Below are 259,657 nucleotides of genomic sequence, written 5' to 3'. Positions count from 1 at the left end.
ACATTTGAATGAAGACTGCAGACTCCTCAGGAAGTGAGAAGCTCTTGAGGAAAGATGTCCTTACACATTCAGGTGAGTGCTTAAAACAAGGCAGCATATACTTCACTGAGGAGTACTGCCATATTCCTGATCCCCATGCTGGGGGAGTTGGTGAGGGAACAGTAGGGCCATTATGTTGCAGGGGCAATTGTATTCCAGGTGAGAGGGGATAAAAGAGCAAACACTAAGGCTGTCTCCAGAGGTGGTTGGCTAACAGTGAGAAGATAAAGCTGCTTTGATTTCCCCTGGGGAACTAGATTCTACCAAGGGCTACTACTGCTGCTCAAGGCAAAGAGCTGCGTCACCACTAAAAGGAAAAATACTGAGGGTCAGTCCAGGATGGGGGCAATGGCAGGGCAGGTCACAGCATTTCCAACATGTATGAATACAACTGTTTAGGCTGCTTTCATACTGCTGTATAAAACTTCCCCAAGACTGGGTAATTTATAAAGGATCTTGTCTGACAGTTCTGCATGGCTGGGGAGGCCTCAGGAAATTTAAAATCATGGCGGAAAGTGAAGCAGGCACGTTTTACGTGGCAGCAGGCGAGACAGGGTTTGTGTATGACGCGAAGGGGGAAGAGCCCCTCATAAAGCCGTCAGATCTCACGATAACTCTCACAAGAACAGCATGGGGGAAACTGCCCCCCTGATCCAGTCACCTCCCACCGAGTCTCTCCCTCAACATGGGGATGGGGATTATGAGGATTACAATTACAGATGAGATTTGGGTGGAGAAACAGCCAAACTATACCAACAATTTTGTCAACTAGACCCCAGTGGCACCTGGGATCTTGGGACTGACCAAGCTGGTGCTACAGAAGCTTTTATGGAGAGTGGATATAAACTTCTGGGGGAGAGCTAAATTTGGGGGATGAGGAAACTAAAGTAATGAGAATAATATTACAGATCTGGGCAAAGTTGGGCTGGCAGTTGGCTCTAGCTGGTTATTTAGCAGACTACCCTGTGGTTTGAGGTAATTTCCCCCAGGAGGGCCAACGGGGACTTTTAAGTATTTATGCCTCTTTAAAAACTTAAGTATCCTTAAAACAGGGAGGGACAATAAATGCAGCAGACACCAAGACATTATGGTCCATAGAAAGGTTAAGCCTGGATGGAAACTAGTAAAGTTGTTAACGACCACACTAGAAATGGAGTCTGAGTCATTGAATTTGACAGGTGGATTCTTGGATCGAGAATTTTGGGGAGGGAAGGCTATGTCCCAAATTCACTGCAACTTCATTATTGTGGTTTCTGAGGGTCTGCAAAAGTGACTGAATCTTTGTCACTGGACCTCTTTCACATTAATGTCCCTGTGGGAAAGACCAAGTCTTTTTTTAGAACTCGTGCAATGTCACTGCCAGGTGCTTGTAATAGTCCATGGCAGGCATCAAGAGTAGAAACTCGGCTAGACGCAGTGGCTCACTCCTGTTAATACCAGCACTTTGGGAGGCTGAGTTGGGTGGAGATCGAGACCAGCCTGACCAACACGCGAAACCCTATCTCTACAAAAAACAAAAAAAAAATTAGCCAGGCGTGGTGTTGAGTGCTACTCAGGAGGCTGAGGCAGAACCACTTGAACCTGACAGCAGGGGTTGCAGTGAGTTGAGATTGCACGATTGCACTCCAGCCTGGGTGTTGGAGTGAGACTCTTGTCTCCAAGAGTAGAAACTCGGTTTTTCCAAGGTATTTGGAAAAGTTTGTCTTCTGGGCCAGAAGAAATGGTTTAAAATCCACGTTGTGGGTGGGAGAAGCTGTATTTTCTCTATATTCCTGCTTCACTTCTAAAGCCTAACAAAGTTGCTTGAAATGGCAGACTTTCAGCTGTTAGCCAGACACTTCTCAATATGCTCTTGAAACTATTCAATCTATGAATGACTCTAGCCGTCATTAATAGAATGAAGAGAAAAATGGTATGGGGCTATTTTTCCCCTTTTGTTAACTTAGAGAGAGAAGTTGCTAGGATCCTAGTCTCTTATCTCTATTTAGGAAATAGTTTATTCAATTTCTAGGACTACAGACTACAGTTCAAAGACACCATTTCCTCTGCCAAAGTCCAAAGCCCATGGAGTTAAGTCAGAACACAGATCAAATTTTTGGCTCTACCATTTGAATAACCACAGGGCTTTGAACAAGGCAATCTCTCTGAAGCTCCTTGAAGCATAGAAATTACTTGCATATGTACGTAATAGAACTGTTGTTTGAGAAACAACAGTCTATGTCAATTAAATGCTGGCCTAACAGGTTGCACACATACAAAGCCTGTAAAATATACTCTCTTCCCTGGGCATGAAGCAACTGACAAGATGGGTTCCTATTTAACAATAGTTTATTCTGTAAGAGGCACTGCTATATGAAGGTGTGAGCAACATGGATTAAGCCTGCAATATCGTGCCATATAAGATGCCCTCACTAGGGAAATCTTCCATATTAAAGCCTAAGGTCTAGGAAAGAAAATATCAATGAACTCAGGACACACAAAATCTTGGAGTCACATTTGTTCACGTACGTTTGAGTTAGCAACCACCAGCAGTACTTGTCTGGAAACCTCTCAGTATTCTATAGCACTTAACTATCCAATAAAGTAGTCTCACGTCACGCGTCTCTAAGTAAAAATTTAAATCCAACTCTTCACACTAGCCACATCTCAAGGTTCAGTAACGTCACTAATTGTTATATTGGTCAATGCATCATAAAACATTTCCATCACCACGAAGTTTTACTGACAGTACTATAGCTTTAACAGCTTACTTTAACATGTGTTGATAAAGAACAAGCAATTTTTTCCCCTCCCTAACCACCAGATGACTCTTTGGGTGCCTTCTTTACTCCGGGGCCTAGACTTTAATGAAGGTACACATTGGCCCTTTCAGCTGCCTTTAGTTCTTTGATGAAAACATACCAGTCACACTTCTTCTTACTGCATTTAATTCTGACATAGTCATCCTTTTACTAAACTTATCAGCCAGCCACCGTTTCTTGAAAGCCCTATGTCCTTTCCTAATCCTCATCCCTCTTTATCACACAGGGTTGTTTTGTTTTGCCTTTGGTGCAGTGGTTCACAATTTGCGCCAAAAATTGGAATTATGGCAACTTAAACATCGATGAGTCCCAACCCCAGAGATTTAGTAGGCCTGGAGTGCACACATGGACATCAGAATTTGAAAGCCCATCCCCCTGCTCCCAGGAAATTTTAATGCACATTCAAAGTTGAAACCTATTCAACAACTCCAAAAATTTGGTAATGTAATAATCCAAAAGTCACAATTTTCCAAGACTTCTGAAAGTGTTGTAAGAGTTATTTTTTGCAAAGGCAAATTTGTCAGAGCTTCAGGGCCATGTTTCTCCAAACTTTAATTTCTGAGTGCCACTTGAAAAAACAATCCAAACATGCTTTCCTCTTCCTATCTGCATTTATCTTGGGTTCCAACTCCTTCCTACTAATCCCTTTGTCATTTACATTCACCCCCTTACACTGTTCTCCCCTTCCTCTTACTATGCTTTGTAGTTCTACTGACAAAGGGCCTTAACTCCAATACTCTAAAGAAGCCCTGCTTTTCAAAATTGAGATTTAACTTGAAAGTTACTAATGCAAACACACTTTCTGCAGTTTTCTACTTTATTTACTTCCTGTCTCCTAACATTTGGAAAGCTTTTGTCTGGTCAGGTATGTCTAACGTTCTTTTACTCTGCAGTTTAACTGGCTACATTTTTACTTTATACCAAGTTCTCTCCAAACACTAGAATTCTCCAACAGAGTGCTCCTTCTCAGTGTGAATGAGGTACTCAGACCATAATCCACATATTATATGTAACTCATTTACTGGTCAATCATTTCTACATCATATGTTTACTACTGTCAACTGGTTTTCTGATCAGGGTTCTTTTCCTTGGATGCTTCTAAATTCCTATGAAATGCATTTTCTTGGTCATGTGATGTGAACTAGGGTCCAGAAACTGAAACTCCATTTGACATCAGTGTAGCTGAATTCTCCTAATAAATAAAAAGGCCAACTGTCAGTAGGAATAAGTATGTTTTCTGGCTTTCCCCTGCAATAAAATTGGTCAGTCAATGCTGACAGGCCAGGCATATGTTCCTGAGCTGATCTCATTAGATACACACGGTTTCTCTATCCTGCGACTACTTCCAAAAGCACATTGTTTCATCAAGGTTATCTCAAAACACTAGTACTTGTATATAGTGTATCATCTGTTCTACTTCTGTACTTTCTATATTATACACTGGGTTTTGCTTCCCCTAACGCTTGAATAAAACATACTGCCAAGTTATAGCAGATTCGTATGTTGACGCTTCACGGTTATCTTAATGGCTTAAATGATGGTTACGTCATGTGCTATTACATTCTTCCCAATCCTAATTTGACACCTGTTCATTTCCTTCCAATTTACCACCTTTTTGTTCCCATTTACATTATTTTCCTTTTCTATTACACCTGGTTCCCTCTGAAAAAGAGGCTTTAAACCACGTAATAGGTACTAATCACACAATCTTTGCATGTTGGGATAATATTAACATCAGAAGTGAAATATAAGAGGAGCCCTCTTTTTGAGAATCCCAAATTTAGCATCCATTCCCACCTGACAGCTTTCAGTTAGCTCATCCCACTGAGACAGCAGCAAATTAAGTACCCTAGGCAGAGGGCTCCAAAGTTTCCCAATTATACGTTATGCAGCGTCAGAAAAAAATGTTACTAAGGATTTTTAATTTATCTACCTCCTCTCCTGCTTTCTAACCCTGAATGAAAACTGCATTCCTGAATGATTGCAGGACATTTTCTTAGATTTCATGGCATATTGAGAAACTTGTGTTCTGAATTTTATCCCAAATTAAAATGCTTTTACTTTTAAATCTTACTTCCACTAGTGCAGTGTAATCAGACTACCAATCTGAAATCCCTCAATTATTTACCTGCACTGCCATGCCTACTATTCTGAATTTCTATTGAGCCAACTCAATTCTTACTTTGCAGGGCCCAGGGTTAAGTAACGTCACACTGACTATAAACATATCATCTGATAAATGGCCTTTAAAAACACTACCCCCTTTCCCAAAAAGCCTGTACTTAATCTGCATTAGATCAGATTTCAAAAAGGCTTTTACCATATGGTATTTCAATCCTGGTCTCTTTGCTTTGCTACAGTTTTGGCCTAGGAACCTAAATGTCAAGGTATTAAATGAGTACACCTGTGATTATAGAAAAACTAGAGTACTGCTGTCTTAAACACGAGGAAATTTAAGCCACAGTAGCGTAGCCTAAAACCAAGAGCGTGAAATGACTTCCCCATCAATACAAACTAGACATGTCAGTATTCCAACAATAACCCTACCATATGTGTGTATAGATTTTCAATGTGTGATCATGCTCTACAGCTATTTGCAAAAGTAATTGCAGCTAATTAAAATGCAAAAGCCACAATTACTTTTGCACCAACCCAATATTAAAAAGTGCTCTGCACAGCTTCATTCAATACCTGCTTTCCTAGAATTAAATGTATAGTTGGCCCTCCATGTTCATGGGTTCTGCACATGCAGATTCAGCCAACTATAGATCGAGAATACTAGCAAAGAAAAAAAAAACTAAAAAAAGGTTAACAAAAATACAAATAAAAAAGTAGTTACAACTATTTACATACCATTTACATTTTATCAGGTATTTTAATGTAGAGATGATTTAAAGTATACAGGAGAATATGCATAGGTTACATATAAATACTATGCCATTTTATGTAAGGGACTTGAGCATCTGCAGATTGTGGTATTGACAGCTAAATAGACTGCTCTGTGCGGGGAAAGAGGCCCTACAGTGAAAAGTAGACATTTGATTGTGGACTAATTTGTCCAGTATTTCCCAAAAACTTACAGCTAACAACATAATATTAAACAGGTTTTATTAGCATCTTATACATCTGACACTCTCCCCTAAGCATCCAGTTTATTTTCTAGTCATGGGTTACTTACTAAAAGTCTGTGTAACATGAGCTCACATCAGATTAGAAAACATCAAGTGGGTAATATTTTTGACCGAATTAACATACAAAAGAAATTGCCTATATCATGTATATGGGCTCCAAGGGTAGTTCATAGTTCAGCCTCTTCATTCTTTTCTGCTTTTGTCACCTGTTACAAAAAATGATCTATAAAATCCTCATAAATAAGACATGAGTTTTGCCCGTAATGAGTAGGATGAAAAAAGGCCACTGCTGCATGCTATGAAACAATAGCAACTTTACAGGGGAATCCAAGGTTTGTGTGCACAAATTATAAATGCCATTTTCTGCTGTGCTGGAAAAACTGAAGTATAAAACACAAATGAACTAAGCCTTTCAAGGATGAGCTATCACCAACACTGGTAACTGTTTAATATATTCATCTTAAGAAGGCTGGATGCTAAAAATGCAGTCACTGTAATTAATAAAGTTGAGGAAAACACAAAGATTAGCTAATGGGGTAAAAGATCATTTAGAGTAAAATAAATGTGTAACTTTCTCTATGTTCTCAATCATCTGGGAGGGCAGTCTATGGAATATCAGGAAGTAAGAGTTTTCTTGTTTTCAGGAACATGGAGGTATACACTTTAGAATTCAGAAGGTAACTGGGGCTATAAATAGTAATTAAAAGAACAAAAAAGAAGCAGGGGGGTTCCATTATCCAGCTGTTGCAATTTTCCTGAAATCTTCATGTTTTTGAGCCTCTCCTATTTAAGGACAAAACCATTTAGCACACAACAAAAACCTCAAAAAGGGTGCCAGCTGGACCACAAAGCACTGATGAAAAGGCAGAGAGGATATACTTCCCAAACTTTCATTAGGATGTAAAAGCCATTTTGAAAAACAGTCTCCACTCTATGTCAAGTTGACCCCTCAATGCAACATGCATCTCAATGAAATATAATGAGTAGTGTTGTGTTGGTATGCATCATGATTATGACTCCAAGAAAAATACGTCTAGTGCATTCTAGAGGTTTTGTGGAGGACGCTGTAAAACAAAGTTTGAAGTAAACAATAATAAAATACAAAAAACAAAAAACCAGGGTTTTTTTTTCTCCAAATTCCTGGTTTAATAAGGACTTGTTTATTTTGAGGAAAAAAGGTCCCAAACATCAGGCTGTTCACAAAAATAACCCACAGTATCAACTTTAGAAAACAAATCTTAAGACTATAACACTAATTATTTTTCTAGAGGATGCATTTGACATGCCAACTCTCATTCACAAAAATACATTGTTACATTTGTGTTGAACTGCCCCACACAGCACACTAATGTGGGGGTGTAACACACATACTTCTAACTCAAAGCTGCTTTCAAGAGCTACTCAACTATGAGATTGCCTTTGCAGTTAGGGAAGCAACTACTGAACTTATGTATGAATGAAAAGAACTGTACTCCCTGCATAACAAGAGATTATTTTGGAGACAGTTGATAAAAACCATACATCCTTTTTATTGTTAAGTCATAAAGAGGTATCAAAATTAAAAGCAAAAATTACAGGGTAAGACTTAACAAAACTACTAGGAGCGTCAAAGGAAGTGAAAATGGAACTAGGCGCGGGGCAATATGAATTAATGAACATGGGAAGGACAAGAATGGGGAGAACAGTGAGCATGTGCTGAAGATACTAGGGGAGAGGATCTGGTGAAAAATTTGATCTTAGACAAGCGCCTAGGTAAAGAAATAATGGGATAAGATTTCTAAACCCCACTATGTGCTTAAGAGTCATCCTCGCCATTGGCGCTGTCTCTGTCATCCTCTCCTTCCTCAGCCTCTTTTTCATCATCCTTGATCAACTCCAGCTGTGAGAAACAGACACAAACAGTATGGAGTTAGAGGCACTCCATTTGTCCCTGAGCCCCCCTCCACCACCTTTTTCTTTCCTTTCCCGTGGTTTTCACCTGGTCATCCCCCCGATCTTCATTATCATCATCATCCAGTAGGTCCCCCTCCTCAGCAGAGTCATCTGCACCCCCCTCAGACTCCATCTTCACATTAGTCTCATCTTTCTTCACGGAGCTGCTGCTCTGCTCCTCTTCTGACTTATCATTCTTCATCTCTACTGGGGATGAGAAGGACAAGTCTGTCTAGGGGCAGTAACATCAACAGGATGTAGACAATCCCCACGAAGGATCACGAACTGCAGCACAAATCTAAATCCTCCCACACAAACGCCCTTCCCAATTCACACTCCCCAAGTTTCATATTACATTGCTTTATATTCCACTATTTCAACATGTACTTTCAAGTGCCTTATGTAACTAACCCAACTGTATACCCAGGGCAAGCAGAAAACCCATTTACCTGCTTGTTTGCTCTGTTCCTTTTCAATCTTTTCCAGGTTTTCCAGGAGAGAATCCACTTTTTGTTTTATCTGGGTCAGCTCCTTCTTAATGGCCTGAAGGTCATCTCCTTTCACTTTAATATAAACAAAATACTGGATTAAAATCAAATGTACAGAAGATATGAGTTAGCAAATACACTGGCACTAGACTACATCAGGAGCTCACAGGAGATACCCAGGGAGAAACAGAGCCAGTACAGATTTCTCAGTAATAAAGGCCCTTGGTTCTATTATAAAGCACTTTCTGTAATGGTTTTATTGTTTTTAATGTCTTTTAGATCTAGGCTGTCGCTACGTTGACCAGGCCTGAGGGCAGTGACTATTCACACGTATAATCACAGTGAACTTAAACTCCTGGCCTCATGAAATCCTCCCACTACAGCCTAGATCCCCAGGGTCTTAGCCTCCCCCTAAGCATCTGGGGCTACAGGCACGCACCACTGCATCAGACCTTCTGTAATGTTTTACTGCCTTCTATATTTCCAGTTACAGGAGGAGTTCAATATAGAAAAGTTAAAAAAATCAACATACTGAACACTATCTGAATTTTAGTTTTTAAATAACACACAAAAAATCTCAGAAACTTAACACACACCATCAACTACATAAAGTCAAATGACATTTTTCAAATTACCTAGCTGTTGCAGTCTAGAATTGGCCAATCACAATCTTGTCTCCTCTATTATTTTGGATTTTATTTTTTTTCTTGAGATGGAGTTTTGCTCGTCACCCAGGCTGGAGTGCAATGGAACGACCTTGGCTCACTGCAACCTCCGCCTCCTGGGTAAAAGCAATTCTCCTGCCTCAGCCTCCCAATTAGCTGGGATTACATGCATGCACCACCATCCCCGGCTAATTTTTTGTATTTTCAGTAAAGATGGGGTTCCTCCTCCATGTTGGACAGGTTGGTCTTGAACTCCTGACCTCAGGTGATCCACCCGCTGGGCCTCCCAAAGTGCTGGTATTACAGGCATGAGCCACCACACACCCAGCCTCTTCCATTATTTTGAATACACAGTCATGTGGCACAAAAATATTCTAACTGCATTAGCTTCCCTATTTCAAAACACGAGAGATACCAAAAATCACAAAATGAAATAATACATACACTTTCCAGACTTGGAAGATCCCCGCTGTCCACTCTTAGAATTGAAGCCACTTTTGCCCCTTCGTGAGGTGTTTCCTGATACACGCTGACGTTTCGAGGGCACTACAGCCCGAGCAATAGGAGGAGGAGGAGGTACACGTGCTGGGTAACTGTACATCCTATTGGATAAAAGGAAAATGGAATTCGTTCAAACCTAACATTAACTCAGCACAATTCAACAGACCTTATGATAAATAATAAATATTGTCTCTAGTCATTTCCTTTCATTAAATTTCATTAAGAAGGCCAGCAAAAACCTCCATAGTGGGGTTTAGAAATCTTATCCCATTATTTCTTTACCTAGGCACATAAAATAGTTGTAATACTGCAGCAACTTTTCCTTAGGAAAATACATATATCAAATTATATGGTTGGCTGGCCTTTGGCACTGGATATAAATGATTCCTCTGTACTAATGGCAGTATTAACAAGGCATTTATTACAATGAATAGCCTTTGTTTGGATCTTATTATTTTCACATGTACATTACAATAAACAATTCACATAAGGTCAAATACTCTTTAAAAGGTTCCAATTAAAAGGGTATATAAACAGTGGTATATGGCATTAGCGAAATCTCTGATTCTTTTCACCCACAGAAGCACACAAATTATTACAACTAGTGATATAAGGTTGAACCATATAAAATTTCAGATATATGAAATCAGGGCAATTTCATGTAACTGAGGGAATCATAGCAAAATGTGTTGGCTGGGTATAAATACTACTGATATAAAATATCTCACATAAAAACAGGTAGTATCATTTCTAACTAAATTTACGCTTAATTCCAACAGGGCAGAGACCACTGTCTATCTTGTTCACTACTCACCTGTGTCTAAATTCACTGGCCAGTACACACTTAGCACTCAATAAACACTAGTTGCTCAACTAATTGCTGTTTCTATTAGAAATCTTAATTTCAAATGTCTTATAATAATAAACTTAGTATCCCAGTGATTGATAAAGATACACAAAAGCAGTGGCTTGGTACACTTACATTTGTAAAGAGAAAATTCAAAACAGAACAAAATACTTCTTACATGGACATCAGTTCTAAACTTTCTACATTCCACACTGTCATTTCCATGTAAGAACCTATGGCAACATATGAAAAGGTCTTCAATTCTACAAGCTTTTTAAAAACGCAACTAACTTAACGCAAAGGCCCAGGTACTCTGTAAAAATACACTTACCAACTACTCTGCCTAACTCCAAAGATTTCTTAAAAAACAAATGTGATAGTCAAGAACTTTAAAAGTATTATTAATCATCTTTGTCATGATTCTCCCTCTTATATATATACAATGGTGGCAAGTTATTCTGAGTTGTAATATCTCCAATCTTCCTGTAGTGAAAACATTTACAAGACCTCATTGCTAATTCTCTCCTCTATTAACTTAAAGTGTTTAAACGCTATTTCAACAAAGTAATGTTTAATCTTGTCCCAGGAGTGGCTATGGACAGGAACATTTTCCTAAATTAATAAAGAGCAAGGAAAGCTGAGGTGGGAAGACAGGTTGAGCCCAGGAGGTAAGAGAACCATGACTGCAACACTGCACTCGGAAAATGCGGAACAGAGTAACACTGTCTCAGAAAAAAAAAAAAAGAAAAAAAAGTTGGTATTTCCCCTAAGTATGGTTAATCTCTTACTTTAATCCATTCATGGGAATTAGTGCAAAGAAAAAGATACTGAATAACTTTTTATTATCACTACTTTCCCATTTTGACATAAAGCTTTTAGTCTTTTTGACCAAAATCTTTCAAAATATAATGATACAGAAACTATAAAATATCAGTGTTCAGAAACTGATATCCTTTGTGAGAGATGGTAACACTTGCACAAACACCAATTGCTTAACGACAATTTCTGGAGGTAAATCAAAATAAGTTATCCATATCCACGAGCATTAAACTGAGCTTAAGCCCCAGTCCAATAGAAATAAATTATCTAATCTTACCTCCTAAGCCACTAACCTTCACTGGCATCCGTATCGAAACCAATGAGCTAGCTAGCTAGCTAGTTGCGTACTATCACTGGAATTTCTTTTTAAAACCTACTATTTCATCTGACCATAGCCAAAATAAAGCAAGTAATACAGTTTTGTTTTCAATCTATGTAACAGTCTCAGCCGGTTAAGGCTTTTAGTTACACAGAATGCTGCTCAGGCAGAAATGGACTCTCATTCACATCTGAAGAAGTAGTCCTTGCCTCCAAAAATGCTGAGGAGGGTTAAGTGTGAAAATAGAAAAAAAACATACATAGTGTGACAACCTTTAAGTTAAAAGGGATATATATTAAGAAGCTCAGTATGACTACTTCAAGCACCAGCTAAAAATTAAGCAGAAATTCTCACTATGAGAAAGCTACACAGCCAGGCGCAGTGGCTCACGCCTGTAATCCCAGCACTTTGGGAGGCCGAGGCGGGCGGATCACAAGGTCAGGAGATCGAGACCATCCTGGCTAACGCGGTGAAACCCCGTCTCTACTAAAAATACAAAAAATTAGCCGGGCGTAGTGGCGGGCGCCTGTAGTCCCAGCTACTCCGGAGGCTGAGGCAGGAGAATGGCGTGAACCCGGGAGGCGGAGCTTGCTGTGAGCAAGATCGTGCCACTGCACTCCAGCCTGGGCAGAGCAAGACTCCGTCTCAAAAAAAAAAAAAGAAAGCTATACAATAAATGAGGCAACAATAGCTGCTGATTACTTACTGATTAAGGCTAGGCTGTTTAAAATCTTTTACCAGGGGAACAAGGACTAAACTCTAGGAGAATTGTAACTGCACCCATAATCAAACGTGATGGTGTTGGTATAAACTCTAGTCAGATTAAGAAATTAAAACACTCTAGAGACATTAATTACCTGAACAGATTAAGACAAAATACACCACTCAGGCGTGGAGTATTTTGCCTGTAATCCCAACATTTTGGGAGGTGGAGGCAAGCGGATCATGAGGTCAGGAGTTCGAGACCAGCCTGACCAACATGGGGGGAACCCCATCTATACGAAAAATACAAAAATTAGCTGGGCGTGGTGGCACACGCCTGTAATTCCAGCTACTCAAGAGGGCTGAGGCAGAAGAATTGCTTGAATCTGGAAGTCAGAGGTTGCAGCGAGCTGAGATCATTCCACCATACTCCAGCCTCAGTGACAGAGCAAGACTCTGTCTTAAAAAAAAAAAAAAAAGAAAGAAAGAAAGAAAGAGAAAGAAAAAGAAAAAGAAATAGAAAAAATGACAAAACACACCAGCTGGATGCAGTGGCACAGCTGTAATCCCAGCTACGCAGGAGGCTGAGGCACGAAAGTTGCTTGAACCCAGGAAAGAAGCGGGGGTTGCAGACAGCCATTGCACTCCAGCCTGGGCGACAGAGTAAAAACTTTTGTCTCCCCCATCACCAAAAAAATAAATAAATAAAAATAAAAAAAAAGACAAAGAATGTCTACCCCAATCTCCAAAGTAAAAGCATTACAAGACATGTACTAAGAAGAGGTTTTCAAAGGGAAGCTTCTTAAATGGAAATTCTAACCATAAGACACTAGCTGCAAACAGTGACATTTCCTGGGTCTCAAAAAACCTGTCTAATAATACATGTCAACACTACACCAGAGTAGAAGTTAGTCTATTAACAATAAAGCTATCATTTGGTACATGGACCACTTAATGGACCACAGCTGATTCTCATCTTAAAAATGTGAACAGATTGAAATACTCTGTTTTGCCGGACTGGGTGGCTCACACCTGTAATCCCAGCACTTTGGGAGGCGGTTCATTTGAGGCCAGAAGATGGAGACCGGCCTGACCAACATGGTGAAACCCAGCATCTACTAAAAATACAAAAAATTAGCCAGGTGTGGTGGCATACTCCTATAACCCCAGGTATGGGGCGGGGGGGCGCTGAGGGACAGAATCGCTTGAACCTAAGAGGTGGAGTTCATAACGAGTCAAGATCCCACAACTGCACTCCAGCATGGATCACAGGGTAAGACTCCGTCTCAAAACAAAAATTAAGAGAACCAAAGGAGCAGTTCTTTCCATTCTATCTCCAGTAAATACTAGTTAAATGAACTACCAATTGATGACAGACATCTGCCTCAAACTTAACTATGTACATAAAAAAACTGATATAAATTCTCTACCTTTCTGAAGAAAAATATTTCAAAATATTTCAGCCGATAGGGCTTTTAGTTACAAAGAATGCTGCTCAGGCAGAAATGGGACTCTCATTCACATCTGAGGAAGTAGTCCTTGCCTCGAAAATGTTCGTAACGTAGTTGGAATTCTTGATTTTGTGCTTAAAAATAGATCAACCAGCAAAATTTTTGCAGCTTGTGTTTTATTTCTAAACTGAAATCGATGATTTCTAACGTTATTTGCAAGTACTTCACCACAAACATGCTGTCTTGGTTAGTCTAGCACCAGTTTACCAACTGCATGCACCACTCACTTAAAATATAAAAGGATTAAATGGTAAACCAGTATGCTCATTTGCTCACCACTGGAGCTACACAAGGTATGCACCACATGGGGAAACTCTAACATAATTTTTAAATACAATTCTGGTAATTAAGGGAAAAAATGGAAATAGGTTATTACCACATTGTTGGGTTAGCCTTGTCCAAAGATCACTGATACGGGTTGGGGAACACCACAAACATCCCTACTACCAAAGAATAGGTAGCAATAGCTCCTATACTGAGCCAATGGCATCAATCAATAATTGGTTCTGTAATATTCTATCAGAAAGAGTTAAAAATATTAGTATTTAGGGATATTTTTGTAAATTCTAAGCCATTTGATTGAAAATGGCTCCACTGACAACTTGGAAAGAGAGAAGAAAAAATACATTAAATGTATATACTTATTTTAAGAGGAATAAAATTTGACATCTTAATGAAATGTTCCATATTAAGGGCAAATGTGGTGTGTCTTCATGGTTTCATTAGGAAACTATCTTAACACAAAACCAGACATTTCATGGGAAGACAATTTGAAAATGCACTTGAAAACTTTGAGTCCAAAAGAATCTAGTCGGCCGGGCGCGGTGGCTCACCCTTGTAATCCCAGCACTATGGAAGGCTGAGGCGGACGGACCACGAGGTCAGGAGATCAAGACCATCCTGGCTAACATGGTGAAACCCCGTCTCTACTAAAAATACAAAAAATTAGCCAGGCATGGTGGCGGGCGCCTGTAGTCCCAGCTACTCAGACAGGCTGAGGCAGGAGAATGGCGTGAACCCGGGAGGTGGAGCTTGCAGTGAGCCGAGATCGCGCCACTGCACTCCAGCCTGGGTGACAGAGCGAGATTCCGTCTCAAAAAAAAAAAAAAAAAGAATCTAGTCTGTAACATGCAGGTTGCTTGAGTCCTAGATCAATCCTCAATTCAGAAACCTGACTGGATTCAAGACTGTTTTAAGAAAGGGAAAAAAAAAATCCCTGGCTTTTCGTCTTCAACAATACACGTACTCCCGTATGTCAGCGTCGATCTTTACCAAAGATAACATTTTAAACTGACAACGTGGTGCAATTTTATTTTTTAAAAAACTGAAATTGAGGCTGGGCGTGGTAGCCCATGCCTGTAATCCTAGCACTTCATGAGGCCGAGGCAGGTGGATTGCCTGAGAGCATGAGTTAAGATACCAGCCTGGCCAACATGGTGAAACCCAGTTTCTACTAAAATACAAAAAAGTCGGCAGGGTGTGGAGGCATGCACCTATAGTCCCAGCTACTCAGGAGGCTGAGGCACGGTAACTGCTTGAACCTGGGAAGCAGAGGTTACAGTGAGCCAAGATCGCACCACTGCATTCCAGCCTGGTAGACAAAGCGAAACTCTGTCTCAAAAAAATCCTGAAATTGAGTCACATGCAGTGGCTCTCATGTGTAATCCCAACACTTTGGAAGGCCAAGGCAGGCAGATCGCTTGAGCCCAAGAGTTCGAGACCAGCCTGTGAGACAAAGAAAAAAAATTGCTGGGTGCAGTGGCTCATGCCCGTAATCCCAGAACTTTGGGAGGCCGAGGTGGGCAGATCATGAGGTCAGGAGTTCAAGACCAGCCTGGCTAATATGGTGAAACCCCATCTCTACTAAAAATACAAGTATTAGCTGGGCATGGTGGTGAGTGCTTGTAATCCCAGCTACTTGGGAGGCTGAGGCAGGAGAATCACTTGAACCCAGGAAGTGGAGGTTGCAGTAAGCCAAGACGGCACCACTGCACTCCAGACTGGGAACACAGCGAGATTCTTTCTCAAAAAAAGGAAAAAAGAAAAGAAAAGAGAAAAAAAAAGTATGTATTTCTAAAATTCTCATTTTATCAACATAGAAGAGTAAAAAGCTCTTTCACTTACAATAAAATTCCTTTTAAGGAACAGATATGATTGCTAGGGAACAGACTGCAGAGAATTGGGAACTATTTCTATCTTAGTTATAGTTATGGTTATATGACTATGCATTTTGTAAATCAAATCTGATGTAGGAATTATACACCAAAAGGGTGATTTATTGTATGTTTTCTATGCCGACTCCAATTTCTATCTTTCCATTCACTTGAAATCTCTAAGATTTCTGCCTTTACCAGTGCCTACCTTTGTCAAAGGTCACCAATGACACTGCTAATTCAAAAAGACGTTTTCTACATTCTCATACTACTTCAACTATTAATGACATGACAGACCTCGTTTGCCTTTCTACTCTTTTGACATATATTCATACAGCTTCCAAGATACTTCATGCTTCTCCATTTTTTTCATTTTGGCATTTTCAATCTCCTTTGCTCATTTCTTCCTTATCGCCACATTCTTTAAAGGTCACAGTACCCCCAGAATCTCTCTTCTGTTTCCACTCATCCAGTATTGTGGTTTTATAAACTCTAAGCAGATGACTCCCTTATAATGATATAAAAAACTGCTTACTTAATATCTCTCCAAATGGATCTACTTTAACATGTCCACAACTGATCTATGATATTTGCTCCTCACCTTAGCTCCTCCCAATCACTGTCACTGTAAATTCCATAATTCCAGTTGTCCAGACAAAAACGCTGGCTACATCTCTGATTCCTCCCTCAGGCCTCACAACATAAGCAAATTTCTTATCATCACCTTTAAAATCCATCTGCTTTTCATCACTCCCATTGACATTTCTCTGGTCCCACCAAAAATCACTGCTTCTCTGAACAGCCAACCCATTATCTTTCTCATAAAGTGTGATCTTGTTAAAATATGAATAAGACCCTCCCATTCTCCTCGCAAAGCCCTCTAATAGCTTCCCATCTCATTGGAAGTAAAAGCTAAAGACATTATGCCTTATGCTTCACGTGATGTCTTTAACCCAACCCCTTTTCTCTGAGGCCACTTCCCGCGTTCAAGTGATTCCCCTGCCTCAGCCTGGGACTACAGGCGCCCACCACCACGCCCAGCTAATTTTTTGTATTTTTGGTAGAAATGAGGCTTCACCATGTTAGCCAGGTTGGTCTCGAACTCCTGACCTCAGGTGATCCACCTGCCTCGGCCTCCCAAAGTGCTGGGATTACAGGCGTCAGCCACCACTCTCGGCCTCTATTTCTTATATATACAATGCCTCACAGCAGGATCATAACAAATATTTGTTGAGTAAATAAATGAAGTTCCCAACTAACTTCTAGGAAATAATAATCCATAAATCACACAATCAACAACGTGTAACAAACCGAACACTATCTATATAATAGCTGAAAAGCCAGGATTGGTGTTTTGATTTTCTAGCTTCATAAAGATCAAGGCAGAGGACTTCCCAATGAAAATCAGATAAAAGTTGAATATCATACTTTACCAAAAAATTCAATCTATTTTCAAGGTATTTATTTAAAAAAAAAAAAAAAAATCAGCTATCGGCCAGGCCCAGTGGCTAATACCAGGAGTTCGACACCAGCCTGGGCAACATGGTGAAATCCTGTCTCTACTAAAACACACAAAAAAAGTCAGGTATGGTGGCGCACCAGTATTCCCAGGAACTCAGGAGAGGCTAAGGCAAGAGGATCCCTTGAAACCGGAAGGAAAAGGGTGCAGTGAGCTGAGATCGTGCCAATGCACTCCTGCCTCAGCAATAGAGCAAGATCCTGTCTCAAAAAAAAACATGCAAAAAACACAGCTATTGTGCCTGTGATGAATGTGAATTTGGAGCTGATATCATATGCCTGCTGTAAGGACATCACAAACACCAGTTTATTTCTACAGATGACTTTCTCCTATTTACTCTTTCAACATTCGCTCTACAACTGCAGTCTGGGTTATTTCCTTCCTGAAGAGTAGGCTTTAGTCATTACATTTCCTATAACTTACACAACTCTAGACTCATTCTACCCAGTAAAACTGATTTTTGCAGCATTCTAGACCTGCACTATCAGTCACATATGGGCACTGAACTTAAATGTTCTATTGAACAGCAAGCAATGTTCTAGTTTATTGCCTCCACAAACTTCCATCTACCGCTTATATATAATTTCCAGAGTCCAGTAATCTATAATTTACTCAGTCTATTAAAAAACCCATAATTCTTAAAAACTCTGCAAAACGACTTAGCACAAAGGGATAGTTACATATCTCCTATAACTACAGAGCAGGATGGTGGAATTATAAGAAACAGTTAAAATTTTCAAACAGTATCAGATGTTGTACTCAGAGTCTTGTTTCCAGAATATATAACGAATCCTACAACTAATCCTACAACCTAATACAAAAAATGGGTAATAATCTGAATACATTTGCGGAAGAGTAAACAAATGGCTGGGCTGGGCACGGTGGCTCATGCCTGTAATCCCAGCAATCCTAGCTCGTTGGGAGGCCAACGCAGGCAGATCACGAGGTCAGGAGATCAAGACCATCCTGGCAAACATGGTGAAACCGCGTCTCTACTAAACAATACAAAAAAATTAGCCGGGTGTGGTGGCGGGCACCTGTAGTCTCAGCTACTCGGGAGGCTGAGGCAGGAGAAATGGTGTGACCTCAAGAGTCAGGGCTCCTGAGATCGCACCACTGCACTCCAGATTGGGTGACAGAGCGAGACTCCGTCACAAAAAAAAAAAAAAAAAGGGGGGCTGGAAAGCACATGAAAAGACATTTTTAAACAAAATGCAATTAAATCCTGACTGATACCACTACACTCTCACTAGACCAGAATGGATAAAAGCAAAAGACAGATACGAATGTAAGTGGAGGAACTGGAACCTTCCACATGACTGATGGGAATATAAAAGGGAACAGCCACTTTTGGCTGTTGGTCAGGTTGACCATATAATCACCATACAACCCAGCACTTCTCCTAGGTATATATACTCAAAAGAAATGAAAACACATGACCATACAAAAATGTGCATACCAATCTCCATAGCAGAATTTGTTTGTTTTTTTTTTTTCTGAGACAGAGTCTCGCTCTGTCGCCCAGGCTAGAGTGCAGTGGCGCGATCTCGGCTCACTGCAACCTCCGCCTCCCGGGTTCACGCCATTCTCCTGCCTCAGCCTCCCCAGTAGCTGTGACTACAGGCGCCCGCCACAAGGACCAGCTAATTTTTTGTATTTTTAGTACAGATGCGGTTTCACCGTGTTTGCCAGGATGGTATTAATCTCCTGACCTCATGATCTGCCTGCCTCGGCCTTCCAAAGTGCTGGGATTACAGGCGGGAGCCACTGCACCTGGCCATAGCAGCATTTTTAAAGATGTACCAAAAAACTCAAATGTCCATCAACCGATTAAAGAACAAACAAAATGTAGTAACCATAAAATGAAAGAAGTACTGATACATGGTACAACATGGATGAACCATGAAAATATTCTAAGCAGACAAAGCCAGTCACAAGACACATATTGTATGATTCCATTTATATGAATGCCCAAAATATGCAAATCCACACAGAAATAATTTGTAGTGATAGAATATTCTAAAATCAGATCATGTTCCTAACTGCACAACTCTGAATTTACTGAACTGTATACATTAAATGAATGAATTTTATGGTATATGAATTAAATCTCAATAAAGCTAAATGAAGGAAAGAAAAAGCAACACCAGGCCGGGTGCGGTGGCTCACGCCTGCAATCCCAGCACTTTGGGAGATCACACCACTGCACTCCAGCTTGGGCGACAGAGTGAGACTCCGTCTCAAAAAAAAAAAAAAAAAAAAAAAAAAAAAAAAAAAAAAACCACCAGCTGGGCGTGATGGCTCACGCCTGTAATCCTAGCACTTTGGGAGGCTGAGGCGGCCAGATCTCGAGGTCAGGTGTTCGAGACTAGCCTGCCCAACATGGTGAAACCCCATCTCTACTAAAGATACAAAAAAAAAAAAAAAAGAGTCGGGCGTGGTGGTGCGTGCCTGCAATCCCAGCTACTCCGGAAGCTGAGGCAGGAGAATCACTTGAAACCAAGAGGCAGAGGTTGCATCGAGCCAAGATCTCACCATTGCAATCCAGCCTGGGAAACAGGGTGAGACTCCATCTCAGAAAGAAAAGCAACACCAAAGGAGGCTAACAAAATCTACCTGAAGAATGCCCTCAAGAAGATTCATAAAACACCAGGATACCTTAGTGTTGGGTAAAAATGGAATCAGACCACTCAACTCAGTCATACAGTAGATTGATTGAGACCCAAATGCCTCTCCTACAAAGAAATATCTCCCACCTACTAAACGAGTCTAGGACACAGAAGAAACTAATCTAAAAGGAATACTAAGAAATAAATATTTAGCAAAATTTAAGTCCAGCCAGATGCTGTAGCTCACGCCTATAATCCCAGCACTTTTGGAGGCCAAGGTGGACACACTGCTTGAGCTCAGGAGTTCGAGATCAGCCTGGGCAACATGACGAAACCTAATCTCTACTAAAAATACAAAAATTAGCCAGACATGGTGGCACGCGCCTGTAGTCCCAGCTACTCAGGAGGCTGAGGCAGGAGAATTGCTTGAACCTAGGAGGCAGAGGCTGCAGTGAGCCGTGATGCGCCACTGCACTTGAGCCTGGGCAACAGAGCCACATCAGGTCTCAAAAAACAAAAAACAAACAAAAAAGACTAATAACGGATTTATCCCGAAAGTGTATACTAATCCATGTCACCATCTAAAATCCTTCTGGCACCTATATGTATGATACACAGGTTCCCAAAAGAAAGATGTAACTAATAGTGGAACTGTGAGCAAATCCAAAACTTCCAAGCCCACAGTGCCCTCTCCACCTAAAATGACACCTCTCAGAGTCATCTGTTAGCTTTTCAAAGTAGCCTAGAAGTCTCCTGCTCTCTGAAACACATGCCTTTCAATGCAGAATGTCCCCAGTTTTCAAACTTCAAATAACCTTAAGTATTTTGGCACTCTCTCCCTTCATACATATATATAAACAAACCCATCTCTCAGGTACAGTGTTACTCAAAAACATCTGAAAAATAGAAAAGGTCAAAGTGTCTGCTAATCTAAACTCAGTAAGATGAAGGTTCTCCTTCAACCCATATTCTATGTTAATCCAAAGCCTCAGGCTTTGTGTGCCCAGAACAAAATTAGGGCGATTAATAGTTGAAGAAATGATGGTTTGACGGGTCTGTCTTGAATTTCAATGGTTTCACATTTCAACTAATTTTCTCTACCAAGATACATTCCTAGAAAAGTCAGGTAGAATAAAACCAGCAGCAAAATTGCTTGTCTCCTCGAAATTCTGACAGCACAAACTGTGAAACCTCCCTTCATGTAACCATTAATGGCATAATCTATCATCTACTGACAAAAGATAAAATCTCAGCTTTTGACTATTATTTTCCTACAAGCACCTACTTTCATACCTTTAGTCCAACCAATCACATCAAGACCAATCTACTTCAGAAATTCTCCCAACCTCCTCGCCATTTAACACATCTTTTTCCTCCAGCCACAGGGCTGTTTCTAAAATATCATCTATAGGACACAATCCCAGAACATGTAATACAAAGCCCTTTACCACTAACATTCTTTACAATTTTCTTTTACAGCTGGCTGCTCCCCAAACACCTCAAGGCCCCTCACAACTCAATCTTTGTTACATGTGTCATCTTTGACCTGTGAGTTCTTGAAGATTTGTCTATTTCTAATGCACTGACATATTAATATACTTAGCCATGGAGTAATAACAGCACTCTGAAAACCTCTAAGAATTTCATACTCCAGTTAAGTTATATACTGTATTACTAGTCATGCACCACATACGAAATGTGCTAAGTTTAAAAAGTCCTCAGAAAGACCATTGAACTAAACCAGTCTTTTTGAACCAGGTTTCTTGCTCACCAAGTATTCACCATGTCTCCACTGTCATAATAAAGCCTGTTATCAAACCTGCCAAATTTATTGGCAGTTTCTATTTCATGTCGCCCAAAGTTCTGCAAATAGGAATTAAAGAGGCCAGGAGCAATGGCTCACATCTGTAATCCCAGCACTTTGGGAGGCCGGGGTAGGTAGATCACCTGAGATCAGGAGTTTGAGACCAGTCTGGCCAACATGGTGAAACTCCGTCTCTACTAACAATAAAAAAAAAAAAAATAACCACACATGGTGGCAGGCACCTGTAACCCCAGCTAATTGGGAGGCTGATGATGCAGAAGAATTACTTGAACCTGGGAGGTGGAGGTTGCAGTGAGCCGAGATCGAGCCACTGCACCCCAGCCTGGGCAATAGAGCAAGACTCTGTCTCAAAAAAACAGGGAAAAAAAAAAAAAAAAGGAGAGAGATGAGAAGACTCAAGAAAAGAGCTGACAGTAAATCAGTCTCTGTGAAGGCTAGCAAGATGTCCCACAATGACTGAGAGTTCTTTTAATTCTAAAAGGTGTCCATCCTCAGGCGTAAGAGTTATCTTTTGAGGCTGGTAGCACCAGAGGTGTTTCATCTATGTCTCTAACTGGCAAGTATCCTGTTGTAGAGTCCACGAGATATGACAAGAATGACTGTCCATTAGTCAGTGATGTATCCCTTTTCAACTGTAGTGTCGCATCCGTTTTCAATCAAAATGTCATTCACATACCATAAAATTCACCATTTAAAAGGGTGCCACTCCATGGTTTTTATTAGTTCTGCAATATCACCACTATGTAATTTGAGAACAATTTCATGGGTGATCAATTTTAAGGAAAGGGGGATTCCAACTTATTACAATCTGAAGAAAATATATCTAGTTTATCTATATCTAGATAATAGTTTTAGTATGAAAACACTAGTATTTGTGGCACATATGTGGCACATATATCAGAAAACACATATAGATCAAGCCTTTTATGAGAAATTTTTAAAGAATTATAAGAATAGTGCCAGGTTGGGCCAGGCACAGTGGCTCACACCTGTAATCCCAGCACTTTGGGAGGCCAAGGTGGGTGGACCATGAAGTCCAGGTCAGGAGTTCGAGACCAGTCTGGCCAACATAGTGAAACCCCATGTCTACTAAAAACACAAAAAATCAGCTGGGTGTGGTGGTGTGCACCTGTAATCCCAGCTACTCGGGAGGCTGAGGTTGCAGTGAACCGAGATCCGCACCACTACACTCCAGCCTGGGAGACAGCACGAGATTCGTTTCCAAAAAAAAAAAAAAAAAAAAGTACCAGAGTAGCTGTTGACGAACATCAATTTCATGTATATGCCAGCCTACCTAAGGACTTACACACCTATTTTTAGAGTACTTCCCAATCTGGCTTAAAAGACTCAATAACTATAGCTTTGAATACTTGTGCATTCCCAACATTGTGATAAAACTTCACTTTTATTACAACACCTTTCGCAAAACAAAACCAGTGCCTTCAAATGAATATTAAAAGGGGGCTAGGCACAATGGTTCACACATGTCATCTCAGCACTTTGCGTGGCCAAGGCAGGAAGATCCCTTGAGCCCAGGCGGGTGGACCAACCGAGGTCAAGAGGTCAAGACTGGCCTGGCCAACGTGGACAAACACTGTCTCTACTGAAAATACAAAAATTAGTTGTGTGTGGTGGTGCATACCTGTAATCCCAGCTACCTGGGAGAATGAAGGAGAGTCGCCTGAACCCAGGAGGAGGCAGAGGTTGCAGTAAGCCGAGACCAACCCACTGCACTCCAGCCTGAGTGCCAGAAAAGACTCCGTCTCAAAAACAAAACAAAAAAAAAACAGTGGACAGTGATTTTTACTCCGATTTACGTAAGAAGACCCAGAGCTTTCACTCAGAGCCAATTTCCCATCTTCTTTTATTAAACAATTTAACATAGTCAATGCAGTATCGCTATGTTACCATTTAGAATAAAATTCTAAACCTTATAATGAATCTTCAGAATGACTTCTGAGAAGATATTAATACCATTTTTCTAAGTTGTTATTCCACCAGGTCATACCCAACCTATTTCCCAGGTCCAAACTGACCTAACATTTTCCAAACCAACAAAAAACTCCTGTATCTGCCCCTCTCCCCACTAACCAAACACTCCTCCCCCTTTCACCTTCATTAACATCTATCATAAGACACAGACTCAATTCCTCAATTCTCCAACCCAACTTGAGTAAGTTCCCATCATGTGGACACCTCCTAAAATTCATTTTCCCAACAAAGATCTCAGTACTCTAAAAGTCAGCTCTTTGCCAGCTATTATCTAGTTGCTCCACTAGTTATCAGTAATCATTATCTACTGGCTGACATTAGAACAACAGAAGACATTACTTTTCACTGACTATAATATGCAGCAATATATCAGACAGTAACTACTAGTATCAGCTGGTGCAAAAATAATTGCGGTTTTGCTTTTTACCGTTCAAAGACGTGTCAAAAACAGAATTACTTTTGCTCAAACCTAATATATTGTTGTCTACTGAAAAACTGAAGAGGCCACCAATTTAAGACCCGATGGCACTGGTAAGAAGTGTGAAGATATTTCTGCAAACGTGACTTCTTTAGATTCCCTGCAGTATATATCTCATTGTCTCAACTAATATTTTCCAAATTCCCCGCTCAAATTTTCAAATTTCCCCATTCACAATGTGCCTTGCCAAGAAAAGACTTTTAATGAGAACTATTTTCAAAAAGACTGTCACTGTACACTGCTAGAACTTGATACACTCATAAAAAACATCAACTAAGAGTCCATGACATCCCTGAAATTATACCAACGAAAGTGTGACTTTATTAAACTGGTCTGATTTGAGCCATGACAAAGAAATAGGATAATAATACACAGAAACACAACCACATCCTTAATCTTTTATTAATGATTCTCAACTCTGACTGGACAAAAGAATGCATAGAAAGCACTGAAAAATATACTAGTACTTAAGAAAGTCTGCATAAGACCAGTTGTGTAAGAATCCCTATAGGAGAAGTTGGCATGAGTATTTTAAATGTGGTCAAGCAATTACCATGTGCTGGAAGGGTAAAGGGCAGATGCTTCAGACAAACTCACTGGGCTTCAGTGCCTTCAAGACACCTGACCAATAATTAACCCATCTATGCCTAATGTTCCATTACTGGAATGCTAAGCTTGTCGGAGTTATTTATATCCTACTGCATTAGGTCATTACCAGGGTCTGATTGCAAAAATTCAAAAAATTGCAATCTCAGGAATAAATGGGTTAAGTTCACTAGTAAAGAAATGTCCTGATTTATTTTCAACTGTAAGTTCTGCATTGATTTTTATTTTATTTTTTGAGGAGTCTCACTCTGTCACCCAGGCTGGAGTGCAGTGGCACGATCTCAACTCACTGAAACCTCCACCTCCCAGTATCAAGTGATTCTCCTACATCATCCTCCCAAATAGCTGGGACTACAGGCACACGCCACCACTCCTGGCTAATTTTTGTATTTTTAGTAGAGGCTAGGTTCCACCATATTGCCCAGGCTGGTCTTGAACTCCTGACCTCGTTATCCACCTGCCTTGGCCTAAGTGCTGAGATTACAGGTGTGAGACACCGTGCCCAGCCGATTTTTATTTTTTAAGAATTTCAAAAATTTCAACAAAAGTAAAAATAAAGAATTACAAAACTCCTTAGTTTTCAAAATGTTCACACGTAACTATAAAAATCTGAGGAAATGGCCGGGCACGGTGGCTCACGCCTGTAATCCCAGCACTTTGGGAGGCCAAGGCAAGTAGATCACCTGAGTTCGGAGTTCGAGACCAGCCTGGCCAACATGGTGAAACCCAGCCTCTACTAAAAATACAAAAATTAGCCGGGAGTGGTGGTGTATGCCTGTAACCCCAGCTACTTGGGAGGCTGAGGCAGGAGAATTGCTTCAACCAAGGAGGCGGACGTTGCAGTGAGCCAAAATCACGCCACTTCACTCCAGCCTGGTGACGAGAGCAAGATTCCGTCTTTAAAAAAAAAAAAAAAAATCATGCCGGGCGCGCTGGCTCACGCCTGTAATCCCAGCACTTTGGGAGGCCGAGGCGGGCAGATCACGAGGTCAGGAGATTGAGACCATCCTGGCTAACATGGTGAAACCCCGTCTCTACTAAAAATACAAAAAAATTAGCTGCCTGTGGTGGTGGGCGCCTGTAGTCCCAGCTACTCGGGAGGCTGAGGCAGGAGTATGGCATGAACCCAGGAGGTGGAGCTTGCAGTGAGCTGAGATCGCGCTACTGCACTCCAGGCTGGGCAACAGAGCAAGACTCTGTCTCAAAAAAAAAAAAAAAAAAAAAAAAAAAAAATCTGAGGAAACCACTAATGTCAAATGAAAAAAAACATTTTGATGATGCATTAAGGATGCTCAACCACAGCATCTTAACATGGCATTCAAGGCCATGATTTAGAAAAAGCTGTTTTTTTGTTTTGGAGGAAAGGGAATATGTTTGAAAACACCTTTGATGTTCATCACCACAAACCAGAAAAACAAAATGGTTCTCACTAAATAGTTGTTTAGTAGAAATACAAAACATTTTAACATACCTATCATAATAGTCCCGTTGAAAGTCATAGTCCAAGTCAAAAGAGGAGCTGAAAAATAAATACCGAAAAGGGTTAATTTGGAAATGTTGCTACTAATTCACAACATCAGGTGAGGGGAGAACCATGCCAAATAAACCACAACAAATAGATCAACAAGATTAGCACTGAATGATCCCCAATCATTCATACAATAAATCACTCAATTCCAATCACCTTAGACCACTGGAAATGTAGCGGTCAAATTGGTAATTCAGGTTAAAATTCGCTAAGATTTCCACATATGACATAGCTAAACTAAACACTGAAAAACAGAATGGTAAACTAAACATTCTTATACCACACTTCTTCCCTTACTCTCTAGTGTCTTTCTTAGAAGCTCAACGATCCTGTAGAAGTATTTCAGGTTATGCTATAAATATCAAACTACTCTTTAATATCAATAGCAAAAACCTCAGGGATTTTTAATTCTCTAGAAATTTTCTCTAGGGCAAAAAAGAGACATATTAACACAAAAATAATAAAACCTTATTTATACACAGATAAAACACAGTACACTTAACCCTCCCCACATCCAGAAAACAGAAAGAGAAGATGCCCACTGATGGACACAATGCAGTTATAAATAATAAAGTTCCGGACCTGAGTAGAGGGGACGGAGAAGGGTGTTCTGTTACTGACCCGTACATCTCCGCTGCAGATCGTTTCACACCTGCTTTTCCTCGGTTCACTTTTGGCTCTGCAGCCAGGTTAATATCTGAAAAACAAAAGCAAAAATGTTAATGACAACTTTGTATCCGGGTAAAACAAAATACAAAGTTTATTTTTTTTTATTTCTGAGACATAGTTTCACTTTGTCGCCCAGGCTGGAGTGCAGTGGTGCCATCTCGGCTCATTGAAACCTCTACCTCCCAGTTCAAGGAATTCTCCTGCCTCAGCCTCGAGAGTAACTGTGACTACAGGCGGGCACCACCATGCCCAGCTAATACAAACTACAAAGTTTAGAAAATCACAGAGATACATAAATTAGGAAATATGGAACAAAACAACTCATCTTTCCTTAAGAAAGGTTCTCACTGTCATACAAGCTGAAGTGCAGTAATGCAATAATGGCTCAATACAACCTAGACCTCCGAAGCTCAGGTGATCCTCCCACCCAAGTAGCAGGGGCAGGGACCACCATGCCTGGCTAATTTTTCTATTTTTCATAGGGATGAACTCTTGGGGTCAAGTGATCTGCCTTGACCTCCCAAAGTGCTGGAATCACAGGTGTGAGCTATCATGCTCAGCTTCATCTCTCCTTTTAATATTAAAAAGGCTCACAAATTTTTACAAGGCTAAGACTTCATCTTCCGTTTCTTTGTAGTCTGTTCTGTACCATTCAAGTGTTCCTGAGACATAACATTAAGTCTGTCTTTGGTACTCCCCACCCTCAGATACCACTTTAACTCAACTCTCCCCACTCAAGGCACTGACTGTTCACTCAGTTACTATTACAAGAGAAAACTATCACTGGTTGCCTTTCCAAGAATGGTTCAGTTCATTCCAATTATTACAAATGTATTAGAATGAAATATATTAAAATATATGCCAATTCACAAATTAACACATAGTGAAGTGTGACAACCTCAAATCATCCTCAAAGTCAACTTCAGATTTTCCTTGTAAGTAAGGATTAGCTGTACTGCACGTAAAATATCCTGGGTTAACAACTGCTTTCTGAATAATTCATCAATTGCTTAAACAATCTTTACACACACCAAAAAAATAAAAGAGCAAAGGAACAACCCTAGTTTTCAAATACAATTTGTAACACATATGCCCAGCTCCCTACTCTGCCACCTACTGCCTACCAAACAAGAATTTATCTTCTCCTTGTTCTAAAAAGCCCATGTCAGAAAGCCAAAAACTCTCCAAAATTCAGTTTACCTTCCCAGTCATGCTAAAGCACTCAGTCAATAGTAACTCCATTTTCATATATACTGCTTTTATTAAAATGAGCTTCATTTTAATATACAAATACCCCAAAATATACAAATTCCAAATTCCACCTCAAACCATTAACTAGTTGACTGTGGGTATTTTTTAGATTTGCTCTGTTGCCCAGGCTGGAGTGCAATCACGTCTCACTGTAACCTCCGCATCCCGGGTTCAGGCAATTCTCCTGCCTCAGCCTCCTGAGCGGCTGGGATTACCAGTACCCAGAACCACGTCCTGCTAATTTTTTGTATTTTTAGTAGAGACGGTTTTTTATGGTGTTAGCCAGAATGGTCTCCATCTCCTGACCTCGTGACCTGCCCAACTCAGGCCTCCCAAAGTGCTGGAATTACGGGCATGAGGCACCGGACCTGACCAAATGTGGGTATCTTAAACTTAATCCTTTTTATTTTCCCTTTTTATACAAAAGGAGCTCATCAAATGACCAACTGAAAACTGACTGAGGCCAGGCCCGGGGGCTCATGCCTATAATCCCAGCACTTTGGGAGGCCGAGGCGGAAGGATCACCTGAGGTCAAGAGTTGAAGACCAGCCTGGCCAACTCGGTGAAACCTCATCTCTACTAAAAAATACAAAAATTAGTCAGGTGTGGTGGCGCACGCCTGTTAGTACCAGCTACTCGGGAAGCTGAAACAGGACAATCTCTTGAACCCGAGAGGCTGAGGTTGCAATTAGCCAAGACTGCACCACTGCACTCAAGCCTGGGCAACAGAGCTAGACTCCGTCTCAAAAAAAAAAAAAAAAAAAAAAAAAAGGATTGAATATATTATCTATTTGCCGAACACCATTACATGAATAATCTTTAGGTTTTGGTACATTAACCTCATTTACAATTCTGACTCTGAAACCATATAAAGTGTTTTAAAACTAAAGACAGAATTAAATTTCTGAAAAAGCAATCCAGTAAGATGTAAAAACAATGAAATAGACCCAAATTATGTATCTGGTTGGTTACATATTATCAAAGAATTGTTTCATGTAACTCTAACCTACCATGCTTTGAGTCAATATACATAGTAGAATGTATACAAAGAATAACCAAATCACAAATATAAAATTGAAAATAATCTTAATTTTGTAAAAACAAAGTTGTGATTATTTTGAAACTGAGGCACAAAGTACACATAAACTGAGAAGTTAAAACAGACATCTAGTACAACTAATCAAATAAACATGTGGACACTGGATTCTGGCTTGAATAAACCAAATCATAGGTAATAAGTACTCTGAGGTGTCATTACATTTTAAAAGACAAGAAAATCTAAGACTGAGCCAAACTGCAGTCGGCCCAAGGGATGGAGTGAAACCCCAATGAGGAGACAAGCAGTCAACAACACTAGAGGGCTCCTCCAGTCTGCTGTGGGCAGGACACAACCATTTAGGCAACGTTTTTACGTTGTGAAGTGTCATTCCCAGCTCCCCCTACTCACAATTGCCAAATGAGAGTTGTCCTAGCTCTACTACACAAAATGGTACAATGAAGAATATCCTTTACTTAGCCAACTATAACTATAAGCCTAATATATTTTTATTAGGCTGAATAGTTGCAATATCCAGAATATCTCAGGCTGTCAGTTTTACAGACATAAAAAAAAAAAAATGTGAATCGAAATACTCAGGCCTGAATTAGATCATCAATGAAAAAATTCACTTAACGAAGACCTTACCTAAAACCTGGCCAGCAATCATTCTGCCATCCTCTCCTGCTACAGCAGCCCGGGCATTTCTCTCATTAACGTATTGAACGAAGGCAAAGCCCTTATGAACGGAGCAGCCCACAATTTTGCCATACTTCGAAAAGATTGCCTCCACATCAGATTTCTTGACCACAAGAGTGTTGAGATTCCCAATGAATACACGGGAGTTCATGGAGCGAGGATCTGTCTTGTTGGTAACGTTGCTGGCCATTGTGTTTGATGATGAGGTTTCTCACAAAGGCGAAAACTGTAAAGCAAAAAAAGTATACAGGTGAACCGATGCTAAAAACAATATTCCTTGATAAAACATTCTCCAGTCTCACTCTGAATCACTGTTAACTGCCCGGAGTATAGGGCAACTTAAAGGGACTCACAGCATTAAGTATATATTTGCTAATAAATTCAGAGACTCTAGCCTCTGAATATATTCTAGAAATTCAACTTCTTCCTCTTCATTCTATTCCAGCAGCACTAAACTCTAAATTCTCGGGAAAAAAAAATTCTCCCTGGCAGATCATTGGCAATATAATTTCCTTGGACATAATTCCAAGTGGCCCTCCTCTAAGTACTCAAGCAAATTAGAATTGCCTAAATTCTCTGACACCAGTTTCTGCTGTTTTTCACATTACAGGTCATGCTAACTATTCCCTGCCATCAATAATCTTGACTCAGTACCGGTTCTGTATATATACACACAGCATAGCAAACGTCCAATCTGTCCCAAGCCATTCATTAGCTAGATTAATATGGATAGCTTAAACTTACCCATTAATTTTCTTCGAAAGGCAATAAATAGAATCAATTCATTTACACTGGAAAAACCTATTTCCAGATACTTCAATTACTCTGCAGTATGCGTTAGATACATTAAGTATCAATACCATCTTTTTACAGACTGCAGTGACTCCAAGGCTACTTTTTATATGACCTAAAACATAGGACATTCAATAACATCGGATGGTGATGATGATAAAACTAGCCAGTGGAACTTGGCATGAATCAAATTAAGGATTGGGGAATTAAAGAAAAATATACAACTTTCCACGAATTATTTAAAACCAAAAATTATCTGTCTTTATGTATGTGATGGAGGCTCAATCCTATCATAACAACATGAAGATTCACTGGCCGGGCGTGGTGGCTCACGCTTGTAATCCCAGCACTTTGGGAGGCCGAGGCAGGCGGATCACGAGGTCAGGAGATCGAGACCACGGTGAAACCCCGTCTCTACTAAAAATACAAAAAATTAGCTGGGCCTGGTGGCGAGCGCCTGTAGTCCCAGCTACTCGGAGAGGCTGAGGCAGGAGAATGGCGTGAACCCGGGAGGCGGAGCTTGCAGTGAGCCGAGATCACACCACTGCACTCCAGCCTGGATGAAAAAGCGAGACTCCGTCTAAAAAAAAAAAAAAAAAAAAACAAACAAACAAACAAAAAAAACAATATGGAGATTCACAATGCCATCTCAGGTCCTGTATAAGCCAAAATGTTTTATTTCATTCTTTTAAGCATTTTGTTTCCTGCCTCTTCCCCCTCCAACCCCCAATCTTGAACAAGATTTAAAAACATTCTTAAGATTGATTTCCCCTTCATCCCTTTGAAAGGTACTGATGAATCAAGATTCCAGTATTTGTTATCCTTCCAATCCTCAAGTGAATCATGACAAACTAGTTCTCACAGATGATGTAAAAAAGTCTAATGTATACATATATGTACATAAAAACAGGTAGTATAACACCATTTCATATATACATGACTCCTATCATTCTGATGCTTAATACAGTCATTTAACAGGCAGTACTGATTTAAAAGCTCAAACAAAACTTCACTTCCTTCCAAGTATTTCTGAAATTCAAAAGTCTGTCTTTATGTTACTTTCTAAAGTATATCTTTACAAATGTTCTTAATATTTTAACACTAAGCAATAAAAATTAACAAACAGTAGCCACTGAAATCCACCAACAGCCTTTCAGCTATGAAGTATGCCAGAAAGTCTGAGGACACTAAAAAGAAGAATTAAAACAAAAATTTGCATTGAGGCCTAACTGGTTTCAGATACTACTGCTGGTTATTAAGATTTTCTATTATTACAAGTGGAGGTATAATCTGGTTTTAAGCAACTATTTTTCACAAAATAGGTTTATCAATAGAAAATATAATCTCCATAGGTTTACTGAGAAGAAATTACCAGGGGTGAGGGGCTCCGTAAGCCAACACAGAATACTGAACATAAGGGAAAAAACCCATGAAACCATAGTCCAATGTTCCAAATGGACATTTGCAAAATATACAGATGTGAAAGGGGTACCCTTTGGAATCACAGACAGAAATAGATTTAAATGACCATTTCCTCAATTTTCATAAGTCTGAGTACATAGTTAGTACTAATCAGGATGCACAGAATTCATATCCCACGGCATTTTTCACGTGTATCAGGGCTTAATTCTCTCAAAGATCTACACGGCAAAAACTCAGTGGAAAAGCATCCAGGCATACAAGTAAAAGGATGCTAGCAACAGTTATCTCTGAGTTTAAGGATATGATTTCTCACTTTCTTTATGGTCTGGTTATTAAATTTGCTACAAAAACCATGAACTACTTATTTTAAAAATACAATAATACCAACTTCCAAAGGTTGCCTAAAATTAATAAAATACCCATACTTACTATGAGGATTTAAATTCAAGATGGGGGCAACAGTAAAAACAGATGTACTCACAAATACCGATTAATTCCACTCTTAGTAACGTATCCTCCTAAGGAATGAACAGTCACTACAAATTTATTCATTTTGGGGGTCAAATATTTACTAACCATGTGCTGAGTACCACATTCCGAGGAAAATCCAGGGCGCAAATAGTAACAAAGACTGTCCTGAGAGCTTCCTTAAATTCTAGTGGTATCGCTATTTCAAATTTTATGGAAGAGGTACATTTCCTGAAGTTTTAGAAATAACCAAATGATGTCAAGTCACGCTTCATCCTACTTCAAAATTTTAAGGTATCATACAGGTGAAATTTCCATAAAGGGAGGACGATACTGTAATACAAAGAAACTTCTGGAAAAGAACTGGGATTCTTGGAAGGGGGCAGCAAGAGCAGAGTAGTTTTTGAATCTCTGACTCCCAAAAGAAGACTCAAGATGGCAAAATCACTATCCTACAGACAGCATTTAAATCAAAATTCCAAAATGCAAGGCAGTAAAGGCAAGCCAGCATATATGGTTTCACTGACTGTGGGAGAAATAAAAGATAAGCAACTTGGAGAATAAAAGACTTAGAAATACAAGAATACCAAAATAACCAGCAAGTATTTATTGAAAAGCAAGAACAACGAAATTTTAGAAAAACAGTTAAACTTGGAAGTTTTACCTGCTCTAATAGTGGGTGAGCACAAGGTCTTCAATAAAAATGTGTGAAGGTGCAAGAGCAGTTTCGTCCCTGTAAAGTCTCATAAGTGAACAAACCCTATGTGGTTGATTCCACTGCCAATCCCTTCCTGTCACCAAAAGGTAACAACCATTCTGACTTTACTAGCACTTTCTTACTTTTAAAATAATTCTAGTGCCTAAATGTATAACTGTAGACATTCTAGTCTTCCCAGAAAAATAAACGTGATGCATTTAAGGCATTTTTGTAGATAAGTTCCGCTTCTATTACATTAGGTTAAAATTTATCTGTTTAAGAATCCAGGGTATTGACCTGTGGTTCCCCAGTCTGTAATTTTCCAGAATTGATACTCTCAGTACAATTCCACATATTCTTCTGTAACTCCTGAAAGTGGCAGCTGGGACCAAAGGCTTACTCAGCCTCATCTGCAATATTTTGTCAAGACTACCTTATCCTACAAGTGGCAATACCTTTTCGCGGTGTTATTGATGCTTAAACAATACCATTTCTCTCTAGGTAGTATGGTGTGGTTTCTCGAGCACCACACCTTTAACATGTTATGCAGACTGTTGTTAGAAATTCTAAGAACAATCCCTCAGTTCTTTCATGTAACGGGTTGCCAGCATCCTTTCGTAGTAGTACAATAGTTTTGATAAGTAAAACAAACGCCTTGATCAGATTTTTTAAATTTGAGCTGGAGTTTCACTCTTGTTGCCAAGGATGGAGTGCAATGGCGCAATCTTGGCTCACTGCAACCTACACCTCCCGGTTTCAAGTGATTCTCCTGCCTCAGCCTTCCCAGTAGCTGGGATTACAGGCATGCACCACCAAGGCCGGCTAATTTTGTATTTTTATCAGAGACCAGGTTTCTCCATGTTGGTCAGGCTGATCTCGAACTCCTGACCTCAGGTGATCCACCTGCCTCCGCCTCCCAAAGGGCTGGGACTACAGGTGAAAGCCACTGCGCCTGGCCCTGATCCCATTTTCTTGCCTTAATTGTTACTCCTTTACACTGGAAAGTGTAAAAACCACTTGTAGAATGAAAAGGTCTGCTTTTGCTTTTTGCCTTACACAGATCTAAATTACTTGGTCATATTCTATATGAATTTTTATAACAGAGTTCTAACAACTAACAACCCAATATTAATAAATGTCCAGCAATAATAGTCTTTTAAAAATACAACTTCGAGTGATGTGCAAATTATAATTTGAGTCAAAAAGACAGTATCTGAAAACGTACAGTACATAGGAGACATAAATTACTACATAAAAATCATGTAAGGACAGACAGTACAAAAACACATCAAAATATCTTAAAATGTTCTGTGGGTACTCTGCTTGTGATTAATCTTTACAATCATTTTCATAGTTTCTCCGTATTTCCCAAATTCACTACAATGTACATACAAGCTTGGGATTTTTGTAGGAAAAACTCATTTAAGTCAAACAAATATTCCTTAAAACAGAAAATTCATTTGGTAGAAATTTTAAAAGGTTAATCACATTAGTAATAATAATCCGAGTCTTAATGCACCTGCATATACTCAAATATTTTGAGGTCAATGCCCCTCATCATCTTATTTCCCCTCTTCTAGTTGAAGGGGTCTAGAATTTTTCTTTTTTTAATGCAAGCTAACCCAGGGATCCTACTCTATCACCATTTACTAGTAGGTAATAGTTGAATAATGCTGTTAGATAATAAAGTGGCATTAATTTACATGAACTAGATTTAACATTAAGAAATCTGGGGCTGGGTGCAGTGGCTCAGGCCTGTAATCCCAGCACTTTGGGAGGGTGAGGCGTACAGCTCATGAGGTCAAGAGATCAAGACCATCCTGGCCAACATGGTGAAACCCTGACTCTACTAAAAACACAGAAATTAGCCAGGCATGGTGGTGCGTGCCTGTAGTCCCAGCTACTTGGGAGGCTGAGGAAGGAGAACCACTTGAACCCAGGAGGTGGAGGTACCACTGAGTCGAGATTGCGCCACTGCACTCCAGCCTGGACGACAGAGGGAGACCTCGTCTCAAACAACAACAAAAACCAAAAACTGAAATCTTGATGGAGAATAACATTTCCAATTCATGAATCTACAGTTCACATATTCCAAGCCGGGTGAGGTAGCTCACACCTGTAATCCCAGCACTTTGGGAGACTGAAGGCAGGCGGTTCACATGAGGTCAGGAGTTCAAGGCCACTCTGGCCAACATGGTGAAATCCCATCTCTACTAAAAAGACAAAAATCAGCCATGTGTGGTGGCATGCACCTGTAGACCTAGCTACTCGGGAGGCTGAGACAGGAGAATGCACTCCAGCCTAGGCAACAGAAGGAGACTGTCTCAAAAACAAATATACAGTTCAAATATTCCAGCTTCCATTATTTGTAAATCAAAAGGTTAAATACTTAAAAGTGAAGCAGTAGTCTAGTCACATTTCCAGCCAGGCACTTTGGGAGGCCGAGGCGGGTGGATCATGAGGTCAGAACGAGACAGTATCCTAGCTAACATGGTGGAACACCATCTCTACTAAAAATACAAAAATAATTAGCAGGGTAGGGTATGGTGGCACGCACCTGTAGTCCCAGCTATTCGGCAAGCTGAGGCAGGAAAATAGCTTGAACCTGGGAGGTGGAGGTGCAGTCAGCGGAGACAGCGCCACTGCACTCCAGTCTGGGTGACAGAGCGAGACTCCGTATCAAAAAAATGAGAACCTTAGGTGCTATTTCTTTCTTAAACTCAACACTGTCATCAAAAGCTCCGTCACGAAAAGGATAGACTTTAAAAACCTAAAATTAGGCCAGGCACGGTGGCTCACACCTGTAATCCCAGCACTTTGGGAGGCTGACGCGAGCAAATCACCTGCGGACAGGAGGTCGAGACCAGCCTGGGCAACATGGTGTAACCCGGTCTCTACTAAAAATACAAAAACTAGCTGGGTGTGGTGGTGGGTGCCTGTAATCCCAGCTACTTGGGAGGCTGACACGGGAAAATCCCTTGAACCCGGGAGGTGGAGGTTGCAGCGAGCCAAGATCATGCCACTGCACTCCAGCCTTGGCAACCGTGTGAGACTGGGTCTCAAGACAGAAAAAGGATAAAAAAAGAGGAAAAATAGTGGTAGCACTCAAATTTCTATTATACACATAAATGCATTTGTATATTATATACTATAATTTCATTACAGGTTCTTATTCTTGTTTTTAATCAAAGGATCACCAAAGACCTGTTTTACCTAGAAAACAAAAGTCAAAACCAGGAATACTAAGTTATTTCTAATGCCCAAAAACCTGTGTTTTTGTCTGATATGCTTGTTTTGTTTTACCGTATGCTCTATCCTGAAGCAATAAAAGCAATCTGAGATTTTAATAGTAGTGGGAAGGACAAGAAATTTCCTGAATATAGAAATTCACCTCTACTCGCACTCTCACCATCCCAGCCACAGCTTAAAAGCAAAAAATAAGTAAAAACTCTATTAAACATGGAGTCAAGCCTTCAGCTTCCTTTTTTTTCTGGACACTGTATGCCAGCTTTGATAGAGTTTAGGGCATAGGAGATCAGTGCCACTCAACCGAACTGTTTTCAGTATATCTTGGCTTATTTAGTGCAAAAGTACACAAGTTAAACAAAGTACAAGATGTTTCTACTGGGCATTTATTTCAGCAAGCCCTGGCCACCTCTCCACATGGGTTAATCACATTATACTTAAACCATTAGTCGAGGAAAAAAAAACTAAATATGCTGTCACTTTCACTTACCAGACATTATCTCACACTAGAGACAAAGGAAAATATATATTACCTCAGATTTGGAAATTCAAAACCCTGCCTTTACAATTTCCTTTATTACTGTATCTTAAAATCTCAACTAGGCCAGGTGCGAAGGCCCAGGCCTGTAATCCCAGCACTCTTGGAGGCCGAAGCGGGTAGATCATGAGGTCAGGAGTTCAAAATCAGCCTGGCCAACATGGTGAAACCCTGTCTCTACTAAAAAGACAAAAATTGGTGGTGGCAGGTGCCTGTAATCCCAGCTACTCGGGAGGCTGAGGCAGAGAACTGCCTGAACCCAGGAGGCAGAGGTTGCAGTGATCCGAGATTGCGCCCCTGCACTCCAGCCTGGGTAACAGAGCAAGACTACGTCTCAAAAAAAAAAAAAAAAAAAAAAACACACACAAAAAACCCACCACAACAAAACCTAAAGGAGCCACTGCATTCAATTCAAATTAAATGCCAATTCTATATACTAAATATGCTATATATGTAAAATTTCCCTTTGCAGAATTTCAAAGACAAAAGTGACACTAGATGGCAGCAATGAGTTGTCAATTTTCTAAACGGTTTACTCAGTCTTCTGTATTCCAAAGTTTTCAGTCACTCACAATAGTTTCTGAATACTCTTTGGATACTATAAATTCCTCTGCATACTTGGATGATCATCATTTGATCTAAGTTGTTGAAGACACTTCAACTCTTATTTTGCCTATTTAGGTCCAGCTACCCTATCCCACATTACTCTCTGTCTGGTCACCATTTTTGTACTGCTTCCTATGGATCTTATTGCTTTCAACTACTTCCCTCTGGCCTCTTCAGAGGCCAACAATGCCTGGAAAAATGTGCATTTTAATTTGCTGAACTGCCAGGAATCATTAGCTCATTTAATCAAAAACAGTATCTCAAGGTAAATAAATACTGCGAGAGTAATCTCTGAGAAAATAGTAGTACCTGGTGATATTACTAAGACATTTTCAGCCTATGAAGAAACAAAGTTGGCTACTTTTAGAAAACATTATGCTAACTGCTATGTTTAAGTATTATAACTAAGAATACCTAAGACCTTGTACATCATGGGGGGGAAATGAGTAATTCAATAAATGGTACTACTAGGTAGCCATCTTTTTCAAAAATTGGAACCAACCTCACTCTAAATCCTAATATAAATACAAATCACGTAAAAAAACTGCATATGCAAATGTCAAAACCCAAATGAAATAAAACTTAATTCTCAAAAGAGTAACAAAATTTAAAAATGGCAGGAAATCCAAACAAATGGATCATAAATATAATAATATATAATAATAAGGTGTGGGGCCAGGCAAGGTGGCTCACGCCTGTAATCCCAGCACTTTGGGAGGCCAAGGCAGGAAGATCACCAGGTTAAGAGGTCGAGACCAGACTGGTCAACATAGCGAAACTCCATCTCTACAAAAAATATTAAAAATTAGCTGGGCGTGGTGTCATGCGCCTGTAATTCCAGCTACTCTGGAGACTGAGCCAGGAGAATCTCTTGAACCCAAGAGGCGGAGGTTGCAGTGAGCCAAGAGCAAGCCACTGCACTCCTGTCTGGTCGACAGTGCAAGACTCCATCTCAAAAAGATGTTAAGACACATTATTTAAAATTTATTTACATTGGTGAGGATTACACCAATTTAACATCTGAGAGTACAGTCAATGCATGCCAAAAGGGCCAGGTAAAACTTGGTGAGTGGAGTACAGGATTTGCAAACAGATTACTCTCTATAATTACATAGGGGGAAAATGTACCTTTACAATGAAGACCTGGAGGTCTCAACCTAAACTAAGGGATTAAAGTTACAAAGTTGTAGGACAACCTAACATTGCATGCCTCCTGATGTGACACACTTAAACACGCATTATCACCTACGCATTATTCTCAGCAAGCTATTTTCTAGAATCTATATATGGGGTAAACAATCAGACAATTTCAAGTTTGTGGGAAATCACAATACAACTGGTTTGGACATCTCAAAAAAATAAAAACTAGGGGCCTTTTTCTAGATTAAAAAAGCAGTGCCGGCATGGCCAATATGGTGAAACCCCATCTCTACTAACAATACAAAGACAAGCTGGGTATGATGGCACATACCTGTAGTCCCAGCACTTGGGAGGCTGAGGCAGGAGAATTGCTTGAACCCTAGAGGTGGAGGCTGCAATGAGTCAAGATCGAGCCACCTCATTGTCTCAAAAAATGGGGATGTAGGGGGGTGGGGGAGACAGTGTGTGAATTCTGATTGAATACTAGACTGGGGAAAAGAGACATTTTTATCTAGATAATTTTACTATGAATTGTTTACTTAATTGATGTTCATTATTGTTTTGATAATATTTTGGTGGCATATATTTCCTTCCTAGGAGATGCAGCCACATGGAAGCTCCTAACTTCAGTGTGTATCATGTTTGCTTAAGTATCATGTCAACAAAGTTTGAAATCATTCAGGAGAAAAGTGTAGAGAGCAAACGTGGCAGTTGCTATCTGAAGAGTGGGGCTTACACAGGAATGGCTTATTCTATGTATGTATATATTGTGTTCAAAAGTTTTCTTAAGATGCTATATATAGCAGATTCAAAAATGATATATACCAGATTGCACATTTCACCAAATTTCCAAAGTAAGATTACATCTTTTTTTCTGTCAAATCTGCTTATGTAACAATGATCATGCAATGAAGTGAAGGAAAATAAACTGGCATTTCCATTGTTTTAACTAAGTAAACCAGTACACGTTTTGTAGGTTCATATGAAAATTCTCAATAAAAAGTATCAAGCAATGGGACGGTAGGTCCCTGTATCTGTATTCATTAAGCAACTGAGGATATTCAAGTACTCCCATGTTTGCTTGGAACTAAAAATGTAATCTTTTATATACATCTGTGACAAAAGATACTTGACAGCCATTAAACAAAAATGTGGTAGAATACTTATTGACTGGAAAACATCTACCACGTAGAGGTTCTAACACTGTAATAATTACATATTAGTAAAATATACATATATATATCTGTAGCTATTTAAGACAGAAGAACAAAACATAAAAATGTTGATGATGGTTACCTTTGAGTGCTGATGACATAAGTAAATGAGTAAATACTACTTTTATCTGCATGTTTCCTGCAAGTTTTTGTTTTTTTGTTTGTTTTTCTAAGATGAAGCTTAGCTCGTTGCCCAGGCTGGATTGCAATGTTGCAATCTCGGCTCACTGCAACCTCTGCCTTCCGAGTAACTGGGATTACAGGCACCCGCCACCACGTCCGGATAATTTTTTGTATTTTTAGTAGAGACAGGGTTTCACCATATTGACCATGGCTGGTCTCCAACTCCCGACCTCAGGTGATCCGCTGACCTCCACGTTCCAAAATTGCAGGGATTATAGGCGTGAGCCACTGCACCTGACCGCAACTTCTCTCTATAAAGCACTTTCAGAAGCAAAATTGTTTCCTATCAATGTATGAATGAGTGATGTAATGCAACAAATAAAAAATTAAGGTCTTAAAACATCTCCATGTAAAAAACTAATTCATGTAGTTTAATTTCCCCCGAGGTCCCTCAGAAGATGCTAAAAATTCCATTTAAGGTATCCTTTCTCACCAATGGTGGAGGCTTTTGAATTGCCAAAGTCAGAGAACTCACAATCTAATGATATGCAATTCTAAATCATAGTTGACTCTTAATTCTTCCCTTAAATCTATTCTTGGAATTACATTCATCAGTAAACCAATTATTAATCACACATTGCTTAATGACAGGGAAATGCGTGAGAATTGTACATTATGCAATTCTGTCACTGTGTTAATGTCGTAAGAGTGTACTTACCCAATACCAAGCTAGAGAGTGTAGCCTACCACACACCTAGCCTGTATCGTATAGCCTATTGCTCCCAGACTACAAACCTTACAGTGTTCAGTACTTTGGCATGCAAAGTACTGAACACTGTAAGAAGTTCTAACACAGGCTGGGAACGGTGGTTCATGCCTGTAATCCCAACACGGAGTTTGAGACCAACCAGACCAATATGGTGAAACCCAAGTCTCTACTAAAATAAGAAAAATTAGCCAGGCGTGGTGGCATGTGCCTGTAGTCCCAGCTACTCAGGAGGCGGAGGCAGGAGAATTGCTTGAATCCCGGAGACAGACGTTGCACTGAGCCAAGATCACACCACTGCACTCCAGGCTGGGAGACAGAGCGAGACTCCATCTCAAAAAAAAAGAGAAAACAAGGGCTGAGTCTAAGTTCTAACACAATGTTATTTGTGTACTTCAAAAAAGAAAAAGTACAGTAAAAATACAGTACAAAAGATTTCAAAAACGGGCTGGGAGCAGTGGCTTACGCCTGTAATCCCAGCATTTTTGGAGGCCGAGGCGGGTGTTCGAGAGGTCAGGAGTTCGAGGCCAGCCTGACCAACATGGAGAAACCTCGTCTCTACTAAAAATAAAAAAATTAGCCAAGCATGGTGGTGCATGTCTGTAATCCCAGCTACTCGGGAGGCTGAGGCAGGAGAATCGCTTGAACCCAGGGGGTGGAGAATCACGCCACTGCACTCCAGCCTGGCAACAAAGCGAGACTGTCTCAAAAAAAAAAAAAAAAAAAAAAAAAAAAAAAAATTTCCAAAACGGTATACCTATATAAAGCACTTACCATGAATGGAGCTTTTAGGACTGAATGTTGCTTTTGGTGACTGTACTGAGTGAGTGGTGGGTTTGAAGTCATGAGACATTACCATACACTACTGTAGACTTTATAAACACGGTACACTTAAGGCTACAGTAAGTTTGTAAAACAAATTTTTCTTTTCTTTAATATACTAACCTTATTTAGTTTACTGTAATATTTTTACTTTGAAAAAACTAAGACATAAACATTAGCCTAAGCCTATACGTGTTCAGGATCAGCAAGACGTCACTAGGCAACGGGAATTTTTCAGCTCCATTATAATCTCTTTTACTTTTTAGTGGGTTTTTTTGAGAAGGAGTTTCCCTGTCACCAAAGCTGGAGTGCAGTGGCGCAATCTCGGTTCACTACAACCTCCACTTCCCAGGTTCAAGTGATTTTCCTGCCTCAGCCTCCTGAGTAGCTGGGAACACAGATGTGCACCAACCAAGCCTGGCTACGGGGTTTCACCATGTTGGCCAGGCTGCTCTCAAATTCCTGACCTGAGGTGATCTGCTTGCCTCGGCCTCCCAAATTGTTGGGATTACAGGCATGAACCACCACACCTGGCCTGCTCCATTATAATCTTAAGGGGCCATAATTTATGTGGTCTGTCATTCACCAAAACATCTATGCAGCACATGGCTCTATATTTTTCTTTGACAAAACACTTCAAACTCTTCCCCATCCTAGCCATCTATGAAAATAAATGATGCCTTATAGGTCGGGCGCAGTGGCTCATGCCTATAATCCCAGCACTTTGGAAGGCCGAGGCTGGTGGATCACGAGGTCAAGAGATCAAGACCATGCTGGCTAACATGGTGAAACCCTGTCTCTACTAAAAATACGAAAACAAAAAATTAGCCGGGCGTGTTGGCGGGTGCCTGTAGTCCCAGCTACTTGGGAGGCTGAGGCAGGAAAATGGCATGAACCTGGGAGGCAGAGCTTGCAGTGAGCTGGAGATTGCGCCACTGCACTCCAGCCTGGGAGACAGAGTGAGACTCCGTTTCAAAAAAAAAAAAAAGAAATGTCGTCTTGTAACAAATAAAAGTTAGTCTGCCAATTTCCCTTTAACACAGTACTCCAAATTTTGAGTTCCCTTGAAAAAGAAAGGAATATTCTGGATGCTCTCCAGATGCTACTTTGTGTTTACTTTGGCACTGTCAACACATACAGAATCAATTACAACTGACCCTTGAACAATATGGGCTTATACATGGATTTTCTTGAGCCTAAACCACCCAAGACAGCAAGATCAAGCCTTCATCTTCCCCTCAGCCTACTCAATGTGAGGACAAAGAAGACATTTGTGATGATTTACTTCTAGTTAACAAAGTCAATATATCTTCTGCTCCTTAATAACCTTTTCTTTTCACTAGCTCACTTTCTTGTAAGAATACAGTATATAATGTATAATATACTGAATCTGTGTTAATTAACTGTTTATCAGTAAGGCCTCTACTCAGCAGTAGCTCATCAGTGAAGTTTTTGGAGAGTCCAAAGTAATACATGGATTTTTTATTTTTGAGGAGGTGCTGGCAGCTGGTGCCTTAACACCCCTTGTGTTAAGGGTCAACTGTAAATATAAGAATCCTTATTTATCAATGTAATCCTAACCTCTATGTTTTGACAACTCTTTTGTTGGACTTTTTATTAAGTACAGGGCTTAGCAGTTCATATTTCATCCTCTTCTACCTAGTTCATAATCACTAAAGATCACATACAACTCCAGCCTTAAGAAAATTTCAGCCTTTGATTTTGCTGTAAAGTATAAACAACCCCTCTCAATTATGTATCCTTCACTGATAGGACATAACCTCATGAGTCATCAATACCCAATTTTCCTTCAATACAAAAGTTTTTCATGATGTATTTCAATTTTTGAACAATGATAATTAGTAAAGTCAATCTCAACTGACAAGCTGTCCTGCATTATTTTTTGTACCCTGAAAAGTTATACTCTGGTTTAGTTTCTAGCACAACTCAGTATGTTTAAAAAATTAAATAAAAATTTTAGGTAACTCATACTTCCAAAATGAAGTAAACTGAAAGTGGATACAAAAATACCTATCCTTGGCTGGGTGGGGTGGCTCACACCTGTAATCCCAGCACTTTGGGAGGTTGAGGCCAGTGGATCACTTGAGGACAGGAGTTCAAGACCAAATTGGTCAACATGTTGAAACCCCATCTCTACTAAAAATACAAAAAAAAATTAGCCAACCATGGTGGCAAGCGCCAGCAATGCCAGCTACTTGGGAGGCTGAGGCATGAGAAAGAATTGCCAGAACATGGGAGGCGGAGGTTGCAGTGAGCCGAGATCACGTCATTGCACTCCAGCCTGGGCGATGGAGTAAGACTACATCACAAAAAAGAAAAAAAAACCTGTATCCTCACAAATTCAAGCCATGTCCACTATGACCGAACCTTAAAATGAGGTCACATTTTAAATAGAGTATAAACAAAAAACTTTTGGAGGCTGAGGTGGGAGACTGCTTGAGCCCAGGAGTTAGAGACCAGCCTAGCCAACAACGTAGCAAGACCTTATCTCCACCAAAATTAAAAATAAAATAATGTCCAGCTAACTTTGTTGTACTTTTAGTACAGATGGGGTTTCGCCATGTTGCCCAAACTGGTCTCAAATACCTGGTTTCAAGTATCTCCCCACCTCAGCCTTCCAAAAGTTTGGAATTACAGGCATGAGCCACTGCAACCAGCCTAGACACACGTGTTTCAAGATCAACAACTTGCTAGTGGCATGCACTTTCTTTGGGAAGTCAATCTCTTTGAAAATCAGGTTCCTTATCTGTAAAATGAGTATCATTGATAGTATTTGTCTCACAGGATAGGAATGATGCATAAATGAAACAAGGTACACAAAACACTGGAAATGATGGTACCTGGCACATATCATGTGCTGCTGCTACTACTGTATCATTTACTATTATTGGTACATACCAACAAAAAATGGCCCAAGGACACAAACAGGTGACTAACAATACTAAAGGTATACGAAGATTAACACTATCAAGGAAATACAAATTAAACCAAGTACCATGTTCCACCTACCAAACAAGCAAACACATTTTTAATTACAGTATCTACTGCAGGCAATGGTCAAAATAAATGGTCCATATGAACTCATACTGCATTTCCAGAAAATGGGATTCTTTCATCAAAAGTTTTAAAACTGCATATTTTTTGACTCAGTAATTTTACCTTTGAGAATTCATCTGAAAGAAACAATGGTGTGGACACATTAACAGTGAAAAAGTAGAAAACAAGTGCCTGACAATGAATGAGTACGAATTATTTCAGTGCACCAGTGCAATGGAATACAATTTAAATGACACGTGACACTGACATGGAGGAGCATAACCAAAATATGTACAAGTTATCTAGAAGATTACATACCAAGGTGACATCTAAGGATAGGATGGGGTTTTGAATTTTTTTAATTTTTCACTAATAATACATAATGTTTTTGTAATTTTTCTTTCTGCAGAGATAGCAAAATGCTACCCTGAAACTTAGTCATCATGATATACAGATAACTGAGTCAGCAAAGCTCTTCTGCAAAACCCTAAGCAAAAATTAGGCCCTTCTCTTCCCCAAGAGCAATTCAGAACTAAACAGAATCAAGGAATTGGGGCTGGGCGCAGTGGCTCATGCCTGTAATCCTGCCCGCACTTTGAGAGGCCGAGGCAGGTGAATCACCAGAGGTCAGGAGTTTGAGACCAGTCTGACCAACATGGTGAAACCCCGTCTCTACTAAAAATACAAAAAAAAAAAAAAAAAAAAAAATAGCCAGGTGTGGCGGCACATGCCTGTAATCCCAGCTACTTGGGAGGCTGAGGCTACAGAATTGCTTGAACTCTTGTCACCCAGGCTGGAGCACAGTGGTGCAATCATAACTCACTCTGACCTCAAACTCCTGAACTCAAGCAATTCTACCGCCTCAGCCTTCCAGGGAGCTACACTACTACAGCTGTGTGCCACCATGCCCAGCTTTTTGTAGACAGGGTCTTGCTACGTTGCCAGACTTTCCTGGCCTTGAGCTATCCTCCAACTTCAGCCCCCCAAAGTACTGGGATTATAGGCATAAACTGCTGCATCTGGCCTAAAGCTCACTTTTAAAATGTGCTTGCTTCCCTATTAACAATGCCACCACAACCATGGTAACATTTTACCAAGATATATCTACCTAAACAATTTACTACCTTGCACATATACACATCTTTAAGCCATTTAAGGTGTTGGGAATTCAAGGGCAAAAACATATTTAGTTTTAAAATTTTAATAATAAAAGCCCAAAGTTGTTCTTTGGAACTTTAACTAAACTTTTTCTAGAATGCTCAGCCGGACACGGTGGCTCACGCCTGTAATCCCAGCACTTTGGGAAACTGAGGTGGGCGGATCACGAGGTCAGGATTTCTAGACCAGCCTGGCCAACATGGTGAAACCCCATCTCTACTAAAATATAAAAATTAGCTGGGTGTGGTGGTGCATGCCTGTAATCCCAGCTACTCAGGAGGCGGAGGCACACGAATCGCTTGAACCCAGGAGGCGGAGGTTGCAGTGAGCCTAGATTTCACCACTGCACTCCAGCCTGGACAACAAGAGCGAAAACTGTGTCTCAAAAAAAAAAAAAAAATCAAGGAATTGGGTACCTCTAGATTCACTAACATTGTATTACATATTTTGGGGTCTATTAGCCATTGGAAGTCCCAAGATACATAGAAATTTCTCTCTACATTCTCAACCTTCACATTTAACTGTGCCATCATTAAAGCGTTTTGGGGTCTTACGACATAAAAGTCCATCATACTCTAACCTAGAGCAACTTGTTTTGAAAACACTTTTTAAAGAAAAGCTTCCAGAATCTGTAAGTATCCAACAAACATCAGGAATATTTTAAAGAATGCTTTACCTAGGTTAAGATTTAATGTTTCAAAATTACTTCAGTAAGGTCAATAAATCTTGACTGAGAACTGAAAAATAATATGCAAAAATAATAAAACACAGGAAGGTCTTATTTCTAATATAACTGATAATCTATGTGAATGAAAATAACAGCATGGTTAGTAGGACTACCTGTATACTAAATCCATTAAAAAATACAAAAATTAGCTGGGGGTGGTGGCACACACCTGTAGTCCAGGCTACTTGGGAGGCAGGGGAATCACTGTAACCCGGGAGGCAGAGGTTGCAGTGAGCTGAGATTGCACCACTGCACTCCAGCCTGGGCAATGGAGTGAGACTCCACTTCAAAAAAAAAAAAAAAAAAGAAATCCACACTTAAATACTTAGTGGTCTTTTGTCTTTAGTCAGCAATTTCCTTGCAAATGGTTCAGCAAAAAAATAAAATGAAACATAGCAATCCTGGTGGAAGGTATATTAAGAAAAAATTGTCGTAACTATGACAGATCTACCTTGATTTACAAGGTATTTTGAATGTTAATCTCAGCTTTTATAGCCAAGAATGCTTATATTACACCAAGATATATAACACGATCTGCATTAAGAGTTCAGATAATTCAAAGCACATCTCAGAATAGCATGTTATTTCCAGCCTGCCAGCTTTGAAATTTTTACTTCTATTTGTAATTTAGAAGTCATTATTTCAAATTTTGCAAATGTCAAGTTTTATATTGTATTTTTCCAATGTAAATTAAATGTGGCTACACTGTAGTCTTCAACATTCTCCACAAACATCAAAAACCACTCCCGCCAAAAAGTCCACCAAAATTTTTAATTCCCAAGCCAAGTAATAAAAAAGGAGTGTTAAAGTGTTCTAGATTCGTTCTTTTCAATGTGCATATTGGTACTACTGGGATAAGGTGAGACTCTATTCCTAGGCAGCTCCCAGATGGTGATGATGCTATGCTGGAGCACAGGCTGTTTTCTGAATAGAAAGGGCCAACATTCATTCTGAAGACTTCATTTCCGGCCGGGTGCAGTGGCTCACGCCTGTAATCGGCGGGTGAATCACAAGGTCAGGAGATCGAGACCATCCTGGCTAACACGGTGAAACCCCGTCTCTACTAAAATACAAAAAATTAGCCGGGCGTGGTGGTGGGCACCTGTAATCCCAGCTACTCAGGAGGCTGAGGCAGGAGAATGGTGGGAACCTGGGAGGCAGAGCTTGCAGTGAGCAAAGATTGCACCACTGCGCTCCAGCCTGGGGGACAGAGCAAGACTCCACCTCAAAAAAAAAAAAAAAACTTCATTTCCTTGTTATCTTATAGAATAAGTTTCAATTTTATCAGTGACCTCAGACTGAGCATGAGTTGTAACAAAGTATACTTTAAGTCTACTCTGGTCTCTGGTCTACAATGCTTGCAGCCAGGTGTGGTGGCTCACACCTGTACTCCCAACACTTTGGGAGGCAAAGGCGGGCAGATAACTTGAGGTGAGGAGTTCCAGACCAGCCTGGCCTATACGGTGAAACCCTGTCTCCACTAAAAATACAAAATCTAGCCAAGTGTGGTGGTGGTGGGTGCCTGTAATCCCAGCTACCTGGGAGGCTGAGGCAGGAGAACTGCTTGAACCCGGGAAGCAGAGGTTGCAGTGAGCCAAGATTGCGCCACTGCACTCCAGCCTGGGCAACGGAGACTCCGTCTCAAAAAAAAAAAAAAAAAAGACACATGTATTAGGAAAAAGAGTCTCAGATTTTAGAAATACTATGCTTTTTTTGTTGTGTAGCATCTGGGAGAGCACAGTTATCACATCAAATTATTTCTGCAGGAATACATATAAATTTTCAGTAAATGTCACACATAGAACATAAATAATCTCACATCAGTTGAGATCAGTTTTTTTGCCAAATTGAGTCTTGGTGTCAAATGCAAAATGTGTCAGAGATTTTAAAATTTCTAAATTATGGATAAAAGATTTTAGACAGGTGTAACAAAATAATAACCTAGCAGCCCAGAATAATTTTTAACAAGGATATCTGACTTAAAAGTTACTACAGTATTCTCTTAAACAGCCAAAACAGGAGATTATATCTAAATTTAAGAATAGTAAAAGGTTTGATTTGTATCACCAATGAGTATAATCATAAGACCCCCACTCTTAAGAAAATTTCAAAACCTACCTTTAGTAAACAACACTTCCAAAATTCCATACAGGACTATGTTAGCAAAAGAACAAATAAAAAGACCCCACCAATCATGTTATCCCCGTAGAAATAAAGCCGCATTGAGGAATGCCTTACTCAGTTCTCAGGGTAGTACTTTTGATACTAAATGGATTTGTTGGTCTTTTTTTATTGTTGTTTTTGTTTTAAGTGTCACTATACCACCCAGGCTGGAGTGCAGTGGCAGTATCTTGGCTCACTGCAACCTCTGCCTCCTGAGTTCAAGAGATCCTTCTGCCTCAGACTTCCAAGTAGCTGGGATTACACGCATGCGCCACCCCACCCAGGTAATTTTTTTGTATTCTTAGTAGAGACGGGGTCTCACCACATTGGCCAGGCTGGTCTCGAACTCCTGGCCTGAAGTGATGTGCCTGCCTTGGCCTCCCAAAGAGCAGGTATAAGCCACCACACCAGGCCTCTAAATATGCTTAGTATTAAAATAGTTAATTTATTAAATGTTTTTGGTGGGATAATTGTGGTTAAGTCCTAATTCTTTTTAAAATACACACTGAAATATCTACAGATGAAATATATCAAGAATTTGCTTCAAAATAACATGGGAAGGGGGTGGATGGGGAGATGTAGATGCAAATAAAAGACTGGCCAAGGATTATTAAAGTGGGACAAGTACATGGAAGTTCATTATACTATTCTCTTTTGTGTACGTGAAATTTTTTCACAATTAAAAGATAGCACCAGCCAAGTGAGGCTGCTCACGCCTGTAACCCCAGCACTCTGGGAGGCCGAGGCAGGCGGATCACAAGGTCAAGAGATCCAAGACCATCCTGGCCAACATGGTGAAACCCTGTCTCTACTAAAAATACAAAAATTAGTCAGGCGTGGTGGCGCGTACCTGTAATCTCAGCTACTCAGAGGGCTGAGACAGGGGAATTGCTTGAACCTGGGAGGTGGAAGTTGCAGCGAGCCGGGATCGCACCACTGCACTCCAGCCTGGCAACAGAGCAAGACTCCGTCTTTAAAAAAAAAAAAAAAAAAAAGGCTGGCCAGGTGCAGTGGCTCACGCCTGTAATCCCAGCACTTTGGGAGGCTGAGGCAGGCGAATTACGAAGTCAGGATATCAAGACCACCCTGGCCAACATGGTGAAACCCCATCTCTACTAAAAAAAAAAAAAAAAAAAAAAAAAAAAAAAAAAAAAAAAAATTAGCCGGATGCCTGTAGTCTCTCAGCTACTCCGGAGGCTGAGGCAGAAGAATGGCGTGAACACAGAAGGTGGAGCTTGCAGTGAGCGAGATCACGCCACTGCACTCCAACCTGGGTGACACAGCTAGACTGTCAAAAAAAAAAAAAAAAGAAAAAAAAAAGATAGCACCAAAGATGTGCATGTACCTGAAAACAAAAATTACATGTGAATCTCAAACTATACACAGAAATATAGTCAACACTGTATCGATGTTTCACTCAAAATCTATCAACATTTTTACTATTCAACTTAAAAACTTATCAAACCCTTCAGAATAATACAGGGTCAAATCTTAAAGCAAAAGATCCAAAGTAATTCACAAAACTGGAAATTAAGTATTAGTGGCCACTAACACTGTCAATAAATTGCTACATGTATTAGCTTCTGGAGAGCAAACTTAAGAACTTTTTTAAATGTGTGGCCAGGTGCGGTGGCTCAGGCCTGTAATCCCAGCACTTTGGGAGGCCAAGGCGGGCGGATCACGAGGTCAGGAGATCAAGACCACAGTGAAACCCCGTCTCTACTAAAAATACAAAAAAATTAGCCGGGCATAGTGGCGGGCGCCTGTAGTCCCAGCTACTCGGAGAGGCCGAGGCAGGAGAATGGTGTGAACCCGGGAGGCGGAGCTTGCAGTGAGCCGAGATTGCGCCACTGCACTCCAGCCTGGGAGACAGAGCGAGACTCCATCTCAAAAAAAAGACTGTCCAAAGCTTTGTTTACAAAAGAAAAAAATGGGGAAGGGTACAACAACAGTGTATTGGTAAAATAAAATATAGTACAAGCATGCAATGTACCATGTACTATTATACAGTATATAATACTATGTAACTACTACAAATTTTTCAGAGATCTGTATCTACTAACGTAAGCTATTCAGGTTAAATTTAAAAATATTACTTAAATATATATGCTGTATGACAGGGCTTTCTGAAGATTATATAAGCCCCAAAAAGCCTGGAAGAACACACCAAAATGTTATCTTTGGATAGCTGTATTTTCTAAAAATGTTCTATGAGCATGTATTACTTTACTGGGATCAAAGGTAAGATAAAGATGAGGTACTTCCTCTCACAAATCCACATCAATCTTCACTCACTTGACTAGTATTCCTTTTCAAAGGAGTAATAAAACTCCATTTTGGCAAGGTGTGGTGACCATCCTGGCCAACATGGTGCAACCCTGTCTCTACTAAAAATAAAAAAAAAATTAGCCAGGCATGGTGGCTGGTGCCTGTAATCCCAGCTACTTGGAAGGCTGAGGCAGGAGAATCGCTTGAACCCGGGAGGCGGAGGTTGCGGTGAGCCGAGCTCGCAGCATTGCACTCCAGCCTGGGCAAAAAGAGCAAAACTCCGTCTCAAAAAAAAAAAAAAATTTTTTTTTTTTTTCAAACATTACATTTTAGGATAAATCTAGCTATCACATTAAGAACAAAACTAGTGGGGAGGGACAAAAGAAATACAAACCTGTTACATACAATAATGCACAGGAGACAATGGTGGCTTGAAATTGGGCCAAATGTCGACAATATGAGTAGCGGTATATTTTGAAGAGCTGACAGCATGATTTTCTTTTCTTTTTTTTTTTGTGATAGGGTCTTGCTCTATCACGCAGGCTGGAGTGCAATGGTGCGGGTGCAATCTCGGCTCACTGCAACCTCTGCCTCCGGGGCTCAAGCGATTCTCATGCCTGTCTCTCAAGTAGCTGGGACTACAGGCATGTGCCACCACTCCCGGCTAATTTTTGTATATTTTTGAAGAGATGGGATTTCACCATGTTGCCCAGGCCGGTCTCAAACTCCTGAGCTCAAGCGATGCACCTCCCTCAGCCTCCCAAAGTGCTGGGATTACAGGCCTGAGCTACCACACCTGGCCAACATGGTTTTCTAATAGGCCAAAGGTGAGAAGAATAGCAATCAAGGATGGCTAGCCAAAATCTTTGGCCCAAGAGACACAAAAATTGTTTCATTAACTGAAAAAGGTAACAGTACACAAGAGACTGGTTTGAGGCATGAACATCAGGAGCACAGTTTTGCACTTTAAAGTTGACATATTGGATATTCAACAGAGTTGTCATGCAGGTAACTGAATTGGCATGACATTCGAAAGAAAAGTATAGGCTGTTGGTTGATCTTAAGTGTCGAAATCAGCTTACAGGTGGTGTATTAAATCATGAATGAATCGGAATGAAATTGGACCCAGAGTGTGGACAGAAAAGAGAAGTGGAAGGACTGAACCATGGGGCAGTCCAACAGAAAGAGTAACAGTCAGAGACATGTAACAAAAACCCGGAAGCAAGGTAAAAAAAAAATAAAAACGTTTCAAGGAAGAGATCTGGTTAAATGGAACCAACAGGTCAAGTGAGATGAGGATTGAAAAAGGACACCTGGGCTTAGTTAACACATTCCTCTCCGTGGTTTTTTTTTTTTAACCATAAATAATTTTTTTCCAACTAAAGTTCACTTCTTACTGCTTAATGATAGTCTTAAAAAAAAACAAAAGCTCGCTTTTTTTACTTTAAGAGACAGGGTCTCACTCTTGTCACCCAGGCTGGAGCACAGTGGTGCAATCATAACTCACTCTGACCTCAAACTCCTGAACTCAAGCAATTCTACCTCCTCAGCCTTCCAGGGAGCTACACTACTACAGCTGTGTGCCACCATGCCCAGCTTTTTGTAGACAGGGTCTTGCTACGTTGCCAGACTTTCCTGGCCTTGAGCTATCCTCCAACTTCAGCCCCCCAAAGTACTGGGATTATAGGCATAAACTGCTGCATCTGGCCTAAAGCTCACTTTTAAAATGTGCTTGCTTCCCTATTAATAATGCCACCACAACCATGGTAACATTTTACCAAGATATATCTACCTAAACAATTTACTACCTTGCACATATACACATCTTTAAGCCATTTAAGGTGTTGGGAATTCAAGGGCAAAAACATATTTAGTTTTAAAATTTTAATAATAAAAGCCCAAAGTTGTTCTTTGGAACTTTAACTAAACTTTTTCTAGAATGCTCAGCCGGACACGGTGGCTCACGCCTGTAATCCCAGCACTTTGGGAAACTGAGGTGGGCGGATCACGAGGTCAGGATGGCCAACATGGTGAAACCCCATCTCTACTAAAATATAAAAATTAGCTGGGTGTGGTGGTGCATGCCTGTAATCCCAGCTACTCAGGAGGCGGAGGCACACGAATCGCTTGAACCCAGGAGGCGGAGGTTGCAGTGAGCCAGATCACGCCACTGCCCTCCAGCCTGGTGACAGAGTGAGAGTCTGTCTCAAAAAAAAAAAAAAAAAAAAAAGTTCAACATACCAAACAGACAAAAGGAGTCTACTATCATTAAGTGTTGAAATCTACACCCTTAATCCCAGGGTTGAATCCATGCTAAACCACTAAAGCAGTCTAACTTTAGGCAAGTTATTTAAATTCTGACTCCAATATTCTCACCTCTAAAACATGAGTAACAGTATCTACTCCTACTCAAGGTTTTGATGATGATTAAGTAAGTTAACACAAACTCACAACTTTAACAGTGGTGGACATAGTCAAGAGTTTAGAATACTTCTGTAAGAGAAATTAATGTCCTGCTACTTTTTTCTGCCAAATAAGAAAGCCATTACATGACCCAACAAGGGATCACAGAAATAATTAGTAATTTCCTGGAGCCTGATCAGTTCTCAACCTATCTTACCTAGACTGATTTTGCTCATTAATACACCCAATAAAAACTCATTTGAAAAACCAGGGCAAGTTATTGTTAGGCCTGGGATGATTATTTTCTTCAAGAGATTGAGACAGTGGCCTACTCTGTCTCCAAGCTTACTGCCCTACTTGCCCTCTTAGTTCTCATCACTAACATTCCCTACACAACAGCCTGAAGATGAGTCTTCTTCAAAATCCTTCAACAGATTCTACTTGTGCCCAAGACAGGATCTTAAACAAGACCCTCTAAGGTCCCGTGCTCTCAATGTTTGGTCTTTGCCTACCTCTCTAACTCCATCCCTCATCTACGTATTCTTGGTAATTATTTTCCAGTATTATTTCTTACTTGGAGGCCAAGTCTTGTTCCCCCCTCATTATCTGTGCTTTCACATATGGTTTTCTTACAGAATGAGCTTCACTATTAGCTACTTCCATGTAGCTAACTAAGCTTCCCTGTAGGGAAGCTTCCTTCCCTGGCAGCCTCCCCCAAATTCCATGTTCTAATTTTGGTTCCCTTGCCATCTTCTCATCCACGCTGTTCTTTTCCTTCATCGATCCTGACTGTGAAACGTGCCATTTACTTTGTTTCTTCCCTCAATGATCTATAATATCTAAGAGGGCAAGGGACATGTTTTGTTCATCCCTATATGCCCAAACCTAATAATCATTTTCAAAATAAGTACTCAAATACTTAATAAAACATCTTATACTTGAATGTTCCTTGAACACCTCCAAGATGTTTAAAATATTCTTTTTCCCACCCTCAAACTATAATCTGCTCCCTTCATTCATTCCCCAGTATCTATCCCTACCCCAGAAGCTAGAAACCAGCAATCATGCCAAATCTGTGTTCTTGTCCACCTTATCACATCTGTCCTGAGATGCTAATTTTACCTACTAATCTCTAATCTCATTAGCATTACCTTTGTCCAAGCCAGGTCGTTATTCTCCTTGGATTTTAGTATCTCCCTTATTAATCTCCTACTTCTAATCTCATTTCCTCTACACCATTTCCATACTGTTATTAGAAAGACATTTCTAAAAATTAAAATCTTCCAGTTTTTGAGACCAGCCTGGGAAACAAAATGAGACCTGTCTCCACCAAAAAAATAACAATAAAAAATAGTCAGGTATTGTGGTGCATGTCCGTCGTCCCAGCTATACAGGAGGCTGAGACCAGAGGATAGCTTGAACCCAGGGGGTCAAGGCTGCAGTGAGCCTTGTTAATGTCACTGCAGTCCAGCCTGGGTGACAAGACCCTGTCTCAAAAAATAAAAATAAAAGGAAAATCTGATGCCACTTTCCAGTTTAGAATATTTCTAAAATGGCTCACATTGGCTTCTGGATAAAATAATAAATTCCTTGGCATGTATGGCAATCAAACTTTTATTCTCTGGCCTTAAGATTCATTTCGGTACACTACCTCTCTTAAAAGGATCCCGTCGGCCAGGCACAGTGGCTCACACCTGTAATTCCAACACTTTGGGAGGCCGAGGTGAGCTGATCACGACGTCAGGAGTTCAAGACCAGCCTAGCCAAGATGAAATCGTCTCTACTAAAAATACAAAAATTAGCCGGGCATGGTGGCAGGTGCCTGTAATCCCAGCTACTCGGGAGGCTGAGAGAGAGAGAACTGCTTGAAACTGGGAGGCAGAGGTTGTGGTGAGCCGAGATCACACCACTGCACTCCAGTCTAGGTGACAGAGCAAGACTCTGTCTTATTTAAAAAATAAAAATAAAAAATAAAATAAAAATCCCTTTATGTGATTAAGGCAGAAGGGATAAATTTATAAATTTAAAGTTATAAATAAAAATTAAAGTTATAAATAAAAATAATAAAATAAAAAAAGGATTCCCTGACCTCTTAGGGTTAGTTAGGTAACCATTTCTGCATGCTTTCTTTTTTTAGAAAGAGATGGGGTCTCGCCGGGTGCAGTAGCTCACACCTGTAATCCCAAAACTTCAGGAGGCTGAGGCAGGTGGATCACCTGAGGTCAGGAACTTGAGACCAGCCTGACCAACATGGCATCTCTACTAAACCCTGTCTCTACTAAAAATACAAAAATTTAAGGCCGGGCGCGGTGGCTCATGCCTGTAATTCCAGCACTTTGGGAGGCCGAGGTGGGCAGACCATGAGATCAGGAGTTTGAGACCAGCCTGGCCAACATGGTGAAACCTCGTCACTACTAAAAATACAGAAATTAGCCGGACATGGTGGTCCGAGCCTGTAGTCTGAGCTACTCGGGAGGCTGAGGCAGGAGAATCGTTTGAACCTGGGAGGGGGAGGTTGCAGTGAGCCAAGATGGCGCCACTGCACTCCAGCCTGGGAAACAGAGCGAGACACTGTCTCAAAAAAAAAAAAAAAAAAAAAAAAAAAAAGAGATGAGGTCTCATTATGTTGCCCAGCCTGGAGTGCAGTGAATAATCACATCACACACTATAGCCTCTCAAATCCTGGGCCAAGGGACCCTCCTGCCTCAGCCTTCCAATTAGTTGTGACTACAGGCTTATAGGCAGGTACCAACGTCCCCAGCTTATTTCGGCATGCTTCTATAGGATATGTGTTTACCTCTCATCATATATGGACATTATTTCAATCATGTGTCTCCCTCACTAAGCTGCGAAGCCCTTAAACATAATAAACTATTTTTTATATCTCCAAACAGAACATGTCCCATAAAAATAAATTTGCAGAATTAACAAGGAATAAATCAAACTAAACCTATAGTGGACAGCTTCCATACACTGACAGCAGCAAAGAAATAGAAAAAATAGCTCTCATACAATAGAGGGCATCAATAAAACTTGCACGTATTTAAAAAACAAAGATTCCCATTCTTTTTCTAGATAACTTCCAGGAATCTTTTGCTTTTTCTCCCATTCTGTTTTGAGTGTACCTTTGGTGCTCACTTTAACTAGATTTTACTTTTCATCCGAGTATGGTATAAGGGAGCAAGTCTGTGATTTACCCTAGTACAACAGTACCGAATATGCCTTCAAAAAATTATTCCAGGTTAGGTGCAGTGGCTCACGCCTGTAATGTCAACACTTTGGGGTGTCAAGGCAGGAGGATCGCTTGAGCCCAGGAGTTCAAGACCAGCCTAGAAAACATAGCGAGACCCTGTCTCTACAAAAAATAGAAATATTTCAAAATAAAATCTAATTATCCTCCAGCTTGAAATCTATCAGAGCAACTCTAAAATGGTTATCAAAACATTTTGCTGTAGTGAGTAAAATACTACGGGTTGCTAAAATTCTTACTCTTTGGCTATCCACATCTTTACTAATCTCTACACCATTCCTGTGAATAACACAGAATTCATTCCTTCTTACCATCAGGAACACATTAGAGTTCCTAATCTAGCATTAGAACTCTATGAATTCAAATTAGAATTCCCAAAATCTAGCTGGGCCTTGAGTCACCACTATAAAAGGGGTCAGCCTTAGACGGTTCCTGATTTGGATGTAGAGGTTAAACAGATTTCCCTGCTTTGTGAGGTCAAAAAGCCTACCTTTTTTCAAATTTTTAAAAACCCTCCAGTGAGACAGCATTTTAATATTATGTTGTATCTCTTATGGTTTGACTCTTGTGAAATTTTAATAAGATAAAAAGTCTAAATAGAATATAATCTAAAAATGTCACAAACCCAAGGAATACGTTAAATGACAGAAAATGTTTACTAATTTGTAATAATCTAAAAAAAAGGACTCCCCAATATGTTGTCTTGTTGCTAATCATTAAAACAAGCCACTTTCATTTTAAACTTCAGCTGCTCTTTCCAAGTGTCCAAAATGTTCTAATCAGCCCAAGTTAATTAGCAACTCATATTATTCCATTAGTTTACAAATAACTGGGGTGGTCCCCCTTGGGAAACACCTCAAGATGCACATACAAAAGGCTTAATCCAAAAACTTCCAGAGGCTATGACCTATACACATCAGCTAAACTGTTAAACGGGTTTATTTCCTAGTCTTTGTAATGAATCCAAGTGGACCTCACACCTCTTACCATCACCCAGGAAGGGTGTGCATCTGTTCCGAAGGCCCCCCTGGCTCCAGGTCATCCTGGCTGCTGCTGCTCCAGGCTGGGCATCCATGTTGCTGCAGCTTGTGGTTTGTGAGGGGTAGTGTACAGGAAAAGCAGGATGGGATTTCAAGGGAAACAGGAGGAAGATGGCTTTCAGGGAAAATGCCATCACGATCATAAGTGTTAAGTAGTACCACACACATTTTATTGCAGCACAGTTTAAAAATTTAACAAATGAAAGATTAAAAATAAAAAAACAAAAATAAAAAAAATTAAAAATACAGACGTCCAGAGATGCTCTAAAACAGTTAAGTTAAAGATCAGGAAAAATAAGGTCATAGACTTAACAGCCAGTAAAATTCTTTTCAGTGTGGGGAAGGGGATGAGGGCAAGGGTGGGGTTGGGAGAGAAAAGGTTTATGTGATCAAACCACTTAAAAATACTAATGCCTTCGCTTTCTCTCCCAAGATGCAAAACTCCAAAGTCAATCAGGAGGCCGGAGAAATTCTTAGAAACATTCAGAAAAACTCGATTTTAATCCGGTTAAAAATCATCAGTGTCATTATCATCATCATCATCACCATCATAAGTATTAATATAATAATAATAAGTAATAGTAACTAGTAACAACAATAAAAAGGAAATCAGCGGAAAGTCAGGAAAAATGTTAAAAAAAAATTGGAATAACTTACTGTAGCTGAAGATCAAAAAAATCTCACTGTAAAAAAACAAAAATAAAAATAGCCCAGATTAGAAAAACGGGAGGTGCAAAAATGTCAAGTCAGTAAAGTTCATTTCTTTTCTCTTTCCAAAAGCAGTTTCCACAAAAACCGCAAGGATAAAGTTTTCAGTAGCAGACAAGCAAAGCCCTTTCCACATCATCAATCAATCTTAAAAATACACGAGGAAGTAGAGAGGTCAGTTTATGAGAGGCTAAAAGGCTCCTCCTCCTCTAACCCAACTGCTGCAGAAAAAATAGAAATAGAAATTTTAAAAATTACATCTTAAATCCAGGTCCCGGTTTTGGAAACAATTAAAAAAAAAACACCTGTACATTTGCCGTAGTGCACACCAAGTTGCATCATTATGTTTAAAATGTCTTTATAAAATCAGTTTTGGAATGGAATGTGTGTGTTCTGGAAGGGTGGGGAAGGGAGGTTAAAAATCAAAGCTGAGCTCCAGTGAGTAGGGATGGGGTTCGCCTTGCTGCCCTGTGAAAGGAGAAGGGACAGATTGAGTCAGAGTTCCTCAGAAATGTTGTGCCCTAAACCCCCAAGACAGAAACATCTGTCTACTGCAGCTAACACACTTTGGTAATGCATTAACATTCCACTGGGATGGGATAGCCTCCATAGAATCACCTCTACCAGTGACTGTCTTCACAATTCTTCAACATCAGTAGATGACTAAAATTAACTAAATCCATGTCAATATGCCCTTGAGGGTCTCAAAAAGAGTATATCCAAATATTAATCTTGATAATGAGCAGTTTGGGCAAAGAAAATACAGAAAAACTGGGCCAACAAATAGACATGAAATAGTGAGCAAACGTCAAATATTGAGATTCTAAAACCTAAGCAGATTCATGGGTTTTAAACTTCAAGTCCGTGAAGTTTTTGCTATGAGTAATAGACTGAAGGTGAATGGCCTACCATGAAGATCTATACTAGAGATGATTCATCTATTCTCAAAACCAGTGAGTGATCAAACCACAAGACCTAATAGGTTCTACTGCTGGGGGAAAAGATGTTTTAAATAAGGAGCACATTATTCCACTCACTGACAAAACGAAAACACAGATGGAATAAAAAAAGACTATTATGGCTACTGAATATTTAAGGTCATAAAATAGGTGAAAAAATTAAGGTCCTTATGTTAATACTTTTGTTTCTGTAGTCCACTGTTTACTATGTAGCATGTAAAGCTAATTTCAAGTTATGGATTCTAAAAATCTGGTACATAATACCACACTAAAATAATTTCCATGACAAACTGGTTGTTTCATCAGCTAAAATAAGAACTGCAATTAGACTGTAGCTCCTTGTGCAAACAATGAACTAGCTGCACTCACTTTTCAATTTAGCCATGAGGTCTTATTCTCCTTTGTAAATTTGAGGAAATTAAAATATTTTAAGGCCAAGTGTGGTGGCTCACACCTGTAATCCCAACATTTTGGCAGGCTGGGGTAGAGCATGGCTTGAGCTCAGTAGTTTGAGACCAGCCTGGGAAACATGGCAAGACTTTATTAAAAACAAAAAACATTAACAGGGTGTGGTAGCCTGTAATCCCAGCTACTTAGCAGTCTGAGGAGCGAGGATCACTTGAGCCCAGGAGTTCGAGGCTGCAGTGAGCTCTGATCATGCCACTGCACTTCAGCCAGGCCAACAGAGAAAGACCCTGTCTCAAAAAACAAATGTTTAATTGAGCTTTTAGAAGTGTTCCTTGAGCCAACTATACATGAATGACTACAGCAGCAACAAGTACCATAAATTTTTAAAAAGCAGAACAGTGCAGGAATGACAGTTTTTACATTTGATGTGTGAAACTGTATGAATGTACAAACTGCGGAAAAAGTTTGTGAAGAATTGTAGGAAATATACATCTGAATGTTCTTTTCTTGTTTATGAAATACAGTTATGGTGAAACATTTCATTTTCTTATTTGGAGCCACAACCCAAACCTGGTAATCAATTTTCAAGACACGTAACTTTATGGTTCAACCACAACCAAATCCTTTGTACAGGTGCCACAAGACATAAGCTTAAAAATAAAGAAAAATGTGAAAAGAAACCAATTCTATCTTTCAATATCAAAAAGTTCAGATATCTCCCAAGATGTTATTTATATTAAACTGAAGAGCTACCACTCATAAAAAGACCAACTTTAGCACCATTTTCAATCAAGAATATTCCTTGAGGCCAGGTGTGGCTCACACCTGTAATCCCAGCACTCTGGGAGGCTTGGGGTGGGTGGATCACCTGAGCTCAGGAGTTCAATCAAGGCCAGCCTGGCAACATGGCGAAACCCTGTCTCTACCAAAAATACAAAAAATTAGCAGCACTACTCAGCAGGCTGAGGGCACCCCTTGAGCCTGGGAAGCAGAGGTTGCAGTGAGCCGAGATGACGTTACTGCACTCTAATCTGGGTGACAGTTTGAGGCTCTCAAAAAAAAAAAAGTATCCTTACATAAAGTTCAAAGATAGTTTTAGAAAAAAGTATCTCTAGGTTATTCTTTGTCAAAGCCTGCCTGAGGTTTGGATCCCTTCTTCTAAAGGGGTACCTCTCTGAGTGATGCATGAGCATCATCACCTGGAACCTACTAGAAGTGCAAACTCTCAGGCCCCACCCCAGACTTACTTAATTAGAAACCCTGGTGGTAGAGATAATAGCAATCTGTTTTAACTAGCCCTATTGATTCTGGTGTTGGCTAACGTTTGAGAACCACTGTGAAGATTTTAAATTGGGAATCTGTCTATTCCCCAGTTTAGAATCAATTATTATTATTATTATTATTATTATTTTGAGATGGGGTCTCACTCAGTCACCCAGGCTGGAGTGCAGTGGTGCGATGGCTCACTGCAACCTCCACCTCCCAGGTTCAAGCAATTCTCCTGCCTCAGCCTCCCGAGTAGCTGGGACTACAGGCGAGCACTAGCACGCCAAGCTAATTTTATTTTTAGTAGAGATGGGGGTTTCACCATGTTGGCCAGGCTGGTCTCGAACTCCTGACCTCGTGATCCACCCGCCTCAGCCTCCCAAAGTGCTGGGATTACAGGCATGAGCAGCAGCGCCCAGCCTCTACAATCAATTCTTTAAACAAAGTGCCTGTGCTTCCAGTGTACTGTGACAGAATCAAGTTAGAGCACCAAATAATGTTTTCCTGATACAATATAAATAAATCCAAAAACACCTATGATAGTAAATGTACCAAAGAAACCTTTTTCCTTTTATGTTAATAAACTCAAAATTTCCAATATCGAGAACACCTGTAGTTATGCTACACCTCAATGTTCTGGTTCTCACCAATCCTCCAGTAAATCTAGTATGCACAAAACCAGAATCTTCCCATTTCCAATGAGAATACATGAATATGCATATGAAGAGCAAATAATGCTCCCCAGAGACAACTACTAATAAAGTATTTGAAGCCTGAAATAATGTGGTTAAGAATAGTAATAATAACTACCAATTTAGAAAACTGGGGCCGGGTGCGGTGGCTCACGCCTGTAACACCAGCACCTTGGGAGGCCTAGGCAAGACACCCTGAGCTCAGGAGCTCGAGACCAGCCTAGCCAACATGGTGAAACCCCGTCTCTACTAAAAATATAAAAATTAGCCCGGTGTGGTGACACACGCCTGTAATCCCAGCTACTCGGGAAGCTGAGGCAGGAGAATCGCTTGAACCCGGGAGGCGGGAGGCTGCAGCGAACCGAGATTGTGCCACTGCATGCACTCCAGCCTAAGGCAACAAGAGTGAGACTCCGTCGCAAAACAAAAAAACAAAACAAAAAAAAACTGCTTTTAATAAAAATCTACAGTTTTTAGTCTTCTGGCAACAAAAAATTTGAATTAGAAACTAAAAATTCCAATAGGTTAAAAAAACAGAGTTAAGTCCCCTTATTTGCGTAAGGAGGATTAAAATCTATTTCTCCTAACCCCTACGCAAACTTACTCCCCAGCCAACACCTCTCACATTCAACACTTAAATATTAAGATTTAATAATTTGCCCCTTAGTCTTTAAAATTAGAGCAACTAGCTATTTTGGAGTTTATTCTTTGCTTGTTTCGCACAGCCATTCCATCCAAAACAAGGTCGAATGCCACGTCAAATCCTCTAGAGATTTAATTACAAACGTAAGCTGTTTAAATTCTCTACAGAAGGAACATCAACCACCAAGTATTCCCGAGAGTGGCACTGGCATGAGGGGGGGAAAAAAAGGTCAGAAAACCTGCAACCTGGCCATCCTTCTTCAACTTTTCCCCCTAGCCAATATGAAAATGTTACTAAATGCCTATCTAGTTGAGAACACACCTAGAATTGTGATATAAATACCGTGGCAAACAGTTTCGGATATTAACTCCAAGAATTTTTGGTACGCTGATATACATACTGACCGGAAGGAACCCATATTTCTAACACCTCAGAGGCAAAGAAAAGTGTCCGTCAATCAATTTCAACTACTATTAACTGTTCTTAAATACTAATTTCTGACATTTCTCTTTGCCAACATTATTTTTACTACATATGATTTCCCAATTAATCTATTTTTGCCCTCACCTCATTTCTAACAGTTCAGCACAATGATAAACTTTAGTTTTAAGTTCCTGTAATAATATGTAAATGTTTAAGCCTTAAGAAAGGGGTCGCGATGTTTTTCACCCTTATTTTACTTCCTATCAAATAGGTTGCCTTACAGATGAATTTCTTAGCCTGCAGAATTGGTTTAAACTGTGCTTAACAGCTTTAGTTTTTGTGAGATTAACAGACTGTGAAAAATAAACTTAACCAAATCTCATGTGAGGATTAAAAAAAGCGATTTCCCAGATAAGTCAATGTGACACTAAAGATCTATACAATTTTTTTAACTTTTAACTTTTTAATCAAATTTCAGCACCCAGCAAATAATAGGCACTGTTAATATTTGCTTAATATAACGTAGCTGTGAATTTTTGCCCAAGTTTAGGTGGACGGGAAAATTAACGCCAGAATATCCCGAAAGACAAATTTTGTCATCTTACACTTAGGAAGTTATGTTAATAAATTCTCAAGTCTCGTAGTATTTTTCTTGAGCGCAATTTGGGAATTTCCAGTTACCTCGTGGTTTCCGTCATCAGGTTCTTGGCGAAGATTGCAATATAGTAGTTTTAGAACCCGGTATCCCATTAACTAGGTAAAAACCACTCGACTGACCTCGTGGTCAAATTCCTTACTAGTTCTGCTACTGACTTAATATGACTCTAGCAAACAACACTTTTCTGCCTCAGTTTCTGTCTGAGAAAGAGTTAATACCTACCTCAAGCAAAGTTCCACTAACATATATTTCAAGTGTTTTGTAACCTGCAGATGAAAAGTCAGCTGTAAACATTAATATAGTTATATCACAATATTTCCTTTTACAAATGTAAGTGAAAATAACTACCTCGAGCTCCATCATTTGCTCATAGAGAGGAATAAAATAAAAAGTTATCAGTAAAATGCTAAATCTTTTGTTAAACCTTTCCCGTAGGCCACGCGGCACGATCCAGGATTTGAAGGCTCGCGATACATGTACTTGGTAACCTTCCCCCTTCCCCTCCCCCAATTTTTACATGTAAGAGGAACGGAAGTAATAGAAGCCATCGGCGCTACATTAACTTCGACTATATTAATGAGCATCGCGATCTTCATTTTCATGATCCCGGAGTCCTCGCGGTCGTAGAAAATAAAACGAAAGCAGCCGTTAACACAGGAAGAGCGAAAAAAAGACATTTTCCCTGGCGATCATGGCCTAGAGGACACCAGGTTAAACCTACGCAGAGACTGAGGCCTGTAAAACTGCCCCCCGCTTCAACCTAATCCCGCAAAACAAACAGAAAAAATGAAGGCCCGGTTAGTTAAGGGGAAGGATTCCCTCTTCTCTCCCACACCCCCTCTCGCTTCCCGAAAAACCCAGCGCCTTCCCTGCGTCCGCCCTCTCCACTTACCAAGAGGGAGGAGGGAGAAGAGATTCGATTCTGAGTCTCCTGCTCCCGGGTTCTGCGTGGAGAAGCCGACTGCTGCTGGAGGTCGGCAACGCGGCCACAACCGCTCAGTCTTCGTCTCTTCACAAAATGGCCCCCGAGTCTCCTCTGCCGCCGAGGCGAAGGCTTAGTCCCCGCCCCATTCCTGAGAATCTTCCTATTGGCTGTGCGTTTTTTCGCTCCCGCTCCTAATTAGACAGTTCAACCGCTCCTCACAATGATATCCAATCACAATTAGCAGTGGGTTAGACTAAGCAGGAGAATTTCCACATGCGTGAGAGAAACTAGTTTATAACTGGTTAATTTTCCTGTCATTTATCGCCTGGAGAATGCTTATTGGCTATTGCACCGGACGACCCTCTGGGTGGAAACTCGCCTTTGTATCGCGCACCGTCTCACATCCGGGTATCTGGGAGGCCTGATTGGCGGCCGCGGTGTCCTATCGCTGCCACTTAGAGTGCCTAGTAGAAGGTCCGCCCAGACCTCGGATTTCCGGCTGCGCGGGGGCGGGGAAGGGGTTGAGGGGCGTTGTTAGGTGACGTGCGCAGAGGACCTGCCTTAGCCCCGGGCCTAGGAGAAAAAAAGCGCGAAATGAAGCCTCCGTTGTGCAATGTGAATAAAGAAAGGACTTTTCTTAAAATGAGGAGGGAGCAGCAGTGACTAGGCCGCGTTAAAGTGTGTAGAAAACTAACCAGCCCTGCAGTTTTTCCAACCCCAGACCCTTTCTTAGTTCCAGATTTCGAATTCTGCTTCTCAGCCTATTAAACCCTTCTTCAGACAACACATGTTACATCCAAACCAACTGACTTACTTATTCCTCTCCAGTATAAAAAGGAAGTGCAAAATCCTGGCCTCTGGCCCCAGGGCATCTCACTAATATCTTAAGTGCCAGCAAAATTGGCCCATCCCTCCAAATCTGGTCCCTTAATTTCCCTCCTCTTGAAATGGCTTGTCTCCTACCTACCCCCGTCAGCCGCCAGTCCCTCTGGTTACATTATAGGAACTGCGCACGCAGTGGAGTAGCATCAGCTCTACTAAGGGAGCGGTTTCTTTTTTTTTTTTTTTTTTTTTTGAGGCAGAGTCACTGTCGCCCAGACTGGAGTGCAGTGGCGCGATCTTGGCTCACTGCAACCTCCGCCTCCCGGGTTCAAGCGATTTTCCTGCCTCAGCCTCCCGAGTAGCTGGAACTACAGGTGCGTGCCACCATGTCCAGCTAATTTTTGTATTTTTAGTACAGATTGGGTTTCGCCATGTTGGCCAGATTGTTCAGGTGATCCGCCCGCCTCTGCCTCCCAAAGTGTTAGGATTACAGGCCTGAGCCACCGCGCCAAACCACTTTAAACTATTTTAAAAAGCAAAGACGAAAAATATGGGAGAAAGTATACACTAAAGTGTTAGTAGTGGTTCTCTCCTGGTAGGAAAATTACATGTGATTTTTTTTAAACTTCTTTTTTTTTCAAACGGAGTCTCGCTTTGTCACCAGCCTGGAGTGTAGTGGCGCCATCTTGGCTCACTGCAACCTCTGCCCCCTGAGTTCAAGCCATTCTCCTGCCTCAGCCTCCCGAGTAGCTGGAACTACAGGTGCGTGCCACCACACCCAGCTAATTTTTGTATTTTTAGTAGAGACAGGATTTCACCATGTTGGCCAGGATGGTCTCCATCTGTTGACCTCGTGATCCGCCCGCCTCAGCCTCCCAAAATGCTGGGATTACAGCGTGACCCACCGCGCCCAGCCTTAAAACCTTATTGTACTTTTCTATATTTTCCAAATCATCTACTTTGAGCAAGTAATCAGAGGGAGAATACCCTACGAGTGCTTAAAGCCTCGACTCAATTGCCACATTGCAATTTATTTAAAATTACCTCGTAGCACCGTGGGTAGTTTTTACACTCCTCTCCCTTCCTGGATGGTAAGATTTTTTGATGGCAGAGTTTAATTCTTACCCTTCAATGTAGTTTCCTTGTTTACTACTTATTAATAAATTAATAAAATATTAATTAACCATTAACTTTTATTTATCAGGGGAAATTGCTATTTTTCCAGGACAAACACATAGACTGTCCTTTTTTCTCTTTCTTTTGAGCTGAGATCTTGTTCTGTTGCTCAGGCTGTGGTGCATTGGCATGATCCCGGATCATTACAGCTTCAACCTCCCAGTCTCAAGCAATCCTCCCACCTCAGCCTCCGGAGTAGCTGAGACCACAGGTGAGCACTACCACGCTAGCTAATTTTTTTATATATTTTGTAGAGACAGCATCTTGTCATGTTGCCCAGGCTAATTTTGAACTCCTAGGCTCAAGCATTCCTCCCTCCTTGGCCTCCCAAAATACTGGGAGGCACCATGCTAGCCCTGTCTTTTCTTTCTTTCTTTCTTTTTGTTTTTTTGAGACAGAGTATCGTTCTGTTGCCCAGGCTGGGGTGCAGTGGCGCAATCTCGGCTCTCACTGCAAGCTCCGCCTCCTGGGTTCACGCCATTCTCCTGCCTCAGCCTCCCGAGTAGCTGGGACTACAGGCGCCGGCCACCGCGCCCGGCTGAATTTTTTTTGTATTTTTAGTAGAGACGGGGTTTCAACTTGTTAGCCAGGGTGGTCTCGACCTCCTGACCTCATGATCCTCCTGCCTCGGCCTCCCAAAGTGCTGGGATTACAGGCGTGAGCCACCGCGCCAGGCCCTGTCTTTTCTTTGTTGTATGTTTTATGTAGCACTTACTCAGAGAGGCCTGGAGTCTGTCGGGTCTGGTTGACATGTAATTTATGTTATTATTATTATTACTATTATTTGAGACAAGATCTCACTCTGTTGCCCAGGCTGGAGTGCACTGCACGTAGCACCATCAGAGCTTACTGCAACCTCTATCTCCTGGGCTCAAGAGATCCTCCCACCTCAGCCTTCTGAGTAGCTGGGACTACAGGCGTGTGCCACCAAACTCACTAAGTTTTCTAATTTTTGTAGAGATGGGGTTTCACCGTGTTGCCCAGGCTGGTCTCAAACTCCTGTGCTCAACCAATCCACCGGCCTGGGCATCCCAACGTACTGGGATTACAGGCTGACCCACGTCTGGCCTCTTAAGTAAACGAAACTCTGTCTCAAAAAAAAAATAAAATAAAATAAAATAAAATTTTATAGAGGTCTCTCGTTTTAGCTAACACTGCTTTATACTTTTTGTTTGTTTGTTTTGAGATGGAATTTTGCTCTTGTTGCCCAGGATGGAGTGCAATGGGGCGATCTCGGCTCACTGCAGCCTCTGCCTCCCAGGTTCAAATGATTCTCATGCCTCAGCCTCCTGAGTAGCTGGGACTACAGGCATCCGCCACCACTCCTGGCTAATTTTTGTATTTTTAGTAGAGATGTGGTTTTGCCATGTTGGCCAGGCTGGTCTTGAACTCCTGCGCTCAAGCAGTCTGCCCGACACAGCTCCCAAAGTGCTGGGATTACAGGCCTGAACCACTGCACCCAGTCAATATCTTTTTTTTTTTTTTTTTTTTTTGAGACCGAATCTTGCTCTGTCACCCAGGCTGGAGTGCAGTGGCGCAATCTTGGCTCACTGCAACCTACCTCCGCCTCCCACATTCAAGCGATTCTCCTGCCTCAGCCTCCCGAGTAGCTGGGATTACAGTTGCCCACCACCACGCCTGGCTAATTTTTGTATTTTTAGTAGAGACGGGGTTTCACCATGTTGACCAGGCTGGTCTTGAACTCCTGACCTTAAGTGATCCACCCACCTTGGCCTTCCAAAGTGCTGGGATTACAGGCTTGAACCACCAAGCCCGGCTCCAATATCTTTTTTTTTTTTTTTTTTTTTTTGAGACGGAGTCTCGCTGTTGCCCAGGCTGGAGTGCAGTGGCACCATCTCGGCTCACTGCAGGCTCCGCCCCCCGGGGTTCACACCATTCTTCTGTCTCAGCCTCCCAAGTAGCTGGGACTACAGGCGCCCGCCACCTCGCCTGGCTAATTTTTTTGTATTTTTAGTAGAGACGGGGTTTCACCATGTTAGCCAGGATGGTCTCGAGCTCCTGACCTCATGATCCGCCCGCCTCGGCCTCCCAAAGTGCTGAGATTACAGGCGTGAGCCACCACACCCAGCCTCCAATATCATTTTTAAAAACCAATCCCCTCTTCAAGACATTGAAGATGTTTCCAGTTTTTCAGTATCATATATCAATTAATCAATTACTTTATTTATTTATTTATTTTTGGGGGGTGGAGGCAGGGATGGAGTTTCAGTCTTTCCCCCAGGCTGGAGTGAAGTGGCATGATCGCGGCTCATTGCAATCTCTGGAGCGGTGGCTTACACCTATAGTCCCAGCACTCTGGGAGGCGAGGCGGGTGGATCACCTGAGGTCAGGAGTTCGAGACCAGCCTGGCCAACATGGTGAAACCCTGTCTCTGCTAAAAATACAAAAAATTAGTTGGGCGTGGTGGCAGGTACCTGTAACCCCAGCTACTCGGGAGGCTGAGGCAGGAGAATCACTTGAACCCAGTGGGGTGGAAGTTGCAGTGAGCCGAGATTGCGCCATTGCACTCCAGCCTGGGCGACAGATTGAGACTCCATCTCCAAAAAACAAATAAATAATATAAACAAACAGGCAAAAAAAATCTTTGATCACAGTCCAAGTGCAGCGGGCCATGCCTGTAATCCCAGCACTTTGGGAGGCCGAGTTGGGCGGATCACCTGAGGTCAGGGAGTTGGCGACCAGCCTGGCCAACATGGTGAAACCCTGTCTCTTCTTAAAATACAAAAATTAGCCAGACGTGGTGGTGCGCACTTGTAATCCCAGCTATTCGGAAGGCTGAGGCAGGAGATTCATTTGAACCTGGGAGGCGGAGGTTGCAGTGAGCCGAGATCATGCCACTGCACTCTAGCCTAAGGGACAGAGCAAGACTCCATCTCGAAAATTAAAAAAAAAAAAAAAAATCCTTGTCCGCAAAGCTTTAAAACTGGGAGAGATAGCTGGGCACGATGGCTCAGGTCCATAATCCCAACACTTTGGGAGGCCGAGGCAGGAAGATCACGAGGTCAGAAGATGGAGACCATCCTGGCCAGCATGGTGAAACCCTGTCCCTACTAAAAACACAAAAATTAGCTGGGTATGGTGGCGCATGCCTGTAATCCCAGTTACTTGGGAGGCTGAGGCATGAGAATTACTTGAACGTAGGAGGCGGAGGTTGCAGTGAGCCGAGATTGTGCCACTGCACTCCAGCCTGGCAACAGAGTGGAAAAAAAAAAAAAAAAAGAAGGAAAGATAGTCTGGATTATGACATCCATTCGTGGTTTTGAAATCAAGTAGTATTTGCTTCTAGTATTATTGACTACTCTTATATTAAATATTAATGGTAAAAATAAAAATTTACTGAGCAGATACCATGTGTAAAGCACTTTTCTAAGTGTTTCACATGAATTAGCTCATTTGATAATTTTATTATCCCCATTTTAAAGATGTGGAAATTAAAGCACAGAAAGGTTAAGTAATTTGCCTAAGGTCACACAACTGGTTTTTGGTGGTGCAAGATTCTGACGCTATAGCTAGACAGTCGGAAGCCTGTAATCCCAGCTACTCAGGAGGCTGAGGCAGGAGGATCCCTGGAGACCAGGATTTAGCTACCAGCAGCGAGACCGTGTCTCAAAAAAAGAAAAAAAAAAAAGATTCTAATGCTAGGAGGTCTAGTTCTAGAGGGTATGCAAATAACCATTACACTATTATTAATAATATAACGTATGCCAAGGTGGGAAAATCCTACCCATTCACTCAACAATATTTATTAAACATGTACTATGTAATTAGCTTATGCCACAAGAACATAGAAGTAAACAAAACAGACATGGCCCCTGCCCTTCAGAACAGAATCAAATATTAAATGGATAATTACTCAACTAATTGTTTATAATAAATTGTGAGTGCTACTGAAGATAAGTAAGAAGGTGCTATGAGACCTATATAATAGAGACTTCAAGCCCCTTCAGAAGATATTGTGAAAATAAGTGACTTTATTTTAAAAACATCCTCCAGCTTGGGCAACATCTCTTAAATTTTTTTTTTTTTTTTTGAGACAGAATATTGCTCTGTTGCCAGGCTGGAGTGCAGTGGCACAATCTCGGCTCACTGCAACCTCCGCCTCCCCGGTTCAAGTGATTCTCCTGCTGCAGCCTCCAGAGTAGCTGGGATTACAGGCACCCGCCACCATGCGCAGCTAATTGTTTTTGTATTTTTAGTAGAGACAGGGTTTCACCATGTTGGCCAAGCTGGTCTCAAATTCCTGACCTCATGGTATGCCCACCTGGGCCTCCCAAAGTGCTGGGGTTACAGGCATGAGCCACCACGCCCGGCCAAAAAAAAAATTTTTTAATGGAAAATAATGGGGCATGGTAGTGGGTGCCTGTAGTTGCAGCCACTCAGGAGGCTGAGACAGGAGAATTCCTTGACCCCTGGAGTTCCTGGCAGTATGCTATGATTGTGCCTGTGAGCAGCCACTGCACTCCAGCCTGAACAACATAGTGAGACCTCATTTCTGAAAAAAGAAACAAACTTCCAATTTCTTTCTTGTTACTTCAGTTTCTCTTTTCACTTTCTACTTAATGTTTTTCTTCTACTTTTCCTTTGTCTTCTTTGTTCCTCTTCTAATTTTCATCTCAGCAGTGACCTAAATCTGGCTTCCTGTAGGTTAAGCCTTCTTTAACGTATTTGCCATCTGTTCTCATTCTGGCTCTGAAGCACAGGATTTTATCCTCTGGTAATTTTTCATTAAGCTAATCTTTGTACAACTTACAAAATGCTTTTTTAGTTTTTTAGTTGACAAATGTCACATTTCATTGTCAGTGCTTATTTTACTATTATGGTACAAACTGAGCTTTTGAGCAAATCTAAATGGTATAAAAATACTATGTGAACTATCTGGCCCACATCTTTTCAAATATAAAATTTATCCAGGGGCTTTTTCTTTTTTTTTTTTGAGAGGGAGTCTCCCTCTGTAGCCCAGGCTGGAGTGCAGAGGTGCGATCTGGGCTTACTGCAGCCTCCCTCTCCCAGGTTCAAGCGATTCTCCTGCCTCAGCCTCCAGATGCTGGAAATACAGGAGTGCGCCACCATGCTCAGCTAATTTTTGTATTTTTTTTCTTTTTTTTTTTTTTTGAGATGGAGTCTCGCTCTGTCGCCCAGGCTGGAGTGCAGTGGCGCGACCTCAGCTCACTGCAAGCACCGCCTCTCGAGTTCACGCCATTCTCCTGCGTCAGCCTCCCGAGTAGCTGGGACTACAGGCGCCCGCCACCGCACCCGGCTAATTTTTTGTGTTTTTAGTAGAGACGGGGTTTCACGGTGTTAGCCAGGATGGTCTCGATCTCCTGACCTTGTGATCCACCCATCTCGGCCTCCCAAAGTGCTTGGATTACAGGCGTGAGCCACCACGCCTGGCCTGTATTTTTAGTAGAGATGGGGTTTCGCCATGTTGTCCCAGCTGGTCTCAAACTCCTGACCTCAAGTGATCCACCCACCTTTGCCTCCCAAACTGTTGGGATTACAGGAGTGAGCCACTGCACCTGGCTTGTTTGGTTTTTCTTTTGTTTTTGAGACAGAGTCTTGCCCTGTCGCCAGGCTGGAGTGCAGTGGTGCCATCTCCACACACTGCAACCTCTGACTCCCTGGTGCAAGCTAATCTACTTCCTCAGCCTCCTGAGTAGCTGGTATTACAGGCAGGTGCCACCAAGCCCAGCTAATTTTTGTATTTTTAGTAGAGACAGGGTTTCACCATGTTGGCCAGGAAGGTCTCAATCTCCTGACATCGTGGTCCACTCGCCTCTGCCCTTCAAAGTGCTGGGATTACAGGCGTGAGCCACCGCGCCCGGCCTGTATTTTTAGTAGAGATGGGGTTTCGCCATGTTGTTCCGGCTGGTCTCAAATTCCTGACCTCAAGTGATCCACCCACCTCTGCCTCCCAAACTGTTGGGATTACAGGAGTGAGCCACTGCACCTGGCTTGTTTGGTTTTTCTTTTGTTTTTGAGACAGAGTCTTGCGCTGTTGCCAGGCTAGAGTGCAGTGGTGCCATCTCCACACACTGCAACCTCTGATTCCCTGGTGCAAGCTAATCTACTTCCTCAGCCTCCTGAATAGCTGGGATTACAGGCAGGTGCCACCAAGCCCAGCTAATTTTTGTATTTTTAGTAGAGACGGAGTTTCACCATGTTGGCCAGGAAGTCTCAATCTCCTGACATCATGGTCCACTAGCCTTGGCCCCTCAAAGTGCTAGGATTACTGGAGTGAGCCACCGCACCCGGCCTGAAATTTCTCTTTTTTTTTTTTTTCTGAGACGGAGTTTTGCTCTGTCGCCCAGGCTGGGGTGCAGTGGCACAATCTCGGCGCACTGCAACCTCCGCCTCCCCGGTTCAAGTGATTCTCCTGCTGCAGCCTCCAGAGTAGCTGGGATTACAGGCACCCGCCACCATGCGCAGCTAATTGTTTTTGTATTTTTAGTAGAGACAGGGTTTCACCATCTTGGCCAGGCTGGTTTCAAACTCCTGACCTTAAGTGATCCACCCACCTCAGCCTCCGAAAGTGCTGGGATTACAGGTGTGAGCCACCGTGCCCAGCCTGAAATTTCTTTAACACAGAACAAGGCCTTACCGTCTACATTGAGAAGTACATTAAGCCTAGTGGAAAAAGTATCACATAAATTCACTCCAAGATGTAATGAGAATGTTAAGGGAAACTGGTAGCCTGAAAGAGGTAGGAGGCGATGTTTTAAAAATTAACAAAAGTCAGCCGGGAACGGTGGCTCACGCCTGTAATACCAGCACTTTGGGAGGCTAAGGCGGGTGGATCACCTGAGGTCAGGAGGTCGAGACCAGCCTGGCCAACATAGTGAAACCTCGTCTCTACTAAAAATACAAAAAATTAGCTGGGTGTGGTGGCGGGTGCCTGTAATCCCAGCCACTAGGGAGACTGAGGCAGGATAATCGCTTGAACCCGGGAGGCAGAGGTTGCAATGAGCCAAGATTGCGCCATTGCACACCAGCCTGGGCAACAAGAGCGAAACTCCGTCTCAAAAAAAAAAAAAAAAAAATTAACAAAAGTCAGAGGTTCAGAAAAGAGAACATGATTATCAAACACAAACTTGGCTTACTTCAAAATTAATTTTGTCCTGCACTGTCTCTGGCTAGAGCATCTTAAAAAAGGACAGAAAATCCCAGATGTATTAAGAAATAACTTGGGCTAGAAGCAACCTTAAGTGCATAAAAGCCCAGCTTTTAAATTTTATAAATCTGTCACTTAAACCTGGGAAAATATTATATTGGATTTTCCTCTCTTCACTGGGAAATGTATGTGTCCTGGATACTTTCTCTACTTCCTAATTGTCCCCCCCGCTTTATTTTATTTTATTATTTCATGGGATTTAGAGGAAGTCACATGGGGCCCATTAACTATGTGTTCATCCTCCTGGAAATCCCCGAACCTCATGCCAATAATCAGAATGGAGCCTTCTCAGTGCACCCATTCAGTGCATTAAAGACAGGATTTAGGCCATTCGTGGTGGCTCATGCCTGTAATCCCAGCACTTTGGGAGGCCAAGGTGGGTGGATCACCTGAGGTCAGGAGTTCGAGACCAGCCTGACCAACATGGAGAAACGTTGTCTCTAGTAAAAATATAAAATTAGCTGGGCGTGGTGGCGCATGCCTGTAATCCCAGCTACTCAGGAGGCTGAGGCAGGAGAATCGCTTGAACCGGGGAGGCAGATGTTGCAGTGAGCTGAGATCGCACCATTGCACTCCTGCCTGGGTAACAGGAGTGAAACTCCATCTCAAAATAAATAAATAAATGAAGAGAGGATTTTATGTAACAATTGAGACCAGGTTCCACTTAATATATAATATGAATGCAGTGACCAGCCATGCAGAATTTTTAAGAACATTTAATTTTCTTATATCAAATCCTATTGCTTCATAATTACATCCCAAAGTTTGGTTTGGAAACTGTGGCCACGGTGAAATGGAAGATATACATTATCTTACTTGAAAGCACTGGCACATGATCAACTGAATAGGCATGTTGATCCCACCAACGGTGCAGTGTTTGTTCTCTTCAAAGGGATCTCAGGGCTCCAGAACAACTCCCACTGTTGTTGCCCTTCAGATAAAGATTTAAAGAATATCGGCCGGGCGCAGTGGCTCAAGCCTGTAATCCCAGCACTTTGGGAGGCCGAGGCGGGCAGATCACCTGAGGTCAGGAGTTCGAGACCAGCCTCAACATTGAGAAACTCCGTCTCTACTAAAAATACAAAGTGAGCCAGCTGTGGTGGTGCACACCTGTAATCCCAGCTACTTGGGAGGCTGAGGCAGGAGAATTGCTTGAACTTGGGAGGCGGAGGTTGCAGTGAGCCGAGATCGGCCATCGCACTCCAGCCTGGGCAACAAGAGCGAAACTCTGTCTCAAAATAAGTAAATAAATAAATAAATAAATGATTTAAAGATCATCCTCTGAATACCAACAAATTTCTTTTAATCTCAAATCCCGCAAATGTGTTCTCAGCTTTAGTTTTTGTTGAGAAGTGGATCTGTTAAGGACCCTTTAAGCTGCTCTTTCTCCAAGTCAAACATGCATGGAGAAAAGCACAGCCTTCACACTCTGATCTACAAAGAGTTAACATCTTAAAAGCTAAACAGAACGGGATTAGCTCCTCTTTTAACAAGCCAGAAGGACAAGCTGATTGGAATCTAGAGTACTAAAGAACACCAGAACATTGAGAGAAAAGAATTAGCGACAGCTATCTGGAGCAAGCAAGAACTGTAAGTTTCTATCGGATGCATATTTATAGTTTCCTATGTCTTCCCTAGGGGTGTTTTTGAAAAGAACGAAATAAGTTTATTCATTTTCTTTTTCTTTCTTTCTTTTTTTTTTTTTTGAGACAGTCTTACTCTGTCACCCAGGCTGGAGTGCACTGGCACTATCTCTGCTCCCTGCAACCTCTGTCTCCCAGGTTCAAGTGATTCTCCTGCCTCAGCCTCCCAAGTAGCTGGGACTACAGGCACGCACCACCATGCCCGGCTAATTTTTGTATTTTTAATAGAGACGGGGTTTCACCATGTTTGCCAGGCTGGTCTTGAACTCCTGACCTCAGGTGATCCACCCGCCTCAGCCTCTCAAAGTGCTGGGATTACCAGCATGAGCCACCGCGCCTGGCCTGGTTTATTCATTTTCTATTGTACCACCAGTCTCCCAGGCATCCAGCACAACATTATCGAGTCATCTTTAATCCTGTCACCCTCTTAACTCTATCTCACATCCAACCAGTTGTCACATCTTTTGATTCTCCTTCCTCAGTGTCTTCATGATCCATCCTATTCTTCCATCCCCCTGCCCCCATCCTTCCCTAGTTCAAGACTTCTTGCCTAAACTATAGCAATATCCTCTTAACACTGTCCTCTCCGCAATTTCCAAATCACTAATAGTAGATGAATCTTCCTAAAGCTCTAACATAGCTCTAATTCTATTACTTTTATGCTCAGAAATGTATCCACTATCTGCAGAACGAATACAACGCCTTTTCAAATTAATTAATTTTTTTTTTTTTTTTTTTTTTTGAGACGGAGTCATGCTCTGTCCCCCAGGCTGGAGTGCAATGGCGCGATCTCAGCTCACTGCAAGCTCCGCCTCCCAGGTTCACACCATTCTCCTGCCTCAGCCTCCCGAGTAGCTGGGACTACAGGCGCCCGCCAACACGTCCGGCTAATTTTTTGTATTTTTAGTAGAGACGGTGTTTCACCGTGTTAGCCAGGATGGTCTCGATCTCCTGACCTCGTGATCCACCCGCCTCAGCCTCCCAAAGTGCTGGGATTACAGGCTTGAGCCACCGCGCCCAGCCTTCAAATTAATTAATTTTTAATTGACAATTTGAAATTGTATATATTTATTATGTAAAATTTGTTGCTTTGAAATATATATATATATATATATATATATATATATATATATATATGGTGGAAAATGGCTACCTTGGGATAATTTTTTTTTTGTTTTGTTTTTGAGACAGAATCTCGCTCTGTCACGAGGCTGGAGTCCAGTGGCTCAATCTCGGCTCACTGCAACCTCTGCCTCCCGGGTTCAAACAATTCTCCTGCCTCAACCTCCCGAGTAGCTGGGACTACAGGTGCGCATCACCATACCCAGCTAATTTTTGTATTTTTAGTAGAGACAGTGTTTTACCATGTTGGCCACGGCCAGGATGGTCTCGATCTCTTGACCTTGTGATCTGCCTGCCTCGGCCTCCCAAAGTGCTGGGATTACAGGCGTGAGCCACAGCGCCTGCCCAATCTTGGGCTAATTAAAATATGTATTACCTCATATGCTCATCAATTTTTTGTGTTTGATGAGAACACTTAAAAATCTACTCTTGGCCCAGGCGTGTTGGCTCACACCTGTAATCTCAGCATTTTGGGAGGCTGAGGCGGGTTGATCACTTGAGATCAGGAGTTCAAGACCAGTCTGGCCAACATGGCAAAACCCTGTCTCTACTAAGAATACAAAAATTAGTGGGGCGTGGCAGCTTGTGCCTGTAATTGCAGCTGCCTCGGGAACTGAGACACGAGAATTGCTTGAACCCTGGAGGCCGAGGTTGCAGTAAGGTGAGAGCATACCACTGTACTCCAGCCTGGGTGAGAGTGAGACCTTGTCTCAAAATAATAATAATAATAATCGTCATCATCATCATCATCATCAGAGTAAGGGGAACTGGCTACAAAATTTTAAATGCTTGCACAGTGATACAGAGTGTAAAAAAGAAAAAAAAGAAGTCTGGGCAGGGTGGCTCATGCCTGTAGTCCCAGCACGTTGGGAGACCGAGGCTGGCGGATCACAAGGTCAGGAGTTCAAGACCAGCCTGGCCAACATTGTGAAATCTTGTCTCTACTAAAAAATACAAAAAATTAGCCGGGCATGGTGGCAGGCGCCTGTAATCCCAGCTACTCTGGAGGCTGAGGCAGGAGAATCGCTTGAACCCAGGAAGCGGAGGTTGCAGTGAACTGAGATTGCGCCATTGCACTCCAGCCCAGGCAACAATACGATACTCCATCTCAAAAAAAGAGGAAAAGAAAATTTTAATTGCTGATGTCATCAAGCTGGCTTTATATATCTATCCATCTATCACTAAGGGTTCTTCACCCTCACTAACCTACACTTGTCCGAGTGCACTGCAATTCTGAATATCACTGGAAGGAAATTTTTTTTTTTTTTATACGGAGTCTTGCTCTGTCACCAGGTTGGAGTGCAGTGGCGTGATCTCGGCTCACTGCAATCTCCGCCTCCCAGGTTCAAGCGATTCCCCTGCCTCAGCCTCCTGTATTTTAGTAGAGACGGGGTTTCAGTATGTTGGCCAGGATGGTCTCGATCTCCTGACGTCGTGATCAGCCCACCTCGGCCTCCCATAGTGCTAGGATTACAGGTGTGAGCCACCACACCAGCTGGAAATTTCTTCAGTCTTTCATACTGTTGAGTTCAAAACAACTGATAAACCCTTTTAGAATCTACATTCCACTTTTTTTTTTTTTTTGAGATGGAGTCTTGCTCTGTCTCCCAGGCTAGAGTGCAGTGGCGTGATCTCGGCTCACTACAAGCTCCGCCTCCCAGGTTCACGCCATTCTCCTGCCTCAGCCTCCCGAGTAGCTGGGACTACAGGTTCGTGCTGCCACATTCGGCTAATTTTTTTCTATTTTGTAGTAGAGACGGGGTTTCACCATGTTAGCGAGGATGGTCTTGGTCTCCTGACATGATCCACCCGCCTCGGCCTCCCAAAGTGCTGGGATTACAGGCGTGAGCCACTGCACCCGGCCTACATTCCACTTTTTTATTCCTGAGAAATTAAATCTAGCCACTGGATGTTCAACAGGCCTTCACTGACAGTCTCAACTAGCTTTTCTTCTCTGGCATTCCAATAAACTCCATTTCATTCTTAGAGCTTCTCTGACTTCAGTTTTAATGGTACTTTTCAATTGCTCCATAGTGCCATATAGCTTTGGTGGTGTGTCAGTGTACTCTGGGCCCAGATATTAAGAACAACAGTGTCCCTTCTACTACAGCTCCATTTTTGCAAATGGCTTCAGGTCCAGAGGACCAAGCTTATGATGCAGTCACCTTTCCTTTTCCTTCACATTACTTTTCTACAGTAGGAAACTAGAAAGGTGGGTGACTAAGTAAACCTGTAGATGCTACTCTATTTATTTATTTATTATTATTATTTTTTGAGACACTGTCTCACACTGTCACCCAGGCTGGAGTGCAATGGTGTAACCTTGGCTCACTGCAATCTCTACCTCCTGTGCTCAAGCGATTCTCCTGCCTCAGCCTCCCGAGCAGCTGGGACTACAGGCATGTGCCACTATACCCAGCTAATCTTTGTATTTTTAGTAGAAATGGGGTTTTGCCATGTTAGCCAGGCTGGTCTCAAACTCCTGACCTTGTGATCTGCCCGCCTCGGCCTCCCAAAGTGCTGGGATTATGGGCATGAGCCACTGTGCCCAGCCCCTATATATGGTACTTCAAATGGAGATTTACTTGTAAACTAAATGCAGATTTACTTTTTTTTTTTTTTTTTAGACAGAGTCTCACTCTGCTTTGCCCAGGCTGGAGTGCAGTGGCACGATCTTGGCTCACTGCAGTCTCCACTTGCCAGGTTCAAGCGATTCTCCTGCCTCAGCCTCCCGAGTAGCCGGATTACAGGCACCTGTCACCATGCCCAGCTAACTTTTGTCATGTGGCCGGGCTAGTCTCAAACTCCTGGCCGCAGGTGATCCATCCACCTCAGCCTCCCAAAGTGTTGAGATTACAAACGTGAGCCACCGTGCCTGGCCTGAGATTTACTTGTAATCCTAGGTCTAACATGCGAAAGTACATAAACTTTGGGGTGATTATTCAGCTTTCTTAAAATAGGCATGCTATGAAATCTGTATAGATCTATTTAAGACTATGACATTGGAAAGATGCTCTCCATTTATTGTGATTTTTAAAAATGAAATGTTACAGAACAGAGTATGAATTATCCAATTCAAGTTAAATTGCCCGGAAAGCAGATCAATACAATGTTTATGTTTTCTCTAGGTGGTAGAATTTCTCCATTATACTTTTTGCTTTCTTCTTTATATTTCTCTGTTTGTTCAAAATAAGCTTCTGAACACCCTTCTCCAGTTGACAAGTCAAGCTAGCTTCAACAAAAAGGGAGAATTTGTTGTATAGGACACAAGACTCTACTATAGAACCTAAAGGTAGGCCGGGCGCAGTGGCTCACGCTTGTAATCCCAGCACTTCGGGAGGCCGAGGCGGGCGGATCACGAGGTCAGGAGATCGAGACCACGGTGAAACCCCGTCTCTACTAAAAATACAAAAAATTAGCCGGGCCTGGTGGCGGGCGCCTGTAGTCCCAGCTACTCGGAGAGGCTGAGGCAGGAGAATGGCGTGAACCCGGGAGGCGGAGCTTGCAGTGAGCCGAGATCGCGCCACTGCACTCCAGCCTGGGTGACAGAGCGAGACTTCGTCTCAAAAAAAAAAAAAAAAAAAGAACCTAAAGGTAGGAACAGAGCCAGATAGTGACATTTATGGAAATAGGGAAAGACTGGGAAACAATCAGACTGGTAAGAGAAATTACAATTCCTCTTTGGGAAAGGTGAGTTTCAGTTGTCTGGTATGTTTACTAGGGGAAACATTTGAAAGGGGAAATGTTTAAAAAGAATTTGTATAAATCTGAAAGTGAAGGCTGGAGACCTAATTTTTTTTTTTTTTTTTTTTTTTTTTTGGATATGGAATCTCTCTCTTGTCACCCAGGCACAATCTCTGCTCACTGCAACCTCCACCTCCCGGGTTCAAGGTATTCTCCTGCTTTAGACTCTTGAGTAACTGGGATTACTGTGTGGTGGCACATGCCACCACGCCCAGCAAATTTTTGTATTTTTAGTAGAGACAGTGTTTCACCATGTTGGCCAAGCTGGTCTTGAACTCCTGACCTCAGATGATTTGCCCGCCTCAGCCTCCCAAAGTGCTGGGAATACAGGCGTGAGCCACTGTGCCCAGCTGAGACATAAATTTTGGAGACAAAATTGGAAAAGACTGGAATCAAGGACAGAATGCTTTAAGAACTTTTTGACTCACTTCAGCCCCTCAGTGTCATTCTCTCTCTTGTTCGTTCATTCTTCTTTTCATACATTCAGTGTTTATTTATTTAGTACCTGCTATGTGCCAATAACTGTTCGGATACTGCATCTATAGAGGTAAACAAGATAAACCATTTTTCTGCCTTCAAAGTCATTATGTTTTAGTGAGAGGGGACAGACAATAAACTAGTATAAATAAATGAAGGTAGTTTCTGTGTATATTAAATGTCACGAAGGAAATAAACAGGGTGAAGTGACAGAGTATAAGACTGGTAAGAGAAGGGGAAGTGCTCAGTTCAGCTACCAAAGTCAGAGAAAGGCCTCCTGGCAAATGAAAAGATGCTTGAGAGACCAAAGGATCAGATGGAGTCAGCCAAATAAAGAGCAAGAAGGAGGCCAGGTACAGTGGCTCACGCCTGTAATCCCAGCACTTTGGGAGGCCAAGGTAGGCAGATCACGAGGTCAGGAGATCAAGACCATCCTGGCTAACATGGTGAGACCCTGTCTCTACTAAAAACACAAAAAATTAGCCGGGCATGGTGGCGTGTGCCTGTAGTCCCAGCTACCCGGGAGGCTGAGGCAGGAGAATCACTTTAACCCGGGAGATGGAGGTTGCAGTGAGCCAAGATCGCGCCACTGCACTCCAGCCTGGGTGACAGAACAAGACTCCATCTCCAAAACAAACAAACAAAAAAGAGCAAGAAAGAGCTTGATGGTTGGGAGAGCAAAGAGAAGGCAAGTGGTGAGGAGTGTTGTAAGGTAGAGGAAGGAAGGTACAAGGTATGATTGGAGGAGTAAGAAGGGGATCAGATGAGGTTGGGCTTTACAGGCCCTAGAAAAAAGTGTAAATTTTACTTTGAGTGTAACGAAAAGCCATTTGGAGACTTTTGGCAAGGAAATGTTATGAACTGGGTTGTTTTATACAGGTCACTCTGGATGTTTCAGGCAGAAATAAGGGAGGATGGGAGAGGAAAACGGGGAGAGCCTTAAAAAATGTGGTAGTTGAGGAAAGAGACACAGATCACTTGAATTTTAGTGGTGTAGACAGGCTAATATATGTTGTTTTTGTTTGTGTTTGTTTTTTAGACAGTTTTGCTCTTGTTGCCCAGGCTGGAGTGCAATGGCACGATTTCAGCTCACTGCAACCTCCGCCTTCCAGGTTCAAGCAATTCTTCTGCCTCAGCCTCCTGAGTAGCTGCGATTAAAGGCACCCACCACCACGCCCAGCTAATTTTTTGTATTTTTAGTGGAGACAGGGTTTCACCATGTTGGCCAGGCTGGTCTTGAATTCCTGACTTCGAGTGATCCGCCCACCTCGACCTCCCAAAGTGCCAGGGTTACAGGCATGAGCCACTGCACCTGGCTGCTACATGTTTTAAAGGAAGAACATGGAGAACATGCTAATGGCTGAAGGAAAGGGAGGAATCAAGGCTACAGGACTGGTAGGACGGTAGTGGCATTTATGGAGCTAGGGAAAGACTGGGAAAAGATGAGACTGGAATCAAGGCTGCAGGACTGGTAGGACGGTAGTGGCATTTACGGAGCTAGGGAAAGACTGGGAAAAGATGAGACTGGAATCAAGGCTGCAGGCCTGGTAGGACAGTAGTGGCATTTATGGAGCTAGGGAAAGACTGGGAAAAGATGAGACCGGTAAGATAAATCAAAATTCCTGTTTGGGAAAAGTGAATTTGAGATATCTAGTAGCCATGCCAAGAGAAATGTTTAAAAAAATAGGAAATTGGGCTGGCTGCAGTCTGATGCCTGTAATCCCAGCAGTTGGGAGGCTGAGGCAGGCAGATCACCTGAGGCCAGGAGTTCAAGACCAGCCTGGGCAACACGGTGAAACCCCATCTCTACTAAAATTACAAATATTAGCCAGGCATGGTGGCACATGCCTGTAATCTCAGCTACTTGGGAGGCTGAGGCAGGAGAATTGCTTGAACCCAGCAGGTGGAGATTGTGGTGAGCTGAAATTACACCACTGCACTCCAGCCTGGGTGACAAAGCAAAAAAAAAGAAAACAAAATTGTACAAATCCGAAGCTGGAGACAAAAATTTTGGAGACGAAAACATATACATACATACTATTTAAAGTCAGGAGACTGGGCCTGGCACGGTGGCTCATGCCTTTAATCCTAGCACTTTGGGAGGCAGAGGCTGGAAGGTCGCTTAAGCCCAGATGGAGGCTGCAGTGAAACGTGGTTGTGGCATTGTACTCCAGCCTGGGGGACAGAATAAGACCCTGGCGAAAGAAAAAAAAAAAAAGGAAAGAAAGAAAGAGAGGAAGGAAGGAAGGAAAGGAAGGAAGGAAGGAAGGAGAGAAAAGAAAAAGAAGAAAAGAAAGAGGGAGAAGAAAAAAGAGAAAGAGGCCAGGTGCAGTGGCTCACGCCTGTAATCCCAACATTTTGGGAGGCCAAGGCGGGCAGATTGCCTAAAGTCAGGAGTTCAAGACCAGTTTTGCCAACATGGCAAAACCCTATCTCTACCAAAAATACAAAAATTAGCCGGGTACAGTGGTGGGTGCCTGTAATCCCGGCTAGACTGGATACCATCATCCAGGAAAAAAAGTGTTGGCCAGAGTATGAGGCAACTCTATAGATAGGATTTCCTGATTATTCAGAGCTGAATATGGTCATTTCAGAGCTCCAAAGTTTACATAATAGTTCTAGCCATCCCCAGAGGCTAGTTTAAACTTCTCAGTTTTATTTTCAGCCTCCTAGGAGATAGAATCTGATTGGTTCAGCGAGGGTCATTTGTCTTGGGTCATTTGATTAACCCTGGTCCAATCAGCAATGGCTTCAGGGACTGGATTATAGACTATAAACTGATTCCTGGGGAGTCAGTCCCTGTAAATTGAGTGGAGAGAGGGATAGAGACCTATTTCGCAGAGAAAAGGGATGGTCATCGGCTTCCAGGCTGAGCACTTAAAAAATGATCCGAAATGATATCCATCAATTCCATAATCATAAAAACTGATTTTCATTTTGAATAAAGTCGTTACTACTGAATACTTGTTGTTACTCTTTAGTATACAGTTGTCCACACTACCATAAGAATGACTCTGACATGTCATATACCATCATGAAAGTGCTGAGAAATTCCTGCTGCAACTTATGTACACGTTTCAGAAGACATCCTAAAGCTGCATGTAATTGACTGGACTTTTCCTTTATTTCAGTGTCCTCTGGGATCTCTTACAGCTTGGCAACAGAGATCATGTCACATCTGGTGGACCCTACATCAGGAGACTTGCCAGTTAGAGACATAGATGCTATACCTCTGGTGCTACCAGCCTCAAAAGGTAACTTCTACGCCTGAGGATGGACATCTTTTAGAATTAAAAGAACTCTCATTGTGGAACACTTTGCTGGCCTCCACAGAGACTGATTTACTTTCAGCTCTTTTCTTCAGTCTTCTCACTATTTTTTTTTTTTTTTTTTTGAGATGGGAGTCTCGCTCTGTCACCCAGGCTGGAGCGCAGTGGCGCAATCTCAGCTCACTGCAGCCTCCGACTCCTGGGTTCAAGCGATTCTCCTGTCGTAGCCTCCCAAGTAGCTGGGATTACAGGCATGCACCACCATGCCTAGCTAGTTTTTGGATTTTTAGTAGAGACAAGGTTTCACCATGATGGCCATGCTGGTCTCGAACTCCTGACCTCAAGTGATCTGCCCTCCTCGGCCTCCCAAAAGGCTGGGATTACAGTTGTGAGCCACTGTGCCTGGCCCTCTTCTCATATTTCATTCTTAAATTTTTTTTTTTTGAGATGGAGTTTCACTCTCTCTCTTGTCCCCCAGGCTGGAGTGCAGTGGCCCGATCTCGGCTCACTGCAACCTACACCTCCCGGGTTCAAGCAGTTCTCCTACCTCAGACTCCTGAGTAGCTGGGACTACAGGTGGCCACCACCATGCTTGTCTAATTTGGTATTTTTAGTAGAAATGGGGTTTCACCATTTTGGCCAGGCTGGTCTCGAACTCCTGACCTCAAGTGATCTGCCTGCCTTGGTCTCCCAAAGTGCTGGATTACAGGCGTGAGCCACCGCGTCCAGGCTTATTCTTAAATTCTTATAATAAAATTATTACTGTGTGGGTTTAGGAGATAAAGCTGAATACTACCACCACAAACAGCACAACAAAAGCCAAGAACAAACTAGTGCTATCCTTGTGATTAGCCCTTAGCCCTTCACTGTCACTAAGCAGAAGTGTGCAATTTAAGATGAAAGGGCTCAGCCCTACCAGAGCTTCTTCCATACATTATTTAAGACATTTTTGGGGCTGGGCGCAGTGGCTCATGCCTGTAATCCCAGAGACCATCCTGGCTAACATGGTGAAACCCCATCTCTACTAAAAATACAAAAAAAAAAATAGCTGGGCGTGGTGGCGGGCGCCTGTAGTCCCAGCTACTCGGGAGGCTGAGGCAGGAGAATGGCGTGAACCCGGGAGGTGGAGCTTGCAGTGAGCCAAGATCACACCACTGCACTCCAGCCTGGGTGACAGAACGAGACTCCGTCCCCCTGCCCAAAAAAAAGATATTTTTCTAACTTTGGCAGGGCATGGTGGCTCACACCTGCACCAGCTACTCGAGGCTGAAGTGGGAGGATCACTTGAACCCGGGAGTCCATGATCAGTCTGGGCAACATAGCAGTACCCTGTCTCTAAAACAACAAAAAGAGGTATTTATTAATTTTGCTCCACTTTGCCATCCCTCAATCCCAATCATGGCTACTGTTGATTCTATTTTCACTTGACTTCACTTCTACAAAATTATTTTTTGAGGATAGGGCACTTTATGTACTGCCTGTAAGTGTATAAATGATGCAACCACTTTGGAAAATATTTGCCATTATCTAGTAAAGTTGAGCACGTAACTCTACTTTGAGTATAAAATTTGCAGAAATTGCCCGGGCATGGTGGCTCACGCCTGTAATCTCAGCACCTTGGGAGGCCAAGGCAGGTGGATCACCTGGTCGGGAGTTAAAAATTTGCAGAAATTAACTCTTGCACATATGTACCAGGAGACATATACCAGAATGTTCATAGCAGTATTTTTTTTTTTTTTTTTTTGCGACAGATTCTTGCTTTGTCACCTAGGCTGGAGTGCAGTGGTGTGATCTCAGCTCACTGCAACCTTCGCCTCCCAGGTTCAAGTGATTCTCCTGCCTCAGCCACCCAAGTAGCTGGGATTACAGGTGCCCGCCACCATGCCTGGCTAATTTTTGTATTTTTAGTAGAGAAGGGGTTTCACCATGCTGGCCAGGCTGGTCTCCAACTCCTGGCCTCAAATCATCTGCCTGCCTCGGCCTCCCAAAGTGCTGGGATTACAGGCAGAAGCCACCGCACCTGGCCTCTGTTTTTATTTCTCATAGGCACAAATCTAGACGTAGAATTGCTGGGTCATACGGTAGCACTAGTTTAACTTTTTTTTTTTTTTGAGACGGAGTCTCGCTCTGTCACCCAGGCTGGAGAGCAGTGGCGCAATCTCGGCTCACTGCAAGCTCCGCCTCCCGGGTTCACGCCATTCTCCTGCCTCAGCCTTTCCAAGTAGCTGGGACTACAGGCGCCCGCCACCAGGCCCGGCTAATTTTTTGTATTTTTAGTAGAGACGGGGTTTCACCGTGGTCTCGATCTCCTGACCTCGTGATCTGCCCACCTCGGCCTCCCAAAGTGCTGGGATTACAAGCGTGAGCCACCGCGCCCGGCACTAGTTTAACATTTTGAGGAACTGCCAGGCTATTTTCCAAAGCAGTGGCACCATTTTACATTCCTAACAGCGATGTATGATGCTTCCAATTTCTTCACTTTCTCACCAACACTTATTATTGTTTGTAACTGAGGTGTTATCTCATTGTGTTTTTTTAAAATGTATTCTTTCTTGGCTGGGCAAAGTGGTTCACGCCTGTAATCCCATCATCTTGGGAGGCCAATGCAGATGGATCACCTGAGGTCAGGAGTTCAAGACTAGCCTGGTCAGAACAGTGAAAACCCATCTATTCTAAAAATAGAAAAAGTTAAGGCCGGGCGCGGTGGCTCATGCCTGTAGTCCCAGCACTTTGGGAGGCCGAGGTGGGTGGATCACGAGGTCAGGAGATCAAGACCATCCTTCCTGGCTAACACGGTGAAACCTCATCTCTACTAAAAAATACAAAAAAAATTAGCCAGGTGTGGTGGCAGGCGCCTGTATTCCCAGCTACTCGGGAGGCTGAGGCAGGAGAATGGTGTGAACTCGGGAGGCGGAGGTTGCGGTGAGCCGAGATTGCACCGCTGCACTCAAGCCTGGGCGACAAAGCGAGACTCCATCTCAAAAAAAAAAAGAAAGAAAGAAAGAAAAAGTTAGCTGGGCCAGATGGTGCACACCTGTAGTCCCAGTACTCGGGAGGCTGAGGCGTGAGAATAACTTGAACCCAGGAGGCATAGGTTGCAGTGAGCCGAGATGGTGCCACTGCACCCCAGCCTGGGTGACAGAGCGAGACTCCATCTCAAAAAAAAAAAGTATTCTTTCTCGTTATGGTTTTGATTTGCATTTCTCTGATGAATAATCGCACTGACCATTTTTCATATGCTTATTTGCCATTTGTATATCTACTTGGGAGAAATGTCTATTCAGGTCCTTTGCCAATTTTCTTTTTAATTCAGGGGCCAGTTTTGCCAATTTTTAAATTGGATTATTTGTCTTTATATTGTTGGTTTTAAGAGTTCTTTGTATATTTTGGACACAGTTGAGAATTTTGTGCTTCTGAAAGCTTTAACTGTTCCACAAAGTCCATGAAACATGAACTGACTGAGATAATTTTTCAAGTTAGAAGAGTCATAGTGACAGGAAACCGTTGTTCAGGAACTACCTACCTGGAGTTCCAGTCAGTTTGGAAGCCACCCACATATCCAAAAAGCTAAAAGAATTCAATATTTTTCTTCAGTACCATAAAAGAAATATAGAAGATGAGAAAGGGGGATATTTACAAGTTTATTTTGTGAAAAAATAGGCTTTTTTAGGTTTCATTACAAACATGTCCAATTTCACTTCTGTCATTTATGAAATAACTAAAAGTAAATGAAGTTTTTTTTTTTTTTTTGAGACAGGGTCTTTTTCTGTCACCCAAGCTGGAGTGCAGTGGTGCGATCTTGGCTTACTGCAACCTCTGCCTCCCAAGGCTCAAGCGATCCTCCAGCCTCAGCCTTCCAAGTAGCTAGGACTACAGGCGCACACCACCACGCCCAGATAATTTTTGTTTTCTGTTTTTTGTTTTTTGTTGAGATGGAGTCTCGCTTTTGTTGTCCAGGCTGGAGTGCAATGCTGCGATCTTAGCCCACTGCAACCTCTGCCTCCCGGATTCAAGTGATTCTCCTGCCTCAGCCTCCTGAGTAGCTGGGATTACAGGCACTCGTCACCACGCCCAGCTAATGTTTGTATTTTTAGTAGAGACGGGGTTTCACCATGTTGGTCAGGCTGGTCTCAAACTCCTGACCCTGTGGTCCAGCCGCCTCAGCCTCCCAAAGTGCTGGGATTACAGGCATGAGCCACTGTGCCTGGCCAATTTTTGTATTTTTTGTAGAGAGGGATTTCACTGTGTTGCCCAGGCTGGTCTCAAACTCCTGAACTCAAGCTGTCTGCCCACCATGGCCTCCCAAAGTGTTGATATCACAGGCATGAGCCACCGCGTCTGGCCTAAATATTTGTCATAAATATTTTTATAAAGGCATATGGTCATGTAACAATTTTCTTCCTAGTGACCTTACTTTCCTAGTTTACCTAGCAACATTATTTTGCAGGTTCTTTGGTTTGGAAGTTGTATTTTTTTTTTTTTTTCATTCTAAGCACCTCAGAAGCATTGTTTTCAGAGAAAAAAAAATTTGATGTCACAAATAGATAAAACCACATTAAAAGAATATTTTTATAGCATATATTCAAAAATTAATCTAGCCAGTGGCTCATGCCTGTAATCTCAGCACATTGGGAGGCCAAGGCAGGAGGATCACTTGAGCCCATCCTGGGCAACATGGTGAGACCTTGCCACTATAAAAAATTTAAAAATTGGCCAGGAATGGTGGCTCACGCTTGTAATCCCAGCAGTTTGGGAGGCTGAGACAGGCGGATCACCTGAGGTCAGAAGTTCGAGACCAGCCTGGCCAACATGGTGAAACCTCATTTCTACTAAAAATACAAAAATTAGCTGGAAGTGGTGGCCCATGCCCATAATCCCAGCCATTCGAGAGGCTGAGACACAAGAATTGCTTGAACCTGGGAGACAGGGAGACGGAGCTTGCAGTGAGCCAACATAGCGCCACTACACTCCAGCCTGGGCAACAGTGAGAGACTCTGTGTCAAAAAAAATAATAATTAGCCGGGCACGGTGGCTCACGCCTGTAATCCCAGCACTTTGGGAGGCCGAGGCGGGTGGATCACGAGGTCCAGAGATGGAGACCATCCTGGCCAACATGGTGAAACCCCATCTCTACTAAAAATACAAAAAATTAGCCGGGTGTGGTGGCAGACACCTGTAATGCCAGCTACTTGGGAGGCTGAGGCAGGAGAACTGCTTGAACCTGGGAGGCAGAGGTTGCAGTGAGCTGAGATCGCACCATTGCACTCCAGCCTGGGCAAAAAGAGTGAAACTCTGTCTCAAAAATAAATAAATAAATAAATAGACGCAAAAAAATAAAAAATAAAAAATATGGTTCCCATTCAACATGAGATCAGAGCAGACCTGGGCTAGTGAACACTCACAATGAAAAGTGTGCTCTAGTTTCCTCTGCTTAGACCAAGCAGAGGCTCTTGTCCTAGGAGGCAGCTTTGGGGACAGTTTCTCCTGACCAAAAAAGCAAACGAGATGGTTCTTGGTAACCAAGAAAAGTTTTTATCCTTTTCCTTACTGGGGTTTTGAAGACAGTCATGGGAACAATCCTTGTATAGGTCCAAATTATCTAATAAGGAGAAAAAAATAGAAGAATAGGCCAGGCGCGGTGGCTCATGCCTGTAATCCCAGCACTTTGGGAGGCCGAGGCAGGTGGATGACCTGAGGTCAGGAGTTGGAGACCAGCCTGGCCAACATGGTGAAACCTTGTCTCTACTAAAAATATAAAAATTAAGCTGGGCATGGTGGCTCACGCCTGTAATCCCAGCACTTAGGGAGGCTGAGGTGGGTGGATCACAAGGTCAGGAGATTCAGACCATCCTGGCTAACACGGAGAAACCCCGTCTCCACTAAAAATACAAAAAAACTAGCCAGGCGTGGTGGCTGGCGCCTGTAGTCCCAGCTACTTGGGAGGCTGAGGCAGGAGAATGGCGTGAACCTGGGAGGCGGAGCTTGCAGTGAGCCGAGATGGCGCCACTGCACTCCAGCCTGGGCGAGAGCGTGAGACTCCATCTCTAAAAAAAAAAAAATTAGCTGGGTGTGGTGGCGGGCACCTGTAATCCCAGCTACTCTGGAGGCTGAGGCAGGAGAATCACTTGAACCCGGGAGGCTGAGGTTGCAGTGAGCCAAGATCACGCCAGTGTACTCTAGACTGAGTGACAGAGCGAGACCCTGTCTTAAAAAAAAAAAGAAGAAGAAGAAACTAAGAAGAAAAATTAAGCAGAATAAAAGCCTAATTGGATATTTTTATCTAGAGAATGTGCTTTCTAGATGGAAGGTCGAGTCATACCTCATGCTGTAATAATACAGAAAGAGTCTCCGGGGACCCAGTAGGAGTCATTTCTGTTTTTGTTTTTGTTTTTTCCAAGGCGGAGTCTTGCTCTGTCACCCAGGGTGGAGTACAGTGGCACAATCTTGGCTCATGGCAACCTCTGCCTCCCATACTCAAGCAATGCTCCTGCCTCAGCCTCTGAGTAGCTGGGATTACAGGCACGTGCCACTACGCCCAGCTAATTTTGTATTTTTAGTAGAGACTGGGTTTCACAATGTTGGTCGGGCTGGACCCGAGCTCCTGACCTCACGATCTGCCTGCCTCAGCTTCCCAAAGTGCTGGGATTACAGGCGTCAGCCACTGCGCCTGGCCCAGAGTCATTTCTCATACTTCCTGAATTTCCTCATAAATACTTGACTCAAGATAGATTTATGCTGTCTGGACAAGATGTGATGAGAGATCTAAAGGGTTAAAAAATACAGTTAAAAATACTGTCCATTTACTGTCTTCTGGGACTTTAGGTAAGAATATGAAAACTCAACCACCCTTGAGCAGGATGAACCGGGAGGAACTGGAGGACAGTTTCTTTCGACTTCGCGAAGATCACATGTTGGTGAAGGAGCTTTCTTGGAAGCAACAGGATGAGATCAAAAGGTACTTAGAGTTCTCCTTAAATTTTTTTTTTTTTTTTTAAGATGGAGCCTTGCTCTGTTGCCCAGGCTGGAATGCAGTGGCGTGATCTCGGCTCACTGCAACCTCCTCCTCCCAGATTCGAGCAATTCTCCTGCCTCAGCCTCCCAAGTAGCTGGGATTATAGGCATGCGTCACCATGCCCAGCTAATTTTGTATTTTTAGTAGAGATGAGGATTCGCCGTGTTGGCCAGGTTGGTCTTGAACTCCTGACCTCAGATCATGCACCCATCTCGACCTCCCAAAGTGCTGGGTTTACAGATGTGAGCCACTGTGCCCGGCCCAAAAATAATTTTTGAAGCAATATTTCTTTAGTCAATTTTTTTGCCGAACATGTCCATAGACTGTGACCACAGGCCACAGAGCATCATTAAGAGCTTGGGTGATACTATTTCAGTCCACAGAATAAGAGACTGGACAGGTTCCTCCCCTGGTCACAACTGAGGGGATGGAGATAGGAGGAATGGTCAAAATTTCAGAGGAGAAAAGGCTGCAGGGGCAAGTAAAAGAAGGGGTCTTTATTTACAAAAGAAAACTAAAGATCATATCGATCCCTGCAGGCATGTTGTAAGTGCTATCTATACATTTATTTATTTATTTATTTATTTATTTATTTATTTTTGAGATTTTTTTTTTTTTTTTAAGATGGAGTTTTGCTCTTGTTGCCCAGGCTGGAGTGCAATGGCATGATCTCAGCTCACTGCAACCTCTGCCTCCATGATTCAAGTGGTTCTCCTGCCTCAGCCTCCCAAGTAGCTGGGATTATAGGCATGCGCCACCATGCCCAGCTAATTTTCTATTTTTAGTATAGACGGGGTTTCTCCATGTTGGTCAGGCTGGTTTCAAACTCCTGACCTCAGGTGATCCGCCTGCCTCGGCCTCCCAAAGTGCTGGGATTACAGGCGTGAGCCACCGCGCCGGCCAATTTTTTGTATTTTTGAGACAGTCTTACTCTGCTTGGGCTGGAGTGCAGTGGTGTGATCTCGGTTCACTGCAACCTCTGCCTACTGGGTTCAAGCGATTCCCCTGCCTCAGCCTCCTGAGTAGCTGGAATTACAAGCTTGCGCCACCACGTCAGGCTAATTTTTTTTTTTTTTTTTGAGATGAAGCCTTGCTCCGTTGCCCAAGCTGGAGTGCAGTGGCGCAATCTCGGCTCACTGCAGCCTCCACCTCCCAGGTTCAAGCAATTCTCCTGTCTCAGCCTCCCAAGTAGCTGGAACTACAGGCACACACCACCATGGCCGGCCAATTTTTTTTTGTTTTTCATTTTTTTGGAGACGGAGTCTCCATCTGTTGCCCAGGCCGGAGTGCAGTGGTGCGATCTCGGCTCACTGCAACTTCTGCCTCCTAGATTTGAGTGATTCTCCTGCCTCAGCCTCTCGAGTAGCTGGGACTACAGGTGCCCACTGCCATGACCGACCATGCTGCCCAGGGTGGTCTCGATCTCCTGAGCTCAGGCAATCAGCCCGCCTTGGCCTCCCAAAGTGTTAGGATTACAGGTGTGAGCCACCGTGCCCAGCCATGCCCGGCTAATTTTTTTTTTTTTTAGTAGAGATGGGGTTTCACCCTGTTGGCCAGGGTAGTCTCAAACTCCTGACCTCAGGTGATCCACCCGCCTTGGCCTCCCAAAGTGCTGGGATTACAGGCATTAGTCAACGCGCTAGGCCTTAATATTTGTATTTTTAGTAGAGATGGAGTTTCACCATGTTGGCCAGGCTGGTCTCAAACTCCTGACCTCAAATGATCCCCCCATCTTGGCCTCCCAAAGTGCTGGGATTACAGGCATGAGCCATCGTGCCCAGTTAGTTTATTAGAAATAGTATTAATTAGCCAGGCACAGTGGCTCATGCCTGTAATCCCAGTACTTTGGGAGGCCAAGGCGGGTAGATCACGAGGTCGGGAGTTCAAGACCAGCCTGACCAACATGGTGAAACCTGTCTCTACTAAAAATACAAAAATTAGCTGGGCGTGATGGTGGGCGCCTGAAATCCCAGCTACTCGGGAGGCTGAAGCAGAATCGCTTGAACCCAGGAGGCAGAGGTTACAGTGAGCCGAAATCGTGCCATTGCACTCCAGCCTGGGCGACAAGAGCAAGACTTCATCTAAAAAAAAAAAAGTATTGGCCGGGCGCGGTGGCTCACGCTTGTAATCCCAGCACTTTGGGAGGCCGAGGCAGGCGGATCACGAGGTCAGGAGATCGAGACCACGGTGAAACCCCGTCTCTACTAAAAATACAAAAAAAAAAAAAAAAAAATAGCCGGGCGTGGTGGCGGGCGCCTGTAGTCCCAGCTACTCGGAGAGGCTGAGGCAGGAGAATGGCGTGAACCCCGGGAGGCGGAGCTTGCAGTGAGCCGAGATCGCGCCACTGCACTCCAGCCTGGGTGACAGAGCCAGACTCCGTCTCAAAAAAAAAAAAAAAAAAAAGTATTAATTCACTTAATAGTATGTAGAGGTATTATTAAGAGGAAAAGGAAGCATAAAGAGGTTAAATAAGTTGCCTGAGATCATACCTAGTGCATAACAGAGGTGGAAATTCTTTTTGTTTTGTTTTGTTTTTGAGACAGAGTCTTGCTGTGTCACCCAGGTTTGAGTGCAGTGGCGCAATCTCGGCTCACCGGCAATCTCTGCCTCCCGGGTTCAAGTGATTCTCCTGCCTCAGCCTCCCAAGTAACTGGGATTACAAGCATGTGCCACCATGCCTGATTAATTTTTGTATTTTTAGTAGAGACAGGGTTTCGCCATGTTGGCCACGCTGGTCTCGAACTCCTTTCCTCAAGTGATCCGCCTGCCTCAGCCTCCCAAGGAGTGCTGGGATTACAGGCATGAGCCACCGCGCCTGTCCCAGAGGGAAAAACTCTTAACTTCAAAACATATTATTATATACAGTGATCTTAGATTTCTTTCTTTAGAAAATGGGGACCTGGAAAGAAATCTGAGACAGAGGTGAGGGAAGGTAAACAGATGGGAAGAATGGCAGTTCTGAAAGTCTGGAGTCTATCTCTAGGACACATTTTGAAGATATTGGTGTCAATGCCTTCCAGCCAAGGACCACCAGGAACATACCTATAGTTGAGCAAGCTGGGCTTATTCATTACAGCTAGAGAATATGCACACCAGGGGAACTAAAGGCATCTCAGCAAATGTGTTAGAACTTATTGTAGTATCTAAGCTTTGTTTGATTGGGTGATTTTGGGGGAGGATCCAAGGAAACAGAGGTTTGCTCCAGATTTTGTGCTGTCAGAAAGCAAGCACAATTCTATGTTTCGGTATCTCAATAAATTTTTTTTTCTTTTCTTTCTTTCTTTCTTTCTTTCTTTCTTTCTTTCTCTCTCTCTCTCTCTCTCTCTCTCTCCATCTCTCTCTCTTTCTTTCCTTTTCTTTTTCTTTTTTTGAGATAGGGTCTCACTCTGGCACACAGGCTGGAGTGCAGTGGTGCAGTCTCAGCTCACTTTAGCCTCAACTTCCTGGACTCAAGTATCAATAAATCTTATCTACAGGGAGGGTAGACTAGTGCAAGGCTGAAGCCATGATTGGTAAAGAAGTTGCAGTCATTCATATTAACCTGGAGAGAAGGATGTTTGGTATTTTGTGGATGGCAGTGACACTAATTTTGTCTGTACGTAGACAAAATTAGGCGGTGGACTTGTTTTGTATCACTTTATCATGGTTTTGGAGTGAACTTGTTTCATGTTGATGTTCTGTGAGGTGTCCAAAAGAATAGTAGCCGGGCACGGTGGCTCACGCCTGTAGTTCCAACACTTTGGGAGGCTGAGGTGGGCAGATCACCTGAGGTCAGGAGTTCCAGACCAGCCTGGCCAACATGGTGAAACCTTGTCTCTACTAAAAATACAAAGATTATCCGGTCGTGGTGGCAGTCGCCTGTAATCCCAGCTACTCGGGAGGCTGAGGCAAGAGAATCACTTGAACCCAGGAGGCGGAGGTTGTAGTAAGCGAGGATTGCGCCACTGCACTCCAGCCTGAGTGACAGAGTGAGATTCAGTCTCAAAACGAAAACAAAAACAAATGGAGATAGCACAGACTAGCTTCAAACAACACTGAGGACTAGTTGTGTCAGACCAGTTTCCTAATGTTAAGGGCAGTGTTTTGTTTTCTCATTGTAACTCCCAGGAGTGATTAAGATCTTCGTTTAGAATCTGCAGGATTTGCCAGGCGCGGTGGCTTACGCCTGTAATTCCAGTACTTTGGGAAGCCGAGGCGGGCAGATCGCTAGGTCAGGAGTTCAAGACCAGACTGGCCAACATGGTGAAACCCCATCTCTACTAAAAATACAAAAATTAGCTGGGATTACAGGCATGTGCCACCATGCACAGCTAATTTTATATTTTTAGTACAGACAGGGTTTCTCCATGTTAGTCAGGTTGGTCTCGAACTCCCGACCTCAGGTGATCCGCCCACCTCAGCCCCCCAAAGTGCTAGGATTACAGGCGTGAGCCACCACAAAGGGTCGATTTTTTTTTTTTTTTAAATTGTTGAGAGCTTGAGAATCTAGTGACTTGAGTGAAGTCAGAAGGTTGTATGGGCCAAAAAATCTTGTTTCTTGGTCGATAATCAAAGAGTACTTGAGATTATGGATGCTAAATGGTTAATCTGGATTCTATGCCCCTGGCTTTGGGCAAGTTACATAGCTATCTTACACCTTGTTTTCTTTTTCTGGGTATAATGGTATGTAATAATAATAGCTAACACCTGAAGCCCTTACAGTGTACCCCCACTGTTCTAAGCATTTTACATATATATTTATATATAAGCTTATTAATCCTCACAACAATCTACTGCTTTTATCTTTTTCTGTTTATCTTTATTTATAAATGAGGAAACTGAGCACAGAAAGGTTAAGTGGCATGGCCAAAGCTACAGTTAGTAAATGTCAGAACGGGCGGGCAGTGTGTCTTAGCTCAGAATGCCATAACAAAATACCACAGACTGGGTGGCTGAAACAACACACATTGGTTTTCTCAGAGTTCTGAAGCTGGAAGTCTGAGATCAAAGTGTCAGCATGGTTGGATCCTGGTGAGGGCCATCTTTCTAGCTTGCTGACTGCTGCTTGCTCACTGTGTCCGGAGGTGGGAGAGGGAGATCTCTTGTTACAAGGCCATAGTCTTATCCAGTTAGGGCCCCACCCTTGTGAACTCATTTAAACTTAATAACCTACAAAGGCCGGGCACGGTGGCTCACGCTTGTAATCCCAACACTTTGGGAGGCCAAGGCGGGCAAATCACTTAAGGTCAGGAGTTCGAGATCAGCCTGACCAACATGGAGAAACCCCGTCTCTACTAAAAATACAAAATTAGTATTTTGTGGTTAGGCGTGGTGACGCATGCCTGTAATCCCAGCTACTCAGGAGGCTGAGGCAGCAGAATCGCTTGAATTTGGGAGGCAGAGGTTTTGGTGAGCTGAGATCGTGCCATTGCACTCCAGCCTGGGCAACAAGAGCAAAAGTCTGTCTCAAAAAATAAAATTAAAAAAAAAAAAAAAGGTCGGCCGGGCGCTGTGGCTCACACCTGTAATCCCAGCACTATGGGAGGCTGAGGCGGGTGAATCACGAGGTCAGGAGATCGAGACCACGGTGAAACCCCATCTCTACTAAAAATACAAAAAAAAAAATTAGCCGGGCGCAGTGGTGGGCGCCTGTAGTGCCAGCTACTTGGGAGGCTGAGGCAGGAGAATGGCATGAACCCAGGAGGCGGAGCTTGCAGTGAGCTGAGATCGCGCCACTGCACTCCTGCCTGGGCAACAGAGCAAGACTCCGTCTTAAAAAAAAAAAAAAAAAAAAGGCCAGGCGCGGTGGCTCAAGCCTGTAATCCCAGCACTTTGGGAGGCCGAGGCAGGCGGATCACGAGGTCAGGAGATCGAGACCATCCTGGCTAACACGGTGAAACCCCGTCTCTACTAAAAATACAAAAAATTAGCCGGGCGTGTTGGCGAGCACCTGTAGTCCCAGCTACTCAGGAGGCTGAGGCAGGAGAATGGCATGAACCAGGGAGGCGGAGCTTGCAGTGAGCCGAGATCGCGTCACTGCACTCCAGCCTGGGGGACAGAGAAAGACTCCGTCTCAAAAAAAAAAAAAAAAAAGCCTCCGGAACACCCAATGTCCACATACAGTCACATTGGGGGTTAAGGCTTCAACATAAGAATTTTGAGTGGGGACACAATTCAGGCCATAGCACAGTGAGAGCACAGAATCAGAGAGTAGCAAAAAAAAACCATGATTTTAGGTCAAGATAACAAATAAAGTTTGTTACTAAAAGTTATAAAGGAGTTATTCTTAATTTGGAGCACATATACAGGGGTGTGCAAACAAGTGGGATAGAAAAAGTAAATATTAAAATTGTTATTTATATTTGTCACCCATTTAAACATACATATTTTGTTTTATAATGACATAATGTATTAGTACAAAAATAAGTCTATATAGTTTTCTTAAATGCACACAAATATATTGGGGTAGTGGCTCAACTTTTTTTTTTTTTTTTTTTTTTACTAAGGTAAGGGTGTAATCACTGCAATAAAATAAAGACAGGTATCACAATGGCCCTGCCCTCAAAAAGTTACAGTGTACTGGGGACAGAAGGCTAATCTTTTTAAAGTGTGATTAATAGATCACAGGAGATGAATACATATCATAGATCAATTCATGATTATTTGTCCCAAATAAACTGTAGAAATAATAACTGTTATGAAAGGAGAAGCCACGTGCTCTATCTGTCCATAGGCTGAGGACGACCTTACTGCGGTTGACCGCTGCTGGCCGGGACCTGCGGGTCGCGGAGGAGGCGGCGCCGCTCTCAGAGACCGCAAGGCGCGGGCAGAACGCGGGATGGCGGCAGCGCCTCTCCATGCACCAGCGCCCCCAGATGCACCGACTGCAAGGGCATTTCCACCGGGTCGGCCCTGCCGGCCTCCGCCGCGCCCAGCCTCGCATCCACGTGGGACACAGACAGCTCCACACAGCCGGTGCACCGGTGCCGGAGAAACCCAAGAGGGGTGAGATTTAAGGCCACATCCCCTACAGGGCTAAGACACTGGGAAGGACTGATGTGCCAGCCACGTTTTCCTCACTGCCTTCTTCTGCCCACTACCCCATTTTGTTCTTTTGTTCTCACTCCCTCCTTTCTGCCTCCCAAAAATCTTTTTTTCCTGAGTGGGATATCAGATTCTAAATTCTAAATTCACCATGGAGTACCGCTGAGGGCAGAATCAGACAACAGGTCAGGAGATCGAGACCATCCTGGCCAACATGGTGAAACCCCATCTCTAATAAAAATACAAAAATTAGCTGGGCATGGTGGCGCCCATCTGTAGTCCCAGTTATTCAAGAGGTTGAGGCAGGACAATCACTTGAACCTGGGAGGCGGAGGTTGCAGTGAGCTGAGATTGCACCACTGCAATCCAGCCTGGCAACAGAGCGAGACTCTGTCTCAGAATAATAATAATAGTAATAATAATAATAATAATAAATTGGCCGGGCGCGGTGGCTCACGCTTGTAATCCCAGCACTTTGGGAGGCCGAGGCGGGTGGATCACGAGGTCGGGAGATCGAGACCACGGTGAAACCCCGTCTCTACTAAAAATACAAAAAAAAATTAGCCGGGCGTAGTGGCGGGTGCCTGTAGTCCCAGCTACTCGGAGAGGCTGAGGCAGGAGAATGGCGTGAACCCGGGAGGCGGAGCTTGCAATGAGCCGAGATTGCGCCACTGCACTCCTGCCTGGGCGACAGAGCGAGACTCCGTCTCAAAAAAAAAATAATAATAATAATAAATTAGCCAAGCCTGGCGGCACATGCCTGCAGTCCCACTTACTTGGGAAGCTGATGTGGGAGGATCGCTTGAGCCTGGGAGGCGGAGGCTGCAGTGAGCCCAGATGGCACCACTGCACTCCAGCCTGGGCAACAGAGTGACACTCTGCCTCAAAAAACAAAGAAAACAAAACCCCCAAAAAGAAAACCCAACGTTGAATCTCTAGAGTAGACACCTCATTCTCATGGCCCTAAATCAGGAATGAGTAACCTAGGTAAAGGAAATCTACACACAGCATTTCATTAACTACTCTTATTTTATTAATAAATACTCACTTATTTTGCTTAGTGTGGTCCTGTAATTTCAAGTTCCGTACTCCAGACAACCAAACGTTTACAAAAACAACTGAAAGTAGAAAACTTGCATGAATTTAAATTTCAGTTCCATTTAACAGTTCAGCATAGCTGGCCACCTGTTATGTACTGGGCACTAGAGATAAAGATGGTTAGAGTTAGACACACAGTCTCTGCCCTGGACAAGCTTCCACCTTTCTTTTTTCTTCCTATTTGTACTTACTCACTTGAGGATTTATAGTCTGGCTGACTTTAGTTGCAGTTTTTTGCAAGAGTGAAAAAAAAACTGCTCCTCGGGGGCCAGTTGTCATATAAGGGTTTCACCCAGGTCTCAAGACTCTATGCCCAGCCCTTCATGTTCCAGTTTCAGTACTTGGTGGTCCGGAGGGTACTGTTGCCCAAGTCTGCATCTTCTGTCTAAACTTTTAGGGCCAAGGGACAGGCTGAGCTACACAGCCCCTCCATCGTTTAAGGAGCATGCGACAAATGAAAACAGAGGTGAAGTAGCCAGTGAACCCAGTGAACTGTGAGTTCTTCTCATTTATCCCATGTTGTTATTCCTGCCACTTTAATTAGAAAGACATCATTTAGGGAACAAGTGAATGTTGGTGATTTGAGTCTTTTCAGCATGATCAGGGAAGATGAAAGTCGACCTTAGGTCAAATTCCAACTTCACTGCTTAAAAATGGAAAACAAGCTTCTCTCTGTTCTCTGAGGAAATGAAAATAAAGGTCCTTTTCTCAGTTGAAGATATTCCCTCTATTTCCATTTATATTTTTTTCCTTAGGTCATAATTCCTTTTTTTTTTTTTTTTGAGACGGAGTCTTGCTCTGTTGCGCAGGCTGGAGTGCAGTAGCATGATCTTGGTTCACTGCAACCTCCACCTCCCGGGTTCAAGTGATTCTCCTGCCTCAGCCTCCTGAGTAGCTGGGACTACAGGCATGTGCCACCATGCCCAGCTAATTTTTGTATTTTTAGTAGATACAGGGTTTCACTATGTTGGCCAGGCTGGTCTCCAACTCCTGACCTTGTGATCCGCTTGCCTTGGCCTCCCAAAGTGCTGGGATTACAGGTGTGAGCCACCACGCCTGGCCCATAATTCCTTTATGTTTTGACATTTGAAAGCTGTATTTTATAAGATTTTCCTCGACATGTACCAAGATTACTGACTCACTTAATTTCTTTTTATATGTGTAAGAACCCAATTCTAAACTCCTGTAACAACAGTTTCTAAGTATCCTTTTTGTATTTAGTGTTTCTGGTTGTAACAGCATAATTTTTCAGCGGTGTCATAAGTATGGCTAAACCCATTGGTCTATGCATGCCTAACAGTGCCCACATCATGGCCAGCAATACCATGCAAGTGGAAGAGCCACCTGAGTCTCCTGAGAAAATGTGGCCTAAAGATGAAAATTTTGAACAGAGAAGCTCATTGGAGTGTGCTCAGAAGGCTGCAGAGCTTCGGTAAGAGTGTGGTGCTCCATGCCTCAAACCACAACGAACCGAAAAAGCTAAGAGATTCTTATTTATACCTTCCCTCCATCTCAGAGGAAAAGAGTGTTTGGGATTAAATTCAATCTGAGTAGTAGACATGGACTCCCTCGTAGGTTAAGAAATGGATTAACCTGCGGGTGCCATGGATCACGCCTGTAATCCCAGCACTTTGGGAGGCCGAGGCAGGCAGATCACCTGAGGTCAGGAGTTCGGGACCAGCCTTGCCAACATGGGGAAACCCTGTCTCTACTAAAAATACAAAAATTAGCCAGGTATGGTGACAGGCACCTGTAAATCCCAGCTACTAGGGAGGCTGAGGCAGGAGAATCACTTGAACCCGGGAGGTGGAGGTTTCAGTGAGCCGAGATAACGCCATTGCACTCCAGCCTGGGCGACAAGAACAAAACTTGGTCTCAAAAAAAAAAAAAAAAAAAAAAAAAGAAATGAAATGAATTAACCTGCTGGGCGCAGTGGCTCACGCCTGTAATCCCAGCACTTTGGGAGGCCAAGGCAGGCGGATCACCTGAGATCGGGAGTTCAAGACCAGCCTGGCCAACACGGTGAAACCCCGTCTCTACTAAAAATACAAAAAAATTAGCTGGTGTGGTGGCTGGTGCCTGTAATCCCACCTACTCAGGAGGCTGAGGCAGGAAAATCCCTTGAACCTGGGAGGCGGAGGTTGCAGTGAGCCGAGATTGCACCATTGCACTCCAGCCTGGGCAACAAGAGCAAAACTCTGTCAAAAAAAAAAAAAAGGAAGGAAGGAAGGAAGGAAGGAAGGAAGGAAGGAAGGAAGGAGGGAGGGAGGGAGGGAAGGGAGGGAGGGAGAGAGGGAGGGAGGAAGGAGAGAGAGAGAAAAAGAGAGAGAAAAAGAAAGAGAAAGAAAGAAAGAAAGAAAGAAAGAAAGAAAGAAATTAACCTAAAGGGGATAAGTTTATGTATAAAAGGATATTTGCTGCTGCTTCACTATATAGAAGGAAAACTACTTCATCCTCATCACCAGATAGGGATTCTTAGCCCTCTCTGTGCATCAATTCCTGGAAAACTTTTTTTAAAATGTATTTTTCAGACAAGTTTTAGTTTTATAGCAAAATTAAGCAGGAAATAGAGTTCCTGTATACCCACTACCTCCATACACACACAGCCTCCCCAACTATCAACACCCCGTACCAGAGTGGTGCATTTGTTACAATCAGTGAAACTACGTTGACACATCATTATCGCCTGACCATCATTTAATAGTTTACATTAGGGTTCACTCTTGGTGTTGTACATTCTTTTTTTTTTTTTTTTTTGAGATGGAGTCTTGCTCTGTTGCCCAGGCTGGAGTGCAGTGGCTCGATCTCGGCTCACTGCAAGCTCTTCCTCCTGGGTTCATGCCATTCTCCTGTCTCAGCCTCCTGAGTAGCTGGGACTACAGGTGCCTGCCACCATGCCTGGCTAATTTTTTTGTATTTTTAGTAGAGACGGGGTTTCACCGTGTTAGCCAGGATGGTCTCAATCTCCTGACCTTGCGATCCGCCCGTCTCAGCTTCCCAAAGTGGTGAGATTACAGGCGTGAGCCATGGCGCCTGGCCGGTGTTGTACATTCTATGGCTTTTGACAGATGTATAAGGACATGTATCCATCATTATAGCATCATACAGAATAGCTTTACTGCCCTAAAAATCCTCTGTGTTCCACCTAGTCATGTCTTTTACCTCCAGCCCTGGCAATCACTGATCTTTTTACTGTCTCCAGTTTTGCCTCTTCTAGAATGTCATATAGTTGGGATTACACAGTATGTGGCCTTTTCAAATTGGCTTCTTTCACTTAGTAATATGCATTTAAGCTTCCTCCATGTCTTTTAGTGGTTCGAAAGCTCATTTTTTCAAAACACCAAATAACATTCGATTGTCTATATGTACCAGTTTATTTATCCATTCAGCTACTGAAGGATGTCTTAGTTGCTTCCAAGTTTTGGCAATTATGAATAAAGCTGCTATTAACATTATGTATAGTTTTTTGTATGGATATAAGTTTTCAACCTGGAGACATTTTAAGACGGAGTCTCGCTCTGTCACCCAGGCTGGAGTGCAGTGGCGCAATCTCGGCTCACTGCAAGCTCCGCCTCCCGGGTTTCCGCCATTCTCCTGCCTCAGCCTCTCCGAGTAGCTGGGACTACAGGCGCCCGCCACCACGCCTGGCTAATTTTTTTTTTTTTTTTTTTTGTATTTTTAGTAGAGACGGGGTTTCACTGTGGTCTCGATCTCCTGACCTCGTGATCCGCCCGCCTCAGCCTCCCAAAGTGCTGGGATTACAAGCGTGAGCCACCGCGCCCAGCCCTGGAGACATTTTAAAACCACAGATCCAGGCCGGGTGCGGTGGCTTACGCCTGTAATCCCAGTACTTTGGGAGGCCAAGGTGGGTGGATCATTTGTGGTCAGGAGATCAAAAACAGCCTGGCCAACATGGTGAATCCCCATCTCTACTGAAAATACCAAAATTAGCCGGGTGTGATGGCTCATGCCTGTAATTCCAGCTACTTGGGAGGCTGAGGCAGGCGAATAGCTTGAACCTGGGAGGCAGGGGTTGCAGTGGGCCAAGATTATGCTACTGCACTCCAGCCTGGGCAACAGAGCAAGACTCCGTCTCAAAAACAAACAAACAAAAAAAACCATAACAGATCCCTGGGCCCCATCTCTGAGATTCCCTTTCAATTATTTGGGGGGTAGAATTCAGGCAGTGTAATTTTAAGATCTCTCCAGGTTATTCTAATGAGCAGCTAGACAGGGAATCAATGAGATAGAGTGGAGTGAACCCAAATCCTCCCCAGTATCTCTTTCAATCTTTCAAACAATAAAGAAAACATGAGCTCCTAGGTTCAGGAAGAATAGTCTTTTTTTTTTTTTTTTTTTTTTTGAGACAGAGTCTCACTTTGTTGCCCAGGCTGAAGTGTAGTGGCATCTTGTCAGCTCACTGCAACCTCCATCTCCCGGGTTCAAGCAAATTCTCCTGCCTCAGCCTCCTGAGTAGCTGGGATTACAGGCACCCACCACCACGCCTGGCTAATTTTTATATTTTTAGTAGAGACGGGGTTTCACCATGTTGGCCAGGCTGGTCTCGAACTCCTGACCTCAGGTGATCCGCCCTCCTTGGCCTCCCAAAGTGCTGGGATTACAGGCATGAGCCACTGCGCCCAGCCTAGTCTTCTTTCTATTATTTTATTTTATTATTATTTTTTTTTCCGAGATAGAGACTTACTCTGTCACCCAGGCTGGGGTGTAGTGGCACGATCTCGGCTCACTGCAATCTCCACCTCCCAGGTTCAAGTGATTCTCCTGCCTCAGCCTCCCGAGTAGCTGGGACTACAGGCGTGCGCCACCATGCCCAGCTAATTTTTGTATTTTTAGTAGAGATGGGGTTTCACCACGTTGGCCAGGATGGTCTTAATCTCTTGACCTCGTGATCCACCCACGTCAGCCTTCCAAAGTGCTGGGATTATAAGTGTGAGCCACTGTGCCGGGTGTATTTTACTATTATTATTATTATTATTATCATTATTTTTTGAGACAGTCTCACTCTGTTGTCGCCAGGCTGGAGTGCAGTGGTGCACTCTTGGCTCACTGTAACCTCCCCCTCCCAGGTTCAAGCGATTGTCCTGCTTCAGCCTCCTGAGTAGCTGGGACTACAGGTGCACACCACCACACCCAGCTAATTTTTGTATTTTTAGTAGAGATGGGGTCTCACCATGTTGGCCAGGATGGTCTCAATCTCGACCTCGTGATCTGCCCGCCTCAACTTCCCAAAGTGTTGGGATTACAGGCCTGAGCCACCGCACTCGGCCACTATTGTTATTTTTTGAGACAGAGTCTCACTCTGTTGCCCAAGCTGATTTCAGCTCACTGCAACCTCCGCCTCCTGCAGTTCAAGCGATTCTCTTGCCCAGTGTCCATAGCTGGGATTACAGGCTTATGCCGCCACACCCGTCTGATTTTTGTATTTTTAGTAAAGACAAGGTTTTGCCATGTTGCCCAGGCTGGTCTCCAACTCCTGACCTCAGGCCATCTGCCTGCCTTAGCCTCCCAAAGTGCTGGGATTATAGGCGTGAGCCACGGTGCCTGGTTCGTAATCTTCTTTTCAAGTTTTCTAGCACATTCAAACCTCACTGGTTTCTCTAAGGAAACAAAACAAGGCTGAGACCTAGCTTGACATTGCAAGGTTTGTGGGAAATTATGAACACCATCATTTAAAAAAGTAGTTATTATCTTTTCTCAGAACATAAGGTTAGTGATCTCTATCAAATCTTGGCTGGCGTGATGAGAAATGGGAGAAAGGAGATTATTTACTTGACTGTACATACACCACATACTTGTGTTCTAGTGTGGGGAAGAGGGGAAGGCAAGAGACAAGAGGGAGGTATTCTTATTGGGGCACAGTCAAGGAGAAAATGTCTCTAATTCTATCCATGTTCAGACAGAATAATTTAGCACCTTTCTCTGCAGAGCTTCCATTAAAGAGAAGGTAGAGCTGATTCGACTTAAGAAGCTCTTACATGAAAGAAATGCTTCATTGGTTATGACAAAAGCACAATTAACAGAAGTTCAAGAGGTGAGTTGCCATCATCAGCTGTGCCTTCTTGGTTGGGGGAAACCCCAATTAAGAGATTCATATTATTTTCTCCATTTTACATATGGGAAGCCACAATTCAGAAAGACTGAGTTACTTGTCTAAGGTCACACAATTTATAAGTGATATTCAAATCCAAGCCTCACAACTCGGAGTCTGTTCTTTTCCCAGTATTTCCCATTAGTTCTTTATTAAGAGGAAGGCTCAAGCTCTGCCTGCTAAGGTGAAATAAAGTGGAGTTAACTTGTGTAAGGGTTAAGGTCCCCTACAAAGACCACAACCAGAATGTGATTAAATTAAGAAGCCAAAAGCAGTCACAGAGAAAGGGAAGGAAACTAGCCTTTTAATTAGCACTTTCTATGAGCTGTACTCTGTCCCAGGTATTTACAGTCATGATCTTTTTTAAGCCTGACAACAGCCCTCAAGGTAAGTACATTTAGTATTAGCACACATTAGAAACTAATATCTGATTGGTGGAAATAGAGTATCAAGGGTCAAAGTAAGGTCAGCACCATCCTTTTATTGAACAAATATTTATCCAGTACCAGGAATTGCAAAGCACTAGGATACAAAGATTACAAAGGTAAGTAAGATAACAACTGCCTTCAAGGAGTTTATAGGAGTGAGAGAACAAGTAAACAGATTCAACTATCCGTATGCAGGGTATGGGCAGGACACAAAAGAGAGAGTAGTCTGACCCACCAGTGGGTGAGGTGCTGATATGGCTGATGAGTGGAGGAACACCAGGGCTCTTGTCTCACGCGAATTAGATAAAACGACACGGACACAGGTGGAACGGCTTTAAGGAGCAGAGAGTTTAATAGGCAAGAAAGAAGGGAGAAGAAAGACGGAAGAAGCTCCCGTGTACAGAGAGAGGGAGAGGGACTCCAAAGCCCAGAGAAGAGACCTCATGTGCCGGGAAAAGTGGCTGCTTATATGAATAGGCAGGAGGAGGTAGTGTCTGATTTACATAGGGCTCAGGGGATTGGTTTGACCAGGCATGTCACTCATGTAGCCTGTGGAAAAAACTGGCCCTCCTACCTTAGCTTTTAATATGCAAATACAGGGCGCCATGATGTTCTACACACGTGGGGATATGTGGGGGTGGCCATGTTGCCAGGTACAGGTCGGGGCAAGGACAGGAAGACGAGGGCGGGAATCGCCATGTTTGGGTGGACCCAGTTTCTAAAGACCTGTATTTGCATATCAAAGGTTGCCTGCCTGGCTGTAAGAGCCGGGGCTTTCCTGCTAGACAAAAAACGATCTGGAGCTGCTTTAAAGGACGAGAAAACGTTCCAAGGACCCCTTTTCCTTTCTATCTGCCTAAAATTATTTTTAATAACTCCTATAACAGTGCCAGATCAGAAAAGGATTAACGGCTGGGTGCGGTGGCTGGAGCCTGTAATCCCAGCACTTTGGGAGGTCAAGGAGGGAGGATCACTTGAGCTCAGGAATTCGAGACCAGCTCAGACAACATGGCGAAACCCCATCTCTATCAAAAATACAAAAATTAGCCGGGCATCGTGATATGTGCCTGTAGTCCTAGCTACTCTGTAGGCTGAGGCAGGAAGATTGCTTGAGTGCTTGAGCCCAGGAGGCAGAGGTTGCAGTGAGCCGAGATCCCGATACGGCACTTCAGCCTGGGTGACAGCGTGAGACTTTGTCTTAAAAAAAGAAAAAAGAAAAAGATTAATAAAGGAATAGATTTTGAGTTAAATACTGAAATACTAAAAGATTAGCATGTGTTAATAAGTGTGCAAGAGAAGGAGGGGCTTTCCATGAGAGCAGAGGTGAGAAACAGGTCTGGTCATGAAAGACACACTAAGAATTTTTTTTCTCGTTGTCATTAAAGGCAGAACATGCTAGGAATTTAGACTTTATCCTACGGACAGCAGAGAGCTGTGTGAAAGGGTTTTAAGCAAGTTGATATGATCAATTTTTTTCTTTCAAAAACATTATTTGACCTTTTTTAAAAAATAAAAAAAAAATTAAAAAAAAAAAGGTTGGGAGGCCGAGGTGGGTGGATCGCTTGAGGTCAGGAGATTGAGACCAGCCTGGCCAACATGGTGAAACCCCATCTCTACTAAAATACAAAAGTTAGCTGGGTGTGGTTGGGGGCACCTGTAATCTCAGCTACTTGGGAGACTGAGGCAGAAGAATTGCTTGAACCTGGGAGGCCGAGGTTGCAGTGAGCCGAGATTATGCCACAGCACTCCAGCCTGGGCAACAGAGTGAGACTGTCTCAAAAACAAAAACAAAAACTTACCTCTCATATTTGCTACAAGGATTAAATGAGATAATATATGTGAAATGATTATAATGATCATCATGTAGCAGGTAATGAAACACATAGTAACATATAACACATAGCAACTACTCAACTAATTATAGCTGTTGTTATGATCTTTTTTTTTTTTCTAAAACTGAAGAGATCTTTCTGAAGCACGCTAAGTAACAGTACCTAATTTAAGATTAAACATTTTTCTTGGATAATCCACCAAGTACAATGCAAATGTGAATAAATGACCCTTCATTCTCTTTTGAGAAATGGTGTGAATATTGCAGTCACAGACTACTTGGCAAGCTAGGGCAGGGGAAAAATAGCAACAATTAGTAAACAAGTACACAAATTGACTTGTTTTGTGGGATTTTTATAATGTCTTTAAAAATGTTAAGCATTATATTACAGTGATAAATATATCATGAAATTGATAAATCAATAAAATAATAATAATTTCTTTCTTCCAGGCATACGAAACCTTGCTCCAGAAGGTACTTAATGAGAATTGAGTCTCTGTTTCTTAGTAACCAGAATAATCAAACCCAAAGAAATCTATGTTCATCTCCAAGTAACGTAACACCAGAATTTAGCTAACTAAATCAGTGTTATTATGTCATATAGTTTCTGTTAAAAATGATACTATTACTATTATCAAAAGATACAGATACTTATTGCACTGTTTTCTTTTCTTTTTTTTTTTTTTTTTCATAAAAATTGAAATACGAGATTGGAGTTGAGAAATATTTGGCATAGTATTTTTAAGCCTATTGCTGAAGCAAATTATAGCATTTGCTTAAAACTTTCTAAGAGTATTCTTCTAGCATGTGTGAGGTGATGAGATATAACAAAGTTGTTGCAGGTATTCTCAGATGGTCTTAAATATTTGGCCCTATTTACCACTGTGAGTGGGCTGCATGTGAAGCTGGGTGAATGTCTGTGCTTAAGAATCACCACTAAGACAGAGTTCCAAACGAGATCACCCAGCTGTGCCTCACCAGAGGCGTCTGGCAGAAACACACACAGAACTTCTGGAGTTAACATGTCACTTGTCTAGGTACAAATGGAGGAATAAATCATCATAAAAAAGCAGTCAAATAGCTTAGAAAGTGAAGACAGCTTTGGAAGGTGGCAACTAATTTAGAGCTAGGGATTAATTTGAACCTTGAGAAAATTAAGGCTCAAGGGCCAGGCGCGGTGGCTCACGCCTGTAATCCCAGCACTTTGGGAGGCAGAGGCAGGGGGATGACCTGAGGTCAGGAGTTCGAGACCAGCCTGGCTAACATGGAGAAACCCCGTCTCTATTAAAAATACAAAAATTAGCCGGGTGTGGTGGCTTATGCCTGTAATCCCAGCTACTCAGGAGGCTGAGGCAGGAGAATTGCTTGAACCCGGTAGACGGAGGTTGCAGTGAGCCAAGCACCATTGCACTCCAGCTTGGGCAACAGAGCGAGACTGTCTCAATAAATAAATAAATAAATAAATACAAGAAAAGAAAATTAAGGCTCAAATGATGAACTACAATTGCCCAGAATGGAAACCCTACCTACCAGGGAAATTATACTTCCAGAGAAATGCTAGGGTGAAAAACAAGGTCAATTAACAGTACAAAGGTAATAAGCTATTAATCAAAGTCATTCTTAGTGACATCTATTAGAGAATGCTAGGGTTGCTGGTGTCTGGAGACCACTCGTGCTGAGTGATATGACCATTCCCAGAGGTACTTTCCTTTTGCCCCAGAATCAGGGAATCCTGAGTGCAGCCCATGAGGCCCTCCTCAAGCAAGTGAATGAGCTCAGGGCAGAGCTGAAGGAAGAAAGCAAGAAGGCTGTGAGCTTGAAGAGCCAACTGGAAGATGTGTTTATCTTGCAGATGACTCTGAGGGAGGTAAATAATAATAGTTGAAAGATACCATCTACATTTCAACTTCAGGGATGTTAGAATGTGTATCTTAGCAACAATATGAGTATTGCATTTTTTCAAATGACAAAAACGAAGCTCCAAGTAGTTAAATCATTTGCCTAAGATTACACCATTAGAGGGAAAGCTTGGATTTATACTTACGTCTGTTTTCCAAAGTCCTTGCTCTTTCATAATGTTTTGCTGCTTCCCTAACAGTAGAAACCCAGAAACAGTGAAGACTTATTTTGGAAAATCCTCATTAATTCCAATAAAAGTTTCTAGCCGACTTTCAATTGGTTCCAGTCTTTCTAGTCAGATGGCTTCTCAGACACTGGAGATGGCAATAGAAAGCCTCTCACCCACCCCGCTCCCTGCCATGGACAAGGGAAATCCTGTGCAGGGGAATAGATTTTAACATTTTATCTCAAGGGCTACTATCACTCTTAGTTTCAGGAGAGAGTTGAAGATTTGGAAAAAGAACGAAAATTGCTGAATGACAATTATGACAAACTCTTAGAAAGGTGAGTACCACATTTGGGTCCCAGAGCATTGTTACTATGAAAGACATTATAGAAAGTTCATTCCTGGCCAGGCGTGGTGGCTCACGCTTGTAATCCCAGCACTTTGGGAGGCCGAGGTGGGCGGATCACGAGGTCAGGCGATCGAGACCACGGTGAAACCCCGTCTCTACTAAAAATACAAAAAAAATTAGCCGGGCGTGGTGGCGGGCGCCTGTAGTCCCAGCTACCCGGAGAGGCTGAGGCAGGAGAATGGCGTGAACTCGGGAGGCGGAGCTTGCAGTGAGCCGAGATTGCGCCACTGCACTCCAGCCTGGGCGACAGAGCGAGACTCCATCTCAAAAAAAAAAAAAGTTCATTCCTAATTCCTAGAATTAATAAATATATCGGGAAATTGGTACTCAGTATTGTTAGTGAGAATATAAATCGGCAGTCTTTTGGAAGGGAATTTGACACTATTAAAATGTTAAATGTGCATATCTTTTTTCTTTTTTTTTTTTGAGATGAAGTCTCACTCTGCCACCCAGGCTGGAGTACAGTAGTGCGATCTTGGCTCACTGCAACTTCTGCCTCCTGGATTCAAATGATTCTCCTGCCTCTTCTTCCTTTTTTTTTTTTTTTTAACCAGCAATTCCTTTTTTCTTTTTTTGATACATAGTTTCTCTCTGTCGCCCAGGCTGGAATACAGTGGCATTCTAAGCTTACTGCAGCCCTAGTCTCCCAGGCTCAAGCAATCCTCCCACCTCAGCCTCCTCAGTAGCTGGGACTACAGGTGTGCACTGCCACACCTGGCTAATTTTTTTCTATTTTTTGTAGAGACAGGGTTTTGTCAGGTTGCCCAGGCTGGTCTCAAACTCCTGGGCTCAAGTCATCTGCCTGCATCAGCCTCCTAAAATTACAGGCATGAGCCACCATGTCTGGCCCCCCAATTTTTTGGGGGGTGGGGGGAATCAAAATGAAAAAATTCTCTTGTGTATGTGCAAATACGTATATATAATAAGAATGTTGCTGGGTGCAGCAGCTCACACCTGTAATCCTAACACTTAGGGAGGCAGAGGTAGGAGGATAACTTGAGCCTAGAACTTCGAGACCTGTCTGGGCAATATGGTGAGACCCTGTTCTCCACAAAAAGAAAAAAAAAAAAAAGAATGTTAATTACTGCCCTGACAGTAATAGCAAAAAACCAAAAACAAATAAACAAATAAAAAGGAAACCACTGGTAAGAGATTGATTACATAAAGCACGTTGCATCCTCACAGCGAAGTGCTATGCAGCTGTTAAAAATGAGATAGATGGCCAGGCGCGGTGGCTCATGCCTGGAATCCCAGCACTTTGGGAGGCCGAGGTGGCCGGATCACAAGGTCAGGAGTTAGAGACCAGCCTGACCAGCATGATGAAACCCTGTCTCTACTAAAAATACAAAAATTAGCCAGGCATAGTAGCGCGCACCTGTAATCCCAGCTACTCAGACGGCTGAAGCAGGAGAATCGCTTGAACCCGGGAGGCAGAGGTTGCAGTGAGCTGAGATTGCACCACTGGACTTCAGCCTGGGCGACAGAGCAAGACTTCATCTCAAAAAAAAAAAAAAAAAGATATATTGTAGAAAGAAAAAGCAAGCTGAAAATGAATATGTTAACTCTGACATGGTTTATGTTATGTATCTGTATGGTTCTACAAACCTTTAATAAGAGGATTAGAATAAGGCAAAGGGGCACCTTCACTTTTATTCTTTTTTTTTTTTTTCCTTGAGATGGGGTTTCACTCTGTTACCCAGGCTGGAGTGCAGTGGTGTCATCTCAGCTCACTGCAACCTCCACCTCTCAGGCTCAAGCAATCTTCCCAACTCAGCCTCCCAAGGAGCTGGGACCACAGGTGCACAACACCATGCCTGGCTAATTTTTGTATCTTTTGTAGAGATGGCGTTTTGCCACGTTGTCCAGGTTGGTCTTGAACTCCCAGGCTCAAGTGATTTTCCCACCTCAGCCTCCTGAGTAGCTGGGACCACAGGCACATGCCGCCACACCCAGCTAATAGTTTCTATATTGTGCAGAGACAGGGTTTCGCCAGATTGCCCAGGCTGGTCTCAAACTCCTGGGCTCAAGTGATCTGCCTGCCTTGGCCTCCCAAAGTGTTGGGATTACAGGCGTGAGCCACCGCCCGTGGCCTATTCTGTATGCTGATATATTATTCTAATTTTCCACAATGAGCATGTATTCATTCATTAATTTTATAATTAAAAAGAACTGGAAGTGGCCTGGCATGGTGGCTCATTCCTATAATCCCAGCACTTTGGGAGGCTGAGGCAGGAGTATCGCTGGAGCTCAGGAGTTCACGACCAGCCTGTGCAACATGATGAAACCCCGTCTCCACAAATTATTTTAAAAATTAGCCGGCCGGGTGCGGAGAATCACTTGAACCCAGGAGGCAGAGGTTGCGGTGAGCCGAAATCAGGCCATTACACTCCAGCCTGGGCAACAAGAGCAAAACTCTGTCTCAAAAAAAAAAAAAAAAAAAAAAATTAGCCAGGCGGCTGGGTGCAGTGGCTCAGGCCTGTACTTCTAGCACTTTGAGAGGCCAAGGCGGGCAGATTGCCTCCTGAGCACAGGAGTTTGAGACCAGCCTGAGCAACAAGGCAAAACACTGTCTCTACTAAAAATACAAAAAATTAGCTGGGCGTGGTGGCAGGGGCCTGTAATCCCAGATACTTGGGAGGCTGAGGCAGGGCGAATTGCTTGGACCCAGGAAGTGGAGGTTGCAGTGAGCCGAGATTGCACCACTGTACTCTAGCCTGACCAACAGAGCAAGACTCTGTCTCAAAAAAAAAAAAAAAAAAGTAGATGGGCATGGTGGGGTGCATCTGTATTCCCAGATACTCAGAAGGCTGAGGCAGGAGGATTGCTTGAGCCCAGGAGGTCAAGGCTGCATCGAGCCGTGCGCAGTGCAGTGCAGTGAGAAAATGAGACTCTCAAACAAAAAAGCAACCTGTAAGTAAAAGAAAAAAGTTTTTAAAACTTAAAAGTACCGGGCCGGACACGATGGTTCATGCCTGTAATCCCAGCACTTTGGAAGGCCAAGGCGGGCAGATCACGAGGTCAGCAGATGGACACCATCCTGGCTAACATGGTGAAACCCCGTCTCTGCTAAAAATACAAAAAATTAGTAGGGCATTGTGGCGGGCGCCTGTAGTCCCAGCTACTCGGGAGGCTGAGGCAGGAGAATGGCGTGAACCTGGGAGGCGGAGCTTGCAGTGAGCCGAGATCGCGCCACTGCATTCTAGCCTGGGTGACAGAGCGAGGCTCAGTCTCAAAACAAAAACAAAAACAAAAACTTTAAAGTACCTTTTGATCTAGTAAAGGCAGCAGGGGGTAGATTGAGGAGGTCTTATGGGAGCATCTAGGAACAACTGATGTTCTTCAGCTCAGTGAAATAAAGCAGTGTGGGGAGTATCCACTTTGGTAGGCATTACTCCGTGATAGACATTGCTATTTGCCTCTCCCCTTCATCACTCAAAATACTATTTTCTTGAGTCTTTACATGGTATATGGTCAGGAAATGCCAAGAAATGTTAATACTTGCCTGAGTAGGTTATTTTTATTATTATTATTATTATTATTATTATTATTATTATTATTTTTTGAGGCAGTCTCACTCTGTTGCCCAGGGTGGAGTGCAGTGGTGTGATCTCGGCTGACTGCAACCTCTGCCTCCTAGGTTCAAGCGATTCTCCTTCCTCAGCCTCCCAAGTAGGTGGGACCACAGGGGTGTGCCACCATGCCTAGCTAATTTTTGTGATTTTTTTTTTTTTTTTTTGAGACGAAGCCTTGCTCTGTTGCCCAGGCTGGAGTGCAGTGGCACATTCTCGGCTCACTGCAATCCCTGCTTCCTGGTGTTTAAGCAATTCTTCTGCCTCAGCCTCCCGAGTAGCTAGGGTTACAGGCACCTGCCACCACACCCGGCTAACTTTTTGTATTTTTAGTAGAAACGGGGTTTCACTATGTTGGCCAGGCTGGTCTCGAACTCCTGACCTCATGATCCACCCTCCTCGGCCTCCCAAAGTGCTGGGATTGCAGGCGTGAGCCACTGTGCCCAGCCCGGTAAATTATTTTTAAACCACATTTACTAAAATGATAAATAAGAAATAAGACATAAAAAGAAATAATTGTTTGATTATTAGTGTCATTTCATTTGTATGAATGATCAAGAACTAGCCATGTGGCTGGGCATGGTGGCTTACACCTATAATCCCAACACTTTGGGAGGCTGAGGCAGGTGGATCACCTGAGGTCAGGAGTTCAAGACCAGCACAGCCAACATTGTGAAACCCCGTCTCTATTAAAAATACAAAAATTAGCTGGGCCTGGTGGTGGGTGCCTTTAATCCCAGCTACTCAGGAGGCAGGAGAATTGCTTGAACCTGGGAGGCGGAGGTTGCAGTGAGCCAAGATTGCACCCCTGCACTCCAACCTGGGTGATAGTTCGAGATAACGTCTCAAAAAAAAAAAAAAAAAAAGGAAACAGCCATGTGTATTTTATACTCAAAATGGGTCTGCTCTGACAGCTTGATACAATAGGGTGGAGGATACGGTTGTTGAAAAGTTTAATTCCTGCCCTTCAGCATAGTAATTTATAATCTAGGTCAAAGACAAATATTCTCGGCCGGGCACGGTGGCTCATGCCTGTAATCCCAGCTGCTTGGGAGGCTGAGGTAGGAGAATGGCGTGAACCCGGGAGGCAGAGCTTGCAGTGAGCCGAGATCGTGCCATTGCACTCCAGCCTGGGCGACAGAGCAAGACTCCATCTCAAAAAAAAAAAAAAAAAAAAGACAAATATTCTCTAAACTAACCGTTGGTGAAGGTAGATGGAGGCATGGGGTATGAGAAAAGGAAGATTTTGTTCCTCATTTCTAATCTGGCAGGCCTGAGAAGGTCTTGGTACATAGTTCCCTGACTAAAGAAAGCCATCATGATGGAGAAGTTCCTTGGGAAATGGATATGACTTGGAGTGTTTGCTCAGTCAGATTATCTGAGACCTAAACAGAAATGGTACTGAGCAATAACTCAGTAGGACTCAAAAGTTCCAAGGCAGTTGGTAAATGACAGTTATGAATAAAGCAAAGGCAGAAAAAACATGTAGGGGAATGAATGAGGAACTGGGTCCAGGAGATGCTGAAACTGGATAATAAAGACATCATATCACACAGCTTGGGGTATCCATCTGAGAGCTTGCTTTCCGTTGTCAGCATGCTGGACAGCAGTAGTCAGCCCCACTGGAGCAACGAGCCCATAGCGGAACAGCTACAGCAGCAAGTCTCTCAGCTGCAGGATCAGCTGGATGCTGAGCTGGAGGAGAAGAGAAAAGTTTTACTTGAGCTGTCCAGGGAGAAAGGTAGGTTGGACCTTGAAGAGCTCTCTCAAATGTGGCATCCTCTACCTCTGGTTTGGGAAAAGATAACTTGAGCCATCATTTCTTGAATCCCCTCACTTGATCCTGTTCTTTTGTAGGTTGTAGGTAACTAGAATGAGAACACTAGCAATAGATCAGATCTTCAATCAGGAAAGCATGACAGTTACCTACCTCTCATGTATACTTTTTCATATATAATCTTTCCATTTGAGAAGATGCTAGTTTCTTTGTTTGTTTTTGAGGTGGAGTTTCGCTCTTGTTGCTCAGGCTCGAGTGCAATGGCGCGATTTCAGCTCACTGCAACCTTCACCTCCCAGGTACAAGCAATTCTCCTATCTCAGCCTCCCAAGTAGATCAGATTACAGGCATGCACCACCACACCTGGCTATTTTTTTTTTTTTTTTTTTTTTTGTATTTAGTAGAGATGGGGTTTTACCATGTTAGTTAGGCTGGTTGTGAACTCCTGACCTCAGATGATCCACCAGCCTTAGCTTCCCAAAGTGCTGGGATTACAGGCGTGCACCACTGTGCCCAGCCTGCCAGTTTTTAATTTATTATGTTTTTTAAACATTCAGTTTATTGAAAGTTTTGTTTTGTTTTGTTTTTTTCTGAGAGAGTCTCACTGTGTCACCCAGGCTGGAGTACAGTGATGCGATCTGGGCTCACTGCAACCTCCGCCTCCCAGGTTCAAGAGACTCTCCTGCCTCAGCCTCCCGAGTTGCTGGGATTACAGGTGCCCACCACCACACCCAGCTAATTTTTTGTATATTTTATTAGAGACGAGGGTTCACTATGTTGGCCAGGCTGATCTCAAACTGATCTCAAGTGATCCACCCGCCTCAGCCTCCCAAAGTGCTGGGATTACAGGTGAAAGCCACTACACCTGGCTGAAAGTATTGAAAGTGAATTTCTCTGTCTTTTATCATTCTCGTCATTTTAGAGGTAACTGGGATACTTTTTTTTTTTTCTTGCCACCCAATTCTTGAAATTGGGCAGCAAATTACTATTCTTGGTTACCACTACCATTTCACCCCCGTCTTAACCCTTGGATCTCAGGAGATAAGTATTTGGAGCATTTTTAAATACTGTCAAAAAGACCTTTGTCTTACTACTTTTTCCTAGCCTGGACCTTAATCTTTAGTCTTATCAAATTTATATCTCATCAAATTTTAGTGTATTCAAATAGGAAACCGGGCCGGGCGCGGTGGCTCACGCCTGTAATCCCAGCACATTGGGAGGCCGAGGCCAGCAGATCACATGAGGCCAGGAGTTTGAGACCAGCCTGGCCAACATGGTGAAACCCCATCTTTACTAAAAACACGAAAATTAGCCAGTCGTAGTGTCGTGCGCCTGTAATACCAGCTACTCGGGAGGCTGAGGCACAAGAATTGTTGAACCCTGGAGGCAGAGGTTGCAGGGAGCCAAGATCGCGCCACTGCACTCCATCCTGAGTGGTGGAGTAAGACTGTCTAAAGAGAAAAAGAAACACATACACACACATTGGAACACAGAAATGCCCATCCTCCATCCAGGCCAGGGTGGGTGTGAAGATGGGTGCCGCAGAGAGCTAATAACCTAGAAGTCAAAATGGAGTTGGGGTGGAGTTGGTGAGATACTGGTTTCGATGCTGCTGTCAAAAAGTTTGGATTGCCCTAGTCAGTCAAGTGATTCCCTTTCTGTTTCGTGTTGTTATTATTGTTGCACTTTCCACTCTACTGTTCTGCAGGTGTCTTTTGTTTTGTTTTCGGAGTGCAAGTAGTATCACCTCAGTTTACTGAGTCAATAAGCTAGAGGCCTCCTCTGTAGAAATAATAGAGAATTGCTTCTCAAATTTATAACATTAATTAAACCTTAGTGGGAAGATTAAATTCACACTTGATCCAACTCTGACCGTGGTGATGAATAACTACAGAGTTTCAAATTTTTTTTTTTTTTTTTTTTTTTTTTTTTTTTTTTTTTTTTTTTTTTTGAGACGGAGTCTTTCTCTGTCCCCCAGGCTGGAGTGCAGTGGCGCGATCTCGGCTCACCGCAACCTCCACCTCCTGGGTTCACGCCATTCTCCTGCCTCAGCCTCCCGAGTAGCTGGGACTACAGGCGCCCGCCAACACGCCCGGCTAATTTTTTGTATTTTTTTTTTTAGTAGAGACGGGGTTTCACCGTGTTAGCCAGGATGGTCTTGATCTCCTGACCTCGTGATCCGCCCGCCTCAGCCTCCCAAAGTGCTGGGATTACAGGCTTGAGCCACCGCGCCCGGCCCAGAGTTTCAAATTTTTTGATTATTTTTTCCCCAGCCCAAAATGAGGATCTGAAGCTTGAAGTTGCCAACATACTTCAGAAGCATAAACAGGAAGTAGAACTCCTCCAAAAGGCAGCCACAATTTCCCAACCTCTTGACAGGCAATCTGAACCAGCCGCTCACCCAGCTGTATTGCAAGAGAACACTCAGATCGAGGTAAGAGCCTCTTTAAACAAACTAGTCTACTCTGCAGAAAGATCTCTGGCAAATATCTCTAGGGAAGATGACGAGATTAGAAAACTAACTAAATAATATTTTGTCCTGACTGAGGACACTGTTTTTTTTGTTTTTTGTTTTTTTTTTGAGACGGAGTTTTGCTCTTGTTTCCCAGGCTGGAGTGCAATGGCGCGATCTCGGCTCACTGCACTGCAGTCTTTTCCTCCCGGGTTTAAGCAATTCTCCTGCCTCAGCCTCCCGGGTAGCTGGGCTTACATGTGCCTGCCACCACAGCCACCTAATTTTTTGTATTTTTAGTAGAGACAGGGTTTCGCTATTTTGGCCAGGCTGGTCTCGAACTCCTGACCTCAGGTGATCCGCCCGACTCAGCCTCCCAAAGTGCTGGGATTACAGGCATGAGCCACTGTGCCTGGCTTGAGGACACTTTTTGGAAAACTATGAGAAGGCTGAGCGTAGAGAACTTCTTGAGCTCCACCCGTTTCTTCCACTCTTTGCAGCTTATAAAATTTAGAATCTTTTTCAGATGAGGACTTGAAAATACCTGTGGAAAAGCAAACAGCCACTAGTGGCTGTATAATCTCCCTTCACTGCTGCTGCTGAACATGAGAACTAGGGGAAAGAGCATTTGTGAAGTCATACAGGTCCTCGTTGACATTTTGGAGTAGTTGCTGCTGCTGGCATTTTACTACTACCAACAACTGTTTTATGGAGAATCATTATTACTTTGCCTGTCATATTTATACTCCCTTTTACCAATGCGTTTCCCTCTACAGCCAAGTGAACCCAAAAACCAAGAAGAAAAGAAACTGTCCCAGGTGCTAAATGAGTTGCAAGTATCACACGCAGAGACCACATTGGAACTAGAAAAGACCAGGGACATGCTTATTCTGCAGCGCAAAATCAACGTGTGTTATCAGGTGCAAGGAAAGATGGTACAGGAAGGGGATGGATAATAGGAATTTGGGAACCACTCACAGGACTGGGAATGAAGCAAGACCTAAGTTTCCAGGGCTGATGCCAGGTGATGTGCTATCCTGAGTAAACACACAATGGCTGTCCTTTGAAGAACTTGAGGACTCACACGTGCCCACGGCACCTTGGCACTAGGAGCCAGTGATGGGGCAGCCTGTGCCAATGGCAAGCGTAAGGTTTCTGGGTTCAAATTTTGCCAGTCCTAGGAACCATGCTACCTCACTGACAGCACAACTAGTCTTGGAGGGGTCTGCAAGGAAACCAAACCTTCTTCTAGTGGGTGAACCTGCCCAGCTAAGGATAGCAGTGTTCTTGACCTAGCCAGTGCCACATTTTTTACGCTCTTTGGTTTTAGGCCATTGAGATAGAAAAGTTCAGACATTATTTTGTTTCAGGAGGAACTGGAGGCAATGATGACAAAAGCTGACAATGATAATAGAGATCACAAAGAAAAGCTGGAGAGGTTGACTCGACTACTAGACCTGAAGAATAACCGTATCAAGCAGCTGGAAGGTATTTTAAGAAGCCATGACCTTCCAACATCTGGCAAGTCTTAGTCCTTTGTTCTCCTCACTTCGGGACCCTTCCACAGCTAACATCTGTGTTCCACTCTGTGTACTTGTCAAGAAGGGTGCCTCTCATATCCTTAGCATATGACTTATCCCTCTTGTTCTTTATCCTATCATTTTTGTTGTGTTTTTTTTGTTTGTTTTTGAGACGGAGTCTTGCTCTGTCGCTCAGGCTGGAGTGCAGTGGTGCGATCTTGGCTCACTGCAACCTCTGCCTCCCAGGTTCAAGTGATTCTCCTGCCTCAGCCTCCTGAGTAGCTGGGATGACAGATGTCCGCCACCATGCCTGGCTAATTTTTTGTATTTTTAGTAGAGACGGGGTTTCACCATGTTGGCCAGGTTGGTCTGGAACTTCTGACCTCAGGTGATCCACCCGCCTCGGCCTCCCAAAGTGATGGGATTACAGGTGTGAGCCACTGCGCCCGGCCCATCTTTGTTGTTTTAATACATGTTAGCAGCTTCTTTCCCTCCATCATGTTTTTCTGATTTCTCTGTAGAGTTTCAAGAGGGCCCAGCAATTGCTTCCAGGGGCTTAATTCTATTGTGAGAATGAGTGTCACTGTTGGCTGTCAGGGTGGTGGTGTAACACACAGTCTCTCTCTCTCTCTCTCTCTCTCTCTCATTCTTTCTCTCTTGCTCCTCTCCCCTGTCCCTCTCTCCTAGTCACTGTTTCCTCAAAGCAGTTTTATTTGGATAATAGAACTTCATCACTCATCTCCTGTTATTCTTGTCAGTGATTTCTCTCTTAAAATCTCTAAAATCTTTGTTGCAATTTGAGGATGACAGGGCAGCTGGCTGGACACTGAATGCAAGTTTCATACTGTGGTGCCTCCTATACTTAGTGTAGCAACTGCTGACCAGAGCCTGGTCTCAGGCTTGTTTGCCAAGACACTTGGCTTTGTTATTATACCCAGTGGTGAAAGATCTGACTCACAGAAACCAAATTAACCAGAAGCTGATATTTAAACCCAAATGTTTATTATTTTACAATAGTGACTATTCCATTGCTGCCATGAGAAATCTGGAACCACAATTCAGGGCAGCCCTCTTTCGGGAAGCAAAATCAGTAAGTAGGTTTCTTAGTGAGCATGGAATAGAATAAAGGGACATGGCCAGGCACGGTGGCTCACACCTGTAATCCCAGCACTTTGGGAGGACGAGGCGGGCAGATTGCCTGAGGTCAGGAGTTTGAGACCAGCCTGACCAACATGGTGAAACCCCATCGCTACTAAAAATATAAAAATTAGCTGGGCGTGGTGGCGGGCACCAGTAATCCCAGCTACTTGGGAGGCTGAGACAGGAGAATCGCTTGAACCTGGGAGGCAAAGTTGCAGTGAGCCAAGACCAGGCCATTGCATTCCAGCCTAGGCAACAAGAGCAAAACTCTGTCTCAAAAAGAAAAAAAAAAAGAATATAAGCACATAAGTGTCTCTGGGCCGTAATTTATCCATGTCAGGGTGAGTCTGATAAAAGCTCACTGCTCCTACCTACGTCTGAAGATTTATTTGCTTTAGCTAATAGTTCTTTGATCACTGGTAAGGCTAAAGAGTTTTTCTATGTTCACCAGTTATTTGTATTATTCCTTGTGAGAGTTGACCGTTCCTATCCTTTGCCTACTTCTTAACAGTATCCTATTGATTTATAGAAATTCTTTTTATGCTGAGATTATTACTCCTGCATCATGTAATGCAAAATTTTAAGTAGATTATATTTAATTATATTAATCTTGTTAATTAAGAAAGTAGTCTCCTTATTCGTGTGTGTGTGTGTCATGAAGACATTCCGATGTATCCAGAATATTTTATTCTACTGCTTTAACTCTTAAAATAGGACCTTCAGCAGCAGCACATTGTGATGACTCAAATATTTCCCAATTTGAAGCAGGCTATATATCAAAGTTTCTGATTGGTTGGAATTGGGAGATAATACCCAGATTTGCTAGACTGTCTACCTATCTTTGCATCCCACTGCCAATATTTCCTACCACTTTCCAGTAAGTCTCTTTTCCCACTTTTTACTCTTTAACTTATAATAATAACTTTCCCACTTTTTACTCTTTAACTTATAATGTACTTTTTGCCTTCTTATGTTGAAACCAAATTCTGAAGAGAATGAAAGATCTCGTGACTGACCTGGCTGGAGAAGGAGAAGCATTTCTTGGTGGGACTCAATATAATGTCATAGACACTATGTCTGCAACTTGCTATTATCTCCACGGCCAATATACCAAACTTGTAGAAATATTCATATTTTTGTGTTTCTAGTACTTCTCTTATGGAATTACCGGTTAATCATAGGGCCACAATGTACACCAAAACAATGTCATATATAAGATAAAATGTGCCCCCAGTGTTTTCCTAAGTTTAGCATCTACTTTCCAGTCACTCCTTTTGTACCTTCTCCCTAAAGCTGGCATTGGATTATTTGGCTATCAGAATTCAATGCTCCTGGTTGTCATTCTGTTGCTTTTCCTTTTGAATCACGTGGTTTCTTGAAATAATCACAAGTTGGACTTCCACCATGTGTTTTATATTTCTTTTGTCCACCCTCCTCTACCCTAAGAAAGAGCTCCCTACCCTTTAACGGATAGGCAGCTTTCTTTCCCCTCTAGAACAGCTCAAAGATGTTGCTTATGGCACCCGACAGTTGTCATTATGTTTGGAAACACTGCCAGCCCATGGAGATGAGGATAAAGTGGATATTTCTCTGCTGCATCAGGGTGAGAATCTTTTTGAACTGCACATCCACCAGGCCTTCCTGACATCTGCCGCCCTAGCGCAGGCTGGAGATACCCAACCTACCACTTTCTGCACCTATTCCTTCTATGACTTTGAAACCCACTGTACCCCATTATCTGTGGGGCCACAGCCCCTCTATGACTTCACCTCCCAGTATGTGATAGAGACAGATTCGCTTTTCTTACACTACCTTCAAGAGGCTTCAGCCCGGCTTGATCTACACCAGGCTGTGGCCAGTGAACACAACACTCTTGCTGCAGGATGGATTTGCTTTGACAGGGTGCTAGAGACTGTGGAGAAAGTCCATGGTTTGGCCACACTGATTGGTAAGTGCTGTTGGCTTCCTGCAGTTCCTAAGCACCAATGCAGAATTTCCCAAAGCCTACAGTTGCTTTTTGTCTTTGTTCTTGATCCTTGCCACACCATCTGTATTCTCCCTGCTTTCATACTTTCTGCTGCCCAGGAGCTGGTGGAGAAGAGTTCGGGGTTCTAGAGTACTGGATGAGGCTGCGTTTCCCCATAAAACCCAGCCTACAGGCATGCAATAAACGAAAGAAAGCCCAGGTCTACCTGTCAACCAGTGTGCTTGGAGGCCAGAAGGCCCAGGAAGAGGAGGTGAGAAAAAGGATGTGCTGAGGCATCTCAGAGGAGCCTCAGCCAAACAGCTCATGAGAACAGTTCAGTCTTCCACTCTCAATAAGTACTTGTTGAATGTGAATGAAAGAGAAAACTGTCACACCACAACTAGTCTGGATTATTCCCTTGGTCAGGCTTGAGTCTGAAATGAAAGTATGCCTTTGGAGCTAGCTACATCCTTCATCCTTGCTGTGAACAGAATAGCTTCTCTGTGCCATTCTCTAAGTTAAGTCGTGAGTGCTAGTATCTCCCTGAAATAACTGCCAGAGCCAGTTTGCAGGCAGGTGAAGATCATTAGGTTTCTTCCTGATCCAGTTGGGATAGCTGTTCTCTAGATCTTAGCTCTTCCTCACCACAGATCCTAGGCTTCACCTACAACACTCTCAAGCTGCTCTTTTCCTCAATCCATGACCATCTTTCCAGTTCAGATCGGAGTCTTGGGAACCTCAGAACGAGCTGCGGATTGAAATCACCAAGTGCTGTGGCCTCCGGAGTCGATGGCTGGGAACTCAACCCAGTCCATATGCTGTGTACCGCTTCTTCACCTTTTCTGATCATGACACTGCCATCATTCCAGCCAGTAACAACCCCTACTTTAGAGACCAGGCTCGATTCCCAGTGCTTGTGACCTCTGACCTGGACCAATATCTGAGACGGGAGGCCTTGTCTATACATGTTTTTGATGATGAAGACTTAGAGCCTGGCTCGTATCTTGGCCGAGCCCAAGTGCCTTTACTGCCTCTTGCAAAAAATGAATCTATCAAAGGTGGGAGTTCGAGGTTATTACATCTTCATGCCCTCTTCCCAGTGTTGTCTCCCTGTCCTGATTCTACCTTTTTTTTATTACTTGCTTGAAATAGTCTCTCTTAAAACCTGAAGAGAAGGGATTTAGAATATTGTCAAGAGCAACAGAGCAGAAGACTTAGAGCCTCACTACTTGTGTGGAAACACTGGCTTCTTCTGCTTCTTTTCAGCCACAAAGACAACATTCCTAAGTGGGTAGAGCCAGCAACCTGAATTCTATACCTCTGTATCTGAATAAACTTTTTTTTTTTTTTTTGAGATGGAGTTTCGCTCTTGTTGCCTAGGCTAGTAGCTGAGATTACAGGCATGCGCCACCACGCCCGGCTAATTTTTGTATTTTTAGTAGAGACGGGATTTCTCCATGTTGGTCAGGCTGGTCTTGAACTCCTGACCTCAGGTGATCCACCCACCTCAGCCTCCCAAAGTGCTGGGATTACAGACGTGAGCCACCGCGCCTGGCTGAACAAACTTTTTAAAGCTCTGTAATGCTGTCTAGTGTCTGTCTTTACTAAAGGCCTGTTGTTTCTTGGTGCATGACTACATAGATATCTGATTATAAACTGAGACCTTAACATTCCCCCATCATTCTCTCACTTCTTTTAAACACTGGACACAAGTTAGAGAGATTTTCACACCAGATCATGACAAACATAAATTTCTTGGATTTTTTCTTTTCTCCCAATGTGGAGCTGAGCTCCATACTGTCTTTCCTAACTTTCATACCTAGGATTGTGGGGGTGTACCAAGAGGGGTCAACTCTTTGATTACAGTCCTGGGAGGGTGAGGTGGGGGTATCCATGTTTTCCTTACAAAGTGGGGATAGTTGCAGCCAGAAACAACCATATTTAACAAGATTCTGGATGCTCCAGGAAATGTGTGCAGCTCTCTCCTCAATACAACTGCTTAAAAAAAGGCTGACACTTCTGGACACAACTCCTTTGCCAAACAGGGGAGGCAGTATAAACCATCTGTTAATCAGTGTTACAAATCAGACATCTGGCATTTTGAAAAAGCCATTTTGCTTAAGTTTTCTTGGGACCACTTGAGGGTAGAGATGACAGTTTTCTTGGTACAACTAAGGCACAGTAAGCATTTGATAAGAGTAATAATAATGCAACCTTGTTCATTGGCTGGATGACTGATGACAAGCAATCTGTACTCCTTTTCATACACCTTTCACTACCTCTTCCTGAATCCTAGAGATAGCCCATCTTCCTCAATTAATATTCTAACTGCACTGCTATTTGATTTTACTTCTGAGTGCATCATCATCGTAATTATTTAATGGATGTTAATTAATTGCTGATAAAATATGTTGAAATTAAAAATGGGAAGGAAATAGATAAGGTGCTGACAAATGCTCACTTGCTTATTTCATGTGATCAGGTCTTATTAATATCTGTTTGTCTCTCAGGTGATTTTAACCTCACTGACCCTGCAGAGAAACCCAACGGATCTATTCAAGTGCAATTGGATTGGAAGTTTCCCTACATACCCCCTGAGAGTTTCCTGAAACCAGAAGCTCAGACTAGGGGGAAGGATAGCAAGGACAGTTCAAAGATCTCATCTGAAGAGCAAAAGTCTTCATTTCCTTCCCAGGTAACTCTCCAGGACTCCACAGGTAGCAGATCTCTGCCAGTCCTATGGAGCAGATTTGAAGGAGACAGTATTATAGTTGAAGTAGGTGCAGTGGCTCACGCCTGTGATCCCAGCAGTTTGGGAGGCCGTGGCAGGCAAATCACCTGAGGTCGGGAGTTCAAGGCCAGCCTGACCAACATGGGGAAACCCTGTCTCTACTAAAAATACAAAAAATTAGCTGGGCGTGGTGGCGCATGCCTGTAATCCCAGCTACTCGGGAGGCTGAGGCAGGAGAATCACTTGAACCCAGGAGGCAGAGGCTGCGGCAAGCCGAGATCACGCCATTGCACTCCAGCCTGGGCAACAAGAGCAAAACTCTGTCTCAAAAAAAAAAAGATAAAGAAATTCCCTCTGTGAGTGTCATGTGTCCTATGAACTTAATATATATCCCTCATAATGCCATGAGACTACTGATGGAGCGAAAGCCTGGGTTTTACTGCGGAAAAGAGAGAGAGATAGCATTTCTCAGCTCCATGAGGAGAGAAATGAAGTCTAATGCTAGTTCCTAAATCCCTTTCTTGTGTTTCTAGGTTGTTAAACTACCATCTTGTAATGCTGTCTCTGATCTTTCTATTCAGGATCTGATGGCATCTCCTGGGGTTCCCATTGAAGCTGGCCAGTATCGAGCAAAGAGAAAACCTCCTCATGGGGGAGAAAGAAAGGAAAAGGAGCACCAGGTTGTGAGCTACTCAAGAAGAAAACATGGCAAAAGAATAGGCGTTCAAGGAAAGAATAGAATGGAGTATCTTAGCCTTAACATCTTAAATGGAAATACACCAGAGGTAAGACCTTAAAAACTCTGAAGCACTAAATTGTGCGTTGTAGTGTCCCCAGATGTATTATTCTCAGAGGTAGAAGCAGAAGCAGACACACAAGGTAAGCACTGATCGGCTGGGCATGGTGGCTTCGGCCTGTAATCCCAGCACTTTGGGCAGTTGAGGTGGGCAGATCACCTCAGGTCAGCCTGGCCAACATGGTGAACTCCTGTCTCTGCTAAAAATACAAAATGAGGCCGGGTGCAGTGGCTCACGCCTATAATCCCAGCACTTTGGGAGGCCAAGGCAGGTGGATCACATGAGGTCAGGAGTTCGAGACCAGCTTGACCAACATGGTGAAACCCTGTCTCTACTAAAAATACAAAAATTAGCTGGGTGTGGTGGTACATGCCTGTAATCCCAGTTACTCGGGAGGCTGAGGAAGGAGAATCGCTTGAAGCTGGGATGTGGAGGTTGTGGTGAGCTAAGATCACGCCATTGCACTCCAGCCTGGGCAACAAGTGAGAAACTCCGTCTCACACACACACAAAAAAAAAACATTAGCCGGGCATGGTGGTGCGTGACTGTAATCCCAGCTACTCAGTTGGGAGGCTGAGGTAGGAGAATTGCTTGAACCCAAGGAGGCGGAGGTTGCAGTGAGCTGAGATCGTGCCACTGCACTCCAGCCTGGGCAACAGAGCAAGACTCCATCTCAAAAAAATAAAAATATGATTAAGCCATAATCATAGCTATTTGTGGCTAGCTTGTGTTTCTACAAACACAAGTAGTTTAACAAACCCCTGGACTGTTCATTTCAATGTAATTTAATTCAGCATATTATGTACTCTGCAGTTTATGCTTAAAGTTTTAATACTATATATATTTTTAAACAAGTACTCACTTTTTTTTTTTTGAGACCGAGTCTCGCTCTGTCACCCAGGCCAGAGTGCAATGGCATGATCTCAGCTCACTGCAACCTCCGCCTCCCAGGTTCAAGCAATTCTGCTGCCTCAGCCTCCCAAGTAGCTGGGATTACAGGCACGCACCACCATGCCCGGCTAATTTTTGTATTTTTAGTAGAGATGAGGTTTCACCATGTTGATCAGGCTGGTCTCCTGACCTCAGGTGATCCGCCTGCCTCGGCCTCCCAAAGTGCTGGGATTATAGGCGTGAGCCACCATGCCTGGCCAACAAGTACTAACTTTTAAAAATTAAAAAGAGCTAGTATTGTCTGGGCATGGTGGCTCACATCTATAATCCCAGCACTTTGGGAGGCTGAGGCATGTGGATCACGTGAGGTCAGGAGTTCGAAATCATCCTGACCAACATGGTGAACCCCCATCTCTACTAAAAATAGAAAAATTAGTCAGGTGTGGTGACGGGCTCCTGTAATCCCAGCTACTCAGGAGGCTGAGGCAGGAGAGTCACTTGAACCCAGAAGGCAGAGGTTGCAGTGAGCCAAGATGGTGCCACTGCACTCTGGCCTGAGTGACAGGGGGAGACTCTGTCTCAAAAAATAATAATAAAAATTAAAAAAATAAAAAGAGCTAGTATTTAAAAAGAAGGCAGGAAGGAAGGAATGAAGAAAGAAAATGAAGATATTACCAGCTATGTAGTATTGTTGTTCTTATTCTGAAGCAGGTGAATTACACTGAGTGGAAGTTCTCAGAGACTAACAGCTCCATAGGTGATGGCTTTAAAAATCAGCACGAGGAAGAGGAAATTACATTATCCCATTCAGCACTGAAACAGAAGGAACCTCTACGTCCTGTAAATGGTATTGTCTTTTAAAATCTATTTTTTTTTCCTAGCACTTTGGGAGGCCGAGGTGGGCAGATCACGAGATCAGGCTTTCAAGAGCAGCCTGGCCAACATGGTGAAACCCGTCTCTACTAAAAATACAAAAATTAGCCGAGTGTGGTGGCATGTGCCTGTAATCCCAGCTACTTGGGAGGCTGAGGCAGGAGAATCACTTGAACCCAGGAGGAGGAGGTTGCAGTGAGCCGAGATCGCGCCACTGCACTCCTCCAGCCTGGGTGACAGAGCGAGACTCCATCTCAAAAAAAAGAAAAAAATATATATTTTTTTCTGTTTACTCATTTAATTGTTTTGCCAAGCTAGTTATTTACTTTCCCCCTTCATCTTAGAATGCTAAAGTTTTTATGGAAAATTAGTATGTAAGACTCGAGGTCCAGTTTTGTGTTACAAGTGTGATGGTTGGGTTAACCAAGGCTGGAATTCTTAAATAAGTAACTTCCCCAGTGTTTATAAAATGTTATTTTGCCCTAGGGTTTTTTTGTTTTGTTTTGTTTTGTTTTTGAGATGGAGTCTCATTCTGTCTCCCAGGCTGGAGTGCAATGGCACGACCTCAGCTCACTGCAGTCTCTGCCTCCCGGGTTCAAGCGATTCTCCTTGCCTCAGCCTCCTGAGTAGCTGGGATTACAGGTATGCGCCACCACGCCTGGCTAATTTTGTATTTTTAATAGAGATGGGGTTTCTCCATGTTGGTCAGGCTGGTCTGCAACTCCTAACCTTAGGTGATCCACCCACCTTGGCCTCCCAAATTGCTGGGATTACAGACGTTAAGCCACCGCACCCAACCTAGTTTTGATTTTCTCATTAAAACTGTTTGTCAGCTGGGTGCAGTGGCTCACACCTGTAATCCCAGCACTTTGGGAGGCATAGGCGGGATCACCTGAGGTCGGGAGTTTGAGACTAGCCTGGCCAACATGATGAAACCCCGTCTCTACTAAAAATACAAAAAATTAGCTGGGCGTGGTGGCATCTGCCTGTAATCCCAGCTACTGGGGAGGCTGAGGCAGGAGAATTGCTTAAACTCGGAAGGCAGAGGTTGCAGTGAGCTGAGATTACACCACTGTACTCCAGCCTGGGCAACAGAGCAAGACTCCGTCTCAATACAAAAACAAAAAACGGGACAGTGTTTGTCTTGATTATTGAGTTTTTGGCACCCCTTCAAATTTTATGCCTAAGGTCAGTGCCTCAAATGCTTTCCTCTAGTTCTGACAGTGGTCAGAATAGTGGTTACTCCTAGGAGAAGGGGAAGAGGGTTATCAGGAAAGGATACCCTTTGAGCATCTGGAGTGCTACCAGTGTTCCATTTCTTGGCTGAATGGTGATAGAGATGTTCATTTTACAACAATTTAATAAGTTGAACATTTATATTTCAAGGGCTTTTTCCATGTGCTTGAAAAATTTAATAATGAGAGGAAAAATATAAAGGTAGATATGGAAATATTGTGAAAAGGGAGTCTCTACTACTTAAAAAAGCTTTTTTTCTAAATCTCTAGAAGCATTTCATATATTATCATATACATATTTCATATACATATCATATATATTTCATATATATCATATATACATTTCATATATATCTGATATATATTTCATATATATATCTGATATATATTTCATATATATCAGATATATATTTCATATATATCAGATATATATTTCATATATATCAGATATATATTTCATATATATCATATATTTCATATATATCATATATATGTCATATATATCATATATATGTCATATATATCATATATATGTCATATATATCATATATATGTCATATATATCATATATATGTCATATATATCATATATATGTCATATATATGATATATATGTCATATATATGATATATATGTCATATATATGATATATATTTCATATATATGATATATATTTCATATATATGATATATATTTCATATATATGATATATATTTCATATATATGATATATATTTCATATATATGAAATATATATATAAAAATTTTTTTTTTGAGATGAAGTCTGTCTCTGCTGTCGCCCAGGCTGGAGTGCAGTGGCACAATCTCGGCTCACTGCAATCTCTGCCTCCCAGGTTCAAGTGATTCTCCTGCCTCAGCCTCCAGAGTAGCTGGGACTACAGGTGTGCCCCACTATGCCCGGCTAATATTTATATTTTTAGTAGAGACTGGGTTTCATCATGTTGTCCAGGCTGGTCTCAAACTCTTGACCTCAAGTGATCCACCTGCCTCAGCCTCCCAAAGTGCTGGGATTACAGGTGTGAGCCACCACACCTGGCCTAAAAGTATAATTTTTAAGCTTTCGAATGTATTTGGCATAACTTAAATGGGAAGAGCTAAAAGCATAATTTTTATTCTTTTGAATGTATTTGGCATAACTTCTTAAATGGGAAAAGCATAAATGATTTTTCTCATGAGAAGGATAATTTTTCTATTGATTGTGTAATCCGATTTTTCCATCAAAGTTTACTCAATGTAAGGAAGGTTAACAAGAATAACCAAGCCCAAAATTTCCCAGAGCCAAATTTACATGACTGGCAAGAAATCCTGGTTATAAGAGAACAATTCCATTCTTATGATTTGCAGACAATGGAATATTATTTAGTCATTAAATAGTAGAATAAATAGTAACACTGTATCTAGATAGCTTCAGTGTATTCAGACCTGAATGCTGGGTTCCAGTTATCTCCAGACTCCCAATTTACATTTCTTCAGGCATTTGATTGAGTATAATCTATATCCACTAGCTTTTCCTCCTTGCAGAATGTGAAATATGGGACCAGAAGGTAATCTAAATCTCATGTACTATATGGTCATCTATTTATAGTCATAAATAATAAAAGAAGACTATTTCTGTGGAAGCCTAATTGTTAGTTATTGTTTTAATATCGCTGTTCTCCATGAATTTCAAAAGATCAAGACTGGCCAGGCGCGGTGGCTTACACCTGTAATCCCAGCAGTTGGGGAGGCAGAGGCGGGCAGATCACCTGAGGTCAGGAGTTTGAGACTAGCCTGGCCAACATGGTGAAACCCCACCTCTACTAAAAATGCAAAAATTAGCCAGGTGTGGTGGTGGGTGCCGGTAACCCCATCTACCTGGAAAGCTGAGGCAGGAGAATCGCTTGAACCTGGGAGGCAGAAGTTGCAGTGAGCCGAGACCATGCCACTGCACTCCAGCCTGGGCAACAGAGCAATGCTCCATTTCAAAACAAAAAAACACAAAAAAACTCAAAACCACCAGTTAGTACTCGCAAGAAGCTAAAATCTGCCTGGTTTCAGATGTCTGAGTGGAGCTATCAGAGGCAGGATGCTGTAGTTGTTGAAAAAGAAGCTTATTAATCTTTTAGACAAAGGTCTAAGGGTATTAGGTAAAGGCCATCAAGAAATGAAAAGGGCCTGATTTTAAGGCCATTTCCACATATGTAGACAAAGCCTTGTGTCCTTTAGCAGCCTTTGCTTTTGCTGCCCCTCAGACCTTTTCCCTTTGAGACCTCAGTGAAACAGACAACCCAAGATTTGAAATTTTACAGAAGAGGCACAGCTTGCCATCCAGTTATCTAATGCTGTGTAATAATCTACTCCAAAACTTAATGACTTAAAACAATTATCATTTCTTTGGCTCACTACTCTGCATGTTAGGCAGGTCTCATGAAGAAGGCTCATTTCTCCTCTCTCAATGTGGCATTAGATGGGGTAGCTCAGCTCGGGGGCTGATGGGTTCAACTTGCAAGATAGCTCACCCTACTAGCTGATGAGGTGGTCCTGGCTGTCAGTGGTTGCTTGGGCTTCCTCACAGATTGGTAGCTGAGTTCCAAGACAGCAAGGTACAAGTCTATGGCATTTTCGTGTTCTGGCTTTAGAAGTCACGTAGCATCACTCCTACCATACTCTTTCAGTTGAGACAGTCCAAAAGATCCACCTTAGTTGAAGGGGAGGGGACAAAGACCGCACCACTCAATAGGAGCAGTGTCAAGGTCAGTCGCATTGTAAGGAGAGCATGTGGGATGGGAGAGACCATTTGAGGCCATCTTTTTTTTTTTAAAACAGAGTCTCTTGTCACCCAGGCTGGAGTGCGGTGGCTCGATCTCGGCTCACTGCAACCTCTGCCTCCCGGATTCAAGCAACTCTTCTGCCTCAGCCTCCTGAGTGGCTAGGACCACAGGAGTGCACCACCAAGCCAGGCTAATTTTGCATTTTTAGTAGAGATGGGGCTTCACCATGTTGGCCAGGCTGGTCTAAAACTCCTGACCTCAGGTGATCCACCCGCCTTGAACTCCAAAAGTTCTGGGATTATAGGCATGAGCCACCATGCCCAGCCAGAGAGGCCATCTTTGGAAAATACAGTCTGCCCCACCCAATTGCACAGCTTTACCTCAAGCTTGGCCATTTTCTTCAGCCCCCACAAAAGGCCTTCCTTTCTTCCTCCCCTACTCTCACCCTTCCTTCCTGTCATCCTTCCTTTCTTCCTTTCTGTTTTCCTTCTTTCCCTTTCTTTTTTTGAGAAGTGAATCCTGTATGTTTGGCAAGCTTCTGAATAAGTGTACCTTTGAAAAAGAGGGTTCGATTCTTAGTAAGTGAAGGCAAAATCTAGACACTCGGAACTGGTGACCAGACAGTGGATTGGAGATGTGTGTGCTGGGTCTTTTCTTGGGCTAGAGTGCTTTGAAACAGTTCTATAACTGCAACCTCTTCTCTAGCAGATAAAGAATCCTCTGAACAAGGTTCTGAAGTCAGTGAAGCACAAACTACAGACAGTGATGATGTCATAGTGCCACCCATGTCTCAGAAATATCCTAAGGCAGTAAGTACACTGGAGTAATCATTGCATACGAGATAAGACTATAAATAATGGCAGTGGCCAGGCATGGGGGCTCACGCCTGTAATCCCAGCAACTTGGGAGGCCGAGGCAGGCAGATCACCTAAGGTCGGGAGTTTGAGACCAGCCTGACCAACACGGAGAAACCCCATCTCTACTAAAAATACCAAAAAAATTAGCCAGGCGTGGTGGAGCGTCCTTGTAATCCCAGCTACTCAGGAGGCTGAGGCAGGAGAATTGCTTGAACCTGGGAGGCAGAGGTTGTGGTGAGCCAAGATTGCACCATTGCACTTCAGCCTGGGCAACAAGAGCAAAACTCTGTCTCAAAAAAAAAAATAATGACAGTGTGCTTAGTGGCCACACAAGTGAAGGGCAATCCAGTTTTAATGAAGCTAATGGAAAATGCAAGTTGTTTAGTTAAATTTATGTTTCATGTGAATGAAGGTCGGCTGGTACAGTCGGATAAAAGGATCATTTTCTTGAGATAGTGTAAATGATGACTTGCTTCAATACTTCTCTCCTATCTGGATCCTTTGCCTCTTCTTATTCCCATATCCTCCATTGTGTCCTGTAATCATGCCCAGCCTGAATGGTACCCCTGCCTTTAAGTGCATCTAAGGAGAACGGGTTTGCTTTGGGAGATGGAGTCTGGAAGAGAGGACAGGATTCTTCATGGGAGGGCTCATGGAGATCATTCCATTTCTGCTGTTTTTTACTCAACCTGTAATTATCTATTAAACAGTTCAGCCTCAAAGCTCTTTCAGAACTAATTTAAGAGACACACATCAAAAAAAGAAAAAAAAGAAAAAAGCCAGGTGCGGTGGCTCACACCTGTAATCCCAGCGCTTTGGGAGGCCAAGACGGGTGGATCACGAGGTCAGGAGATCAAGACCATCCTGGCTAACACGGTGAAACCCTGTCTCTACTAAAAATACAAAAAGATTAGCCAGGCGTGGTGGTGGGCTACTCAGGAGGCTGAGGCAGGAGAATGGCGTGAACCCAGGAGGCGGAGCTTGCACTCCAGCCTGGGTGACAGAGTAAGACTCTGTCTCAAAAAAAAAAAAAAGAAAAAAAAACCAGACACACATATATTAATAAATATCCACACATGTATTCAGTAATCATTGTGTTCTAACCTTGTGGGTTACACATGAGGTAGAAAACAATTACTCTTAAGCCACTGCTGCCTGGCACATTTGTAGGTCCTCAGTTAATATTTGTTGAGTGAGTGACTGAATAAAAGATTCAGAGCGAATTGATGATTATGAACTTCATTAGAAACATTAAATAAGAATGTAGGATGACCTAAAACCAAGGAGGTAGATTGTGTAATATAAAGTCTGTTGTAAGAAATCAACATGGTTGCTTTTGTAGAGGTTGGAAAACTCTTCCTTGAAAGCTGGAACTTGTGCTGAAGAATTGCAGGAAAATGAAGGATATTGGAGTGAGGAGAAACAACTCAAAGTCGGTAGACTTAAACACTGAATATAACACGCAGTTCAATTTCAGCTGAGGTGTGGTGGTTCACACTTGTAATCCCAGCACTTTGGGAGACTGAGGCAGGCAGATTGCTTGAGGCCAGGAATTCAAGACCAGCCTGAGCAACATAGCAAGACAACTGTTTCTACATAAAATTTAAAAACTAGCTAGGCGTGGTGGCTCACATCTGTAGTCCTAAGTATTTGGGAGGCTGAGGTGAGAGGATTGCTTGAGCCTGAGAGTTTGAGGCTGCAGTGAGCCATAATCTTGCCACTGCACTCTAGCATAGGTGACATAAAGAGACCCTGTCTCAAAAACAACAGCAACGACAAAACCAGTTGTTTCTCTTTGTCTGAACTTTTATCTATCATATCTTTTTTTAGATATTATGTAGTTAATATACTGACAAGTGTTTGTAAGACAGATTGGAGCCACAAAATGTTGGAATTAGATAACAGATATTACCAAGGTAAAGAAGATTAAATGATGTGTACAGGATTATTGAGTTAGTGAAAGAGCTGAAACTCCAGTTGAGGTTTTTAAACTGCGCCACCTCTCAAGTAACCAAAAAAGCAGCCAGCTGATCAGCAAACTCATCTTGAACTGTAACAAGCCAGCCAGATTCCATTAAAAACATTACCTAAATTAAAGGCTCCTAAGTAAGACATCCTTTTAGAAAACTGCCTTGTGTGCCCCAAAGTGTTACTTGAGAAATTAAATATGAAAAAGGAACCTATCTAAGCAAAAAATTAGTATTATCAAGTTAAACTTACAACACGGGCACATATATATTAAATTATTGTTGTATTCCAAAATGTCTAGGCGTGAAAGGTAGAGGGGATTGAAAGCTCAGAGTCAGAACTTGAGTTCTGTCCTCCTCTGCCTGGGTCAGCTGGGATAAATGGAAATGCAGAAGAGTGTAATGTTTAAGAGCATGGAGATTTGGTTGAGACAGTGATTTAGATCCCAGCTCTGCTACTTACTAGATATACAGCTTTGAGAGAGTTTTTTAACCTCTATTAGGCCTCGTCTCCTTATCTGTAAAATGGTGGTATTAAGTATACCCATCTGATAGTGATGTGGCAAGATTAAAATAAGGGTTTATTTTATTTATTTATTTATTTATTTATTTATTTATTTATTTATTTATTTTTTTGAGACGGAGTCTCGCTCTGTCGCCCAGGCTGGAGTGCAGTGGCGCAATCTCGGCTCACTGCAAGCTCCGCCTCCCGGGTTCACGCCGTTCTCCCTCCTCAGCCTCCCGAGTATCTGGGACTACAGCCGCCCACTACCACGCCCGGCTAATTTTTTGTATTTTTAGTAGAGACGGGGTTTCACCGTTTTAGCCAGGATGGTCTCGATCTCCTGACCTCATGATCTCCTGACCTCGATCTCCTGACCTCGGCCTCCCAAAGTGCTGGGATTACAGGTGTGAGCCACCGCGCCTGGCCCAAAATAAGGGTTTGATACAGTGCCTGAGACAAATGAAGCCCTAAATGATAGTGATGAGTGTGATGATAATAGTAGTCTCATTTCTCTGACCTATTGGAGTTCTCAATGTTAAGCCTTTTTTTTTTTTTTTTTTTTTTTGAGATAGAGTCTTGCTCTGTCGCCCAGGCTGGAGTGCGTGCAGTGGCGCAATCTCGGTTTACTGCAACCTCTACCTCCCAGGTTCAAGAGATTCTCCTGCCTCAGGCTCCCGAGTAGCTGGGACCACAGGTGTGTGTCACCACGACCAGCTAATTTTTGTATTTTTAGTAGAGATGGAGTTTCACTACGTTGGCCAGGCTAGTCTCAAACTCCTGACCTCAGGTGATCCACCCACCTCAGCCTCCCAAAGTGCTGGAATTTACAGGTATGAGCCACTGTGCCCGGCTAGGTTAAGCTTTTTTTTTTTTTTTTTTTTTTTAGAGTCTCGCTCTGTCACCCAGGCTGGAGTGCAGTGGCACTATCTTGGCTCACTGCAACCTCCGCCTACCGGGTTCAAGCAACTCTCCTGCCTCAGCTTCCCAAGTAGCTGGGACTACAGACACACGCTGTCGCGTCCAGCTAATTTTTTTGTTTGTTTTGAGACCTAGTCTCGCTCCGTCGCCCAGGCTAGAGTGCAGTGGTGCAATATCGGCTCACTGCAACCTCCGCCTCCCGGGTTCAAGCGATTCTCCTGTCTCACCCTCCCGAGTAGCTGAGACTACAGGCGCATGCCACCATGCCTGGCTAATTTTTTGTATTTTTAGTAGAGACAGGGTTTCACCGTGTTAGCCAGGATGGTCTCAATCTCCTGACATCGTGATCTGCCCACCTCGGCCTCCCAAAGTGCCGGGATTACAGGCGTGAGCCACAGCGCCTGGCCTCCCTCTTCTTAACAGTTACTAGTGAGGAGGGAGCAATCATTTTCATTTGCTCTACGGCCTCAGATTACTGTTTCTTTAGCAATAGCAAATATTGAGAACCTCAAAATTTTTTTCTCTAATAGTGTTAATTTCAGGTGTCAGGGATTTCCTGACCCTTATGTATGCCAGGTAGTAAGTTTTAGCAGCCCTGCCCCCCAGCCAAATTAGGTGGCACATCTGAGCTAATAAGCCAAAGGGTGTTATCTGGCACTAATCCTTGCAGAGTTTCTGCCAGCAAGTTCAAATGAGTTGATATATATTTCAATGGTTAATATTACTAATTGCATACTTTTTTTGCTGTTCAGTCCCAATAAAATTACATAATGGAATTAGCTCATGTAAAGAAAGGATTCTGAATCCAACAAAAATATATTAGATTTAACCATATATTGTCATACTCATAGATAAAAAATGGTTGACAATTGTCAGTTCTGTATAGTTCAACCTAATATGAATGAATAAAACATCTGTGTATACTTGGATCAAATTTTAATCTTATTCATCCTCGCATTTCACCATTGTTACCAGAATAAACTTGATGTAGTCTGCATGAATATGGACTTCTGATTATTGTCCCAGGATTATTAGCAAGTTTAAAAAATTTGCCGGGTGTGGTGGCTCATGCCTGTAATCCCAGCACTTTGGGAGGCCGAGGTGGGAGGATCACCTGAGGTCAGGAGTTCGAGACAAGCCTGGCCAACGTGGTGAAACCCTGTCTACAAAAATACAAAAATTAGCCGGGCATGATGGCGGGTGCCTGTAATCCCAGCAACATGGGAGGTTGAGGCAGGAGAATCGCTTGAGCCCAGAAGGTGGAGGTTGCCGTGAGCCAAGATCACACCGCTGCACTCCAGCCTGGGTGACAGAGCAAGACTCTATCTCAAAAAAATTGTTTTTTTTTTTTTAACTAGCCAGGTGTGTTGGCTCACGCCTGTAATCCTAGCACTTTGGGAGGCCGAGGTGGGCGGATCACGAGGTCAGGAGATCGAGTCCATCCTGGCCAACATGGTGAAACCCCGATCTCTACTAAAAATACAAAAATTAGCTGGGCGTGGTGGTGCGTGGTTGTAATCCTGGCTACTCGAAAGGTGGAGAAAGGAGAATCATTTGAACCAGGGAGACGGAGGTTGCAGTGAGCCAAGATGGCGCCCCTGCACTCCAGCCTGGCGACAGAACGAAAGTTGGTCTCAAAAAGAAAAAAAAGAAAAATAATTTTAGATGTACAGGAAGGTGCTATGTAATGTTTATTTAGTTTTACTCTTTTTTTTTCTTTTTTGGTAATGTTATGAAACATGTATTTTTCAATCAATAATGTTTTGGGGTTCTATCCATGTCGATATATTTAGCTTTCTATAGTTCTTTTGTCTTAACTGCTGATCGATATTGCATTAAAGTAATACATGACCTTTCGTTTGACAGAACTCTAATGGGTAATGATTGAGATTTCATACTGTGTGCCAAGTGCTTGATATTCATGACTCTCTCGGGCTTCACAGCAGTCTTATGAGTTATTCTGTCCTTCCAGTAATTATGAAGTGCCTGTTTTAATAACTGCTGGGCTCTGTGGGCACAAAATGGTGGATAAGACAGACTTGGTCTCTTCTCTCTTGAATCTTACATACTACTGAGGGAAAATATGTACATCAGTGAGCAAATAAGTACAGCAGATAGCTCTGAGATTCTAAGTACTATGAAGGAAATAAATAGGGCGATATAATAGCAATGGGAGGGGTTGAACTAGGATAGGTGTTAAGGAAAGATTTCTCTGAGGAGGGGACGTTTGAACTGAAATCTGAAGAATGAGAAGGGAAGAGCTGCCCATGTACTGGGTAGACTGTACTCATCTCAGGCAAAGGAATTGGTAAGTGTAAAGGCCCTGAGGTAGGAAAGAGTTTGATTTACCTGAGGAGTGGGAAATCAAAAGAAAATAAAAGTTTCTCTTGCTCACATGTATATTATTATCCCCCCACCCCCTTTCAAAGGAGGACAGCGAAGTCTAGGGAGAAGGGCTTGCTCAAGGTAATATTTAATACAGTTTTACTGAGTGTATACTGTGTGCCAAGCATTGTGCCAGGCACTAGATACTCGGTATAGACTTTAATGGGGCCGGGCGCAAGGGCTCACGCCTGTAGTCCCAACACTTTGGGAGGCCGAGGTCGGCGGATCACTTGAGGCCAGGAGTTCGAGACCAGCCTGGGCAACATGGTGAAACCCCGTCTCTACTGAAAATACAAAAATTAGTCGGGCATGGTGGCACATGCCTGTAGTCCCAGCTACTCAGGAGGCTGGGGCAGGAGAATCACTTGAACCTGGGAGGCGGAGGTTGCAGTGAGCCGAGATCGCACCATTGCACTCCAGCCTGGGTGACAGTGCCAGACTCCATCGCTAAATAAATAAATACAGATTCCCAGGAGCCACTCTAGACAGTCTGATATAACACAGAGGATTTTATACATTTTTTATAGCAATCACTATGAGAAATACATTTCTGCAGTATCCAATACTTTTATAAAAGAACAAAGTTTCAAGAAACCGGGCTTACTATTAACATTTGCCATGCATTCGCCTATTCCACTATATACTGTCTTATCCTGTCTATCCTATCCTATTGTTTCTTTTTTAAAAAGCTAGTGAAACCCACTAATATGACCCATCAAAGTGTCAAAAAAACCAGATTTTTGAAAACACTGTATAGTCAATAGTTTTCTTGATGTGTGGGAGAATTGGATGTTGCGGGAGGGTTATTAAGAGAAAAATGTCAAATATTGTTTTTTTGTTTGTTTGTTTTTTGAGACCCAGTCTCACTCTGTTGCCCAGGCTGGAGTGCAGTGGCACTGCAACCTCCGCCTCCTAGGTTCAAGCGATTCTCACGTCAGCCTCCCAAGTAGCTGGGACTACAGGCATGAGCCTCCCTGCCTGGCTAATTTTTGTATTTTTAGTAGAGATGGGGTTTCACCATGTTGGCCAGGCTGGTTTTGAACTCCTGACCTCAGGTGATCTGCCCACCTCGGCCTCCCAAAGTGCTGGCATTACAGGTGTGAGCCACTGCGCCCCGCCAAATATCTTCATTTTTAAGAAGCACCCCAGATGATTCTGATGCAGAATCACTGAGAGATCTTGCCTGCTGAATTTCTTAGGGGCAGGCACAGGAGCTCCACTTGCTTTCTAAGAGAAGAAAAGACGGGGTAAGAGCCGGTATTTGGAGAAGTAAGGGCATTGGCCTGGCCAGCTAGCGAAAAGAAGCATACAGGAGGGCACTCACAGATGGAGGCGAGAGAGCTATGGCTGGTAGGGAACCATCCTGGATTGACTCATTACTGGTGTCACGATACTGACATGCCTGCCACACTGTGGAAGGAGGAGACTTCTGTTGGCCTTGGTGTACTTCTGGAAACCTCCTCCTGGTATCCCTGATGCCAACATGGACACAGGCACAATCAAAAGAAAGGACAGGGTGATGACAGCGACTCTGAAGTGGGATTGAAAATATTGGAGTTCCTGGCCGGGCGGGGTGGCTCAAGCCTGTAATCCCAGCACTTTGGGAGACCGAGGCAGGCGGATCACAAGGTCAGGAGATCGAGACCATCCTGGCTAACAAGGTGAAACCCCGTCTCTACTAAAAATACAAAAATTAGCTGGGCGTGGTGGTGGGTGCCTGTAGTCCCAGCTACTCGGGAGGCTGAGGCAGGAGAATGGCGTGAACCCCGGAGGCGGAGCTTGCAGTGAGCCGAGATCGCGCCACTGCACTCCAGCCTGGGCGACGGAGGGAGACACTGTCTCAAAAAAAAAAAAAAAAAGATTGGAGTTCCTGTGGGAGGGCAGGGCGGTCTGGTGGCCTCCTCAGTGGCATGCACTTGGGTGGGCACGGGAAGCCCTGGGCAGCTGTTTGCTATAGTGGCTGAAGCAGCTACTGAATCTCCAGTATCAGTCAGGAGGTCTTTTAGGTCCTAACCTCAGGAAAATACTAGCTTATTTTTCATTAAGAAAGTTGTGGCCAGTTGCAGTGGCTCATGCCTCTAATCTCAGCCACTTTGGGAGGCCGAGGTGGACAGATTACTTGAGTCAAGGAGTTCTAGACCATCTTGGGCAACATAGCAAGACCATATCTCTATTAAAAAAATATAAATAATTGTCCCCATGTGGTGGTGTACCTGTAGTCCTAGCTACTTGAGTGGCTAAGGTGGGAAGACTGCTTGAGCTCAGGATGTCAAAGCTGCAGTGAGCCATGATCACACAACTGCCCTCCAGCCTGGGCAACAAAGCAAGACTCTGTCTCTGGCCGGGCGCAGTGGCTTCCGCTTGTAATCCCAGCACTTTGGGAGGCAGAGGCAGGCGGATCATGAGGTCAGGAGATCGAGACCACGGTGAAACCCTGTCTCTACTAAAAATACAAAAAATTAGCCGGGCGTGGTGGTGGGTGCCTGTAGTCCCAGCTACTCGGAGAGGCTGAGGCAGGAGAATGGCGTGAACCTGGGAGGCGGAGCTTGCAGTGAGCTGAGATTGCACCACTGCACTCCAGCCTGGGCGACAGAGTGAGACTCCACCTCAAAAAAAAAAAAAAAAAAAAAAAAAAAAAGACTCTGTCTCAAAAAAAAAAAGTTGAAAAATAGCTGTTTAGAAATTTGTTTATTTGTATATAATCATCAGGTACAAGCACAATTTTGCTGCATTGATATATTCCACTGTGGTGAAGCCTGGAGCAACACACATTGTTCCCACCAAGCAACCTCCCATCATCCACCCTCCCCACCCCTCCGAATCAGACATTTTTTTTATTCTTTCTATATGTGTAGATGACCAAGAAAGGCTGGCCTGGAGAAATGATCTACTGGACTGTGAGAGAGAAGAGCTGGGTTCTGTTTATAAATTTCCTATCGATTAACTATGGCAATTAAGTCAAGTTGTCTTTTGATGCCAGTTTTACCTATAAAAGGATTCTCAGGGAATAATATAGTGATTATGCCTGTGGTTGATTTCTAGAGAGTACCGTAATGTGTTAATTGGATGGCGTATAAGCACTTGGAGCCTCACTAACCTTTAGGAACTAAATAAACATTTTCCTTATCAGGATTCAGAGAAGATGTGCATTGAAATTGTCTCCCTGGCCTTCTACCCAGAGGCAGAAGTAATGTCTGATGAGAACATAAAACAGGTGTACGTGGAGTACAAATTCTACGACCTACCCTTGTGGGAGACAGAGACTCCAGTGTCCCTAAGGAAGCCTAGGGCAGGAGAAGAAATCCACTTTCACTTTAGCAAAGGTGAGGCATCCTGTGTGGTTACTGGGGTGAGGAAGTCTGATGAACATTGAGACTGAGGGTCAGAATTACTCTGGATTTTTGTGGGGTGAATCCAGCCATTTCACTTTATTATTTTATTGTTCAAAGTATTGTGTGCATATGGTTTAAAAACATCAAATGGGGCTAAACATTTTACACTAAGCAGTCCTTTGTTCCACCTCTTCACAAATCACTTCCCCTGTTCCCACCCTTCCTCAATCCACCACTTTCCACATTTCAGCTATATTTATTTTTACTTTTTGAGGTGGAGTCTCGCTCTGTTGCCCAGGCTAGAACGCAGTGGTGTGATCTTGGCTCACTGCCACCTCTGACTCCCAGATTCAAGGGATTCATGTGCCTCAGCCTCCCAAGTAGCTGGGATTGCAGGTGTGCGCCACCATGCCTGGCTAGTTCTTTGTATTTTTAGTAGAGGCGGGGTTTCACCGTTTTGGCCAGGCTGGTCTCAAACTCCTGCGCTCAAGTGATCTGCCTGCCTTGGCCTCCCAAAGTGCTGGGATTATAGGCGTGAGCCACCAAGCCCATCCTATCTCAGCCATTTCTTCTGTTATTTACCTGCCTCATATTTCTGAGTATTGATTTGATTTTTGTTCTTCTTCCTCTTCCTGTTTTTTTTTTTTTTTTTTTTTTTGGAGATGGAGTCTGAACATGTTGCTCAGGCTGGTTTCAAACTCCCGGACTCAAATGATTCTCCTGCCTTAGACTTCCTATCTTGGACCTTAAAAGTTAGCTTTTTTGTACTACACTCATGTCCCTTTCCTTCCCATTATAATTGTATCATAATTTTTATTTTAATCCATTTAAATTGGTTCTGTTATTATGGATATGTAAATATTAATTCTTGTAGAACCAAGTAGTATGCAATGATTATATTTCTTTTCACGTATTTTTTGCAGCAATTTTTCATTTGCCTTATTTTCATTATACATATTGTAATTATTTTCATGTCCTTCAACAGCCTTCCCAAATTTTAAAATAATCAAACCTGTTGAATTATCTACTCATCCATTTTGTTCCTGAAGACCTCTCTCTATCCTCTTGTTATGCTCTAGCCCACTGTTTCATTATTACTGCTGCTCATGGAGAATATGATCAAGTTCTCTCCTATACCAGATTTCTTATCTCCTGGTTATCCTCTGATTTATTTTCTTACTTTAATGGATCATATTTTCAGTAGTTTTTAAAGAAAGGGCATATCATAAGTGAAAATTTGAGAAAGTCATGCATGAAATCTTTTTTTCCTACCCTCATATTTGATTCAAGTATGGAAATCTTTTTCATTCAGAATTTCAAAGGAGCCTGGGTGCAGTGGCTCATGCCTGTAATCCCAGCACTTTGGGAAGCCAAGGCAGGCAGATTACTTGAGGTCAGAAGTTGGAGACCAGCCTGGCCAACATGGCGAAACTCTGTCTCTACTAAAAATACAAAAATTAGCCGGGCATGAGGGTGCCATGGGTGCTCGGGAGGTTGAGGCAGGAGAATAGCTTGAACTTGGGAGATGGAGACTGTGGCGAACCAAGATCACGCCACTGCACTCTAGCCTGACACAGTAAGAATCTGTCACACACACACACACGATTTTCAAAGCGGTTGGTCCATGTTATTCTAGATCCAGGCAAGGAGTCTAATCTTTTCATGAAAACTACCATGAATACCACTTAGGAAAGTCTTGGGGCTCACACTGCAACAGTATATGATTCTTTGCTTTTTTCTCTTCCCCTTAATACAGTCATAGACCTGGACCCACAGGAGCAGCAAGGCCGAAGGCAGTTTCTGTTCGACATGCTGAACGGACAAGATCCTGATCAAGGACAGTAAGCATCTGCTTTCCACTTTGAAACAAAGGAGATATTGAGACAGAAATTCAAAAGTTTGAGTTTGGTTTTGTGCTGATGCTGAATATTTTAATAACTTTTTTGAGTTAATTTACTCTTAATGAATTTCCTATGTACTTGAGCCTAATTTATGTTTGTGACTACCTAATCCATTACCCAATCTTATAGGTTATTTATTTATTATTTATTTATTTATTTATTTATTTTTGAGACAGGGTCTCACTCTGCCACCCGGGCTAGAGTGCAGTGGCACGATCTTGGCTCACTTCAAACTCCGCCTCCCCAGGCTCAAGGGATTCTTGTGCCTCCACCTCCCAAGTAGCTAGGGTTATAGGCATGTGCCACCATGCCCAGCTAATTTTTTGTGTTTGTCGTAGAGGTAGGGTTTTGCCATGTTGCCCATATCTGGTCTCGAACTCCTGAGCTCAAGCGATCTGCCCTCCTCAGCCTCGCAGAGTGCTGGGATTACAGGCGTGAGCCACCGTGCCCAGCCCATAATCTTATAGGTTTCGTTCATTTCTCACCCATGCCAGCCTGATGGGCCCTTTTTTTGTAGCAGCAGTTTACTTGAATATTGACAATGCCCACATGGAATGAACAAAAAGTGTTGACGTTCTTTTTTTTTTTTTTGAGACAGAGTCTCACTCTGTTGTCCAGGCTGGAGTGCAGTGGTACAATCTTGGCTCACTGCAATCTCCACCTCCTGGGTTCAAGCGATTCTCCTACCTCAGCCTCCCAAGTAGCTGGGATTACAGGTGCACGCCACCACACCCAGCTAATTTTTGTATTTTTAGTAGAGACGGGTTCGCCATGTTGGCCAGGCTGATCCCAACCTCAGGTGATCCTTCTGCCTCAGCCTCCCAAAGTGTTGGGATTACAGGTGTGAGTGACCACACCTGGCCAACAGGAATTTTTTGATGTTGACATAACTAAGTAAATTTTAGATCTCCTTTAAAGTTTTAGGAAAGCTGGTTGTCCTTATTATTCCAATAATCTGAAGAAGGCCTCCTTTTAGAGTTTCCAGATAAAATGTGGGACATACTTATCCTAAAAACAATTATTTGGTCGGGTGCGGTGGCTCACATCTGTAATCCCAGCACTTTGGGAGGCCGAGGCGGGCAGATCACTTGAGGCCAGGAGTTTGAGACCAGCCTGGCCAACATGGTGAAACCCCGTCTCTACTAAAAAAAACAAAAAAAATCAGCTGGGCATGGTGGCACATGCCGGTAATTCTAGCTACTCAGGAGGCTGAGGCATGAGAATCACTTGAATCTGGGAGGTGGAGGTTGCAGTGAGCTAAGATTGTGCCACTGCACTCCAACCTGGGTGACAGAGCAAGACTCTGCCTCTAAGAAAAAAATAAAGTTATTTGTTGTTTAGCTGAAATTCAAATTTAAGTAGGCATATGGTTTTTGTTTTTGAAATCTGTTGTCCATACCGCCTGTGCATGTGTGTGCATAAGAAATAATATGGGGCTGGTGTTTTATCTTATTTTTAAATTTTTTGTTTGTTTGTTTTAGAGACAGGATCTCACCATGTTGCCCAGGCTGGTCTTTCAGCTCCTGGGCTGAAGCAGTCCTTCTGCCCTGCCTCCCAAAGTGCTGGGATTACAGGCATGAGCCACTGTGCCCGACCTGGTGTTTTAATTACTTTTTGAAAGGCCCAATACTTTTGTTTCATCTGCCTTTACTTTGTCTTTGGTTAGTCATAGAAAGAATTGAAAAAGGAGCCAGATGAAATAAACAGTGACTCTGACTTCAGCATCACTGTGGGCTTAAACAGATGTAAGCTTACAGAGAACTTTTGGAAATGGAAAGCGATTTGGTTCTTTCCTTTCTGTGCTAATGTTACATTTAGCTTTCACTTTTTTTCCCAGCATTTCCAGAACTCTCTCTTCCTTTATTCCCTTACAGTGATAATCATTTTCTACTCAATTTTAGGTTTGATTGGTATTACCTTTGGCTTTCTTTTTGCCAGTGTGGTCTAGCAGACAGAACAGGCTTTGTAATCAGACCAACCTTGTTTTTATTCCAGACTCTTTGACTTACTAGCTCTTTGATCTTTTTGATATTACTTAATTTGAAGGCTCTTGTGAGAATAAAATTGAGATAATATAGTTTACGTAAAGCACTTGGTATTGTACCTGGACATCGTAATGCTAGTTATCATCCCTTTCCTATGAAAATTGGGATGAGGGAGTCAGCATTATCACTTTGCATTGTTGAAGTTCTAAATAATGACATAGAAACATAGTTACAAATGAATATTGCCTAATGGGCTGAGAATGGATCTCTTTAAAGTAATTCCTTTGTTTCAGTTTAATCATATTTAGCTGTGCTTTTAGGAGCCTGAATTTTTAGTCCTATTCCTGGCACTCTGTATTAGCTACCAATATTTGCTTTTAAAAATTAATAAAAATATGAAAAATCAAGAATAGGCAAATCTAGAGAGATAGAAAGTAGATTAGTGGTTCCCAGGAGCTAGGGAAGGAGAATGGGGAGTGACTGCTTAATCAGTACGGGGTTTCTTTTTCTTTTTTCTTTTAGAGACGGGGTCATGCTCTGTCACCCAGGTTGAAGTGCAGTGGCATGATCACAGCTCACTGCATCCTCAACCTCCTGGGCTCAAGTGATCTCACCTCAGCCTTCCAAGTAACTGGGACTATAGGTGTGTGCCACCATGCCCGGCTAATTTTTATTTTTATTTTTTTTGTAGAGACGGGGTGTTCCTATGTTACCCAGGCTGGTCTTGAACTCATGGGCACATCCCATGATGTTCCCTCTTCTAAAAGGACTGTTAACTGCTTAAATTATACCAATTCCTGACTTTTTTGCTTATTGTCATTTTGTAAAATGGAGGCAAGGGAAAAGTGATGCAGAGAAGACGTTGTATTGTTTGTGATTACCTTTATCCTTATTTTATTTTTGAAGCATTAAGAATATCAACAGTGCTGAATTGAATGCAATTTCTTTTTAGTTTAAAGTTTACAGTGGTAAGTGATCCTCTGGATGAAGAAAAGAAAGAATGTGAAGAAGTAGGATATGCATATCTTCAACTGTGGCAGATCCTGGAGTCAGGAAGAGATATTCTAGAGCAAGGGCTAGACAGTGAGTCATTTTTTTTCAGTTCTAATTATTTCTAAGGAAATCATCCTAATAGTGAATATATTTTATCTTTAATACATAATTATCACTATGAAGTTGATGAGACACAAAGTGGATTGAAATCTTATCCCTACAACTGTATTTATTTCTGGATCCAGCATTAGTCAGTTGTGTATTTTAACCCCCATATACCTGATTACAACTAGAATTGATTTTGAATCTACAATGTTTGAAAAAGGGATTTTTAAAAAGACAAGTTATTTTCATTTCAGATTTATACATCAGAATTTTGGACTTGTCTTGAGCTTGTTTGTATAGGCAGCTGATACCCATTCTTTATGTTATAATGCATCCAGTCTTTTTTTTTTGAGATGGAGCCTCACTCTGTTGCCCAGGCTGGAGTGCAGTGCCGTGATCTCAGCTCACTGCAACCTCTGCCTCCCAGGTTCAAGCTGTTCTCCTGCCTCAGCTTCCTGTGTAGATGGGATTACAGGGGGGTGCCACCATGCCTGGCTAATTTTTGTATTTTTAGTAGAGACCGTGTTTCACCATGTTGGCCAGACTGGTCTTGAACTCCTGACCTCAAATGATCTGCTTGCCTTGGCCTCCCAAAGTGCTGGGATTGCAGGCGTGAGCCACTGTACCTGGCCCATCTTGTCTCTTAAAAAGACATCAACTGTCTCCTCTTTCCTCACATTCACTGGTCATTAAGTCTTATCCATTCTACTTGTGAATTGACTATGCTCTCCTTATTATAATTTTTTCTTTTTCTTTTTTTTTTTTTTGAGACAGAGTCTTGCTCTGTTGCCCAGGCTGGAGTGCAGTGGTGTAATCTTGGCTCACTGCAACCTCCACCTCCCAAGTTAAAGCAATTCTCCTGCCTCACCTCCTGAGTAGCTGGGACTACAGGTACCTGCCACCACGCCAGCTAATTTTTGTATTTTTAGTAGAGACGGGGTTTCACCATGTTGCCTAGGCTGGTCTCAAACCCTTGGACTCAAGCAATCCACCCTCCTTTGCTTCCCAAAGTGTTGGCATTACAGGCATAAACCACTGCACCTGGCCCCCTTACTATAATTTCTTTTTTTTTTTGAGATGAAATTACTATTTCTTTTTTTTGTTGTTGCCCAGGCTGGAGTGCAATGGACGGATCTCAGCTCACCACAACCTCTGCCTCCCAGGTTCGAGCGATTTTCCTGCCTCAGCCTCCTAGTAGCTGGGATAACAGGCATGCGCCACCACGCCCAGCTAATTTTGTATTTTTAGTAGAGATGGGGTTTCTTCATATTGGTCAGGCTGGTCTCGAACTCTCAACCTCAGGTGATTGGCCCCCCTCAGCCTCCCAAAGTGCTGGGATTACAGGCGTGAGCCACCACGCCAGGCCATGTAATTTCTAAACCGGTCTTCCTGCCACTGGTTTCTTCCACCCTGTTTCCATCTACTATAGTAAATGTTTCTATGTAATAAATTTGATCACTGCCTTCTTCTTAAATCCTTTTACAGTTTGCTATAGATCAGCATGTTTTAAGAACATTTGTATTTGAGTACCTTTAGTTGGGACTGTGCTGTCCAGTCTTCACTGTTCCCATTACCTTACATAGCTGGGATGTCACCTATCTTATCTGCTAGGACCTTTAGACACTTAAGATTATCCACTAGACCAGTGTTTTTCAAACTTCCAGACACACACCCCATTAGTGGATGTGAAATTGAATTAGTAAATCACAAAGAAATTTGAGAAATGCAAACCAAAACTGTGGGAAAGAAAACAGGAATTAAAGGCCAGGCGCGGTGGCTCATGCCTGTAATCCCAGCACTTTGGGAGGCCGAGATGGGCGGATCACCTGAGGTCAGGAGTTTGAGACCAGCCTGGCCAATATGGTGAAACCCCATCTCTACTAAAAATACAAAAAAATCAGCCAGGCATGGCAGCGGACGCCTATAATCCCAGCTACTCGGAAGGCCGAGGCAGCAGAATCGCTTGAACCCAGGAGGCGGAGGTTGCAGTGAACTGAGATCAAGTCACCACACTCCAGCCTGGGTGACAGAACGAGACTGTCTCCAAAAAAAAGAAAAAAAGGGAACAAAACAGGAATTAAGAGTACATAGCACATATTGTTTTGTGAAACTTGTTTTATGTAATGTTTAATGAATCATGATATAAAATTATTCTTACTGATCATTATAAACATTTTTTGAGGAATACTCCTCCTCAGACCCTAAGGGTTACAAAGTTCAAATGTTAGATAAGATTCTTCATTATATTCCTCTAGTATCTTTCCAACTGTGATCCTGAGCAAATTATTTAAACTTTTTCTTCATGTATAAAATGGGAATAACAGCAGTCTCTATCTCATAGAGTTGTGAAGATTAAGGAAGCACTTAAATAAGGGATTAAGAAAGGGGCTTAGGGTGGTGCCTGGCATAAGGCAAGTGACATATCTTTGTGGGCTATTTTCCAACTCACTCCAAACCCCATTCCTAAACATGCTATGTTCTTCCTGACCTCCATGCCATTTGTATGTGCATAGGGAAAATCCACTTAAGACTTTTCTGGTGATTTCTCCAGAAATCCTTTCCAATCTGTCCATTCTGGTGCAGATGCCTCTTTATGTGTCCCCAAAGCAACTTGTGCTTTCATTTATTATATAGAACCTATACACTATACCATTTTCCTTTCTCCTTCACAAGACTGAGTCCTCTTATGAAATGGGCTAGTAATTTCATTCATTTAGCGTCCCCAGTACCTAACCCGACAAATACCGAGAATCAAAGTGTTTAACTGAGTGATGCTATTTTTTTTTCCCTTTCCCAACAGTTGTTAGCCCTGAAGATCTGGCTACCCCAATAGGAAGGCTGAAGGTTTCCCTTCAAGCAGCTGCTGTCCTCCATGCTATTTACAAGGAGATGACTGAAGATTTGTTTTCATGAAGGAACAAGTGCTATTCCAATCTAAAAGTCTCTAAGGGAACCACAGTAAAAAGTCTCTTATAAAGTTAGCTTACTATAACATGAATTTGGTTTACTGTGATATCTAGTGTCTCTCAATCTAATGAAGAAAGTTTAGAATGATGAAAGTTTCATTTGTAACACTAGCTAGATAAAGGCATTTTTCTCCAATGCCTTAGCACTTTACCAGGCAGGAAGTAGGCTTGCTTTCAGGAACTGAAAATGAACGGTCACAGGTGAATTTACAAAAACAAACAACAACAAAAAAACCCCAGTTTATTCATCTTTTAGTTCTTCCAAAATTGAAAATATCAAGTCCTACTGCTAAGGAGAAAAAACAAACATACATAAAATCCGGGACCCCTCCCCCCTTCTCTTAAAGTCACAGAGCACGGAAGGAACTGCAGTGGGACAGGTGGGTGCAGAGAACCAGAAGGGGAGGATGGCAAGATAAACTCCCCAAATACTTGAAAAGCTGTTCAACAGAAACTGTGATAAATACAGGACAATGCAAGACAAAGTTAAAATAAGGAGCAGCAGTGCTGAGAGGCTGTGTTGTAGATATGGCCTCCCTTCCTCTTCTCTTTTCTTGTCAGGGTATTCTAGGCCCAAGGCATGACTTGTCCCTTCCAGATCTAAATGTTGACTCCTTTGAGCCTTCCTCTAGATTTCACTAGAAGCGGTACATGAGGCACAACCTGATATATCTTCCTTAGATATATGAGAAAAAAAAGAAGACAGTGGCAATTTTGCCTTCTATCATTGTACCATGTGTGCATTGTATGGAGAAAATAATCGAACCAGGGAGTATCACTGCTTCTTATGTCTTCCAAGGCAGCAGATATACCTCAGAATCTGCATGAGGCAGGAAAGCAGGAAAACTCAGACGAAGGCACCAGCCCAATCTGCCTCACTAGCTCAAGTTGTATGGTTTATCACAACCATCAGCAAATTTCCAAGAACCTTGAGTATTGCAAAGATAAAACTTAGAGATGTGAGGAAGGTCATGGCAGGAGGGTAGGTTGGAGGATTGAATGTGCTGGTCAAGAACCATGATGCGGGTAATTAAGGGTCACCTTGTACCACTGTCTTGGAAATACAGCTTTGAGACACCAAATAATAAGATGTCAGAAGCCATCGATGTCCTGGCAGAAGGTGACAGGAAGAGAGAAGAATGAAACAATATTTATTAACAGCGGGAGCCTCCTCCTGTCTTCAAGAACACCTCCTCCCTTGCCATCTGAATGGGGCCATTGGCACGTGTCCTGGTGGGCCTGGAATTCCCCGAGTAGATTTGGTCCACACAAATGGCCCCCTAAACCCATAAACACAAATGGCAAAACTTCAAATGAAAACAAAAGGAAAAATACAGTTTCTATGTCATGTAAAATTTTCAGGGGTTGGCTGGAGGAAGAATGGAGATCAGGGCCAAAGTTCACAAGTTACTTCCTCTTTTTCTTGGGGGGTGCAGAGCTGTGTCTGGAACCACGGTTAGAGCCACGGCCTGAACTGTGCACAGATGCCTTCCTCTTCCGGCTCATACTTCGACTTTGTTCTTCTTCTTCCTCGTAACGACTTTCTCGGTCCGCTAAATAGAAGAGGCATTATTAGTTAGCGATAGGTAAGCTTTAGGTACCTAATATTACTGGATGGCATGAGATAGTACAGAGAATACACTTTGGAATCAGACCCAAGTTTTAATATTGGGCAAGTACTTTCTGAACCTTGGTTTATTTACAAAAGGGAGAATTATTTAAGGGTTAAATAAGGTAACCTATGAAAAGTACCTATTCCCAATGCTTGGAACATAGCAGTTAATATTTATTTCCTTTTAAGCGTTAAACGTTTGGGGTTTGGCTTCAGAGTAACTAGATTAGCATTATAAAGACATGCCTAACCTGGAAGAAGCCTAGAAAATTAAAGTATTATAGGATTTAGGTTTGGAAACTGAGTAGGCTAATTCTTGAGTATTACATGAATATGTGGCTGTCATGGCTATAGGAAAGATGGGGGTTTGCGCAGATGAAAACAGCATCCAGTTTGGCAGAGCACTGCCCACTGGAGAGCATGGACACATTCCACACCTCATTTTCTCCTTCAGTCAATGAAGTTGTATCTGTGGCTCCAAATCACTTTTATAGTGTTCTTTTGTTACTTTCATTACGCCATCAATACTAACACCTCAAAATATTGAAATGTGTTAGAAATTTGTGCGTAGACAAATGAATAAATAAAAACAACACATTTTTAAAAACCTTTTCGGGCTTCTTCCTCCAGTTCATCCCAATCCTTTCCACTCTCTTCTTCACTACCCAACGACTCCTTAGAATAGTCTGGAAGAAAATTAATTAAGCATTAGTCATCATGCAGGAACAGAATGGAACGACAGAGTTCTTGGTCTAAAAAAAGTAGTTTTCAGAAAAGACATTAGATTAGGAAGCCAGGACGAACTTTGCTGTGTAAGACTAACCTGACTCTTCTGCTTCTGATGAATAATCTTCATCACTGTCCTCCTCTTCCTCTTCATAGTCATCTTCTGAAGGATTAAAAGTCTCATCTTCAATTTCAGACTCTGAATCCCCTTCTTCAGCATCACTCCCCTGGTGAGTTAGAGCATAATACTGCTTTTTTTTGACATTTACCTTATTAACTTAATGAATTAATTCAGCCACATAGTATACCAGTATTTACATGAAGAAAACAGCAAAAAAATCTGAGGGATCAAGAGATAAAATGACTTGTTTAAAATTAGTGGTGAGGTGCAATTATTATTTTACTATTATTATGTATTATTACATTTCTGAAAAATTCATGTTAGCCTTCCTCACCCAGGGGAATTAACAGAAAGACTTTCTGTATTTACGTATCACACAAACGTTAATTGGACCATTTTTAAAAAAATAATTTTTGCAAAATGCCCTGAAGGATTTTTTCCCTAAATGCTAAGAAATTCATTGAGGAAAATTTTTTGTAGTTTCCAAGAAATCTTGTCAGGAGTTAGTTACCACTGCCCAATCAATTTATCGTTTACCTGTAAAACTAATTTGAAGAAACAATAATATCAAGTGGTGTTTACAGCTTCTCCCAGATGGCCTAGTCCCTTATGTACTACTCATATGCCATTCTAACTGACCAAATGATAGAGGGCAACACTGTGTACCAGAAAAAAAAAACCCCACACTCACGCACCTCACCCTCAGGCTCCAGGAAAGACCAGCCACCTTGTTCAAAGAAGCCCTCAGGGTCATCAACAATGGTCTTCATGATTTTAGTCCAGTTGAGGGACTGTACTCCTTCTGTGTACTTCAGGTCGCAGGAACTAAGAGAAATGACATGACAAAGTCAAATCAATCTTCTGTATTTTCCAGATATTCTTTTTTTTTTTTTGAGACAGAGTCTTGCTCTGTTGCCCAGGCTGGAGTGTAGTAGCACAATTTTAGCTCACTGCAACCTCTGCCTCCTAGGTTCAAGTGATTCTCCTGCCTCAGCCTCCCGAGTACCTGGGACTACAGGGGCATGCCACCATGCCTGGCTAATTTTTGTATTTTTAGTAGAGACGGGGTTTTGCCATGTTGGTCAGGCTGGTCTAGAACTCCTGACTTCAGGTGAATAACCTGCCTCAGCCTCCCAAAGTGCTGGGATTACAGGTGTGAGCCACTGCGCCCTGCCTGGGAGCAGATATTCTTGGCACTATGGCACCAGAGCATGTCCCAATGGCTGCTATTTCATCTCCTAGAGCACTAGCCCTCACAACAGACCAGCATTCCAACTGAAACAAGCTTTCTCCTTCACCTGAGTCTGAGCTCATCCTCTCTCATTTTCTTCCTTAAACACCAATTTCCCTATTCTTCACTTAGTCTTCTCTCCTATTCACCGATGCTCTTCCCTCTCTGTCACTGATTCCATTCTTATTTCCAAGTAGTCTTAACTCATAACCACTTCTGCGATTCTGTTTTTCACTACTATAGTTAAGAAATGGGGACAATTTTCGGCCAGGTGTGGTGGCTCACGCCTGTAATCCTAGCACTTTGGGAGGCCAAGGCAGGCGGATCACGAGGTCAGGAGATCGAGAACATCCTGGCTAACACGGTGAAATCCCGTCTCTACTAAAAATACAAAAAATTAGCTGGGCATGGTGGCACATGCCTGTAGTCCCAGCTACTTGGGAGGCTGAAAGAGGAGAATCGCTTGAACCTGGGAGGTGGAGGTTGCAGTGAGCTGAGATCGCGCCACTGCACTCCAGCCTGGGCAACAGAGTGAGACTCTGTCTCAAAACAAACAAACAAACCAACAAAAAAAACAGGGACAATTTTCAATGGCCCTAGCCTGCCTTCTTCAACTTTCCACTGCTTTCCTATGTGTTGTTTATTTGATGCAAAATCTGTATGAAGGTGGGAATAAATTTTTTTTTCCCAGTACCTAAAGTGCCCTGTATTTAGACAATGCTCAAATGACTTTCTCTTACTCACTTCTGTTGAGGAGGGCTGAATCAGTTAAGAGTGGGTAAGAAGAAAAAAATCAAAGAAATGACAACAGTAAGGATAACAACAAATCATAAAATCTGCCTGAGAACCACTGGCATAAATCCACTTTAGACAATATACACGGAAACTTCTGCTTCCAGCCATGATGGAGTAACAATGACTAGATTTACTTTCCCACCTTAGACAACTACAAAACAAAATATGAAACAACAGTTTTCACACATTGGATAAAAAGCAGCACAAGACCATAATCCCTGAAAGAAGGAAACAAACAAGGGTTAATTGAACATCTGCCCTAGTTTTCTGTCTAGAGGCAATTCCTAGTCTGCTATGCAGGGAGGGAGAATCTAGGCAGAACCTGATGGTCTCCAGGAACTGAGACAAACTAGGATTTGGGAAGGCTGAGACAGCTAGAATTTTTGGAGAAGAGTACAGGAAGAAAGAGTTTCCCAGACAGAAAGCTTCAGAGATCTGCAGAGGGGTCCCCTCAAGTCTTTGGTGGAGGGATAATCTACACATTCATGAGAAAACTGGAACTGCATAAAGCAGCACTGGAAAGCAGTAGGCCAGACAACTCCCAATCTCACAAAGAACTAGAAATAAATCGTGTTCCAGTGGATTTATTTCCATCACCTTTTCACCAGCTTCAGCAGAGATCTCACAATCCACAGGGTATCAGGCAGACTCTGAAGAGTATTGCCTCGTAGTAAGGCCAATTACTCGGAAGTTTTTGAGTGAAACTTTTAAAGGCTGTTCTAAATCCACACTAATAGACATTTGAGAACAAGCCTTGGAAGATCAAACAGAATCCAAATAACTTGACAGCATCCTAGAATAACCTCGTCTCTAGTAAAAAAATTAGCTGGGTGTGGTAGCACATGCCTGTAGTCCCAGCTACTTGGGATGCTGATGCAGGAAGGTTGCCTGAATCCAAGAGTTTGAGGCTGCAGTGAGCTGTGACTGCACCACTACACTTGAGCCTGGGCAACACAGTGAGACCCTGTCTCAAACCACCACCACCACCACCACCACCACTACAAAATATGTAGAAAATATAAAGATAATGGGTGAAGAGCAGAAAAGGATGCTTCAAAAGCTATTGTAAATATGCTGTACATTGACTGGGTGTAGTGGCTTGTGCCTGTAATCCCGGTACGTTGGGAGACCAAGGTGGGAAGATCGCTTGAGCCCAGGAGTTTAAGACCAGCCTAGGCAACACTGAAAACAAAAAAGATCTTAGATTTTGATTTTCTTTGTGTTAAGTATGCATAAACTATTGTTGGGAATTCAAGAAAAAGTGAACAGCTCCATTATCTAATAGATCTCAAGTTTTCAAGTCCTGGTCTGTAACAACCAAAAGGCAGTCTCAGTTTAAGTACACCAGTAGATTTTATGCACAACATACCACATTCAAATTCTATAATACAGGGTTCATGGGATAAATGGGAGACTGATGGCAGATTTACTTACTTCAACCATTCCTTGATGGGGTCAAGAGAGGCTACAGGAATGGCATTGATCATGGTCACTTTCTTGCTGTAGTCCTTGTAGACGATTACCATATCAAAGTTCTTCAGGTGAAACTGGACCCGCTCAAAGTGGATCAGCTCTACCTCATCCAATGTCACCACAAAAGGTGGCTGTCAGGGAGAAACTGAATCATGAGCATAGAAGTATTTCCCCCAAAGCAATATTTCAAGTAACTTTCATGATCTAAATCACTACATAAGAGATAACTAAGCTGTTTTTTGGGGTTTTTTTTTGGAAAGACTGAGGCAGTACAACATACTAAGAAGCCACAGAAAAAGGATCTGCAAGACACAAAAATCATCCCTCAAGGAGAATAAACTCAAGGAAACTATGTGAAGGAACCATTTAAAATAAACTATTTAAAAAGACATTATCTTAAAAAATAAAAAAAAAGAGAGAGAGCTTCTTGCTATGTTGCCCAGACTGGTCTTGAGTTCCTGGCCTCAAGTGTTCCTCCCACCTTGGCCTCTAATTGTGCTGGGATTACAGGTGTGAGCCATCATGCCTGCCCTAAAGAGACTTTAAAAGTAACATTTGTTCAATGAGTTTTAAGTCTAAGTAAATATCAAAAATGAAAATCACAATAATTAGGATAAAAAACACCTATCCTCCTTTATTTTCTCTAACAATTTTCTTACTAAAAGAAGGTAAGAAACACTCACCCATTCCGTAGCATTTACCAGCGCACTACTAGTGGGCTGAAGGAGGCAGGTACTCCTATAGGGAGCTCCGTTAAATCTGGAAGAGAGAAACTTTTAACACTGAGCTCATCACGAGAGAGACTGCTGCTGCCACAACAGACAAACTTCTTCCCTCTCCCCATTCCAAACAGCTCCAGCATACTCACTGGAGACTCATCCAGAGGAAGCCTCTTAAGAGTTAGCCACTCACCTAAACCCTTAAACATTTTCAAGAAGAAATGGATGTCTCAAAGATTATTAGTCACAGGAAAAAAGGATATGATATGTTATTATTAAAGGAAGAATAATTTATTGTACCAAAAGACAGACCAGTGAAACTTCAGGCCAAAAAGAAGATATGTTACCCCAAGTCCCTAAAAGGCACTTCAAATTCCAGTTCCTCCTTAGTTAGAGCCTCTACTTTCTCAATGAAATTTTTAAAGGCTGTTTTCAGTTTGTGCCTCATTTCTCGTTCCATCTGTAGAAGGAAAAAATATCAAATATAGCCATCACATTTGTTAACAGTACCTCCCCTCAAAAAATCTGAAGTGCTTTTGTGCTTTAAAAAAAAAATTCCAACTTTTAAGTTCAGGAGTACATGGGCAGGATGTGCAGGTTTGTTACATAGGTAAACGTGTGCCATGGTGGTTTGCTGCACAGATCATCCCTGAAGTACTTCTGTTGTCCTTCATTCTCATAACTATGAAACTAACATGTACATACACCTTATTTAAGGCCACCATGCCATTAACCATCCAGCTGAGTCTGCAACCTAAGCCTAAACTATTGTAATACTCTATCTCAGCAGATACTTGAGTTGCTCTGCACAAACAGATTCAGGGTTGCTTATTTATTTATTTATTTATTTTTGGAGACGGAGTCTCGCTGTCGCCCAGGTTGGAGTGCAGTGGCACGATGGCCCACAACCTCCACCTCCCGGGTTCACGCCATTCTCCTGCCTCAGCCTCCTGACTAGCTGGGACTACAGGAGTCCGCCACTACACCCGGCTAATTTTTTTGTATTTTTAGTAGAGACAGCGTTTCATCGTGTTAGCCAGGATGGTCTCGATCTCCTGACCTCGTGATCTGCCTGCCTCGGCCTCCCAAAGTGCTGGGATTATAGGCGTGAGCCACTGCGCCCAGCTATTTATTTATTTTTTGAGATGGAGTCTCACTCTGTTGCCCAGGCTGGAGTGCAGTGGCGCTATCTCATCTCACTGCAACCTCTGCCTCTTGGGTTCAAGTGATTATCCTGCCTCAGCCTCCCGACTAGCTGGGACTATAGGTGCACACCACCACACCCAGCTAATTTATGTATTTTTAGTACAGAAGGGGTTTCACTACATTGGCCAGGCTGGTCTCGAACTCCTGACCCTCAGGTGATCTGCCCATGTTTGCCTCCCAAAGTGCTGGGATTACAGGTGTGAGTCACCATGCCGGCCCAGGCTGTTTATAAACTACAATCCCTGAGCTTGGATTTGGCCTCATCCTCCCTCACTATCCTGCAAATACAATACTAAATTTCACAAACCTGCTCAGCATAGAGGTCATCTCGGTCATGCATATGCTGATGTTTCCCCAAGTCTGTGGTTATCTCTCCCACTTCTGTGTAGAACTGCACATCCGTGTGCCGCTTCTTCCCAAACATGATGGCATTCTGTCGGCATAAAACAGAAAGAAGACAGAAGTCAGAAACACAAAGGTATCTGTGATAGAAATGGCAGTGATCCAAACTTGGGCCTCCACAGCATGCATGCAAAAATAATTAAACCATCCCTGGTGTTATCATAAATAATGATGCTTGGGAATGTGAAACAGTGTACATTTGAAAAAGTGCTGTGCTCCTACTTATTATAGGAACTTTGGAAATCATGTTGGTAACAAATCTTATCTAAAGCAAAACCTTTTTATTTTAGAAAGGGAAATCTGGAGATCTCGTATAAAACATTTGCTGGCCATCATATAACACGCCAAAGGAACAAACATGCTTATGAGCACCTTCTAGATGCCAGGCCTTGTGGCCTTTAGAGGCATTATTTTATTTAATCCTCTTAAATGTTCTTAAGTGAGAGGTGATCTTTTCATCACTTTTTTGTTTTTCACACGCTGTTGCCCAGGCTGGAGTACAATGGCGTGATCTCGGCTCACTGCAACTTCCGCCTCCCAGGTTCAAGCGATTCTCCTGCCTCGGCCTCTCGAGTAGCTGGGATTACAGGCGCTGGCCACTACTCCTGGCTGATTTTTGTATTTTTAATAGAGACGGGGTTTCACCATGTTGGTTAGGCTGGTGTCGAACTCCCAACCTCAGGTGATCCACCCACCTTGGCCTCCCAAAGTGCTGGGATTATAGGCCTGAGCCACTGTGCCCAGCCCTTTCATCACTATTTTATAGGAAAGAAGCTGAGAGAAATGAAGTGTCTTGCCCAAGAGCTCACAGCTAGTTAAGTAGAAAAGTATACCTTGAGGTGAAAGTGCAAGACAATAATCATTTCTCCATCACAGGGCTGGAACAAAGCATGCTTAATATTATTGTACAAAATATCCACTTTGTCTCCTCGAACAGATGTGAAGCGGAAGCCTGGGGAAAAGAATGAAGAAATGTCAAGCAGTATAATTAAGTTAGGCCAAAAGGCACTGCAACTCTTCTGGCTGATTTGCACAGGGTCAGAGGAAACACCAACAACTGTACAGAGCTTTCCTTTCCTTCTGGCCACACAGCAGTGTAAGTAGATTCCTCCCAGCATTTCCTTGTCATACTTTATTAGCATCATGCTTTAACCAACTGAGCTAACCGGCGGATGGCTCTTTGTCATTTTCTTATCTGATCTGTCATTCCTAACAAATGTGCCCTGAAGAGAAAGCCTAGGTACAGGAGAGATCATCCCTACCATTGACATGGGCCTCCAGTGAGCCTTGCATCCTCTTTTGGGCAATATTTGGGCGAATGTATAGATCTTTCAGTTTGGGATTACTCCGGTTTAGATTGATCACCAGTGAGTCTTGTTTTACAATGCCCTAAGCAAGAAGAAAATTAACATGAATTGTCACATATCCTTACAAGTCTCCAAAAAATACATGTCCTTCTTTGTGTAAGAATGTTTTGTCTGTGTTTAGGCTCACCTCCTTCTCTTTCTCTTCAGCTTCTCGAGTTTTATAACGTTTCTGTACTTCTTTAATAATTCGGAAAGCATTCTGAAGGTTCAAGGCTGGTACTGTCTGTTCTCCGGGTGCCTTAATATTTGACGCTCGGTATGTACTGTAGAAAAGGAGCAGCATTTATAGACATTTCTTTTTTAGGCCAGGGAAATTGTGCTGATTTACTTTATCTTATAACCAGCTTAATCTCTCTTTTTTTTTTTTTTTTTTTGAGACAGGGTCTGGCTCTGTCACCCAGGCTGGAGTGCAGTGGCCCGATCTTAGCCCACTGCAACCTTCGCCTCCTGGGTTCAAGCCATCCTCCCACCTCAGCCTTCCAAGTACCTGGGATTACAGGTACATACCACCATGCCCGGCTAATTTTTGTATTTTTAGCAGATACAAGGTTTTGCCATGTTGACCAGGCTGGTCTTTAACTCCTGGCCTCATGTAATCCACCTGCCTCTGCCTCCCAAAGTGCTGGGATTACAGGCGTGAGCCACCATGCATGCCCATTCCTTCTTTTTTCATTTTTCAAATCTGGCATAACATCCCCAAATTATCCCATTTCACACCATGAAATCATAGAATCCAATGTGGCACCAGTTTTCTTATTTGAAGATTCTACTGCAAAATATGTTTATTATTTTTAACACTTATTTTCATAATTATTTTTTTTGAGACAAGGTCTCGTTCTGTTGCTCAGGCTGGGTGGAGTACAGGCAAGATCAGGGCTCACTGCAGCCTCAACCTCCCAGGCTCAAGGAATCCTCCCACCTCCACCTCCAGAGTAGCTGGGTGATGGGCGCACACCACAACGCCTGGTTAATTTTTTGTTTTTTAGTAGAGACAAGGTCTCACTATATTACCCAGGCTCAAAATATATTTAGTAAATATATAGTATCTTGAAGAAGATTCTAAATTGGGATCCATCCTGAAAATAGTACAAAGTCAAGAAGGCGATCCGAAACAAGTACCAATGAGGAAGGCTCTGACGTTTACTAGGTAGGGAAAATGCAGCATAGAATGAAATGTTTCTGAGAGTACCACTCCAGACAAGATCAATCTGGGTATGACTTTTCTTGGGGACTCACATTTCTTTGACAAAAGTCGCTTCAGGGTTAGGAAAGATGTTGCCTTCATTCCTGCCCAGAGCACTGCCTGGGCAATAAAAGTTGATTCGCAAGTAAGTATAATCTCCTTCCACGGACATACTTATATTCTGTTCAAAGGAAAAGCATAAAAAGTAAACAGATTTCTTTCCTAGAGATTAGTAGTTACAGAGATGTTAAAATTAAGTTAGGAGTTACAAGTTGACTGCTCTTAACCTTAATCTAAATCTAATAAATTTACATAATTTATCTTTTTAATAACGAAGTACCTTTTTCCCAAAAAAATCTCTGAATTCTCAAAGTACCCTGTACCATGAATACAATTACAAGTTAAACAATGATTAAACGAAGTTGAAAGAAAGATAGGCAAATTATGTTTCTAGACTAGTTTAGCTTTCTACTAAGTGAAAAAAACTGGAAGAGGAAGGAGAATGCAAGACAAGAGGGATGTCAGTAACCTGAACAGAGTCTGAAGGAGCCAAAAGTGGGAGACATGATGAATGCAGATTATTTATGGCAAATACAATTACTATTTTAAGAAACAGTTTGGATGAAATCTGATGCATTGAATGTCAGTACCTTGATTGTGGCGATGTGAAACGGTGTTGCAATGCCAAACACAGGCATTATTACAGTCTCATATTTCTTATCGATGTAGATCTTCATTTCCCGAATATGTGGTTCCTTAGGCATCAGAGATGGGTTTTTATAGGACACATTAGATTTGCGAGCTCTGGAATGGGATAAAAAACAACTAAGAAATTTCTGCAGTCACACAGAACCCTCAGATGATCTCACTGCTCAATGAAAACTCTTACTTCTGAATCTGCTGTTCTCCCTTTTGTTCAGTCAATCTCCTCTTTGCTTCTTCATTGAGTTGAGCCGCTAGTTCTTTTTGATGTGCTCTTCGCTTCTCTTCTGCAGTCATTTCATTCTGGTGAATGGAAAATCCAATTTATCACAACATGTGAGCCATATGACAGCTGAGATCAATGTAATTTAAAATAGTAAACTTACTCTTGTTCTTTCTGTAAGTAATGCTGCCCGAGAACCTCTTCCCAAAAGGTCCTCTGCCTCATCTTTCTCCTCCTCCTCCTCTTCCTCATCTTCGTTCTATGGAAAAAGTCATAATCAAAGATGAAATTTTAATTATTTTAGCCAATATTATTTAAATTCTTTATATCCTAAACTTCCTATACTACTTATCTATCTTCTTCCTACCTTTAGGAAAATCCCCACATTCTTCACTTTCTTCTTCACAGAAGTGAGAACAGTAGCTGGGCCATCCTAGAATTAAAAGGAGAATGAAGACACATAATTTAAAAGAGGCAATTTCATTTTCTAACCTAGTAAACGGCTGGGCAATGCTTTGAATCTTTTGGACGCTAAAATGTTTGACAATGAATAAATATAGTTTTTATCCTTCTAACCTCTAACTCTCATCAGGAGCTACATTTTTTTTCTTTTTCTTTTTTTTTTGAGACAGAGTTTCACTCTTGTCAACCAGGCTGGAGTGCAATGGTGTGACCTCAGCTCACTGCAACCTCCGCCTCCTGGGTTCAAGTGATTCTCCTGCCTCAGCCTCCCAAGTAGCTGGAATTACAGACGCGCACCACCACGCCTGGCTAATTTTTGTATTTTTAGTAGAGCCGGGGATTCACCATGTTGGTCAGGCTGGTCTCAAACTCCTGACCTCAGGTGATCCACCTGCCTTGGCCTCCAAAAGTGCTAGGATTACATGCATGAGCCACTGTGCCCGGCCAGGAGCTACAATTTGGGAGGCAACATTGGGTAATCGTTAATACAGGTTTGATTTGAAGCCTGGCTCAGTTGCTTTCTACCTCAGTGACATTTGGCAAGTTACTTAAACTTGTCTGTGCCTTCAATTTATCTGTAAATGGAGGTAATAAGACTATCTACTTCACAAGGTACTATTTCAATGAATTAATGTAAACTGCTTAGCTTATAATAAAAACACTGAACTATCTGTGCTCATTATTATTAAAAATCAGTTCCTGCTGAGGGAAAGAAGCCAGTCACAAAAGACCACATAGGGTATGACTGAATTTACATCAACTGCTCAGATATTTAGCAAATCCTTACAGAGAACGTAGTTTAGTCATTGCCTAGGCCTGAAGAACCACTGGGGGAAGGGAAGGGGGATGGGGAGTGACTGCTAATAGGTTCAGGGTTCTTTCCTGAGGTGATGAAAATATTTTCAAATTAGATTGTAGTGATGGTTACACAAATGTGAATATACTAAAAATCACTAAATTGTACATATTAAGTGGGTGAATTGTATGTGAATTGTAGCTCAATAAAGCTGTTATTAAAAAGAAAAAAGAATAATCGGTTTCATTATTAGTATTAGTTCCTGATATTATCATTATCAAGGTTCAAGCCACAATATGACAATATGATTTAATGGTTTAAATCATTCCCTATACCTGGGCTACAGTCTCTATTCCTAGCTGCATTAGGTTAGGCTGTCACATGGATTCTTCCCCTCAGCTAGAATTTAACAAAGCAAGAAAAAAACCACAGGGTCCACAAACGTGCCTCCAAAGTTAGTTCATGAAGACTCCAAAGTTTAGAGACAATACACACCTCATCCACAAGCACTGTGTCACCAATGAACAGGGCATAGGTTTTCTCTTCTGGCTTTTTCCCCTCCTTGTTAGTCAGGTCTGAGAATCCTAAATTGATGCTGAAAACCATTCCTAAAACAGCAAAACAAGGATCAGTCTATGGCTGTGACAATGTGGAGAGGTGTGAGACATATGCCTAAAAGAAGATAAAGCTAAAGGAAATAACTCACAAAAGTATTTTCCTATTGTATGTGAAACTTACCTTTCTTCAGTTTGTATTGATTTTTACTATTGATTACTAGGGAGCCTTCACGGAATTCAATTCCCATCCCAAATCTGAAAAGAAACAGACAAACATCAGCAAAAAGCTAAAGATCTCTAACATGGATCAAGTATAATATATTCATTTCAACTTTCACAATAAGACAGGCAAACATGTTTGAAATGATTTACCCCTGCTGACCGCTCAGTTAGAAAAGAGGATTCAAAGACAGTCTTTGGCCTCTAAACATGCTGTATAATCCCATGGCGAAAAATAATTTCCTAATTGATTATATCAAGCCTTTTTACTTTTAGCTTATTTGCTCACATTTAAACTTTAACCTTCTACCATAAAATCAAGTCAGTAGTATTCCTATAAACAACATAGAGATTATTAAGGGGTACATTACTAAGACAGTAATTACTAGATTAAAAGGGGCAATTTTTAGTGGAACACTGATAACCAGATTCGTAAGACTTGTTATATAGGTATATATTTCCATGAGAGAAGTCTAGAAACTATATACCATAGACTAGTTTTCATCTAAAGAGAGTGCCTACATAAAGCTTTGTTTCCCAAAATGTCCTTTGTTCCATAACACGTTATTAGGTATTTCTAGATGTTCAGTGATAAAATACATTTGAGAAATGTATAAAATACATTTGAGAAATACACTGGATTGAATGAAGAGACAAAAACTAAAACAAAAACAAAAACAAAAAAAACAAACAAACAGCCAGGCAGTGGCTTACATCTGTAATCCCAGCAATTTGGGAGATCAAGATGGGAGGACTGCTTGAGCCCAGGAGGTCAAGACCAGCCTGGGCAACAAAGTGAGACTCTGTTTCTACAAAAAATAAAAAAATGAGCTGGGTGTGGTGGCACGTGCCTTGGTCCCAGTTATTGGGGGAGCTGAGATGGGAGGATTGCTGGAGCCCAGAAGGTCTAGACTGCAGCGAGGCATGACTGCACCACTGCACTCCAGCCTGGACAGAGTGAGACCCTATCTCAATAAAATATTAGGACATCTCAGAGTACTTAAGTTGCAAATGTGCATGGAGAGAGGAAATATAGTATGTATTAATAGTATTTCCCAACATCTGTAATTAGATCCTGGAACACCACACTGGTCTAGAAAAATCTCTCTTATACACTTGGGAGAATTTACATCTGTCTCACTTTCTCCGATAGCATCATGTGCCTGGCACATAGTATAGTTTGCTAGTCCATAAATGTTGGCTCAATCAATTAGCCTAAAGAAATTAGACTGACCACTGACAGTCTAATTGAAAACTGACTCAAGAATGACAATACACATCATGGCATACCCTAGGTTTTTGGTAATTTTGTTCAGCAGTTCTGGCTTCTGCTTTTTAACCACGTCCATGACAGCGTTATATACGTCACATATCTTCACACCTAATAACAAGACACAAAGGAGATATTAAAATATCTTTTAGGAAAAAAACTCAGTAACATTTTAAAATCAAAATTTATGTCCCCTAAAGCAGTGTTTCTCAAAGTGTGAACTAAATAGTCCACTTACTTTTTTCTTTTTTTGAGACAAGGTCTCACTCTGTCACCCAGGCTGGAATGCAGTAGCATGATTATGGCTCACTGCAGCCCTGACCTCCCAGACTCAATGATCCTCTCACCTCAGCCACCCAAGTAACTGGGACTATAGGCACACGCCACTATGCCCAGCTAATTTTTTATTTTTTGTAGAGACATGGTCTGCCATGTTGCCCAGGCTGGTATCAAACTGGACTCAAGCAATCCTCCCACCTTGGCCTCCCAAAGTGCAGGAATTACAGGTGTGAATCACTCCACCAGGCCCCATTCTTTTTTTTTTTTTTTTTTTTTTGAGATGGAGTCTCGCTCTGTTGCCCAGGCTGGAGTGCAGTGGCATGATCCTGCTTTACTGCAAGCTGCACCTCCCGGATTCACGCCTTTCTCCTGCCTCAGCCTCCCGAGTAGCTGAGACTACAGGCACCTGCCACCACGCCCGGCTAATTTTTTTGTATTTTTAGTAGATGGGGTTTCACCTTGTTAGCCAGGATGGTCCTGACTTCATGATCCGCCTACCTCGGTCTCCCAAAGTGCTGGGATCACAGGCTTGAGCCACCATACCCGGCCCCGGCCCCAACCCCGACCCCATTCTTAATCATACTATTTGAGAATCACTGATCCAGGAGGATGGTGGAACACCAGTTGGTCTTAATAAAATACTTCAAGAGTTGATAAATGGTATCACATTAAAGTTATACATTTCCAAAAACAGATCCTTGTGGTGGGCCTGTTCCATTTATCACTAAACGAGTGAATTATTGTTATGAGGGCTGTGGCCTTAATTTTTCAGGATCTAGACTATGAATGGGTATGTCAAGCTAAAAAGTAGTCTAGATATGGTGGCCTCAGAGGGATCTTTATCTTCATTAAACTATCTATGGCTATCATTTCCAATAGGACTTCTTAAGACCGACTTAGGGATCGTGTGGAAAAATGGTGTCTGGAAGCTCAGTATCCTTCGTATTGTTTTGATGTAGGATTAACATTATATATCCTGTTGGTAGAGATACTAGTTCTCAGCACTTTCTATAACTAAGGAATAGTAATAAAGCCAAGGTATTTTGTGAAGATCCGGACATAGAGGGCCTAAGAAATCAGAGAGGTTTCTATAAACATCAATGTAAACCACAATGATCACTCATGCTTGAAAGAAATGCAGATTCAAGACCTACATGCTAGGATGATTCAACATTTGTAAATCTTATTCTGTTTTTAATATGAGAGCCTCAGAGACATAAACATAACACTAATGACATTTCCCAGGCTGGAGTGCAATGGCGCAATCATGGCTCACTGCCGAGGTATAATCGCAACTCACTGCAGCCTTGACCACTCAGGATCAAGTGATCCTCCCCAACTTCAGTCTGAGTAGCTGGGACCACAGGCGTGCAGCACCATGCCCAACTAATTTTTTCATTTTAAATTTCTTGTAGAGATGGGGGCCTCATTGCCCCGGCTGGTCTCGAACTCTTGGATTCAAACGATCCTCCTGCCTCGGCCTCCCAGTGTAGGGATTACAGGTGTGACCCACAGCTCCTGGCCAATGACATTTTTGTTATATAACTTCCAAACCTCCTTTTCTAAGGCACCTCACCATGTCTTAATTCCTTCAGCAGCTCCTCTTGAAGCTGGAGTAAAAAGTTATAATTTTCTTGAACTTCCTGAGAAGGATCAACCATCAAAGTGCGAACAAGGTTGGAGCAGTAAGACTTGAAGCGAATACCCATGGCACAAGTGATAGCCCCAAAATGCATATGATTCTTGTCACTAGAGACCAACAAAGAAAGAAAACATTTCATTACCAAAACTAGCAAAGTCCTTGGTATTAATGGGACACAGTATCAATAATCATTACTTTTCCCTGCCATATTCCAAAGCTGTGGCTGAATAAGGACCTAAACTTTTTGTGTTTTGTTTTAAATAAACAAACCAGTTTATAAAGGCTCTGGAGTAAAAGTCAGTGACCAAAACTTTTAGGATAGAAATTCAGTGAGAAAGTGAGTACTGGATTATAAAAATGCAAATTATGTCCTGAATTGTATACATTATAGTCTAATTGTGGGGTTGTGAGGAGTCACTTATACACTAGTCCTCTATGAATTGTGAGTTGTAATTAGTCTTAAGTTAAATAAGCCAGACATAAAAGGACAAACACTGAATGTTCTCACTTATATGTGGGAACTAAAAAATTGGATTACATGGAGATAGAGAGGGAAAAAAATAGATAACAGAGACTGGTAAGGGTAAGTGTGTGGGGGGGGGCAGGCGAGGATGAAAAGAAGTGGGTTAAAAGGTGCAAACATAAAGTAAGATAGAAAGAATAAATTCAGTGTTTGACAGCAGAGTAGGGTGACTATACTTAACAAAAATGTATTGCACCTGGGTGATGGACACCCAAGATAATGACTTGGTGACACTATACATTATATACTTGTAGCCAAATTTCAATGTACCCCACAAATTTGTACAGATTTAACAAAAAGAAAAAATAGGCTAAAGTCAAAATGCTATATTATGAAGTCTTCATATACTTACCTCACCACACTGAACTTGAGATTATAGTTGCCACCACTCTGAATGATAGGAGGGTAACACATTTCCACAGTAGAAGGGTCTGCCCCAGCAAGGTATTTTTTCTCTTCAATGGCCTTTTCCACAGACTCAGCCAGTTTGCTGTGTCGAACTTTCTGTAAGAGCATCCAGAAATAAAGTAACACTTACTAGAGGGTAGCAAAGTGGGGTGTGTGGTGGACACTATGATTTGAAGACAAAATGTATCCTTTTTTTTTTTTTTTTTTTTTCTTTTTTGAGACGGAGTCTCGCTCTTTCACCCAGGCTGGAGTGCAGTGGCGCGATCTCGGCTCACTGCAGGCTCCACCCCCCGGGGTTCACGCCATTCTCCTGCCTCAGCCTCCCGCGTAGCTGGGACTACAGGCGCCTGCCACCTCGCCTGGCTAATTTTTTGTATTTTTAGTAGAGACGGGGTTTCACCGTGTTAGCCAGGATGGTCTCAATCTCCTGACCTCGTGATCCGCCCATCTCGGCCTCCCAAAGTGCTGGGATTACAGGCGTGAGCCACCGCGCCCGGCCAAATGTATCCTTGTGTAAGTCTTAGGAAATGATTTATGCACCAGGTAATATATTGGTATGCAGGCAAAACACATTTGGAGAACAATATGTAGGACTTACAGCTATTCCTATGATTCTCAAGTAAAATAATAGATTACCTCAAGAAAACACAACGCAGGCTTACCATTATTTTGAAAGGGAGATGATGTAATTACCACCAACTTAAGTGTCAGTCTTAATTTCAAAGGAAGCTGAAGACACACCAACAGATTTGTATGGTAGACTTATTACGGCTTCATTAAAACAGTAAAAAGACCCTCTCATCTCTATTTACCTCATCTGCATCAACTATTTCCATGACTCTTTCCTTGAAGAATTTGTTGAAGACTTCAGAAGTGATGCTGGCTGCTTTCTTCATTAGGGTGAGCTCCCCATCCTCCTTTACAGCGATGGTATATGCCACAACTGCACTGATATCTATCTGCAGTCAAAGTGACAAGAGTTTCTAACATGCAAATACAGAATTACAAAATAAATACATCTCTCCAATTTGAATATTACCAGTGATATTTCTGTTATTTAGCAAACTATCACTGGTTTGCAGAATATTCAAATATTCTGTTCTTGAACTGAATAAACATTTGAAATAGCTCTTTGCCAGGTCATTGTGTGTATTACAAGAGGTGTTAAGCTAATGTGCCACTTAAAATGTAAACTGCCCTCTCTAGATGTTTTTTGTAAAGGCAGAGGGAAGAAAGGCAGGGAACAAAAACTTTTTTTTTTTTTTTTTTTTTAAAGAAATTTTGTTTCCAACTCTAAAGTGGCTGGACTATCTCCTGAATGTCCTATCTACCGGCTGGAAAGTAAAACTGGCACACTGCTCAGCCAAAGAGGATAAAATGTAAACAAACATACAATTTTCCCAAAACAAACGTCCTGCACTATCTGTTATGGAAGCCCATCACATTTCTGTCTTCTCAACTCTTGATTTGCTATTTCCAGTAGTATTCTTACTTTGTCAAAGCCTTCTTTGTTGAGGCAGTCATTCCAGCTCTTCATGAACTCTCCAGGGAATTTGTCTTTGCTGAATACTCCAATCTTCTTGCCATTCTTGCTTTCTTTAATGGCTTCAATCATTTTATCAAAGCTACTCTTATTACTTTCATTCTGTCAGTGTCATAGGGAAGAAAAGGGGTCTGTTCATTAGACACATATGTTTTACCAGTAACAGGTAGAAGATTATTCTAAACTATGGAAAAAATAAATTCTCCTCCCATCCCCACCTACTTTTTAAAGAGACAGGGTCTTGCTCTACTACCCCCAGGGTAGAGCACAGTGGTGTGATCACAGCTCACTGCAACCTCGAACTCCCAAGTTCAAGCAATCCTCCTGCCTTGGCCTCCCAAGTAGCTGGGACTACAGGTTCATGCCACCATGCCTGGATAAATTTTTTTTTTTTTTTTTTGAGACAGACTTGCTCTGTTGCCAGGCTGGAGTGCAGCGGATGCAGCGGCGCAATCTACACTCACTGCAACCTCAGCCTCCCAGGTTCAAGTGATTCTCATGCCTCAGCCTCCCGAGTAGCTGGGATTACAGGTGTGTGACAACATGCCGGCTAATTTTTTTTAGTACAGATGGGGTTTTGTTATCTTGCCCAGGACGGTCTTGAACTCCCGACCTCAAGTGATCCACTGCACCCAGCCTTCCTGAATAATTTTTGTATTTTTTATAGAGATGGGGTTTTGTCATGTTGCCCAGGCTCATCTGGAACTCCTGCGCTCAAGTGCTCGCCTCGGCCTCTCAAAGTATTGGGATTACAGCTGTGAGCCACCATGCCTGGCCCACCTGTAAGATGCCTTCCCATCTTTAAGGAAGACTGTAATATACCAAAAGTGAGCAAAACATTTCTTTAGATATTTTTATATACTCAGGTGAAAGTGCTGCCATAAGTTGACCAGACTATTCCTTTTTTTAAGAGAAGGGGTCTCACGTTGCCCAGGCTGGTCTCAAACACCTGGGCTCAAGCAATCCTCCCATCTCAGCCTCCTGAGTAGCTGGGACTACAGCTGTGTGCCACCACGCCTGATACAACTATTCTTTTTCTTCAGGAACAGTTAAGAAACTCAAACACATAAGTGAACAATATTCTGAGAAAACATCCTATGTTAGGTGGGCAGTATGACAAAAAAAATTCACATTTGATAAAAACTGGAAATGATGTATATCTAAGTTTCCTTAAGGACATTTAAGGTTATTTGCTCTAATTAAGGCACACAGATGAAAACAAACTAAGTGTCCTCAAGAATGGAGACATAAAATCAGTGTTCACCAGAATTTCATAGCTCATTTGTTTTGCTGCAGAACTGATAGGATTATTGAATTCTTTTCCTCCTAACAATGAAGACATGACAGAACTTTGTAATTACAACCACAGCCACCTATAATTTCCCCTGCGCATTCTTTCAAACTCCTATAAGACATTTCTGTTCATCCCTTTTGAAGATTCTTCCACATTTATGACACATTCTTTATTAATCCTGACCTTTTCTCGTATTAGCAGTGTGATGGCAGGGGCTCCATTAGCATTCTCATTGCCCTTAGTGTTGGCAATCTGTTTCAAGAACTCCACTTTTTTCTTGCTGGCCATAAAGATGATTTTGTCATCACAAAAGACCATGATAGTATCAGTTAGTTCGTAACCAAAGAGCCATGTCTATGGAAAAAGAAAACAGTGACAACGGTATTTACAGATACAACAATTAATGGACTCATATAGATATATAGAAATACTTATAGACAAAAATAACATGTCTGAAATTAACTCCAAGGTAATCAGGCTGGGGAGTCTGGAGTGGATACAAATTAAGCAAGATCGGCCAAGAATTGACAATTTATTAGAACAGGACAATGGGGTTCAATGTATTACTTTCTCTACGTTTATATGCTTGAACTTTCTATAATTAAAACCATCATATCAGTTGAACAATTTGTGTTTATAAGAAGTATATCAATGTTTAGTAATACAGAAATGCATAAAACAAGGGACAGAGTGATACAGACCCCTGCGTTACTACCTCCTCAATTACCAGTTGCCTACCAATTATTCATTTCTCCTTCTCAAAGAACTGATATTTTACCTTCCTTTCAGGTAAGTATGGTCTTTAAGATCAAATTTTGGCCAATAAGTCAAAAATGGAAGTACTGTGTGGAGCTTCAAGCAAGTCTTCTTAAAAAGAAAAGGTGGCCTCCTGTTTTCTTCCCTGTCTCTCTCTTTTTGCTTGGAATGTAGATGAAACACCTGGAGTTCTAGAAGCCATTCTGTACCATGTGCAAGAGGGCTATGTTCTTTGGGTGGCAGAACAGAGAACTGGAAAAAGCCTGGGTCCGTGAAGACTATACATAAGGAAAAGAATATTTTGTTTAACTCGCTGTTACTTAGGTTTCTGTGTTATAGCAGCTAAATCCATATTGATTATTAATACTTCTTTTTCCTTATGTCCTAAATCACTGCTAAATCCAATTAAACTTTATGTGATGGTGAAAATACCATTTATCTGCTCTGTCCAATATGGTAGCCACTGCCGAGTACCAGAAACACAGCTGATGGGACTGAGAAATTGAAATTTTTTTTTTTTTTTTTTTTTTTTTTTTTTTTGAGACAGTCTCGCTCTGTCACCCAGGCTGGAGCGCAGTGGTGCGATCTCGGCTCACCGCAAGCTCCGCCTCCCGGGTTCACGCCATTCTCCTGCCTCAGCCTCCTGAGTAGCTGGGACTACAGGCGGCTGCTACCGCGCCCAGCTAATTTTTTTTGTATTTTTAGTAGAGACGCGGTTTCACAGTGGTCTCGATCTCCTGACCTTGTGATCCGCCCGCCTCGGCCACCCAAAGTGCGGTGATTACAGGCGTGAGCCACCGTGCCCGGCCTGAAATTTTTTTAAGAGACAGGGGCTCACTGTGTTGCCCAGGCTGGAGTGCAGCGGTGCAATCTTGGCTTACTGCAACCTCTACCTCCCGAGCTCATGCCATCCTCCCATCTCAGCCTCCTGAGTAGCTGGGACTACAGGTGCACACCCCCACACCTGGTTAATTTTTTTGTATTTCTTGTAAAGACAGGGTTTTGCCATGTTGCCCAAGCTGGTCTTGAACTCCTGGGCTCAAGCAATCCACCTGCCTCGGCCTCCCAAAGTGCTGGGATTACAGGCATGAGCCACTACACCCAGCCAGGAATTTAATTTTTAATGTGGCTACCATACTGAACAGTGCAGTAGATAATCCAACAACTCTAAGTGCTAAAAATTGCTGTAAATCTCTCACCTGTAAGGCAGTTGATTTGGCATAAACAATTTCTTCATCAACACCCACTGATACAACAATGGCATCAACGTTGGCATACTCATCTTCTCCTTTCTGAAAAGAGTGGGTAATCATCACTTAATTTTTCACACTAGCAAAACAGGAATACAGACTTCAATATTTACTTAGGACATGCATAATTTTTTCCTGACAGAAATTTCAAGTTTAAGGTACATGCCTGCTTGGCAGTCTTACAGCTATTCTATTTTTTGTTTTTACAGTACTTGCTAATTGTTGATAAATATCAAGACGAATTTTTCCTTAGCCCCCAGATCTATGTTTCATAGTTCAGGAACACAGATCAGTGACAAACATCCTATGTAATTCAAAGAAATATTTTATTTTTAAAAATTTTATTATTTATTTTTGAGACGGAGTTTCGATCTTGTTGCCCAGGCTGGAATGCAATGGTGCAATCTTGGCTCACTGCAACCTCTGCCTCCTGGGTTCAAGCAATTCTCCTGCCTCAGCCTTCCCAGTAGCTAGGATTACAGGTGCCCACCACCACGCCTGGCTAATTTTTTGTATTTTTAGTAGAGAAAGGGTTTCACTATGTGGGCCAGGCTGGTCTCGAACTGACTTCAGGTGATCCACCTGCTTCAGCCTCCCGAAGTGCTGGAATTACAGGCATAAGCCACCATACCTGGCCCAAACTAATTTTTTATATTCCAAAATCATCTTGCACTCTCAAAGATAAGCCACCTTCATCTCAGAATCTTTCAATGAGTCAAAATTTATGCAGAAATCTACATATGCCTTCTTTTTTGGTTCAGCCACAGAAATTTTAATAGAGAGATGTAACCCCAGGGCAAAATGAACACTTCAACAACATGAAATCACAGATGCCTGGCCAGAAGGCCACATAATCTGAGGTTTCATGAAAGCACTGGAAGCCATGGTAGTTTTTGTCCTTAGAGGTTTTGTCAACCTCAATACCAATGTCCTTCCTGGCTGATGGAGAAACGGGAGTTCTTTATTTTTTTAAAAAGCTTTATTGAGACAGAATTCACATAAAATTCAAAAGTATACAATGTAATGATTTTTAGCAGAATTATGCAACCATCACAATTTTGGAACATTTTAATCTCTCCAAAAACAAACTCTGTGTCCTTGAGTACAATCATTCCCCAACTCCCCCTATCTCCATCTCAGCCCTAGACAACCACTAACCTGTCTCTATGGATTTGTCTATTCTGGACAATTCATATACATGGAATCAAATAAAATGTGGCCTTTGTGTCTGGCTTCTTTCACTTGTTTTCAAGGTTCATCTGTGTTGTGGAACGCATCAATACTTCATTCCCTTTTACTGCTGAATATTTCATTGTGTAGATATACCACATTTTATCCATCCATTCATCAGTTGCAGGACACCTGGGTTTTCACTTTCTGGCTATTGTAAAAAATGTTGCCACGAACATTTGAATATGTTTTGTATGGACATTTCTCTTGGGTATATACCTAAGAGATGAACTGCTGGGTCATATGGTTAACTTTTCGAGGAATCATCAGACTGTTTCTCACCATGACTGCACTAGTCAATATTTCACATTCCTAAGAATGTATCAAGGTTCCAATTTTTCCACATTAACCAACAGTTTTTATGTCGTTTTGATGACAGCCATATAATGAGTGTAAATTAGTATCCTGCTTTCTTTTTTTCTTTTGAGACAGAGTCTCGCTCTATCACCCAGGCTGGAGTGCAGTAGTGCAAACTTGGCTCACTGCAACCTCCGCCTCCCAGGTTCAAGCGATTCTTGTGCCTCAGCCTCCCAAGTAGCTGGGACTTCAGGTATGCACCACCACGCCCAGCTAATTTTTATATTTTTTAGTAGAGATGGGGTTTCACCATGTTGGCCAGGCTGGTCTCAAACTCCTGACCTCAAGTGATCTGCCCCCACATGGCCTCCTGAAGTGCTGCGATTACAGGCATGAGCCACCACGCCCGGCCCTCACTATAGTTTTGATTTCATTTCTCTGATGGCTAATGATGTTGAGCATCATTTCATATGTTTACTGACAACTGTATACCTGTTGGAGAAATGCCTGTTCAGATCCTCTGCCATTTTGTAGCTGAATCGTTGCTTTATTATTGAGCTGTAAGAGTTTTTATATTCTAGACACAAGTCCCTTATCAGGATCTGCAGACATTTTCTCCCATTCTGTGCATTTTATTTTCACCTCTGTCGCCCAGGCTACAGTGCAATGGAGCCATCTCGGATCACTGCAAGCTCCGCCTCCTGGGTTGATGCCATTCTCCTGCCTCAGCCTCCCGAGTAGCTGGGACTACAGGAGCCCGCCACCACGCCCGGCTAATTTTTTTAGGTTTTTAGTAGAGACGGGGTTTCACCGTGTTAGCCAGGATGGTCTCGATCTCCTGACCTGGTGATCCACCCGCCTCGGCCTCCCAAAGTGCTGGGATTACAGGCGTGAGCCACCACGCCTGGCCAAGAGTTTCTAATTTTGAAGTGGTACAATTTATCTATTTTCTTTTTTATTTTGGAGACAGAGTCTCACTCTATCCCCCAGGCTGGAGTGCAGTGGCACGATCTCGGCTCACTGCAACCTCCGCCTCCTGGGTTCAAGCAATCCTCGTGCTTCAGCATCCCAAGTAGTTGGGACTCCAGGCACCTGCCCCATGCCCGGCTAATTTTTGTATTTTTAGTAGAGACTAGGTTTTGCCACGTTGGCCAGGCTGGTCTTGAATTCCTAACCTCAAGTGATCCGCCTGCCTTGGCCTCCCAAAATGCTAGGATCACAGGTGTGAGCCACTGTGCCTGGCCTATCTATTTTCTTGTGCTTTTAGTGTCATATCTAAGAAGTTTCTGCCTAATTCAAGGTCACTCAGATTTACTTTATACTTCTACAAGGGTTTCATAGCTTTAGCTTCAGTTAGGTCTATGATTCACTTTCAATTAATTTTTTTGTATGGTCTAAGGACTAACCCAACTTCATTCTTTTACATTGAATATCTAGTTATTACAACACCATTTGTTGAAAAGACTATTCATTTCTCATTGAATTATCTTGACATCCCTGTCAAAAATAAAATGACCATAAACGTGAGGATTTATTTCTGAATTTTCACGTTTATTCCACTCTTCTATATGCCTATCCTTAGGCCAGTACCATGATGTTTTGATTACTATAGCTTTGTAGTAAGTTTTGAAATCAAGATGTGTGAGTTCTCCAACCATCAGATACTCTTCAATAGCTCTATAAAGCCAAAAGACTGGTCATTCTGAGCTATAATTCTGACTTCCCCTATAAAGACAAGATAAATGCACACATAAGACTCTTCTACATTTTTAAGGCTTCTGCTTGTTAATAGGGATATATGATAGCAACTGAGTGTTCTGTTGTACTTCTCTACCACAACAAAATATGTTATGCAAAGAAGTCACTACACAGAAATTACATGCCTTTCCCCATTGATTTTCAGTAAGAAATGTTTTCCTTCAGGTTGGTAAAAAGTTTTATCATTAGTTCTCATGATAGTGAAATAGTAATGGTAGTTAAAACTGCTAGTCCCTTTATATGAATCAAGGTAGTGGCACCAAACTACTTCTCATTACTACACACTCAGGAAAAAAGGCCAGTTTCACTTAAAAGTCCTTGAAGAAGTAAAAATGATTATCATTATAAAATCCCAAACCCTTGCATTTCTCTTTTAATATTCTATGTAAAGAAATAAGAAGTATAAATAAACCACTTCTGTGTGCAGTGAATTTATGATGGTTGGCTAAGGAAAAGCACTTGAATACGTATTTCAGTAGCAAACTAAACTAGCCATTTGAAGACCTGGATTAGCCGGGCATGGTAGCAGGCACCTGTAATCCCAGCTACTCGGGAGGCTGAGGCAGGAGAATCTCTTGAACCTGGGAGGCGGAGGTTGCAGCGAGCCGAGATTGCATCACTGCACTCCAGTCTGGGTGACAGTGACACTCTGTCTCAAAGAAAGAAAAAGAAAAAAAAAAAAAAAGATAAACAATGAATAGATTTAACCAAAGAGGTCTGAACCTTACTGAATAGGAATTTCAGAAACAAAAGACATCACTAAGGAAATGCAAGGACCAAAATGATCAAATAATGCACTATCATAGGACTGAAGAATGTGAGCTTGAGACTAAAAGGATTTCCCCAAAAGAGACATATCAAAGCACATTGCTGTGCAATTTCAAAACAGAAGGGATGATTCTAAATTTCAGAGAGAACAGGCTATGTATGTATACTGGAAACAATCATATCAGCCTTCTCAAAAGTAACACTGAAAGCTTTGAAGCCAAATAATGGCTTCAAAATTCTGAGCAGAAAATGATTTTCAACACAGAATTTTATATCTACTGCATTAACAAAGCCAATAGAGTTGACTTTGGTTAACTATATTATTAACCAAAAGTGAGGGCAAACTAACATTTTAAGACATGCAAGGGCTGCAGACATGTATATTCTATGCATCCTTTTTTTTTTTTTTTTGCATGGGGTTACAGTGGAGCTAGTGGTGAGCTTTTTATTTATTCTTTTTTGAGACACAGTCTCACTCTGTTGCCCAGGTTGGAGTGCAATGGCACGATCTCAGCTCACTGTGGCCTCTGCCTCCTAGGTTCAAGCGATTCTCGTGCCTCAGCCTCCTAAGTAGCTGGCATTACAGGAATATGGCACCATGCCCGGTTAATTTCTGTATTTTTAGTAGAGATGGGGTTTCGCCATGTCGGCCAGGGTGGTCTTGACCTCCCGGCCTTAAGTGATCTGCCCACCTCGGCCTCCCAAAATGCTGATATTACAGACGTGAACGAACCACTGCGCCTGGCCCATCTTTTCTTAGGAAGTTCTTAGAGAAAATGTGCTAAAGAAAAAACAAAGCAGAGGCTCTTGGTTATAGGGACCCAATACTGGAAAGTCCCGAGGTTCAACAGGCGTAAAGAGTAACCTGTACAGATGGAGCAGGATAATGTGGGGGGGGGGGGGGGGGGTGGAAGTGGGGAGTGAGGTTGCTTTTAAGCAACAGAATAAAATTCTATGAGTGTGAGAAATTTAGAATAAAAGATTGGTAACATTATAATAGACTTATTGGAAAAAATTAAGGCTAGGGAGATTTTTTTTAAAGGAGAAAAATTGAGGAAATCATTAATGCCAGGAAAAATAAAAAACTGTAGGAAAAAAGGAAAGTTAATCATACTTTATTACTTCACCCAGCAGTGAAAACATCTATATGAACATAAACAATGTAAATAGTAACTACTGATTTTACTAAAAATTGTGGGGAAAAGTTATGAAGAAGGATGGATGTGTGATAAAGCAAGTATAACAAAATGTTAACTGTGTGGGGTGGTGGGTATATAGGGTTTACTTAAAATTCTTTCAACTTTTCTGTCTTTAAAATTTTTCATATCAATGTGTCAGGAGAAAAATGTTAAGGTATCAGGAGGTAGGGAAGTTGGAACGAGTGTGATGATACAAAGAAGTTAAATTCAGATCTACCATAAGTTAATAACTGTTAAAAATTCACGAATCAAGAAATAGCAGTATATATAGATATTATTTAGAAATATGAAGGAAACAAAAAACTCAAAGTGGTTGCCTCTGGGACAGATGACTTTTTGTTTTAAGGCTTTTATTAGAACTATGATTTTTTAAAAACTGTATCTATTACTGATTAAAATAATTTTGAAAGTGAGAGTTAAATAAAATATAAAACAGGTGGCAAAGAATCTGCAAAAATTGTGAAGGTAGTATCTGGATGATAAAAGTTGGAGAAATAGTGCAGCAGCAGAACAACTATCTTCATTTGAACCAAACGGATACTGCCTTAAAAAAAGAAAATATTTTTGCAGTCTGGTTGTAGCTAAATACCCATATAACCAGTTACCACTGTTCACTGAGTGACTACTATATGCCAGGCACTGTAGTTGTTAATAGGGATAAAAAGCAAATACAAAAAGTAGAGATCTAGGGCTGGGTGTGATGGCTCATACCTGTAATCCCAACACTTTGGGAGGCTGAGGTGGGTGGATTGCTTGAGGCCAGGAGTTAGAGACCAGCCTGGCCAATATGGTGAAGCCCCATCTCTACGAAAAATACAATAATTAGCCGAGCGTGGTGGCACACACCTGTAATCTCAACTACTCAGGAGGCTGAGACACAAAAACTGCTTGACCCCGGGAGGCAGAGGTTGCAGTGAGCTGAGAATGCTTCACTGCATTCCAGCCTGGGTGGCACAGTGAGACTGTCTCAAAAAAAAAAAAAAAAAAAAAAAAAAAAAAACACACACTAGACTATAAAAGCTGAGTAAGCAATATTTAAAAAAAATCTCAATCCATCTGGGCATTTATTTCCATCTAACCCTCCTTACTCAGCATTATTAAAAAGTTTCTTGGCCAGGTGCAGTGACTTACACCTGTAATCTCAGCACTTTGGGATGCCGAGGTGGGTGGATCGCTTGAGCCCATGAGTTTGAGACCAGCCTGGGACAACATGGTGGAACCCTGTCTCCACAAAAAATACAATAAAATAAAAAATAATAATAATAATAAAAATTGGTCAAGTGTTGTGGCAGGCATGCACCTGTGGTCCTACTCAGGAGGCTGAGGTGGGAAGATCACCTGAGGCCGGGTTGGTTGAGGCTGCAGTGAGCAGTGATTGTGCCACTGTAATCCCGCCTCAGCCACAGAGTGAAACTCAAAAAAAAAAAAAAAAAAAAAACCTTTCTCTATCCCACTCCAGAGATAAAGGAGCTATTAAGAGCTGAGTGTGAGTGGAAGTAATCCACTGCCTGACTGAAATAACAGGAAATGCCTATACAGCTGGCTCTCCTTATCTGTGGATTCAACTGTGTACTGAAAATTAAAATGGCCAAACATCTTTCTATGTCATTACCCCCTAAAAAATAAGTATAACTATTATTTACATAGCACTTACACTGTATTAGGTATTGTAAGTAATCTAGAAATAAAAAATGACAGGATATACATAGGCTATGCAAATATGATGCCATTTTGTATCAGGGACTTGAGCATCCTTTGATTTAGGTATCTAGGTATGTCCTGGAACCAATCCCTGACAGAAACTGATAGAAGACTGATTTTTTTTTTTTTTTTAAAGAAATGGGCTCTCACTATGTTGCCCAGGCTGGTCTTGAACTCCTGGACTCAAGCAATCCTTCCACCTCAGCCTCTGGAGTAGCTGGGATTATACAGGCATAAGCTACTACGTATTTTTTAAAATCCTTCCTGAGCCACAGAACATAGCTGTTGAATCTTAATAGAACAACCCAGAACAAGAAACTAAGCCACCATAAAAATCTGCAAAGAGCCAGAAAGCTCCACTCAAGAGAAGCACTGACACTTTAATTCATTAGTTTCTTCAAAGGCATAAAATTTCTTTGGGGTCAGTCTTCAATCCTGACAGTTGGTGTAGGTTCACATGAATCTGAGTATTCCTTCTGAAAACAAGTATTTTTGACATTTTATGGAATTCTTCAAAATAAAAGGCAGATGAAGTCAAGGTCCACTCATATCAGAATGTCCCAACAGGTAGGTCTCAAATGATATACAGATATGCCTGGATATTGTACCACTCAGCCCTCAAGGCAGCTGGAACCCTGGGATGGTAGACAACCGCTTTTGTTTCTCCCAATGAGCAGCACTAATCATATTACTTGGTTAAAAATAATCGTAATCATGAAAAGGCTGGCAATCCCTGAAGAAGGATCTAGTAGGCATAAGAGGACAAAGAAGCATGCAGCCCATTTCCATGAACCACCACTACCACCTGGGATATTCTAATAATACAGAGAAGGTGCTGCAAATCCTTTCTGCTCTTAGCAGCTCTCACTTAAGAAATAAGAGGCAAGACTGGATCTAGACTCAAACCACTTAAAAAATAAGAGGCAAGACTGGATCTAGACTCAAACCTCCAGGAGCCATAAAACAGTAGTACGTTCTAGTCACTGTAAAAGGTCTCCTGTTGATTTTTGACTGACTCCATTTTCCCATCTCTAAAATGACACGATTTATTAAGCCTTAGATACAAGGTTTAATATTTTTGAAATTTCTATTCAGTTAAAAGTACATGATAACTGCAATTGTTTTTAGGACATAAGTTATGAAAGTTATAATTAAAAAATATTTTATTTGCAGTAGCCTCAAAATATGTACCTAACTGAAAATTAACTTGCAGATAGGTAAGGGTTAATTCCTACTCTTATTTTTAAAAAAGGGAAGAAAAAGGTTAGTAGCTTATCAGTTCTCTACAACCCTGTGTACTTGTATTTGGAGTGCTGGAACTACCAGGTTCAACCACTACAGCTTTTAAGGGCTTATAATCAAGAGTATTTAAAATGAAAAAGTGGGTGTGGATCCCAAATCATTTTTTAGTTAGTTTTAGTCATAACAGTTTTTTTTTTTTTTTTTTTTTTTTTTTTGTTTGTTTTTTTTAGATGGAAGCTGAAAGCAAAAGGCTTGGGATTTATTTGTTTTTTTTTTTTTTTTTTTTTTTTTTTTTTTAAGACAGGGTCTCATCCAGGCTGGAGTGCAGTGACACGATCACAGCTCACCGCAGCCTCAAACTCCTGGGCTCAAGGGATCCTCCTGCCTCAACATCACAAATAGCTAGGACTATAGGCACACACCACCATGCCTAGCTAATTTATTTGCTTTTTCTTTTTTTGTAGAGACGGGGGTCTCATCATCTTGCCCAGGCTGGTCTTCAACTCCTGGCCTCATGTGCTGGGATTACAGGCATGAGTCACGGTGCTCAGCCAGGTTTGGAATTTTTACCATTAACTTCAACTTATTCTACTTCAATCCCAGTTTTCTTATTAAAAAAAGGAAAAGGTGTAAAAGAGAAAAAAGGTATACAACACACCTATATATCCCACTATCTTTCTGCTATATCCAGGAGGATAAGCAACTAGATTTAACCCAGAAAACTACTATCTCTGATTAAGTATATCAGAATGAAAGCACTGTAGGCTGAAAAGACTGCATACACAAAGAACTTCTACAGGTGGGTTCTGGACACATTAACACAAAAGCAGAAAGTCTTATTCAAGTAAGTTTTTCATAATAGCCACAGGTTTTGTTAACTGGTACATTTTTACATAGACTTGGCTCATAACTTTACACCATCAGTGTCTTATCAATATCTAACATTCTCCCAAGATAATGTCATTAAGGTAGTAAGAGGGCCAAGATAAACTTTAATGATTTTTGAGAAACAAAAAAAAATGGTGGGTGGGAAATAACTTTCATGGATTTAAAGACTATCATTTTTATTAGATTTGCCAATCTGTCTTCAGGCCACAGTTAATTTGTCATGTAGAGGAATTTAGAGCTACAGATTAGTTTTCATGAATGGTATAGAGAAAATGAAATTATTTGATGAATCTGAATCAGTGGGACTAGAAACAATTTTCATACCAAAGGTTCATAGTTTCAGGGTTTATGGGTAGAAGAGAGGGTTTAGGATTTTTAGTACTTACTGATCATTAGAAAGTATCAAGGTTTTAAAATGTTTTTCTAACATAGGTTATGTTTGAATGACACTGACAGAAGCTGCAAAAAATCATTTGGTAGAAATTAATCAAAAAATTAAAAAAATAAAATGTTCAGCATTCATCTAGCATTTAGTTATTTTTGCTTTTCATAAAATGCAACACAGAATCAATTTTATTTTCAATTATCTAATGTATTTAGCCTCAAAAGATGAAACATGCACAGGCAGCTTTAATATGAATGGCAAGGAAACGACCAATTTTAATGGCTTGGTTTTAGTAGACGATCAGTTTGAAAGATAATTTACAATGCTGAAATGAGAACTGATCATTTTTCTCAAAACGTTTTCCAGGTTAAAAAAATCTTTATTAGCTGTATCTTCCCTTGATGACAGGGTTCAGGGATAAGACTTAAGCTAGCCAACTCAGACTGCATCACAGAATGCAACCAAATGTTTGCTCAATTAGTAAGTTAACATCATAAAAATAAGTTTTAACTGTGGACGTTTTTAAAGCAGCAAAACTGCCGAATCTTTAAAAAACTGGGAACTGCCACAGCTCTTTTAATGAACACGTGCCCCGGATCCGCTACCAAGGAACTAATAACGTTTTAGGTATCGTTTATGTTTTGTTTTGGTATTACTAATGTCTGCAGGCTTTCAGCGTTAGGTCCCTCTCTGTAACCCACAGCAGGCCCTAGAACATGAGGCGGTTGCGCGTGAGCAGTATTTCTTTTTTTAACTCCAGCAAAAGCCCCGCAAACGATAAACGCTGAGAGCCCGATTGACATCCTCCTTGCCCTTCCATCTCTCCTTTACGAAGACGGTTATAATCCTGGCGGGACCAGGGGTGGAATATTGTGGTTCTGCAGGGACAGAGCGAGTGCGTGGGTGCGTGAGAACACGGCAGGAGGGGGCAGCAAGACGTGACCACAGAGTAGGAGGGAAGGATGTTGCCTCTTTTAGGGCGGGAAGAGACTGCGAGAGGTGCTGCTATGCATGACCAAGGCTGGCACGCGGGGAAGATGGTGATGGCCGCAGGACAGGGTGAATGCGGGGGATTCCCTGTTAAGGGGCAGCGTTCGTGGCCGCCTCCGGTGAATGATTCGGGAGCAACGAAAAGGGTGAGGCACAGAACCCGGGAATTCCTGACCGAAAGAGAAAAAAGGGCGCCGAGAAACAGGGTTATTATGGGATGGCTGAGGGGGCTCCCTAGGAAAAATTACAGGATCTTCCTCACCCGCCAATTGCTGTACAGTCTCTTCACTCGCCGATAATAAGCGTCTTTGTCCAGAGTCACAGCCATAGCCCCGGACGCCGCTTCTCCTCGGGTTCCGAGAATCACGCGAGGTCCCGGCTCCGCCACCCGCTCTCGGCCCAGGAATCCCGCACTCTCCCAATGACCCGGAAGTATCGACCTCAAAGATGCCCTTTCCGCTTCCGGGCCCCGACAGCGTTAGGGATTTTTTTTTTTTTTTTTTTTTTTTTCCAATCCTCTTTCGGATGGACAGGGGAAAGAGAGAAAGAAAAACGGGGGAAAATCAACAAAATGTGCGATGCAAAGAGTCGATTTTCGCGGGGTTTTCTTGTCAACTTCGCCACTGCCGCACGCGAATCGACGTCGTCACGTGACGCTCTGCCTCCGCCCTTATTAACTCTCAGCCCAGCGGCGGTTTCCAGGACCTCAGACTTTTTGCCGAGGCGGCAGTCCCTAGGCGAAGCGAAGGAGGTGGTGCCTGCCCCGCCCCACAAGAGCTGCCGCGCGCGGGTGTAATAGCTCCACCCCATCTGCAAAGGAAGGGGGAGTGGAAAGAGCGGGATCTAGCGTGGGATAAAAGTGGGACTACTACAGTGTAACTGGGCATGCGCCCCTCCTAGAAGTGATGGGAATGCAAAAGCCTTTAACTGCTCCAGGACTGAAGGGATCCTGGGTGCCAGGATGCCGGGTCAAGAGCTCCGCGGGGCAGGGAACTCATACCAGGGAAATGGAGCCCAGCCTCGCGACCCAAGCTAGGGGAGGAACCTAGCTTTCGAAAGGAAAATAATATGCGCAAGCTTTAACTGAGCAGTGGGATGGTATAAGTCAGAGGAAACAGATGACTTGAGGGGCTCTACAAACTTTTAGTTCCTTCCCACAACCCCACCCCCTGAGCCCAAGTCCTGGCAGTATCCTTCCAGTCGGCCAGTCCCCTTGCTGCAGTTCATGAAAAGCGGCACTATTCTATGGCTTCCCCCAAATAACCATTACTTCAGTTAATTAGAAACAAAACATAAATGGTCCCTGATGACATACTTGCTCCGTCTTTTCTAAAAACTTGGAGTTTGAATCCAGAAGTTTGCCTACCTACCATTTGCCTTAAATAACTCCCTTGCCTTTAGCCAGCTGGACAGTCTACATTTATATATACCCTTCAGAGGAGTACAGATGACTTGTCTGCTCTATCTAAGGCAATTTAGTATGAATAGTATTGAACTTAAGGAAAGTGGTGCTGAAATTACCCACCATTAACAACTCAAAATGAATACATTGGGTTTGAGCAAACATAGAACAAAGGAAGAGTGGAAAAGGATTAACTTAAATTTATTAATGCCAAGGGGAAGGAAGGTAACAGTTCCTGACCCTCCAGCTGTATCCACAGTTCGGCCAGGAACAGGCTCTGCCAGAGGCTAGGGCCAGCGCTACATAGTCTGTGGTTAATGGAGGTGACTAGGGAGGGGTGAGCGCACCAGCTGCTCTAGTCTCCTTTCCTTCCCCAGAAATGAGGAAGTGGTCATGTATTATTTTAGGAGTTCCCCTGCCCACCCAATCCTCTCATAATTGGGAGCAATCAGGTACATTTTTTTTTTCCTTTTCACCTCCTGGAGTCCTGGACTTCCCCACATCTCCCCTGCCCCTCCCACGTTTCCATAGTCCAAGGGCCAGAGTAAATGAAAATACAGCAGCCGCCCAAGCAGTGGGGCCCATGCTGGGGCTTCAGTCATCAGCATCTTCACTGGAGTCTGAGTTAGCTGGCATCATAGGATCATCAATGAGTGAGAAGTCCCTTTCTGAGCTATCATAGCCCTGAGATAAGTCATCATCATCTTCTTCATCCTCATCGTCATCCTCCTCAGGTTGCAGTGGTGGAAACCGCAAGGTAGTACCAGAGGCGGTAGTCGCTGGTGAAGAGGGGTAGCCAGGGGCTCTCAAGCCTGGATGGTGATGGTGGTGATGGTGGGGGTGGGGGTGGTGGTGGTGATGATGAAGCATGGTGCTGGAGTCTACATGAGGGGATGATGCTGCACCACCCATCACAAATGGCATAAAAGGCAAAGATGCAGAAGTGGCACTGCTGTGACCCAAAGATGACACAGACTGTAGGCCACTACTGCTGTGTTGGAACGTGTTATGCAGAGATAGAGACCCAGTGCTTCCACCCTGCATGAGGGCCATCATCTTAGAAAGGTCTGGTCGCATCCTGCGGGCCCGCTTCTTGCTGCTCTCTGGTGCAATAGGCCCTGGCAAAACCCGGTTGAACACCGTTTCAGTGTGATGACCCTAGGAGGAGGGAACAGAAGATAATAAAAAGAAAGAAAGGGGAAAAAAGAAAAGAAACCAAAGCCAACGGAGTCCTAACTTATAATGCTTTTTTACTGAATGTACCTTAGAAGAGGCAAAACAAGCATAGCCATACTAGGCTTGGTGGTGGTAATGGGAAGGAGGAAATGCTGGACTTAGCTGGTTGAAACATTCTGATACTAAAGTTAAGATCAATGATTTTGTACTGAAACTCATATTAACCAGTTTTTGCTTTTTTTCCCCATGACTATATTGTATCTTTACTTCAGTCAACCATTTCACAAATGCTTACCTTTGTTAAGAAGGGGTCTGGGTAAGACAATGAATGAATTAGTAAATGTACATAAAAAAAATCACTTGTGTCTCCTGATGGCAAGTTGTTCACTTGTTCTTACTATGTGAATTGACATTTACAATAATATCCTCTATTAGCACATCGAAGCAGGGTAAATTCAAGACAGATCAGATAAAGACTTCTACATGTCTAGAACACCAAAAACACTGTCAGAAACTCCTCACTAAATTTAATAAAATAATTTTCGTTCCACATTGATAAAAACCTTATATATCTGAATTTTAAATGGCTTCTTCTAGATGTTCTGACTAAAAATTCTGATTAAGTTCATTGAAGCTAGAAGTTATATTCCTGCAGGTCCCAGGAATAATGTAGTGCTAGATTCACTGTCAATTCTATATTAAGAATTCTGGGCCAGGCATGGTGGCTCATGCCTGTAATCCCAGCACTTTGGGAGGCTGAGGCAGGCGGATCACTTGAGGTTAGGAGTTCAAGAATACCCTGGCCAACATGGCGAAACTCTGTCTCTACTAAAAATACCAAAATTAGCCGGGAGTCAGCCAGGCGTGGTGGCTCATGCCTGTAATCCCAGCACTTTGGGAGGCTGAGGCAGGCGGATCACCTGAGGTCGGGAGTTCGAGACCAGCCTGACCAACATGGAGAAACCCGATTTCTACTAAAAATACAAAAAATTAGCTGGGCGTGGTGCCGCATGCCTGTAATCCCAGCTACTGGGGAGGCTGAGGCAGGAAAATCGCTTGAATCCAGGAGGTAGAGATTGCGGTGAGCCAAGATCATGCCATTGTACTCCAGCCTGGGCAACAAGAGTGAAACTCGGTATCAAAAAAAAAAAAAAAAGTAGCTGGGTGTGGTCGTGCATGGCTGCAATCCCAGTTACTCAGGAGGCTGAGGCAGGAGAATCGCTTGAACCCAGGAGGCGGAGGTTGCAGTGAGCTGAGATCATGCCACTGCACTCCAGCCTGGGTGACAGAACGAGATTCTGTCTCAAGGAAAAAAAAAAAAAAAAAAAAGAATTCTGTACTAGTCATACTAGGATTTTCTGTGATTTTCTATGATATTTCTTAAGAGTTTCAATTGACTATAAGGGAGTAGCAGAAGTACTTGAGGTAAAAATAGATAACAGTGAAGGAAAAGCTAATATATGTTAAATTGAAGACAGAGATGGCATTAGCCTTCTAGCCACTAGCCTTTCCCGTATCAACCATTCTGTTTATTGCACTCTTGTTCTCATCGAGGCTAACAGGGAAAACTGAAACATTCTTCCATGGTAACACTTCCATCAATATAAAAATAAGCCTCATAAATCTACATATATTTTATGTTTCAAACTTGTTAAATGCAAACTATTGATAGTTTACTTTAAAATTTTGTTAAAAGATACTCCATGTGGTTATATGGACACATAAATATATGTGTATGTACATAGCCTTCCATATCCATGGATTCAACCATCTGTGGATAAAATATTTGAAAACAACAAGAAACTAAAAAATAACAAGAGAAAATACTACAAATTTTAAAACAATACCATGTAACAACTATTTAAATAGCATTTATATTGTGTTAGGTATTATAAGTAATCAAGAGATTAAAGTATATCAGAGGAAGTGTGTAGGTTACATGGAAATACTACATGATTTTATTTATTTATTTATTTATTTATTTATTTATTTATTTATTTATTTATTTATTTTTTTGAGACAGGGTCTCACACTCTATTGCCCGGGCTGGAGTGCAGTGGCATCATCATGGGTAACTGTAGCCTCAGCCTCTGGGCTCAAGTGATCCTCCTGCCTCAGCTTCCGCATAGCTGATACTAGAGGATTGCACCACCACGCCCAGCTAATTTTTTGTAGAGATAAGGTCCCACTGGGGTCCCCAGGCTGGTCTTGAACTCCCGGGCACAACTGATCCTCTTGCCTCAGCCTCCCAAAGTGCTGGGATTACAGGTAAGAGCCACCACACCTGGCCCTACACCATTTTATATATAAAGGACTCGAGCATCCATGGATTTTGGTATCTGCGGGGGTCCTGGAACCAATCCCTCACAGATACCAAGGGATGACTATATGTGTATAAAGATTTCTATAGAAGATCAAATGGGGGAATAATTAGATAAGGTAAGTATACACAAGTGCTAATCCATTTTAAATGACTCTATGTCATTTAAAACAATGATTTATGTATGCTTTAAAAATACAACTATTGACCACGCGCTGTGGCTCACACCTGTAATCCCAACACTTTGGGAGGCCAAGGCGGGTGGATCACAAGGTCAGTAGTTCGAGACCAGCCTGACCAACATGGTGAAACCCCATCTCTACTAAAAATACAAAAAGTAGCTGGGCATGGTAGCACGCACCTGTAATCCCAGCTACTTGGAAGGCTGAGGCAGGAGAATCACTTGAACCTGGGAGGTGAAGGTTGCAGTGAGCTGAAACCAGTCCATTGCACTCCAGCCTGGGCAACAGAGCGAGACTCCATCTCAAAAAAAAAAAAAAAAAAAAAAAAATTACAACTATTGGCCGGGCACAGTGGCTCAGGCCTGTAATCCCAGTACTTTGGGAGGCTGAGGCAGGTGGATCACCTGAGGTCGGGAGTTTGAGAATAGTCTGGCCAACATGGCAAAACCTTCTTTCTATTAAAAATAACAAAAATTAGCCAGGTATGGTAGCATGCACCAGTGGTCCCAGCTACTTGGGAGGCTGAGGCAAAAGAATCGCTTGAACCGGGGATGCAGAGGTTGCTGTGGGCTGAGATTGTGCCACTGCCCTCCAGCCTGGGTGACAGGGCAAGACTCTGTCTCAAAAAAATAAAAAATTAAAAAAAAAAATACAACTATTGCAGAAAGTAAGGTAAGCATAGCCAAGAGAAACTTTTGCAGTTGTAATTTGGTGGAAAGAATAAACTGTGGATACTTAATCCACCAAATGGGCTATTATCCATCATAAAAGTATAAGTAAATTTGAAAATATAGAATAACTTAATGGACAAATTTATTATGAATTACAAAACATAGTTTCCTCTGCTTTTTCCATTACTGACATATTATTAGTGATTCTCAACCTTTATATATTGGGAAATCTCATGACTATTTTCCTTAGTAGACCTCTCCAAACACTTCTAAAATATATAGAATTAGAAAACTTAAGGCCGACTGAGGTGGCTGAAGCCTGTAATCCCAGCACTTCAGAAGGCCAAGGCGGGTGGATCAGTTGAGGCCAGGAGTTCCAGAGAAGCCTGGCCAACATGGTGAAACCTCGTCCCTACTAAAAATACAAAAAATTAGCCTAGCCTGGTGGTGCACACCTGCAATCCCAGCTACTTGAGAGGCTGGGCAGGAGAATGGCTTGAACCAGGGAAGGGAGAAGTTGCAGTGAGCTGAGATGGTGCCACTGCACTCCAGCTTGGGTGACAGAGTGAGACCATGTCTCAAAAAAACAGAAAACTTAAGAAATTGCTTTAAAACCCTCACTTTTCAGGATGTAAAAACTGAAGAGGTTAAAGGATTTGTCCAAAATCCCTTAGTTATTCAATAGAAGAACAGAGTAAGATCTGAATGTTCTCTCTAACCCATCTTACTAATTCTTAAATTTTTATATGCATCAAGTACTAAAGTTAGTTTTTAGAATGTTATGCTCTTCTAGAGATGAAGATACCACAGGACTGCAAAAATACTGATAAAAATAGTTAGTTTTTAGAATGTTATGCTCTTCTAGAGATGAAGATACCACAGGACTGCAAAAATACTGATAAAAATACTCTGGGCCAGGTGCAGTGGCTCAGGCCTGTAATCCCAACACTTTGGGAGGCCGAGGCGGGTGGATCACAAGGTCAGGAGTTCAAGACCAGCCTGGCCAAGATGGTGAAACCCTATCTTTACTAAAAATACAAAAATTAGCCGGGTGCGGTGGCAGGTGCCTGTAATCCCAGCTACTCAGGAGGCTCACTCAGGAGGCTGACACAGGAGAATTGCTTGAACCCAGCAGGTGGAGGTTGCAGTAGGCTGAGATCGCGCCACTGCACGACAGCAGAGTGAGACTCCGTCTCAAAAAAAAAAAAAAAGAAACCCAGAAAACTCTGGTTTCCTTATTGGTGAACTCAAGATAATTCCTCACACAAACATACATAGGAAAAAAGATAAATAACATTAGTCACAATCATCACTGAAAGCCTTGTAATCTCACATCTAGTGTGGGAACAGAGTGGTAATGCTGCAATTTCTCTCACCTTTTTCCCATTTCTAGAGTTAGCTGTCTGTACTGGTTCCATTCCCAAACAGTTCAATTCTGCCTTATTATTTTTTTTACATCTTTGCCACTTCTGTTTTCTGCGATCTTCCATATACTGCAATAGAAAAAATCAGTTATCCTAGAGGAATAGAAATCTTCTCTGGAGTAATTATTAAAGTACTAGTGTCTTTTGTTTGATAATAAACACTTATTACATAGAAAAAGGATTCATCCTAGTGGAAAACTGCCATTAAGTGGGATCTCTCCAAAAGAGGTGGTTTATATAATAGTTCAATAGTAAATATTTGCGTAGCACTTAAAGTACTTCAACATTATTTTATTTTGGGCATCGCAACAATTGTGAGGTTGGAAGACTGGCTATTATTATTACCCTTATCTTGCAGATACAGAAACGATGATACAGTATGTCATGCTTTCTCTTTCTCATGCAGCTTAAATATCAAAGGAATGACTTTAAATCTTGCTGGATGGGACTGCCACTCACCGCTAGAAATCGGGGATCAACAGCAAACTCTGGATGACCCTGTAACCACATCTCCAGTTCAGCCCGGCGAGGGGCATCCTCACCCACCAGCAAAGTACCATCCACCTTATTGATGACAGGGATCCGGGTCTCCAGGTCCACATCAAGGTGATTAGGCTCTTCCATGCACTCCACCTCCAGCTGCAAACCCAGAATCCACCCCCATGAGCACATACTCTTCTTTGGGGGAGGGAGGGAGTGGGAGCAGAGCCAATGGTAGTCATGAAATGACTCTAGTATTTTCCATTCCCTCAATCCCACTGCCTTCATCAATTATTGGAAATAAAAAGACAATCTAATCATCAGGTTAAAGACTTTCTCTACCACTCACCTCTACTAGCTTCTTTCTGTTCCCCTTCTTCTTATGAAACAGTGGATGTCCATCTCCCATTACTCCATTCGCCATCAACTTGTGCTTCTGGAATGTTAACTTCAATCCTTCCTCCTAGGAAGACAACCCACCCACCTAAGACATCATATGGTACATGTTTTTCAAAGTAAAGATTAAGCTTTGAGGGATGTGGGCTATAGGTCATCCTCTTGCCCGATGATGGTGAGAATGAAGGCCGTCTGACTAAAGGGTAAAATTAGAAATACAAGAAAACATACACACTTTTTCCTTAGAAAGATTTCACTTCTTCGCCTAGTGCCCCTCAGCATTTACGAGAAAGAGTTTATTTCAACAACACCCAATTTAGGGTAAAACTCCCTACCTGGTGTCTCCGTATTAGCAAGGCAACTCATCACAGGGGCAAAATCCTGCTATTCCTAAGCATACTAATTTAAGAAACTTTTGTTGAATATTAATAGGATTAATAATCAATAGGGTTCAATAAGGAAAACAACCAGGAAAAATGACTCTTCCTAAATGGATCTTTGTAAGCTGTTTTCTCATTTTTAAAATTAGCTAACCAAATGAGTTTAGTAACCTATTAGTAAAATTAGTTAACAGCAAGGATTCCAGCCTCCTTCCCCATTTCCCAACGCCCAAATGCTGAGCTTACATCTTTGATTTGAACTGTAAACTCCTTTTCATCCATGCCTCGGCGAAGTTTGGTGAACTGGGCTGCCGCTGTGGTGACTGCGGATGCTTCCTCCTCTGCCATGGAAGCTGCACTACTACTTCGTGGTGTGGGGACTGGAGAGTCACCATATTCTCCAGGAGTCAATGAGGGACTGTCTAGCAAGTGGTTGCCTGGCCCCAAAATTCCTCCTGTTACCATTTCCTGGCTCCTACGGCTAGAAGGCCACTTCCCTGAGAGTACAGCCTGGCAGACGAGGTCAATACGGTTTATCAGGACACGATCCTGAATGGGGAAAGAAAGAAATACCATTTTAAGAGTCCGAGTACTAGCTGTATGATCCTGTGATACTCAATAGTGCCATCACTACCAGGATGGGTAAAAATCGTAAGGCAGAAAAGAGGAATACTATTAAGATTCCTAAGTCGACTGGGAAGTTTCCTGGAAAAAAAAAAAAACAAAAAAAACATGCAGCAATAAACACAATTTAAAAAAAACAGAACCATATGTTCCTTTTTCCCTAGATATAATGTTACACTGTATTTCTGGACTCTACATGTCCAGGGATGAGGCTGTTTGTTACCTTGGGCCACTCAGAGGCTCTTTGTCTTTCCTGCAGTAGCAGAAGCTCAGGGGTCATTTGTTCTCCATCTTCATTTGGGAATCCATCTTGGGACATAGTGAGGGACAGGAGACTCTCTTCATCATAGAGCTTTGAACGGGACTGGTCAGCTGGTAAGAGATCCCATAGAATGTGTGAGAAAAGATGGAAGAATAATGTCATAAGGTACTGGTATTATATGGGCTTTGAATAAAGGCCCAAAGAATGTCACTCTTTTGACATTTTATCAAATCAAAATCCAAATCTCTCTCAAGAGGATGCATTTAGAAAAGGGAAAGAGAAGAGCGGGGGAAACAGGGAAGAGGGCCAATAGCCTGTCACATGCACTCACTTAGCTTCTCTTCCTTCTCATCCTCACTCTCATCAGTGCTGGAGCTTGAGCTGGATGAGGATGAGGAAGAAGATGATGATGGTGACAGCTTGCTCAAGTCCAGCTCAGAGTCCGAATCATCCTCATCCTCCAGTTTGACTGGTGGAACACTCCGGGAAACCAGAGGGGTAGTATCAGAGGGGGATACTCGCATCTCATAGTCTTGTGGGGTTGGTCGGCTCCTGGCCACCACCTCGTGCTCTAGCTTTAAAGTCAGACACTCCAGACTGGGGACCTGGGTAGCTGTCTCCTCGGGTGACTTTTCAACAGGAGCATCTGGGCGCAGGGGCAATGGTGAGGCAGTGCGTGAGGTATACTGCTGGTGCAGCAGTGGAGTAGAGCAGCGTGACAAGGATGGAGCTGGTGCTCCTGCTTGATGGTTCTGCATATAATTCATACGGGCAGCCAGAAAAGAGAAGTCTGGGTCCTGCATGATGTTGCAGTCTGTTTGGCTCACCCCATGGCGGGCTGCCCCTCTTAGAAGCTCCCCATCATGCCGAACAGGCTCCCACCATTTGGGCAATTCAGGACCAGGAGGCTGACACAATGCCAGCCGATCTTCCAAAAGGGGGTGGCATAAAACTTGTTCCCGTAAGCGCCGAAGCAATTCTATACGGTAGAGAGTCCGCGAGGCTCTCTCCTCAGTGATGGGCTCAATGAACAGATTAGGGTCTGGGGGTTCTGCAAGAGACAGGAGTAGAAGAAATTAACAGAGTTGCTTCTGTTGGCATCCATCCCCACCCACTCTGCAATCCTGCTTACCATCTCCAGCTGCTGGGGGAAGGCGGCATACTTGGCGGCACATGGCCACAAAGCCATGGAAGTACTTGGTAAGGCTTTCATCTGTCTTTTTGTCTAGTCGAGCAAAAGTGCGGAAGCGATCCCAATGGAACTGCATGGTGTCAGGGTCATATTCCACACCAAACGTAGACACCACTCGATAAAAATCAGTTTGTTCACGCCTTGTCCATCTACAAAAGGAAAAGTAGGGCAACAATAATCAGAACACATCAGAAGAACACAAGAAAGCTGGTTATTTTTTAATGTGTTTTAGAATATCTGAAAACACAAAAATTGAAAGTAGACGCAAAAAAAAAAAAAAAAAAAAAAAAAAAGGCCCAGAAGAGGTAGTGAGAGGTACTCTGTAATGAGTAAGAATTACAGAGCCAAGGGGGAAAAAGACACAGGCAAATATCAATGAGAATGTCTACACAGGAGACCTACCTGAGTGTTAATGATTACTGCATACAAGTGAGGTTTTAATTTCTACAGGTTTAACTACCCAAGGCAGAAAAGATGGTCTCTCTGTAGAGAATTCCAAATAAATCCTTCCTGAGATGGCTTTCAGTATAGGGACCATAACTGAAAACACAGATCAGCACAAGTACCCAGCTATATTTTACCGTTGTTGTTTCTCCCGCCGTGCAATTTCTTTCAGCTTGAAGGCTGCTTCACAACGCCGCCTTCGCCGGTCCCCACGTTCCGCAGCCTCTATCTTCATCTGTTCTCTCTTGTAGCTGCGCTGATATGCTGTTACTAGACGCCGAAGCCTAGCTGTTAGGGCAGAGCCCGGAGGCCAGAATAAATGGCCTGGCTGTTGGGTCACCTGGGCTGTGGAAAACAAAGTAGAATGAATAGAAAGTATAGCAAGGGTAGTAGAGGCAATACTAGTATTTTAACCCACCCAAAGGCAAAGCTCTTAGAAATCCCAGGATATGACAGAATTCAGTGAATAATTCCCCAACCCACCACCCCACACAGAATCATACTAGTTGACCTAGAAGTTTACCTTCATCTCCATCAATCACTGAGATCTCCTCATCCATCATCATCAAGGGATCACCCTAGAGAAGGAGATCCACCCAATAGGATGGAGCAGGGAGGGAAAGGGGGGGAAGTTGGCACTCTGAAATCACTTTCTTATGTGTGTCCTTCTATGGCACCAAGGGATCAAGAAAAACTTCTAAAGAAATATATTCCCACAAAAACTTGGAAACAACTAAAAGAACAAGAAAGTAGAACCTGAAAGGTCAGTTCCTATTAATGACTTGAAGATAATAGAAGTCAGGAATTTATTTGTCAAATAATATCCTTCACTGTCCAGCTCCTCCACAAAGTTATGATCTCCCCCGATTGGCATTACAATCCTTTCCATTAATACTTTCTATTCTCAAATGGTATAATTCATTTTCCATTTTGTATTATAAATTAACCAATATATTTCAAAATTCAGAGAACGGTTGAAGACTTAAAACTATTTAGTAATAGAGAAAAGTGAGACTCAAATGAGAATTCCTTACCTCATCATCTTGGTCCTTTGGCGGACCTTGGAGTGGTTTATATTCGGGATCTTCACAATCTTTATCAAAGTCAACCCTAAAATTATGCAGAAGCACAAGAAAATGTTAATAATGTATCTTCTATCACTAAGGGGACCTGGGATGAAGACCTAGCCGCACATATATCCAGCATGAAATAATCTTTATTAGTATTATTTTTGAGACAGGGTCTCATTCTGTCGCCCAGGCTGGAGTGTCATGGCCCTATCACAGCTCACCGTAGCCTCAACCTCCTGGACTCAAGCGATCCTCCTCCCTCAGCCTCCTGAGTAGCTGGGACTACAGGTGTGTGCCACCGTACCTGGCTAATTTTTATATTTTTTGTAGAAGCGGGGTTTTGCCATATTGCCCAGGCTCATCTCAAATTCCTGGGCTCAAATGATTCACAAGCCTTGGCCTCCCAAAGTGCTCGGATTACAGGAGTGAGCCACCGTGCCTGGCCTTATTTTTATTTATATATATATATTTTTTGAGGCAGAGTCTCGCTCTGTAGGCCAGGCTGGATTCCAGTGGCACGATCTCAGCTCATTGCAACCTGTGCCTCCCGGATTCAAGCGATTCTCCTGCCTCAGACTCCTGAGTAGCTGGGATCTACAGGTGCCCACCACCATGCCAGGCTAATTTTTGTATTTTTAGTAGAGATGGGGTTTCACCATGTTGCTCAGGTTGGTCTCAAACTCTTGGGCTCAAGTGATCCCATCCTGGCCTAGTCTTTATTTTATTTATTTATTTATTTCTTTATTGAGATGGAGTCTTGTTCCATCGCCTGGAGTGCAGTAGTGCCATCTCGGCTCACTGCAACTACCCTCTCCTGGGTTCAAGTGTTTCTCCTGCCTCAGCCTCCTGAGTAGCTGGGAGTACAGGCATGCGCCACCACTCCTGGCTAATTTTTTTTGTATTTTTGGTAGAGACGGGGTTTCACCTTTTTTGCCATGCTGGTCTCGAACTGATGACCTTGTCATCCACCCACTGTGGCCTCCCAAAGGGCTGGGATTACAGGCATGAGCCACAGTGCCTGGCCTAGTATTTAATTTCGTGTTTACAGGAATGGCAGGCCAGGTGCAAAACTTTGGGTCAGTCTGGTATAGCATCAAATGGAATAAAAATAATTACAAGAAATTGACAATGTACCATTCATAATTGCTTGAATTTGAAACACTTTGATCAACACAGTTCCTTCTTCTTGACAGGCCTTTTTATTGTGTAATTCTTCCTCCTACCCAACTATTTACTTTTTGTTATTTCATTTGAATGGTTCATGCTTTTTTATTACTTTGTTCTTCTGAGCAGACAGGTGGCATAAACGATTTGCAATGAATAAATAACCCAATTTCCTTTGAGGGTCCTACACTAGGCAAACTGAGGGTGTGATCATCAAAGAGAAATCTCTCAGTCATGATGGAGTGGGGAGGTATTCATTAATTAAGCCAACTGTTTCACATGCCCCTCAGATCTTCATGTGAGAAGTTTTGTTAAACTCACTGGCACCCAAACCAGGGCAACACTGCCCTACCTGGTGGCTCAGTATTAGCATGGCAACTCATCATCGGGACATGTTTTCAGGCAAAATAAGTACCTTTATGTGTCAGGTACCATTGGGAGATGATAAACCAGGGCCGAAAGTGACTAAGGCTCTTCCACAGAAGCAACATATGAGAGCTGCTGGCTGTTATCTTTCAAGAGACCAGTTATCCTCTCAGCTACTGTAGCTGTACAGAAGAGTGTTGTAAACCAAACCAAACAGAACATCAAATAAGCCATTTACAAGTGACATTCATTTTCACCCTCAGATGTATCTTATGGCAACATGTGGTTTATGCAGTTTATGGAGTCCTTTCTGCTGGTCCTATTTTTGCTAAGGATCTATCACTTTTGAGTATAATTACAATTAAGAATCCCATTGGGTTCAGTCAAGGCTAGAGTTATCTCACAGCACAAGTTAGAGTTTTAAAAGAATAAATATTAATGATGCTCACCCTTCTACTATGTCAGAGAAGTTATCCAACACTCGATGTTCTGCTGCAATTGCTTTGTCATCTGGTCGGCCAGCCTTTTCTAGAAAACATAAGGCTGGGTCTGCCCTCATAGTATTATATTTCTCATAGCCTAGAAGAAAAAGGGTCATAGTTGAAGAAAATGAGAGATTTGTTTTGCCTTTATGCTTACTTTATATGCTGCTGGAATAATTAAAATATGCTCTATATTGCTCATAATGGAAAACATAGTTAGAATGTTATCTTTTTTTTTTTTTTTTGAGACGGAGTCTCGCTCTGTTGCCCAGGCTGGAGTACAGTGGCGCAATCTTGGCTCACTGCAAGCTCCGCCTCCCGGGTACACGCCATTCTCCTGCCTCAGCCTCCCCAGCAGCTGGGACTACAGGTGCCTGCCGCCACGCCCGGCTAATTTTTTGTATTTTTAGTAGAGATGGGGTTTCACCATCTTAGCCAGGATGGTCTTGATCTCCTGACCTTGTGATCTGCCCGCCTTGGCCTCCCAAAGTGCTGGTATTACAGGCGTGAGCCACCGCGCCTGGCCCTAGAATGTTATCTTGGACAACTACTGGGTTTATTACTATATTTAACATTTTTATAGCAATTTAGAATCATGAAGAGTTTTTAACTAGTGACTGATAGCCTTAGGCTCCCAAAGTGTTAGGATTCCAGGTGTGAGCCACCATGCCTTGCCTGCAGTTTTATTTATTTATATTTATTTATTTATTTATTTTTTGAGACAGAGTCTCACTCTGTCACCCAGGCTGGAGTGCAGTGGTGCGATCTCGGCTCACTGCAAGCTCTGCCTTCCAGGTTCACGCCATTCTCCTGCCTCAGCCTCCTGAGTAGCTGGGACTACAGATGCCCACCACCACGCCCAGCTAATTTTTTATATTTCTTAGTAGAGCCGGGGTTTCACTGTGTTAGCCAGGATGGTCTTGATCTCCTGATCTGCCCACCTTGGCCACCCAAAGTGCTGGGATTACAGGCATGAGCCACCGCGCCTGGCCCCTGCAGTTTTATTTATCCCATTAAACGTCTCAAAAAAGATGTAGATTAAGTGCCATTACTTTTATTTTATAGAAAAAAAAAGTATTCTTTAAAAAAAAAGACATTCTAATTAACAAATTCACTTGGCTGAAAGTTAACGCTCACTGCTTTTAGTGCCTGGGATTTGGCATTAGGCAAAACTGCTATAAGAGTAAGGAAATATTCTTACCCTCACTGCGTTTTTGTTTTGGCTAGTCAGTCTCCCTTCTTATACTCTATTTTTATTTCACTCAAAAACTGCTGCTCATACCTATATCAGAGTGACTGCTGAACATTTAGACAAATGGGACATGTATGAAAACAGAAGATTTTCAGCTCTTTCTCTTCAGTGAGGCACCCAAGCTGACAGAGAGATGCAGATCTCTGTAAAGACCCTAACAGGCAAAACCATCACCCTTGAGGTCCAGCCGAGTGACACCAGTGAAAATGTCAAAGCCAAGATCCACGACAAGGAGGGCATCCCACCTGACCAGCAGCATCTGATATTTGTGAACAAACAGTTGGAGGATGGCCGCACTCTTTCAGACTATAACATCCAGAAAGAGTCCACCCTGCAGGTGGTGCTTTGCCTCTGAGGTGACATTACTGAGGCTTCCCTCTGCCTACCCGCCCAGAAATACAACTGCGACAAGATGATCTGCTGCAATTGTTATATTAGCACGCATCGAGAGGAAAGTCATATAAATTAAGTGTGATTATTATTAACAATAGTTGGGGTATATTACCTGCCCTAATTCATGGGACCCTAACTTACCATAGCATACAGTGAAGTAACACACTGCTAACAGTGATTAGAGAACAGATGGGAGGCCTCCTACCTTGAGATTTACCTATCCATCTGGCCCTTCTCGAACATCTATTTATAGGAACTAACTGCTCTGCTCTGGATATTTAACTACTTTCCTACTCAAATTTATTGAAGATCAATCAGATAACTCAGTTACTTCTCAGGAGCATTTTGCTAAATGTTCCATCCGGGAACATAAATCTTCAGTAGGAAAGGAGTAGAATAGGAGAAGGTACATACCATGTTTAAAGACTCCAATGAGCAGCGACTTGTCAGCCTCACTGTCCCACCATGTTGTTGGAACCTCCAGTTGATCCACTACTGGGAACCATATGTCAATCTCACTAAAGGTATAAGAGGGCAGAGTCAGCACAGAAATGCAGGAAATTAAAGTGAGAATCCTTGCAAAGGTTATTATAGGTATCTTCCTGTATCCATTAATTTAAATACTCATGCATCTACCCTGTTTCCTCCCACTAGTGTCAAGTATAGGATTAAAGACCTGATATATAGATTTAAATTATCAGGTATCCCAAAGATAGCATAAAATGAAATAAGTAAACCAATCTTTCCTCAAATAAGGGAGGGCATAAATCAAAAAAATACAGCAGAATTTTACCTGGCAATCGCACCCCCTAACACCTTTTCTGCTTGGTCTCCAATAACCTCCTGCCTCAGGTAGTATAGCATTCGTACCCGCAACAGTACCCTAGAAAGGACAGAGGAAGAGCTGGCTCAGTAACAGTGTAGAAGTTTGAGGTGGAAAATGTCTGCTAATTCTATGCTTACTTGTTACACTGATGTTTCAAGTGCTTCTTATAACTTTCATCTTGGAACAAAGTGTCAGGGTTATATTTCCGGATCCAATCTGCCTTATGGATATCAAAAGTGCTTTGTGACTTTACTTTTTTTCCTTTGCGTCCACGAGGCACAGGGATAGATAGACCTGGGAAAGGGGAGACATCAAAGACTTGGATTGAGAAAAACCCTTGGACCTGAAAAGGATTAGATTAACCTATAGAAAAACATATAGTAAAGAGTTGATAATTACCTGAATGATTCTGCAATTCTTTTGTCTTGCCATTTTCAGCTGGGCTAATCAAGTCCCAGATGAAGCCTTTAATATTTTCATCCCCACGGTAGTGTAGAAGACAGTATACGAGAATGGCCCGACAAATGGTCTCCACATCTCGTTCAGTCATACGTCGCTTGAAGCGTCCATGAGATAAAATATCTCGCCATCGTCCCCAACTAAAAAAGAGAAAACTATATTAACATTTTTCTGAGAAATGATAGTCCCCTGCCCCTCAGAATCATGTCTCTGAAAAGGTGTGAAACAAAGATCTTAAAAAACATAGTAACAGAATAAGCAGAACAAACTCCCTCCAAAGCAATTATTTTTTCACATTATCCCTTCTTTGATCATAGCCCCCAATTTGAAAGGCAAACCGAGAGTATCTATCAGGATGGAGATGCACTATGCACTACCTCTAATGGTAAGTTGGAGTCTTACCCATATACTAGGAGATGCTTTTCCACCCGAAAGCAGTCAGTGCGCCCATAGGCATGATGACGGTCATGTCTGCGGGAGCGTGGCCGCTCATCATCCTCACTTTCCAAATCAGAGAATTCCACCAGGTCATCATCTTTCAGAGTGCTAAAGTGGCGCGTTTGTTTTCGTACTCTAGGTGTGTCAATTACCAAATTATTCTATGAAGAGAACAGAAGGAGAAGTAATTCTCTTCCTGATTTGCTCATGGGAAAAGAATAAGACAATTATGGATTACGATAACGTTGGATGTAACATGTGTAGATACGCAGAGATTTTTTTAAATGACATGTAAAATCATCTACAGAAAGCAAAATTATTCAGAAAGCAACTACTTTTCTGGGCCTCCTAGGCAGAAAGTATCCACAACAGCCCTTGTATACAATACACCATCATAAACCACAATTAGCATCAAATAATCAGAGCAGCTGTAAAGACTCCTGAAAGTAGTGTGGTCTTCTGCAATACCTCCTCCCTAAAAGAAGAACTCACCTTGCTGTTGAGCAGATCCATGTCTAGGTCAGCCTTTTTGGCCCACTTTTGCCAAAAGTTGGGGTCATCCAAAGAAATATCTGTCCTGTTTTCAGAAGCAACAAAACTTGCCTAGAGAAAAACAAATGCAGAGGTAAAGCAGACTTTTTTTTTTAAGTGGTGCAAAATCAGCAATTATGTTTTAAAAACATTTTTTTTTTTTTGAGACACAGTCCTGCTCTGTCGCCCGGGCTGGAGTACAGTGGCACGATCTCAGCTCACCACAGCCTCCACCTGCCGGGTTCAAGTGATTCTCCTGCCTCAGTCTCCCGAGTAGCTGGGACTACGGGTGCAAGCCACCACTCCTGGCTAATTTTTTATTTTTGGTAGAGATGAGGTTTCACCATGTTGGGCAGGCTGGGTCTCGAACTCCTGACCTCAAGTGATCTGCCCGCTTCAGCCTCCCAAAGTGCTGGGATTATAGGCATGAGCCACCGTCCCCAGCATAAAAACATAATTAAATCCTAGAGATTCCAGTCTCTATCTGTGTTTTTCTAGCCTCTGGCATAGACAGAACATGCCTTAGCAAAGGTGGAACCTTTTCCTTCAGATTCAATGGTGATGGTTGTAGTTCGTCTTAACAAGATCTGGTCAATGTCCTCTTCACAAAACTTGGAGCCTTCATCATCTTCCTCCATGATGGCTGCATATGCTCCTTTTCTTAAAAGATCTTCAATCTCCTTCTTAGAGAACTGTTGGATCTGTAAAAACCAATAGAAAGATGAAAAGACTATCAAGAGAGTAATATCTAACCGTGCCATAATATTTTAGCTATTATATTTTAAGAAATAATAATTGAGAATCCAAACAACGTAGTCAAATCCCTGTGTACAAATAGCTTTTGTTTCCCTCTATCACAATGACCTACTACAAACTTATCTATAAACTAAGAAGACTCACTCCAGTAATGTTGCCATCCCGACCACTCATGGATTGAAGCACAGCCTTATCCAATCCCAACTTGAGGCTAGCCTTATCAAACATCTCTCTCTCGTAGGAATTACGAGTGATGAGGCGGTACACCTTCACAGCTTTGCTCTGCCCAATTCGATGACATCGTGCCTGGGCCTGGTTTAAAATAAAAATGAAAGGAAAGGAGAAAGATATCATAAAATTAGCAGGGGAAAGGATACAAAATACCAATTTATGATTCTTTCACCTCTGTAGAGCAGCCATGAGATCAACTCAAAACCAAGAGTCAATTTCAAGATGAAATTATCACCCCATCATGTAGACCAGGGGTCAGCAAACTAAAGTCTGCGTGGACATCTGTTTTTATAAATAAAGTTCAATGGGGACACAGGTGGGACCACCCATTCATTTACATATCATCTAAGGCTGTTTTTGCGCTACAGGACTTGGAGGTAAGCAGTTCCAACAGAGACTCGATGGCTCACAAAGCCTAAAACATTTACTATCTTGTCATTTACAGAAAACGTTTGCTGATTCCCTGACCTAACTGCCACCCTCAACTAAGGAAACAATTTCAAACTCTCTGAAAGGTCTTTCTAAAAGATCCTATTCTTGTTGAAAAATCTCCCAAGTTAGGTAGTTATTCCCTAAGACAATGAATTCCTTTACCTGCAGGTCATTTTGTGGATTCCAGTCTGAATCAAAGATGATGCAGGTATCAGCAGCTGTAAGATTAATACCAAGTCCACCAGCCCGAGTACACAGTAAGAAGACAAAGCGGTCTGAGTCAGGCTTGCTGAAGCGGTCAATGGCAGCCTGTCGAAGGTTGCCTCTAACTCGCCCATCAATACGTTCATATAAGTACCTGTATGGGAATCGCAGAAAAAAAATGTAGGTGGCTAAGCAGAAGTGGAGACCAAAACAGCAGGCTAGGATCAATACCAGTACTACCAGATCAAAGCTGGTCAAAAATCCAAGTTGAGAGTGAGAATCTTAAAAACTTCTCTTATTGCAATTGGTCAACTCTAATTAAACCCAGGCCCTCCTACTTTTTGCTGCTTTATGAGGACAGAGTAACCACAGGCTAGGATGACTCTTTTCTTACCTTCTCTGGATTAAATAATCCTCTAGGATGTCTAGGCAGCGTACCATCTGAGAGAAGATCAGAACTTTATGGCCACCAGCTTTAAGCTTTGGAAGCAACTTGTCAATAAGAACCAGTTTGCCAGCTGAACGAACCATGGCCTGCAGGTGAAAGTCATGAGGTATAATATGGCAAGCTTCACGGAATTCTGTTAGGATTTTTTCTTCGGCACCTGCCAAAAGAAAAATCAAATTATGTTGAGATCCAGTGAACCATATTAAGGTTGTAGTCTATTTAACTAAGAAAGCAAACGGAAAATAAATGTAATTTGACTTAAGACCAACATTTCTCACACACAGAATTTCAGCACCAAAAAATCTTAAATCGGCTGGGTACAGTGGCTCATGCCCGTAATCCCAACACTTTGGGAGGCCGAGGCAGGTGGATCACTTGAGGTCAGCAGTTCGAGACCAGTCTGGCCAACATGGTGAAACCCCGTCTCTACTAAAAGTACAAAAATTAGCTAGGTGTGGTGGCGGAGGCCTGTAGTTCCAGCTACTCAGGAGGTTGAGGCAGGAGAATCGCTTGAATTCGGGAGGTGGTGGTTGCAGTGAGCTGAGATCGCGTCACTGCACTCCAGCCTGGGTGACAGAGCGAGACTCCACCTTAAAAAAAAAAAAAAAAAAAAAAAATCAGCCGGGCTCAGTGGTTCACGCCTGTAATCCCAGCACTGTGGGAGGCCAAGGTGGGCAGATCACCTGAGGTCAGAAGTTCAAGACCAGCCTGCCCCATGTGGCGAAACCCTGTCTCTACTAAAAATACAAAAAATTAGCTGGGTGTGGTAGCAGGCGCCTGTAATCCCAGCTACTTGGGAGGCTGAGGCAGGAGAATCGCTTGAACCCGGGAGGCAGAGGTTGCAGTGAGCCGAGATTGCACCACTGTACTCCAGCCTGGGCGACAAGAGTGAAACTCCATCTCAAAAAAAAAAAAAGAAGAAACTTCAATCATCCTCAGATGTGTCATACAAAATATACCAAGTAAGGCAGGCCTATGATAACTGGGTTTAAAAATAAAATGTAAATATGTGGACAAGGACTAAGATAGAACACACCATCAGCACCCAAAAGAGACAGAAACAGCAAAATGGAGTGTCGATGAGGACATTTATCCAAGGAACGGAGTAACCTAAGAGTGTTTTGAGACAGGGCTAGCTTCAAACTCATGGGCTGAAGCGATCCTCCTGCCTCAGCCTCCTAAGTAGCTGGGACTACAGGAACATGCCACTGTGTGGCTAATCTGAGCTCTTATTCATGAAATTCTAAACAGCAAATCCTATTTAATTTTGGAGATTATGTAGGATCAAAGGGGTAGAAAGAACTACAGAAAAACATTCCAAATAAGAATTGTTTTTATTTACTTTATTTGGAGACAGGGTCTCACTCTGTCACCCAGGCTGGAGTGCAGTGGTGTGATCTCAGCTCACTGCAACCTCTGCCTTCTGGGTTCAAGCGATCCTCCAAGCTCAGTCTCCAAAGTAGCTAGAACCACAGATGCCTGCCATCACATCTGGCTAATTTTTGTATTTTTTGTAGAGGTGGGATTTCATCATGTTGCCCAGGCTTAGAATCTCTTTTGTAAAAGGAGAACCATTTCCCATTCCTCAGTCCGCACCCCAAATTAGGTTGGATGAGTCAATGCATCCATTGTCCCCAAGGAGCATCATCCAGAAAGTAAACACGGGTACTACAGAAGTTCAGGTATATAACAAGTATTCCCTCACCATTGATGAGATATGGGTGGTTGCAGCACTTGCGCAACTCCATCATTGTGTTAAGTAGATTAGGCATGTTGGTATGACCTGCCCCTTTGGAAAGGAAGGAGAAATTCTTCTCCAAAATAGCCCGATAGTATTTCTTCTGGATATTAGTTAGCTCTACTTCAATAATAGTTTCCTGTTTGGGTGCCAAATTTTTTTCAACATCCTCTTTGAGTCTTCTCAGCATCATTGGCTTAAGAATGGCCTGTAGTTTTTGAACCTGTGGTCCATTACAGAGAGAAAAATAAATCAGTAAGATGAGGGCAAACATTCTCACATTATGTAGAAACATGGAAGAATTAGAGTTTTCCACTATCTAAGAAATGTATACTTTGGATGATGCCACAAATGATGTAGGCACAAGGTTATAAGGAGTTCAGAAAGGCCCTTGAGATACCCATGACAACAGATGTCTGCCTTGTACAAACTTCATCTTTTTTGTCCTGAGTTAGTACCTCATCAGATAGATTTCCTACCTGTTCCTCTGTCTTGAGATCCCCAAAGTCCTTGAGAAACTCTGATTCTGAGGGAAATTGTGATGGTTCCAAGAAATGAAGCAAGCTAAACAGTTCTTCTACAGTATTTTGCAATGGTGTTCCTGTGAGTAGCACCTTGTGTTCCTAGAAATGGAGGAAACAAAAGAATAAAATTTAAAAACATGAAGGACTTCTGGGGTTTCCTATCAAGTATATAATCTTTAATGTATATAACCTTTAATTTCTTTATCTATAAAATGATGAGAATGGACCAGATCACTGGTCCATTAACTTTTCTTCCATTTCTCCCCTCTTTCGATAAACACAAAGCATTCAAGAAATCCCTCTGACATTAATGTATTGAAATGACAAACATTATAAGCAAATTAAAAAATGAATTCTGATTATGTTTATTCCAGTTACATATGTCTCTCCATATTCAACTCCCCACAGATATCCTAAAATCTGCTGTCCTCTACAGAATGTAACTGAGCTGGATTAAATATGGTCATTAATTTGCTGCTGTTCCTCCTATCAAGGTTCACCCCTAGGCTTGCCTTATTACTTGCAAGAACAAGAATGTAGCAGAAGTGACACTGTGTGAGTTTCAGAGCCTATCTCAAAGGTTGCTGTTTCTACTTTTGCCCTCTTGGAATACTGCTCTGAGACTACCACGCAAAGAAGCCCAATCTGACCTATGGAGGATGAGAGGCCATGTGGAACCCAGGTGCTCCAGATAAAAACCAGCATCAACTGCCAGCTGCAGCAATACTGACTCCAGGCAAGATCATCGTAAGAACCAACTAGCTGAACTCAGCCTAAGTGGTTGAGCTAGAAGATCATGAAAAATATAGTTGTTGTAGGACATTAAGTTTTGGAGTATTTTGTTATGCAATAATAATAGGTAACCAATATAGTTTCCTACCTCCTCTTCTGGTTATCACTAAACTTCCCAATTCTAAAGTGTATGACTTTTACATGACTTTCAGGTTACCATTCCCATAGGTCATCCCCACTGGTCAATACCACGATTCAGACTTTTCTTCTCTGCTAAACTAGGGTTATTTTAATACCGCAAGGAATTAAGGTGAATTCTAGGTGTTTCTGCCCACAAGTCAGTGTGGAACTCACCAGGTCCATGTGCTTGAGACTATCAAGCAGCTTGCAATTACGGTTTTTCAGTCGATGGGCTTCATCAATGATAACACAGCGCCATTCAATTTCACGAAGCTCAGGACAATCTGACAAAATCATCTCAAAAGTGGTGATCAAAGCATCAAACTTGTATGCGCCTGGGATGAGGCGTCCCTAAGCATGAAGGCAGTAAAGTCAGAAAAAACCAAAAATGTACCAAAATGAGGAGCTCTTCTGAATTACTTGTCTATATTAAGGCATGTTTAATAGGCAATACAACCTGCACCACCACCCACCTCCACCGCTGTTTATCTTCCTGAAAAATAGTGCCATATCACTGAATGTAAGATACATTGCTTCCTCAACATATTCAGCTTCTTGGGAAAATGACAGACTCATTGAATGAGAGGCTAGACAATTTTTACTCTGCTGTATGCCTAGCTCATGTATCTCTGCCCTAGATCTTTTGTTGATTAACAATGAAATCCACAACTGCTGGACAATGCTGAACTACACAAGACAATAAAAATGAAAATAGCTAATACAGAACATAATACTGGCTGATGTCTAAAAATTGACAAAAGAATGAAATCACTTTAACAAAATTAAAAGCTACAAAATATGACGAAAAGATTTGATTTGGTAGAAATAAAAAAAGAAAACTAATAGTAGAAAAACAATAAAATTCATGTTAATACACGATGGATAATTCCAATTTTGTTTTCAAATTTACATGGAAAAAGGAACGCATCTTTTTTTTTCTTTTTTTGAGACACAGTCTTGCTCTGTCGCCCATGGAGTGCAGTGTGACGATCTCGGCTCACTGCAGCCTTTGCCTCCTGGTTTCAAGCGATTCTCCTGCCTCAGCCTCCTGAGTAGCTGGGATTACAGGTGCCCACCACCACACCTGGCTAATTTTTATATCTTTAGTAGAGATGGGGTTTCACCATGTTGGCCAGGCTGGTCTAGAACTCCCAACCTCAGGTAATAAGCCCACCTCGCCTCCCATAGTGCTAGGATTACAGGCATGAGCCACCATGCCTGACCATTTAGAAAAAGAAACTGATCTTGATGAAAATTTCAGTAGACCAAAAAGAGGAAAAGAAAGAAACTCACCACCACACGGAATAAGTGGCTAAAGGAATTTAATTTCTGTAAAATACTGTGATTAAAATTCATTGATGCTGACAAAATTCTACTTAAAATGTGTATGTTCATAAATAAAATCAGAACTTCTACTGGATCAAATGTCTTACTAGGTAAAAAAAAATAGCAAAGTCAAAAAAATGCCCTGCACACTGCTATATAAAAATGCCTTAAACCATAAGCATTTTTGCATAGGCATATTGAAGACTTTCAATAAAAGTCTTCTATTCATATATAGCCCCTAAAATACCAGGTACCTTGGCCGACTTTCTCTAAGCCATAGTATTCCCAAGACATACAACTCACCCGTGAATCTTTGCAGTACATTTCATACTGTTGAATCATCTGCCTGCTGGCCAGACTGCCATGGTACACAATAGTGTTCATTTCTGTCCATGTATTAAATTCTCGCTCCCAGTTAGTAATTGTGGACAATGGGGCAATGACCAAGAAGGGACCATGGATGCCCACATTATATACTTCCTGCAAGAAGGCAATGGACTGAATAGTTTTGCCCAATCCCATCTCATCAGCCAGGATGCAGTTCTGCCTGCAGATTCACCATGGGAAAAAAAAATGTTAAAAGATACTATCTTTAAAAAAAATAGAGTATGTAGGAAGAAATTGTTTCAATAGAAAACAAATAAAAATAATCCCAGAACTAAGCTTACATCTTATGGGCCCATTCTTTCCTTTACCTGTTATACCAATTAAAGAGCAGCCAATTGACCCCTTCCAACTGATATTCCCGTAGCTGATTTCTGTTTTTATATTCATGTGATAGCTCCAATTTCTTCCAGGCACTTGCCTGTGGACGATTCTAAAAAACAAGACGTTTGAATAAATGGAGTGGAGACATTACCAAAAGGGAAGACTTACTAGGTAAGTTCTAATAGTTAAAATCAATTCAAACCAACACTGTTTGGATTAAAACATGTCAAATATATTTAAATTCATGAGTTCATAACGTTACTTTACGGGTCCATAATGATCACAAATGGCTGACAACATCACAAAACACAACCTGATGGAAGTACACACCACCATCTATGAAGCAGTTACTGGCTTCCCTCTCTCATCTGATCATCACTGTAGAACAGTGATGTCTAATAGAGCTTTCTACAATGTTAAAAAACAAAAAACAAACAAAAAAAACATGGCTAGTGACTACTGTATTAGACAGCACAGCTCTAAAATGTTTTATTGGACAGTGTTGCTCTAAACCTAAGTATTCATGTGAAATATCAGGGACAGAGAACATGTAAAAAAGTACCAAGGGTAATCAGCAAACTTCAGCCTATGGAAAATCCTACAAAACAAATCACCTGATTTCTTCATGAGAAAATTAGAAGGAGAGGAGGAGATTAAGGGGGAGCTTAAAAGAAACTTGAGACATATTAACTGATGGCAATATATGGACCTTACTGAGAACCAAATTTAAATGATTTAACAAAAATTAGAAGACAATCAGGGAAATGTATGCAATGATTGGTACCAATGACTTGATGATATTAAAGAATGATTAAATTTTTTAGGTGTAATAACGGTATTATTTCTTTTAGGCAAAAACACTGTAATATTTACAGATGAAATAAATGAATCTGGGATTTGATTTAAAATAACCTGGGAAACAGGAATTAATGGGTAGGAAAATATATGACACAAGACTGGATATGTACTGATAATTGTTACGTGGGTGATGGGTACATTATACCATTTCTTCGATTTTTATATGTTTGAAATTTCCATAATAAAAAGCTAAAACAACAAAAAATTCCATAGGGGAAAAAATTTAATCATTTCTTATGTAGGCCTTTATACTCTAATGCATATGTACTTACCACCCTTTTGAGCTCTGGGTGCCTTGACTGAATCCGTTTAAATTCTCGAATCTTGCCCTCATCAACATCTTCTTTTAGCTCCCATGTGCTATCCTCATAGGGCAGAGAGCACCATTTCACCAGGTAGTAAATAACGGGCTAGGAGAGAAGAAACCAAAGCCTTAAGAAACTGATTCTGTGTTCTCTGCTCCGGTTAAAGAATAAAAATTTGATTGTAAGATCAGATCACAAAGTATCAGTACCTAGAAGCTGTTGAAAAAGTCAGGCCAAATGCACCAACCAAAAGTTCACCTTCTGATGCACTATATGGCTTTGATCATTCTTCAAAGCAATTTATAAGAATCTCTTCTAAAAGGAAAATTTCTACCCACTAGTTTCTAGAACACTAAGCACTAAAACATGCTCATCAACTAAACAGATGAAAAAAAAAGACTAATCTTTTCCTATACCATGTTGAAATTAAAAGATAATGTTTCTGTGCCATACTATTCTCCTGGAGCCAAATTTGACACAGTGGCAGCTAGGCTACCTTTAGGATGAAGACTATCAGCTTATACTGGCTTCTGGGCCCCTAGAGCTCATTGCAGATGCACCTCAAGAGCACTTATATGATGATAAAGAAATGTCCTTGTGAGCGCCAGGAAGCTAGGAGCTAACAAGAGGTTATCACCAAAAAGAGGTACTAAGAGTAAAGAAGGAAGAGAAAATGCTAAAAAGTTCAACTACAGTAAGTACTAGTTTATGTAGGTATTCCACTGAAAGTGAAGGGGCAGTGACCAATGGTAAATGGCTCCTATTTTCACTAATAAACATGATCACTGCACTTACTGCATCTCCATTTTTGGCTTATGAAGTATAAAGCAAGGATTAGATTGGGCCTAGTGTAATCAACAAGAATCTCTAATTATCAATTCATGGAAAACTTAAAATAGCCAACAAAATATGTGAAAGTGCTTCAACGTAGTCACAGATCTCGAATCTCTGGAATTGATCCAGCTGCTTGCTCTTTTACCTTTTTCTTTATCATAGTAACTCAGGTCACTCTCCATATAAAGCCATTTGTCCAGGTCACACATTTCCAGCATAATATCTATTGTAATATTTATTTCCACCATTAGGTAATATAAAATGGATGACAAACTTATTTTGCAGAGGGGTGGAAAATGGGTATATAGAACAGTATTAGCCAATACTGGGAGCATAAATTATAGTATTAGAGTATGAAAACATTATCATCTGTCATGTCATTTGCAAGACATTCCAAAGGGGCCTAACTAAAGGCCAATTGCTTTTAGAAGGGTAGATATGATAAAAAGCATAAGACTGTCAAGGTTGGAAAGGCTGAGATCCTGAAAAATGATGAGAATTTAAGAGTAGCTAACAACCTGCCCTAAAACCCGGCCCATTCTCCACTCATCTCACACAAACAAACACGCAATACTACCACCCCAACTTCAAAAGCAGAATATGTTATGTGAAGCATGCTTGTTAGGATTTAAAGACAATGAATTATACTGGGTCCTGGATGTCTAAGATTCTGAGTCTCTGAGTGAACCTGAAGACTTATAAAGTAGAATAAACTTCGGAATTTTATAGAGGAAAGAATTTAACTCAGAGGTCCTGTTAGAATGATGTACGGGAGGATCAAGTCACTTGAAAAAGTCATGAAAAAGCCCTGCTCACCCACTGAACACTAACATCTTAAAAAGGTTCTGCTGTTCTCTACTGGTCACTGTATAAAGTGTCAGATGTGATAAAAATTTTCTTTATGATCCTGCTAAGCTAAACCAAAAAGTGCTACTGGAAGTAAAAATAAAGTGACAAATTCTAAGAAAATGATGGTTTATAGCCTAAAAAAATTAGAAGTAAATTTAAAAGAAAGCTGAATTCCCTGCTGGCTAAGACATAGATGACCATTTGAAAATGAAAAAGGTGCCAGGCATAGGTGGCTCACGCCCATAATCCCAGCAGTTTGGGGGGCCGAGGCAGGGAGATCACCTGAGGTCAGGAGTTCGAGACCAGCCTGGCCAACATGAGGAAACCCCGTCTGTACTAAAAATATAAAAACTAGCCGGGCATGATGGCACACGCTTGCAGTCCCAGCTACTCAGGAGGCTGAGGCATGAGAATTGCTTGAATCTGGGAGGTGGAGGTTGCAATGAGCCAAGATCACACCATTGCACCCCAACCTGGGTGACAGAGTGAAGATGGTCTCAAAAAAAAAAAAAACAAACAAACAAAATACAAAACAAAAAGAAAAGAGAGAAAAATAAACTAATTAAAATACAGATTCAAATGTAGATCTGCTTTTTTGTTTGTTTTTTTGAGACAGAGTCTCACTCTGTTGCCCAGGATGGAGTGCAATGGCGTGATCTTGGCTCTCCACAACTTCTGCCTCCCGGGTTCAAGTGATTCTCCTGCGTCAGCCTCCCGAGTAGCTGGGACGACAGGCGTGTGCCACCACACCTGGCTAATTTTTGTATTTTTAGTAGAGATGGGGTTTCACTATGTTGGCCAAGCTGGTCTCAAACTCCCGACCTTGTGATCTGCCCACCTCAGCCTCCCAAAGTGCTGGGATTACAGGTGTGGGCCACCGCGCCTGGCCAGCAGATCTGTTTTAATGACAAATGAAGAGACATTTAAGTAATGGTGAGTTCAGGAAGTAGCCCATTCTCAAGAACATGATTTGTAGAAAGCTAGGAGTGAGCCTGTAGAAGTATTTTTATATTCATAAATTTAGGAATTTGTGAAGTATCCCTTTCCCCTGCCCAACACCCCACCTCTAACTGTATGTCAAGAGTCTCCCATTTAAAATATGAGGAAAAATGAGACCAAGATGAATGACTTTTCAGTACTTAGCTTCTACATGTTTGACTTTACAGAAATCTTGCCTTTTAGCATCTCTCCCTACTCCCTTACCTCCCATTATCTTTCAAAGGATTCCACAGAAAAATCTAGAAATACCTTTTCAGTCCAAGGGATTTTGCATCCATACCCGAAAAATAAAGGATTGGCAAACCCACCAGCAGAAATCTAAGAGGATGTTCACGTTACTCCATGCCTCACCAACTCACCTCCCCATTGTCCTTGTCAATACTGTGAGACTCATCCAATATCCTATCCACCTCTACGTAGTCTGGATTAAAGGGCTCTTCATCCTAGATGAGTTATGAAACCAAACAATAAGACCAAAAGATCACTGTCCAGTAAGCCCACCTTTAGCAGAGAATCCTAGTTCAAAATTTTTAAAGAAATTAGAAGCTATCCAATGGGCGTTCTCCTTTTTCGTAACAACAAATCCTATGAATTTACCAGGGTCTATACCTGACTTCTCACCTGCTACCAGTGAGTGTCTCTTTCTAACAGAGGTCCTTCTCTCCATATATGCTCTGGTGTTCATTGCTTCTTGTATTCTTAGGAATCCCTCTACTGAGTCATTGCCATAAATACACGTATATGTTCCACATTTCACATTTTCAAATAAGACCTCTTTTGATTCTACATCTCCCGCAACTATTTTTCTACTCTGCTTTACACCTAAACCTTTTTTTTTTTTTTTTTGAGATAGAGCCTTGCTCTGTCATCCAGGCTGGAGTGCAGTAGTGCGATCTTGGCTCACTGCAACCTCCACCTCCTAGGTTCAAGTGATTCTCCTGCTTCAGCCTCCCGAGTAGCTGGGATTACAGGCGTCTGCCACTACGCCCGGCTAATTTTTGTATTTTTAGTAGAGACGGGGTTTCACTGTGTTGGCCATGCTAGTCTCAAACTCCTGACCTCTTGAGGTCAGGAGATCACTTGTGATCTGCCTGCCTTGGCCTCCTGAAGTGCTGGGATTACAAGCATGAGCCACTGCGCCCAGCCCCATACCTACACTTTTTCAAGGGTTTAAACACATGCTATTTCCATTCCTTCATCTCTTTCACTTGTCCATCCATTCCACTTTTTCTTCTACTTGCAACATACAACCAAAACTACTCTTATCAAGGATGAACGCCGCAAATATAACAGGCATATTTCTTCACTCATCTTGCTCCAGTGTTTAGGAGTAAACCTGGATATTGGAAATTAAAGCTCCTTTATCCCTATTTCTAATCCACTGGATTAGAAATTTGAGAAAATAAATGGTCTCTCTTAATAATAGGTCTACAGAAACCATCAATAGCTAAAGAAAGACAGAGGAAAAAGAATGTCTCAAGTGGACCAGCAGTCAGTGTATCACCAGTTTTGAAAATACTTCATGTGCATTGAGGAAATCAATTTCAAAATACCCTATAACTAATAAATGAACCATATTTAAACCTAAGAAAACAACACAAGGGCAGTTAAGTAAGGGAAGTCAATGACCAAAATTAAAAGTTTACACCCACATATACAAACCAATTACAAGTATTTTGAAGAATCAGCCAAGGCTGACAACCCCAGTAATTTGTGCTTCTATGAAAAAAATGGCAGGCAATACCTATTCCTAATTACCTCATGGAAGAAGTGTCTCATCTGAGCCATTTTGGTTTTGAAGCGCTTTAATTTTTGATGTATCCTCTTATCCTTCTCTAGTTGGGAGATAGTAGCCCATTCACAATGCAGATAGGAGCTAAGGGGGATGGAAAAATCCAGTCATGGTGCAAGTAAAAGAAGGTGGCAGGCTACTGTCTGAAATTTTGGGATTAGTCAGAAGCAGACATAACAAATACAGGCTTAAATTGGGAGACAGTCTCTTAGGTCAGTGCTTCTGAAACTCTAATTTGTATACAAACCACCTGGTATGGGATGTGCTTGAAAGCCCACATTTCTAAAAAGCACCCAAGTAATGCTAATTCTGCTGATCCATGGGCCATATTTTGAGTAGCAAGATCTTAGTGCTAAACTAAGGTAAAGAGAATCACAAGACATTTTATCAGGAACCACCCTCACCCCACTTACCTACAAGGAAATAATAAGAGTCATGTCAATTCCTGAATTTCTCTCTGAATAGCCATTTTTCCCCATTAAAAACAGCAATCCGGGATACAAGACTATAAAAAAGGGACACATTCCAACCCAGGATACCCAGGAGAACTTTTTACCACACTGTGGAATTTGGGGTGACAAGCTTTTTGCACAGATCACGTACTAGTTCTTGTACTTGACAAAGAATTCTTCTGCTTCAGTATATTGTCCAGAAGGGAGCTAAGAAAAAAGAAATAAATTAGTCACTAGTCCCTGATTCGTAAAAGAATGAACTTTTTAATTTTAACCACACATTGCAGAACTTCATACCAATAATCTGAATACATTAATAACTCAGAGATTAAGGAACTAGTCTGATACTTCAATAATAGAGGCCTGATAGCTGGAAAAAGTAAGCCTTTACCCACTCTAAACAGATAAGTAAAAGAAGCACCAGTAAAGCAGTTTCTGTTTTCTAGCTAACTTTCCTCCATCATCTCTCACAACTACACCCTAGCAATATATCTGACATCCAAAGGTGCTCATTAAATAAAGCCTGTGAACATAGCATTATGGGTTAATATTAAGATGGAGAAAAGCCAGGCGCAGTGGTGCACAATGGTAGTCTCAGATACTCAGGAGGCTGAGGCAGAAGAATAGCTCAAGCCCAGAAGTTCATAGTGTGCTACGATCATATCTATGAATAGCCACTGCACTTCAGCCTGGGTAACATAGTGAGACTCTATTTCAAAAATAAAAAATAAAATAATAATAATAAAAAGCCCTCACCTCCTTCTTCACAATCCGCATAGAAAGCACTTTGTCTACAATGGCTGCATCTTCTTCACTGGGATTCTCCTGCAGCAAAAGATGCAGTCAGTCAACAGATGATTGTGACCAGCAAGGCAATCCTCTGAAATCACTTGAGTTTACAGCTTACCACAAAGAACTGCATGGAAGGCAAAGTCTCGCCATCTGGTTCTTGCACTGGTTCAGGGAGGATAGGCTCAGGTTTTATTGGACCAGTTACATCCACCTCTTCTTCTTCTTCATCGTCTGTGATCTTTATATCCAGGTCCTCTGTATATTTTTTTCGCTTAACTTGGCGGTTTGAGCGTCTCTTCTGTAGAGCAAAAAGTAGTTAGAGTGACTAGTTAGGTCTCTCACAGAGAAGACTTTTAAAATTATTTGCTCATGGTCATATACTTAGATTTTACTCCAAAATTTTCATGAAAAATCAGACCAAAAGATGATAAGGAGATTATTTGCCAAACAATGTGATTATGCTATGTATTGACCATATATCAATTTGCTTAACTGCTTTATGAAAGGCCAAGAATCCACTGAGAAAAACCTGTCCACTAGTGGCAAGAAGCTCTGGGAAATCAAAACTGGATTCTCAGGCTGCAGGTGCAATATAATTCACACTAGAAGCAACCCGTTAGTGCAAAAATGCAAGAATATTTTGTTTCCATTTTTTGCTTTTTTGTCTTAGTTCTAAAGGTTTTTTTGTTTTAATAAACAGAATCTACTGTATGTACTATTCTGCCACTTACTTTTTTACTTAATGATATTTCCCGGAAATGTTTTCCATATACATTTTTGATTTACCTTATTCTTTCAAGTGGCTGAATTAAACATTTTCTAATTAAATAATTTAAGTAATACTTTCAGCTCATGATAAAAAACTGGGAAGGAGGCTTGGTACAGTGGCTAATGCCTGTAATACCAGCACTGTGGGAGGCTGAGGCAGGCAGATCACCTGAGGTCGGGAGTTTGAGACCAGCCTGGCCAACATGGTGAAACCCTGTCTCTGCTAAAAATACAAAAACTAGCCGGGCCTTATTTTTCAATTATGATTATCTCTCTGGAAAACCTCAAAGGATCAAATGAAAGAACTACTGAAACTAGTAAACTTGAATGGTATAAAACTAATTTTTAAAAAATCAATAGCATTTCTACATATAATCAACCAGAAAATATAATAAAAGATCCCATTTATGAAAACACAAAGATTAATTATCTACAAAACTAAATTGGCTGGGAGTGGTGACTCACACCTGTAATCCTAGCACTTTGGGAGGCCGAGGCAGGTGGATCACCTGAGGTCAAGAGTTTGAGACCAGCCTGGTCAACATGGTGAAACTCTGCTAAAAATACAAAAATTAGCCGGGCCTGGTGGCGGATGCCTGTAGTCCTAGCTACTCAAGAGGCTGAGGCAGGAGAATCGCTTGAACCCGGGGGGTGGAGGTTGTAGTGAGCAAACTTCATTGGTATAAAATTAATTTTATACCAATACAAATATAATTTTATATTTAAAAATGTTATATTTTTGTTTTACCCAACAGACTGGCAAAACCCAGCAAGTTTGTTCAAAATATTTTTAAGTAAGAATTCATACATTTTTGGTGAGAGTACACATAGGCACAACTTCCATGAAGAAAAATTTGGCAACACCCTTTGACCTATCAATTCCACTTCAAAGATACTAACCTATGAATTTGCATATGTGCACAAATCTCTGGAGCATTACTTGTGGGAGTAGGAGACCAGAAAAAACCTAAAGGCCCATCAACAGGGGATTGGTTCAATAAATTACGCTATAGCCTTAAAACTGAATCATACTATAGAACTATTAAAAAAGAGTGCAGGCTGGGTGCAGTGGCTCACATCTGTAATCATAGCACTTTGGGAGACTGAGGTGGGAGGATCACTAGAGCCCAGGCGTTCAAGACCAGCCTGGGCAACATAGTGAGACCCTGTCTCTATTTTATAAAAAATATAAAAGTAGCCGGGCACTGTGGCTCACGCCTGTAATCCCAGCACGAGGTCAGGAGATCGAGACCATCCTGGCTAACAAGGTGAAACCCCGTCTCTACTAAAAATACAAAAATTAGCTGGGCGTGGTGGCAGGCGCCTGTAGTCCCAGCTACTTGGGAGGCTGAGGCAGGAGAATGGCGTGAACCCGGGAGGCGGAGCTTGCAGTGAGCCGAGATCGTGCCACTGCACTCCAGCCTGGGAGACAGAGTGAGACTCTGTCTCAAAAAAAAAAAAAAATATATATATATATATGTGTATATATATATATGTGTGTGTATATATATGTGTGTATATATATATGTGTATATATATGTGTATATATATATGTGTGTATATATATATATACACACACACATACATACATACATAAAAAAGAATGGGGTAGATATATAATACCAAATGTTGAAGATGTGTATCAACTGGAACTCTATTGGTGAAGTATAAAATGACATAATCACTTTAGAAAACAGATTTCTACAAAGTCACGTTTATATATTCATAAAGTCAAATATTACTGAAGAAAAAAATAAACTACTCATTTATTTAGCATGGATGAATTATCAGAAACATTATGCCTTTCTCATTGATGTGTGGGCAGAAGAAAAAGAACAACAAAAAATTATACTGAAAGAAGTGAGACCCAAAAGTACATACTGTATGATACTACTTAAAGTTCAAGGCCGGGCACAGTGGATCACACCTGTAATCCCAGCACTTTGGAAGGCCAAGGCGGGCAGATCATTCGAGGTCAGGAGTTCGAGACCAGCCTGCCCAACATGGTGAAACACTGTCTCTACTAAAAATACAAAAAAATGAGATGGGCATGATGGTGTGCACCTGTAATCCCAGCTACTCGGGAGGCTGAGGCACGAGGATCACTTGAATGCAGGAGGTGGAGGTTGCATTGAGCCAAGATCACACCACTGCACTCTAGCCTGGGTGAGAGTGAGACCCTGCCTCAAAAAATAAAACAGCCAGGCGCAGTGGCCCATGTCTGTAATCCCAGCACTTTGGGAGGCCAAGGCAGGCGTATCACGAGGTCAGGAGATCGAGACCATCCTGGCTAACACGGTGAAACCCCGTCTCTACTAAAAATATAAAAAAATTAGCTGGGCGTGGTGGCAGGCGCCTGTAGTCCTAGCTACTCGGAAGGCTGAGGCAAGAGAATGGCATGAACCCAGGAGGCGGAGCTTGCAGTGAGCCGAGATCGCGCCACTGCACTCCAGTCCAGCCTGGGCGACAGAGGAAGACTCCGTCTCAAAAAATAAATAAATAAATAGATAAATAAATAAATAAATAAATAAAGTTTAAAAATAGGCTAAGTTAATCTATGGTAAGAGAGAGCAGAACAGCAGTTAGTTGCCTATGCCCTGGAGTGAGGAACTGGACTGACTACAAGGGAGTACAGGGGAACTTACTGGGGTGATGGAAACATTTTCTTCACTTGGTGAAGTAACTTGGATACATTTGTCAAAACTATACAAATAACATTTGTGCATATTTTATGATATGTATATTCTACTTCATTTTAAAAGGTCTGGGAGGATATATAAACTAAATTATTTCTAGAGAGTATTTCTAGAAGATACTTTCTACTTTTTACTTTATATATTTCTGGATGACTTGATTTTTATCACATCCATCATACAGTATTCTTAAAATGACCTTTTTTAAAAAAAAATTTAGGAAACACTTTAAACAAGTACTTAGATTTGCTTTAAAATAATCCAGGGTGGGCCAGGAGCGGTGGCTCATGTCTGTAATCCTAGCACTTTGGGAGGCCGAGGTGGGAGGACTGCCTGAGCTCAGGAGTTCAAGACCAGCCTGAGCAACATGGTGAAACCCCGTCTCTACTAAAAATATAAAAAAATCACCCGGGCGTGGCAGCACGTGCCTGTAGTCTCAGCTACTCCGGAGGCTGAGGCAGGAGACTTGCTGGAACCCGGGAGGCAGAGGTTGCAGTGAGCTGACATCGCGCCACTGCACTCCAGCCTGGGCAAGAGAGCGAGACTCTGTCTCCAAAAATAAAAAAAAAAAAAAAAAAAAAAATAATCCTGGGTGCCGTGCACTGGAGACCATGTCTGGGGACAGCAGCTGCAGCCAGACCCTGAGCCGGGCCATCCTTGCCACTCGCTGGGTGGTGCTGGGCAAAGGCATGCAGCTACAGCACAACCCCCCAGGGGCACAGTCTTCAGCGCCACCCCGGGAGGTACCAGGATCATCTACGACTAGAAATTCCTGGAGTGTCGGAACTCACCCATGACCAAAACACCCCCGAGGGATCTGCCCACCATTCCTGGGGTCACCAGTCCTGCCAGTGATGAGCCCCCAAAAGAAGCCAGCCAGAGCCACCTGTGCAATGGCCCAGAAGGTAAGTGGGCGGGCCGTGAGGAATCACAAGTTGAGATGGACATTTAAAGGACCAGCCATCAGATTGTGCATTGCCTGTGGGCTCCTCCAGGCCTTTCTGGGAGGAATCACACCAGCCAGGCCTTATGAAAGTTATCACACTGGGCAGGCGTGGGACGTGGGGTTGGCCACCCCAGCCTTCTCTCCCTCACTCAGGGCCCCTGCCCTCTCCTCTTTGTGAAAACTAGCAGATTATCTCCTAGCGCCCTAGTGCCTCTGCTGATGCAGGAGCTGCTGCCCCAAAGGGTGTGACCCCTGCCAGCACACCTTGCAGCAGAGTGCTAGGAGTGCCAGGAAGTGGACAAGAACAAGCCCTTCCTTCCAAATAATCCAATGATTGGCTCTTCTAGCCCTGTGCTCTGGGGATGCAGCCACCCCTTCTTTAGGTTGATGTGCCTGGGAAAGCTCCCCCCACCTCCTTCCACAAGAGAGGAAATAAAAGCCACTTTCGCCACAGGGCCAAGGGTTGGGCCCTGTCTGAAAAAATAAAATAATCCAAAAGGCGGGCAGGACTAGAGTGGAAGTAAGGACAGTGGGAAGTGAGCCATCTGTTGATAAATATTAAAGTGGGAGAATGGGAACATGGGACTTCATTAAAAATCTACTTTTGTGTATGTCTGAAAATTTTCCTAATAAAAAAGAAAGTAGAGGAGGAGAATGGGTAGATCTATCTTTTCCACTAAAGAACAACCTCCAAGACGTATCATTAGGGAAAACACACAGTAGAGGAAGAGTAGGTATGGAATATTAATATTTAGTGGAAGTAGAAGTAGACTGTTCATGAAAGTAAGAAATACTTCTAGAAGGATATACAAGAAATTGGTAACAGAGGCTACCTCTGGGGAGAACTGGGAGACTGTGAGGCTGGGTTCTAGGAAACTTTTTACAGTGTCTACTTTATTGCACTGTTGTAATTTTTCTCATACACGTATGTTTTTTTTTTTTTTTGAAACGGAGTTTCGATCTTGTTGCCCAGGCTGGAGTGCAATGGCATGATCTCAGCTCACTGCAACCTCTGCCTCCCGGGTTCAAGCGATTCTCCTGCCTCAGCCTCCAGAGTAGCTGGGATTACAAGAATGCACCACCATGCCCAGCTAATTTTGTATTTTCAGAAGAGACAGGGTTTCTTCATGTTGGTCAGGCTGGACTCGAACTCCTGACCTCAGGTGATCCATGTGCCTCGGCCTCCCAAAGTGCTGGGATTACAGGCATGACTCACCACACCTGGCCTCATATATGTATTTTTAAACTGAAAAATCAAATGGCAAATGGTCCAGTTAAAAAAATTTCACACAGGGCCAAAGGATAAAAAATTAAAGTACAATAATCATGACCCACTTACCATTCAACCCTTCTCTTCAAAGATACATATTCTTATCCATTTCTTGTATATCCTTCCAGAAAAAAATGGATGCATATACATATATGTACACACACAGACACACATACATACTTTAAACATTAAAAAGAGACACTACATACACTTTTTTTCATTAAGTCCTCCTTATTAGCACATTCCAACCTACTTCATTCCAACCTACTTCATTGTATTCATGCCATCTAGTATTCTACTGCATGAATATTGCCAATTTTACTTAACTATTTCTCCACCAATGGACATCTATTTTTTAGACATTTTTGCTATTGCAAATATTGCTACAATACATATATCACTGCATTCTTTTGAGAACATATTCATAAGGGAATTTCCTAGGTGCAGAATCACTGGGTGAAATTAACATTCTAAATTTTTCTATACATTGAAACACCGACTTGCCAAAAAGATTGTCCCAATTAACATTCCCATCAACTGTGTCTAAGTGTCTGTTCCTTAACTTCATTGCCAATATTGTCATTCTCACTTGTCATAGACTGAATTGTATCCCACCACCAAATCTCCATGTTGAAGCCCCTAACCCCCAGTACCTCAGAATGTGAGTGTATTAGGAAATTGGAAATAGGGCTTGCAACAGTCATTAAGTTAAAATAAGGCCACCAATGTGAGCCCTAATCCAATCTGACTAGTGTCCTTACAGAAGGAAGAAATTTGGACACACAAAAAGACACCAGAGATGTGTACCAACAGAGGAAAGATCACGTGAAGACACAATGAGAAGGTGGCCTTCTGCAAGCCAAGAAAGCCTTCAGGAGAAAACAAACTTGCAGACCATTCGATCTTGGATTTCTAGCCTCCAGAACTATAAGGAAATAAATGTCCAGGCCGAGCGCAGTGACTCACACCTGTAATTCCAGCACATTGGGAGGACAAGGCAGGTGAATCACCTGAGGTCAAAAGATTGAGACCAGCCTGGCCGACATGGTGAAACTCCATCTCTACTAAAAATACAAAAATTAGCTGGGTGTGGTGGCACACACCTATGATCCCAGCTACTTGGGAGGCTGAGGCAGGAGAATCACTTGAACCTGGGAGGTGGAGGTTACAGTGAGCCGAAGATTGTGCCATTGCACTCCAGCCTGGGTGACAGAACGAGACCCTGTCTCAAAAAAAAAAAGAAAAAGAAAAAGAAAAGAAAAGAAATGTCCATAGTTTAAGCCACCTAGTCTGTGGTATTTTGTTATGGTGGTCCTAGCCAACTAACAGACCACTTTCTAAATTTTAGTAATCTCTGTGTATTTTGTATTATTAAAAATTTCCTTCATTTTTTTTAACAAATACTTTATTACTTTATTTGCATAACCCTCTAAGCCTTATTTAACCTTTACTTAAAAAACAAGTTCTAACAAATCACGTCCATTTTGTGTTGCTATAACAGAATACCCGGGACTGGGTAATTTATTTTAATAAAAAAAGAAATGTAGCCAGGTGCAGTGGCTCCTGCCTGTAATCCCAGAACTTTGGGAGGCTGAGGCAGGTGGGTCGCTTGAGGTCAGGAGTTGAATGCCAGCCTGACCAACACAGTGAAACCCTGTCTCTACTAAAAAATACAAAAATTAGCTGGGCATGGTGGCTGGCGCACACCTGTAATCCCAGCTACTCAGGAGGCTGAGGTAGGACAATCGCTTGAACCTGGGAGGCAGAGGTTGCAGTGAGCCGAGATCGTGCCACTGCAACCCAGCCTGGGAAACAGCAAGACTTTGTCTCAGAAAAAAATAAAAAAAGAAGGCCAGGCACGTGGCTCACGCCTCTAATCCCAGCACTTTGGGAGGCCAAGGCAGGCGGATCACCTGAGGTCAGGAGTTTGAGACCAGCCAGGCCAACATGGCGAAACCCTGTCTCTACTAAAAATATAAAAATTAGCTGGGCGTGGTGGCGCCACCTGTAATCGCAGCTACTTGGGAGGCTGAGGCAGGAGAATCACTTGAACTGGGAGGCAGAGGTTGCAGTGAGCCAAGATCGTGCCACTGCACTCCAGCTTGGGCAACAGAGCAGACTCTATCTCAAAAAATAAAAAAAAGAAAGAAAAATAAATTTATTTCTCACAGTTCTGAAGGCTGGTAAGTCCAATATCAAGGTGCCCACATTTGGCGAGGACCTTCTTGCCACATCACCCCATGGCAGGAAGGTGACAGGTGAGAGCACAAGTGAGAGAAAGCAAGAGAGGTCCCCACTTGATTTTATAACAAACCTACTCTCTCAATGACATTAATCCATTCATGAGGGTAACGCCTTCATGACCTAATCACCTCTTAAGGGTCCCCCCTCTCAACACAGTTGCATGGGGGACTTAGCTTCCTATCCATGAACTTTTTTTTTTTGGCAGGGGGAGTCGGGGGGTGCAGTAACAGTCTCTCATTCTGTTGCCCAGGCTGGAGTGCAGTAGCATTATCATAGCTCACTGCAGCCTCAACTTCCTGGGCTCAAGAAATCCTCCTGCCTCAGCCTCCCAAAGTGCAGTGATTACAGGTATGAGCCACCATGCCTGGCTAACTCATGAACTTGGGGGACACATTCATCCACAGCATATGTATGTAAGTCTTAATATGTGTTCTTACTATGAGCCAAACACTGTTATATGTGCTTTATAAATATGTACATTTAATCCTTGAAGCAACCCTATTTGGTAAGTACTATTACCCACATTTTAAAGGTGAGGAAATTAAGGTACCAAGAGGCTAAGAAACTCGCTTAGAGTGACAAAGCTATTAAATGGCAGAGTTAAGAAAAGAACCCAAGAAATCTGGCTCCAGAGTCTGTGCTCTCAACCACTACGCTGTTCATGGAATTTTTTTGTTGTAATACCATACATAATTTTTATATTATCAAGTGTACCAATATTTTCCTTCATGACTTCTGAATTTTAATACGCTCTTTACAAAGATTACTCCACTGGATAGTTACTTTAAAATGTATTCATGTCTTATAGACAGTTCATAAATTTCATCTTTTATATTTACACCTTCAATTCAGTTAAGATTTATTTTTAAGAAGGCAAAAAATCCAGCTTTTCCTAAATGGTTAGCCAGCTGTCCTAATTTATTGAATAATCTTTTTCCCTGTTGATTTTAAATGGTGTTTTAATTATATATAGTAAATTTCCACAAGTATTTGAGTTGATTTCTAAGCTCTACTGTGTTTTATTAATCTTTTTTTCTTCTCCAATTTCAATGTCTTAGTAATCATTATTTCATAATATATTCTAAATTTTTTTTGGCCTCATTTTCCTTTTTAAAACTTTCTTGGCTATTGTTTTGTTTTGTTTTGTTTTTTGGAGATAGAGTTTCGCTCTGTCGCTCAGGCTGGAGTGCAGTGGCGCAATCTTGGCTCACTGCAAGCTCCGCCTCGTGGGTTCACGCCATTCTCTTGCCTCAGCCTCCCGAGTAGCTGGGACTATAGGCGCCCGCCACCACACCTGGCTAATTTTTTTGTATTTTTGGTAGAGACGGGGTTTCACCGTGTTAGCCAGGATGGTCTTGATCTCCTGACCTCGTGATATGCCCGCCTCGGCCTCCCAAAGTGCTGGGATTACAGGCGTGAGCCACCGTGCCCGGCCCAGCTATTCTTACATAGTAATTTCTCCCAGAAAAACCCAAGTATCAGTTTGTCAGTGTACTGAATGTATATTATGAAAGAGGGGAGGCACTTATAAATATTAATAGAGAAACACTTAAGGTTCATTTAGTCCAAATTTCCATTTACAGATGAGAAACTGAGACTCAAGTAAGTTAAGTTGGCCAGGCCACAGAGCTACCTAGAAGCACTACGGGTCTCCTGAATCAGATTTTTTCTATGGTTGGAAACTAGAGCCAAAGATGGTACCATAAGGAAACAAATCAGAGATGGAAGCCTACACTTCTGGTCTGGCTTCTTTTGGTCTCTTCCAACATCCCTCATCTTCAAAACGTAGCAAGAAACTTTGTGCCTAACTACCCTAGTTCACAGAGTCAAAATCCTGAAGTGTAGAAAAGGTAAGGCAAAAGGGATTCTTGGAGAGTTCTGAGAGTCAAGTTCTGACCCAACCAGAAGGGCAATCAAGCAGCATGATTTCATATCATTTGCTTAGTATTTGAAACACTGGAATTTCAGAAAATGAGTGTTGCTATTTTTTTTTTTTTTTTTTTTGAGACAGAGACTCCCTCTGTTGCCCAGGCTGGAGTGCAATGGCACAATCTCAGCTCACTGCAACCTCCACCTACCGGGTTCAAGTGATTCTCCTGCCTTAGCCTCCCAAGTAGCCGGGATTACGGGTGCCTGCCACCACACCCGGCTAATTTTTGTATTTTTAGTAGAGATGAGGTTTCACCACGTTGACTGGGCTGGTCTTCAACTCCTGACCTCAGGTGATCCATGCACCTCAGCCTCCCAAAGTGCTGGGATTACAGGTGTGAGCCACCATGCCTGGCCAAGTATCACTATTTTTATAGTAATATGCTCTTTGCCTAAAAAAAAAATTTAAAGACACTGACCAGTGGGAGGCCAAGGCAGGCAGATCACGTGAGGTCAAGAGTTCAAGACCAGCTTGGCTAATGTGGTGAAACCTGGTCTCTACTAAAATAATACAAAAATTAGCTGGGCGTGGTGGTGCATGCCTATAATCCCAGTTACTCGGGGGGCTAAGGCAGGAGAATCGTCTGAAACCGGGAGGCAGAGGTTGCAGTAAGCTGAGATCATGCCACTGCACTTCAGGCCTGGGCGACAGAGCAAGACTCTGTCTCAAGAAGGAAAAAAAAAACAACAACAACAACAGAAAAAAGATATTGACCAGGTCCATTCACCTTATTTAGGCCTATGTCCAGTTTAGAAAAACCGAAGAAATGTGTATAGACTTACAATCTCTCAATATCTTCTTGGCTTGGTTAGCCATAATTAAACATGGTTTTTTCTACTAAATTCTTTTGGGATCCTTTTACCTGAATGCTGCTTTCTTCATCTTCTCGAGGTGACTGTGCAGGCATAACTTCCACATCTGAATTATCAGATGAGGTATTACGTTTTCTCTTCTTACCCACTACAGGAGTGATGGTGCTAAAAAGGAAAAACCAAATTCATTTTCAGTGAAAGCAAAGAAAATTTAGGAGTAAAAAAACATAATTAATCTAAACCATCACATACAAAACTTCCAGACAGAAGTTTTCAGATCTTCAGTCAATAGGACACACAGCTAACTAAACAGGGTGTTTGAAAAAAAGAAGATATTAGGGTTTGTAAACCACTGACTGACCCTTATACCGTATTTGACAAATCCTTGTTATTACTGTTTACAAATACCTGAAGGAAGGTAGCACAAGATAGGAGAATAAATACCAGATTAAGAATTAGAACACTTGCAGTTCCACTTCTGTCACTACAAAAGCATTAGTTTCATTATTTGTAAACATTAGGGAGATAATACCTGTCCTGACAGTCACTGAGGCTCAAATAAGAAATATAAAACTGTCTTTTAAAAGCTGAAAAATCCGGTACAAATATAAAGCATTATTATAATTGCACCACAAAGCCTGAAGAATCCCAGGGAGTAAAAGCTAGTAAGAAAGGAGAAGATACAGGACATGGAAGGGAAAGAGAGGACACTCAATTATGACAAGAATTATGTGGCAAGCCATCACTTTTCTGTCAACACTGCTTAAAGCTAATGGTAGATGCTGAAATCTCCAATTCACAGAAGAGATGCAAGAACAGGACAGCTATGTCTCCAGTAGTTCTCTTTTTACTGATGTGGGTGGTAGGAGGTAGTAAGAAATCTCTTTCACACTACAGTAATACAAAATCAGGACAAATATATGAATGCAGAGTCACAGCTTTTAAAGGTAACTCCCAACACAGTGACTATCTTTCCTGTGCCTTCGTGTTTTCCTCTTAAAATATGCTAATTTCAATTTTCCATTTAACAAATCCTATAAGCATTAGGACAGAAAAAAGAAAGGCCTTATTATCTTCTATAATAGATCACCTTGAACTATGTAGCTGGTAAATACACGTAAGTTCCTCAACGCTTCTTAGAAATGAGTGCTCTGCCCTCAAATGTCCCATCCCAATAGCAAGGAGCACTCACTTGAGCTTGCTCTTGCATGTCCCATCCCAATAGCAAGGAGCACTCACTTGAGCTTGCTCTTGCACGTCCCATCACAGTAGCAAGGAGCACTCACTTGAGCTTGCTCTTGCATGTCCCATCCCAATAGCAAGGAGCACTCACTTGAGCTTGCTCTTGCACGTCCCATCACAGTAGCAAGGAGTACTCACTTGAGCTTGCTCTTGCCCTTTGTTTTGGAGGCACCAGATGTTTTACTCTTCTTTGGCTTCTCCTCTTTCAGCCTCTCCCCAGCACTCTTTTTCCTGCGTTTCTTCTCGCCTTCCTCCTCTGGCCGAACGCTGGGCAACTCGTCCTCATTTAAGACTCGAGGTATGTTCTGCTCACCGCGGGCACGGGCTCTCGCAATGGCCTCTGCTACAATCCGATTTGCTTTCTCTTGCTTCTTCTGGTGTTCCAATCTGCGGTTTTCTTCCATTCCTGTCTTTCCCCCCGAATGAGGAGCAGAGCTTGCTGGTGATGACAAAGCTGCCACTTCACTGGCACTTAGAACTTTAACTACAGAGAGCCCAGAAGAAGCCCCTTGGGAAGAGCCAGCCTGTAGAAATAAAGACACTACAATTTCAACTTGCTTGTAGTTAAATGGCCTAAATAAAATCCAGCTCTGAAGCAGGGGGGCTAGAAACTAGTTCTTTAATCCCTCAAGAACCAAGCTCAGACTAAATCTTATTGAACCTACACCTACTTTTTTTTTTTTTTTTGAGACAGAGTCTCACTCTGTGGCCCAGGCTGGAGTGCAGTGGCGCAATCTCGGCTCACTGCGAGCTCTGCCTCCCGGGTTCACGCCATTCTCCTGCCTCAGCCTCCCGAGTAGCTGGGACTACAGCCGCCCGCCACCACGCCCAGCTAATTTTTTGTATTTTTAGTAGAGACGGGGTTTCACCGTTTTAGCCAGGATGGTCTCGATCTCCTGACCTCGTGATCCGCCCGCCTCGGCCTCCCAAAGTGCTGGGATTACAGGCGTGAGCCACCGCGCCTGGCCCTCCTACATCTACTTTTTAAAATGTATTCTTTTGGTGGGAAAGGGGTGAGAAAAACCAAGAATTCTGCCAAAATAATCTTTTTGCTATGCTTCCATCAATACACATCTCCATTACTTCAGAAAAATTACAACTAATATACCCAATAATGGTCTCTGGCCTAACAGTAAAAAAATTCAAATTCTACTCTTGGCCTACCTTTTACCTGCCTGAGCGGGGCGGGGGATGGCGGGGGAGGAGGACTAATCACTTATTTCTTTGTATCATTTCTGAAATATCATTTAAAGGATATCACAAATCATTTTTATTTCACAATAATATTAGGAAAAGATTGTAAATAAAACAATTCAAAGATAAATACTAAATAATCTCGTATCCCAAAACCCAACAATCCCTCTCTAATCTTTTAATAATATAATTAAAATAAGGTTTCCATGGATGAAAGAATTAAGTCTGCCTCTCAGTTCAGAGATATAAATCTAGAATGGCCCCACATTCAAGAATATGTGGTTGCTGAAGGCAACAGCAATGGACTAAGTATTTTTGTTTTCTTTCTTTTCCTTACTGTGTAAGTCTCTCACCTGCGGCTGCAGTACCACCTTGACTGGTACTGAAAGTCTTTGTCCTGGGCTTTGTCCTGGTCCCATTATCTGAGCCTGCTGTACAGAGGACAGAGTCACTGGCTGGGTTGAGGGTGGCTGCTGGGGTTGTGGCTGCGATGATGGTGGCTGTGGTACAATCTGGATTTTTTGCTGTGGCTGCTGCACCTGCAGCTGGATAGTTACTACCTTGGCAGGCTGCCCTTGGGCATTCTTGGCTTGAGTTAGGGCTGCCAGCTGGTTGCCCTGTAACACTATCTTGCCTGGTAGACTCCCTAGCACAACATGCCGATGTCCTTGGGGACCTCCAGACTGTGGCTGCTGGAGGACCAGGGTGATGCGTTTCGATTCACCCTAAAGTGAAGAAAGGAAATTGCAAGAGTACAACATTAAAGAACGGTATACTCTGAAATATTTACACCAGTTTTCTTCATCCTAGAATCATAAAAACTACGAGTCAGAAGACACAGTACAATTCACTTTGTTCATCATCCTATCTGTCTTGATGGAATCTTTTTTGTTATTTTTAGAGACAGGGTCTCGCTGTATTGCCCAGGCTGCTGATCAGCAAGGGAGTGCTGCCCTGCTCCGTTTCCAACCTGGGCCAATTCATCCCTCCTTAGGCAACCTGGTGGTCCCTTGCTCCTCGGAGGTCACCATATTGATGTCAAACTTAGTGCAGACACCTGATTGGCATAGCACACCACAGCCCAGAACTCCTAGGCTCAAGTGATCCTCCCGCTTCAGCTCCTGAGTAGCTGGTACTATAGGTGCATGCCACCATGCCCAGCTAATTTTGATTTTGCTTTTTTGTAGAGATGAGGTCTATGTTTCCCAGGCTGGTCTCGAACTCCTGGCCTCAAGCGATTCTCCGGCCTCAGCCTCCCAAAGCGCTGGGACTATCAGCTGTCCTGATAGAATCTTTTCTATAATGCTTCTGCTCAGTAGGTATCAAGCTATGTTTTAAAAACTCCTGATGGAAGGCTATCTTCTAATGCAGCAGTTCATTTTTGGAAACCTAATAATACAAAATTCCTTATATTGAATTGAAATCTGCCTCCTTGTAGCTTCTTCCCACTAGTCCTACTTTTTTTAGAGACGGGGGTCTCACTATGTTGCCCAGGCTGGTCTTGAACTTCTGGCCTCAAGCAATCCTCCTGCCTCAGCCTCCTGAGTAGCTGGGATCACAGGTGAGAGACAACGTGCCTGGCTAGTTCTACTTATCTCAATGCTGTGCCCCCACCCCCACCAACTCTTTGGCCCTTTATTCAGATGCTAGAGCCTCTACCTTCTTACACTAGAAACTAACACTTTCACTGAGCAAAGTAGGAGGGTGACAATCTTAGTAATAAGAATAAAAGAAAAATATAAATAGCTTTTACAAGTCTTGCAAATATAAAGATAATTATTCAAAGATGTTTCTTTGTTCCCATAGCATCCCATATTTCTCATAAAACTTTATATCACACAATTATTGTGAACTCTTGCTTAATATCTGTCTTTCCTGGCAGACGGTGAGCTCTGTAAGGACAGGGACTGTGTTTGTCTTATTTAGCACCAGCTAGGTACAATGTAAGTGTGTAGTAAGAGCTCAAAAAATATGTTAATATTAACTGCTTCCACCCAGCAAGTACTAAGTATGTGGCTGTCACACTAACCGATAAAAAGCAAAGATGGAATTTAAATAGGCTTTCCCAGAGAAAGCTCTCATGCGCTCACTCTCTCTCAAAGAGTTGCTGGGCCCTCTATGAAACCAAAATTCACCTCCCCCTTTCACTCAAGTCACCTGGGTAGGTGTAGAGGTCAGTGTAACTGCAGGCTTCAGTGGGGGCCCTGTGGCCCCAGGGTTTCCAGCAGGAGCTGAACCCTTAACTGGCTGGAGGACCAGCTGCTTTACTGGTCGGCTGGGCTGGACAATGCGCTGAACAGCAGCCTGGTTCCCAGGGACCTTGGCGGCCAACACTGTATTACCAGAGACAATGGAAACACCTGGTCGAAGGGGTGTGCCGGTTAGCACTTTGGTAAAAGTGACTTTTCCACCATTGGCTGTGCCTGCCACCAGGGGCTGAGCTGTGCTGGTGATACCTTGGGCCTGAATTTGTGCCACATGGGCACCAGTGACTGAGGAGCTTGGTGGGGCCTTAAGGATAACAATCTTAGGGGCTGACTGAGGTGGCTGCCCTCCAGCACTACTGGAGGAGACAGCTGTGGCAGAGACACCCATGAATGGATTCCCTTGGCTCAGGATCTCCTGGCTCTTGGAGACCTGCAAAAGTCCTGATGTTGGCGTCGATGTCTGTAAGACAGGTTGGGCTGGCTGCTCCTGGCTGGCAGGCTGAGTGGTATAATCATGCAAGGTTATGGATTCTGGAGCTGGAGCTGTGGATTCTTTGGGAAGTTCTGTGGGAGCTGTTTCCTCTGGTGGAGGGACCAGTTCACTTGCTGATGAATTCCCCACATCACCACCTCCACCATCCTGGTTCATCTGATCCAAGGAGTCCAGAGAACTTGGCAGTCCAAGGGCTTCCTCAATGGGGTCTTGTGTGACTTGGTTAAAGCTGTCATCAGTCAGAGAGTCCAGGCCAAATAAATTTGGGTCATCGAACAGATCCATGATGGGGTCTGCCATCTTGGGAAAGTAATGGAGGGTATTTCTCCAAGGTCTAGGGAGGGAAGGGGAGGGGGGGTACTGGCTCTCCCCTCCCCTCCCCTATTAAGAAAAAAATGTACACAATGTAAGAGGACTACTCTTCAAGTATAGAGGCAAGAAACAAGTGCATGTCAGATTGTCCTGACCTTCATGGAGCAAGATGGCTACGTCTTCAGAGGAAGATGGTGGAACTCCTGTTGTAGGAATACAAATACATATGAAAAATAAGCAAAGTTGGTGATCTCAGAGAAAATTTTTCCTTCTTACGTACTGTTCTTAATATCAAATAGCCATGAATATAAGAGGGAAATGTGGGGAAATCTAAGGACGGACATACAGCAGAAAGAACACTCATGTTTCTGCTTCAAAACTAAAACTAAAAGAGAAAAACAATAACAACCTCCTCTTGGGCACTTACACCTACAAACTTTAAAGACTCTGTCTGTCAAGAGCATTTAGCTGTCTCTCTCTGTTTCTTTTAACACTTATTATTCTTTGGTAAAGATAAAATTTAATATTCATTTACCTTCTATTTTCAGTTTTTAAGTTAGTAGAACTCAAAAATATGCCACCAGAATTACAGTGACTCTATAAAGGTTTCTGGATATATTCTATTTTATAAATTTTTCTTGTGTTTTATATATTTTTACTTACTATTGGCAAAAATAACCACCTTTAACCAAGGCTTATAGTACAATCTCACCAAACTGATCATACAATTTTACCCAGGAAGTTTTGCAACCTTTATTCTAGTTAACATATTAATCTATAATGGGATTTTTGTTCTGAAGTCCCCTCTCAAGAAACCTTTCTCATATTTAAGATTAAAAAGGTCAATTGCAAGGGATTCAACATTGTTTCCAATTTATATTCCCAACTTCCTCTCTTACCATCTCTTACATATATCTTACATTCCAGTCCAACTAGACTACACAATTCCCTTAATGTGATTCCTACCTGTGTGACTTTGCTTATGATGCTGTGCTTTCTGCCTGGAACACGTCCTCTCCATCCCAGTGCCAATAATCTCTCGCAGCTAAAATCCTACCAACCCTCAAAGGTCTTCTACTCCATTAAGTGAGCCCTGAACCTCTGACCCTTTAACAACTGAGCAACCTGTGATGACTTGATCCCTCTACCTCCTTTAAATACCCACACCATTGTTCATACCTTATTTAAAGCACTTATATTTAATATTTTATTATAATGACCTAAGTCTGTCTATATCCTCTGAAGGCCCAAATGGTTCCTTTGTGCAAATTGTAAAAAGTTGCCCACTTCTGAAGATGCTTGGAAAACTGCCATACTAAATATATAAAAATTGGTTATGAATGTATGCAACGTACACCCTCCACAACCCTGTACCATTGCCCAGCTCCTCTTTCTCTGGGAGAAAGTTCTTGGATGATGGGGACTATGTTTTATTTATCTGTGGATCCCTAAAGAACCAGCAGGACATAGCACATATAGTAGCTAATCAAAAAACAGTTAATGAATTATACTTGTTCACATTATCTGGAGTAAACCATTCGATCCTCACAGAAACTAAATGGTATTCTTTGCTTCTAACATGAGATGGTAAAAAGCTTCCCATCTTGAAAACCTGTCTTATGAATGGCTAAAAGTAGGTTTACAAAATCCATGTCCAGGGTTTTAAGTTCATGAAACTAGTGGAAAAAAGAAAAGCTATCAAAGACAGGGAAGTATATCACCATAAAACCCAAATATATGAAAAAGAAGTATCTGTTCTTTGTATATGATGACAATATTTGACAATACAGGAAAGCCTTGCTTGGCAAGACCATTTCTCCTAACTTTTGGAAGACACCAGATAAGAAATTTGTCAGAGGCACAGTCCTGACTGAAGGAGACTTTTCCATATAACCCCCACGCTATGTTTTTTCCTTCCCAACCCATCTTTCTTATCCTTATAAAATATAATATGGGTTAATAGATCAGATACTCCAACACAGACAAAGAGAACAAACACATGAGTCAAAATTACAAAGTATACATGGTATCTCCAACAATGTTAAACAAGATCTTCCTTGCTTCAGTAATTGCATACTTTTCATATCTCAACCCAAGATCCATACCATCTCCCATTCCTGGCTAGCCTATTCCACCAGCTCATTCCAGCCTCTCATATCTAATATTTGCCCCCAAATTGCTCAAAATGGCAATCAGAAAAGTTACGAATGTTTCCTGATTTAACGAAAACCTACTCAATAACTTGATATTAATAAATTTCCTCCCCCTTATCATCAACTTTTTTCCAGTACACCTACTTCGGCACCAATTATCTTTCACCATCAGAAGTTAAAGTATCTACAGCCAGGAGTAATATAAAAACAACAGTGAAAGTTTCTTTTTTTTTTTTTTTCCGAGACAGAGTTTCACTCTTGTTGCCTAGGCTGGAGTGCAATGGCGTGATCTCGGCTCACCGCAACCTCTGCCTCCCGGGTTCAAGCAATTCTCCTGCCTCAGCCTCCTGAATAGCTGGGATTACAGGCCTGCACCACCACACTCGGCTAATTTTGTATTTTTAGTAGAGACAGGTTTTCTCCATGTTAGTCAGACTGGTCTCAGACTCTCGACCTCAGAGGTGAGCTGTCCGCCTCAGCCTCCCAAAGTGCTGGGATTATAGGCGTGAGCCACCACGCTGAAAGTTTCTACTAACTAGAAGTTTACGTTGCAAGTAGTTTATAGCCTGCTCCTTATTCCATGGAGTGTTTTGTCGCTTCCATGATTCATTGCTATTTGTTAATTCTAAAGCTCTTCCTTTCCCCCATAATGATCCAATCTTAGGCCCAGATTTTTTTTTTTTTTTAAATAGGAGAAACAAGGCTAATGGTTTCTGATGAATCTCCTTACCCCATATGACTTAGTATAAGCTTTTTAAAGATCAATGCATTATCATTTATCTCTCCCTTCCCAATTTTCGAACCAAATTTCTGCTTCTCCTAGTTCGGTCTATGCCTAATAATTCAAAAACCTTGCCACCAAGTATCATTACTTCTCAGTCCCATCATCTCACCTATCTTGACCCAATTCATCTCATATTTTTATCCTAGTCTCCTACTTCTTTTCTAGCTCCTGTCTTTAAACTGTCCTTGACTCTTACAAGATTAAACCTTCTCCCAACATACATCTAACTTTTTTTAACCCTCCTTCTACTACTACTTGTGGGTCACCCTGGCTATATCCACATATGGCCTATTTATTCTACCAAGCTCATCCATCCCATGAATCCTCTCATCCATCTCATGAATTCTCTTTCCTTGATTCAAACCCTAATAGCAAAAATGAACAGATGTTAAGTGGGTTTCGACGCAAAGTAACTGCCTAGATAAAGAAGTCTCACCAACTTTTATCATATTAAGAATGAAAAGCCAGTGTTGGCCCACCATTCCCCAAAAGAGAAACACATGTATGTGCTCAAAAGAAAGACAAAACTTAGTGGTTGTACTTAGTCACTTTCCATAATTACAAACTAATGACCAGAATCATGACAGAAGTCTTGGAGGGCATGTGGGGGGTGAGGGATGGCAGTGGAAGGGAAAGGAACAAACTAGTCAGTTAAGGTTAAAATCCAAGGCCATCTATCTATAATCGCCAAATAACAATCCAGTTGCCTGTAAAAAAAGTTATATATGCCAGTATAGCCCTTCACTTCATCTCCTTCTTAAAGGTGAAACTACTGCTTCCCCTTGAGACAAGTACAAACTGATGTTCTTCTGCAGCTTTACCACCTTTAATACAGTTCTTGATTTTTTTGGAAATCTAGAGTCCCAGCTCTCTCGTTCTTATTTTACATTATTCCTCACCTTTGCCCATTTCTATAATAAACTGTCTGTCCTATGATAAAGTATTTTGTTTTAATTCTACCCTATATTTTTCCATCTCAATCTCTCCATACCTTTCAACAAAGCAGTGATTCTCAACCAGGGGATGGAGACTAAGGCCCTTAAGAAGGGCTTCTGGGAACTGAGGGTGGAGATAAATGTGCAGTTCTTAAAGGTGTATTCAATATTATAATTTTATATTTATCAAGTGAAAAAACCACATCTCATTGTTTAGGCTATTTATATTTATTAACACTGGACAAAGCCTTCTTGGCCAGTGAAGATCTGTAAAAGACACATGTGAGGAGTAGGGGGCAGAGAAAGAAACATTCCTGGCTTGGCAGAGTTGCCAATATCTTTGGGATGGGATAAGATTTCCTATAGCCTCTCAAAAGGAGTTTATCATCATTTACTGTTTATGATGGATGAGAAACACTGCAAGAGATTAGTTCAGTCGTCTAATAGATAAAATTATGTAAAATGAGCTACAGATATCTATTGCCCACTTATAGATTTCCCCGTAGTGACAACCTCTTAGAAGACAATGAACGAATGCAGTATTGAGCCATGCTGACCTCTTTCTGTAATGTGCACTTTTAGAAAGTACCACTCATGACCACTTAACCTCTAGCTGCTCAAAGGTTCAGAAAAGAATAAACTATTTTATTTACTTCAAGAACAAATCTTGTTGTTGGAAACTGTATCCTTTCAAGAAGATCAGTTGCAGATAGACATAAATACATGTTACTGAAACATAAGATGGGTAGAAACAGCTTAATTTAAATGAGAAATACCTTGAAAATAAAATAATCCAAAGGGCTAAAATGAAAATCACCAACATAATTTTAAAAGGGAAGTATTTTAAAACTGTACCATGAAGACATTTGTGAGACACGAAGGGTCTCAAATCTTATACAGAAATGAAAAATAAACATCCAAAGTGAATGCAATCACAATTTAGGGTCAGCAAAGGATCAGGATGGAAAGACATTGGACCAAATTGGAGCCACTCAGACTTCCTAAGTAGATCAAGATCCTAGGCCATTTTCTCTGTCTTCACCATTCTCACTGCCAAATGTGTGGCTACTCTGTTTTTGTTTTCCAATTACTGAAAGAGAAAGCACTCACACCTCAATCAAGGGTATGGTCATTTGGGGGAAAATAAGGCTGGTAAAGTAAGACCTTGTGAATAAATCGGAAAAGCAAAATAGGCAACTACGACAGCTAAAGACATGTATTTTCAGGGGGTAAAGAAGAAACTAGAGAGATTCTGCACTCATGAAAAAAGGGAAAGGGCGAGGTGAGGAAGTGAGGGGTTGATGGAGAGGAAAACGCGACTGGGGTGGGGGTGGGGGGGACCCGGGTACATTACCTGCTCATACTGCCGGGGTTCGTGCCAGTAAGGTCCATACAGCAGAGGCAGAAGATTTCTGGTAACTGGAGATCCCAAAATGGAAATGAGGTACATGCACTTGAGGTAAGGAGCTAGCGGGGGTGCCCTCCAGGGTGGGGATGGCCAAGACGGGAAGATGCGGGGGGTGGGGGGTGTGGATGCCCGGGAAGGGAGCAATGTTAGGGCGGAAGCTGCAGGCTGAGAGGCCCGACAAGCCCTGAAGGAGAAAAGGAGCTTTGCCTCACCCCAGTGGAGGAGAGGTGGCTTTACCTGCAGCGGCTGTGGGGGGCCGGTTCGCCCCTCTCCCTGTCTCTCCAGCACCAGTTCCCCCTCCTCCTGCGCAACCTAACATGATGCTCCTGCCCGCCCCGCGCCATCATTGGCTAAAGCGCACCGCCACTCACCAAAGGCGAAAAGACGCAAAACAGCGCAAAGGGTGGGACTATAAGGAGCTCCCTTCCCCCTCCCTCGCAGGTTAGGTTGAGAGCGCACGGAGAGGCCTATCCGGTTTCTAGGGCCGAGGCGAAGCCTGCAGCTTGCTTGAAAAAAGGGGGCTGGCCAGAGGAACAGTCTCATAGTACGCGAAACCAGTCCTGGAGATTAAATTCCCTACCATCTACACTGTATTCTTCACCCTAAAGAGTATAAACTTGGGAGGGAGGGTTCCGCGCTAGGCCAGCTCCGCCTCCCTCTGAATCCCCAGCCTTCTAGCAGCCCTGTCAACCCCTCTCCTGTAGTGACTACACCGTATCCCACTACCTAATAAAAGGGGCCAAATCTTCTTCCCTCCATCGTGGGAGTCAGCCCAGCTGGAATATGGGCCTTTTAAAGCACTCCTTCTGCCACAACACATAAGGTTGCCGTGCATTTTTGACACTCTGACCCTTCAATACCAATACGGCTTTTTAGACAGTAATTCCTGGGGCCCTCTAACAATTCCCGACCCTTAGCCCCTCAAAACAAACACTCCTCACCCTCTAAACTCGGTTTCCTGTTCCCCCATCTCTTGAAACTCAGCCCATTTGACCTTTTAATCAGTGTCCACTTTGCGATGTCACTTGAAATCACTCTAATTCCCAGTGAGACTAGACAACCCCAGAATGATGGTGTGCAAGCTTAAATCCACCAAAGTAAACTTTTTTTTTTCCTTTTTTGAGACAGAGTCTCACTCTGTCGCCCAGGCTGGAGTGTAGTGGCGCAATCTTGGCTCACTGCAACCTCTGCCTCCCGTGTTTAAGCGATTCTCTTGCCTCAGCCTCCCAAATAGCTGCGATTACAGGCGCCTGCCACCACACCCTGCTAATTTTTGTATTTTTAGTAGAGACAGGGTTTCACTACGTTGGCTAGGCTGGTCTCGAACTCCTGACCTCAAGTGATCCACCCACCCCAGCCTCCCAAAGTGCTGGGATTACAGGCGTGAGCCATCACGCCCCGCCAGGACACTGTTATTAAAAAGAGCAGTTTAGGCCGGGTGCGGTGGTGGCTCATGCCTGCAATCCCAGCATTTAGGGAGGCCGAGGTGGGCAGATCGCTTGTATCTAGGAGTTCAAGACCAGCCTGGGCATTATATAGTAACACCTAGTCTCTTAAAAAAAAAAAAAAAAAAAAAAAAAAGATGCTGGGCGCAGTGGCTCACACCTGTAATCCCAGCACTTTGGGAGAGCGAGGCGGGCAGACCACGAGGTCAAGAGATCTAGACCATCCTGGTTAACATGGTGAAACCCCGTCTCTACTAAAAATACAAAAATTACTGGGCAAGTCCCAGTTACTTGGGAAGCTGAGGCAGGAGAATCGCTTGAACCTGGGAGGCAGAGGTTGCAGTGAGCCGAGATCATGCCACTGCACTCCAGCCTGGTGACAGAGCGAGACTCTGTCTTAAAAAAAAAAAAAAAAAAGAGCAAAAAAAGGCCAGGTGCAGTGGCTCACACCTGTAATCTCAGCATTTGGGAGGCCAAGGTGGGCAGATCACTTGAGGCCAGGAGTTTGAGACCAGCTTGGCCAACATAGTGAAACCCCATCTCTACTAAAAATACAAAAACTAGCTGGGAGGGGTGGCACTCACCTGTAGTCCCAGCTACTGGGGAGGGTGAGGCACGAGGATTGCTTGAACCCAGCAGGTGGAGGGTGCAGTGAGCCAAGATCATGCCAAGGCACTCCAGCCTGGGCAACAGAGTGAGACAATGTCTCAAAAAAGAAAAAAAAAAAAGGGCGGCTTATTTCCTGACCATTAGTTTCCTCTGAAAGTATCCTCAACACTGAAATCCTATTTTCTTAATACTCTAAGGACACAAATTAGGAAAATCAACTTGCTTTAGATCTCCTATTTTTAAAGATCCTAGCATTACCACTGTCGCTAAAAACACCTAATTACCACTCCTGTAAAGAGCAATACTGTTTTCCCATTCACTGTGGCTCAAAACCTCAACAGTCTCTAAAACCTCCCCCCGTAGCCACCATCCAATCATTTGCCAAGTGTCATTGATTCTCTTACAATATATAACAAAGATTTTGGAGCTGCCAAAGACTCTGTCAACCTTCTTAGTGTACAGATGAGAAAACTGAGGCTTAGAGAGTTGAATGTTTGACTATGAAACTAAGTGGCAAGTTAGGATTCATATATCTGACTCCTATTTCTGCTGCCATCTCCCTTACTTATGTAGTTGCTTGTGTAAGAGAAAAGCCTCATAAATAATCTCTCTACTCACCCTACTAATCCATTCTGCAACCAGATTAATATCCTAAAACACAGTATGGCCAAATCAGACTTGTGCTGGAAAATTTTCTAAGGCTCTCAATTACTTAAGACAACATCTTATATTTCCTGTCTTATTTTCCACCATTTGTCTACATATACTTGCTAGCCAAAAAAAAAGACAAATTACTATTGTCATATTTTTTCTAATCTGAGCCTAATATTGCTGCCTTCAAATTATACACATCTTTAATTTCTTTCTTTGCATTACCAAAATCTTACTTATTATCCTCTAAGTTCAACATCAAATGCCTCTTATTACTTCAATATGTATTGAGTATATAATATGCCAAGTAATCTGCTAGTATTAGGGATCCAAAAACAAGTAAGACATAATCCCTACCCTCAACTCACAGTAAGTAAGAGTGCATTTGTGTATGTATGTGGGAAGAGGGTAAAGAGTAGGCAGTATGACAACAGTGACAAATAAAAACAATTATAATACAAGGTGATACATTCAATAAGACCAGCAGGGGCTTAGGAGGAAAAAACATCAATAAAGTAGTTTCTTTTTTTTGTTGCTGGTTTTTTTTCTTGAGATGGAGTCGCACTCTGTTGCCCAGGCTGGAGTGCAGTAGTGCGATCTCGGCTCACCGCAACCTCTGCCTCCTGGGTTCAAGTGATTCTCCTGCCTCAGCCTCCTGAGTAGCTGGGATTACAGGCGTCCACCACCATGCCCGGCTAATTTTTGTATTTTTAGTAGAGATGAGGTTTCACCATGTTGGCCAGGCTGGTCTCGAACTCCTGACCTCAGGTATTCCACCCACCTCAGCCTCCCAAAGTGCTGGGATTACAGGTGTGAGCCACCGCGTCCAGCCAAGAAAATAGTTTCTTAAACAATGAGGAAAAGGTACCAGGTGGGAGGGAAAAATGGGCTGTAAGAAAGGGATATTCAGGCAGCAGGGACAAGAAGAGGGAAGGCAAAACAAAGCATAGCAATGAGAAACAGCATGAGACATGTAGAGGAAACTCTAGTTCTGTAGTTCAGCCTTGCTAAAGTGTAAATCGCAAAGAAAGAACTGGGTGGAGATGAAGCTGAAGGGACAGGTAAGGGCCAGAGCGTGGAGAGCCTTGAATAACAATTTCTTACAGGTGGATGAGGAGCCACTGAAACATGGAATAACATAATCAGAATTACATTTTGATTAGCTAACTCTGGCTTTAGGGGGTGAGAGGACAGAGGACACAGAAGCAGTTAGGAGGCTGCTGTGAGACACGAGAAAGGAGTTGTATAGTGAACATTTGCTGTGTTTTTTTTTTCTGCTCAGCAACCAAAAGGCCCCTTCCTATATTTTCCATGGAAAGCTGGATCTTATCTCCTCATATGGAGCCTGGGGAGACAGGGTTCAATTGCCTCCTCCCCTTCCTAGCAAAGAGGAAGTATGCATGCACATGACCTAGGCTAGTTTAAGTGGATACTCCTGCTGGGGAAGTCTTGACTTTGCAGGAGTAATGCAAGACCCAAGACCAACCAGTTAGACAATATCTGGCAATGGCAGACATTAGAGTCCAACTGTAGCATCCTATATAGACTGGTCAGTGGTGTGACCATGACCTTCTCTTTGGTCTTCCCTCCTTTGATTTCACACCATTCTCTAAACCAGGTTCTCTAATATTCTCATTACTTTTTTGAGCCATTCAATATCCTTCCAATAAATTTTCTTTCTGCTTAAGTTAGCCAAAAGATGAGTCCTGTTGTTTGCAACCAAGAATCCTAACACAATTATTAGGGCCTAAATTATAGGAATATGGTTCAAAAGATAGTGGTGGAATTGTTTATTGGCCTTTTGCTAAGATCAAGTTTAAAACATAATAATGGAAGGGAAATGACAAAGCCAGAAACACTTAGGGGATAAAAATCAGTAGAACCTGGAGTTCAGAGGGAAAGATGAGTAGTTTAGCCATATTGAAAATGATCTGCCTAGGGCTGGGCGTGGTGGCTCACGCCTGTAATCCCAGCACTTTGGGAGGCTGAGGCGGGCGGATCACGAGGTCAGAAGATCGAGACCGGCCAGGCTTGGTGGCTCATGCCTGTAATCCCAGCTCTTTGGGAGGCCGAGGTGGGCGGATCACCTGAGGTCAGGAGTTCGAGACCAGTCTGGCCAACATGAAGAAACCCCATCTCTACTAAAAACACAAAATTAGCCGGGCGTGGTGGCACATGCTTGTAATCCAGGCTACTCGGGAGGCTGAGGCAGGAGAATTGCTTGAACCAGGGAGGGAGAGGTTGCAGTGAGCCAAGATCCTGCCACTGCACTCCATCCTGGGCGACAGAGGGAGACTCCATCTCAAATAAATAAATAAATAAATTTTTAGGCCGGGCACGGTGGCTCACGCTTGTAATCCCAGCACTTTGGGAGGCCGAGGCGGGCGGATCACGAGGTCAGGAGATCGAGACCACGGTGAAACCCCGTCTCTACTAAAAATACAAAAAAATTAGCTGGGCGTGGTGGCGGGCGCCTGTATTCCCAGCTACTTGGGAGGCTGAGGCAGGAGAATGGCGTGAACTCGGGAGGCAGAGCTTGCAGTGAGCCGAGATTGCGCCACTGCACTCCAGCCTGGGCGACAGAGCGAGACTCCGTCTCAAAAAAAAAAAAAAGAAGATCGAGACCATCCTGGCTAATCCGGTGAAACCCCATCTCTACTAAAAATACAAAAAAATTAGCCGGGCGTGGTGGTGGGCACCTGTAGTCCCAGCTACTCAGGAGGCTGAGGGAGGAGAATGGCGTGAACCCGGGAGGCGGAGCTTGCAGTGAGCCAAGATTGCGCCACTGCACTGCAGCCTGGGTGACAGAGTGAGACTCCACCTCAAAAACAAAAACAAAAACAAAAAACCAAAAAGAAAATGAGCTGCCTATAGTATGTTAAGTAGTGACAGTAGGAGGTTGGCTGTATGAGTCTAAAAGTCTGGCTTGGAGATAGATTTTGAGAGTTATTAGCAACTAAGTGTTAGCTGTAAAAGTGGAGATTACCCAGGGAATGTGAAGAGCAGATCAAGGATAAGAAAAACTGCAAGGCTGGGAGGCCAAGGCCGGAGAACTGCTTGAGCCCAGGAGTTTGAGATCAGCCTGGGTAACAAAGGGAGACTGTCTCTACAATTAGGCCGGGTGCAGTGGCTCATGCCTGTAATCCCATCACTGGGAGGTGGAGGCAGGCAGATTGCTTAAGCCCAAGAGTTCAAGACCAGCCCGGGCAACACGGCGAAACCCTGTCTCTACAGAAATACAAAAATTAGCCAGGCGTGTGACACAGGCCTATAGACCCAGCTGCTTTGAGGGCTGAGGCAGGAGGATTGCCTGAGCCCCGGAAGTTGAGGTTGCAATGAGTCAAGACTGGGCCACTGTACTGTAGCCTGGGCAACAGAGTCTGACCCTGTCTTAAAATAAAATAAAATAGAATAAAATAAAAAATTAGCCAGGCATGGTGGCACATGCTGTGGTCTCAGCTCTTGGGAGGCTAAGGCAGGAGGATCACTTAAGGCTGCAGTGAGCCATGTTCATGATACTGCATTCCAGCCTGGGTGACAGAGACCCTATTGGAAAGGAGAAAAGAGAGAGGGGAGGAGAGGAGAAGGGAGGGGAGGGGAGGGGAGAAAGGAAAGAAAGGAAAGAAAAGAAAAAAAGGAAGAAAGAAAGAAAGAAAGAAAAGAAACAAAGAAAGAAAGAAAAGACACAATGAAAGAAAGAAGGAAGGAAGGAAGGAAGGAAAAGAAAGAAAGAAAGAAAGAAAGAAAGAAAGAAAAGAAAGAAAGAAAGAAAGAAAGAAAACAATTGCACAAATATTGCTGGGAGAGACAAGAGAATGTTAATGTCTGTGAAGAACTGGAGAACCTATATCCATTCCAAAGAATGTAGCTGCAATTCACCTCTAATTAAGTCCTGCCAAATACAAACATACATCCAAGGTTGAAAGAAAACTTCAGATTTTCCAAAAGCCAGAATTTTGACTGTAAATAACTAATTTTTTAAGAAAATTAAACACTATGCAGGATAAAGAAAACACTTAGCTGGGCTGGGCTCAGTGGCTCACACCTGTAATCCCAGCACTTTGGGAGGCCGAGGCGGGAGGATCACGAGGTCAGGAGATCGAGACCATCCTGGCTAACTCGGTGAAACCCCGTCTCTACTAAAAATACAAAAAATTAGCCGGGTGTGGTGGCAGGCGCCTGTAATCCCAGCTACTCGGGAGGCTGAGGCAGGAGAATGGCGTGAACCCGGGAGGTGGAGCTTGCAGTGATCCGAGATTGCGCCACTGCACTCCAGCCTGGGTGACGGAGCGAGACTTCGTCTCAAAAAAAAAAAAAGAAAACACTTAGCTGGAGACCCAGCTGAGATTTTTAGTGGAGTGAGAAAAGCTAAGGAGGAACCCAGGAGAACATCAGAAATTAAGAATCAGAATAATGCCTTCTTAAGCAGGTAGAGAAAAAGCAGCTAGAGAAGCAAGACAGTGCAGTGTCACAGAGGCAGAGAATAGAGATTTGCAGGGGAAGAGTGATCAATCATATCAAACAAAGCAAAAATGTCCAACCATATAAGAACTTTAGGACTGGGCGCTGTGGCTCACGCCTGTAATCCCAGCACTTTGGGAAGCCGAGGCGGGCAGATCACGAGGTCAGGAGATCGAGACTATCCTGGCTAACATGGTGAAACCCCGTCTCCACTAAAAAATAACAGAAAATTAGCCACGTGTGGTGGCGGGCGCCTGTATTCCCAGCTACTCAGGAGGCTGAGGCAGGAGAATGGCGTGAACCCGGGAGGTGCAGCTTGCAGTGAGCCAAGATCACGCCATTGCACTCCAGCCTGGGCGACAGAGCGAGACCCCGTCTCAAAAAAAAAAAAAAAAACAAAACGAAAAAACTTTAAAATGTCCATTCGATGTAATAATTGAAAGCCTTTCTGATACCTACTTTCCACTGTCAAACCAGAAGTGAATCTGTCCATGTGAGTTTTCATAGCATTATGTATAGTCCTCTTTTAGGATAATTATCTTTTACTTTATATTTTACTTACATTTGTATATGGAAATATAATGAGCTTTGAAGTCCAAGGGACCTGGGTTCAAATTTCTGCCCCGTCAAGAAAATCAACCTTTCTAAGTCTAGCTCATTCCTCTACATAAAGGGGATAACAGTATTAAGTTACAGGAACATTTATGAGGATTAATGAAACAACTGGCACAGTACTTGACACATAACTGCTAAGTCCTAGTAGGTACTCGACAAATGTTGCTGGATAAATTGGAAAAAAAAATTGTTTTTGCCAATATCTATACCTAGGTTACAGTAATCAGCCTGAGAGAGGATCACTACCCAGATTAATGGCCTCCAAAATAGTTTAGTTTCAGTTGGCTAATACCTATGAGCTTGAGTGCACACTCTAGCTCTCTCTCCTTTTATATTAAATCTAATTTAAGGTGAACAGGAATAGCTACATTCTAGATTCTAGAGTCTGAAGATCATGTTCAACTAAATGGCTTTGGTCAGCCTAAGCCTGCTCCAGATGTTCTATGTCACTAGTATCCCATTTTGAGTGGTGAGACTTCACACTCTAAAGGATCCAAGGAAGGATTACAAAAATTGCAAAAACACCACTCCCACCCTCAAACATATTTTTTTTCCCATGGCTTATAGGACACCACACTTTTCAAGTTTTCCTTCAATCTATTTAACCACTTTTTTAAAAAAAAAAAAAACATTTGCTACTTTTTTCCTATACCACCCCTTTAATTGAAGTTCACTTTGGTCCTAGGCCTTCTTTTCATTCTATACTTTTTTTTCAAGGATGTCTAATTCCAATACATCACCTCAATTATTATTAATTATTTTCTTCAATAAATTATATGCTTGTCTCTCACATCTCTGGGCAAGATGTCACCTTTGAATTCTAGGTCTGTATATCTCCCTGCTTAATCCATAGCTTTTCTTGGTAGACTCTCCAGTTCCCCCATCCTCATCCCACTACCACATGTGCACATACACAAACTGGTAATCATTCTCCACCATCTCCTATCTGGATAGTCATGGTTGCACAGACCAGAAACCTACCTTACTACCCGTACCCAGTATTTTAAATTCCCATCTTTACCTCCTAAAGATCCCTCAAATCCATCTACTTCTGCCTTTATTACCCTTTGGCTCAAAAGATGGCTCAATTTACCATCTTCATTTCCCTGGACTACTGCAATTACCTTCTAACTGGTTCTCTTCCATTCTGCCACTTTAATTCTTACTTATCCTTCAAAGCTCATTTCAACAAAAAGTTGGGCCAGGCGCGGTGGCTCACACCTGTAATCCCAGCACTTTGGGAGGCCGAGGTGTGTGGATCACGAGGTCAGGAATTGAAGACCTGCCTGGCCAAGATGGTGAAACTCCATCTCTACTCAAAATAAAATAAAAATTTAGCCAGGCATGGTGGTGTGCGCCTGTAATCCCAGCTACCTGGGAGGCTGAGGCAGGAGAATTGCTTGAATCTGGGAGGCAGAAGAATTGCTTGAATCCAGTAGGCAGAGGTTGCAGTGAGCCAAAATCGTGCCACTGCACTCCAGCCTGGGCGACAGAGCAGGATTTGGTCTCAAAAAAAAAAAAAAAAAAAAGTCAGCTGGGCACGGTGGCTCAGACCTGTAATCTCAGCACTTTGGGAGGCCGAGGCAGGTGGATCATGAGGTCATCAGGAGTTCGAGACCAGCCTGGCCAAGATGGTGAAACCCTGTCTCTACTAAAAGTACAAAAATTAGCTGGGCGTGCTGGCGGGCACCTGTAATCCCAGCTACTCGGGAGGCTGAGGCAGGAGAATCAGTTGAACCCAGGAGGTGAAGGTTGCAGTGAGCCGAGATTGTGCCACTACACTCCAGCCTGGCGACAGAGCGAGACTCCGTCTCAAAAAAAAAAGATGGTGAAACCCCGTCTCTACTAAAACTACAAAAATTAGCCAGGTGCGGTGGCAGGCACCTGTAATCCCAGCTACTCGGGAGGCTGAGGCAGAAGAATTGCTTGAACCCAGGCAGCAGAGGTTGCAGTGAGCCAAGATCGCGCCACTGCACTCCAGCCTGGGTAACACAGCGAGATTCCGTCTCAAAAAAAAAAAAGAAAAAAGAAAAAAGTTTCCCTTGATTTCCCAGATTAGTAACAGCTAAAATTTTTGAATGTACATTACATGCCAGGCACTCTTCTAAGCAATGAAATGTATTAATATACTTTTCTTCCTTTTTTTTTTTTTTTTTTTTTGAGACAGGGTATCATTCTGTCACCCAAGCTGAAGGTGGCACCATCTTGGCTCACTGCAACCTCTGTCTCCCAGGCTCAAGCAATTCCTCTGCTTCAGCCTCCCAAGCAGCTGGGACAACAGGCACATGCCACCACGCTCGGCTAATTTTGCATTTTTGGTAGAGACAGGGTTTTGCCATGTTGCCCAGGCTGGTCTGGAACTCCTGGCCTCAAGTGATTGGCCTGCCTCAGCTTCCCAAAGTGCTAGGATTACTTTGGCGTGACACAGCTCCCGGCCTCTTATTTAATTTTCTTAACAAGACTAAAATAACTATCTCTATTTCACAGATGTGGAAACTGAGGCACAAAGAGATAATACCTTGCCCAATATCCTACAGCTAGTGAAAAGTAGTACCAGATTCAAATTTAGGCAGTGTAGCTCCAGAAGACACACTCTTAACCACCTTACTATACTATGCTCTAGGTTACATGCCCCATTATAAATTGTCTTATAACATCCAGTACTTCTCCTTTGTTGTAAAGATTGAATAACTGATTATATAATTGTTTGATGTCCACTCTCTCTCCCCCATTAGAATGCAAGTTCCACAAGGGTAAGGGCTTGTCTATGACTTGTCCATTACAGTATTCCCTTTGCTTATCGGGTGGTAATGGGCATTCAATGTATTTTTGTTGAAGGAATGCACTGAATTTCCAGTTGAAGGTGTGTGGGAGAGAAGTTTCTGAGCCAAAGCAACGGCTTCCCTCACTCAGACTGCATGACAACAAAAGGGCAGTAGCACAGTTTCCTACCAGAAACATTCAGAAGAGGTATCATAAAATTACAAGCACCTTCACTTTTGAGTAGCTATGGCAGACACAGCTTTTACATAAAGCAAAAGGGGTTGTATGGCACTACACATAAAAGACTGTTTTCTAGAGTGAGGTACTCGCTGTTGACTGTAATGAAATGTTAGTTACCCCGTCAGGGTTAGGACTATAATGCCTCAGTGGTGACCAATTCCAGCTGTGGCAAGAAGTGAACGGATGACACTATATCCTTTTTTGTTTGTTTGTTTGAGACAGGGTCTCCCCCTGTTGCCCAGGTTTGAATGCAGCAGCACGATCTCAGCTCACTGCAACCTCCTCCTCCAGGGTTCAAGTGATTCTCCCACGTCAGCCTCCTGAGTAGCTGGGAGTACAGGCACACACCACCACATCTGGCTAATTTTTGTATTTTTAGTACAGATGGGGTTTAACCATATTGGTCAGGCTGCTCTCAAACTCCCAACCTCAGGTGATCAACTTGCCTCAGTCTCTCAAAGTGCTAGGATTACAGGCATGAGCCACTGCGCCCAGCCGGATAACACTATATCCTTATGACTCAAAAATACAGCATGGATTCTTTTTTTTTTTCCTAAGTCAACCTCATTGTAGATTTTTTTTTTTCCAGTAAAACCCTCAAGTTTTGGCCTAAGTCTGAATACAGAAAATAAGAGCCTAATCTTTGGGGAACATTAGACTTAGGTCAAGTTTGGACTGGATCTGGAAAAGTTGCTCTTCACTGGCTCATGGTCACTAAGGTGAAAATAATACTCTGTGTTCTAGATGAGAAATCTCTAACTGGGCCAATGTTCACCTTATACTACCACTTTTGAGGATCCAACATAAGTAACAATATATGTTAATTTAGGTAACAGATTCCTGTCCTCTTCATGCTCCCCCACATACATTCCTGTATGTCCTATTTTAACTGAGCCAAGTACACATAAATTTGTTCAGCCTAATAGAAATATATAAATATTTACTTAATAACCAGAGGCTATACGGAATTGTTTTCACTGCAACCATTATGCTAAAAGAGTATGTGTGGGAGGAGAAACATCATAAAACACTGTTATTATCAGACTTGTGCCTAAAAACTGACCCCAGTGACATGGGATTCATGAAATTTTAATGAGCTAAACTGACTTGCATTGGCTAAAAAAGTGAGTTATATGCAAGACTGACCAAGTCATTTTCCCCTGTACAGCTTAAAGTATTTCACATAATCTTATCTTCAAAATAACTGAGTTAAATAAAAGAAACAAACTATTCTTTTTCGTTTTAACAGAGATACAAAGACATAAATAAATCTTACATTCTCAAGGTTCTACAATTTTCAAAGGCACAGCTTTAACAGGCTACTGAATACCTACCTGTCTAGTGCTGTGGTCAAAGACAGTTTGCACACAGGGGTCAGCACTGAAGTTTTTTTTGTTTTTTGAGACGCAGTCTCACTCAGTCACCCAGGCTGGAGTGCAGTGGCTCAATCTCAGCTCACTGAAAACTCCGCCTCCCAGATTCAAGCGATTCTCCTGCCTCAGCCTCCTGAGTAGCTGGGACTACAGGCACGCGCCACTACACCCAGCTAATTTTTTTTTTTTTTTTAATTTTTAGTAGAGACGGAGGTTTCACCATGTTGGTCAGGCTGGTCTCAAACTCCTGACCACATGATCCGCCCACCTCCCCCTCCCAAAGTGCTGGGATTACAGGCGTGAGCCACTGCACCTGGACCAGCACTGAACTTTTAAAAGGAGGGAGGCTGGGCTGGGCACGGTGGCTCACACCTGTAATCTCAGTACTTTGGGAGGCCGAGGCGGGCAGATCACGAGCTCAGGAGATCAAGACCATCCTGGCTAACAAGGTGAAACCCCGTCTCTACTAAAAATACAAAAAATTAGCCAGGCGTGGTGGCGGGCACCTGTAGTCCCAGTTACTCGGGAGGCTGAGGCAGGAGAATGGTGAGAACCCGGGAGGCGGAGCTTGCAGTGAGCCGAGATCGTGCCACTGCACTCCAGCCTGGGCGACAGAGCGAGACTTCATCACAAAATAAATAAATAAAATAAAATAAAAGGAGGGAGGCTGGATAATAAATGGGGCTTTGAAGTCAGACCAGAGTTCCTCCTACTCTTGGTTGTGTTACTAACCTCACAGTCTTTTTTTATTTTCCCTGTAAAATGAAACTAGCACCACATACATTTCAGTTATTCTTAAAAGATAACATACAATGTTTGGCACATAGTAGGCAAATAAAAAGGAATTTATTATTCTCCATCCAATATCTTAAAACAGTACCACTGAAGGCTTCTCTCAAAGCAAAATTACTCCTCAGAGACTTGGCAGTGCTGATCTGTTAGGCAGAATGGAGGGATACCGAAATAGATGTAAAAGTTGCACAATTAGAATGGCAGGACTGCTGGGCAGGATGAAAGGACTCCAGAAGTACCGTGCTGAGAAAGCAGCACAAGTCTTTAACATCATAACCATGAAACAGATTTCAACCAGCACTTGTGATCTAGAGTAACATCCCAGGTAATTCAACTAATCACTTTTAGTTTGTAGGAATATGTCAGTGTCTATTTCTTAAGTATTCCATTTACTTCACAATACCTGCTTGTGGTAACTTTTAGTTTCCAACTGACTAGACTGTCCCTTGGTAGTTCACATGCCCAGATCCAGCTTACTTAGCTTTTGACTCCCATGACTTTCGGGAGCGTAGTGAAAGGAAGTAACCATTGCCTACACTATATATTTAAATTTTCATTTAAAAAAGCAGTCATATTTGTAAAACAGGCGAAAGCACTACATTTTATAGGAGAATTGATATGCAAATTAAGGAAGAACTGACTAATGTGCCCCAGACCCAGGAAGGGGAGGAAAAACAAGAATGACTGGGTACTGAGTAGAAGAAATGAAAAATACTGAGTAAAAGTTCAATGTTCATGCAACTTGCTAGCCCCTATTCAAAAATCCACTAATTTGTGCAGCAGCAATAGAAAATGAAAAAAAAGATGAAAAAATTCAAAAATCCAGAAACATCTTACCATTAGTGATGTTTACTTAGATAGATGTATATCTGATAAAATCATGTTCCATACACAAAATTCTGTTATGATTTGGGTCTATCTAAATAGACAGCCAAACTACAGAAATCACTGGTTTCTTCTAGAGCTAACCAAAAAGAAATTCCCATATCACTAATATGACAATGTACTTCTGAATAACCATGTCCCAAAGAAATAAGCCCCAAAGATATAGTGCATCCCCAAAGTATGTGGAAGAAAAAAAGAAAGCAGGAAATTCCAAAGCTTTCTATAATAACACAAGAGACAATCTGAGAAACCTTAAACATTTTACAACTCTCAGCTGAGCACTGTGACACGGGCCAGCCTATAACCCCAGCTACTTGGGAGGCTGAGACGGGAGGACTACTTGGGCCAAAAAGTTTGAGGTTGCAGTGAGCTATAATTGCACTACTGCGCTCCAGCCTACATAACAAACAGAGTAAGATCCTGCCTCTTAAAAAAAAAAAAAAAAAAAAAAAAAAACAGAAAAAAAGAAAAAAAAAGTGTAAGACCTTATAGCTGTTGGGTATCCTTCTTCTCAAATAAAATTAAGAATTCAGTTAATATATATCCTTTATTGGAAAGCTACTGACATAGTCTTAGAAGAATTACAGACTCTGAAAACAAAAAGGTGTTATTAGGAAATTACTAATCACTGGAATATTGAGACACTACCCAAAGGATTGGCACTATCACATTTAAGGTGCTAACATACAAGGGAGCAATGAAGCACAGTCCTGGAAATTATCTGGTAATTTCAGTAGCATGCTATTTAATTATCTTTTTTAAATGAAATAAACAACAAATAAAATGAAGTCATATACAATAAATATCTATGGAAATATTAATATACAAAGGAAAGAAAATCAGGGATATTTCACTCCTTAAATGACAAGGTCAACCCTTTCTTAATAATTACACATAACAGTAAATCATAGTTCTGGAAACTCTTTCCAAACAAACTAGTGAGAACATACTACAGGAGAATCTGAATTTGAAGAGGTTAGAATGTTGTCTAAGATCGCTACACTGCTCCACTGCTTAAAATATATTCCTGGATCTTTCCCTGCTGAAGACTAATGTAAAAGTAATTATCAGCAGAGCGCGGTAGCTCACACCTGTAATCCCAGCTCTTAGGGAGGCAGAGGCAGGAGGATAGCTTGAGCCTAGGAGTTTGAGACCAGCCTGGCCAACATAGTGAAACCCCGACTCTACTAAAAATACAAAAATTAGCCGGGCATGATGGCATGCGCCTATAGTCCCAGCTACTCGGGAGGCTGAGGCAGGAGAGTCACTTGAACCCAGGAGGCGGAGGTTGTGCTGAGCCAAGATCGCCCCATTGCACTCCACCCTGGGCAACAGAGACTCTGTCTCAAAAAAAAAAGTAATTATCTATGCCAGGCTAATTTCTATCTACGACTGCTGGAATTTTTATTATCCTCTACCATACAATTAATGGGTAGAAATTACTAGCTTTAAGTCTCCTGCTGCAACCTGAAGGCAACAAATAAGATATTTTGAAGTTGACCATTTTGCTTCATGTAACATTAACAAACTAGGGGCCTAGTGAAGGATGGAAACTATATAATTAATAATAAAAGGGCAAAAGAAATGTTACCTAGAGAACAGCTTAATGAGAAACCTCAGAGATTAAGATACTTTGTAGTTTAAACGTAAAACATTAAGTAACTACAAAGAGGTGGACTTATTTTACAATACAAATACAATGAAAACTTTAGAGTTTCATTTAAAGTTTACTCACCCACAAAACCGAGAGATTAAAGGAGAAAAAGGTTATCCAAGACAAAATCTAGAATGCAGTAAATGTTTTGTTGTCGTTTTGAGATGGAGTCCCGCTCTGTCACCAGGCTACAGTGCAGTGGCGCGATCTCGGCTCACTGCCATCCCTGCCTCCCCAGTTCAAGCGATTCTCCTGCCTCAGCCTCCCGAGTAGCTGGGCCTACAGGACCGCGCCACCACGCCCAGCTAATTTTTGTGTTTTTTTTAGTAGAGACGGAGTTTCACCATGTTGCCTAGGATGCCCGCCTTGTCCTCCCAAAGTGCTGAGATTACAGGAGTGAGCCACTGCACCCAGCCAGAATGCAATAAATGTTAAATAAACTTTAAGTAAAAGAAAACTTCAGGCCAGGTGTGGTGGCTCACGCTTGTAATCCTAGCACTTTGGGAGTCCGAGGCAGGCAGATCAGCCTGAGGTCAGGAGTTTGAGACAAGCCTGGCCAACATGGTGAAACCCTGTCTCTGTTAAAAATACAAAACATTAGCTGGGCGTTGTGGCACACGCCTTAACCCCAGCTACTTGGGAAGCTGAAGCAGGAGAATCACTTGAACCCAGGAGGCGGAGGTTGCAGAGAGCCGAGATCGCGCCACTGCACTACAGCCTGGGTGACATAGGGAGACTCATCTCAAAAAAAAAAAAAAAAAAGATAACTTCATACAACAACCTTATTACATAGAGATACAACTGTCAGCCGGGCACAGTGGCTCACGCCTGTAATCCCAGCGCTTTGGGTGGCCAAGACAGGCCGATCACGAGTTCAGGAGTTAAAGACCAGCCTGGCCAATATGGTGAAACCCTGTCTCTACTAAAAATACAAAAACTAGCCGGGCGTGGTGGTGCGCACCTGTAGTCCCAGCTACTCAGAAGGCTGAGGCAGAAGAATCGCTTGAACTGGGAGGCAGAGCTTGCAGTGAGCAGAGATCGCACCACTGCATTCCAGCCTGGGTGACACAGCGAGACTCCGTCTCAAAAAAAAAAAAAAAAAAAAAAAAGAAAATACAACTGTCAGGCTGGGTGTGGTAGCCCACACCTGTAATCCCAGCACTTTGGGAGGCCAAGGTGGGAGGATCACTTGAGCCGAGGAGTTCAAGACCAGCTGGGGCAAGATGGACCCCTGTCTCAGAAAGGAAAGAAAGAAAGAAAGAAAAGAAAGAAAGAAAGAAAGAAAGAAAGAAAGAAAGAAAGAAAGAAAGAAAGAAAGAAAAAAAGAAAAGAAAAGAAAAGAAAAGAAAAGAAAAGAAAGACAGACAGACAGACAGAAAGAAAGGAGAAAGAAAGACAGACAGACAACTCTCATTTGGGTACTAGGTACCAAAGAAAGACCACATCTTGAAAATTAGATTCCCTAAAAGGTTTCAATTTTCACGAGGTCAGGAGTTAACGACCAGCCTGGCCAATATGGTGAAATCCCGTCTCTACTAAAAATACAAAAATTACATTCCCTAAAAGGTTTCAGCTAAACAGAAGCAAAAACATACAATGTCAGTGAATTAAGCGAAAAGGAAAGTGCACAAAATCACAGGAAGATGAAAAGATCACCACTTGGTGAGACAAAAGAATAAAAGATCATAGATCATGAAAGACGGGATATAAAAAGTTAAAGTGAGATAAGAAACATGATAGTCTATCAACTGCTAAAGGTAAAATAGTAAATATTATACCACAATGGTCACAGTAATGTAAGGACAGGTCATGCGAAGACCTGCAGGTCAAGGACTTCACTTGCTCAAATGCAACTCTAGAAGTAGAGTGATTCTAGAGGTGAAAGTGGAGACTCGGGAGAAATGTTTGTCTTCTGTTTTCCTCCCAAGTATTAGGCTCAATGTAAGCTCAGAAGATAGCTCAACTCTTCCAGAGCTGTAGACAAACAGTTCCCTAAAGCATTTAGCATTCATCTGAATGTTAGTCCTTTCACAGATGAGAATATCAAATCTTATTTCTTCAGTAAGCAAACACAGTTTTGATACCCACAAATTAAGCTTACATGGTAGTTTTGCTTAGAAAAGTGGCTCATGCCTGTAATCCCGGCACTTCGGGAGGCCGAGGTGGGAGGATCTCGAGGTCAGAAGTTCAAGACCAGCCTAGCCAATACGGTGAAACCCCGTCTCTACTAAAAAAAAAAAAAAAAAAAATTAGCCGAGCGTGGTGGCGGGCGCCTGTAATCCCAGCTACTCAGAAGGCTGAGGCAGGAGAATTACTTGAACCTGGGAGGCGGAGGTTGCAGTGAGCCCAGATCATGCCATTGCACTCCAGCCTTGGTGACAGAGCAAGACGCCGTCTCAAAAAAGAAAAGAAAAGAAAACTGACAAAACCAAAAGGGCAGATGCACAGGACAGATCAAACATGGAGAATACAAAAACTGTTCAAGCACTCATACACTGTTCCATTATATCCCTTATCCCAATCCATTACTCCTTTGCTATTTCACTCTAGCTGTGTCGCCCAGGCCGGAATGCAGTGGCACGATCTTGGCTCACTGCAATCTCTACCTCCAGGGTTCATGCGATTTTCATGCCTTGGCCTCCCATGTAGCTGGGACTACAGGCGCGCATCACAATGCCCGGCTAATTTTTTTTTTTTGGTATTTTTTGTACTTTTAGAGACGGGGTTTCACCATGTTGGTCAGGCTGGTCTCAAACTCCTGACTTCAAGTGATCCGCCCGCCTCCACCTCCCAAAGTGCTGGGATTACAAGCATGAGCCACGGCGCCTAGCCCACTATTTCAGTTTTAAACCTTCTCCCAAGCCTGTCTCTTCACACTTGCCTACTCTCTCTTTGGCCAATGTCTTTCACTTGCCTTCAGATCCACTGACGCGCCTCTCTTGCAACAGAAGGTCTTCTTACATGGAAAATGTTTTTCTTATCATAACTATTTTTTTAAGGGTTGGGATAATTCCAAAGTACTTGAAATAAGTTTCTCACATCTTGCTCTATGAGGTTGACTAGAATTTGTTCTGAAACCTACTGGGTGACCAATACAAAAGAAATTCCTAAACAGAAGACACGATCTAATTAACTAACACAGGACACTATCCAAATCACAAACTCACTTTCGATATGTAATGTGCCCCACACCAGATGACTTCAGCAGATGCTAACCTAGGCTGAGAATCCTTGACTGAGTCGACAAACTCAGAAAAGCATGGAGATGAAACGATCTGTGGACGATGGTGTGATGGTAGGATGCAGCAGACACTGACAAGGCAGCTCCCCTGGCTTGTGTTTGGGGCGCTCCGCTGTTTATTCTTTAATAGAAAAAGACAGAGTTCTAAATCTTTGACTTCTGGCTCACTTTGCTTAGCATACAAGAGATCGGTCCACTATATACCTTTTCTGTGAAGATCCTAACCGCTTCAAGACTGTCTCTTAAAAAGCAAGAGACTGCTGCATTTGCACAGCTGCTAGAGGGAAATTCCCTGCGACACTAGAGACAGGTAAATAAAGAAACTGCATTCGCTCCAAGGCAGGGGGAGGGGTCTTCTATCAGTGAAGAGTTTACATAATGCAACGGAAAACCAGTGAGCTCTGCAGACCTGTCAAGGAAGATGCAAGGCTTGAGCTCCTCTCTTCCCACCATCTCTAAACATTCTCCAACAGCCTGCTCTTCACTCCCAGAGATCCACAGAACTTACACCTGAGAATGAGTAACAATCTGCATACGCTTACCCCATGCTTTCCTACCCACCTTTATTATTAAAATACAGAAGAAAAAAGAAAAATAAAAAGAAGTAGAAAACCCTAACCACCTATTTCTGAATCCAAAGTATGGAGTAACCAAACGGGGCCAGGGAGTTTTCCCTTCTCTGAAGAGAGAACAAGGCGCCGCCTCCAATCTACACTACGCCCAGTAATGCAATGACAAGCCCTGAAAACTCCACAGCGTCCCAAGCAGTCCCTCGCGGCTCGGCCCGGCTCGGACCCCGCGGCCCGGCAGCCACTCTCTCCCCCGGCCTCTCACAAAGGAGACTAGTTCAGTCCGGAGCATCACCCCGCACCTGATCCCTCACAACTCGGGGGCGAGCAGGCGGTGGAAGAGAGAGGAGGAGGAGTTACTTAAATCAAATCTCTGAGAGCCTCAGCTTTTGCTGACTCCTGGCCCAGCACTGAGGAGCGGGTGTGAGCGGGAAGCCTACCTGTGCAAGTCCTGGTGCTTCCTTTCCAGGCAGCGTTTCAACTCACCCTCTCCGAGAACAAGGCGCCTTCCGGCGGAGCATGGCCAGCCCTCGCCTCAATCTAGCTTGCTAGTAGTCCATTCTCCCTATGCTCCGCCCCCCTGCGCTCCCATCCGCCAATGGCAGCACCGAAGCCCGGCCTCTTCCAGAGAGCTAGTGTGAGCGCTATCCAGGAAGTCTCTTGAGGGTGGAAGGTCCTAGGAGGATGAGACGGGTACGTAGGCGACCACAAATATGCCTGATTGAAAATAAAATCTGGCGGCGGCTCGCCTCTGACTACTCAGTTCACAGGCGGCCAGGCCCCTCTGTTTCTTTTTTTGACCCCCGCCATTGGGGGCGCTCTGAACTAAAACAACACTTAGTTACCTACTTCTGGGAAGCCATCTTGGCTCGGACTCGGGGACTGGGTGAGAGTGCTTAAAGAATCTGAAGCCCCTGTCGGCGTTCTGTCCGACTATCTAGGTCCAGCCGGAACATACTCTCCTGTATACACTTAGGAGGCCCCTCAGTCACGACGTGAAACCCTGGAATAATGCCATATGTGGTTACGGGCAACCACCACCACCCTCTCACTTAACTGTAGGAGTAAAGCAATTTTAACAAATCAAATAAGCAAAAATTAATTATTCTAATGAGAGTGAAAGTTGCACTTTCCTAGGGTAATCCTTTATGGACACCTCACTCAAAATATCAGGACATGTATCTATTCTAGGTGCTACTAAGCTTTAGGATTCACTGCAAATTTTCCAGTAGGGGCACTGTGAATCAGTTGGAAATCAAGAACAGGACTTAAGGAGGAATTCCTTTTTTTTTTTAAAGGCCTAATTTTGTTTGTTTGTTTGAGACGGAGTCTCGCTCAGTCACCCAGGCTGGAGTGCAGTGGGGCAATCTCGGCTCACTGCAACCTCTGCATTCCGGGTTCAAGCAATTCTATCTCAGCTTCCTTAGTAGCTGAGACTACAGGCGCCCACCACCACGCCCAGCTAATTTTTGTATTTTTAGTAGAGATGGGGTTTCGCCATGTTGGTCAGGCTGGTTTCGAACTCCAGACCTCAAGTGATCCACCCACCTCGGCCTCCCAAAGTGCTGGGATTACACACATGAGCCACCATTCCTGGCCAAGAAATCTCTTTTTTAAAGTTGTGAGTGAGGGAATCCTTCCAGATTATTAAAGGAATTTCTCAAGGAGTAACATAATTGCATGGTCTTACACGATAGGAGCTCGAGACACTAAGGAGTCATATGAGTGATAAGACTTGGCCTTAAACCGGGCGCGGTGGCTCACGCCTGTAATCCCAGCACTATGGGAGGCTGAGGCGGGTGGATCACGAGGTCAGGAGTTCGAGACCAGCCTGGCCAACATAGTGAAACCCCGTCTCTAGTAAAAATACAAAAAAAAAAATTAGCCGGGCGTGGTGGCAGGCACCTGTAATCCCAGCTACTCGGGAGGCTGAGGCAGGAGAATCGCTTGAACCCAGGAGGTGGAGGTTGTGGTGAGCCAAGATCTCACCAGTGCACTCCAGCCTGGGCAACAAGAGCGAAATTCCATCTCAAAAAAAAAAAAAAAAAAAAGACTTGGCCAAATACACTTCCCTGTGTATCAAAATCTGTCAGCCAAGACGGGCGCGGTAGCTCACGCCCGTAATCCCAGCACTTTGGGAGGCCAAGGTGGGTGGATCACCTAAGGTCAGGGGTTCGAGACCAGCCTGACCAACATGGAGAAACCCCATCTCTACTAAAAATACAAAATTAGCTGGCTGTGGTGGCACATGCCTGTAACCCCAGCTACTCGGGAGGCTGAGGCAGGAAAATCGCTTGAACTCCGGAGGCGGAGTTTATGGTGAGCCTAGATCGTGCCATTGCACTCCAGCCTGGGCAACAAGAGGGAAACTCTGTCTCAAAAAAAAAAAAAAAAAATCTGTCAGCCAAATTCTCTCCTGGCTACTGCTGCCATTGTATCAATTTGATGTTAGTATTAAGATTTATCAGAACAATGTGTTTGTCTGTAAATGCATATACAGATATAACCTTAATTAATAGTTTCTAGGAGGCCGGGCGCGGTGGCTCACGCCAGTAATCCCAGCACTTTGGGAGGCCGAGGCGGGCGGATCACGAGGTCAGGAGATCGAGACCATCCTGGCTAACACAGTGAAACCCCCGTCTCTACTAAAAATACAAAAAAAATTAGCTGGGCATGGTGGCGGGCGCCTGTAGTCCCAGCTCCTCGGGAGGCTGAGGCAGGAGAATGGCGTGAACCCGGGAGGCGGAGTTTTCAGTGAGCCGAGATCGCGCCACTGCACTCCAGCCTGGGCGTCAGAGCCAGACTCCGACTCAAAAAAAAAAAAAAAAAAAGGCCGGGCGCAGTGGCTCACGCTTGTAATCCCAGCACTTTGGGAGGCCGAGGCGGATCACGAGGTCAGGAGATCGAGACCACGGTGAAACCCCGTCTCTACTTAAAATACAAAAAAATTAGCCAAATTAGCCGGGCGTGGTGGCGGGCGCCTGTAGTCCCAGCTACTCGGAGAGGCTGAGGCAGGAGAATGGCGTGAACCCGGGAGGCGGAGCTTGCAGTGAGCCGAGATTGCGCCACTGCACTCCAGCCTGGGCGACAGAGCCAGACTCTGACTCAAAATAAATAAATAAATAAATAAATAAATAAAAGTTTCTAGGATGAGAGCCTATTATCCATCTGGTACAGAATAGACCTGTCATCAAAGGAGCTGTAGATATTATGCAAATGGGAACAGGTGTGCCTGAACCAATTTCTGGTACCTACACTGATCTTAGTATGATTTCCAATGGTCTTGGCCTTCAAAAACCAATGGACATTGGTAAGACTATAGATGGGAAAAAAAAAAAACAGTGGACATTATTTCGTAACTACCATTCTTCATATGGCGTGGGAGATGCACTTTTTATAATTCTTCATGACCACTTCACTCAGAATACAGATGATTTTGCACAGATACTTTTTTTTCTCATGCTTCCCTTACAATTGGTGCAACACCCAAGTACAGAAGGTCGTAAGTTGGCTTGGATAATAGAACAAGATATAGGCATTAATATTAAAAAACTGTGCTCCAAAATAACAAAATGGCATCCTTTATTGACTCTGAAAGCAGTAGCTCTAGGCAGAATGCTGTCTTTGACCAATCCTCTAATGCTTCTCAATTGCTAAAGATTGTTTTTCGGGTAGTTCAAAAAAAAAAAAAAGCCTTCTGTACAGAAACTAGTTTTTATTACTTTAGTTTTGGCCCAGAGGTAAGGGGGCAGGCTAACTCCAAATTCAACAGCTTCAAATCCTTTTTGGAATCAGGTAGGACTTTAAAAACAAAACAAAAGCATAACCAAAGCAATACCCCAAATGTCTTCCAACTTCCTGTGGTGCACTGTTAACTATTACTACTACTACTGGGGTCAGAATC

The 259,657-nt window shown here is 42.5% G+C and overlaps 4 protein-coding genes, 2 non-coding genes and 1 pseudogene across 24 annotated transcripts; 2 read left to right on the top strand and 5 right to left on the bottom strand.

Annotated features, from left to right (window-relative positions):
• Positions 1-5,695: 5,695 nt before the first annotated feature.
• HNRNPC (heterogeneous nuclear ribonucleoprotein C) lies at positions 5,696-64,867 on the bottom strand. Of its 13 annotated transcripts, none has more exons than XM_030803088.1 (9): positions 64,670-64,852; positions 58,678-58,703; positions 30,070-30,346; positions 27,048-27,162; positions 26,409-26,456; positions 9,501-9,658; positions 8,353-8,466; positions 7,950-8,107; positions 5,696-7,850 (listed from the first exon to the last, which is right to left on the bottom strand). In XM_030803088.1, the coding sequence occupies exons 3-9, from the start codon at positions 30,308-30,310 to the stop codon at positions 7,767-7,769; spliced, it is 918 nt and encodes a 305-aa protein (XP_030658948.1). In that variant the 5' UTR covers positions 30,311-30,346; positions 58,678-58,703; positions 64,670-64,852; the 3' UTR covers positions 5,696-7,766. The 13 variants fall into 13 exon arrangements, with proteins under 13 accessions (XP_030658948.1, XP_030658953.1, XP_030658949.1 ...); XM_030803093.1 differs by having other exon boundaries at positions 27,087-27,162; XM_030803081.1 differs by having other exon boundaries at positions 5,932-7,850; positions 7,950-8,110.
• A 19,177-nt stretch (positions 64,868-84,044) lies between these two features.
• Positions 84,045-150,246, top strand: RPGRIP1 (RPGR interacting protein 1). The gene is given in 25 exon segments (XM_003260765.3): positions 84,045-84,129; positions 90,967-91,099; positions 97,869-98,140; positions 99,675-99,771; positions 100,499-100,522; positions 100,524-100,709; positions 105,224-105,329; positions 108,096-108,119; positions 109,366-109,512; positions 109,975-110,048; positions 115,284-115,429; positions 117,739-117,899; positions 118,694-118,837; positions 119,288-119,438; positions 122,073-122,525; positions 122,663-122,814; positions 123,259-123,601; positions 125,054-125,238; positions 125,856-126,059; positions 127,671-127,809; positions 132,548-132,648; positions 141,602-141,794; positions 143,560-143,644; positions 146,642-146,772; positions 149,588-150,246. Coding segments are annotated over 25 exon segments (3,849 nt in total). The 3' UTR covers positions 149,701-150,246.
• SUPT16H (SPT16 homolog, facilitates chromatin remodeling subunit) lies at positions 149,956-183,633 on the bottom strand. Its single transcript, XM_003260756.4, has 26 exons — positions 183,233-183,633; positions 172,462-172,554; positions 170,690-170,860; positions 169,162-169,314; positions 168,482-168,628; positions 167,614-167,765; positions 166,673-166,845; positions 164,838-164,928; positions 163,510-163,583; positions 163,267-163,379; positions 161,881-161,946; positions 161,677-161,772; positions 161,478-161,593; positions 161,239-161,392; positions 160,642-160,769; positions 159,533-159,668; positions 159,301-159,427; positions 158,872-158,990; positions 157,944-158,069; positions 156,778-156,890; positions 156,395-156,470; positions 155,673-155,842; positions 152,908-153,037; positions 152,189-152,318; positions 151,974-152,051; positions 149,956-151,306 (listed from the first exon to the last, which is right to left on the bottom strand). Exons 1-26 carry the CDS (start codon positions 183,296-183,298, stop codon positions 151,161-151,163), a joined length of 3,144 nt encoding a protein of 1,047 aa, XP_003260804.1. The 5' UTR covers positions 183,299-183,633; the 3' UTR covers positions 149,956-151,160.
• A 919-nt stretch (positions 183,634-184,552) lies between these two features.
• Positions 184,553-256,285, bottom strand: CHD8 (chromodomain helicase DNA binding protein 8). 7 transcript variants are annotated; one of them, XM_030803592.1, is made up of 39 exons: positions 236,693-236,797; positions 236,402-236,466; positions 230,321-231,378; positions 228,517-228,888; positions 227,108-227,493; positions 225,778-225,892; positions 215,180-215,362; positions 215,029-215,097; positions 214,424-214,479; positions 213,787-213,904; positions 212,388-212,471; positions 209,314-209,451; positions 208,171-208,292; positions 207,779-208,022; positions 206,324-206,500; positions 205,193-205,336; positions 204,681-204,936; positions 202,922-203,132; positions 202,486-202,681; positions 201,805-201,972; positions 201,426-201,605; positions 200,866-200,976; positions 200,338-200,534; positions 199,876-200,075; positions 199,614-199,794; positions 199,444-199,533; positions 199,065-199,168; positions 196,973-197,102; positions 194,958-195,033; positions 194,447-194,501; positions 194,061-194,268; positions 193,420-193,628; positions 192,619-193,338; positions 192,249-192,397; positions 191,648-191,950; positions 190,975-191,088; positions 190,605-190,784; positions 190,098-190,214; positions 184,830-185,530 (listed from the first exon to the last, which is right to left on the bottom strand). In XM_030803592.1, the coding sequence occupies exons 3-39, from the start codon at positions 231,161-231,163 to the stop codon at positions 184,967-184,969; spliced, it is 7,770 nt and encodes a 2,589-aa protein (XP_030659452.1). In that variant the 5' UTR covers positions 231,164-231,378; positions 236,402-236,466; positions 236,693-236,797; the 3' UTR covers positions 184,830-184,966. The 7 variants fall into 7 exon arrangements, with proteins under 7 accessions (XP_030659453.1, XP_030659455.1, XP_030659459.1 ...); XM_030803593.1 differs by lacking the exons at positions 236,402-236,466; positions 236,693-236,797 and adding an exon at positions 256,194-256,284 and having other exon boundaries at positions 184,553-185,530; XM_030803595.1 differs by lacking the exons at positions 236,402-236,466; positions 236,693-236,797 and adding an exon at positions 256,194-256,285 and having other exon boundaries at positions 184,558-185,530; positions 199,614-199,770.
• LOC115832662 lies at positions 191,292-191,395 on the bottom strand. Its single transcript, XR_004028180.1, has one exon. It is a non-coding gene; the product is annotated as a small nucleolar RNA U6-53/MBII-28 (small nucleolar RNA).
• LOC115832661 lies at positions 196,439-196,548 on the bottom strand. The gene has a single exon (XR_004028179.1). It is a non-coding gene; the product is annotated as a small nucleolar RNA U6-53/MBII-28 (small nucleolar RNA).
• LOC100598539 lies at positions 219,137-219,477 on the top strand (annotated as a pseudogene).
• Positions 256,286-259,657: the final 3,372 nt, after the last annotated feature.

Source organism: Nomascus leucogenys, chromosome 22a (genome assembly GCF_006542625.1).
Source record: "Nomascus leucogenys isolate Asia chromosome 22a, Asia_NLE_v1, whole genome shotgun sequence".
NCBI lineage: Eukaryota > Metazoa > Chordata > Mammalia > Primates > Hylobatidae > Nomascus > Nomascus leucogenys.
This window is presented reverse-complemented; position numbering and strand designations above follow the sequence as displayed.

Bases quoted from the DNA above. Each gene is read 5' to 3' on its own strand.
- CHD8 (XM_030803593.1), bottom strand. From the start codon at position 231,163: ATGGCAGACCCCATCATGGATCTGTTCGATGACCCAAATTTATTTGGC. The intron at 215,098-215,179 runs GTAAGCTGTAAA...CTTTTGCTGCAG, and splicing joins CTTCCATGCAGTTCTTTGTG to GAGAATCCCAGTGAAGAAGA. The intron at 199,534-199,613 runs GTAAGCATAGAA...TGTCCTTTCTAG, and splicing joins TTGAAACATCAGTGTAACAA to GGTACTGTTGCGGGTACGAA.
- HNRNPC (XM_030803082.1), bottom strand. From the start codon at position 30,310: ATGGCCAGCAACGTTACCAACAAGACAGATCCTCGCTCCATGAACTCC. The intron at 27,163-30,069 runs GTAAGGTCTTCG...TTTGTTTTTCAG, and splicing joins GATTGCTGGCCAGGTTTTAG to ATATTAACCTGGCTGCAGAG. The intron at 9,659-26,408 runs GTATGTTAAAAT...TTTATCCAATAG, and splicing joins CAACGGGACTATTATGATAG to GATGTACAGTTACCCAGCAC.
- SUPT16H (XM_003260756.4), bottom strand. From the start codon at position 183,298: ATGGCTGTGACTCTGGACAAAGACGCTTATTATCGGCGAGTGAAGAGA. The intron at 164,929-166,672 runs GTGAGGTGCCTT...TCTTGTTATTAG, and splicing joins GCTGAAGGAATTAAGACATG to GTGTGAAGATATGTGACGTA. The intron at 151,307-151,973 runs GTTTTTAAAAAT...TCTTCTATTTAG, and splicing joins GGAGGAAGAAGCCCGAAAAG to CGGACCGAGAAAGTCGTTAC.